Source organism: Equus asinus, chromosome 19, assembly GCF_041296235.1.
Source record: "Equus asinus isolate D_3611 breed Donkey chromosome 19, EquAss-T2T_v2, whole genome shotgun sequence".
Lineage (NCBI taxonomy): Eukaryota > Metazoa > Chordata > Mammalia > Perissodactyla > Equidae > Equus > Equus asinus.
In genome coordinates, this window is record NC_091808.1 from 20182720 (window position 1) to 20401391 (window position 218672).

The 218672-nt window shown below is 51.0% G+C and overlaps 9 protein-coding genes and 1 pseudogene across 30 annotated transcripts; 4 read left to right on the forward strand and 6 right to left on the reverse strand.

Annotated features, from left to right (window-relative positions):
- Positions 1–799: 799 nt before the first annotated feature.
- Positions 800–6474, reverse strand: CATIP (ciliogenesis associated TTC17 interacting protein). Of its 2 annotated transcripts, XM_014852530.3 has the most exons (10): positions 6425–6474; positions 6180–6272; positions 5628–5828; positions 5338–5393; positions 4615–4701; positions 4258–4425; positions 2856–2980; positions 1964–2040; positions 1575–1663; positions 800–1362 (listed from the first exon to the last, which is right to left on the reverse strand). In XM_014852530.3, exons 1-10 carry the CDS (start codon positions 6447–6449, stop codon positions 1126–1128), a joined length of 1158 nt encoding a protein of 385 aa, XP_014708016.3. In that variant the 5' UTR covers positions 6450–6474; the 3' UTR covers positions 800–1125. The 2 variants fall into 2 exon arrangements, with proteins under 2 accessions (XP_014708016.3, XP_070345839.1); XM_070489738.1 differs by lacking the exon at positions 6425–6474 and having other exon boundaries at positions 5628–5823; positions 6180–6267.
- Positions 6475–13853: 7379 nt separating this feature from the next.
- PNKD (PNKD metallo-beta-lactamase domain containing) lies at positions 13854–72074 on the reverse strand. 3 transcript variants are annotated; one of them, XM_070489736.1, is made up of 10 exons: positions 71942–72074; positions 71026–71194; positions 20142–20257; positions 19898–20010; positions 19232–19290; positions 18433–18525; positions 17904–18067; positions 17128–17214; positions 16053–16168; positions 13854–15801 (listed from the first exon to the last, which is right to left on the reverse strand). In XM_070489736.1, exons 1-10 carry the CDS (start codon positions 72006–72008, stop codon positions 15628–15630), a joined length of 1158 nt encoding a protein of 385 aa, XP_070345837.1. In that variant the 5' UTR covers positions 72009–72074; the 3' UTR covers positions 13854–15627. The 3 variants fall into 3 exon arrangements, with proteins under 3 accessions (XP_070345837.1, XP_014708008.2, XP_070345838.1); XM_014852522.3 differs by lacking the exons at positions 71026–71194; positions 71942–72074 and adding an exon at positions 33477–33756; XM_070489737.1 differs by lacking the exons at positions 13854–15801; positions 16053–16168; positions 17128–17214; ... (3 more) ...; positions 19898–20010; positions 20142–20257 and adding an exon at positions 69587–69980.
- TMBIM1 (transmembrane BAX inhibitor motif containing 1) lies at positions 51918–68887 on the forward strand. 3 transcript variants are annotated; one of them, XM_014852524.3, is made up of 12 exons: positions 51918–52054; positions 60778–61006; positions 62461–62555; positions 63550–63614; positions 63829–63882; positions 64453–64503; positions 65012–65051; positions 65306–65343; positions 65505–65592; positions 65905–66000; positions 67020–67073; positions 67478–68887. In XM_014852524.3, exons 2-12 carry the CDS (start codon positions 60817–60819, stop codon positions 67622–67624), a joined length of 918 nt encoding a protein of 305 aa, XP_014708010.1. In that variant the 5' UTR covers positions 51918–52054; positions 60778–60816; the 3' UTR covers positions 67625–68887. The 3 variants fall into 3 exon arrangements, with proteins under 3 accessions (XP_014708010.1, XP_070345843.1, XP_070345842.1); XM_070489742.1 differs by having other exon boundaries at positions 60778–60904; XM_070489741.1 differs by lacking the exon at positions 51918–52054 and adding an exon at positions 56857–57176.
- AAMP (angio associated migratory cell protein) lies at positions 71391–77433 on the forward strand. Of its 2 annotated transcripts, none has more exons than XM_014852521.3 (12): positions 71391–71681; positions 72099–72564; positions 73029–73184; positions 73914–74033; positions 74544–74683; positions 74928–75072; positions 75372–75455; positions 75571–75686; positions 75845–75948; positions 76102–76192; positions 76395–76549; positions 76972–77433. In XM_014852521.3, exons 2-12 carry the CDS (start codon positions 72444–72446, stop codon positions 77045–77047), a joined length of 1308 nt encoding a protein of 435 aa, XP_014708007.1. In that variant the 5' UTR covers positions 71391–71681; positions 72099–72443; the 3' UTR covers positions 77048–77433. The 2 variants fall into 2 exon arrangements, with proteins under 2 accessions (XP_014708007.1, XP_014708006.1); XM_014852520.3 differs by having other exon boundaries at positions 71430–71681; positions 73026–73184.
- On the reverse strand, positions 77396–84726 carry GPBAR1 (G protein-coupled bile acid receptor 1). Of its 5 annotated transcripts, XM_044751248.2 has the most exons (4): positions 84514–84726; positions 80492–80624; positions 79503–79670; positions 77402–78850 (listed from the first exon to the last, which is right to left on the reverse strand). In XM_044751248.2, exon 4 carries the CDS (start codon positions 78803–78805, stop codon positions 77813–77815), a length of 993 nt encoding a protein of 330 aa, XP_044607183.1. In that variant the 5' UTR covers positions 78806–78850; positions 79503–79670; positions 80492–80624; positions 84514–84726; the 3' UTR covers positions 77402–77812. The 5 variants fall into 5 exon arrangements, with proteins under 5 accessions (XP_070345840.1, XP_044607183.1, XP_014708009.1 ...); XM_070489739.1 differs by lacking the exon at positions 84514–84726 and having other exon boundaries at positions 77396–78850; positions 80492–80685; XM_014852523.3 differs by lacking the exon at positions 79503–79670.
- Positions 84727–85520: 794 nt separating this feature from the next.
- Positions 85521–116540, reverse strand: ARPC2 (actin related protein 2/3 complex subunit 2). The gene is made up of 11 exons (XM_014852528.3): positions 116352–116540; positions 116058–116139; positions 108188–108222; positions 106306–106418; positions 101960–102005; positions 97187–97373; positions 96448–96541; positions 90458–90584; positions 88834–88934; positions 88418–88518; positions 85521–85990 (listed from the first exon to the last, which is right to left on the reverse strand). The coding sequence occupies exons 2-11, from the start codon at positions 116129–116131 to the stop codon at positions 85966–85968; spliced, it is 903 nt and encodes a 300-aa protein (XP_014708014.1). The 5' UTR covers positions 116132–116139; positions 116352–116540; the 3' UTR covers positions 85521–85965.
- A 34648-nt stretch (positions 116541–151188) lies between these two features.
- LOC106838440 (C-X-C chemokine receptor type 2-like) lies at positions 151189–154752 on the forward strand. Of its 5 annotated transcripts, none has more exons than XM_014852517.3 (3): positions 151198–151258; positions 151816–152040; positions 152781–154752. In XM_014852517.3, the coding sequence occupies exon 3, from the start codon at positions 152801–152803 to the stop codon at positions 153878–153880; it is 1080 nt and encodes a 359-aa protein (XP_014708003.2). In that variant the 5' UTR covers positions 151198–151258; positions 151816–152040; positions 152781–152800; the 3' UTR covers positions 153881–154752. The 5 variants fall into 5 exon arrangements, with proteins under 5 accessions (XP_014708002.2, XP_014708003.2, XP_070345845.1 ...); XM_070489744.1 differs by having other exon boundaries at positions 151201–151258; positions 151816–152079; XM_070489745.1 differs by having other exon boundaries at positions 151203–151258; positions 151645–152040.
- A 17755-nt stretch (positions 154753–172507) lies between these two features.
- LOC106838436 (C-X-C chemokine receptor type 2-like) lies at positions 172508–189473 on the reverse strand. Of its 5 annotated transcripts, XM_070489763.1 has the most exons (4): positions 189238–189402; positions 185628–185734; positions 183712–183794; positions 172508–176781 (listed from the first exon to the last, which is right to left on the reverse strand). In XM_070489763.1, the coding sequence occupies exon 4, from the start codon at positions 176754–176756 to the stop codon at positions 175692–175694; it is 1065 nt and encodes a 354-aa protein (XP_070345864.1). In that variant the 5' UTR covers positions 176757–176781; positions 183712–183794; positions 185628–185734; positions 189238–189402; the 3' UTR covers positions 172508–175691. The 5 variants fall into 5 exon arrangements, with proteins under 5 accessions (XP_070345864.1, XP_070345866.1, XP_014708001.2 ...); XM_070489765.1 differs by lacking the exon at positions 185628–185734 and having other exon boundaries at positions 189238–189396; XM_014852515.3 differs by lacking the exons at positions 183712–183794; positions 185628–185734 and having other exon boundaries at positions 189238–189473.
- LOC106838437 (large ribosomal subunit protein uL11-like) lies at positions 176793–181343 on the forward strand (annotated as a pseudogene).
- A 401-nt stretch (positions 189474–189874) lies between the features above and the next one.
- On the reverse strand, positions 189875–208936 carry RUFY4 (RUN and FYVE domain containing 4). Of its 4 annotated transcripts, none has more exons than XM_070489762.1 (14): positions 208591–208930; positions 208082–208372; positions 207838–207910; positions 206569–206697; positions 206347–206453; positions 205023–205148; positions 204586–204692; positions 204148–204291; positions 203596–203665; positions 201826–202470; positions 201054–201160; positions 195838–195984; positions 191535–191645; positions 189881–190885 (listed from the first exon to the last, which is right to left on the reverse strand). In XM_070489762.1, the coding sequence occupies exons 4-14, from the start codon at positions 206618–206620 to the stop codon at positions 190783–190785; spliced, it is 1719 nt and encodes a 572-aa protein (XP_070345863.1). In that variant the 5' UTR covers positions 206621–206697; positions 207838–207910; positions 208082–208372; positions 208591–208930; the 3' UTR covers positions 189881–190782. The 4 variants fall into 4 exon arrangements, with proteins under 4 accessions (XP_044607124.2, XP_070345863.1, XP_044607121.2 ...); XM_044751186.2 differs by having other exon boundaries at positions 206569–206721; positions 208591–208929; XM_070489761.1 differs by having other exon boundaries at positions 206569–206721; positions 207838–207948; positions 208591–208929.
- Between the last annotated feature and the right edge of the window lie 9736 nt (positions 208937–218672).

A 218672-nucleotide genomic window follows, 5' to 3' on the forward strand; every position in this document is an offset into this window, starting at 1 on the left:
ATGCTTAGAAAAAAGAGTGGAAAGGTTATTTGCTGAAACGTTAGGAGTGGCTGCCTCTAGGTTGAAGGATTAAGGTGATTTCCCTTCTTTTTATCGCCCTTTCTAAGTTTTCTCTAATGAATGCCCATTTCCTTTGAAATAAGGAGGCAATAAAAGACATTAAAAATTCTTTAAGGCTTAACTCAAGTGGCAGTTCTCTATGAAAACTTCCTGATTCCTGGGTCACAGACCCCCACCCCACCCCCCAGCCCTGTAGATACCGACTCCTATCGTCCACTAGAGCGCAGGGCATCTCCGAGTTCCCATCTTGCAGCAGCAGGTCGGATGAGCGAATAGATGGAGGGATGGAGCCAGCACCCCATCACCAGCAGCCTTGGGGGAGCTCGCCTAATATTTGCCACTGAGCGGTGGCCATCATTGGGCAGAAACAAGCCGCTGGCCAGACAGACGTAAAGCAAGGAGGCTAAAGGAGGGGATGATCACTTGCCCGTCCTCTTTTCTCCGGGAGCCGGGAACTGGGGACCCCGCCTGCAGTTGGGGGGTTCCTGTGTATCAGCGGGAACCGGGAGGAAGGAGGTGGAGAGTGAGAGGTGGGGGCGGGTGTTTTGGCAGGTTTCGGAGGTGATGAGCAAGACCGGTGGTGATCCAGACCCCGCCCCAGTCTCCCCACTTCGTCTGCTCTTTTTCTTTGGGAGCCGAGAGCGGGGAATTACGCTTCGTGGTTTCCAGGGTGATTCCGAGCGCCAAGAAGCTCCGCCCCTGCACCCCCGCTAACCTAGTGACCGGGTTTGGAAACCAACGTCCAGGTATGAAGCCTGCGTCCCACCTGCTAACTCTTAAAAGCTACTTTACCTTTCTGTGCCTCTATTTTCTTTTCTGTAAAATAGGAATATTGGTAATAATAGCATCTAGGAAGAAAGGCTGCAATTAGCTCGATAGACACTGTTAACGGTTCCTATTTTTAGTGCAAGACAAGACGTGGGCCAGGGAAGATTCCGGCTCGCAGGGCAGCGCCGCGGGAGGGCCCCGCTTACTCCCATCCGAACCGCAGCCCGGAAAGCGCGCCCCCGGGGGCGTCCCGCCTGGCCCGCCGGAGGCCCCGCTTCCTGCCGGCGGCGCGCCCCGCTAGCCCTCGCTGGGGCTGCACTCCGGGTCCAGCGAGCGGAAGGGGCTGGGCCGGTTGGAGGAGCGCAGGGAGGGGGTCGGCCGGCGGCGCACGGCGAAGGGGCCGAAGAAGTCGGCCGCGAAGGTGACCACGTCGGCGGGCTGGCGCAGCAGCAGGAACAGCAGGAAATCGGAGATGAGCGCGTGGGCCTCCGGGTGCTGCCGCAGGTAGCTGTTGTGGCTGAGACGGAGCTCCTCCTGCCGGGGACCGAGGACCGAGGACCGAGCCTGAGCCCGACCCGGACCCCCCCGCCCCAGGAGGCCCCCCTTCGTCTCTCCAAGGAGGGCTTAGGGATGCTGGGGCCTCCCAGCCCCCAGGGGCGTACCTTTCAACCAGGCACAGGAGAGCTCAGGAAAGAGGGTTCCTGGCCGGGGAATGGGGCCCCCAGGCTGGCTGCCGCCCCCCTCACCTTCCGCTCCATGAACCTCGAGTAGAGCTCCACGTCCTCCTCCCAAACCAGGGGCTTCTTCTCAAATGTTGGGCGAGGCTCAATCTCATCTGGGTGGGTGGGGAGGGAGGAAGGCTGCGGACACGGACCCCAGAGCCTTCCTAGGCTACAGAGGGATGCCCAAGAACAGCCAAGCTGCAGGCTCGGCTGAAACCCCAAGGTTCTGCTCACGTGGGCAGAGTTGCTGGAAGGGGTTTCCCACAAACTTGCCTTGGGGTCAGGGGCTAGAGGGCAAAGGTTCTCTGTCTGATTTCCGGCTCATCCCACACTTAATCCAGCCCCTGCGCCCTGGAAGGCCCTAGGCTTCCCCGCTCCCCTTCACTCTGCCGCCAGCCAGAGGCTTCACTCACCCTCCTCCCTCAAGATGGGCATCTTGGTGATCATGCAGCAGCCGGGGGAGCCCACCTGGACTCTCTTGGCTACGTGCCTGGGGAGCAACACAGAAGAAGGTGTGAGAGGGGCATCTTCCTGGACCAGCCCACTCCCCTGAGGGATGTCTTAGGGGCCTCCCTTTACTCCCTCCTGACTTGTCTGTGTGGCAGGGTCCTGTTCATTTCTAGATCCCCAGAGAACGGCCCCTCCTTTTCACACTGGGTACTGTTTGTATGCTGGAGATGCTTGCTGGTGTGCCAGGGCTGGACTGGGAACTTTAGAAGCATAAGCACCAAAAAACCAGGAACCTCCCGCTATGCAACACTCAAAATAGAAACAACACGCTAAGTTACAACAGTAAGGAAAGCCAAGAATGCTCTGATTACTTTTTTCCCAGGGAAATGATTATGTCAATACCTCTGGAAATTTCAAAAAACAAATTCTTCTCCCCCTCCCGAATTTTCTCACCATTTGGTGCCTACGCTTTGCTGGTGACCGCTTGGCAGTGTGCCAGGATGCTTCTCCCAGCACATTGATTTTATCGAGTTGTTCAAATCTTGCCATTTTTCAATATTACACCCGACACCTGTGGCAGCTGCTTTAGCTATGCCATCGGCCCTGTGGAGTCCGAGTGGACGTCCTCAACCGTTCAGGGCTGTTTAGGGCGGTTTCGAGGTGCCGTGAGGGCCAGGAGGATGTGCAAATAAATGCAGAAGGGGTGAGTGATGTGGGTAAAGCGAGGGGCACTCAGGCCTCAACAGCTGCTCTTCCTGGAATCCCCAGAAACGGCATCCCCTTTGCGCCCGCGCCCTCCATCACTGCACCCCTGCTTGGCTCAACAGTGCCTCCGGGCTGGGGTCGGTAGCTCACCCATCAGGGAGCAGGTAGAACTGGCAGGACATGGGGATGCCCTCCTCCGAGTGCACTGTCTGCTCCACGGTGAACACTTCCACCTGCTGGTGGCCCACCTGGATCGCCTGGGAGCCCAGGGCTTGCTGGCAGCAGCCGAAATGGAGGGAGGGAGGTGAGGTGGGTGCCTGCCAGGGGCTCCCCGCCAATCTCACCCGGGCCCTTTGCTCCCTCTTGCAGCCTCATTAGTTGTTTACCAGTGATAAGCAACCCTTGGCCTTCTGGACCCTCAGGCACCCCGAGATCTGATTTGCACCCCCAAGTTAAGTTGAGGGTCCCTTCACAGAGAACCAGCTGCACCCTGCTCTGCCATCTCAATGACCAAGTGCTTCTGGGTGGCAGATTCTGTGACAGGGTTGAGGACCAACCACTTAGGGGGTGGATGGGGGTGGGCTCTTGGGGGCAGGGGCAGGAGGCTCTGTGGAGTGAGACTAGACTGAGACGGTGGCTGCCCCAGGCCCGTGCTGCCGCAGGTAGGGTCCCCTGTTGTGATGAACACTGAAACCCCTGTTATGGCTACATAAAACACGTTTCAGAGAAAAGGGGGGGAAGTGGCATGTGCCTGTTTGTGTCAAACACTTTGCTGTGTGTCATGTGTGTGATAGAAAAGACTAGAGTGTCATTTACAAAGTTGGTCAAATCAGCCCCAGAGGGTGTGTTCAGAGGCATGGTGCTAAAACCACACATTGCAGGGCTGGCCCCGTGGTGTAGTGGTCAAGTTTGTGCACTCTGCTTCAGCAGCCGGGGGTCTGCGGGTTTGGGTCCCAGGTGCGGACCTAGCAGCGCTTGTGAAGCCATGCTGTGGCAGTGTCCCACATGAAATAGAGGAAGATGGGCACAGATGTTAACTCAGGGCCAATCTTCCTCAAGCAAAAAGAGGAAGATTGAATTGGCACAGATGTTAACTCAGGAACGATCTTCCTCACACACACACACAAAATCATATATTGTGGCAAGTCCTAGGTATGTTGATTATGAAATTTTAGCTAAAGTTAAAGAAAAAAAGGAACACCCTTCAGGGTTGAGACATAATAAAAGAATGTTTAAGCGCAGTTGGAGATGTTCCATTTCCAGATGTTAAAAAATATGTCTTTAAAAACAGCCCTCTGCTGTGTTTATTTTTCCTGCACTGACTTTTGTGTAAAAAGCGTTGCTTCCCTCAACTGCTCACACCTTCTGTGCCTCTCACTCACTTCACCTGCCCCATGCTTGATCTCTGTGACAAACGTGCTCTTGCTTTCCCCTGCTCTTGGAAGTCTCACCCCCTCGCCCCCTCTTCCACTCCACCGCTCCCACCTCAGTGTCCTCCTTGCCCCTTCTAGTTAGCCCCCAGGCCAAGTCCCCTGCCCAGGTGACCCCTCACGTAAGTAGAATAGCAGAGTTTGCCCTCTGTGTCCAAGGCCAGGAAGCGGGCGTTGCTGGGCACCGTCTGCCGCCAGGCCATCACCCTCAGCAACACCAGGTTGGCAGCCTCGGAGATGAAGCCTGTGATTGAGTGCCAGGGGAAAAAAGCCACTTCGGTCTTCACTTCCTGTTCAGGACAAATCTGGGTCAGGAATGCTGAACCGGGAAGGGGCTGGGAGGGTGGGCAAGCCAAGGGTGGGGCATACAGTCCTTGCTCAGTCCCCGCTCCAGGCTCCCGGCCTCACCACAATGTGGCCCCTGCTCCTGGTTTCGGGGAGGATGTGGAGGACGGCTCCCACCCGGCTCTCGCCTGTACCTGGCCCTCCTTGATGCTTCTGGTCATGACCAGTTGATCATCCTGCTTCAGCAAACTCGTCTTCCGTTCCATGGGGAGGATGTGGAACTAAGGGCCAGAGCATGGAGTGGAGAGCAGAAACTCACCGGATCCCATACGAACAGGACCCCCCAGAGGTCACCTAGTCCATTCTCCTTCGTGAGGATGGGGAGATTTGGATGGAAAACCTTCCACGTGTCGTAAAGCTCAAGAATAGACATCATATGATGGTGCGATAGGAAGTTAAGGAGCACACGCACTTCAGAATACATGTTTTAAACGATGGGAATGGTGTCTGTGGGAAGGTTCTTAGGCACGAGTGGTTTCCAGTGTGTAAACGGGTCCCGTTCCAGAAGTTAATGAGGTGGTTGGGGCTGGGCGTGAGGGGCACAGAGCGGGAGAATTTGGAGCTGTGGTGGTGACAGGTCCTTGGGAAAGGCCAGGCTCTGGGAAAGGCCAGTGCAGATGCTGGCTGAGGAGGACCAGAGTGGGCTGGACACAGGGTTTGTGTGTCAGGAGAAGGTCATCAGAAGCGCCCTGCTGCTGCCCTCCAGTGCCCTGACTGGATTGGTTTCCAAGTTGTGTGTGGTGGGGACTACATAGTAACTGGGGAGACAAGCCACTGAGCCCACCCCCTGCCTTCCTCCCAGAGTCTCTATTCTCTCACCCTGGATTAGGGTCAAGGTTGGGGGCCCCAGAAGGTACCTTGATGAACTCCTGACTGTGTTGTTCCATGAGCTCCAGGTTCCATGAGAGATGGCCTGGAGTGGAGGGAGTGGGGCTGGAGACTGCAGGCAGGGAGGGTGGCCCAGGAGAACTAAGTGGCACTCTTGTCTTGAGTCTGTGGCTGTGATTAACCTCCCCTCCTCTCTCACACCCGCTCTTTGCCTTATTCTGGTGCCAAGGTCAAGTCAAAGGGTGGGTCCTGAGTAAAGGTCCTGGGAATGGGGGTGGGGGCATGGGGGCTGAAGAGCATCAGGCAGCAGGAACTCTACCCAGGAGGGAGTTTCCGCAGAGCATCTTGTCCATGAGGCCGCGGCTAAAGGCGTGCACCAGGACGCAGTGCGACATGAGGCCAAAGTCGTCCTTGTATCTTCCTCTCTGCACCTCAATGGTCAGCTCTCCCTGAGGCTCCCCTGAGTCTGAGACCATGACCAGAGTCTCGGAGAAGAACAGCATCTGCAGCTCCTCCTGCCCTGGGGGCGAGCATCCGGTGGGGATGGATGAAGCCCCCGCTCCTAGGCCTCAACTCTGACCCCCTGGCCACCAGTGCTCCCCACCCCTGGGCTCCACCCACCCCCTCCTCAGCCCCCATCTCCCAGGCAGCCCCTGCTTCCCCTCCATTGGCCTCGACAGCAGCCAGCAGGTGAACCCCCACCCTCCACCCCATCCCTGGGGTCTTCCCTTGAAGAATATCAACAAATTGGCCTCATGCCCTTTCTGAGTCCCAGGAGACTCAAGGCTGAGCAACAGGGCCGGGTCTGGGCCTTCTCTCTCCTCTCCTCTGCACACTTGGGCCCAACCCTCCACCCACTGCCCAGGCTCACGGAGGGATCTGAGGAAGCGCACGGCTTCAGCATTGGCCTCTGGGGGTGGCCGACTCTCCTGGGCTGAGAGCTGGTGCTCCTGGGCTCTGGGGGCTATGGAGGGAGGAGAGGCTGAGATGGCAGACCCTGGGGAGGAGAGGGTGGGGCAGGGGTCCCAAGAGCAGACCCCTCCAAGGCCACCCCAGGGTGGACGGTGAGGGAGAAGACGCCCCTCCCCTTGCCCGTCCCTGCAGCCCTCTTCCCACCTGTAGGTTGTACTTTCCGGGACATGCTGCCGGCTGCTACCCGGTCTGTATCCAGTTGTCTCCATGGCAACTGGGAGCTAGCTAGGGCCTCTTAAAGGGCCATCAACTCACAAAACACCCGGACCTTGCAGGAAATGGTAGGAACTGTGGGTTCTAGGGCTCAGCCCAAGCCTGAGGTGTTGTCCAGCAGAGGGAGCATTTGACATTCTTGAGGCAGGCGGATGACGTGGGTCATTAGACTGACCTGAGAAGTTGTGGCCCTCACATGCATTGCAGCCAAGCAGATGCCATGTGAATAGCTACACATTGTGGTCCTAACACGGAATAGTGATGGTAACAACAATGACAATCACGACAAACCTGAAACCAAACTGACCCTAGGCTACTGTTCTAAAGGGCTTCACATTTAATTTTGAAAATTAAATTATGCTATGACTCAAACCCCAGGCTGTGGGCTGTCTGATCCCCACTTGGAAGTGTTGGAGTCTTTGTCATCGTGGCTATAAAAAGGGACTCAGACTGATAGTCCAGGTCACAAAAGAGAAAAATCTTGACATGAAACCTCACTCACCTAAGGAGGTGTCCCTCCCACCCCCCCGCCATATCACTTGTAAAGATCATCTTCAAATGTCTTCTTAGGGGGGCTGGCCCCGTGGCCCAGTGGTTAAGTTCGCAAGCTCCGCTGCAGGTGGCCCAGAGTTTCATCAGTTCGAATCCTGGGCATGGACATGGCACCGGTCATAGAACCACGCTGAGGCAGCGTCCCACATGTCACAACTAGAAGGACCCACAACTAAGAATATACAACTATGTACTGGGGGGCTATGGGGAGAAAAAGGAAAAAAATAAAATAAAATCTTTAAAAAAAAAGTCTTATTGGGTACTTTTCTATCAACTTTCGGGAGATTTAGAATTATGTGTAAAACTGCTTAAGATTATCTAACTAATAGTATTAATATTTTTTTGTGTTACATTGTGCATATTTGATATTTCAAGTTCTTGAAATGTTTAAAATAATTTGGCGTAGCAGAGTGCTTAAAAGATAAGCCTTGAGATTCCAATTTAAGTTGGGCAGTTGAATAGTTGATTTAGACTGTACTTTGAAGTTAAGTTCTTGATGGAATTTTAAGTAGAACCAAACAATTTTTTAAAAAACCTTAAAATTTGCTATATTTATGATTACTTTTTAGATTGCAATAAAAGTACTTGAGAGGTTGATATATCAATAAATTGCTTTATTTAAAAAAATATTTTTAGGGGCTGGTCCCGTGGTCGAGTGATTAAGTTCGCGCGCTCCGCTGCAGGCGGCCCAGTGTTTCATTGGTTCGAATCCTGGGCGAGGACATGGCACTGCTCATCAAACCACGCTGAGGCAGCGTCCCACATGCCACAACTAGAAGGACCCACAATGAAGAATATACAACTATGTACCAGGGGGCTTTGGGGAGAAAAAGGAAAAAAATAAAATCTTTAAAAAAATATTTTTAGAGAATTGAATTCTTTTTTTTTTTATTGAGTTAATGATAGGTTACAATCTTGTGAAATTTCAGTTGTACATTAATGTTTGTCAGTCATGTTGTAGGTGCACCACTTCACCCTTTGGGCCCACCCCCCACCCCACCTTTCCCCTGGTATCCACTAAACTGTTCTTAGTCCATAATTTTAAATTCCTCATGTGAGTGGAGTCATACACAGATTATCCTTCTCTCGCTGGCTTATTTCACTTAACATAATTCCCTCAAGGTCCATCCATGTTATTGCAAATGGAATGATTTTGTTCTGTTTTGCAGCTGAGTAGTATTCCATTGTATATATGTACCACATCTTCTTTATCCATTCGTCTGTTGCTGGACACTTAGGTTGCTTCCACGTCTTGGCTATTGTAAATAATGCTGCAATAAACATTGGGGTGCATAGGACTTTTGGGATTGCTGACTTCAAGCTCTTTGGATAAATACCCAGTAGTGGGATGGCTGGATCGTATGGTAGTTCTATTTTTAATTTTTTGAGGAATCTCCATACTGTTTTCCATAGTGGCTGCACCAGTTTGCATTCCCACCAGCAGTGTATGAGGGTTCCTTTTTCTCCGCAACCTCTCCAACATTTGTTACTATTAGTTTTAGATATTTTTGTCATTCTAACGGATGTAAGGTGATATCTTAGTGTAGTTTTAATTTGCATTTCCCTGATGATCAGCAATGATGAGCATCTTTTCATGTGCCTATTGGCCATCAGTATATCTTCTTTGGAGAAATGTCTGCTCATGTCTCCAGCCCATTTTTTGAGTGGGTTGTTTGATGTTTTGTTGTTGAGTTGTGAGAGTTCTTTATATATTATGGATATTAAGCCTTTGTCAGCTATATGACTTGCAAATATTTTTTCCCAGTTAGTGGGTTGTTTTTTTGTTTCAATCCTGTTTTCATTTGCCTTGAAGAAGCTCTTTAGTCTGATGAAGTCCCATTTGTTTATTCTTTCTATTGTTTCCCTTCTCTGAGAAGGCATGGTGTCCGAAAAGATCCTTTTAATACTGATGTCGAAGAGTGTACTGCCTACGTTTTCTTCCAGAAGCCTTATGGTTTCAGGTCTCACCTTTAGGTCTTTGATCCATTTTGAGTTTATTTTGGTGAATGGTGAAAAAGAATGGTCAATTTTCAATCTTTTACATGTGCCTGTCCAGTTTTCCCAGCACCATTTGTTGAAAAGACTTTCTTTTCTCCATTGTAGGCCCTCAGCTCCTTTGTCAAAGATAAGCTGTCTATAGATGTGTGGTTTTATTTCTGGGCTTTCAAGAGAATTGAATTCTTTTTATTTTACTTAATTTTTTCCAGATTACTTGAGATATGATTGACATAAAACAATCAATTGCTTTATAAAAGGAAATAGAATAGATGGAATTAAAAAATACAGCATAAACTGCCTAACGCAGTTTTAATTTTGAAAAGAGGATCACTTACTAACCAAACCCCCCTTAAAAGTTATTAACATTCACTAGATTTATGATTAGAATGATACGACTAGTAAGTCAAACTTAAATCTTTTGAAAATGCTTATGTTTTAAAATTTGCATTTTAAGAAACTGAGTATCCATTTTTAAAAGCCAAAGCGAATTCTGAATAAGCCTTTCTCTGCACATGAGCCACCGTCAGCGGCACTAAGAGAACTTGCAACTGCTTCGGGAAGTAGTTGGTTAGTTCCTCAAAAAGTTAAATGTGAAGTTACCATATGACTTAGCAACTCTACTCCCAGGTGTATACTCAAGAGAGCTGTGCACAGATGTTCACAGCACCATGCTTCATAATAACCAAAAAGTGGAACAACCCCACTGTCCAGCAGCTGATGAATGGATGAACAAGACACGGTCTGCAGTCTGTGTACGCCATGGAGTATTATTCAGCCATAAGAGGAACAAATCCTGACACAGGCTACAGCGTGGAGGGACCTTGAAAACATGCTGAGTGAAAGAAGCTGGTGACAATAGACCACACATTGTAGGACTCCGTTTAGTTGAAATGTCCAAAACAGGCACATCTGTAGAGAGGGAAAGAAGATCAGGGTTGGCCCAGCGTGGGGGGACGGGGGCAGGGGGGCGGTGTGGCAGCGGGGACCGACATGAAACCTGCACAGGGTTTCTTTGCAGGATGATGAAAATGCTCTAAAATTAGATTGCGGTGATGGTTGAAAAACTGTGCATAAATTAAAAACCACTGAATTGTACACTTTAAAAGGGTGAATTTTGTGTTATGTAAATTATATCTCAATAAAGTTAAATATAGTTAAATCCTTTAACTATAATTTAAAAAACCGGGGGGCTGGCCCTGGGGCACAGCGGTTAAGCTCACACATTCCACTTCGGCGGCCTGGGGTTCGCTGGTTCGGATCCCGGGTGCAGACATGGCACCGCTTGGCAAGCCACACTGTGGTAGGTGTCCCACATATGAAGTAGAGAAAGATGGGCACAGATGTTAGCTCAGGGCCAGTCGTCCTCAGCAAAAAGAGGAGGATTGGTAGCAGATGTTAGCTCAGGGCTAATCTTCCTCAAAAAAAAGCAAACCATATTGCTTTCATATGTGAATTACATAAAGTTTGACAAAATCTTTTTGATTAGTAAGACAGTTTTTTTTTTAATTAGATCTTCTTCCTAAAGAAGTAGCTTCTTGCATTACTTATAATATGTGCATAAGTACAGTATGTATATTTTATTTTTGAAAGTTGAAATTATACCAAATGTTTCATTAAATTTTTTTTTAAAGATTTTATTTTTTCCTTTTTCTCCCCAAAGCCCCCCAGTACATAGTTGTATATTCTTCGTTGTGGGTCCTTCTAGTTGTGGCATGTGGGACGCTGCCTCAGCGTGGCTTGATGAGCAGTGCCATGTCTGCGCCCAGGATTCGAACCAACGAAACACTGGGCCGCTTGCAGCGGAGCGCGCGAACTTAACCACTCGGCCACGGGGCCAGCCCCAGTAAGACAGTTTTTTAAAAAGAAAGCAAATCGTGGTCTCGATGCTTTTTAAGGGGAGCTCACGTGGTTCCTCTCCCTACGCCCCCCTAACCGCTAGCCACTCTGCTGCCCTGGACTCCTGACCAGAGGGAAGCCTGCTCCCCGCACCCTCTCCCCTTTGGCGCTCTCCCTCTCGCCCTTGCCTCTCCTCCATCGGGCCCTCCAGCTGCACTGGACTCCACCTGCCTGCCCCCTCAGGCTCCCACCTCCAGCAGCCCATGTTCTCCACTCTTTCCCCACCCTCATGTCTGCCCCCTTGGTGCTGGCTGTTTCCTGCCAGCTGCTAGGGGAGAAAGCAATTTGACAAAGTGGCTCACAGAAGGATCAATGTCCAGTCTGCTGTCTATTTCTGTAACCCTCTGCAAGAGAGCTGTCAAGGACCCTTGTTACTGTGCCCCCTTGAGGCCTCCTAGGCCAGTGGAGGGACACTCTGGAGCTGGCTGCCATATGAGCTGTGTGGCTGTGTTGGGCAGGCTGGCCTGTCTGAGCCCGTGACATGGACAGCCTGTGCCCTCCCAGCCACTGGGGTCGGCATCTACTGAACCACCACTGCGTAGAGAGGGCTCACTCTGTGCTGAGCTCTGCAGGTATTAACTCATTGAATCCTCACGATCAGCTTCTAAGGCGGTGCTAGCATCATCCCCACTGGACAGATGAGGAACGGAGGCACAGAACGGTTAAGTAACTTGCCCAAAGTCACCTGGTTAAGAAATGGAAAGTGTAGACTCCAACCCAGATGGACCGGCTCCAGATTCCACGTTCTTAATCACTTCGTCCTACTGGCCCTGATGGATTAGCCCCAAGTGTATCAATCACAGTAGGAAGAGAGAGGCTGCTCACTGAGCCATTGTGCCTCACTCAGGGCTCCCAGCCACTCCAGCACGAGGCTCGGGGATAAGCCACCTGCCCCGTGTCACCCCGGGCCAATCAGAGGCAGACCTACATTCGTATCAGACTAGTCCAACTGCAAGTCCTCTCTCCCCACCCTGTCCCACCTCTGCCCGAGTCTCGCGCTCCTGACCACACACATGCTCCTCACATTCATGTCTGCAGTGTTCCCTCTTCTCTGTTCTTCCCCGGGACACCTAAGGCTGCCCACTTAACCCCAATCCCTCTCCTTTTCTACCCCCAAAGAGACAGCCTGTGATTCAGGAAAAAAATGGAATAACTGAACTTCTTGCCGGTTATTTTTAAAACTACATCTCATTCAAACACCTTTGAGGCCACATGTCTCCCTCCATTTCTTCCCTGTAACTAATTATAGCACCAGAAATCTGATGTAGCATTTTCCAAAGTGACTTTATATGCCTCTTCTCATCTGACCCTCCCGATGGCCCCCAATAAGTGAATTGTCGTGCAGGTTTATGATCTTGCTGCCTTGCATGGTTTCTGGCATCAGCCTGCCTGTTCCTTTGGGGAACTCCCTCCCCACTCTCAGTGCACTGTGTTCCAGTTGGGTCTGAGGCTGCCCTTCCAGCTGTGGTCATGTGGCCTAACCTAACCAGTCAGAGCGGCCCATTCCCCTAACTCCTATGATTGGTTCAGGGTCGGGCACATGACCCAAGCTGGACCAATGAAACTCAATCTCTGGGACTATTGGAGGTTCTCCTAGGGATGATCTTTCCACTGCAGGGAGAAAGCCTGACAGCAAATGATACCAATACAGAAGAAAGCAGAGTTGAAAGATAAACATGCTCTTTGAATCCCTGGATCCAGCCACGCCTGAAGTCACTATGACATAATCTCACACTTCTCAATTGCATGAGCTGATACATTTGCCCCTTGGTTTAAGCTCCTTAGTGTTGAGTATTTCTCACTTGCACCCAAAATGGTTCTGACTCATTCAAGGCTGTCATCTCCACTGGAAGGTGGAGAAGCTGAGGTCAGGGAAGTGACCTCTCCAAGGTCATTTGGATGTTGAGTGATGAGTTGGGACTGGAATCCGGGTCTCTAAAGTCAGTGACACCTGCTGTCCTGCAAGCAAAGAGCAGGTGGCCCTGTTGTTTTGGTCAGTGCCAGCTCCAGAGGAAGCATGTGCCATCCTTCAGTGGGAGGACCACCTAAGGCCCTAGGGAAATGCTTTAGCTGCCCTAGAGAGCTGTCACTAAGTGGCCCTGGAAGGTGGGCGTACCCAGAGTGAGCTGGCCCTGGGCTCCCCTGTTCGACACAGTGATGCACAGACAATCAGAGAGCAGAGAGCCGCCAGTCTTCAGGAGGCGAGAACCACAGCCTGGTCCCCAAGCACGGATGCAGACCTGACCCAGGACAGCCAGGACCAGTGCCAAGGCCCTGGCTCATCCTGAGGGACGCCTGAGCAGGGAGGCTGAGCTGTGGCCAGGGCGGGAACACTATGCCTTGGACTGGCCCCAAGGGAATGTGGAGCTAGGCCAGGCTTTCCAGCCTTCAGCCACACCAGGGTCACCTTCGAGAGCTCTGCCATCACCAAGCGTCACCTTCACTTCGTGTTTTCCTGATTCAATAAACATCTTTAATTACCATGAATTAAAAACTGGTGTCATTTGTCAAAAATAATTATTGACCCCAAAAGATAAATGCAGTGAGAACAAACGAGCCGTTGTTCAAGTTTATCTTGAGATAGTGGAGTCTGGCTCTTTGTTATTTCGAGAGGCTTAAAGACAGCCTGTGGCCGAGGCCTTGCCCTTGAAGAGCCCTTCACAGCTGTGCTGGGACCACCTAGATCCGTCTCCCCTGGGGCCAGCCGTACACCTGTGCCTCTCAAACTCTGGAAAACACTGAGGGAGCAAATAGGAAATGCTGCACCAACGCACGCGAGCCGTGGAAGGATGTGTTTGTACTGTTTTGGCCGAAGGTCTTGAAAGGGCAGTCACTCCAAGTTAGTGGACCTGTGACCCACACAGGCAAACGGGACCAGCAGTAACCACAAGCCCACTGAGTGATCAAGCCTCGGTTAAATCATTCATTCATTCATCATTTATTGGGCGCCTACTGTGTGCCAGGCACCGTGCTAGGCGCAAAAATAGAGATGCATAAGATACAGTCCATGCCCTGAAGGGTTCACAGTCTAGAAGGGGAGACGAACATGTAAACAGGTAAGAAGTGCCACAGGAGAAGCAATTACAAAGAGCAGAGGTAGCCTGGAGGGGGAGGGGCGGGGGGTGGTCTTCCTGGAGGAGGGGGCCTTCGAGGGGGACTGTGAGAGATGAATAGGTGTTGGCCAGGCAGACAAGGCAGCAGGTGCAGGGGACAGGCATTCCAGTCGGAAAAGACGGCATGAGCGAAGGCACAGAGGCAGGAAACCGCGTGTCTGGGGACGGGACTCTGCTCTGGCGGTATTGCTAGAGTTGGTACCAGAGGCTGTGACTGGAGAGGGAGGCAGAGGCCGGATGACGAGGGGAAACTGAGGGCAGCGGGCACTGGGAGGCTCACCAGAGGTGAGCAGAACCCGAGGGAAGGCTTGGACGCAGGAAGGGCAGGCTCCTGGCTGACCCGAGGGACGCCTGCTCGAGGACCACAGGGGTCCTCACTGTGGCTCCAGAGGGATTGGACCCAAGACCAGAGGAGAAGCGGAGCTGAGGGAGGACTGAGCGAGGGGAAGGGCCCCGGCCAGGGGTCCGAGAAGCTGCCACCCACTCCAGGGCTCTTGGCTTCCGGACTTCCGATTTCTGCATCTGCAGCGTGGACCCCTCCCCCAGCCAGGATGGGGCCAAAGATCAAATGAGAAAGGACGCGGGAATGTTCTTAGCAAACTGCAAAGGGGCAGATGAATGAGTCTGTAACTAAAAGAGGAAAAGGGGTGAGGATAAAGCAGAAGTTAGAGAAAGGCAGAAGTTCCTAAGAATAGTGGCCATGATGAGGAAAGCTGTGGCGGATGCTGGCACTCTCCCCTAGGAAGGAGGGGCCCTTTTGGCCCTGGGCAGGGGCAGGGGCAGAGGCCGGCTGGCAGGACCAGGCCAGCTGTGCAGGGAGCATGTGGGACCTAGGAGCCTGTGGGGCTGCTGTCCCAGCCTCTGGGTCTCCTCAGCCTTAGGCCAAGGTTTCCATGGCAACCAGGACCCTCCCTCTTCCAGGCTGCAGGAGAGTCGTAAGGGCAGAGCCAGCCAGCCAGCCAGCCAGCCAGCCTCCAGCTCTTTCATCAAACGCCTTTGTGGGGGCGGGGCCCGGCGGGGAGGAGGGGCAGCGTCTCAGTAAACCAGAGCCCGGGGCCCCTCTGAGCCACCACTAGCCAAGTCTCCACACCGTAGGCCACTTTGGGGGACTGAGTTTCCCAGCCCCGGGGGGGAGGGGGGGAGAGAGGGGAAGATGGACTCAACCTGGCCATGGCTCCTGCTGCCCTGGGTCCAGGGGCTACAGAGAGAGTGAAGCCTCCTGAGGGAGGGGCTAAGAACAGCCTCAGGGTCCTCACTGCCATCGCAGGAGCAGGGGAGGGGAGGAGGGGGCCCTCCTAGTCAAGTCTGGAGATGTCCCAAGGCCCCTCCTTTCTTCGCGCCCTGTATAACTCAGCTTCGCCCCACGGAGTCTCCAGTCTTCGACCAGCTCCCCTCCTCCTGGTGTCACGTGCTCGCCTTGTCCCTCCTCTCCCCGTGACCAGTGTCGGGGAATGATGCCCACCGTGGGCGCCGATGGAGGTGGTGGTAGTAACAGTGAGAGGGGTGGGATGGTGTGGGCGACGGGCGGTCTCTCCACCATGGGAGGTGGGCTGGGGTGGGGTGGGGTGGGGGGTGTCACTTGCTCTTGTGCACGTCCTTCAGCCGGCGGAGCTTCTCCAGGAGCTGGGCCCGGGAGTAGCCGTCATCCCCAGCGGGGTCCGGGCCTGGCCCCAGAGCCTCCTGCAGCACCAGGCAGTGGGTCCTCAGGAACGGGTTGTAGGAGCGCTCCTCTCCCAGGGTGGACGGGCACTGCGGGAGGAGAGGCACCCGGGTTTGGTGGAAAGACTCCAGAAAATAGACCCAACAAGAGACGCCTCCTCTCCCCGCCCCCACCCCCGCCTCGCCTGACCCCCGCCCCGCCTCGCCTGACCCCCCCCCCACCACCCCATCCCCGTCGCTAGGCCGGGCCCCGCCCCGGCGCCCAGGAGCTGTCACTCACAGCCCCAGGTACCAAACACTGCAGAGCTGAGCCAGGCCCTCCTGGCGCCCCAGCACCGCACCGTGCTCTTGCGCTCCATCCGCTGCCTCTGTACCCACTGCATCTTCCTCTCCCGGGCCAGGTTCTCGGGCTCCACCACGCCTGCAAAGCCCAGGTTCTCCTCCGCATACTCGTGACCTGGGGACCACCGCGGGGGGCGCAGGGGCACGGCAGAGAAAGGTCGGTGGTGTGGTCAGAAAAAGTCCTCCCCAGCCCAGGCCTCTGGGACCGCCCACCAGGGAGGTGGGGTGGCGCTTCCAGGAGAACCCCAACCCCACGGAGCTGCTTCTCTGACTGTGGGCACAAGTCAGCCAGGAGTGAAGAGAAAGAAGCAGTTCAGGGGGAAGCACCGGACCTGGAGCCAGAGACCTGCATTCTAGGCCTGCTTCTCCCCTGCCCAGCTGTGCGACCTCAGACAAGTTAGGGCACTTCTCTGCGCCAGTCCTCTCACTTGGAGAGGGGAAAATCAATAATGCCACTAGAACACACACATGTCCCTGGTGCCTAGAACAGAGCCTGGTACCTGTTAGGTGCTCAATAAAGTATCTGTCAAATGAATGAATGGGTGAATATATGTTCTAAGGATGAACTGAGATATTAGCGGATGTGTTTTAGAAACTATGCATTTGCGGTGTATGTATGAATGTAAGACATGCCACGCCATGCCACGTACGTATGGATGGACGGATGGATATTCCGTCAATGTACCTATGTACAGATGGATAGACACGATGTGTGTGGATATGCATGCATGCAATGGATACCTGCAGAGTGGATTTACCGACTTCCGCCCCTAATAAGCAAAGGCTATTCTCTGTTCTAGGCTCTGGTTGTGAAAAATCCGCCATCTCTTTGGGATGCTCCGGGGCCTGCAGGGCTCCCAAGAGGCCGAAGGCTGGCTGGCAGGGGAAGCTGGTGTGAGCAGCAGGGGTGTGGCAGAGCTGGCACTCCAGAATGAAGGGAGTCTGCCCCACTGCTAGAGCTGGCTCCCAGAAGCCACCAGAGCTGGAGCTGGGTCACCTTTGGGCCAGGCTTTGGGTCGGCAGGGGCTCCAGGGGAGTGAGGGGCTGGGAGGAGAAGTGGGAGGGGCACCTCACCAGGCCACAGCAGAGTGTCGTCCCCAAGCCCCAGCACAGTGTCCAGTGAGCTCAGCATGGTCTCTGCGGTGCCCTCAAAGGTCCGTCCTGGTGAGGGTCCGGGGAGACGTGATAATGTACAGGGATAACCCATCACGGTATATTAGAAGGGCCATGGAGGGGGTGGGGGTCAGCCCGTACAGATGCGACTGGCCACCAGCCCTCCACCATGCCCCTGCATGCCCGCCTCCTGGCCTCCACTCCCTCCTTCCCACTGGGAGCTGGGTCCAATTACCCGCCCCCCACCAAGGCTGTTTGAAGGCCTCCACTGCAACATTGACCTGTGGGGGGAGGGGGTGCCGAAACTTCAGGACCAAGCACGGTACGCGTAGGGTCGCTCTTTTCCACAGAGACCTTCCTCCTTCGCCTGTGCTGCCCTTGGGGACTCACGATCCTCCCCACCCACAGATCTCCTCTCGCTCAGGGGTCCTCCCCTCTTTGTAACCTAGTCCTGCCAGTCACTATATCAGAGAACCAGGCTCCCCCCAGTGGAAACAAATGTCTCGTGAGCTCTGTACTCAGTTACGGGCATCCTTGCCTCCTGCCCACCCCGTGGGAAGCTGGGAAGATATAACAAAAATCGGGGCAACATAGGTGGGAGTAACGGCCAAGGCCACGTCTGTGCTGAAACCAAGGCTTTAATGCTTGCATGGGGCCATGGCTGCCTTTGGGCCCCTCTGCTGGCCTCTCCCTCCCTCCTGTCTCCCTCCTCCCTCTTCCCTTTCGGGGGAACTCACCACAGCCAGAGAGGAAGAGCAGGTCCCCTGAGAAGAGGCAGGAGGGGCCCTTGTAGGGCTCCCCATCCAGCAGGTAGACCAGATGGCCTTGCGTGTGGCCAGGGGTGGCCAGGGCCCGGATCTGAAGCCGCCCCACACTGACCACATCTTGATGACACAGGGGGCTGAGGAGCAAGGCAACAGGGGAGAGAAGGTACTAGAGCTTGTGCCATGCGATTCTTGCCCCTCCCTCGGCCCAACGGGCTAAGTGATTTGCAGGAGCGGGGGCTTCCACCCCAGAGAGAGAAGGCACCCCAGCGCCCAGGGCTTCAGGCCCACACCCTCCCCTCCTCTGCTTTTGGGGAACATGGCTGGATCAGCCGGGGGGTGAGCAGGGCCATTCTTCAGGTGGGCTGGAGTCTGCTCTCTAGGGGCCAGGAAGGGCATCAGCAAAGATCCAGCTGTGACTCCCCGGAAATACTCGACTGGAGGACGGGTGTGAGGGACAGGGCCCACGGAAGGGCCATCCCACTCTGGGTCAGGGACTTACTGGGTGAGGTAGGGGATGCCGTCCTCAGGGCTCCCGTACACCCGACAGTCCTGGTGCCGCCGGCTGAGGTCACGGTTCCCTCCACTGTGGTCCCTGCAGGATGTAGGGACGGGTGGGCCTTGGAGGGGCACCTGGACTGCGCCTGCTTGCCTCCCTCTCCCCCATAGCATCTCCAGGCCTTTGAACCCTGGGGTCCCCGGCTTCTGGACTGAGCCAAGCTGTCCACATCTCCAGGCCTTCGTTCAAGCTGTTCCCCAACCCAGCATGTCATCCCCACAACTCGCCACCCTCACCCCTCCAACACCGGGCCAGTGCCAACCGGTCTTTCTGGACTCTCTCAGCTCCAGGGTCATCAGCCTCTAATTCCTCCAGGTGGATCTGATCACACTCCACCCAGCGCCCCCCAGCCCCTGTACCTTGTGCCAAGTGCCACCTCGTTGCACACTTTCACGCAGGGCTTTCTCCCCTACTGGACTATCATCTCCTGAGGGAAGAGCTCACAAGGTTTGTCTGTGCCTGGTACACAGTAGGCATCTAATACTTGCCCTTGGAATGAAAGATAAATGCCTGCCCTGCCCTCCTCTGGGGCTTCAGGAGCTGATACGTGGAGTGTGGGAGACACACCCTTGCCTGCCCTCTCTGCTGGTGCCCCAGGGGCTTCGTGAGGAAGGCGGATGCCTCCCATCCTGACCCCCACCCAGCGTGTCCTCACGGGCCCAGGCCTGGCAAGCCCAGCTGGGGCAAGGGTCAGCCAGGGATGATCGTCTGCACCCAGGCCCCCCGCCCCCCAGTGCCTTACCAGTGCTTATGGGTGCAGAGAATGGCCACCAAGGCAACGCCTTCCTTCTCAATGGAAGCCTGGGGGGAGAGGAGGCGCAGAGACTGAGGAGCGGGCTGCAGGGGCCATGGGTGCCAGGAGAGAGGGGAGGAAAGCAAGGAGAGAGGAGGCAGAGGAGGGGACGGATGCAGAGGGTGGGGAGGGCAGGGTGGGGGAAAGGGGGGCAGCTGAGACTCGGTATGGGCACAAGGGATGGGGGAGATTTGTGGAGGGGACAGACACACAGACACACACACACAGACAAATAAGAAATGGGAGGGAAAGTCAGAGAGACCTGGATGCTAACAGACAGAGGCAAAGAGAAAAGAGGGTCAGAAAGGAGGCCACAGAGTGAGAGATGGAGGAAACTCACTACACCCTGGGTCCTGGGGCAGGCCCCCTCGGCAACGGTTCCCCCATTGCTGCCCCCCCGCCCCCCCGCCTCCAGCCATGCTCTGGATACTGACCGCTCCCCCATGCTGTGGTTGTGGGTGCCTCTGTGTGTATCTGCATGTTGGGCTGGTGTGTGAGTGCACATAGAGGGGGGACATCCCGTTGGCAGAAGGGCCAGGGTCAGCCCCTCTATATGAAGATGAGTTGCCAGGCCCCAAGGTGAGTCCAGGCCCCCGGGCAGCCCCCTCCCCTCACCTGTACAGCCTGAGGATCTGAAGGGTCCACAGCCACAGCCAGCCGGGCCTGGATGTCGATGATGAGGTAGCTGTAGTTGTCCGAGAGCACGGGGATGGGAAGCACCTTCACTCCTGGGGGACAGAGAGGGGCCGTGGGTGGGTGCGGGTAGGCAGCCGGCAGTCAGGGTGTGTGATGGGGAGTGGGCAGGGAGGGTGGGCACGCACAGCTTGGGGCCACGCTGGCCCGGGCAGCCAGGGCTCACCGTTGAAGAGGCGGGGCTGGGTTCTGGAGTGGCCTTTGGGGTAGCGATTCCGGGCCCTGCGCAGCTGCTGGCGGTAGAAGAGGTACCCGAGCCAGGTGCGGGTATACAGGCTGTACCTGCGGGTGGGATGTCCGGGCTCAGCCCCGCCCCATGCCCGGGGTCCCCAGGAGGCCCAAGCCCCATGTCGCCACTCCCCTGGCCACCCCGAGTCAATACAGCTCCCCCACCACTTATTGTGCGCCTACTGCCTGCCCTGGTCAGTACGCAAGACAAGATGGAGACGATACACACCCCCAGCTCGCCGCCCAGCAGAGATGTGAACTGCCAAATTCACAGACGAGACTCAGAGGGCGAGGGGTATATTTGGTAAAGGGGGTGTAGACGTTAGGAAGCTGACTTGAGGTGGGAAAAACATTTTGGGAAGAGCAGTGGGGCATCACAGTCATGCCGGGACTTGTTGAACCAGATCCCAGCCCCATCCCCACGTTTGCAGTTCAGCAGGTCTGGGTGGGGCCTGGGAATCTGCATTTATAATAAGCTCCAGGTGATGCCAATGCTGCTGGCCCAGGGGCCCCAATCTGAGAACCACTGAGACAGAGGACCCAGTAGGCCAGGGCCGAGAGGCAGCAGGCAGCAGGGCTTGCTTGAGCAGACCATAGAAAGTTCTGTTTGGCTGTCTGGTGGAGGAAGCAGGGAGAGGTGAGGCTGGATGGGCTGCCCCCATCGCTCCCTCCTCCTGCCACCATTCCAGGCCATCCCAGGCTACACGGCGAAGAGGCAGCACAAGGAACAGAGGGGAGCTTGTGAGTGACAGAGTCCTCCAAACCCAGGATGCCAGCACATAGGGCTGGCCTCACAGGCAGGAAACCTGTGAGGTCACATAGGGCCGGGCACTTCGTTTAATGCTCGCTGTCGCTATCTTGAAATTCATTTTTTTTTAATCTTTTTTTTTAGATTTTAGTGTTTCCTTTTTCTCCCAAAGCCCCCAGGTACATAGTTGTGTATCTTTAGTTGTGGGTCCTTCTGGTTGTGGCATGTGAGATGCCACCTCAGCATGGCTTGAAGAGTGGTGCCATGTCTGCGCCTAGGATCCAAACCGGCGAAACCCTGGGCCACGGAAGCAGAGCTTATGACCTTAACTACTTGGCCACGGGGCTGGCCCTGCCATCTTGAAATTCTTAATGACTTTACCTTTGAACCCGTATCTTGTAAGTCTGATGAGACAACAGAACAGACACCTGAGCAGAGGTGCTATACCCAGTATGTGGATGCTTCGTTCCTTGCTGCCCCACATACACACCACGTTTGCAAAGTCCCAGGAGCACAGAATTCTGGTGGACCCACTACGCGTGGGAAGTCAAGACTCAAAGTGAGCACAAGGTGAGTTGTACGACATTTACAACTGAGTCAGGGGAGCGCTGACTCGCCTGAGAGGTCACGCTTTTGGTTCAAACCAGAATTTGCTTCAAAGGCATCAAGAAAGCAGCAGTGTTCTGAGAAACACAGAGGGCTGAGGACCTACCACTTCCTTTCTTACTGTTACTTCCCTGTATGATCCAACCATCCTTGCTGCAAATGATGCTGCAGAAGGAAAGGGAAAGAGGGTGACCAGTCTGTCCTTTCCTTTCAGTCCTTCCTCGCTCATCAGTACGCTGAAGGGAGAGGGAGCTGGTAGGATGTGCGTGTGTCAACAAATGGAATAAAAACAGGTGAGTTAGTTTTGTGCAGCATTTCCCCTGTTCTTACAAGAGCAAAACTCATATCCATGTGCAAGCTAAGAGATGGTGATTAGAGCGTTTCAGCGATTCCACAGAGGACTGAAAGGTTCTTACATTTGCATTTAAGACTGGCATTGCATAACATACAGATGGCAAAATTCATGCTAATAATTTAGATTTTAATTTTTCTTTACTTAGAATGACATTAAGTAGCAAATGAAAAACATCATGACAAATCAAAAGTAGATCATAGAAGAAAGGGAAAACTTTGTATTTTAGTAACTTTAATGGCACTTTTTCCCTGTCCTTTCAACAAAAGACACCAAATTTCATTTTCCACTGGGCCCTACAAAGTATGTAACCAGCCCTGCCAGCATGGGAAGGAGCTGTCTCAGGTCCTGGCCTCTCAGAGGGGAAACCGAGGCGGGGGTGGGGTGGGGAGACAGTCAACGCTTAGGGTTATACAGCAGTCAGTCAGAAAAGGGGGCGGATTCTGTCTGATTAAACCGGAGACAGGAAAGTCGACGTGGGGGGTAGATGGGGGTCCCTAAGTCTCTGCCGGGATTCACTGTGTACGTTGGGGGCGGGGGGACGGCAGAGAGGCTGCTGTTCAGGCCCCTTGGGCAAGAGCTAGCTGATTTGACGGGAAACAATTTGATCACAACCAAGTGGGTTTCCATGACGATGTGGTAGAAATGATTTCTCTACAGTTATAATCATTGCGATCCCTGCTCCGTGTGCCCATGTGCTTGTATCAGTGGGGAATTTGGACACACTGTGGAGGGGTTTTGCATCTTTTACGTGTCTTTATGTCCATTTTTCACAGGCCCTCTTTTCGTTTTACGTTGAGGTCGGTTCCAGCCACTTCCTACTTGCACTCCTGCAACAGGATTTAGTAAGGCCTGGCTACTAGCCGGCTGGGCACAGAGCGAGGAAGGCAGAGCCAGCGCCCTCTGGCGGCTCATAGTCTTAAATGACAGGAGCTGCTGTTTTAGGGGTCAAGGAGGGCCTCTTCGAGGAAGTGACATTTCCAAGAAGGAGAGAGCAGGCGTGTAGAGAATCTGGGGAAGGCTCGCCAAGAAAAGGCAATCGAGAAATGCCAAACTCCTGGAGAGAAGGAGGGAGCTGGAGGGAGCTGCAGACTGTCTCTGCCGTGCTGCTGTCATAACAAAGAGCTGGCCTGACAGGGATGCCTGTGGATGGGTGGGAACAACCGAAACATCCCGGATTGGATTCTAGACCAGAAAAATGATGTTAGTGGGAAAATTGGCAAAATTTCAATCAGGTTTGGAGAGTGGTTAATAGTTTGTATTGAGGTTAATTTCTTGGTTTTGTGAACCGCACTGTGGTTATGAAAGATGCTAACATTTGGGAGAGCTGGGTGGGGGTGTATGGGAATTCCGTGTATTATTTTTGCAAGTCTGAAATTATTTCAAAATGAAAAGTTAAAAAGCAATAAGTAAATCCATGACATCACCCTTTCTCTGTGCCCGACACCACCTCGCATCCACGCTCAGAGTCCTGCTCCTGACTTCACTTCTTCCCACTCAGGCTTATGGAAAGTGCAGCGGTTCTGGCAACAGAAAGCTCTGGGTTCGTCACAGGGTGGTCCATCCCAGCTCTGAGACCGTTGGCAAGTCACTGGTCTCACAGATCAGGGTCCTCATTATAGGGGCACTAGCCTGCGTGCCCTTTTGCAGCCATGTGTCCTTCCGGCCCCCTTCTGGGCAGGACGTCCAGCTGCTGGGCTTTGCAAAGATCCAGGGCCTGGCCAGCCCAGATCTTACCTTATCTCACTCAAAGAACATCACGTCTTAGAGGGACACAGAGCCCCTCCATGTGAGCCACCGTCCCTGGGAATGCTGGCTGGACCAGGGACAGCCCCCGTGAGCAAGCACGTAGCCTGTGTGGCCCCTGACCGTATAAGCCGCCCCCTCGCTGCCCGCAGACGTGGTGCGCAGCTCCATCCAGCCGGCCACCACTGGACGCTCCCCATAAGTGATCCCAACAGACCCTTATGTCTCATACGCCGTCCCCGGGTCTTTCCTTTGGTCTCCCCGCCACCTATCCCGCACTGCTCGCACAACTGCCAGACACCCATCTACAAAGCGGTGATACCATGACCCACGGCTGCAGAACTGTGCGAGATTAAGTGACATGAAACAAGATAAGAAGTGTTAACACTCTCGAGGGTCTGCTGGGCGGAAGATGTTTAACAACTGTTGTTTCTTCCCAACTTCAGCCGGGCACCCCTCAGAGCTGCCAGAACATGGCTGTCCACATCTGGGAGGGACTGCGAAATGCTGTGTCTTCTCTTATTGGATGCCTGTTCTCTGTGCTTTGTCCCCCAACAAAGGTCAGGATCCACGAGGGCAGGGACTGTGCCCTGAGAACCTGCAGTAAACACGGCCCCTCTCTTTCATTCGCTTTACTCAGCAAACACGCACCACACAGGCCGGACGGGGGCAGACAGCAGAGAGCGAGGCCAACACAGCGAGAGGAGCAGCCAGCAGATACCAAATTGGAAAACAAACCAGTCAATGAGCAAGCAGTTAACCAAGGGTGGGACAGGAGAGAGCAGACAGGTGGCAGGAAGGCCCCCTCTCTGAGGGCAACACTGGGGCTGGGAACAGAAAGAGGAGGGGGCCGGCAGTGCAGGCTGGGGGTGCAGCACCAAGGCCCGGGGCAGACAGGAGTGGGGCATGTCCTAGGAGCTGCCAGGAGGCCTTGGAGTCCCTAAGCCGGGCCAGAGGGCAGAGAGTGGTCAGCGAAGTGGGCAGGGGCCAGGCCACGGAGAGGCGGTGGAAAATTGCTGGCGGGTTTTAAAGCAGGGAAGCACGTGTTCTGACTTCCCTTTTTAAGAGCTTGCTCGGCTGCTGTGTGGAGGGGACAGCGAAAGGGAGCAGAGTGGAAGGTGGCAGGGGAACCAACCGAATCACTCGGTGGGGAGATGGCAAGGGCCTGGACTCAAGGGGATGTTGGAGAGGGAGAAAGGTGGGGAGGTGCCCCCCAGCTGTGGGAGGAGGGACAGGGTGGTCCCTGTGGGCCTGACTTCTCCATCACTGTGCAGAGCAGGGGGAGGCAGGCCTCAGCCATGGAGGGAGGGAGGGGCCTGAGAACCAGGGCGCTGGGACACTCCCAGGCCCGGTCTTCCCCTGACAATGACTTCCACATGACTCTCTCAAGTCCCTGAGCCCTGGCTCCTCCTTCGTCTGCCTGCCGTTGGCTGTATCACAGCCAAAGGGTCCCAAACCACGCCTGTCGGCTCCTGCTGCTTCTCTTTCTGGGACGGGCCCTGTCATCCTCCCAGTTACACTGCTTGGGGCCCATTTAACCCTCTCCCTGGCAGAGGCACGAAAACAGAATCCCTCTTGATTTCACCTTCCACCCCCACCACATGGGCTCGCCCCTGGGAACAGGCCACAGAAGCTCTTAACCGGGCCCTTACGAAAGCTTCCTTTCCCCAGCTCTTGGCTCTGAACCCAACTGTGAACCACGGGCAAAAATTTAAGCTCCTAAAGCACTTCCTTTGACTGAGTCCTGCTCTTGCTCAAAAACCTTCAGTGGCTCCCCACTGCCACCAGAGAGGGTCCTTCTCCCAGTCAGGCCTCTGTGAACTGGACTGAAGCAAGTCTCTGCCCGCTCCCTCTGTCTGGCCCAGTGAAAGCTCCATGCTCCCAAGAGTGAACCCCAAGTGTCCATCAACAGCACGATGGATGAATACGCTGTGACATATTCAGCCCATGGAAAACCACACAGCCAGGAAAAGGAATAGTCTAGAGCACCAGGTCTCAGCAAGCACAAAGCTCAAACACAGTGTTGAGCTAACAGATATCCTGCAGAGAAGACAGACAGTCTGATGATATTTATTAAAAATGCCAAAGTGTGCAAAACTATCACCTATATGGTCCAGGGACACAGACATGCAGTAGAAGAAGGAAGGCGGCCGGGGAGGGGGCACAGGGGCTTCACGGGGCTCTAACATTTTCCTTCTGAAGCTGGGAGGTAGGGGTTGTTCTATTATTATCTTCTTTCGGATGCCTGAAATAACTCGCATTTCAGAGCGACAGGCCTGCTTCGCTTCTGCAGGCCCCTCAGCCTGGAATACCCTCCAGGCTTCTGTTCTTACTGGAATCCTAAGGCCCCTCCAGGGCCCAGCTCAGTCCCGGCTCCTGATGATCCCTGAACAGGAAGAGTCCTGCCCTGGCTCCACGAGGAGCCCTCAGAGCCCCCGTCGTGGGGAGCTGAGCCCCTCAGAGGCAGGGCCTTTGTGACTTCTACCTGGCACCCTGATCAGCGCCACACAGGGGGCAACCCAGCCTGAGCCTCGTGGCTCCCTGGCACTCCCTGGGCCCCAGCACAGCACAGCACAGACCTGGCCCTCACGAAATGCTGGCCTAGTGACCAGTTGGCCTGGGAGGGCCGGGCACAGAAGGTGGACAGTCAACTCTGCGGCCCCATGCAACCCGCCTCCTGCCAGGCTGTGAAGCCCCATCAGGGCGTCTGGCGCCCAAGTTACAGCCCCCTCTGCCCCTGCTCTCCCCTCCCCTCCTCACCCACCTGGCCGAGCAGGGTGCTCTGCTGAGTGGCTCTGCATCACTGGGGCACAAAATCCCAACTTCCCCTACCCTTGGGTCTGGACCCAGGGCCCCGGAAGTGGAGGAAATGGAGGGAGCACTGGGTGGGGGGGTCTGCAGAGGGGTCCACGGTCGTGGCTCTGCCCACACAGGTTGAAGCGGGAGCTCGCTGGCCTCATCTTTAGTAACAATGACCTTTTCCGCAGCTTTCCTTGACTGGCCTGTGGGCAGCCCTGAGCTAAGTGTCTCCCATCCATTATCTCCCATCATCCTCCAAACCACCGCGAGGAGGGGGCTGCTGTCTCCTCCATTCTACAGACAAGGACACTGAAGCCCAGAGAGATGGGAAGGCATTTGGTCAGGATCACAGAGGGGTGAGTGGTGGGGCCGGCTCACCCTGGCAGCCTGACCCTGGAGGCCACACTACCAAACCCCAAATGAGCAGGCAGGAGGAGATGAGTGGGCCTGAACTATTTTGGGGCAGACCCAACTCCCCGAGGGCCTCTGCTGAGAAAACGGTATGTCAGGGTGGTCACAGTGACCCGGCCACGCAGCCCAGGACCTGGCCTCCGGGCCCTCCGGAGCACTGGTTTGAGCCTCTTTGAGACACAGGCCCCTTTGAGAACCTGGAGGGCGCTGTGAATTCTTTCCCCAGGCCCGCTTATTACACACGCAGCATTTTGCTGGCGACCGCCGAGGGTCAGAGCCCTCCTCTCGTGCCAGGATAAGATACCCCGAACCAGGGAATCCCAAAGACCCCTTTCAAATCGAGGAGCTGTGATTCCGAATCCTGGACTTACGACTGGGTTGATGGTACATGGCTGATGTGTGAGCCAGACGGAGAAGAGAATTTAGGAAAAAAGAACAGACCCTAGATGGGAAAATGTGGAGGTGAAGGAGCCAGTGGGAAGAGCCCGTCCTTCTATCTCTGAGCCCCCACCCCGCTGGGATGCCCCTGCCCCACAGAACGGGCCCTTGGTTTCTTGGGTCATTACCACACACACGGCTTCCCTTCTTCTGTTGCTGAGGAGAGAAGCAGGAACGCACACCTCAAGCCTCAGTTTTCCTCTCTGAAAAGCTGAGTGCTCCTCCTCTCTGAAGGAGCAGCTGAACCCAGAAAGTTCACGTGACTTACAGATAATATTGGCTGTGGGTTGCAAACCCTCTGCCTGGGGTTCCCAGCCACGGTCGGAAAGCTGGCAGCTAGCCTGGGGCCACCCTCATCAGAATGATTGGGGTGCTGGTGAGACAGGAAGATTCTGACCTTTCCTCTTTGGCCCCCCTTCCTGGATTCTGATTCAGCAGTTCTGGGGCCCGGAACTACCCACCATCACCTCACCAAAAAGAAAAGAAAGTTTTCTAATCGGTCCTCTGGGACCAGGGTGGGAGACAGAAAAACCACTCTGCAGGGAGGGGCTGGGGGTGGGGCAGCCGCCTGGGGTGAGGCCCTGCAGCTGCCCTGAGGGCTCCCCCACCCCCCTTCCCGGGGTGAGAGCTGCGGACACAGCACTACCACCCCGGGGAGGGGTCACGGGTGCACTCTGGCTCCCCGCCTCACTGAACCAGAGCGTGGCTTCTCTGGTATCTGAGGCTGAACCTCCGGCCCCATGGGAGGCCGTGGGACAGCTGGGGACAGCGAGCCGCAGCCCTCCCCACGCCTCCTCCCTCTGGCCCCCAGTGGAGAGCACACAATGAAGCTCTTCTTCTTCCCCTCCCCCCTCGGCCATCTCACCACCCGGCAGCCCCAAGAGGCCTGAGGGCTTTCAAGTGTCTATCCCAGCGAGGCCCTGGGCCCCAGCCTCAGCCCAGCCTGGAGCAGGAGGGGAGCAGCATAAATGGGGGCTCTGCACCCAACAGAATGACCTGCAAAGCCTGGGCTGCCAGGGTCACCCACCTGACCCCTCCCCCACCCAATGACCCTCAATCCTGGTGAGGCCCCAGACTCCACTGGGACACAACAGGCAACCCCAGGGTGGTGAGGCCTCTGGCCGGGGGGTGCTTTTGGCTCGTGTCCCCAGGACCCAGCCTGCCCAGGCTCTGCATCTGACCAGCGACAGGGTATTCTTTATAGAACCAAACCCGGAAACGCCTGTCTGAGGGCCAAGGACCTGGAGGGCCACCAGGACACAGAGTTCTACTGAGTGGGGGCCTGCTCCCTCGGGAACAAAGAGAGCTGCTCCGTGTTTTGCGCTTTCTCAAAACTGAGGAAACTGAAGAAGATCATGAGACAGCTAAAGAGGCCCTGGAGGGGGAGCTTCCTGAAGCTGCCAGCAGCTGGGGCAGGCACTACCCCATGCCCAGGAGAGGGGCAGTGGCTGCACGTGGTCGAACACAGGCCTGGCTGGGAGACGGTGGGCCTGTGTCCACCGCCTCCGGGCCCTCCCGGGAAGGGTCTTCCACAGACTTCTCCGTCCTCTCCAGACGTCGCCCGTCTTTCCCAGAGGGGAGGAGGAGCTGCACAGGGCTCTCGGGGAGGACCAGGGGCAGCCACTGCTGACAGCCTCTCCACCGTATCTCATTCCTGGCTGGGAGGCCTGGACTAGTTTGTCCCCTTGCCCGTAATTCTAGGCCACTTGCCCAGCCAAGGCCCCTGGGTTTTGTTTGGTTTGGGTTTGGGTCTGTTTCTTTTGGCTTTCCCCCACTCTCCCTCACCCTGATCCCAGGCCCTCTTGATTCAGTCCTGCTCCCTGGGCCCGGCCTGTGGGATCCAGTGGGGGAATCAGACCTGTGAACACCTATCGCCAGAACAAGCAAGAACACGCAATGAGAACTCTCAGAGGAAGCCAGAGCCAGGGCCACACTGCAGGCAGAGACAAACTGTGACGGGGGAGGCCGGGCGGCCTTAATGGAGGAGACGGCATCTGGGCCAAGCCTTTCACTCTTTCATTCATTCATTCATTCAAAAAACACTAATGAGGGACAGCTCTGTGCCAGGCACTGTTCTAGAAGCTGGAATCCAATAGCGAATGAAGTTTCTTCCTTCATGTGGCTCATATTCTAGTTGGGGGAGAAACCCAATAAAAAAATAGACCAGTCACTAAGTCAAGTACGTCATACGGTGATAAATACCGTAGAGAATAAGAAAGCAGGGCAGAGGCCAGAGAGCGCAGGGTGAGGGCGTGGCTGTTCTTATATGGGGTGCTCAGGCCAGGCCTCTCTAATTGGGTGAAATTTGAGCAGAGATCTGAAGGAAGCGAGGCACAAGCCACGTGGCCATCTAGGGGAAGAAGGTTCTAGTGAGAGAGAGCAGCCACAGACGGGCTCGGGGGTGAGGCTATCTCGGAGTGTCTGAACAGCAAAGGGGCCTGTGCGGCCAGGGCAGAACTGGCAAGGGGAGGAGGAAACCTGCAGTGGGGCACGGGCAGTCACAAGGGCATTTAGACCATTCTGTGCGATCGGAGCAGCGAAGTGTCATATTTCTGACTTAAATCTTAACAGTGTTATTTTGCTGCCACGTTGAGAACGCTTTAAGGGTACGCGAGCCAAAGGCAGCCGTCCGCTTGGGAGGCCGGGTGAGAGACATGGTGGGGTGGCCCAGGCTGGCAGCAGTGGAGGTGGGGACAGTGTTCAGATTTTGGATGTATTCTGAAGGCGAGCTTCGAGGAGGCCACACAATTTGACAGGTAGAAATACAGGCAGGAAGGAAGGTCTGAGAGGCCCCAGAGAGAACCACAGAAAGAGCTCAGGGCCTGGGGAAGATGGAATTGGACAGGTCTGGAGGGAGTGTGGGAGGGCCCCAAGGCCTGGGTGAGGGGTGGAGACTCCATTCCGCAAGTGCTGTGGCTTGGGGAAGGGGCACCTGCTCAGAGCCACACAACACAGGGGCACCCGGGTCAGAGAGAGCAGAGAGGCCAACGGGCCACTGTGGCTGCCGGGGCTGCAGTGCTCCAAGGTCCCCAAGGCTCGCAGGCTGTGCTATGGACGGCCCAGACCACTGCCTCCACCCGGCCTTCAGGCCACAAGCAGGTGGATCACTCACTAACAGGCCCGCAGCTCAGGGCTCTTGAAATCAAGCCAGCGGGTCTCATTGGCCCCAGGGAAGGGGTTTCCTCTTGTGGAAGAGGAGCAAGCAAGGCTTGTCCAGGGGACAATGGTTTACTTGGGTCAGGAGGGTCATGCCCGGGAATGAAGAGAGGTCTCGGCGAGGGAGGAAGGAGGGCTCTGCCCGCCAGGACCAGCCATCTGCAAAGGCTGGGGCCATCCACTTTCTTAGCTCTGTGAGACGTGCCCAGCCCCACATGAGCCCAGCTTGTCCCCGCTCACCCCACCCCACTGCAGACAGGGCCCTACTCAGGGCCCTACTCTGTGAACTCCTCTCAACTACCACTGAGAAGGCAAAGGACCAGAAGGGAAACTAAGGCACGAAGCAGGGGACACACACTCCTGATCCCAGCCTACTCAGGCATACACTCTCACTCCCAGGGAACTTGTCACGCCCTTCCTCCTGCCACAGGGTGGGTCCCTGTTCACATGCTCCTTTCCTTACTCCTTGACAACAGCGACCAGACTCTGCTCAGATCTGTGATCCCACGATGCCGACCCAGGCTACTTAGGGATTCACGGAATGGATGAAGGGATGTAGGATTTCCTGACGGGTGGGCAAAAGAGGCTTGGAAGCCAGGAGTAGAAGTAGGCAAAGAAGCTCCAGAAGGAGCCAGGCCATTGCCATGTGCCAGAATGAGCAGCTGCAAACATTTCCTGAGCTAGGCCCTGTGCACTCACTGCACAATTTCATTTGATCCTCACAGGAGCCCCAGGATGTAGGTACCGTTATCATGCCCGTTTTACAGAGGCAAACAACTGAGGCATGCACAGACAGGCTGAGTTATCTTTCCAAGGTCACAGGGCTACTAGGCAACAAAGCTAGGATTCAAAAGCGCATCTGTCCAACTCACATGCCATGTGCTTAATTCCCACCCACGTGGTCTCCCAGGCCCCACGGAGTCCAGACGCATGTGTCAACCTCTGGGCAACCCGGATCCACCCTCCGTTGTGCCCATTTATCCCCATCCCAAGACCATTGTGGTTATGTCTGAGGAAAGCCCTTTATAATATTGTCACGACACCAGTGATTATTGTTATTAATGATAACAATCGCTCCTCTCCCAGCTGTTGCTTAGCATTTCTACCATCTGCTTTCCAGCCTCCAGTGGAATCCTCTATTTGTGGCCATCTCAGCCATGTATGCTGCCCCTCCCTATCACGTCCTGCCCATCCCATCCCCCTGCTTCTCCATCCTTCCTGGAGGCACCCCCACAGCATCCACACCTGCCCATTTCCCCGACCATTTCCTGCGAACACCCCGGTCCCTCCCAGCGGCCACTGGCCTCTCCCCCAAGGGACCGGACTCATTGTTTCCCAAACTATAGAGGGGCAGGGTCTGGAATTCGGATTCCAGGCACACCCTTCTGCTCTGCACATCTGGGGAGGTGATGCCAGGGCAACCTTGAAATCCAGACACAGGAAAGCCCATAGGAATACCGAGTCCCAAAGAAGCTCTGAGAATCCCAAAGAAGCCCTGAGAATCCCAAGTTTGGGGATTCAGAAACTTCCAGATCCCCAGTCCTAGGAATGCCCCAACCCTCAGGATTCTGAGACGGCAATCTTGGGAATTCTGATCTCAGGACTTCTGAGTTCAGTTCCTCCTGTAAACTTCTATTTTCCACTTCCTCAGGCCGTTTGTATGACTCCAATGTTACCAACGTTGAAAGCTAGAAGTAGATTTAAAAATGCTTCCCCCAATAGAGCTGTAAAATTCCTAGAAATTTGGTGGGGAGAAATGTTTCTTAAATCCCAAATATGAAGATATTTAAAGATTTGTAAGTCTGATTATTTTAATGCTATTTGCAGAGCAATGATGACTTCACTGGAGCATAATTGAGAATAAAATCAACGTCTGGGCTATTAAAAGAAGTGAATGCCCCAAAAAGCACACACACAAGACTTTCCCTCCCCCCATGTTTTCCCAGTTTTTCCCCCACTAGGCCCTTATATCTCTAGTTCTTAGACTAAGCGTGAGTAGCATCCTAGGGCTGAAGCTTCTGGGAAATCTGGGGTGTTCTGGGGAAGAGGATGAATTGTACAATGTCTTCTCTGAAACTCAGGAAATTCCCAGGCTTACGCCCTCCCTCGAACCTGGTCTGCGGCCAGGGCTTCCACAGTTCCCGTCTGAACATCACTGGCCTTCAGCTGGGGCTTGAGGTCCTGCCCCCTGGCCTCACTGGGAGTGGAAAGGGGATAGGGGTCCTGGGAAACCTTCTTGTGGCTCCTCCAGCTCCTCTTAGGGTCTCGGGGCAGAACAGAGTTGGCTACCACCCTTGCCAGGCCCAGGAAGGGAAGGAAGTAGCGAGAAGGCAAGAGGGAGAACCAGCGGGGAGGGGGGTCTGAAAGGAAAAGTCTGGGAGGTTAGTGAACCTCGCCAGGCCCGGCTGAGTGAGCAGGCTCACATTTCACAGCCTGGGGCTCTGGACAGCAGCCAGGCTGTGGGACCAGGCTGTGGGAATAGAAAGAAAGGGACGGAGTGACCCGCAGAGTTGGGACTCTCGCTCAGGACAGAAGAGCTTACATTGTGTGATGGGGAGGTGGATGACCGGGAAAGGGACAGGGCCACGTGGAAGGCGTTGGCGGTTTCAAGTAACACTTAGATGCTCTGAGGCATTCCTTCTCTCCTGCACCTGTCAAAGGGGGGGGGGCCTCCCCGCCGGGCTCCCGCACCGACCCTCCTGTTCCGGCTTCCTTGTCTCCAGCCCCTCATGTGGCTCTTTTCTCCGGATGTCCTCTCACGCCCCCTTTCCCTAGCTACCCTGGCCTGCCCCTGCAAGCCTCCGTTCCCAGCCCATCCCAATTTTCCAGCCCCCCAACTCCTCTTCTTCAGTCCCCCCAAATCAGTGGTCTCCAGCCCGCCTCTCTGATCGCTCTTCTCTGGCCCTGGATTCCCCAGCCCTAGCCCCGTCCGAATCCCCAGTCTTCCCCTGGTCCCCGCCTCTCAGTCCCCTTTCCCAGCGCGCTTGCCTTCCCGAGCCCCGCATCCCGGCACTAACCCGATTCGGAACAGCAGCCGCCTGCTGCGCGCCATGAGCAGGCCACGGAGGGTCCGCCGCGCTCGGCAGCTGCGGGGGCCGAGCAGCAGGACGAGCCCGAGGAACAGCAGCCCGCAGCCGGCGACCCACAGCCACTGCGCAGGCCAGCCTCGCCAGGCCATGCTGGGGGCAGGCGCCCGCCGCGGCCCGGGGCGGGGCGGGGCGTTGCTAGGCAATGGATCGGCCCAGGCCCCCATGCGGGGAACCTGCGGGGCTGGGGCCCCGCCCCCTGCGCCGGCCGGCTGGGGGGCGGGGGGCGACCTGGCCCCGCCCCGCCGCGGATTCGCTTTCGGACCCGCCCCCTCGCCACCCTTGGCCCAGCGCACGCCCTGAATGCCAGCGGGCAGGAGGCGGGGCCTCAGCGGGCTTCTGACCTGCGCTGATCCAGGGCCATGCTGCCTGAGTCTTGGAAAGGGACCAAAGCTCGCAGGCCGCCCCTCACACCCTCCCCACTTCCCCCTCCAGGGGACTCAAGGAGAGGCCCTGGAATGGTCTTCTTGGCGGGAAACCTTAGCCTCATCAACTTTTTTGGCTAGAAGGAACTTAAGAGAGCATGTGGGTCAGCTGCCATTCATTCACTGATTCATTCCCGCAATGTTCTGTCCTCCTAGGTGCCAGGCGCGGTGCTGAGCTCCGAGGATGCAAGAGTCAAAGGCACACAGCCAGTCTCTGCATTCCTGGAGCCTACAGTCTAGAATCTAGCAGAGAAACAACCAAATAAGCAAACAACTACAATTAGACAATATATCTTTATATTTATATACACATATATATGTATACATGCATACATACATACGTGTGTGATTACAAATTGTGGTGCTATAAAGGAAGCGAACAGAGGGGGCAATGATATGAAGGACAGCGGACTAGTTTAGATGGGGGAGGACCTCCCTGAGCAGGTGACAAGAAAGCCAGGCCCTGAAGGGTAAGAGGCCACAGAGGCTCAGAGGGAGTGACTGGACAGGGTTATGCAGCAATGGGAGGCAGAGACAGGACTAGGACCAAGGTCCCCCGACTCCCACCCCCCCCCCCGCCCCCCGCCCCGCCCCAGGCTGCCTTCCCGCCGTGTTCCAGAAGTTGTTAAGGTTGGTGGAAGGAGCTCTAAGGGCAGTCATGGTGACATCTACAAAGCTGGGCAAACCAGAGCTGTGGCCCGGCTCTTTGTGGCTCCAGCCGTTGCCCTGGCGCAGCACAGGAAGGAACGGAAACACTGCAAACGGTCCAGCTGGCTGGAGACGGTGGGGAGGGCCTGAAGGGAGGCAGAGTTCTGGTTGTCTCCCCTGCATCCTGTGCTCTGGCCCCAGAGAGGCTGGACAACCCGACCCCCAAGTCACACACATTCTGCCTCCCTCTGATGTACTCTGATTAGATACTTGGATCCAAGCCTCAGTCCCCAGCGTAGAGTATAGGATCATTACGCACAACAAGTGGCAGGCCTCATCTCCCCCTTCCACTGCCAAAAGCCAAGAGATGGGTTAAATTATCCCCAAACTGAATTGCAATCCCAACGCTCAGTCCTGGGTTTGAGAAGTCCCAGACTTCTCTTATGTGGGTCCATCTTGAGGGCTGGAGCCTGTAGCGGGCTCCCTCCCTGAGTCCTGGCCCACGACTCAGCTTCCTCTCTGCGCCTGGCACAGAAAGGTCTCTCAGTAAACAAGTGTCAGGGAGAATTGAGTTAAACCCCAGCTGTTCACTTCCCACCTGCTGGGTGTGCTGCTGAGGAGCGGGGGTGGGGGGAGGGATGACAACGGCGGCGGCGAGGACAACCACAACGACACTGACAAGCCGCTCTCTGCAGGAGCCCTTCCAGGACAAGGGAGTTTGTGTGTCTCTAAGTCTGTGTCTATACATGCAAAGTGAGGAATTATGGAGCCTCATCATAGTCATTGTGAACACACCTTTTCTGCAGGTGAGGCCGTGCCAGGCATTATATTGAGAAATTAAAATCTGAAACACGAAAGGCAGGCCCAGGCATGAGCCTGCAGAGAGCACAGAGGTGACCAAATCCCCAAACTCAAGCACTCAGGTGTGCTCTCTTCAAGGAAGCTTTTCTCGAACCTTCCCACCCCAGCTTGGGCTTAAGCAAGTCCCGCTCTGTGCCAGCTCTAGGCCTTGTACACACTGCTGTCATTCAGTGCAGTACTGCATGCTATATTCTTTTGTTTCCATGTCTATTTCAGAGCCTAGAGGCTTGAAGTCATGACCGTCTTCCTTAAGAGTAAGAACTATGGGGGCCAGCCCTGTGGCGTAGTGGTTAAGTTCCGCACACTCTGCTTTGGTGGCCCGGGGTTTGTGGGTTTGGATCCCAGGCACAGACCTGCACCACTCATCATGCGTGCTGTGGTGGCAACCCACATACAAAATAGAGGAAGATTGGCACAGATGTGAGCTCAGGGCTAATCTTTCTCCAGCAAAAAATGAGAAAGATTGGCAACAAATTTTAGCTCAGAGCGAATCTTCCTCAGCAAAAAAAAAAGACTAAAAACTACGATTTAATGTATTCATCTTCAAATATCCAGTTCAGGCGTGGTGGCAGATACATATTAAACACTCACAAATGTTCTTTGAAATATGCAACTCCAAGGCTCCTGCTTCATGGGGCCAAGCCTATCTCTTCAACCTCCTCAGATGCCAATCTTCCCCTTGTCACAATGGCACAGCCACACTGGTCCTCAAATGTGCCAAGCTCATTCCCACCTCAGGGCCTTTGCTCATGCTCCCTCCACGTGGAACACTCTTCCCCCAATTCTTTGAACAGGTGGCAGCTTCTCATGTGTTGGGTCTCAGCTCAAATGCCAACCCCTCTGTGCTAGAAATAACCTGTATCTTCACCGGAGTGGTGGTTACATGGCTTAGACCAGGGGCTCTCAACAGGGGCGGTTATGCCTCCCAGGAGACATTTGGCAATGTCTGGAGACATTTTTGATTGCCACGACTTGAGGGGGTGCTACCGGGATCCAGTAGGTGGAGGCCAGGGATGCTGCTAAACATCCTACAATGCACGGGGCAGCCCCCAGAACAAAGAACTACCCAGCCCCATCTGTCAGTAGCACAGAGGCTAAGAAACCCCAGCACATGCAAATGTGGAAACTCACCAAGTTGCACACTAAAAATTTGTGCACTTTACCATACGTAAGTTACATCAAATTAAAAATTTTACCCCCCTGAAAGGACTTCGCTGACCACCCCATCACTCTCTATTGTTTTACTCTGCTTCCTTCCTGCATAGCACCTTTCACAATATGGCATCACTTTGTGATTCTTGCCTGCGCCCTACTGGAGCATAAGCCCCATGAAGTCAGGGAGGGACCTCACTGTCTTTGCACCACTGTAGTCCCAGTGGTGTGCACAAGGCCTGGCTCAGAGCAGGCGTCTGGTGAAGGATTTGTCGAAACTAGTGAATGATAGAAACAAAGAATGAATGAGTGATCATTTCACTCCTGCTGCTGAGCACTGTGACCATCAGAAGACTGGAGCTCTGACCAGCTGGTTCGGTCCCTGCAGGAGAACCGTGCACAAGCCACGCCATACTCATGAGGGCGGCTAGTGAACAGGGAGTCAGAACGAGCCTGGCGGCTGCCCGTGTTTCACAACAGGAAAGGCTGCTAAGAGCCGAGTCTGAGGACCTCACATGCTCAAGGTCCTTGCCCACGACCGCCTCCCCCGAGCAGCCTGCCGGGCACTGCCAAGGCTAAGGTTTGCCTCTGCGACTCTCCAGGAGAGACCCGTTAATAACCTGGGTCCGGTGACTGGCAGTCATGCAGTCTTAGCCTGTGGTGTGGTGGTTTTAAAGCTTAGCTCACTGAGAGCAAGCCTTGTCCCAGGTTCCCCAGGTCGGGTGGGGGTTCTCAGGTCTGCCCCCAATCCGCTCGCCTGTCTGTCTGTCTGTCCCTGCGTCTGAATCCTGCCTTTGCAACTGGCCTGGGAGCTTCCCTTAGGATCAAAAGCCTGCCTTCGTCTTTGCACCATAGCTCAAGCTTGATGCCTGGTGCTTGGCTGGCATTCAGGAATTCATAAGGTTGGTGATGATGATGATGATGATGATGACAATGACACAATCATGAAGGAGCTGAGATGGTTGGAGCTGTTTGAACGTTAGAGGCAAGAGACAACTTATTGGACCAGGATGGAGAAATTAGTTCAGTTTAGAAAAAAAGTTAGCCAAATGTGGAAGTGGTGGCTAGAATAATCTGGCCCCCACTCACCCCCATTCACATCAGTCCATCCCTGAATCTGCTGACCTCACCCTGAGCTCACCATCCTCTCGTGGACTTCCCTCTGGGCCGCTGTGCTCTACAGGCTGGAACACTGGTTTGGTTGGAAACAAATCCTGCCAACTTCCTTCACCTCCTCACACCCTGCCCTGTCCTCATGGAATACGACCCTTATCTTCCATTTCCCTCTTCCCTCCTGCAGTCCTGCCTCCTGGAGGGGAAACCTTCAGCTTCCTACCTTTGTCACATGCCATTCCAGGTCAAGATCATGGCTCCTCCTGCCTCATTGAAAAACTTCCCTCCTCTCCCCATCAGTCCAGCTGCTGACCCAGCCCAGGATCTGAGGAGTTAGACTCCCGATTTTAGTCTTCCTGCCTGATTCTTGCCATCAGGTGATTCCAACAAGCGTGGCTCGTTCGACATTTTAGCTCAGCTGTGCTCAAATGTTAGGGAGCCTGAGAACCACTCAGGAAGCTTGTTAAAGTACAGGGCCCCGGGCCCCTCCCTGAGGGATTCAGATTCAGTAGGTCTGGCTGGGGTCCAGGAGTCTGCATTTGCACAGGTGATTCTGAACTCGGCCTTGGCCTCGGTTCGGGATCTCAATTCCAAGGCCTTCAGTGAAGTTCAACAGCCAACTCACATGGTCACACCCTGGATCCCCTGGAGCTTCTCCACCTCTGAAAACCGAAACTCCAGTGTTCTTCTCTCTGACCCCCTCATCCCATCTCCAGCCCCTCAAACCAGTTGTTTTCTTCCAGGCCTTCAGCCCCTACTGCCCACATTTCTTCCCTCCTAGTGAGAACTTGGGTTCAGGCCCTTGAGCCACTCACCAGACGCCAGCTTCCGCTCTCCTTTGTCCCTCCAACCTTAGCCTACCCACCTCCAGACCTGCCTGTACCAACCTGACAACCCACCTTTCCTGCTCCAGCCTCACGGACAGGGCTGGAGAAAATGGCTGTCCCATGTGACTCAGGGCCTATGCCATTCAGGCCTTACTGGGACCCCCAACACCAGTGCTTGGCGGGGCTTTTACTTTGCTGAGGTCTCCACTCATTATCCACAGTTGTTATTGTGTTACCAAGCAACGGGCTCCTTCTGCTTGCCACAAGACTAGCCAAAAAGTCAGGAGGCAAGTCGGTGGAATAGAAAGACTTTATTCATTTTTACCAGCAAAGATGGCAGATGGCAGACTAGAGTCCTTAAAGCCCACCTTACAGAAGAGAGACTCCAGGCCAGTCATATAGGGGCTGGTCTCTGGGTGGGGCAGACATCTGGTCTTAGTTCACTGGTTTTGTTTCACTGGACGTGCATCAGAGGCCAGAGCATCACCTTAGACCCTGATTTAATTTAAAGATAATAAGAACAAAACCTTTAATATGGATAATAGATATAACTGTTTCCATGAGCGGCACCAACAACTGGAAACCTCAGGACCCGCTCCAATTCCTCTGCTTTCAGCTAATATCCTTCTTAGAAGAAATAGTTCTGTGCCCACTCACCCCTCTACAAATTGTGCAACTTACCTATGAATGTTTAGAGCAAGTGCTCTTAGCCTCTCTTGCTCGTATCTCCACGTGGTGTTTCTCCTGGCCACCACATTTCCTCAGCCTGGGGGCCAACTGGAGGGTCTCCCTGCCTTAACCCTACCCATGACCTTGGGTCCCTTTCTCTCAACACAACCCAGTTTCCTGGAAGGCTGTGTCCATGGGTGCAGTAGCAGCATTTTGGTTCTCAATTCTTCATGTCTCCCTGTACACACACCTTCACCATGTGACTGTGCCACTTTGATAGAGGTGAAATCTATTCCCCCAGACTATGAATGTTGGGCCTGGTCTTGTGCCTTGCCATGGCTGATGCAGACATGAAACAATCAGAGGTCTCAGATGTGCTGTCTCGGTGGGACATGGCCTTAGTATCTGTGCCTTTCACCATGAGAATATCCCCCTGGTAGCTGCTGCTCTAAAGAGGATGAAAGATACATGGAGCCGACCTGACCCTACTCACAGCTTGGAAGCCGGCCCAGCCCAGCAGAGCCCAGCCCAGATCAGCTGAAACTCAGCCTGTGCACAGATGCACCAGTGAGAAATACATGCTTATTGATGTATGCCTCTCAGTTTTGGATTTGCTTGTTACGCAGCATTATTTCAGCAACAGCTGACAGAGACAGTGGGAAGCAGAAACATTAGTTATTAATGATGCTGGAAAGACATGGCACTTGGAGAACTGATTAGCCATTTGGAAAAGAGCAATTTAGACCCGAGCCTTGCGGCACACCGAAATAAATTCCAGCGAATTAAAGTGTTAAGGACATAAAATCAAACCATACGATATTAGAAGAAAATTAACACATGTCCAGTCTCTGACAGTGGAAGACCTTCTAAGGCTAAAAGCAAAACAAGCATGTTTCTAATTTTCTTAATAGACATACACTATTAAAGAGTAATATTACTCGAACTCAGACAAAAAGCAACTGAAGACCTAACAAGGGGAAGGAATTACTCTTTTGGCTACTTAAAAAATTTTAAAGCTTCCATACATTAAAAACAACACAAATGAAAGAAAAAGCTCCCCCCAAAACTGTGGTAAATATTTGCCTCAAATTTATCAAAGAGCAAATCTACTTAATATAGATTAAGCTCTTAAATGAGAAAACACAAAGACTGCAATTAATAAAGGGATAAATGGCTAAATTTTATGAAAAAATGTTAAAAACCTTCAAAGAAGCAAGAAAATGCAAGCTAAACAATGAGATATGATTTTGATCTATTAAAATAGCAAAGATTAAAAACAGTAATAAAATTCTGAAGGCTTCTAAGAATATGGGAAGGTGGGTATCATACATTGCTAGTAGGGGTCTCAATTGGTACAATTTTCTAGAAAGCAATTCCCAATACGCATCAAGGCTTCTGAAATGTTCACATCCTCTGACTCAGGAATTCTGCCCTGGAGGTCTGTGCCAATGTGCCCCGAGAGACAAGGAGCTGCACACAGTGGTGAGACCGTAACAGCCGACGGGCCTGGCAAAGGGAAGAGCTGGGTTCTGCTTTTAAACGGTGTGGCTTTTAAATGGTGTTTATAATTAGAAGCCAACGCGATGCATGATCCTGGATTGGATCCTCGACCAGAAAAAAGGACACTAGGGGGACAATGGGCAAAATTTGAATAAAGACTGCAGAGAGGTTATTAGAGTTGTATCAATGTCAGTTTCCTGGTTTTGATACTAACACTGTAGTTAAGCAAGGTGTGAACATTTGGGGAAGCCAGGTGGCAGGTATATGCGACCTCCTTGTACTCGTTTTCAAATATTTCGTGTCTGAAATAACTTCAAAATAAGAAGTTAAAAAAACAATACACAAACAGAATTGTGTTCATGTGTCAATAATGGTTTTTTTTAAAAAAAATACAGATGTGGCAGACCCTGTTGGTTCATTAATAGCCGTTCTCCACTCCTCCTTTCTTCCTGGTTATCCCCTATTTTGCCTCTCCTATGAACAGCCATAGCTTCCGAGTGAGCCCCTCACCAGCCCTGTGGGTGGATCCTGGTTGGTCCAAGCCAGTTGATGTTTTCATTGCCCTGCCAAGCGACTGGTTACACACAGGAATCTGTCGCAATTCCTGCCATCAGATAATCACAGCAAATATTTATATAGCACCAGTCATGTGACAGGCACTGTTCTAAGTACTTTATACAGATTAATTTTCAGCTCTCACAACAACCCTATGAATCAAATATGGTTATAATTCCCATTGCACAGATAAGAACACTGAGGCACTGAAAAGTCAAGTCAATTGCTCCAGGTAGCACAGCTGTGAGACGAAGTGGAAAATAGGCTGGAGGCCTTCTAGGAAGGTTTTCCTAGTTGTCAGAAAGGGATATAGGACTGGCTCTTTTGTTGCTCCAGGAGGCTGTCACCTGCCTGTGATGCCTGGAACTATTGCAGTCATTTTAGGACAATGAGGGAGCAGCGTAAGAGGATATTCCAACATGCTGAAGATGGAGCCGGTGTCCTTCAAGACATAACTGAGTCCCTGGATTAAGCAGGCTGGATTACCCTGCCCCTGGACTTGCTATATGAGAGAAAAATTGTCCTTATTGTTTAGCCACTTTTAGTTGAGTTTTTTGATGCAGCCAAAAGCACCCAAACTAGTACTGTGGGCAAATTTTACATTTTAATATAAAATGAGGGGAAAAACAAGGTACAAATTATATAAATTTGGTATAATTGATATGATTGCTGTAAACAAAAATGCATAGAAAAAAATCTAAAATGTAACCAGTGATGACCTTTGATTGATGGGCTCAAGGGGTATCACTTGTTCTCTTTTTTATACTTTAAAAATATTTTCTGAACTTCTATGATGAGAATGTATTACTATTTTAATAAAAAAATATTATTTTATTATAACGAAGAAAGAGGTCCTCCTTGCCGCCTCCACGTTCACGTCCCACTCATTCTCAGGCCACCCAACTGAGCTACCCCCACCATTCCAGCCTAATTTGGCTCACATTTGAACGTCAAATCCACTTGTCACTGTTCGGTCCTTGTCACTTAACCTCTGGGCACAGGCTTCTTTTTCTTTGCCCTCCCTGTCGCAGGATCTCCTGGTTCTCCTCTCACATCCCTTACAAGCTCACGCATCAGCTTCCCCAGAGTTCATTACTTGCCCTTTTCTCTTCCCACTCTGCAGTCACTGCTTCCCCAAAGAGGAACGTCCACCTAGCTTCCCTCTGCAGTTCCAAATCTACGCGCCCATCCACTTTCTGCTCATCTCCAGGGGTGGCGGGGCAGGTATGAGGGCCTCCGTCTCTTTCCCTGCAAAAGGAATCAATAATGCGCACGGGGCTATTGTGAGGATTAATTATGACTACCCAAGCAAAGGACACAGCGCCCAGTTCGTAGCAGGCAGTAATTAAATGTCCATCGATGTTATTGTACCTTGTATTATTCTTGCAATGTCAGCGTCTGGCCCTTGTGGGCGCTCAGATAAACATTTTATGAATGAACACTGAATGAATGAATGAATGAATGAATGTGATTCTTCCCCTCCATTTCCCACTGCCGTCACCCAAGTTTGGGCCCTTGAGTCCTAACGCCTGGTCCATGGCAGGCACCTCAAGGCCCTGTCCACCTTACAGAGTTATCCGACAGAGGCTTTGGAAGCCCAGCTTTGAACTGAGGCGGCCTCCTGCTCAGAGCCAGCGTCTACACAACTAAATTTGCATTGCTTGATTTAGCAATATGGTCTCAACCCAGTTTTCTAGCGTTCTGTGCTCTCAGTGCCTTCTACACCCCGCTGTTTCGATTGGCCTGCACTGGTCACTGTCCTGGGTTTTTGCCCTCCTCCGCTTGTCCCCCCTCCCCCAAATCCTTTAAGCCGCTCTTCTCAAGGAACCTTCTGCCCCAGCCCCCAGGTGATCTGGGACGCTCCCGGGAGTAACTGTCACCAATTAAGGCTGGATCCTCAGCCTGGGGAGTTTTGCAGACCCTCCCAGGGGAGGAGGGGAGGAGCGAGTTCAGTCCCCAGGGAGGCTGCCGTCCTAGCCTTGAGAGCAGCTCCTTTAAGCTAAAAACAGGTCCATCCTGCTCTAGGAAGCCCTTTCCCATCACGACCCTGCAACGCCAGGTCACTACTCCATCTCCAGACCCTGGAAACGCCTGCCTTGTAGTATCAAAAAGAAACGAACGGTTTGGAGATGACCCTCCTCACTCTCCACTCGGAACCAGGGGAGTCTGGCGGGGTGCCGCTGCTCCCTCCCAGGACTGCAGCCTCCCTGAAGGCAGATGCACCCTGTGCCTCCTCATCTCCCCCTCATCCCAGCACCTGGCACCGGGCTGGACCCAGGTGGGGGAATGAGTGTTCGCTCAGTTGCAGGGGAAGGAAGAACAGAACAAGCGTCTGCGATTGTCCACTGTGTACTAGGCTTGCACGGAGCCCCTGCGTGCATTTCATTGTCCCAGCAGCTCTGCAAGGAAGGTCATGGTGTCCCCATGTTAGAGATGAAGAGACTGAGGCTCGGGGAGGCTAAATGACACACCCCATCACAGAGCTAGTAAGTGACAGAGCCAGAATTCAATCCTGGTTTTATCTGACTTCAGAGTCCACGCTCTTTGCACTGATACTGCGTTGCCAGCCAGGGTAGCGAGCAGTCCAGAGCCAGCCAGGAAACAGACGACAACTCGAACTGGTAACTGCAGAGAGCTTTACGGAAGGACTACTCTGCAAGGCTACGGGCAGGTGCAGGCCACACAAGGGACAGAGCAGTTCCCCAGGGCTAGTGACAGTGGGGCTCTGTCACCCCCTCTAGGCCTGATAGGGAGAGGAGGGAGCAGCCATGGAACTTGGAGGGACCGAGCTGTGTGGACAGGGCCAGCTGACCGGAGCTGTGACCTTTGGTTGAGGGATGGGCTAGTCCGCGGTCACCCTTCAGGGAGGGAGAGGAGCAAGTTCTCTGACCGGCGGGCTCCTTGCCTCCCCTCTCCTGTGGAGCTCTCCATCCGCCGAACCCAACTGAAGCTGGAGGACAAAGAGCCCACCGGCATGTCCACACAGACCAGCTGCGAGCACGGTGGAGAAGGGTGGAGACGGGCATGAGCCAATGAAGGCCAGCCAGACGAGGCCAGAGGAGATGTGTGGGTGCAGGGTGGCCGTGGCGGGGGCCCACGCTTCAGAGGTGGAGGCCGGTGACCCCCTTTCGTCCAAGGACAGAGGCAGCTCCTAACTGGCCCCCCTGCTCCCAGGCTCCACCTCCCCCACCATTCTCCACCCAGAGCCAGGTTGAGTTTCTTAAAATGCGCCCCAAATCATGTCCCTCTCCGGCTCGAAACCATTCAGGGCCTTCCCTGTAAGATAAAATCCAAAATCCTAAATAAGACCCGGAGGTACCGCAGACACTGCCCAGCCCACCTCCCCAGTCTCCTCTTAGGCCATGCCCCCGGGCTCCCACCCTCCAGCCACACCCGTCTCCCTGAAGTTTCCAGAACACCCCAAGCTCTTTCAGTTTCCAGAGTCCACCACCTTCACACGACTTGTTCCTTCAGTAGAGAATGGTCACGGCATGCCTTCTACTGCGCACACACACACACTGCCTGTCTGACTCAGAACAGCTGCCTTGGCCTCTCCAGTCTAAATGGGGTCCCATGTGCTGCTTTCTTGGGGTGCTGAGTCCATTTTCCTTCAGCATGGGCATTACCGTTTGCGACAACATCGGTATCACAAATAGCATCTGTGACGTTAGTTGCTAATGTCTGTCCCCTCTCTGGACTGCAAGCCCCACGCGGGCAGGGGCTGTGTTGGTGTTCCTCACTCCTGTCTCCCACTGCTGAGCACTGTGCCCAGCACACAGCTGGCCCCTCAGGAAGGCTTGTGAGTTAGCATGACAGGACTGGGTTTGGTGCTGGCCGTGCCACTCCTGTGAGTAAGCACTTGTACTGTTCTGAGCTCGGCGTCTTTCTAAATTAACTTTCTATTATTATTTAGAACATCTAAACAAAGAGGAGAAAACAGTACACTTAGGAGCTCTCTGTGCCCATTTCCTGGCTTCAACACGGGTCAGCTTGTGCGTTCAGTTTCTTTTTCTGTAGGGAAGGGAGAGTAGAAGAATTTTTCAAACTTTTTTGACTATGACTTACAATAAGAAAGACATTTTACTTCGAGACCCATACACAATACGTATGTAAATAAAACGAAAACGAAGTTACACAAAACAATAATCGTGCTGATATTCTGATTTTTTCCAGTCTATTTCTTTAAATGTTGGCATGACCCCCTTAACTGATTTTACGAATGGGTCATGAGCAGCAGTACCGCGAACCCCGCACTCTGTGATCTTCCACCTATCTAGAAAATTGTTAGCGTTCCCCCTTTTCTTGCCGAGCGATGACAGCCAGATCCTGTCCCCTAGTGGTCATGTTTGGGAACTTGATCGTGTCTCCCTAGAGGTCAGTTTTTGACTTGGGAATAAATTCATTCTGGTAAAAAGCACTCAGTGCAGGCCCTAAGCCAGGCGTCTGGGTGGTGGGTTCTGAGATGAATTACTGCATAGACCCTGACCCCTAGATTCTTCCCCCAGTTAATGACCATAGCACAATGGCTATAGATCTGTGCTGTCCCATATGGCAGCCACTAGCCACACATGGCTATTGAATACTTGAAATACAGCTAGTGTAACTGTGAAATTGAATTTTAATTTTATTTAATTTTAATTCATTTAAATATAAAAATCGACGCGTTTCAGTTACTGGAAAACACTCAAGTATGTTTGGAACAATCTGGGTATGTGCATCTACTCCTTCAACCATTCACTTATGAAATCTAAATAAAGATTCAACATTTCTGATGAAAAATTAACATTCAAATTGAGATGTGCTGTAAGTGTAAACTACACACCAGATTTCAAAGACCTAGCATGAAAAAAAATCCCACTAAAATAATTTTTATACTGATTAAATGTTGAAGTAATATTTTAGACGTGTTCAGTTAAATGCATATATTATTAAAATTAATTTTACCTGTTTCTTTTTATTATTATTATTATTTTGAGGAAGATTAGCCCTGAGCTAACATCTGCCACCAATCCTCCTCTTTTTGCTGAGGAAGACTGGCCCTGAGCTACCATCTGTGCCCATTTTCCCCTACTTTCTATGTGGGACGCCTACCACAGCATGGCTCGCCAAGTTGTGCCATGTTCGTACCTGGGATCTGAACCGGTGAACCCGGGCCACCAAAGTGGTACCTGCATACTTCACTGCTGTGCCACCGGGCCGGCTCCCTCTTTTTATTTTTTAAATGTGGCTGCTGAAAATTTTAAATTACTTATGTGGCTCACACTGTATTTCTATTGAACAGGCATTCACCAGGCTGGTGTTCCTTCTGACGTCCCTCCATCCAGCCCCTCCTGTGCCTCTTGCATCCTTGATGGAGATGGAGGAAGCTGCTAGAATCTTTATCCACACTAGGGTGGGGATCAGGAGTTAAGTTTATATTAAGGACATATTAAGGTTGAGATGCCTGCGACCTCGCCCCTCAGTGCGTCTGGCAGCAGCATCCCCTGGAGCTCATTAGAAATGCATGCCCAGGCCCCACCCCGACCCACTGAAGCATCATCTGCATTTTAACAAGATCCTCACGTGATTTGCTTGCGCATTAAAGTTTGAGAGGCAGATGCCTATTAGGAAGCCAAGTGGAGACACAGGTGGCAGTTCTTTGATTGCTTTTCTTTGCTCAGTGACTTAGGATGTGAGGTCAAGGCTGAGAGTGAGGCTGTGGAGAAGGTGTTGAAGGTTTGAAGAGACTGGAGAAAGTGTGGGGTAAAGATGTGGGATGGGAATGTTAGTAGGAACAGATGAGCAAAGCCTCAGGCTTCATGACCTCCAAGTGAGGTCGGGCAGCCCCTCGCCTATGTTCCTCCTTCAGCCGCGTGGTTTTGTGGAGCGGTGGTTTTGCCTGTTGGGTACCACAAGGCGGAGGGGGTTGGGGTTGGGATGATTCTAACGGTGGATCTGAGCTGGGTAAGGAGGGCAGTGAGGCTGGGAGGGATAGGGAGGAGGAGGCACCGTGTGTGGACCGTTGTTCCTGATACAGTCATGGATCTGTTGGAGTCAGGCTCGTTGAGCTGGAGAGATAGATGGCGGTCAGAGCCTGGTGCACTGGAAATTGAGATTATGGAGGGGGTGCAGTTATTGGTAAGGAGAGGTTCTCGGGCAGCTATTATCTTGGGGTGGGAATAAGAGAAGAGGAAATGGGTGTTGGCTTTTTTTGGAGTGTGGAGTTCTTTAGATAAATACAAGTGAAATATGAGGAAGGGCTTCCTGCCCAGGAGGGGGTTACGAAAGCTGGGAATCCCCCAACAGGTCGGGATGAGTAAGAGGCCAAGGTCCGTGGTGGCAGTGGGCAGGGTATGAGGACATGGCTGGAACCTGGGCCTTCTGTGCTACAGCAAATTCATCCATCCAGGTCCTGTTTAATCTTCCAAATGAAATCCTACTGCTGGCCAAACTGAGGTTGTTAATTACTGAATCACTGGGCTTTTATCTCACATAGAACAATAGCAAACAACAATAAGAATCTCACTACATAATAACTATGTCCAAGCACTTGAAAACTGCTTTTTGTTTTTTCTTTTTTGCTGAGGAAGATTCGCCCTGAGCTAACATCTGTGCCAATCTTCCTATATTTTGTATGTGGGACACAGCCCCAGCATGGCTGCCATCGAGTGGTGTACGTCTGTGCCCAGGGAACAAAACCTGGACCGAAGAAGCGGAGCATGCTAAATTTAGCCACCAGGCTGTGGGGCCGGCCCTGAAAACTGCTATTTTTAATCCTTATCATCCTATATTATTATCTTCCTTTTTATGAATAAGGATACCAAGGCTCAGAGAAGCAATATGCTCACTGTCACACAGGCACTAAAGTGATTTGAACAGAACCCTGGGCTGTCAAGGACCGAAGCTGCTGGTAATTGGATTCACCTGGAGACATTTGTTTCTGCCTCCCCTGAAGATTCTGACTCAGAGGTCTAGAACGAGGTATCCCCAAGGCAATCGACATGTTTTCACAAGCCCCTCGGGTGATTCTGATGATCAGGGGAGACTGGAAAACACGGCCCTGTGCGCTGTGGCCGCAGCGGGGGTGTCAGGCTGGCTCGGCGGACCAGCCCTCCTCACGTGCTAAAGCTTTCTCCTGAGCAGGAGGAACTCTCACCTGGCCTGCTTCCTGTTCGGTCTAGCCTGGTAGTCACCAACAACATCACCATGTGCCATTTTCAGTGCCTTTCCCACAGACGATTTCACCTGAGCTTTCAAAAGTCGTAGGAGGTAGGGAGGAGCAGTATGAGCAGACTCACTCACGGGCGAGGAGACGGGCCCCAGGCCTCATGGACAATCGGCGGCAAAGTTGGGACAAACCCTCTCTCTTGGGACGTCCAAATCCACCATTCTTCCACTCCCTACTTCTTTATGAAAGTGCTACCTCATGTTTATGGAGAATAAGCTAATTTTTAGGGGAAAGAGCTCTCATGTCCTCCCCCGACCCCAGGAGATCTGTCATTTGTGCCTGCGAGCCTTTCTGGCCCCAGTTTTGAACATCAGAGTTCCTTCAGTTCAACAGATGATGGGCAGGGCCGTGAGTGGTCCAGGGATGAATGAGACTTTGTCCTCGCCCTCCAGTGGGAGAAAGAGGCATATTTACCCCAGGCTGCGTTAGATGCCTCAATTCAGTAAACACCAAGCCCTCTGAAAAAAGGCAATTTTTTGAGAAAGTTAGTGATAAAGGAAAAGCCCTCTTTGGGGCAGAGGAAGGCATCAGCTCGAGGTAATCAGGCACACTGCAGGAGGAGTCTGTGGGACTGATAGGGGCGCCGTGGGGCTGGGCTGGAGGGGCTCAGCAGGCAAGAGAGTTCTCTGGATCCACGCCTCCGGTTCAGCTTTTCCCACCCACTCCCACCTGGGCTCCGGGGGAGTCACACCAGGGGCCCACCCTTCTAATCTCCCTCCACCTCCTCTCATCCATCACTAAGCTTTGGCTACCCATCCCTAAAATAAACAGCCTGATCCCTTTGATTCTGCCCAACCCCCTCCTGCTGCCTCTCGCTTGACTTGACTTGTCTTCCGGGGTAGGGTTGCCAGAAAAATGCAAGACGCCCAGTTGAATTTGAACTTCAGATAAGCAACAAATACTTTTTTAGTCTAAGTATTCCCTGGGATTGTATGGGACCATGGGACATACTTAGGCAAAAAATAGTTTTTCTGAAGTTCAAATTTAACTGGTTGTGCTGAAGCTGGCAGCCCTACTCCAGGGGCACCGCCCAGCCCCCTCCCCCCAGATGGCTAGTGACAGTTTCATGGCTCCCCATTGCCTTCAGGGTAAAATCTCCATTCCTGGCCCTCTGCTTCCTTGCCCAGCCCGATTTCTTACCACTCCCACCCCACCTCCCAATCCTGGATTGCTGAGACCAGGGACCCTAAACCCCTTGCTTCAGCCGCTGTCCCCTCTACCTGGAGCACGTTCTTCCCGCCCCTCCACAGCTGGGCTGATTCCTAAACATCCACTAACACTTGCATCAGGTGCTACTGCCTCCAAGGGTCCTTTCTTGAATCACCCCTCACCCCACCCCATGCTGGGCTACGAGCTCCTTTCTCTGGGATCCCACAGAGACAATACTTCTTGACCCCAGCACTTGTCAACTGACAAAATTGTGATTGGTCTTCCACCATCTCCCTTAGACTGTCAGTTTCTTAGGACAGGGGCTGTGTCCTTCAGCCTGTCATCTCCAGAACCGGAAATTCCTGTCTGCTTCGCAGACAGTAGGGGCTTAATTAATAATCTGCATTTTATCTGGGGATATCAAGCCATCAAGAGGAGACGTCATTCAGTCATTTAGTGAATGCCTATCGTGAACTGTCGCCCTGGACCTGGTGCTTCAGATGTTCTTTTAAAACTACAATCTTGATTCCATGATCAGAAAATAGACTCAGGAGAAAGAACGCAAAGAGAAAGGCTTGTGTGGAGCTGTGTGTGTCCCCATGTTCCACTTTCCCACGGGGCGGATGTAATTGCTGGCTGGAAAATGAATCTCCTTGGAGACCATTCTGGCACTTCTAGAAAGTGGAGGGTGCTTCCTGGAGGAGCTCAAGTGTGGAGAGCATGAAGGGACATCAGTAGGTCCGGTCAGATGCTGTAGGGCCTCGCGGTTCCTCTAGGCTCTATTCTGTGATCAAGGGGGTGACTGAAACGGAGCACAGGCATACTTGCTCCCGTGGGCTTTCGCTGGCGAGCTCACGCTTTGGGAGGGGACTTCCTAAAATGGGGTCTGCAGGCCCCTGGGAACTGAACTTAGATTGAAGGGTTGGGGTGGCTGGGGGAGTTAGCCCACCATAATGTCCACTACTCCCCCTAAGTAACTCCTACTTAAATTATATCTATCTATACAAATATACATAGCTGAGTGTGTGTGTGTGGGGGGGGGAGGCAATTTTAAAAACATTCCTATTTTAATTGGTCTGAAATATACAATCTAAGTGGTAACTTTGTTTCCTATGCTTACCAGGAAGCACACTGCTTTCATTCATGCTTAGTATGCAAATAAGCTTCCAGAGAAGTCCACGGGCCCCTCCTTCCTAAATCTTGCTCTAGGAAAGAGCTGGACCAGAGCCTGGGATAATAATCCAAGAGTAGGTGCTTAGGGACGGGTCTGGAATCAGGAGGTGCTCAGGCTGTCTAGGCTGTCTAGCTGCATTCATTTTTAGCTGTGTTTTGTCAAGTCAAACTCAATCCCCCCTCCACCCCACCATCAAAAAGGAAAAGTGTCAACAGGCTGTGAAAGACACTCAGCTGATCTGTGGCTATTAGCATGAGATAAGCACCTTAAATAAAACCATTCATCTCCTGGCAGCCTTGGCGTAATGGAAAAAACATGGACTTTGGATTACTAAATGAGCAGTGTTTCAAAACTTCCTAGAACCCATTTCCTCATTTGTACATGCAACTACTAGCAGATTCTTCCATTAGCAGCTGTGAGGGTTGAGATGGTGGGCGCAAAGCCCCGCCCCAGCGTTGTGCACTGGTAGTCGCATCCCATTCAGGACTTCTGACTCTGAAACATGTGCTTTCCTGGTTGAAGTAACTTGCAGTTCTTACGGACAGAGATTCTAAGTTCCATCTCTACGTTTGAACGTTTGAAGTTTTACACTTGAAAGTACATTTGGCTTAAAAGCATAGAATTGTCACGGAGTTCATCATGGATTTATGTCTAATAGTAAAATAAGGGTAAAAATATAAATGTCCTCCGTTAGGAGATTGATTTTATAAATCAGTATAGCTATGTGATAGAATACTTTGCGACATTAAAATTGTGCTTTTGAAGAATACTTAGTGACAAGAAAAACGTTCATGATAAAGTACGAAGTAAAAGAAAAGCCATAAACAAAACATCATTCAACAGGACCCCACTCTAGAAAAGCAAGTAAAATACGTAAAGGCAAAGAAGCACCAAAAGCAAACGCTTCCCGCTGGGAGGCGGGAGGAGGTGGAGAGAAGTGATTTCCTTCCTGTATTTTGGGGGTTTGTAAGTTTCCATCAATGATCATATATTCGCTTTAAATCTGAAAATGATAGAAAGTCCTCGTGGTCTTGGGAGGCGCGCGAACCTGGCGGAAGCGGGCGGGACCGGCGGCCCCCAGCGCCCCCTGGCGGCGCCCCGAGGCCCCGCCCCCCGGGGGCAGCGCGACTGGGCGGGGCGCGGAGCCCCTGCCCAGCCCAGGCCCGCGCGGGCGGCGCCGGACTCGCCCCGCCAGGAGGAGGTCGGATCGCACCGTCCGCAGCGGCCAGGCAAGCCCGGGGCCGGGGCAGGGGCTGGGCGGCGCTGGGCCGGGGTCCCAAACTTTCCGGGAGTGCGCGGGGGGCCGGCCCACATGGGGATCTGTCGCCGTCACCTCTGGAGTTTCGCTTTCCCGGTGCTCCTGGGGCCAGCGAGCGGCGCCTGTTTAGCCTTGAGAGCCGAGCAACAGTTTGTGGGCCCCGGCGAGGGGGCCGGGATCTAAGGGTGTCAGGTCCCTCTTTCTGGCGCGACTGTCGCAGGGCGTGTCCGGAGTGCCAGCCCCAGAGTGGCCAGCTGTGCGTGTGATGAGGGTAGTCAGGGCGCTCAGCTGCTGGGGGGAGGGGAGGCGGCCCAGGGCCGGCCCCAAGTTGTCCCTGCAGGCCCTGGCGGCAGCCTTGGTGTAGACAGGTGAATGAGTATTTCAGTGAGTGGGGGAACGGGTCCCAGCTCATAGACAGGGTGGAAGCAGTGAGCAGCCCACGTCCTGGGTGAGGGGATGTGGCCACTGCTGTCACCATGACTTTGCCTCAGTGCCCCTGCTTCTAGCCATTGTCCCGGGCCGGGTTCGGAAAGCTACAGGAAAGTACTGTCTTTCTCCTCGCCTCGTTGGGTCAGAGTGAAAACCGAACCGGAAAACGGCAAAGGGGAAAACCATTGGAGGCTGGGAAGAAGCAGGGCACGTCAGAGGGCGAGTGGAGGGAGGCGGCTGGGAGGCCTGGGCCTGCTCTGCGGGCTCTGCATCAGCTCTTGTCCTCTGGGGGTCTCCCTGCCCTCTCCCTCAGCGGTGGCCTCTGTGTGGTACCCAGGGGGTGGGGTTCTACTGAGGAACCTGGACGACTGGTAAGCTGGCCTAGGCCTGGGAGCCAGGGTCAGAGCCAGATGTCACGGAAGGTCCCTCAGGTGTCCAGTTCTCTGGGGCTCTGAAATATTCATCTCACCCCTGGGTTTTGGTTTCAAAGCTGGCGCCTTTGGCCTGGCCAGTGGTGGCAGGGGAGCCAGGTGCTTCCTTGGGGCTGCTTGGTCTGGGGCTAAGGGCAGCCATGCTTCCTCCTCACCTGCCTGTCTCTCCAGTCACCAAGACCCAAACAGAGACCCAGTTTGTAACTTAGAAAGAAGTGGGGGACACACAGGGTTAAAGGCCCTGACTTCCTCTGTCGTCTTGTGCCATGACCTCAGGGCCTCACTTGTAAAAATGAGCAAGTCAGAGAGGTAATGATGGGTTACACCTGAAGTCTGGGGAGAAGCTCATGTCATGAGCTGAGGTAATAGCCACCTCAGCTCAGCCTCCTCCATGGGTACGGGGCTTCTGCCGGAGTGCTTCCATCCTCAAAACTTCTCACCCTGGGCCCTTCAGAAAGAGCAGAAGCCCCAGAGAAGGGACACACACTTGTGTGTCTTCAGAGGGCCCCACTGGGAAGGCCAGGGGGTGGAAGCTCATACAGCATTCTGGGAAGAAGGCCTCTGCTAACAATTTGGTTAACCCTGATGTGGGCTTTCTGGAGTATTCTGTTGGGAACGCCATGGCGGGGATGGTCTTGATGGAATCTTCCAACTCTAAGATTCTGGGATTCCAGGCCAAAACTTGGGTATTGTTTTGAAGTAGAAATGATATCCAGGCGGCCAGAGGCCACAGTGCGGGGTGCCTGGAGGATGCTCAAAACACTGGTCAGGGAGGAAGATGAGAATGAGTCGTTCTTCCTGTATCTAATGATTTGTGTTTTGTCCCATTACATAAAGGTGATGTTAGGGGATGCCAGCCTCCTGGTTCTGTGCTGGTTGGAGATGTCCCCCAGCCCTTGGCAGTCAATCCCGCGTGGAGATGCTAATAGTAGCTGTCTGGGGGCTGGGGGTGGGGGAGTAAGAGGAGAGGAACGACCCTCCCAGAGGACCCTGGCATCGAGCTAACTCTGAGAGTGAGGGGCACGCCTGGTACTTGATGTGACTGCTCTGAGGGGCTGGGTGTAAGGACAGGGGTTTTAAGATATGAGGAGTTAGGACGTGAATCATTCTCAGGGTTGGGTCTGTCTGTAACACAAAGGTGGCCTGGTCAGCGTCCCACAGGATATTAATTAGTTGTGCCCTGATAGAAGGTTTCAGGCTTAAGGAAGTCTGAAGGAGCCCTGGGTTAAAGAAAGCGTTGGCTTTTCCCCCCCAGACCTCGAAGAGGCTTCATATGCCATTGTGCCCTGTGAATTTCCAAAAGGGGCTGTGGCTGTTTCTCAGGGCCCTTAGCATCTCCAGGGCAGTGTTCTTCGAGCAGTCCGGGAAAAGCCTGGCTGGCTCTCTACTCTCTGGTTCCCGGTAACTAGCCCCCCCTCCCTTCCCCGTGTGGGCTGGTTTGGGGGAAAGGGAGGCCAACGGAGGTCATCTGCCTGGATTCCCACAACTAGTTAGTGGCAGAGTTAGAACTTGAACCCAGGACTCTTGACTTCCTGCCTTGTACTCTTTCTTTTCTACAGAGTTCCCCTGTGTCTCTGCAAGCTCTGGGCTAAGTGAGCCCCAGGAGATGCTGGCCACAGGGTCCAGAGGGCAACATGGGGGCAGTGTGCGGGGAGAGGGAGTTATGGCCACTCCCAGGCCCAGAACACCCCCATGCCATGTGCCTCTGCCCTCTGCAGAGTCCTCCAGACCAGTTTCACACTGGTAGTGACCCCGCGTAGATTGTTTAGGAAGTACGTTGTTCTGCCCTGAAGCCTTCTGTTCTGGTCCGTTTGGCTGTTTATTCGGAACCAGAGACTGTTAGGGGTGGAGTGGGCTTTGATGCTTGGTTCAGGGTATTTGTTTTACGGATGAGAAAACTGAGTCCAGAGATGTGCAGTGGCCTACCGTGCCGCACACGGTGGAGTCAGGACCAGAGCCAGGACAGGAACTCAGCTCCCTGCCTCCTCGCCCAGGGCTCTGGCCTGGCTGGACTTGCTGCAGGGGACAGGGGATTGGTATCAACAACAAAGGTCTGTGCTACTGCGGCCGCCCCAGGTGTTGGCCTGGTCACACAGGTGACTCGTGGAGGTGCCTTGGGGACTTCTGCTCCAGGCAGGTGTAAAAGCAGAGGGCAGGACCATTAAGATCAGCCATCAGATCTGAGTTCAGACCCATCTCTGCTGTTCACCTGCTCTGGGACCAGAGACCTGGTTTTCTCTGAATCTCAGTTTTCTCATCTGTGGAGTGGGGATACGAATTTGCACCTCACAGGGCCGTTGTGAGTCTCGGTTACCTGCTTGTAAGTACACAGTACTTCAGACGTGCCTTAGTCCTCAGTGGTAAGTACACAGTACTTACTACCATAAGTGGTTCTCTTCCCTCCCTGCCCACCGGAGTGAAGGTTTGTCTCCCTTCTCCGTTGTGGGTTGTTAATTATCTGTCTGCCTCTCCGGTCCTAACTTCCACTGACCAGGCAGGAGGAGATGGAACACACAGAAGGCAGTGGATAGGGGGCTGTTTCTGAAGTGGCATCTAGCCCCCGTTAATGGCTTCCTCTTTCCTTATCTGCACACCCAGGCTGTTTGACCACTGACTCGGCTGGAGTCTCTGAGGTTACCTACTCTGATGACAGCTCTACCCCCCAGAGAAGGGCGATGGGGAAGCTGCGGGTGCCTGGGTCCTCCCCTGCTCTCCAGGGCGGCTCCCCTTCCTTGGAGACTGGAGCCGCCCCTCAGTCTTGGATTGGAGAGAGGCCACCCTGGCTGGAGACCGGGAGGCTGGAAGGGAAGTCACGGGTTGGCAGCCTTATCTGTTTCTGAGCGGGAGGGCACAGAGAACTCTGGGAACGGGTGGCTTCTGGCTCCGCCTCAGCATGTGTGTGCTTGCGTCGGTCGCTCTGAGTCCTCAGACAGTGGGCTGGGCTGGGGATGGAAGTTCCAAACCCAAGATCAGGAGGGCCTGTCGCAGGTGGGGCAGGAACTTTCGTGGCTCTGGGGTTTCCTTGTCTGTCAGCTGACCAGATGGTTTCTAAAGTCCAGATCCTTTCTAGATCCTTTCAGTGTCATCCTGTTAATCCCAGAGACCAGGCGGGCAGAAGGCTAAGTTGATTTTGGGCCCCTTGGTTGGTGTGCCTCAGGCCTGGTGACTTGTCCAGACACTCTGGGTGCATCTTTTTCTCCTTTGCCCTGGTGGCTGTGTGCTGGGGTGAGGGGAAGTGTTTTTGGCAGGGAGGGGAGTGCTGGGGGAGTTGGGGAGGTGAAGGGAAGGGGAGGTAAGGAGACTGTCAGGCAGGCCTGGGCCCCGCCTGCGTGCTCCTGCCTGCTGGGTGGGGTTTCCTGAGATGCGCACTCTGAGCTATTCTTTCCACTCTGGCCCTGGGCATCCGTTCCTGGCAGGGAGGCTCCTGGCAGGGAGGCGGGCAGGCTGCCTGGATCAGTCAGCTGCTCCTCTCCGCCCCTCCCTCCAACACACACACCCTCTTGCTGTAACCCCAGTAGCTCAGGCCTCCTCTGCAGATGCCAGAGCCTTAACCCTTCAGAGTCTCCCTGGGGAGCTGGAGCCCGGGCCTCAGCTGGCTGCGAGCATGGTGGCCACACTGAGATGTCCCCCAAGGCTGCATCTGAAAACCTCCACAGCCAACAAGTCATGCGTTTGAGCTCCCGCACTTGGCTGCTGTGATGGCTGGGTCTGGGGGTCCTTTGGGAGAAAGGAGAGGGTCTGGCTCCTTCCTGATGGGGGTGGGGGCCATGAGAATGGGGAGCAAACTTAGATCTGTAATGGGCAAGGATGGGGCCGAGTCTGAGTGTCTTGTGAGGAAGAAAGTTCTAACAACCCAAGCTGCTCCCTGCTGCTGGAGTTGTTCTGTAGAAACCGAATGTACACTGTGTTTTAGGAAAATTCAAGCTTCCGGTGGGAACGTTAAACGTCCTTTTTAGCCCCTGGAGACTGCGAGCCCTCCCAAAGCTACCAGTGGAACCCAGAGGACCTGATTCCTGGTTTCTAGTCTTTGGGCATCAACCCTCCTCACTCTGCCTCTGGATCTCCTCCTCCTCCCCTTTCGACTCTACGTTCTTCTCCAGCTCCCACCTTTAGTCATAGCGTGGAAAGCAAACACTGCCCACTTCCTCCTTTCCCCACTCCCTAGGCAGATGCCAGCCTAAACCTCATCCCTAGCGGAGGCCCTGATGACGCGGAAGTGGCCAGGGACCTCAGGTAGGTCGGGCGGTGGCCTGGGAGCCCTGGCCCTGAGGCTCCTGGCCAGCTGGCCTTGCTCGGAGGTGAGTGGCTGAGCTTAGCCACTGCCCTGACCAGCCTGGACACTCTCGCCCTCTCTTGCACCCAGGTGTCTACACTAGAGAGTTGGAATGGAGTCCCGGCCCCAGGCCCAGCTTTGTGACAAGGGTTGGTCACTCTGCCCCCTGCACTGTACTGTCTGTAGTAAAGCAAGGGGCTGGCTGGCCTCAGATGAGCGAGTTTCCTTCCAGCTCTGACGTCCCTCTTCACCTCCTGGCGGCTGCCCGGGGTTGGGGAAGCGGGGGCATTGTGGACGGGCTGAGTGGCTTGGCGTGCGTGTGTTGTGTAAGCCTTACGTTCTTGTGAAAGTCTTGGAGGGGAAGCCGTGTGCAGGCGGACAGACACGGTGCCTGTGAGCAGGCAGAGCAGGGGGTGTAAGAGCACAGCTCTGGCAGACTGAGAAGGACAATCTCTGTATGACTCCACTCATATGAGGAGTTTAAACATGTGGACAAAGAGAACAGATTAGAGGCTACCAGGGGAAAGGGGGTGGGGGTGCACCTACAACACGACTGACAGACAATGATGTACAACTGAAATTTCCCAAGATTGTAACCATAAACTCAATAAAAATTAACTTAAAAAAAACACAAGAGCACGGCTCTGGGGTCAGGCAGCTCAAGTCTTGACCTCGTGACCCCCTGGCCAGGGAACCGTGGGCAAGTGACTTGATTCTTCTAAGCCTCTGTTGCTTCATCTGTGAATGGGGATAATGACGTTCTCTACACTGCTGGGCTATTGTAAGGATTTGGTGAAATAATGACTAAAAATAGCCAACCTTTACTGTTTATCAGGGCTCGGGCACTGTACCAGGCACTCTGTGTTTTCTCATTTACTTTTCACAACAACTCTGTGGAGGGTGCTATGATCATGTTAACCCCATTTTCCAGGTGGGGAAGCTGAGGCCTAGTGAGGTGAAGTGGTCAGTGCCAGTCTCTGGTGAGCATGGGCTGGTGGCCGAGCCCCAGGGAACTGGACTGTGACCTGCTCTGTTCCCAGAAGGCAGGTCTACTGGTGAATTCCTCTGAGGCCAGCCGAGTCAAAGGGAGGGGCAAGGAAGTCAGAAGGAGTCTCTGTGAGTCAGCAGCCCGCTGGGCTGGACCGGAACACTGGAGTCCTGGTGGTGCATCCAAGGCTGACGTCTTTGCCCTGATTCACCCTGCATGCTGTGGCTGTAGCCTCTCTGGTGTGGGGAGGGACCGGTTTGTTGGGTTTGGCTTAGAGGAAGGAGGGAGGGGCCACCGGCTGTCCAGGCAAAGGGCGGGCCCTCCAGTAGCCAGGCTCCTCAGGAAGTCTCAGGATTACAGTCTCTTAGAGCTGGAGATGAGCTCAGAGACCAGCTGGCCCTTCCACCTCACTTCACGGAGGGGCACCTGAGGAGGCGACAGGACCAGGCTGTGGTGACATCATTGTGTGGTGGCCCAGCGGGGGCTTCTGACCACAGGGGCCTTTCCTGCCGGTGTCTCTGGGGCCATGTTCAGCCTGTTCACCTTTGTACCACCACCCACATGGTGGATGTCAGATAGGCCTGGGGTGCCGAGATGACAGGAATGATGACAGATAACCCTACTCCGAATGTAACCTGCCTCTGGTGGAGTTAAAGGGGGTTTTTGGAGGGCACGGGGAGACCCGTGTAGGGAGAAGAGGCCCTGGCCTCAGGGGAGGAGAACCCAGTTTCTCTTCCTGCTTTTTTAGAAGTCTATTAAGGAGATCCACGTATTATAACTAATTTTCCTACCCTTACCTAAGCCCCAAACATTTTCACAAACAGTTAATATCTGTTTCTTAAACAAACACCACCCAGTTTTTGGTTTTGCTCCCTGATTCCCTCAGGGCACCCTGCCCGACTCTGCAGGCCCTTGCCCACGACCCCGCTTTTGTCGCCCTGGTTTGCTGTGTTACACCCTCTCTGTGAGGAAGGTCTGTCTCGTTTTTGGCCTGATGCGTTCTTGCTGTCGTCTGTTACTCTGGGAAGATGCAGAGCAGATTTCCTCAAAGTAACCCATTTAGAGGCCTGGCCCGGTATTCCATCGCTCGTCCCCACCCTCCCTGGCACCTTCCCCTCTGGATGATCCCAGCTGTGGAAAGAGAGAAGAGCCGAGGCAGCGCTTTGTCTGCTCCCTGAACTGCGCAGCTGCCCTAAGAGACAAGCCGGTTCTCCCCTCCTTCTAGCAGAGGCTCGCAGGATGCCTGCTGACTGGGCCTGGGTGCTTCCTCCCTGTGGGGCCCTAAAACTCCACCCCTTGGGAGGTGCTCTCAGGGGCCCAGACTCTGTCATGGCTCGGCCCTACCAGACATAGGGACCTTCCAGGGACTGGCTCCTTAGCCCTTCCCAAGCCCCCATCTCTGCCTCCGTGGAGGGGAACACAGGGCCCGGAGGACACTTATTTGGCAGAAGAGGCCTGAAGAACACAGCGTGATCTAGAGGACACACACCCAGCACCCTGAAGGCCTCAATTCTGGCTGTGCTATTAACCTGGGACCCTGGGGAGTCACTGCACTGTTCTGGGCCTTGGTTCCCTCATCTGACCTGAGCTTTTAGGGAATCTGATCTCTGTTTCTGCTTCCTTGCTCCCTGTTCCTCAGCCCACCCCCGGCTGTGGGGCTCCTGCCGCAGAGAAGGGACTGACTAATTCCTCAGGGCTCCCTCCTCCCCTCTAGCTATGGCCCCTGGGGGTACAGGGGCACAGGCAGGGATCACGGGGACCCTGGGGCTTCAGGGCCCTGCATGCTCTATCTGCTGCCTGGCAAGGCCATGCAGAGAGTGGTGACAGCCACAGGCCGCCCCACGCCTGTCTCCCGAGCCCCAGCTGTGACTGAAGAACCAGAAAGTCCTGTCTCAGGCCTGCCCTCTGTGTAGTCTCCCAGCCCCCAGCCCGAGGCCTCTCCAGCGGCCCCTGACTTCAGCCTGCCACTATCCAGGGGCTCTCCTCCTCCGGGCCTGGCAGCTCCAGCCCTGGGGCCAGCCTTTGTTGTCCCCCCTGCCCCCTATGGCTGTGGCTCCTCCCAGCTCTGCTTTTCAGGCCTGGCGCTCCTGCTCCTGCCAGCTGCCCTAGGGGCTGGGCTGACTCCTTCCATGGGTCCCAGTTGGCCATGCGACTCACTGGGAGGCGTTGCTGGGGCCATTGGGCTTCTCCCCTGGTCACTGGAAGCCTGTCTTTAATGAGCACAGGGCCCCAGGGCCCTGTGAGCATGGGGTCCCCAGGGCCCCTGGTTCTTGTCTGTCACACCACTGCTGCCCAGTGAGTGCTCTGGCCTCCTGCACTAGGTGCCCCCTCCTGCTTTCCTAAGGCAGGCAGTGACACAGCAAGGAGGGCTGCGCACAGGAAGCTGGCATGGAGGTGGGGGCAGGTGCTGAGCTGGTGGGGCGACGGCGGTGGGAGGGTAGCTTGTGGGCAGAGAACAACATGTGCGATGGAGAGAGAAATGTGAGGGTCTCCTCTCCATGGAGGCAGCCTGCCCTGGGCTGAGTGAGCTGGGCCTGGACACTCATGATTGCTTTTCTTGTCTCCCATTTCAGGTCCAGCAGCTGGGGTCTCCCCTCAGCCCTTGAGCAGCCATGTCTACCCCCAGTGCTCCCCCTCCATATGAGGACCGCAACCCCCTGTACCCTGGCCCTCCTCCCCAGGGGGGCTACGGGCAGCCCGGTGGGTACCCCGCCTACCCTCCCTACCCACAGCCTGGCTATGGTCACCCTGCTGGCTACCCACAGCCCATGCCCCCCATCCACCCGATGCCCATGAACTATGGTGAGTCCCTGAAGGGTTGCTGGGGGTGGGGGGGTAGGAGGCAGCACGTGAGCACATGAGGCCACCTCCTTTCCTTCCTTTCCAAATTCCCGTTAATCTCTTTCTCTACCTTCCCTTTCAATCTCTCCCTCTGTTTCCCCATCTTTGTCACCTCCCTACTCTTTCGCTCAGCACCGAGCCCCCCAAACCACCTGCTAGCCCCCTTATTCAGCAAGAAGACCGAGTCCATAAGACACACCCCAGAACTCCACATCAGATGAGAAAGTGGTGGGTGAAGTAATGAATTACTTTGGAGTGGCGACCTTAGGAGGCCATTTCCGCTTCCAAACTTGCAGTTGCCACCTTACCCAGACTTATTTCTTCCTTAGGAAGTGGCTTGAGCCAGAAGCAGTTTTTTTCTTTTTTCAGAATATTCTCGGTGCTGACAGATCCTCATCCTTTGTGGTAATATCTGATTTTTTTTGAGGAAGATTGCCCCTGAGCTAACATCTGTGCCCATCTTTCTCTACTTTATATGTGGGACTCCACCACAGCATGGCTTGATAAGTGGTGCTAGGTCTGTGCCCGGGATCCGGGCCACTGAAGTGGAGTGTGCAAACTTAATCGTTATGCCACCAGGCCGGCCCCGGTAATATCTGATTTTTGTAACCATCTAGCCGTCATTTGGATGTTTGATAAACATCACGGAGGTTAACCCTCTGTTTGTTAAGAAATGAGATGAGGTTCAAAGGCAGTGAGATTTTTCCTGAGTGGCTCATACGCGGATTTTGAAAGCAGTTCCCAGGAGGCATTCAAGGAACGTTTTGAGCCCCTGAAGCATCTCTGGAATCCCGGAGCTCAGCCAGGTCTCTAGGCATGCGTGTTCTGGTGTGAAGATCATGAATCAGTCACGTGTATGGCTGGCCCCATCCTGCACATGTGTACCCCTGACATACCTGTCTGCCCTGAGTCCTCGTGTTGGCTCCGGCCCCCAGAGGCCTGATGATCAGGCCTCACACCCTGATCTCACCCTCCACACGCATGCGCTGTTTCCACCGTCCTTTTCCTGGCCTTCCATCCCTGACTTCCCCGCTCTGACCTCGCCAGCTCCTCTGGCCAGTACTCCAAGCCCTGTGCCTGTCTGGCTTCCTTACTAGACTGCGACCCCGACGGCAGGACCATGTGTGTTCAGACCCCAGAGCACCCAGGAGCCCTCAATAAATTCGTGCTGATGGAACGGCTCAGGCCTAAGCCCCCTCATGACAGGGGCCCTTGGCTCCATCTGGTGCCCGGGCCAGCTCTGGGTCACTCTGGGGACATTCTAGAGGACCCGGCTTGGGCGAGGAATCCTGAATTCTATCACTTGTCTTTTGGCTGGAGAGACCTGAGACTTTGTTTGCGAAAATGTCACGGGGGCTTTGGGGTTGAGGCCGTATGTCCCAGGTCCTCAGTTGGTCATACGTGATCCGTCCCAGGCGGGGGCTACGACCGGGAGGAGAGAGCAGTGAGTGACAGCTTCGGGGCTGGAGAGTGGGATGACAGGAAAGTCCGACACGCCTTCATCCGAAAGGTGAGACATGGGCTGGGAGGCAGGGGTCCCTGGGCCCCTCAGATGGTGGGAAGGGGGGGCTCATTTCCATTGCAAACGCTGCTGCCTCCCAGGCTCTCTGGCCCTGCACTTTCCTCGAGGCCCCAGCTCCTCTGACACGGGCTCGCCCTCCTTTTGTTTTTATTTTTATTTATTTTTTTGAGGAAGATTAGCCCTGAGCTAACGTCTGCTGCCAATCCTCCTCTTTTTTTTTTTTTTTTTTTTTTGCTGAGGAAGACTGGCCCTGAGCTAACATCCGTGCCCATCTTCCTCTACTTTATATGTGGGATGCCTGCCACAGCATGGCTTGACAAGTGGTGCCATGTCCACACCTAGGATGGGAACTGGTAAACCCCGGGTCGCTGAAGCGGAACATGAGAACTTAACCGCTGCACCACTGGGCTGGCCCCTTGCCCGCCTTTTGCTCCTCTCTTCCTTGACCAGGTTTTGGGGGCACAGATTCAATCTGGGGAGATCTACACAGGCTCTGACAGTGTTCTGCCCTCCACAAACTTCTTTCTCCTGTTAGACTGTAAGCAACTTGAAGCCAGAAATGACCACACTCGTTGGTAGTCCCCATCCTTGTCTTAGGCTGCACAGCGCCCTGCTCAGAGGACACAGGGACCCGACAGCTGCCAGCTGTCCTGCTGCAGACGCGGGGCAGTGCAGTGATGGAGTGCCGAGAGGCCGGGTGTCGGGTGGGCACGGGAGATGTCAAGGAGCAGCTGGAGGCGGGGGTCAGCCCTGAGGGGTGTGTCGTGTCTGAGCCAGACTCCTCACTTGGGGGTGGCTTCTCGGTCAAGAGGCAGCTGGGGAGGGCTTTCAAGTGGGAATGCAGAGGAGATCCTTCAGAGTGAAGAAGGAGCCCCTCCCCACTTGTGAACACAGGGCCGGGGAGGGGGACGGGGCAGGGTCTGGGTAGAGGCCAGGGGTGTGGGACGGTGGCCCGTGCTGCCCCCGGCTGTCTGCCTTCCAGGTCTACAGCATCATCTCCATCCAGCTGCTCATCACGGTGGCCATCATTGCTATCTTCACCTTCGTGTGAGTCCCTAGGCCTCTCTGCCCCACTCCTGCCAGCTCTGGGGTCCTAGGCCCGGGGCTCTGGGTCACCTGCTGGGAGTGTGAGTTGGGGACTGGACGAGGAGTTGGGATGCGGGTGATTAGAGAAGATGGCGCAGCAGGCTGTCCCTGGCACTCAGCAGGGAGGCAGGCAGGCTGTGGTGTGACTCCTCTCTTGTCCTCTCCTGCTCCACAGGAGGCCGGTCGGCGAGTTCGTGAGGAAAAACCTGTTCGTCTACTACATATCCTAGTGAGCCTGGGCTCCTTTCTGCTTGGGGCATGGAGAGGAGGGGTGACAACTGAGCAGCTTTGCTCAGTGCAGGGATCAAAATACTTTTTGAGAGCCAGCCCTGATGGCCTAGTGGTTAAAGTTTGGCGCTCACCGTTTCATCGGCCTGGGTTCGCTTCCTAGTTGTGGAATCACACCACCCGTCCGTCAGTTGCCATGCTGTGGCGGCTCACACAGAAGAACTAGAAGGACTTATCACTGGGATATACAACCATGCACTGGGGCTTTGGGGAGCAAAAAAAAAAGTATGTTCAAAATACTTTTTGAGACGGGCCCTCCAGCTTGCCAGCTGTGCTGGGAAGCAGGGGTGGGTGTGACCAAGTGAGGAGCACCAGCATCACATGGCCCTGGAGCAGGCAGTGGGAACTGGTGGCAGCATGCCTACTGCAGATCGGCCCAGGCTGGGGGCATCCTGGCCTGTGGGGTCACTCCCCCTGACTTCTCCACAGCTCTGGGGGCCTCCAACCTGCCGGCCTGCGGAGGGCCGCTAGGTAGGGCCTGTGGGTGACTTCCCCATCTCTTTCTCCCCAGTGCTGTCTTCTTGGTCACCTACCTGACCCTTGCCTGCTGCCAGGGACCCAGGTGAGTCCCAGAGACTTAGAGAATGAGAAGGGGTGGTGGGGGACAGGAAGGGGCGGAGTATTTAGGGAAGAAAGGGGGTTCCTTCTAGCAGGTGGGCAGAGCCTTACAAGCAGTGATGACGATGTTCAGGTGTGCACAAAGTACTGCACATGTGTGGGAGCTGTTAGCTATGCAGCTATTATTCTTACAGCAGCCCTGCGAGATATGTAGCATTTTAACCACTGAACCAACAGGAAGACTCCACGGCTCAGAGAGGCTGAGTAACTTTCTCATGGCCACAGAGGTAGTTAGTGTAAGAGCTGCAGACGAATCCAGGTCTTTGTGGCTCCACAGCCCAGGTCTGTCCCATTGCTCCCTGCTGCCCCTGCATAGAACACCTGACCAGGTACCCAAGGCCGTGACAGCCTCTTCTCCAAATCAACGCCTAAGTCTCTAGGTTCCTTCTGCTAAAGGAGTCTCTGATGCCTGGCTGGCCCAAGTCACTCAATCCTGGTTTCTTTCCCTTCAGACGCCGTTTCCCATGGAACATTATTCTGCTGACCATCTTTGTAAGTCCAGAAGGGTTGAGGGAGGGTGTGGAGACGGTGTGAGGGAGGGCTGGCCCTAGGGAAGGATGGGGACCCCACTGTGGGAGATGTCCCTGGCTCGCTCCCACCTCATCCTGAGCCCTGCCCCTCGTCTCCTTGGGGGCCACCTCTCCACCTGTCACATTTACCCCCGCTCTGGCAGTCCACCCTGGCCGTGCCTCTCAGCCCCGCCTTCCTGCTCAAGTGTCTCCCTCTCCTCTCTGTCCTTCCCGCAGACTCTTGCCCTGGGCTTCATGACAGGCACCATTTCCAGGTACGTTCAGGGACAAAGCACTACACTCTTGGGAAGTGTGTATTCTAGGGAGTGGGACATCCCTGGGCTGGAGTCATCTGTATGGGGTCCTTCTGGAAGTGGGGCTCTGAAGTCATCATGGGGGCTCATGCCTCAGGCCTCTCCTCGCTCCTTCCCCACAGTGTGTATGAAACCAAAGCCGTCATCATTGCGATGATCATCACTGCCGTGGTGTCCATCTCAGTCACCGTCTTCTGCTTCCAGACCAAGGTGAGAGCTGCACGGCCTCCCTGGCACCCCAACCTGCTTTTGTACAGACCTGGCCCTTTGGTGGGCCCTTGAGGAGCCCTGGGAGGGCCCAGAGCCCTATGCGGGGCATTCCCTTAGACACCCTAATCCCCTTCTCTTCATGGCTACAGCAACAAAACTGCTTCCTGTGTCTGTCCTTGGAATGTCACGGTCACTCCCATGCCCCCATCAGGCAGCGCTGGCCCTCTCTGGTGGGGGGAGGCAGGGCCAGTCTGGCTGGGCTGCTAGCTGTGGCACTCATGTGACAGGTGCCTCCTTCTCCCTTCCTGGCAGGTGGACTTCACCTCATGCACAGGCCTCTTCTGTGTCCTGGGAATTGTGATGATGGTGACTGGGATTGTCACTGCCATTGTGCTGTCCTTCAAATATGTGAGTGTCCCGGGAGAGCTGCAGTCGGTGAACCCCATGCTCAGAGGAGACTGTCTGTGTAATGAGCTGTAGCAGGCCCCACAGGCCTCTGGGTGGGCTCTGGTTTCCAGAACCTCTCAACTAGCTAGCAAAGACGCCAATGCCGAAGCGCCGTCCTTTGGGTCTAGTGTCTCTTTGGAGACAGAGGCCCTGGGAGTCATGGCACCTGAGGCCCTGGACAGCATCATGGAATTCTATGGGGAGGAGGGATGAGCTCTGTCTGACAGCTGAGACCAGGTTCTGCAGGCAGACCCGGAGTGGAACCCAGAGGACCGAGGAGATAGCTTGGATAGAAGGACCTTCAGGATCACTGTATCCAACTGCTGTTTCATTCCAGTTTCATTTCTCCTCCTCTCCAGGGGGGAGCGTGAGGTCCCTGGGATGAGGGCAGTCTCCTGGCAGGGAGGGGAGCACCGACTGGAAGGGGAAGCATAGGAACAGGGGGCCGCCTGCCCACTTGACCACGGGCTGGCCTTGCCCTTCTGTGGAGGCACTGGAGGGCTACTGAGCTGGGCTGCTCCCCGGTTCTGATCTTCATCCGGGTGGTCGGGGCTTCCCTCCCAGCCCTCTTCTTTAGTCGGTCCCTCCCTGGCTGGGCCGCAGGAGCCCTCTGTTGAATGTTGACCATGGCTATGGGACAGGAGATAAGGCTCTTCCCCCAGTAGTGCCCGGGGCCACCCCTCCCAGAGCTAGAGTTCCACCACCTCCTTTGTCCTGAAGTAGAGTGGACACTTCTGTACCTTAACTAACCGTGGAGACTGGTTTTGTATGGTCACTAGAGGACAGCCTCTGTTTTCTCTGCCACGTATGTCACCATTCTTAATTTCTTCCAGGATCTGGAAGGCAGAAGTAGGCCTCTCGTAGCTAGCTTTGTGATCTCCCCACTCAGATGCCAGAATTCCAGGGGGAGCTGGTCCTGAGGGCCTGCCTCGGTCTGTGCTTTGCTAAGATTTCTAACGCCCTCCCTGTCCTCTCCCCAGATTTACTGGCTTCACATGGTCTATGCTGCTCTGGGGGCCATTTGCTTCACCTTGGTGAGTAAGGCCCTGCCCCTCTAGGATGGGGGCTGAGGGGCTGGAGGGGAGGAACTGGGTAGATGGAGCATGAATTTTGGCTGCTTGGGGGGAAGGGAGGGGGACCACAGCTGCCCTTCCCTCTCCCCACTGTCAGGAGGTTCCACTGATTTTCTGGGCATTCCCACCATCTCGTTCACACCTCCTGCCTTAGGACACTCAGCAGGCCGTACTGTAGAGACGGTGTGTCTGTCTCTCCTAACTGGAACCGCTGGAGAGTGGAGACCGCGTGCTGTGCTCTTCGTTAACGTGGCCCCTAGGCACACCACAGGGCACGGAGGCTCCCCGGGCGGAGCTGCTGACCAGAATCGGGCTCTAGCCACTGAGCCCCTGGGCCCTCACTTGTGGCGCCCCTGTCCCTGCAGTTCCTGGCTTACGACACGCAGCTGGTCCTGGGGAACCGGAGCCACACCATCAGCCCGGAGGACTACATCACTGGCGCCCTGCAGATCTACACGGACATCATCTACATCTTCACCTTTGTGCTGCAGCTGGTGGGGAATCGCAACTGAGGACCCCCGGTTCCACCCCGCCTTGGGCGTCCCCTTCCCCAGAGGGCTGGGCCCTGGGCCTCAGACCCCTTTCCTTCCTCTCAAGCAATACGCCCAATTTCCTTTCTGTCCTGGCATGGCTGGCCGCTCTGGCTGTGGATGTGTAGGTACCTAGCGGGGCCGGAAAAACTGGGGGCTAAGTCTCGCCCTTGGTGGACTTGGCAGGGACTAGGCTGAAGATGTGCCTTCTCCCTCCACTCACTGTATGGCACAGCTGGGGCTGGAGAGGGAGGGATGAAAAGAGCCTATCCTATAGCTAAAAGAGACTATGAGAGGTAGAAGTGACATCAAGGTGATGAGGTGGCCCCTACCACCTCTGCCCCAGGCTCTGGGCTCTATAGCTGGAGCTGTTTCCTCCCTCAACCCCCAAGAAAGCCAGCGAACTTTGTCCCCAGCTGCCTGGACTCATAGGCCATATCCTGTACTGCTTTGGCAAGTGTCGGCACCTTCCAACTCAGGAAGGTAGAAGAGATCTGTGCCCGGGGGTCCCCTGCTTCAACCCCTCTTTCGACTGCATGTGTATACTGTTTATCTGGGTTAGGGGTCGGGGAGGAAGAGAGTGAGCAGAGTCAAGCACAGGGACCAGTTGGAGCAGCATGTGGCCTGCGCTTCCTCATGGCTTGTGGTGATGATGGCGACAGCAGGCCCTTTGCAGCCCCTGGTCCCCATCTTTCACAGCCGCCTGGGGCCTCCCTGGTGCTTCTGAGGTCTCTGCTCTGGGGACCTCTTGCTTCCTGTGCTCAGGCTACTCAGAGCAGAAAGTAAGGGGCAAAGATCAGGAGCTGGGGTGGTCTGTAGGATCATGAGTGTGGCCAGGAAGCAACCAGGGTGAAGGGGGACTGGGGTGGGGGCAGAGAAAATGCCTTGGGGTCCCCCACCCAGTCTGAAGGATATGCAAGCCTACGGTGGTGGCCATGGAAACTTCTGTGTTCTTTCCTCTGCTAAGCCGGGGAGGGCCCTGAGTGAAAGGACACTTGCCCTCTCAGTCTGCTCCTAACACGCACTGGGGGAGGGTGGACTTGAGCCAGCTGTTGCTTTCTCTGTGACACCAAGTGCCTGAAGCTGGAATGGGGAAGTGGACAAGGGTCACTCTGTCGGGTCGGGGTGGAACCCAGGTCAGCCCATGGTATATAATTAGGACTTCTCTAGTAAGTACTTGGTCCTAATATATCACACAAAGGACATAACTAGAAAAGTAATAAAGTCTTCTGTTTAGAAATTAAAGCCCTGTTTGGTTCTGGTTTTCTTCACTTTAAGCTGTCAGCTCCAGGAGGATTGGTCTGGCCCTGGCCAAAGCATCCACTTCCTCCCTCTGTGTTCTGGCCTGGTGTCTTTCACCCTTTCCAAGGTAACCTAACACGCTTTGCCCCAGCACTTGCTGGTGATGGAGGCAACAGGCTGGGGAAGGCTCAACCCTACAGTACCCGCTCCGAGCAGAGCACGTGACCTGTTCTGCATCAGGGACCCTTTACAGGAGCACACCAGAGCTCTGAGCTCTCTTCCCACAAGGCTGGATGTGTACAAACTAGTTTGCATATGGCGGGGAAGCTGGCCCACAGGTTCAGGTTTAGAACCCCTGCCTTAGAAATCACTGGTCCAGTCTCTCTTACAAACAAGGAAACTGAGGCCCAGAGAGGATGAATCATTTGGATTCAGCCAAGAGGAATAGTGTTTTTTTCCCTCCAAACCCTCAATGATTCTCTTTATTATTTGTTCGAGACTGAGTGGGACCCCACCCTCCTGGCCGGCACCTCTGAGGGCTTGCTCCCCAGGGCCTGAGCCTAGGCTTCTGTGCTTAAGTCTCTGTGGTTGCCCCAACTATCCAGCCAAGAACACTGAGGGCTTCTGTGAGAGGGAGCACACATGAGTAACCAACCCCACCCTGCCCCTCCCATCCCAAGGGATTCACAAACCCACTCCTGGTGCCTTTCCACTCAGACACTCAACTTTATTTGCCTTTGGCTGGCTTCTCTGGAGGGGACGGGCAGGTGCTGGCAGCAGCCTGGGCTTCACGCGCCCTCTGGTGGACTTCAGAGGCAAGGACCAGAATCATGGCCAAAGCCAAGGGACCCCACAGTCTGGAGACCACAGTCAACACAGTCTAGGAGAGGGCTGCAGTGTTCCTCAGGCCTGCACCCCAGACCCAGCATCAGGAGACGGGGTAGGCTTGGAGGAGGCCCTGAACCTCTGGCTCTCATACTCGCCCGTGTTGGATGCCCGCATGTTCTGCCGAGCCTTCATCTGCTTCAAACGGTCCTTGTCCACTTCCCGCTTGGTGAGGATGAAGAGGAGGATACCACAGGGGAAGCCGATGGCCCTAGGGGTGGGGAGATGTGCACGGGGTTTGGGGAGGGGCCAAGCCTGAGCCAGAGGAGCTGGGGGAATCTCACTCCAACTTCATCCATCGCGTGAACACTGCAATACCTCTCGTGTCTATTCAGCCTCCGCGCTGGCTGCTGGAGGGCCCCACGCAAATCAGATCCTGCCGCTGCCCTGCTCGGAAGCCTGTAACAGCTCTCCAGTACTTCACGGCCGAGGCCAAACTCCTAGGCACAGCCCCAAAAGCCCAGTGTGGTTGGGTCTCTGCCCACCTCTTTGTTCCTTTCCCATATAGCCTGCCGCTCCTCAACATGAGCCCGGGCAATCCTGCCACACTGACTGCATAGACAGCCCATTCTCTTTCCCTCTCCAAGTCTTGGAGAAGGTTCCCTCTGCCTAAACTGCCCACACCCCCTCCCAGACTCCCCTTCTTAATCTGAGTAACCACTACTTGGGAGGCACCTTGCTGTGGGCGAAAGGGCATGGAGTCACAAGAGCTGGTGAGAATCCCAGTTCTGAGCCTCAGTTCCCTCTTCTGTGAAATGGGGATGTAATCATTTATCTCAGAAAGACTAAAACATTACACCATAAAGTACTGGCACACCTCAGGTGCTGGAAAAAACTGTTAATGTCCACCTCCTTTCCCTTTAACAGTGATCATTAATACGTATTAAGGTCATAGTCAGATTCAAATAACAATGTACTGAACACCCTCTAGATGCTACGATAAAACTAATATAATCTTGCATGATCTCAATCAATTATCTCAATTAAAGATCTCAAATGGGTCTCACTCCAAGCTCCCAAAAGAGAACGAAGCCAGGGATCCAAGTTAGATTAACTCAGCTTACTCCACAGAAAATTCACTTTCTCTCCACTTCCACACACTTTCCCACCTCCCCTGCCCCATCCTCTGAGATTTTAGTCCTTGCACCCAACAACGCTGTCCCCACAACCTTGGATTCAGCTCGCAGCAGTTTCTGGGCCCAGCCCTCCCCTCGTGCCACTCCCCATCGGTGGGCAAAGGGTTAGTTAAAACTTACCATGCCAGTCCCACAGCTTTCATGGGGTTCCTGCCCCTTCTTCTGGGAATGTATTCCAGCTCGGGGGATAGGGACTCAGGCTCCTCCTTGCATTCCGGGGAGCTGTGGCTTTGCAGGGCCCGGGTCCTGTTCTGGGAAGCCTTGTTAGCTGTGGCTCCTGAGAGAATCCCTGTGGAGGGAGGGAAGGAAGGTCAGTAAGAGAGGACGAAAAGCAAGCCCGGGGAGGAGCGGCTGCCATCTGAGGAAGGGAAGTGACTGCAGTTTGGAGTAACAAGAGCCACGGAGAAGCCGAAGGGAAATGGGAAAATCGCCCTCGAGGTGGCACCTTTTGAAGCCACTTCCACGTCACTGCGGGCTCATCACCCGGTGCCAGGGGAGCGAGCTTCGCTGCTCTTCATCTCCTCAGACGACAGGATGTGAAGGACCGCAGTGGGGCTCACATGAGACGTAGGAAGGAAATCCGAGAAAAGGTTTTCAAACTGCAGAATGTTAGCACTGGAAGGGAGCTTAAAGGTAGTCTACTCCATCCTCTCATTTTATAGAAGAGGAGACTGAAGCCCCGAGAGACGAACTGCTTCGCCCAAGGTCAAACTGCTCATTATCCGGGGCTAGAACCCAAGCCTCCAGAAGCCCGGGGCTCTTTCCTCTGCACTGCGGTGAGTGTGAAACACCTGGAGCGCGGAAGTCTAAAAGGCTTCCTTGGGGCTCCCTCTCGCAGCAAGACCCCAGAGATGTCGTGTAACCCCAAGGCACGGGGGTGGACGGGGTGACCTCTAGAGAGCCCCCAGACTCTTTAAGATCCTGCAGAGCAGGGCGGGCAGGAATCGACCGCCCTGACCTCCTGTTATCGCCGGGCAGGATGTGGAAGAAAGGGGATCCTCTGCAGTCCTGCCCTCCCCCGGGTCCCTCTCCTTACCCCGGAGGACGCGGGCATTTCTCGCCCCCCGGCCCTTCAGCGCCGTAGCAGCTACCACCGCCGCCATGTTCAGATCCCACCCCCCTTCACCGCGCTCCCCGCCGGGAATTGTAGTTTGCGTAAGGGGCCTCCCCCGCTCCTTCCGTCCTGCCTACAGAGCACAAACTACATCTCCCAGAAGCCCGCGGAGCGGACCCAGGGGAACTACTCTTCCCAGGAGACCCCGCAGGCGCGCACGCTCCCTTGTTTCCCTCCTGTTGGAGGCGGAGTCAGGCCTGGCGGAGTTTAGGTTCTCCCGCAACGCCCCGCCCCTTCTCCCAACTTTTCCCTGCGATTGGTGAGTCCTCCAGTCAACTCTCTTTGCTATTGGCCAAGCGGCCGTCGCTCTTCCTGCCTACACCCACTTCCTCCCGGGAGGAGGGGCTCGAGTTCCGCGTCGTCGCACAGAGCTGACTCTGGGAGGCGTTTGGGCCCAGAGAAGTGGATCGGCCGCTTGCGCCGCATGGAGTCCGAATCGGAAAGCGGGGCCGCTGCGGACACCCCCCCACTGGAGACCCTAAGCTTCCATGGTGATGAAGAGATTATCGAGGTGGTGGAACTGGATTCTGGTCCGCCGGACCCGGGTGAGAACTGGCGCTCTTCAGGCCACGGGACAGGAGGCGCTCACCCCTGGCCTCTGACCCCTGCTCCTCTCCCCTCCCCCCCACCCCACCGGTCATTCCTACCGACCTCCTTTGCCCTTCCTCTCTCCCCCGACCTCCATACTCAGTTCTCAGGCCTGGCCGGGGTGGGGGTTCCCCCGACGCCTCCTCTGGCCCTTCCCCTCACACACCCCCTTCCCGTCATCCTTTCGGTCCTCCCTTCCCACCCGGTCTCTGGCCAACCCCAGGTGCTCAGACCTCTCCTGTCCTCCGTCCCACACGCCCCCTCCTCCCTGCCGCCTCTCGCCCCCCTTCACCCCATCGGTCTGACCCACCTTACTCTCTTGCCACATGACCCACCCCAGCCTCTGGCCTCCCCACCCTTCTCCCCAGCCCGCTTACTTCCCGCCCGCCAGCCCCATCTTTTCACTCTCTCCCCAAAGCAGATGATCTGGCCCAGGAGATGGAAGATGTAGACTTTGAGGAAGAGGAAGAAGAGGAAGAGGGCAACGAGGAGGGCTGGGTTCTGGAACCCCAGGAAGGGGTGGTCGGCAGCATGGAGGGCCCCGACGATAGCGAGGTCACCTTTGCACTGCACTCAGGTAGGGCACGGGGGAGGCCTGTCAGACACTCCCTCCAGGCGCATCTGAGCAGCAGACATCCACCGTGTGCAGAGCCTTATGAGGATGTGGAGGCGGGAAGATGCCGGCCCTGCCCTGGGGGAGCTCACAGGGAGGGGCAGTGTGACCCGTGGAGGAGAGCTTGGCTCCTGGAGTCAGTGGAGACAGCCGGGTTCAAATCCTGCCTTGCTCCTTACTGATTTATGGTCTTTATTAACCTCTCTGGGTGTTAGTTTTCTTTTAAAAAGTTGCCTTTGGTAAAAGTTAGTAAAAGTTATTTTTGTATAAATTAGATATCATAGTGTGTTTTTGAGCATGTTTTATATAACCCTTCCAAGATTAGCTCTTAATAAGGAACCAGCAGTGTGATGCTCTCCTCCCTCTGTTGGTACCCAGCCTGGTGGCATCTCATGCTGAGAACTGTAAGCCCTGCACACATACCCTCCTGTTGACTACGGCATCAGTGTTGGGGGTGACAGGAATAGCACCCGAGGAGGTCTCCCTGGAGAAGGACTTGGGGCCAGGCAAGCTTGAGGAGGGATTTCTCCAACAACCTCGTGCTGGAAACTTAGAACTTAACTGCCTCCTTCTTTTCCACAAGGAAGGACACATTGCTTTGGGTGGAAGGGGGCAGGCTTCCTGAAGGTCCTGAAGGCCAGAACGTTGGGTGGGAGCCCCATCCCCTGACTCCTGGACTATCTCTTGGGACAGCATCTGTGTTTTGTGTGAGCCTGGACCCAAAGACCAACACCTTGGCAGTGACAGGGGGTGAAGACGACAAAGCCTTCGTGTGGAGGCTCAGCGATGGGGAGCTGCTCTTTGAGTGTGCAGGTGAGGGGACCCGGGTGAGGTTGTGTCCCTTTTGACGTCTTAGGGGGCTGGCCTGCAGCGGTTGTACGTCCAACAGCCATTTACTGACCCCCGTTTTGCCAGTTCTATGCTGGGTCCGCGGACCCCAAAGAATAACATAGTCTGTCGTAGGCACAGGGGAGGGAGGCACTGATTGGCCAGGGGAGTCTGGGAAAGCCCAGGAGGAGGCAACAGTGGCAAAGGAATGTTCGGACAGAGAGGAGACTGGGTTTCAGGCAGCTGTGCGGAGTGGACCGAGGGCTAGGACATCGGCCTGGGCTGTGCATGGTTGAGTGGGAGGCCAGCAGTTTCTCCCCAGGAGACCTGGGGATGTTGGTTCCTAGAGTGGCAGTGAGCTTGGTTATCTATTCTGCTGGGACCCGCCTTTCTTTTTTCCCTCTGGGTCCTTTCTGGGGGCCAGATACATGGGTCCTGTGCCCCCAGCACTGGGTCCCTTGATGTTCTCTTCTCTCTGCCTGCTGTTCCTTGCAGGCCATAAAGACTCTGTGACTTGTGCTGGTTTCAGCCACGACTCTACCCTAGTGGCCACAGGGGACATGAGTGGTCTTTTGAAAGTGTGGCAGGTGGACACCAAGGAGGAGGTCTGGTCCTTTGAAGCGGGAGATCTGGAGGTGAGATCGGCAGAGTGGGATCAGCTCTGTGGGGCCTTGGGTGGGGGTGAGAGCTTGGGGTCCCCGTTGACCAGACCGGACCAGCGCTGAGCCAGTGTACTCCCAAGGTGCAGCGAGACTGTCTACCTGTTACCTGGAGTGTCCCACTGACTCAGAAGCAGGAGAGCCCGGTGGGGCCCTGGGGGCAGGCTCCTAGGTGGGACGGGGTGACGGCCTTCCCCGCTGACCTTTCCTCTCTGCTCAGTGGATGGAGTGGCACCCTCGGGCACCTGTCCTACTGGCAGGCACTGCTGACGGCAACACCTGGATGTGGAAGGTCCCGAATGGTGACTGCAAGACCTTCCAGGGCCCCAACTGCCCCGCCACCTGTGGCCGAGTCCTCCCTGATGGTGAGAGCCGCTCCCCTGAGTGGCCCTTCCCAACTGCAGCGTCCTGGGTTACCCACCTCCCTCGGCTCCTGCCCGTGGCACAGCCGGCAGACGCACGCCTACTCCCCAGAGCACAGGCCTCATAGGCCCTGGAGCAGACAGCTCCCTCTTTCCCACCCTGAACTGGCTCTCCTCCGCTGTTCCCTGGAGCAGTGTCTCTTCCCTCGTTTTGTCTCCCCACCCCCTCCCCCTTTTCCCTTGCTGGGTGTCTGAGCGTGCCGTCCGTCCTTCTCTCTTCATCCATGCCTCTGGCCCTTTAGGGAAGAGGGCTGTGGTTGGCTACGAGGACGGCACCGTCAGGATTTGGGACCTGAAGCAGGGAAGCCCTATCCACGTACTAAAAGGTATCAGAGGTGGAGGAAGGGTCGACCTGGGCCTCTGTGGGGAAGGGGCTGAGACCTCGGGCAGGACTTGGAGGGCACAGGATGAAGTCTGACTTATCCCCCTGCTCCATCCTAGGGACTGAGGGTCACCAGGGCCCTCTGACCTGTGTCGCCACCAACCAGGATGGCAGCCTGATCCTAACTGGCTCTGTGGACTGCCAGGCCAAGCTGGTCAGTACCACCACCGGCAAGGTGAGTGGGACCCGGAGCCTGGCTGTGGAGCCGTCCACTTTCTGCGTCTTCTCCCCATCCTTTCTTATCCTTCACTCGACCTTCTCGCCCCACCGCCTTTCTTCTCTATTAGAGGACCGTTTCCAGGCCCTTCTCTGATCCTCTCCCCTGGCTCATAGGTGGTGGGCGTTTTCAGACCCGAAACTGTGGCCTCCCAGCCCAATCTGGGAGAAGGGGAGGAGAGCGAGTCCAACTCAGTGGAGTCCTTGGGCTTCTGCAGTGTGTGAGTGTGAGCCAGGGCTCGGCCTGGAGCTGAGAGGGACTGGGGGTGACGGGGGCTTGGGGGAGGTGGCCTGGGCCGCAGGACCAGGACGGAGGGAAAGGCACATGAGTCCAGGTCTCTCCTGGAGCCTTCGTGGTGCTCTCTTCTGCCCAGGATGCCTTTGGCAGCTGTCGGCTACCTAGATGGGACCTTGGCCATCTACGACCTGTCTACGCAGACCCTCAGGCACCAGTGTCAGCACCAGGTATAGGCAGCCTGGAGCCGTGGCCATGGCCGTGGGGAAGCCCAGGCTGTTGGGAGTATCTGCTCCAGACCTGGCTCCTCCTTGGTCCTTCCCTATGGCCCCTCCTCCCTCACCCCCCCCACCCCCCCACCACCCCGAGTGGGGAGCAGAGGCCTCAGCTCTGCAGCCCTGACCCCCGCCCGCCTCTGTCGCCCCGGTGCAGTCGGGCATCGTGCAGCTGCTGTGGGAGGCGGGCACCGCCGTGGTGTACACCTGCAGCCTGGACGGCATCGTGCGCCTCTGGGACGCTCGGACTGGCCGTCTGCTCACTGACTACCGGGGCCACATGGCCGAGATCCTGGACTTCGCCCTTAGCAAGTAAGTGAATTGGGCAAGGGCTGGGTCTGTGTGTATTTGGAAGGTGGGAATAGCCCGTGGTGGGGCGCAGGGTCTTTGGGGTATGGGAAGGGATTCCTAAAGGAAGCAGGAATCATGTGAGCAGGAACGCTGGGAAGCCTGAGGGAGTTGTCACTTCTGGTTGGCAGTGGCCGACTTGGCGTGTCACGTCTCCGTCCCAGGGCCTCGGGGCTTCCCCCATGTGTGGCCCTCCTCCTCTGATCCCCTTGCCGGTTGCTGGCTTCAGGTGTGTTCACCTGACGTGGGCATGTCAGCCAGCGCCAGGCACTTAGGGGTCAGAATTGACGAGGTGCTGGAGGAGGCATCCGAGGGCCCCTACGGGGTGGGCTTGGGCCTGGGCCCCAGGTCTCCAAGTCCCTGCGACCTGTGCTGTCTGTCCGCAGAGACGCCTCCCTGGTGGTGACCACGTCAGGAGACCACAAAGCAAAAGTGTTTTGTGTCCAGAGACCTGACCGCTAATGGCTGCAGCCTCTGCTTTGTGTCCAGTGTTGAGGGGTGGAGGGAGCCCCCCAGCAGAGGCGGGAGGGCACCAGGGGAGAGGAGGGGGTCCTCGGACTACTTTCCAACCCCTGCAAACTGACTTGTCCCCTCCATCCCTTTCTTCTCCTAAGAGACCCAGCCCTGGGGCCCCCACCCCTCGCCCAGCCCTGGCGGACCCTTCGGAGGGAGGTCAGCTCTCCTCTTTGACTTCCCTTTGCTGGTGTGAGCCGTGGGGGGTGTCTTTGTATGTGGGGAGTAGGTCTCTGAGGTGCCCGTTCTTTCCCTTCCCGAGTCACTGGGGGTGGAAAGGAGGAAGAGATACTAGTTACAGATTTTAAAAATGTAAATAAAATATACTTCCCAGAGACAGCGCCTGTGTGGAGTTTGTGTTGGCGGGACAGGAGGAACCGTGAGGGGCGAGTCAGGCTGAGGCCCCCCCCGCCATCTGCTGGCTTTCGGGATAGCTCACCCTCTCTCTTGTGGGGTAGTTGGTCCTCACCTCCAATCTCTTGCCTGTCTGCAGTTGGAATTTTCCTGAAACATGGCTCTTTTGGGTTCTTTCCACAGCTGTTCCACCTGCCTCTGCCTTTCTGAGTTACGGAAAGAGACAGCCCTTCCTCTGTCAGAGGAGCTTTATTCGGCCAGGGTGGGGTCAGGTAGGGGTAGGACCTCTGATCCAGAGGCCTGGACAGGCTTGGTGGCCAAGATGGATGGAGGCTTCCAGGAGTGAGCAGAGACCCTCGGCTAGTTCAGGTTAGGTTCCACGCTGCTTTGGCTGCTGGTGTGGTAGGCAGTGGCGGGGCCAGGACTGTCCCCGGACACTCTTCCCTGCAGGGCCCGCAGCCACCTTCGGGCGGCTGCCCTCCAGGGGGCCGTGTAGCGCTGGTCCCCCAGCCCCATGGCCACAGGCACGGCTGCCGCACTGGCGCTGCCCAGTGAGATGAGGGACAGCAGAGTTCCAGCCCCCAGTGGTGGGCGGTGCTCAAAGGCCAGGACTGAGAGGAGCTGGGTGGCCACGTAGGGGCCCCAGCACAGCCCGAAGAGCAGTGTGGCTCCGGCCTGCGCCCTCGCCTGCCTCCAGGTCAGGGCCCGGGCCAGGGCTGAGGGTGCTCCGCGACACACTGCCCGCTCCAGCCGGCGGATGTCCTGCAGCTGGCGGTGGGCCGTGAGCAACACGCGGGCGGAGAGCAGGACCACTGCCCCCACGGCGGGCAGTAGGAGCCCGTAGACTTCGAGGTAGAGGTAGGGGGCTGGGAAGACAGCCTGGGAGCTGCAGTTGGCCCCAGGGGCCCAGTGGTTCCACCCCAGAGCTGGCAGGCTGGCAACGAGCAGAGGGCTGGCCCAGGTGAGGAGCAGGGCTAGCCGAGGGCTCCCGCGGGGCCGGAGAGGCCGCAGCACCGCCATGTAGCGCTCCCCGTGCACCAGCAGGAGGTTGGCGAGCAGGGAGAGGAAGGAGAAGTTGGGAGCCAAGTAGAGGAATAGGCAGGACCAGTAGCCGCGGCGGCTCTGGCTCCACAGGCCTGGCAGTGTGGGCAGCGCCAGCCCCGTGAGCAGCCCGGCCAGCAGCAGGCTCAGGAAGAAGCAGCCAGCTGGCGGGCTGCGCAGGCGGCGGTCCTTGGCGATGCCCAGGGCCAGGAGCAGGTTGGCAGCAACGATGAGACTTGCCAGGGCCAGGAAGAGCCCCAGGGCCCCCACAGGAATGGGGCTGGGCGCCTCCCTGGTGCCGTTGGGTGTCATCTTGGGCCTGGGGGCAGGGGAAGCCTGGAGCAGCAGCCGGCATGCCTGGAGGGAGGGTGGGACAGTCAGGGCCAGGGCGGGGCTGTGGCCACATGTTCATCCAGAGGTTGCAGACCGATGGACTGTGGGCCATAGCCTCTTTGCTAGTACACATTTTTTTCAATTCTTTGCCAATTAAAATTTACATACAATTCGTATTTTTGGCTTCTCAAAAAATCAGGTCCGGCAACATGTCCTATATGGCAGCAAACAGCTGGGGGCTGAGTGGTGGCTGCCTTCAGATGGGTCCCCACAGTCCCCACCAGGCCACTTGGCCCATCTCTGTTCTCTGCCTGGCTCCTCTGGGCAGCTGTGTTTCTGCCTCTGTTTACACCTAAAGTGGGACCTGCCCAGCCCCAGAGCATTTGTCCATCTCTGCCTCCACCTGGCAAGGCCTCTAAATTAGCCAGGAGGAAGGAGATGGGGTCCGGCTGGTGCGCAGTGGTCTTCCTCCAGCCAGCCAGCCAATAATGGAGAGCCTCCTTCGGGCTGGAGTGGGGCCGGGGGCTGGAAGTTGGGGCTAAGATGAAGGAGAGGGGTCCCTGTCTTCAGATGCTCGTGGCGTGCTTGGCGCCAGAGCATTCAGAGATGGTAGGTTGGTAGGAAGTGGGGGGGGGGGGCAGGAGTGAGGTGGGGGCAGGGCTTGCTGGGCACTCACGTCAGTGACGAGGCCAGGGCGATGGGTGGCAGCAAGCGGGGTGCCCTGTCCCCTGCACCCCCTCCCCCATCCGCCCTTGCGGCCGGTTCCAGCTCAGTGAGCAGCCTCCGGGTAGGACTTCCAGCCCATAAACTTGACTCATCCGCACCACACTAGCAACAGGCCTTCCTGGGAACCAGCAGAGAGAGACGAGTGGGGCGGGGGGAGGAGGGTTTGGCAGTGAATGTGGAGATGCCAGCGGCAAGGAGGACCCCCACACACAGCCCAGGGGTGGAAGTTGAGCCCAGAGGAGAGGGAAGAGGCTGGGCAGGGCCTGGCCTGTCTGTGGCTCTGATCTGTCCCTGTCCTTTCCTTCCCTTGGCTCCCTGTACTCAGTCCTCCAGCACCCTGGCCCCACTGCCGCATCATGGTGACAAGGGAGGGGTCCTGGGCCCAGTGGGAACTCCTGCTTCTGTCAACAGGGGAGCAGCTGCTGTTGCTAGGATTAAAGTCAATAAGGAAAGGATTCCTGCCTGCCCCCTCCCCCAGGTCAGAGGACCAGGGCCCCATGGCCACCCTGAGCTCAGGAGAGGCTGCTCCTTCCATTCCATTCCCCACAGGCTCCCAAGTCGGGCCCCCACCACTGCACCCTTCCCCCTCTCCTCAGCTCGTTTCCTCTTCCTCCCTCTCCCCCAGGCCCTCCACTCAGGACATTTCTCTCTCCGGAAGCCTTCCAGTTTCTGTTCCCCCTCGTCCCTGCACCATCAGCTTTATTAAACCCATGAGACCTCAGGGTCTGTCACTTCAAACCCAGCCTCCCCTGCAGCGAGTCCCGCACCCACCTCCACCAGAGCAGCAAGAAAGGCAGGGTTGGGCCCAGGTGACCGCATTCTGCACACCCTGAGGCTCTGGTGGCTCAGGCTGGGTGCAGTGGCCTCTTCAGGATGATCTGGGGCTTTGGTCCCCAGGTGTGGCTAGGGGCTAGGGAGTGGTGGGGGGTAGCCACTCACATGGCTGTTCGAGCCAGGTCTTGCTGCCCAGCCTGGGCGCTTCCTCTGAGTTTCAGGGAGTTGCTGCAGCCAGCCCTGCAGGGCTTCTGAAGACGTCCGGTGTCCTGGCCGGTGAGAGCACGGTGCCTCCACTCTGCGGGGACAGCAGGGACCAGGGCTCTCAGCTACCCAGGCTCTGCCCCGCCTGGGTTCTCGGAGGGGTGGAGCTGAGGTGGGCTGGGCTTTGCCCTGGCCCCGCCTCTGGGGGGTGGGACCTGGCACAGGCTGAACTGCAGCAACTGGGAGGCCTTCCTCTCCCTCCTCCAGTGCCCCCTCCCTATCCTGCTCTACAGTGTCGCCCCTCTCCAGCCACCTGTCATAGCCTGCCACCTAGGTGTTGGATCCTCAGCCTCAGGTCAGCCAGCTGAAGCCCTCTGGCCTGCTCCTGCCTAGCTGATCTGAGAAATGCATTCCAGTTAATGGATAATAACGATGTTGTCTACTCCTCCCCACCCCCCACCTCACTTACACATTTACATTTTATGAGCCTTAAACCTCTGGAGTGGCCAGCCGGCAGACAGCATGGCCAGCTCAGCTCCATAATTCAGCCGGTCTGCAGTAGAGCAGTGTGTGTGTGACAGTGGTGGCCGGGGTCGGGGGTGGGGGGTGGTGCTGGAGCCTGCCGATCTTCACAGCCCCCATCCCATCGCCTGGTGGGCCTTTCAGCTTATAAAGCCAGCCTTGCCTTCCAGAATCTGGGCTCATTCTACACTTTTCTCAACTACTGTGAATCAGGTTCTGGCTCTGGAGGTGCGACATTGGGCAAGCCACCTCTGGACCTCAATTTTTCCATCATAAAATGGGAACGAGGAAAAGCACTTCTGAGGGTGGTCGCGGGGAATACGGTTGCATAACGTGTAACTGCATGTACCCCAGTTCCTGACCGCTGATGGGGGAGGGTGTCAACAAACAGCTCCCGTCTCACTCCATGATGACTGAGAGGAGGAGCCAGGGTGGAATCAGAAAGTAAAATGGGGCTCATATTGTGCTCACCTATTGTGAGATTAAATGAGCTAACGGGTGATAAAGACTTAGATCAGCACTTGGCACATAAACACTCGGGACAGTGAGAGGAAGGGCAAGTTCAAGGCTGGGGAGCCAGGTGTGGTGCCCCAAATTCCATCTTGTATCAAGTGTGGCTTTGGGGTGAGGGAGAGAAGCCAGTTACACTTCCTTGAGGCCTGAAATGGGAGGGAACAGGCTAACGACTACAGCAAGAAAGCTGGAGGTAAGACATTAGGGAGAACTTCCTCGCTGCAGAGCACAAAGATGGAGCAAGGGGACTTCTGCACTTTCTGGGGGAGACCTGGGCCTGAAGGGCTGGAGGCCTGAGGGGTCTGGCTCGGCCAACCCTGCACAGCAGTCAGGATTCCCGGAGGGGCAGGACTTCTGTTGGGACAAAAAGTGGGAAGAGGAAAGCATCCAGTCACAAAGCCATCCTCCAGGGAGCTGGTGGGCGGGAGGATGCTGGGCTCCAGTGGACGGCCCTCAGGCCCACGCTGTCTGGTTGGGCAAAAGTCAGAGGCTCTGGGAGAGTTCAGCCGGGCGTCGGGACACAAGTCGGGGGGGCCCCTTGGATATTGGACTGCCAGAAATAGACCTTCTGTTCCCAGCCCTGGCCTACAGGATCCAGGATGTCTGTGTTTCTTCTTCTCGGATCTTTTTAAACACTGTGTGTGGGGTGATGTATGAAGGGGACAAAGGTGGCGGCAGCCAGGAAGCCTGGGTTCTGTCCCGTGCTCAGCCATTTCTTCCTTACTGGAGCATCCAGCTCCTCTCTGCCCTCCCTCAGTCCCTGGGACTGACTCATCCTCAGCCCTCTCCCCTCCGCCCACGGAAGGGCTGGGGGGCAGTTTTCAGATGCTCCATCCAGCAGGTCCTGCAGGGTCCAGAGCCCCCACCCCGTCCCCACTCTCCTCTCCTCAGGTAGAGCCTGCATCACAGTGCCCAAGCCAGACTTGGGCAGGGAATCCTCCTGGGCTTCCTCAGTCCACTCCATTCTCGTTTCTCTCTGCTGAACCTCGGGGTCTGATGCAGAGGCTGGGGGTACCAACTGGATGAGCAGAGGCAGCAGGGCGCTTGGGCTTCTTGGATGCTGGTTGGCCTCCTTGAGCTGCTGTTCAACACTCTTCACTCCTCGTAGGCAAGAGCACATGAGCCCTTGAGAGGCTTTGAAGGGCTTTGGGCACAGTCCTGTGACTGTGACTGGCCAGGATCCTGGCCTCAGGAGCCCTAATTCAGCTATAGGAGCAGAAGCAGCCTTAGTTCTTCCTGTTGGGGCTAAACCACCAGATTCTCCAGGTCTCCCTAGGAGCCACAGAAATTGCAGTGTCTCTAGCAATCCCAGAAGGGGGCAGCACTGCTTGAACTCAAAATAGCCTCTGGAATAGACGCAGGCTTGGGGCAAGGGTCCATCAGGCCTACTTCGAATGAGACTGAAGGGAGCAGAAATGGCAACTGCCGAGTGCGGGCTCCCCATGAGGGCTGATGCAGCTGGCGGCGCTACTTCCTTCTCCTGGTTTCAACTTCCTGCTCTCTGATCCCACCCTCCTACTTCCTGTTAAGTCAAATTTCCTTTTCCGCCAAGCTCCTAGTTGGTTAGCTTGTCCAGGTCCCACTCTATCCAGATACGAGATTCCCAATACCTTCCTCAGGCCCCTGCAGTTTAAAGGCCACCCAAGCAGGGAAAAATACCAACTGTCTTCGGCAGGACCTGGAAAACCCCAAGACAGAATGACCTTAGCTTACACTGGACTTCGCTTCCTCAGCAGGTCTGCCACTTCTGATCCTCCTGAGTATAGGAATGGAACTACGATTTATTAGATGGCATTATCAGTTATAATTACGAGTATTATAAATGCCTACGATGTGATAGGCACTTATCTGTCCTGGTTCCCTGTTAAACGCCCTGTGAGATAGGCGGTGGTATGTTCAAGTAGAGATGAGGCTACCGGGCTCTGATGAAGAAATCTGCTGTCACACAGCTATTAAACGGTGGAACCTGGATTCAAACCCAGATCTGTCTTCAAAGCGGTTTCCCACCTATAGACCTCATATCCAGTCGCCTACACATCCCAGGTGTGGACCTTTGGGCACGTGAGCCGATTAGTGGTCACGGAGACAAGATCACACTTTTTCCCCAGCCCACATCCCCTGAGTGCTCGACCCTCATCTTGAGCCCTCCCTCCTCCCACAATCCTGTGGGCCTTTGCCCACGAAGGGGATGGAAGGAAGGTCTTTGAGAGTAGACCCACTCCAACACCAAGTGTGTTCTGGAAACAGGTGAAGACAAAGGAACGAGTCTGGAGAGGGTTTTCTCCAGCATGGACTTTTTATGCTGACAAACAGTCTTGGAAGTAAGATACTGCCTTAGCATCTACTGCTCTAATATTTAATGTCTCTCTGTTTTTCTAACTCCATATTTTCTAAGCAACCTTGGTGTTGCCATTCTATAGCACTTCTCAGAAATCTGACCCCCACTACTGGCGAAAGAGCGCAGTGAATTCCAAGTTACTCAGGAGTCAAGTTCTAAAGTCAGCGAGAAAGCAAACACTGCTTCTAGTCAGCACTACCCTTGCAAACCCCTTAAATACTAGCTCATGGGGTACAGAATATACACGTCACCACCTCTCGATAAATCTAATTTAGCCAGGTTTTCCACCTACCAGAAGTAGGTGACAGGGGCCACGTCCCAGGAAAACGCTGGGCAGACTCAGCTTGGTGAACTCTTTCAACCAGGGGCCACAGGGTCAGCCTCACTCACCAAGGGGACAGCACTCTCCAGAACACGTTTGCTGGGGAGACGGGCACGTAACTGCATCCTGAGCGAAGAGCCCATTCAACTCAAGTAAAATGAAGTCTGGATGCCTGAATGACCTGTGGCTTTCAAACTTCTTGACTGTGACCCATAGTAAAAAGAGACTTTCGCACTCCAGTCAAGATGTGCGCATAGAACCAAAACACATTTCAAAATCAGTACTCACCCTCACTAGGCGTGATGCACTCCAACCGATCTAGTCTACACTCTTTAAAAATGCTGGCGATGAAGTTACACGTGATTAAAATGCGCAGAAATACACAACACACACGCACAGACGAGTGCACATGAAACTGGCGACATCTGAGCAAGGCCAAGACTGTGTGGACGTCGATTTCCTGGCTGTGACACCGTACTACAGCTATGGCAGATTTTCACCCTGGGGGAAAGTGGGTGAAGAGTATACAGGATCTGTATTATTTCTCACAACCGTATGTGAATCTACAATGATCTCAAAATAATTTAGGAAATAAAAAGTGCTATTTGTGATGGAGATTTCACAATTCAGTAATGGGTCTCAAACCTGTCTGAAGCACACTGCCCTAGACGGAGACAAATTAAAAGCGGAAGCAGGTAGAAAGCATTAGGACGGTCCTAAGTCCGTTTCAGTGACCCTGCAATCCTCCTGATAAGTCTTCACCAAGCAAACTTTCTGGACCAATTTTATTTTAGGGCCCAGTGTCCTGCTCGGGCACAGCACGCTGTGCTAGGCTCTGTGCTGTTTGCTAGGTGAGACTCTCCCAAAGTGAGCTGCGGGGAGTGCCAGTCTTCTGAGCTGTTGTGTGAGAAAGGGTTAGTCTGTATTAGATCCACGCCTAATACTCATCAATGTCCTGCAGAACCACACATGCCATGGAACACATCTGGGGAAACACTATACATTATTCATGATAAAAGAACAAGACAGAAAACACTTCAATGTGCCTGTCACCATCCTGGGAGCTCCCTGGCCACAGCGAGAGACTTCATAAGTGAGCTTTACAGTTGGCATGTTCAAGCTCACTCAGAAATACCAACCAAGAGCTCAATAGTGAGCCATTCTCTCCTCTGAGGGGAGGCTGGGGGCTCCTGACCCAGAGGGTTTCCGGCTCCAGTCTGCAGGTTCAAGGGCAGTGCAGGTCTACCCTCCTCTGTCCTCTCTCTTTTGGACTCACAGGCCAGAAACCCAGCAAATTCTTATGTAAGATAGAAAGATTTTCTTTATTAATGACCCCAACCGTATTCTTTAGATACAGGAGTTTTAAACTCAAATACTTGGGAAAAAAACAAGTTAAGATTGCATTATCCTGCAACTCATTACCAGTAACATATTGCAAAGCGAAACAGCTTGGAAAGGAGGGTGGAAGGGAAGGGGGGTGAGGGAGGGAAGATAAAGAAAAGGAAGTGAGTTGATCAAGTGGAATTCTTCTTTTTCTTTTTTTAATTCTTGGGAACTATGAAGTCCTTGCAAGCACAGCTCGTTTCTGCAGATTATTTTCCAAACGTGTACAAAATGGAACCAAAACGGAGAATCCCTCAAGAACCTGAAGAGGTGCAACGTTAAAAGCTACGATTATCCAGTAGCAAGTGTTCCAGCCTTCAGTTGCCAGCCGAAGCTTCCTCTTCCTGTTCCCAAGAGTTAGCGGGATGCAAACGTCTTCCCCCTTCAAAAGCAGAGAGTAAGTGTGAAGGCTAGCTCCTGGCTCACCGTGCGTTCCAGCCCACACTTCTGCACCAGGGAGGGGACCCCAAGGAAGACAGCCGACACGAGGTGGAGAGGCACCTGAGGCAGAGGTACGTGGGAACTCCAGGCACGGGCGAAGACCCAGTTTTCACAGAACGGTGCCATCGGCTCCCTCTTCCTACTGAAGACTTTGGGTAATAACCATGCTAAGCCAGGGGCACACAAAATGCACCAAGTCAGATGGGGGAATCACGTGCCCACCATCTCTGGATGGCCCAGATCTACTAGCATTCCAGACAGCTCAACCCTCTTCCCAGCAGAGCGTTCAGGCTCCTCCTGCACAGCTTCTATCTTTTTGGGCTGACAGAGAGCAGTTGCTTAAACTTTTCACCCTGTGGCAGGATGTTCAAAGAAGCCTCTTTCAAAACTTCCAAGGTTAGGGGCTCTTCCTCTTGCCATGGGGCAACCCCACTCTGGGTTAGGGAACACCTGCCTGACTTCAGGCCCTGAATTGTGGGTCCTGTTCCACCCGGAAGGGCCGGCTTTGGGAACAGACGGGTTCCCAGAAGCAGAGGGCATTTGGTAAAGCAGGCTGGAGGCTAGAACTGAGAACTATGGGAAACCGAGGCAAAAATATGGGGGCTAAGTTTTTCCTGCCCAGAATGGCTCACCTACTGCAAAATGAAACCCTATTTTATTACCCTTCCCCACAAATAAAAAGCTGGTTGGGGCTGGCCCCGTGGCCGAGTGGTTAAGTTCGCGCACTCCACTGCAGGCGGCCCAGTGTTTCGTTGGTTGGAATCCTGGGCGTGGACATGGCACTGCTCATCAAACCACGCTGAGGCAGCGTCCCACATGCCACAACGACAAGGACCCACAACGAAGAATATACAACCATGTACCGGGGGGGCTTTGGGGAGAAAAAGGAAAAATAAAATCTTAAAAAAAAAAAAAACAACCTGATGAGTGTTCAATCCTGGCTGAGCTGCGGGTGCTGCCTCTGAGGGTCAGCTTCTGATGCAGGGCCACCTCACAGCAGGTGTACTGCCCTTCTCACGCTGCCCCGTGTGGGGGCCTGCTTATCCCGCCCCGCCATGCCAGCCACTCCCCTTGCCCTGACAGCACGCTCTGGCTTCAGGGTGGATGCGGCTGTTTGCCTCTCCTCCTTTCTGAGGCCCACCTCTGCCGAAAAGTGATTGCGGGGCAGAAAAAGGCAGAACTGTTCTTTGCAAGTCCCAGGAAGGAGGGAGAAGGGGAGCCTGTCAACTCCAGGCCGGAGGTGAGGCGTGGAGGGGCAGTGAGGCACGGGGGCCAGGGCACATCCCTGCCTCTCCTCCGCAGTAGGTTTGCCGTTCTAGGCTGGGCCATGAACGTGTGGAGTAGAAGGAATGATGCTGCCGTTCTGTCGCCATGGCGTCTGGACACGTCTCTCAGCAGAGGGGCCAGTTCTGTCTGAATCCCACTCCGCAGGCTCTGGGCGGCAGGCAGAACTCCTCCAGAGAAAGGCCTCGGTGCCAACCTCTGAATGAGAGCGGGTCGTCTCTACAGCCTGTGCCTAAGGAAGTCTGACTTCAGCTGCTCTGCTCTGAGGTTTCTGAGATTGAAAACCCTCTGTTCAGGAACAAAGAGCCAGGCACCTCTCTCGTCCTGTCACACGACAGCAGAAACACACTTGGTGGAAGAGGCCTCAGATGCCAGGGGAGGGAGCCTGAAGCCCTGTGCACACCACACCCACCAAAGGTCACCCCCAAGAGTACTGGGTGTTGGCAAAAAACTGGCTGTGAGCCGAGTGGGGAGGCCAAGCTCATCTCCAGGCTTCAATGCAACGGGCATGACAGACAGCAGACAAACACTCCACCCTCTCTGGAGTCAGGATGGCCCTGCTCCACCAGAGGGGAGCCCAGAGCTGGCACCCTGCATGAAGACCTAACTCCCGAGGCTCCTCCCATGCCGGCCCTCCCTCGAAGCACCCCAGTGAGGCCGGAGAGCTCTGCTCCTCATTTCCATACCGACGGGGACCACTTCCTCTCCATGCAAAATTCCTGCTGACAGGCGCACCAGAGAAAGAATTTATGGGTGGTTCTAGGCCCATTTATGCAATTAAATGTCCTCAGGCAAATTACTCCATGGAATTCTTGAGAAGGACAAGACTGACCTCTCAACTTAGGCCCAAAGAGACCACAGTTTATCTTGGCAAAAAGGTCCCTCTGCCTTCTTCCTAGCTGCCATTCTGCTCGCTCACAAAGATGTGGAAACAAGGGGACCCAGCCCGGCCCCTCGGCAGTGTGACCTCTTCCTCCATCTTTACTCTGTCAGGTACTGCAGCCCAGCCCGCACCTGGCCCTCCTCCTTGCTGAGCTCAGGGTATGAAGGGACCCCGCCCCCCCCGGCCCCCCGCCCCACTCACGTGATTGTTCTCATTTCTTTCTTTTCCGCATCTGGGCGTGCACGGTTCAGCACCTTGAGGAAGTCGGAGGTTTTTGCCCGCATCCGGGTGTGAATATAGGCCTGAGGGAAAACACAGTGGGGCTGAAGTGGAGTCGGGATCAGAAAGACAGCTTTGCCTTCATCAGGAGAGGTTATTAGGACGGAACACATGCCCTGGTAAAGCGGGAGGACAAGCCCTTCCGGAAACATATTCGTCTCCTCGCTGAGGGAGAGAGTGGGGAGACATGACAAAAGGCCATGATGTCTCGAAGCTTCTAGAACCACCTACTTAGAGTTCATAGCAGCAGCCTGGACTACAGGAACAACTTTTTACGTTACCAGCGCTAGTGGCGAGAACGAGCCAGAGCACACGGCTGGGGATGCTGGGCCCCTCACCTTAGAGCACTTGATGTGGTAGTGCAGGTAGTCCCGAAACGTGTGGATCAGGTTGATGGTGTTGTCTCGAGCGCTGGCGTTGGTGTGGCGAGGGAACAGCACTGTGGGTGGGGACATAGCCGAGGCGTCAGGGTGTAACACCACTGCCAGAGGGCAGGAAGTCAACCCCACTCTCTCCCTGCTTAAGTACAATCCACTTGTTTCATTCTGCCCAGGCTTTGTCAGGGTTTTCTCCTCGAGAAGAGGCAAGAATAGACACCATGACCACAGCAGGTGCCAGTGAGAGCAAATGAGGGACCTCAAGAACGACGGAGGAGAGCGTGGTGGGAACCGTTCTGAAATCTATTCCCTGTTAGCCACACACCTCCCAGCCCCTGCCTGCAGTCAGCACTCTCTCTGGGAGGAGACACTCAGCCACCTGGGTGGACCTTGGAGAGAACGCTTCACCTTAAGCAATTGGGATTAGGATACAAAGCCTGTCTGCCCTGGTCCTTGGACTGAAGAGGAGCCATCCTTCAGAGAGACGAGACTCCAGAGAGGCCCCGCAGTCTAGGGTAGACACCAAGCACCAGGGCGTAAGGCCTACAGCTTCGTGACGAGGACAGGCAGGAGGAGCTGCCCAGCCAGGGCGGCGGAGACAGCCCTCGCGAGCCCTGGAGACTGTGCGCCATGCAGCCTGTACCCTTGGGCAGGCCTGCACCCCTCCTTGGCTTCCGGAATCCCCTCTCCCTTCTGCACCTACTCTACCCAGCACTCTGACTGCCAGCTAAAATGCTCTGAGTACGAAGTTTTGCTGAAATCAAAAGGAATGCTTCCTAAGAAAGGGTGGGAGCCCTGTGTCAATGTGCCCTGAAGAGAAATGAGCACCAGGCCAGGAGACCACTACACTGCACAGAATCTAAGAGGCTACTGACTATAAGTTTACCATTAGTTTATGCACCGTAAAGAGAGAAATGCTGCCAATTAAACTGTGACATGCCATGAATTGTAAGCTGCATCCCAACCGAAAGATAATAATGTGAAAAAAAAGGTGCAGCTTAAACTTCATGAAATATGGTAAATCAAGTCGCTCATCACCAATATAACAGGTACATCTTAACACTGAGGTGAATCAAACAGAACCTCACATAAGGAGACATTTCAGCGAAATCAGGTGCCCTGTGTGAATGAGCTGTTATTCCCAACTGTCAGCTCGATAATGAGCCAGCTCACTAGGCTGAAGTAACCGTGAGGCAGGCAGACTGGAACTTCTTCAGTGGAAAAGTGGAATAAGTGAATCACGGCTGGAGCCTGGGCTTAATAAGCAGAAAACCAAGAAATGCCAAAGGACAGAGCATCTCCACCCAGCTGCTTAGCGACCCTACGTGCTCCCAACCCTCACCACTGGGCGTCTGAGGCTACCCTTTCTTCAGTAGGATTAAGAAAAACGGGAAATGATTACTGTACAAAAATAGCACACGACCTGTAATTAGAGTCCCGTGACACCCCTCCTACAGTCACGGCAATGGCAGTAAAAACAACTTAGCATGCCTGCTTTTGCCCCCCTTACCATATGAACAAAGGTCCTTCCAGACTCGCAATCTGCAATATGAACGCGTGAACGTGGCAGCCCTGCCCCGCTTACCGAAGGTAATATAGCCGATGTTGTCACCCACGGCAGCGTCGGTGTCCTTCAGCTCCAGAGGAGGTTCCCTGTGGCTAAAGAGGACCTGTGGGGCTGTGTGGCTGGCTCTGCGTCCTTCTTTGAACTCCTGCCAGGATGAAGCAACAAACAACCGGAAGAGAATCTGGTGTAAGATGAATAGCAACTTTTGCTATGGGGTTTGCCCTGTGGGGTACGACCTTTGTAGCCCGGGGACCAGCAGATGTCTAAAAATAAACTGCACCTAACAGGAAACATTACAAGTGCTGGCTGCTATTGACACACTTCAGATTCCAAAAGGAGCTACGACAACGCACTTGACAAGTCTGAGCTTCAAAATGCGATGTCAAGCACCATCACTCCCCTTCCCTCTCTCTTGTTCTGGAACAGCACAGGGGTAAAATGACACCCGAGACTAAACACACAACCAACTGCAGAGCACTGGGAGAGCCACATTACATTTAGGATAAGGACTATTGCTTATTAGTTCCTTTTGATTTAATGTGAAAAGAAGTTATATTTTTCAGGAAATCTTTAAAATTTCGAGGTAAGTGGAATCCAAGCTTTAGTTTGGTTATGACTTTCAGATGAAGTCTCTCTTTTTTTTTTTTTAAAGATTTTATTTTCCCTTTTTCTCCCCAAAGTCCCTGGTACACAGTTGTGTATTTTTAGTTGTGGAATGTGGGACGCCACCTCAGCGTGGCTTGATGAGTGGTGACCATGTCTGCGCCCAGGATCCGAACCAGTGAAGCCCTGGCCGCCGAGGCAGAGTGCGCGAACTTAACCACTCAGCTATGGGGCCGGCCTCTCAGATGAAGTCTTAACTCCTGTCTTTAGATATAAAGCCCCTTACAAGATGACCCATTTTTCATCACTCCCCTCATTCCACCTCCACCTTGTCCAGTTTCACGAATACCACACTTTCTCTGGGCTCCGGGCCTTTGCATGAGTCTTCCTTCACTGAAATGTCTTAGATCCTGTTGCTACTTAGAATTCATCAATCAGAACTTTAGACCAAATTTAAGCCTTTCTTGGTGGCAGAGGACAACGGAGCTAAAGAAGCTGAGCTGCGTTAGTGTTCATTAAAAAAAGGGGACCATGTAACATGAGAACTGACAGTCTAGTTTTTAATTCTGGCTCTTGAATGGCTCTGAAATAAATAACCACTACTCTGCATAAGAGCTCATCGCCCTTAACAAAATGTATCCATCCTCATCAAACTACAGAAAAACGACGGAGGATTAAAAACCAGGCCATTCCTTCCATGTTCTACTCTCTAAACCTCAAACTTTTCCAATCCATACATTCCTGTGTAAAGAGACATGTGATAGAAGGCATCCCCATCTCAACCCAGATCTACAAAAACAGAACGAGATTTGCCAGTAAAGCCAGATGATCCAAAGTCACTGAGTGATGGCAGAAGAAACCAAGGGCTTTCCAAGGCCTCTGAGTTCTACAAGGCCTAAGACCCGTCTACACAGCCATTCAGCCTGCAATGTTCTGCGGCTGCTGTTCAAATACGACCCCTTCTGTAACGCCATCTCCACAGGCCGGGGCAGCGGGCTGCTCTCTTGTTGGAGTGCTCTCTTGTTGGAGTTGCCATGGCTTTTCTACAAACCTCTACTGTGACACTTTACTATTCATTAACGCATCTGCCTTCCCTACCAGGCTGTGAGCTCCTTGAGCCAAAGATCCTGCTTTATCCGTCTCTGTATCTATTCCTCTGTCCTTCAAAGAGGTGTCCAGGGGCCAGCCCGGTGGCACAGTGGTTAAGTGCACACGTTCCACTTCGGCAGCCTGGGGTTCGCTAGTTCGGATCCCAGGTGCGGACAGGGCACCGCTTGGCAAGCCATGCTGTGGCAGGCGTCCTACATATAAAGTGGAGGAAGATGGGCACGGATGTTAGCTCAGGGCCAGGTTTCCTCAGCAAAAAGAGGAGGATTGGCAGCAGTTACTGCAGGGCTAATCTTCCTCAAAAAAACCAAAACAACAAAAAAACCCCAAAGAGGTGTCCAGCACAAGGCTTGCGGAATTAAAGAAAGCACTTCTACCCAAGCTGACTCAGCGCCATCTCACTGGGAAGGACGGAGTAGGACTACGCTTCCATTTGCAGATAAGAGAGTACACACTGATGAGCAAGCCCTAAGGAAAGAAGCAGCAAGGAAAGGCAACACTGCCCGGTTTGACCTCCCTGCCTCCCCACCCTGCCTCCCAGCCAGCACGGCTTGGCTTCTAAAGGTCAGGGGACACAAAATGAACACTGCTGGGTTAGGTTAGCGCCCTTTCAAACACATCTTATTCCCCATAGGAAAACTATCTGGGGAGGTAGGGAAGAAGTCTAGGTCATTCAAAATGGAAATTCCTAAAGCAAAGCTTCTGAGATTGCCCCTCTCTAGCAAACACCCTTCACCCTGAATAGGGGTTGGGAAGTTTTCTAACTTCTATTGGTTTTAAGTCTTTAGCCCCAGGGGAGAAAAGAGAACAGATAATAACTGTCTGCTGGCGTTTTCTTGTGTTAAGCATCTCGAAGGCTCCAATTCACTGGTACATGTGTGTTCACAACCAGATGGGGTATTTGTAAACCTGTGGGGATTTATTAGTTTCAGCAATTCTGTACGTGGAAAATAACCAAATTTCAGACTTGGTTAATAACATACCTCTGGTTTGGGACCATCCTTTAGCCCTTTATCCGTTGTTTCTCTCTCTTAAATAACACTTAAAAACCAGCCAACCAACCAACCCAAATGGCCTTCCGTTTTCTTCCATGTCTTTGTTACATGCGTCTCAACAATCCTGCATCACAATGCTACTTCTCTCTTCCTTCAAAGTACAACATCATAGGAAGTTCAAAATAAATCCAAACAGACAGAGAAATTTAGTGTATGATGAAGGTAGCACCTTAAATGAGCGGTATGAACAGGGATTTTTAAATAACTGCTACTGGGACAAGTGGGTAGCCATTTAGGAAAAAAAAGGATACATCTTTTATACCTTAACCAGGAGAAACTCCGAATAGAGAAAAAGATTTATGTGTAAAATACGAAACTGTAAAAACACCATAAAAATAATACAGGGAAAGTTCTTCATAACCTTGGAGTAGGGAATGAGTTTTAAACTGACTCAAAATTTAGAAGCCATAAAAGAGAAGACTGATCAATTTAACTACATGAAAATAAACTTCTGCATGGGAAAACACTCAAAGCCACAAAGTCTAGTGCCAAAGTAGAAAAAATATTTGCAACTCTTTTAACAAAGGGCTTAGCTCCCTAGTATATACAGAAATCGAGAAGATCAATAACCCAATAGAAACGGGTAAAAGACAGAAAGAGACAGCCCACAGGAAAACAAAAACAAATAGCCTTCAACACAAGAAAAGATGTTTTGACCTTGCTCATAAGAAAACGCAGATACCATTTTAACCTATCAGATTGGCGGAAATCCAAAAGCCCGACAACACACTCTGGGGAAATGAGCATTCCCACGCACCACAGGTGGGAGGGCAAATGGTACACCCTTTGTGGAGGAGAGTTTGGCAGTACCTACCAAAATTACTGAACAGGACTCAGTGTTCCCACTGGCTTCTAATGGTTGGTGGAAAAATAATTAATATATTAAAAAATCAATATCCTAGGGGCCGGCCCGGTGGCGCAGCAGTTAAGTTTGCACGTTCTGCTTTGGCAGCCTGGGGTTCACCAGTTCAGACCCCAGGTGTGGACCTACGTACTGCTCATCAAGCCATGCTGTGGTAGGTGTCCCACATATAAAGTAGAGGAAGATGGGCACGGATGTTAGCTGAGGGCTAATCTCCCTCAAAAAAAAAAAAATCCTATAGCTATAACCACATATGTATATAGGTAGAAAGGGTCTTCAAAATAACACCTTCACAATTGCCTAAGAGGCAGATTGTGTGTGTCATGTCCCTGAACATAAAGAAACCTGTGGTTCCCACTTAACGTTTCTTAGGTCCTGGGCGTAACTTGTCCCTGCTGCTTTTCACAGAACGAGCGATGAAATGATGATGTCTACCAGACTTTAGTGCTAAGCTTGCATGCCTACAAAGATAACGCACCAAAGCCGAGCACTAGCCCATCCACGTGAGTGGGGAATGGAACTCCCATCTGCTTCCTAGAGGCAGTAAGCACCCCTCGGCGTCTGCCTGCCAAATGACAAAAGCAGGAATCGTGTTCTGACCACGCTGGAGGTGCATGCTGGCATGGCAAAACCCAGAGGCCCACAGCAAGCAGATTAGTGGTCATGAGGAACTTCAATCAGGGTCCCTGGGTCACAACGTTGTGTGCTAGACATCCACTGCTCTCCTTTCTCCTAGCAATTTACCTAGGCCGAGGAAAATGTTCTGATGATTTATTTGGGGGAGAAAACCCAGCAAACTATGTCCAGGTTTCTATGGTCATTTCAAATAAATTACCCTCGCCTTGGAATTTGGAGAGGAGGCAGGGCAGATGGCTTCCTGAGCACAGCCTTCTCACATTCCTAGACAACAGCTGGGCCTGCGTGGTGTCAGGCCAGTCACTCACTGGAGATACTGTCAGTGCAAAAATGCAGAGACTCTGTCCACCCTTTTAGACAAGCGCCCTACCACACGGACTGTGAGGGAGGAGTTTAATTTCACAGGCGAAAAGGAATACGCAAAATTCTCCTGAGGAGCAAATCTCCAGTAAATTCTCCAAGATAATATCTGTTTAAAGTATAAAAATAAGTTAAGATGTCGCTTAGAATAAAATGGAACAAGACTGGTAACAAACCAGCCAAATCTAAATATATACTTTAATGCTTTTAAAATTAGTCCGTCAGTCTGGATTTAGCCCAATTTCTGAGCTACTGAATTTAATTCCCTTGTCAATTCTCTATAAAAACACATGAAATGCCTGTCTAGAGGCTTACATTTAGGACCCACTATCTCTCTCTCTCTCTCTATATCTATGTATTCACACACACACTTTAGAGAGTATAAAGTTTAGTACTTTCAAACGCTGGAAGTGTCAATATTCCAATTTTTCTGCATACGGACTCTAAAATTAGAGTTTCTGATTAATGAGCCTAAACACAAAAAGCCACTAGAGATAGATCAAATTGGGGATACTGTTTCTGAAGATTTCCCTAGCCACTTGGAAAGGCTACACACAAAGTATCCTCATTATATTAAGCACAACTATGTTTCAATTCTACTTGGCAAAAAAGATTGTCCCAGAATTTTTAAATCTCATTACCCTGCCAAGGAACAGAATGAACGTACAAAAGTTTTTTGAAAATTTAAGGACTATACTAGATTTCGAATGCTGAGCCATCTCAGAAGAAACCAGCCTGGATTCCACCTCACCGACGAGCTCTCATGTCCTAGAGACAGCAACTAGTTAGCAGACAGCATGACAAAGCCACAATGGGTGTGCTGTATCAGCCCTGAGTCCAGCTGCCCCAGAATTCCAATCACAAACTGTCCTGCTGCCCCCCACTGCTCTCCCTGGCAGAGGAGCCGCTTCTGAGGTGACCGCGGTCAAGCACAGGCTGAAGCTCTTCACTGCCAGTTAAACAACTCCGCCCTGTGAGTGCATTATCTACTACTTAAGAAGTTCCTGTAGACTCTATTCTGAAAAGACTTTAGGACTAAACCAAGGCAAGAACAGACCGTGCTGGAAACCTGAGCAAACACAAGAGGGCAGGAACCGTGACCAAGCTTTAAATAGAGACCGCATGGCAGGCAGGATGCTTCAGATTCAGTCACGTTGTTAGTGTGTTTAACACTCAGGTCACCCTCTAGTCCAGTCCTGCAAAAGGCTGAAACCACCACCACCAACGAACACATTCAGTGGGTCTGGGGAGGCTGTTTAATTAAGTCTCTGACAAGCTCCAGCACCAACACAGCTGCCAATCTCTTTTCTCTGCTTATGGCGTGTTTTGGTCCCAAAGTATAAATCATCACACCATGCTTCCCCCTCAAGATGTCCACTCCATACCTGCATGAAGACCTTTCCAATGACCACATCGTCGTCATCCTTAAACACCGTGCTGAAGACTACTGTGACTCTGTCCTTTTTAGACTCAACATACCTGAGGGGAACAAAACCCATGACAGTAAGTACAGAATCAGAACGGGGTTTTATTAAGAATTTGATCTGCAAGTGAAACAGGAGGGTAAAGTCATAAATGTCCTAATTCATAAAACAAGGCGTGTCAAGTGAGATTAAGTGTTTATGGCCAACAAAGTCTAACAAATGCACGCCCTAAGAGAGGCAGGAGATGAAGATCACTCACAGCAGATGTTATCAATTGTCTATACAGAATGACACGGAACCCAGAGTTAGTGATTCTCAGAACTCCACTTTTAAAAATTTATTTCTTTATATGAGATTTACAGTATGCAGATGATCTAAGACTTGCAATAACACAGAACCTGTGGTCACCGTCTGCCTTATTATTATCAAGGCTATATTACAGAAGGGGATTCAGAATAGTGATGCCTTAAAGGAAAGCACTGGATTCTCTTTTCATCTTTCACCAACTTTCAATATCTGGAGACTAGAAGTGACCCTTCACACCTACCCCAAATCATCTACATCCTGGCTTAAAGAATTTTATGAGAGAGACATGTCAGGGAGAGTCACATAAAAGAGTTTAAGGATTGACTTAGCTGTGTGTCTTTCAGTAAGCGTGTGACAGCCCCACCCAGACTTCAGGACCAAATTCTATACTCACATGGTCTCATCATCTCTATAATGGATAACTGCCCTGTTCTCTCCTTCCTTGCCCTCTTCTTGGAATTGGAAGTACTTCTCGAAGACAGAGGCAAAACAGTTTCGTTTCAACATGCCAGCCTGATGCACAATGGAATCCTTGGAGGCAGGCAGATTTTCAAGGTCGTATAGCAAAGAGACATTGTATCCTGGAGGGGAAAAAAACACCCAGGAGTTACATTAAAAACAACTTTTCAGGTCCTAATGACATTTAACTTTGTCTGTGTTCGTCCTTTTAACCCAGGGAGAATGTCGTCCACTCCCATCCACCTCTAGGGCAAATGAGGTGAAATAAAATCTTAATTCTTGTAAAAATCACTGCAAATATATATAGCTAACTAACAAATGCTATGCAAAATTTTGAATTAATATCAAAGATGATTGATTACAAATAAGGAATGGGAGGCAGTCACATATAATCCAAGAACTTTGATTAGAAATTTAGTGTTCCACCAACAGAAAAAGAACTCAAGAATACAATACCATTCACAATCGCAACAAAAAGAATAAAATACCTTGGGGTAAATTTAACTAAGGAAGTGAAGGACCCATATAATGAAAATTACAAGGCCTTTCTGAGAGAACTGGATGACGACATAAGGAGATGGAAAGACATTCCACGTACATGGATTGGAAGAATAAACATAGTTAAAATGTCCGTTCTACCTAAAGCAATCTACAGATCAACTCCATCCCAATCAGAATCCCAATGACATTCTTTACAGAATTAGAACAAAGAATCCTAAAATTCGTATGGGGCAACAAAAGACCCCGAATTTCTAAAGCAATCCTGAGAAAAAAGAACAAAACGGGAGGCATCACAATCCCTGACTTCAAAACATACTACAAAGCTACAGTAATCAAAACAGCATGGGACTGGTACAAAAACAGGCGCACAGATCAATGGAACAGAATTGAAAGCCCAGAAATAAAACCACACATCTATGGACAGCTTATCTTTGACAAAGGAGCTGAGGGCCTACAATGGAGAAAAGAAAGTCTTTTCAACAAATGGTGCTGGGAAAACTGGAAAGCCACATGTAAAAGAATGAAAATTGACCATTCTTTTTCACCATTCACTAAAATAAACTCAAACTGGATTTAAGACCTAAAGGTGAGACCTGAAACCATAAGGCTCCTGGACGAAAACGTAGGCAGTACACTCTTTGACATCAGTATTAAAAGGATCTTTTCGGACACCATGCCTTCTCAGAGAAGGGAAACACAATAGAAAGAATAAACAAATGGGACTTCATCAGATTAAAGAGCTTCTTCAAGGCAAATGAAAACAGGATTGAAACAAAAAAACAACCCACTAACTGGGAAAAAATATTTGCAAGTCATATAGCTGACAAAGGCTTAATATCCATAATATATAAAGAACTCTCGCAACTCAACAACAAAACATCAAACAACCCAATCAAAAAATGGGCTGGAGACATGAACAGACATTTCTCCAAAGAAGATATACTGATGGCCAATAGGCACATGAAAAGATGCTCATCATCGCTGATCATCAGGGAAATGCAAATCAAAACTACACTAAGATATCACCTTACATCCGTTAGAATGACAAAAATATCTAAAACTAATAGCAACAAATGTTGGAGAGGTTGCGGAGAAAAAGGAACCCTCATACACTGCTGGTGGGAATGCAAACTGGTGCAGCCACTATGGAAAACAGTATGGAGATTCCTCAAAAAATTAAAAATAGAACTACCATACGATCCAGCCATCCCACTACTGGGTATTTATCCAAAGAGCTTGAAGTCAGCAATCCCAAAAGTCCTATGCACCCCAATGTTTATTGCAGCACTGTTTACAATAGCCAAGACGTGGAAGCAACCTAAGTGTCCAGCAACAGACGAATGGATAAAGAAGATGTGGTACATATATACAATGGAATACTACTCAGCTGCAAAACAGAACAAAATCATTCCATTTGCAATAACATGGATGGACCTTGAGAGAATTATGTTAAGTGAAATAAGCCAGGGAGAGAAAGATAATCTGTGTATGACTCCACTCATATGAGGAATTTAAAATTATGGACTAAGAACAGTTTAGTGGATACCAGCGGAAAGGTGGGGTGGGGGGTGGGCCCAAAGGGTGAAGTGGTGCACTTACAACATGACTGACAAACATTAATGTACAAGTGAAATTTCACAAGATTGTAACCTATCAATAACTCAATAAAAAAAAAACAAAACGAAATTTAGTGTTCCAGACACAGTTGTGATGCAGGGTTGTATATGCTATCAAGCTATAATCTGAGTTATAGATTTTGCTCTGACAGTTTAACCTGCCAAGTGCTGGCGTGGTCAGCAGCTGGACAGTTCTTGATAATAAAATAACCCCCCCCCCCCTTACATGCCATCACAAACCCTTTGTGGAAAGAGGCAGAGTATGGACAACCTAAAAACATATACACATATATATTTTATTTATATACATAGATTTATGTAATATATATGAAAGTGAATTATACGTTAAATATATGTATATATATCTCCCCAGTAGCTTTTACTTGTCTATGCTGTAAAATTTTCAGTGTTTTAAAATATCTTCCTTTATTTGATCTCCACAAGAGTTCTTTGAAGCAGGGAGGCCAGATACGGTTATTTTCACTTTAGAGGAGAAAAGGAGTTCAAAGAAGCAAGGAGCCATGGCAATGCAGCATGATAGAGAGGTATAGGCAATTCAATTTAGAGTTGAACAGAACTGGGGCCAAATCCTAGCCTAACCTCTACAATTCCTCCAGCTATAAAAAAGGGGTGCTGGGACGGGGAGACTCTTGGGAGAATTAAAAGGATGTACAGTATTTAAAGTGCCTGAAGCACAGCGGGTCATCAACAAATGGGGCAGAACAGGGACTGAAATCTAAGTCTGCTGACCACTACACTATTCTGCCTCATTACAGCACACTAAGTGCGAATTCCAGCAAAAAAGGCTGGGACACTTGATTATACAACCAAACAATTAACATGTGCCAAAAAGCCTATGGATGATTTTGCAAGAATATCTGTATATCACTAAGGATCATTTCCTATTCTAGGCAACCAATGGGAATAATTTTACCAGAACTGTATGGATTTCATGTTTCCAACTATCTTAAACATTTATGCTTTGTTACTATTTAATTTTTTCCCATGAGCATTTGTGAGGTCTGTGTTTTTCGTCAGAGCTATCCTCATCGAGAGCACGGGCTATCTAAATCTCTGTTCTAGATAGTGCTTAGCACATTTTTGGCACTCCACTATGAAATACTATCAATCATCATTCCCTTTTGGGTACCTGAAAATCAGATAAGCAAACAGACTACAAGATTAGATTAAAAAAAAGAAAAAAAGAAAAAAAGTCGGGGTTTGCTAGTTTTAAGAAGCCAAATAAAACAAACTAAATAAAACTACAGCTGAAGCCAGACTTTAAGGAAGGCTTCTGATATGATGAAGAGAACATAGTAAGGATGAAAAACAGTCAAAATCTAGTATGGGTTGCTGCTGAGTTTCCAAACGCGCCCAGACAAACCCACAGAAAACAAGGAAGAGACACTACCTTCACACATTTTTACACTTTGCACTTGCATGAACACCAGGTCTGCAACCTGGCACTGTCTGTGCTTTAGCAGGAAGTGTAAGAGAAGGCCCAGGGACAGAAACATAAGCTCTCCGTGCTATACTCTGCTGTTCTGATTTTAGGATCCAAGCTGTGACAAGCATGCCCACGAGGTCCTACATGAGTTTTCTGTTCTAGTTCTGTTTTTCTCTCTTTCTGAAATTCCCTGATTCGCCCTAAAGCCTACAGGGTTATTTATCTTTTGGCTTTTACTTCTGCAATATATTTATACCATTAATTTGGGGACCAACTCATTTCAGTATTCTTCATGGACTGCAAAGGTCCCATCCACAAACACTCCTAGTGACAAGTTACATTCCAAAAGCACCTTTCTGTATTTGATATTTTGTTTCCAGAGAAGCATACAGAAGGTATGGGAAGGTGTTCTAATGGGAGTGGTGAGGTGGTATCATGTGGTAAAAATGTGAAAAAGAAAAGGCTGGGGGAGGAAACAAGCTAGCAAAAAATAACTGCTATTTAAAGAGACAGACACAGCTTCCTTCTTAGAACCATTTGCTAATCAAGGTACCATAGTAACAGTATTTGAGTTACAAATATGTTCAAATGGTTTTACTACTTGGTTCTCACTATGGGGCCCAGCTAAATGCCTCAGAGTTTGAGATTCCCACTTAATCATGGGGATGAAGATATTGTTAGAAGAATGGATTAAAGAGGCTGAAACTTTCCTTACTCGAAAATGTGAGAATAGTTGTGAATTTCCTTTTCCCTTTCCAAATGTGCCGTGTACAGACAAAGGCGTTACGAGGGGCTGGGGGTGGGAATCAATGTTTGCTTATTCTCCTCAGAAGGAATTTTAATCACCATGAGCAAACAAAGGTGATCCTCTGGCTCAAAGATTAAGAGTCACTTGGCCCTATCAAGTAAATGTTAAAAATGATATGCATCAATTCTGTATGCCACACTGTGTACCATTGCCGGACAACGCACAGCTCCCTTAAAAGGTATTTTTATGGAGAGAACTGACGTGGGAACTGAGCTCATGCAGAAATATTTGTAAAATGAATAATATTTAAACAAAATCCTTTGGCTAAAAAGAGCACAGTACAAACAGGAAGGTCTCTGTCCATGTCATTCCACAGTCGCTCACATTACCACATACCTGATTCTGGATTTACCAAGAAACTCCCGTACACCCTCTTTAATAACTAGAAAATACAAAAACAAATATGTTAATTCAGAGGCCAGGATAATTTCGTTTTTTTTAAAGCACTGTATTTGCCAAGCTTCTCTTAAGCCAGCGTTCTTCCTAACTTTCATTTGGTTGATGGCAAACTGGGTATAGCCGGGGAAGCAGATTTACCTGAGTTATAAGCAAGTCGTTCACAGAACAGAAACTAAATCCAAAAGGTTAGTATCTAAGATCTGTTTTTCAATCAAGGCTCATCATTTACTCTAGGATTCAGTCACACCCTGTATCTGTTCTCTGTTCTCCAGATCATATGCTGCACATAATCGTCTCTGTTTTCAAGAGCAGAAGAATGCCAAACTCAAGCGAGAGCAGATTGTTAGTTATCAACTAAGTATAGGACAAACCACCAACCCAGGTGACTGGAGAGATAAAACCAGACTTGTTCGGAACTGATTCCAGTTAGCCTGCTTATCTTATACACTTTCAAATTATTTAGCTCATCACCAGCTTTTTCTTTCTTTCTTTTTTTTTTAGGACGATTAGCCCTGAGCTAAGATCTGTGCCCATCTTCCGCCATTTTATATGTGGGACACCTGCCACAGCATGGCTTGACAAGCGCTGCTTAGGCCCACACCCAGGATCCGAACCGGCGAATCCCGGGCCACCGAAGTGGAATGTGTGAACTTGACCACTGCGCCACGGGGCCAGCACCCCCCCAACCAGCGTTTTTAAGGCAAAAGACAATGGCTAACTGAATCTTAGCCAGTTGTTTATACCAACAGGTTCCAGAAGATCGTACTCTCTAAATATCTTTTTCCAAAAACCAATACTTGTGCTGGCTACTTTCCAGCGTTTTAGAGTAAATGATAAAACAAGAGCCTCTTTACACTTTCCTGTTTCTTCTTTGCCAGTGTGACTGCTTCACCTGGTGGGAACTGCTCCCAGGCTGACATGGTTTAAGAAACAATCTTTTTATTTTGGAAGAAACAGTTCTGACTTAAATGTTATATGGGACACACTGAGAAGTAGAAAGGTGGTTATTTGGAGACAGAACAAGGTAAATATTAAAGCCATTAGAACTTAATAATCTTTTCTGTATTTGCTAGTCTTTATATGTTCAAGAGGAAAAACACACACATGGCTTACTACTAACTCTCACTAAAGACTTCTACTTGGGGAGGGGAGGTGTCACCACTATTCCACAAGAAGGTAAAACTGAGGCCAATACTCAACCCCAGTACTTTAACAGGTTTTGTCTCTAGACAGCCAGTCAATTTCTAACGCTATCTCACCACAAACACACTAATGATCCTCTTTGTATTTTCCGGGATGCCAAAAAAAAAAAGGGTACTTAATCTACGACAAGTTACCAAAGTAAAAGTGAACAAAAGGACAAGCTTTCATCTTAATCCTAAGAGTTATACATGCATTTTTTAAAGAATTCCATTAACCAGAGAAAGGCTCTGGAGCACAGGCAGCAGAGTGGAGCTCCACGTGGGCAGGCAGGCGGGGTCACTGCTGTGGTCTCAGCGCCCATACACCTGCAGACTGCAATAAAGGGATCTGAGTGGATATCAATGTTTTCCTTCTAATCTTACTTTCAATGTACTCCTTAGGTATTAGAAAAAAAATCAGGAGCAAACCATATATTTTGCGTCCCATTTCAAAAAACTATCACACAGTTAGGCTCTCTCCCTATTCTTAAATATTCTTTAATATTCTACATATTTAACCATTTTCCTAGAGCTGGAAGAAATTTTCTTTTTAATTTAAAGATTGGCACCTGAGCTAACAACTGTTGCCAGTCTTCTTCCCCCCGCCCCTGCTTTTTCTCCCCCAATCCCTCCAGTACATAGTTGCATATTTTTTTAGTTGTGGGTCTCTCTAGTAGTGGCATGTGGGATGCCGCCTCAGCGTGGCCTGACGAGTGGTGCCATGTCTGTGCCCAGGATCCGAACCGGCGAAACCTTGGGCCACCAAAGCAGAGGGCACGAACTTAAACACTTGGCCATGGGGCCGGCCCCTGAAAGAAATTCTTAATTTGCAAACTGTGGATAATAGAGTGGACCTCTAAGCATGAACCAGTGATCACAGTTGCTTGTATAAATGCCAAGAAAGACAAGTAATGCCACATGTAGTTCCTATTTGGTAACCGTACAGCCACTGTGAGGTATCTTTCACAGAAGAGGAACTCAAGAGAGAAGTTCAAGGTCACAGAGTTTGTTGGTGGCACAGAGAGATCTGACCTTCTGGTGTCCCATATAACACTTCTCCTAAAGAGTGGGGGGCGGGGGGTGGGGGGAAGGTGACATGCACATCCCATTAGAATTTTAACTAGCATGCTACCTCTGAACTCCAATTCTGTACTGTGTGCACTGTTGGTACCGGGAAGAAGGGGAAATCAGATGTGGAAGAAACCACAGCCCCTTAGGTATTAAAAAAAAACGTTTAATTCGGAGCTTATTAAGTTAATATTCTGAGATCTAAGAGGTTCTAGAGACAAATTTATACCATGTTCAACTCCTCTGCTCCCTCCCAGCACAAGCAGCCAACGCTTCCCTGTTTACTTCACTTGCACTTATAACCATGATTCACTTGTCAATCTGCGCCCCCTCTTCCAACGTAACACCAGGAGACGGGGGGAGGCAACCTGTCACTCATCACCATCAGACCCTTCCACTTAAGCAGCAGAGCCTTTCTGCCTTGAAAGGGAACTGTGACAAAGTAACAAGCTTCCTGTGGTTATCACAGGCTGGTCACTGTTTAACCAACCCAGGGAGCCATTTACTGTGCACTCTGCTCCAGAACTATGAATGTTACTTACTCCACCCACTTGAGTGGGTGGGGTTGGTTCTTTGACCCTGGCAGTAGCTACAAGAATAGCAAAATGTTCTGGAGTTCCACGGAAGGAAAGCACAGACTGGAGAGGAGATTTAAGAAATTTAGCTTAACACTTTCTCTCTTCCAGGGATTAGTGTTATTATTGCACCTAGATCTTTAAAGAGAGAAGACTGCCTAGGAGAAAGATCACACAATTTTTCAGTTGTCTGTCCAAATGTTTAACAAGTCTTTTCAGGTAGTTATCTTAGAGTTAGTCCACCTGAACACTCACCTGTTTCCTCTTGCTCCTCATCTGGCAAAGAGAAGAGTGAGCCACTGTCTTTTCTATAATAATCCTCCATGTGCTTTATATGACTAGGTCTACCTCCTGAAGCTTTTCTTTTTCAGATAAAATAACCCTGAATAGAAATTTTCTACACGGTTCTTCCTCCCTTGAACTTATGAGGCAAATCAGAGGAGGTTTTGGCTCTTCCCTTGAACTTCTGGGGCAGATCAATGGCACCAGAGTAACTAAGGGAAGTGACTGCCTGTGGCTCTTGGTATTGTTTGGTTAACACCAATTTCAGTTTTTATACCAAAAAATCATTGCAATTTGGATCATATTCTTTTGCAGAAAGGCTTTCCATTATATAAATTTTAAACTCAAAAGTTACCACTCTTAATCAAAAGCAAATAGAAATGGCTGTGTCTCCATTCACCAGATTAAGGAGAACCTATTTGTTAAAACTAAAAGACATCTGAAAACTGATTCAGGAACTGAGTCATACTTCCTGCTTTGAGACCAACCACAACGTGCACACACTGGTGTAACAGCATTTTCTTTCTTCCATAAATGGCTCTCTCCACAGCAAAGATAGTTCAACAGGAACCAAACCTGCTACTTTAGCTACTGAAAGAAGCCAGCAAATAAGGCATGGCCATCAAGTGTCATAACGCATAGGCATCCTTTCTTATTTCCCCTAAGGTAGTCATAAGGAAGCAGAGACACTTAAAGGGGCCAGCTCTAAAGAACACTAAATTAAAAAATTTAAAGGGCAGATTGGTGTCTACATTTCCAGAATGAGAAATTAAGATTATAAACTTTAAACAGGCCAGAAGTTATACACCTGCTTCACAATATTATAAAAACAGAACAGAATCCATCTCAGTCTTGCAATAGCTATTTCTGTATCAGTCAAGGAAAAGTATTCCTTATTGCAGTTTCTGAGAACTAAAGCTGTTTTTGTTTTCAGTGGTTAGGGAACATCTCTATTTCTCTAGAGTAAAAAGCAAAGAGCCAAAACACCTGGGAAGCATCCTTCTTTACAGCATTATGGGAAATGGAAGCAAGAACCCCTGGTTAGGGGAACAAGCTGGTCCGAGTGGCCTGGCACCAACGGGGTTGACCTAGTGCCACGGATCTTCTATGAGTGGCAAGCTGCCAATAAAAGGTGAAGAGGAAACAAGAGTCCTAAGGAAAATGATGTGGAACTTACCTCATCAGCACCATGTGCCTGAAGTTCCTTGTAGAATTTCAAAGAAATACTGACCATCACTTTTGTTTTGTCTCCATTAGGATTTGAAATATGATAGAGGACTCCATCGAAATCTGTGAGGAAAGCAAGGAAGACTGCTTAACTTGGGGAATAATACCTCAAAGCGCCTGTCTACCTTGTTCAAGGCTGCAAGGAAGCCCCACTTACAAGCAGCCAGATAAATAAGATGGCATTTAGTTTAAATTCCTGTGCAAAGTCAGCAGAAACACTGGGATAGAACCGTCGAGTACTTATCTCTTTGTTCTTTTCTAAAATTACAAAGCTATTCTTAGTCACTGCTTGGTGCTGAAAGAATTTTTTAAAAAACTTTTATTGTGATGTATGTTAAACATGTATAAAATGTAGTGTATAACGAACCCCTATTCCCATCATGCAGCCTCAACAATTATCAACACATGGCCAATCTTGTTTGGTTTAGACATACCCCCTTCACAACGATTTATTCTGAAACCAGTCCCAGACATCATATCATTACATCCATAAATATTTCAGAATGTATCTCTAGAAGATAAAGACTGTTTTTTTAAAAAAAACATAACCATAATAATCATTGTCATGCCTAAAATTTTTAGAAACAATTTCTTTTTTTTTTTAAAGATTTTATTTTTTACTTTTTCTCCCCAAAGCCCCCCAGTACATAGTTGTATATTCTTCGTTGTGGATCCTTCTAGTTGTGGCATGTGGGACGCTGCCTCAGCGTGGTCTGATGAGCAGTGCCATGTCCGCGCCCAGGATTCGAACTAACGAAACACTGGGCCGCCTGCAGCAGAGCGCGCGAACTTAACCACTCGGCCACGGGGCCAGCCCCTAGAAACAATTTCTTAATAACAAATATCCAGTCAAGCATTCAAATATTCTCTGTTTCAAAACAATTTTTTAATACTGTTATCTTATTTGAATTAAGATTCAAACAAGGCCCACACCGGCTCCGGGGCCAAGTGGTTAAGTTCACGCACTCTGCTGAGGCGGCCCAGGGGTTCGGATCCTGGGCGCGGACATGGCACTGCTCGTCAGGCCACGTTGAGGCGGCATCCCATGAGCCACAACTAGGAGGACCTGCAACTAAGATATAGAACTATGTACGGGGGGTGGGGGGGAGGGGAGTTGGGGAGATAAAGCAGAAAAAAACAAAAAAACAAGGCCCACACACTGCATTTGGTTTTCCCTTAGGTTTCCTCTACTGTATAGGCCTCTCATCTCTTTGGCTTCCATCTCCCTGCAGTACAGAGGACTCACCATGTGTAGTTCCTGAAACTAGGTGCTGAGTGCCAGCGCTTTAGGGAGATCTGGCATTGCTAGTTAGGAGGGGACAGGGCTGGGGCTGGGCCTCCCGGTCACAGCACTTCAGAGCTGCAAAAAGTCTTCCAAGGTCATCTAGTCAAGCACCCTCCTTTTACAGAGGGCGACTGTATAACTCTTCAAAGTTCACATAGCAAGTGAGTGGTACCAACACCTAATTCTTTACTGGGAAAAGAAGGCAGTGACATCTCTGACTTGTTGAACAGTCTCTAGCATTTTCATGTTTCCCCACTACTCCAGTGCTAGGCAAACTAAGACGATGGCTAAAGATAATAACATAATATTTCCAAATTAAAAAACCTTTAGTTTGTACCACAAAATTAAACCCAAACTTCTAAGATACCAGCAGGTAACTTTACATAGTTCACTAAATCCATGGAATCATCATCTAAAATAAAGACCTCAAAAAGACATGACAATCAAGGGATAGTATCCCAAATTTCAAAGTTTATTTTTGGAATAATTTTGTTTTCTATTTTTTATGTTGTGCCTTCTCTTAATAGAGTGAGATAAAGATACTTACCTGCAAATGTTACTTCTACTGCTTCTGGTTTATTTCTGTAAAACAAAATAAAAGTCCCTTAGTTAAGATACCTGTACTGCTGCTTGCCTTTAAGGGGACTTGCAAAGGCTCCTGAGCTTTCCTCAAGCTCAGACCATTGTATAGAAATCTGAGGGTTACTGCCGATCTGAGTGCACAGTTTGTTTTCTCATGCGCCTGACCCTTTGGACTTACTTAAGGTGGAGATAAAAAAGGAAGCAGGGCACATAGAGCTTTTGTTTTCTAGCTCGAATCTCTGCTCTGGTGGGTGCTCACCTTCAGCTCTCTGAATTCCTTAACACCATGATATACACGTTTGTATATGTGAACGACAATGCCATCTTTTGGTCAATGTGTCCCCTTGAGGAAAGCAGTGATGGACGAAGTACAGTCAGCAGGAAAACCGCTGAACAGAATACAGAATGGTTGTAACTTACTTCAAGTGAAAAGATGATTTCAGGCCATAAAACAAAACAGAAAGCTCTCGTCCATTTCAAAGACAACCCGTAAGTCTTCCTACACATCCTTCCTCACCCTTTACAGCACGGAAGTACTCAAGGCCCTCCTTCATGGAGCCTCTTTGACCGGTTCTACTCTAGTTCTGTTGTTTTGTTTTTAGATTCCAGTATTGTACTTCCACAGAAAGTGTAGCACAAAATAACACTGTCAAATCACTGACAACAGTCAAGACACCTGTTTTCCAATTGTAGCTCTTTCATCAGGACCATGTTTGCAGACAAATTAACACCCGCACCCCCTTACTTTTCTCAGCTACTCATCTATAAAACGGGAGACCACAAGCGATCCTACACACCTCGTAGAACTGCTAAAAGAAACCTGACAGCAGACACGAAAGAACTTATCCTGGAGGCAATGAGAGCCCAACACTTTCTGTAGGAGTCCCAGCTTAGCCTGGTGCAGGGGCTTCAACTGAGGCATGCTGCTGAGTTGTCACCTGGAAAGCACAACACCCTCCCCCCCCCCCCAGCTATAACCACTAGTGGTCAGTTAACCCCCAGTGAGGAGCTACTTTACATGCTTCCCCTACTTCTCAAAGCCCAATGGCAGGAAACAAATGAAGACGAGACTGTTTTATCAGCTCGCTACTTATAACTCAAATGAGCTCACTCTGTTTCATGGGCCAGCAGACAAGACAGACCACATTTGCACCTTCATTCTTGTCTACCTTGCTCAAGTCCTCACAATCAAGCACATATCTTTTATACTCTCTCTGCTCCCTCACCTGTAAAAGGAAGCAAGACTGAGCTGCCCTCCAGGGTTGCTGGGAAAATGGAGTATACACCACGGTTTATGACTGTCAAAAGCTGCTGCAGAGGCTAAACAGCACCTTTCAAGGAAACTGGCTTCTATTAAGCATATGGCAGCCCGGCCGAGAAATCAACCCATATAAATCACACACACAGTTCCAGCCTGCTTCTTCAAAGCCATCCATATGTGACTTAGGAAGAGCACTCTGGGGGTCCTAAGAATGAAAGCATCAAGTGGGTTTATGGAAAAGCAGTGAGTTCAGAATAGGATCTAGTACAGATAAAAATTTAAACTGCTTCTGATTTTTCATTTGAAACTGCAGCCAGGAGACCAAGTCAATAAGTGGTCAACCACCATTCCTCGCCTCTAAAAAACAAGAGCAGCAAAGGAAGAAGTACAAACATTCATCTGCGGCCCATTTGAACGCAGTCTGAAGAGGCTGCACAACGGCAGGAAGCACTGAAGCCTATTTTCTTGGGCAAGGCTGGCTGTGCCCAAGAGCCAGGGTGGAGCCTTATAACAGCCCACACTGCATCACTTAGCAGGTAGCTGGTTTTCTTTTAACCTTTAGTCCTTAACTCAGCCAACAAAAGACTGAGTTCCTCACTCTCCCACTTCATCAACACTGAGAAAAATCAACTATAAACAACCAACCTTAGGGTTCCAAACTGTAAACATTTTGACTCTGAAAATTTGAATTTCTCTAGGTGGTAGACTTCCCTGAGCACAGATCCCCACTGAGACAAGTCACTAAGATCCATCCTAAGTGGTTCGCTGCCTGACTTGGGAATATTTGTTAAATCACTGCCATTAATATTTTAGTTTACTATTTATGGCTGCACAAAAGGTTGTAAAGGAGAGAGACAGCCTGCTGATGAGAGCATTAGGCCAAATGAGTCTTCTCGAAAAGTCATCTGGCAGCTAGAGGTCCAAGAACTCTATGTCCCAACAAGGAGACTGTACCGAGTGTGAAATATACCGTAATAGGATCGTGTCTCAATTCCAAGGCCAGGTGTTTGTTATTTACTTTTGTGGTTTAAAATCATGGACCTAGAGGGGAGTAAGACAGGTCTGGGAGAAAGTGTGCCACTTACCAGGCCAAAAAGATCAATGGTTAAGTTATTCTTTATTCTACCACTTGCTAAAGTTTCAGATGCTGGGGGCGAGTTTGGTCACAGAAAAATTAAGTCCCTCAGAGAAGACTGTTCAACTCAAGTTCTGTCACTCACTGGCTATGTAACCATAGGCAATGCTACTCAAATGGTGCTGAGTCTCAGGTTCCCTTTCTAGAAAATCAAGATTAAAAACACCTACCTCGCAAGGTTGTTGTGAAGACTAGTTGAAATATGTGCACGGCAAAGTCCCCCCCCCCCCCAATGTCTCGTGACTAAGTTACAGATATGCTGAGATAATGATCCCCCAGCCCTAGGGCAGCCCAGGGGCAGGATCTCTGACTAGACCATTACCCAACTGTGCCAAGCAAATATGCTCATGCTGTGTGTGTGACTATTACAAACAAGGCCAGTAATCAGCAGCGAAGGTGCCTGCACAATGCTTCACACACGTCTACACCCTCTGCAAACTCCCAAGAGCCCTTGTTTTCTCAGCTGTGAATGGGAACTGCTCTCTGTCACACAGGCCAATTCTGAAACTGAACGAAACCATGTTAAAGCTTATAGCAGAGAGCCTGGTTCATAGAATGTAAGGTGATCAATGAGTTAATTTTTCTTCGAGGTGGAGTCAGAGGAGACCGGACTTTGAAGCTATGGTTGGGAGGTTTTGGGATTGTGGTAACTCCCAGAATCAAGAATTGGTCAGCAGTACAAGGAGAAACAGAACCCTATTAGTGTCAGACTGTTGTAATGTCTGGAATCCTAGAACAAGCCAGCTGGATGAGTCCTCAGGGTTACTGACTAAACAGCTCAAGACATTAAAACACATTCAATTCATTCAGATGGGTTTCAAGAGCTATCCTTAAAATCCTTTGCAAAAAATTTTGGTCTCTCCTTTTCCTAAGGAAGCTTCTAGAATGTCAGTCAGTAAAGAACTACTGGCAAGGTATTATCCAATACTCTCTTCTCACTAAGGATTTCGGAGTTTTTACTCCTGAAAGCATCCAATTCTATCCGGGCATTTACGTTCCTCTTCTAGTTAATCCCTTCCATGAGCTGAATTAGAGGAACTATTGAATTCTGCTCACTATTTCACTATTAAACGGTTTTGATCGATCTCCCTCAAGTCCTCTAAAAGGCTCCCATCATCCTTTTTGAGCAAAACCTACAAAAATGGACCATATTAGATAAGAGGTGGTCCTACTCTCTGCTAAGCCATATCTCAAAACATGGAAAACAAACGGGATCTAAAAGCTGATTCAGGGGCTGGCCTGGTGGCGTAATGGTTAAGTTCAGGTGCTCTGCTTCAGTGGCCGTGGGTTCGCATCCCAGGCACAGACCTACACACCACTCATCAAGCCATGCTGTGGCAGTGTCCCACATACAAAAATAGAGGAAGACTGGCACAGATGTTAGCTCAGTGACAATCTTCCTCAAGCAAAAAGAGGAAGATTGGCAACAGATGTTACTTAGCGCAAGGCCAATTTCCCTCACTAAAAAAACCCAAAAACCAAAAAACAGAAGCTGATTCACATAATGTTAGAAAAGTGATAAACTCCTAAAGAAACTAAGTCATTCTATCTGGCTTCATCCATTCCTTCAAGAAAACATTTATTGAGCTAACTATGTAGACAGCGAGGATGCAGAGAAACAAAGATCACTAAAACGATAGGCCCTGTCCCTAAGGAGTCCCCAGTTTGGTGGAGTGTGGCTCTGGGGCTCCATGCCCAAAGTGGTCCCAAGGAGGCCAGAGGACAGGCAGCAGTAACCATAATGACCTGTAAAAAGACCAACCAGATCATCTTCACAAGCCAGCCACTATATTCCATTTCTTCTAAATGCTTAAACGATGTCCTGATTCCAAATCACTTCAAACCAGTCTCTCTCTGAGGACATATGCAGCATATTCAGGACTGAGAACAAGGTATCAGCAAGATTTAATTTATTCCTTTCTCAAATTTCTCCTCCCACAGCCCTCGCCCACCCCAACTGGCACTGCCTGCTTACTGAGCCTCACTCCCCCTCAGAACCACAGTGCCCCACAATATGCACAGCTGTGGCAAGGAGCCAGCATGCACTTAAAATCAACAGCAATTTGCATCTGACAGCATTTCCTCAATTTTGGACTCCAGACCCTAGTGAAGTCGACGGGCCTAGCTTCTGAGGCTGAAAAGGCTCTTGGTGTGTACACAACAACAAAAGAATTAAATTAATTTGCCAGATTACTTCTGCTTTAATTGAAAGTTTAATTGAAAGTCTGGGTAAGAATTCCTAAATGAAAACTCAATGCTGTTGACAAGACCTGCACGTAAGGTTATTCGCAGTGTTGAATATAGCTTTTTAATCAGTCACATTCCCTTAGTTTGTAGACTGTTGGGAAGACGATTTCCCAATAATTATCATTTTGTGAGGATATAAGAATCGTTCCAATAACCCACTTTCCCAGGAGTGTGGTAGGAAAAAATAAAAAAGCAATTTGTTTCGATTGAATCGTAGGCTTCGTCAGAACTGCCTCCAAATTAAAAGGTTATCATGACCAAATATATTCTTAAACAGTTTAGATGACAGAAGCACTCTACCCAAAGGAAGCCTAGACTTTTAGTAGGATGTCACAGGCAAAAAGATCCAGCAGGATGATCTGAGAGGCATCATTTAAAAAAAGATCAACCTCAAAAGGAAGACTACTGTAACTACATTCTGAAGTATATGCCACGGAACTGTTGTTAAGACTATCTCGTGCTTACGTTTTCAGGAGCTGGAACAGCACTGTCCAAGAGAACTTTCCGCCACAATGGAAATGTCTTCCATCTGCGCTCTCCAGCTACAGCAGCTACCAGCCACATGGGGCAAGTGAGCAGTGGAACGGTGGCTAGAGTGACTGAGGAACTTAATTTCATTTCACTTTAATTAATTCTTATGTAGACTTATCCAGCCACATGCAGCTACTGGCTATCATATTGGACTTTGCAGAGTTGGACAATTCATTCTAGAAAGGGCTGCCCTGAACCATAATCTCCCCAACTGGTCTGCTCTGAGAAGTGTAGAGCTGGGGGAGCTGACCTCTGCCAGCAGGTCCCCACACAGGCAAAGGCTTTCAAATCTCCAGGGTCTCTCCTCCAAGCTACTCCCTTACTTTAATGTCTTTCTCTGATCTCTACCCCAACACATCTCATCCCCTCCCTCCTCTCTAATGCTGCCAATAGGCTCTCTCAGGAAGGCCCTCTTTTTCTGTTCCTGCCCGGTGCTGGGCAGTGGTAGAACCCCATAAACGTTGATGATTATCACACTAGTTAGCCTTTGCTGGAAGTTCTGGCACAGGCATGCGCCTTGATAAATACTTAACTACTTCACTGCTGCCTCAGCTTACTTACTGGGATGCCTGGAAATTCACACTTGGCTTAGAGGCAGGCTTCTGCTGGGTGTTATATCTGCAATCCCAGGAAAGCCCCATCTCCTAGGCTAGCTATCATGGTCTTGTCAAACATTTTCAAAGTGCTTTTCAGCAGACTATGTTTTGAGGCCACTTAGTCACATCTCAAAGGGAAGATGGGCCAGAACAAAAGCCAAAACTTGCTGCCCTGCCCCAAAACCCAACACTGCCACAACATATGTTTTGTAAGAAGTGTCCTACGAGTTCTAATGTATGCCTTCCAGACTTGAGTGCCTACTTTAATTTCTCTGAAACGGTTAGTTACTCTCTAAGGGTAATTTTCTAAAAGGAAAAGAGCTGAAGTTCTAAATAAGGGGCTACACTTTGAAATCACAAGTTCTTAATACACAAATAGATGTGAAAGCACTCCTACAGGATGAGGCATGCTTCTACCTGAAAATGCACAGGCATTTATCTTGTAGATCAGCTTATAACCACTCGGGTCTCATTCTTTGCTAGCCTGGACTTGAGAATGCACTTAAGATCAGCTGTAAAAATGCAGAAGTTAATTTAACTTCCTCCTATGTGCCACACTGCTCAAAAAAGCACCCGGCAATCACCCAAAATAAGACTCTGAGCTGATTCGCTTGAACATTTGAAATGCAAAGGAACTGGTAAGCCAGGCTGAAGAGAGAAGCAAGTTTGCTTAAAATATAAGCAAGGGCAGCCCCTGGCAGGAAACAGTAGCTACTGCTCACTGTATGCGCTGCTTCAAGGAAAGTCCTACTCTGTTTTACAGATACAATCTGTGGCCTTAAAAAAGAGACAGGAGACACAATATACTCAATTTAAGCAGTGGGTTAGAAGTGTTTTTTTTTTTAATGCCTCCAAGCCAGAAGTTCATCATGACCACTTAGAATTTCCCCTCCACCAATCCTCTCCCATTGGTGGATCTCCAGGACTTACTTTCCTATTCCTTCCTAGTTCCCAGCTCCCCAGAAACAGTTTGCACTTATTTCCTCAACTGTGCAATCAAGAAGTGAAGCCCCATGCTCACAGAGGGGGAAATGAGGCAAAGGAAGAGGCCGCAGGCCACCAAAAATTAGAAGCTAAACCCAATTTCTTGGCTCATGGTTTAAATATATTAAATATCGTATTAGAACAGCTCAGCAGCCTTGGGGGAGCTTTGCCTTCTACTGATTCTTGTGTTTGACAGAGGAGGCTGCCTTGGAAATATGTCCAAACCCTACCTTTAAAAAAACCAATGGTAAAAAAAAAGAAAAAGGTTATCTAAGAACTTTACAGACTTCAGAGGCTTTTAAGTGTGTACCTGGGCCAAGATTGCCACAGAAGAAATCACAGACCAGGGGGCCAGTATAAGAATTTAAAAGATAACCAGATAAAGGCCAGTGGGTGGGGAAAGGAGAATCAGAACCTCCGAAGAGAGATAAGGAAGAGGTGTGGATGGGGGAGACTATTAGCTTCGCTGAAGAAATACGTAACAAGATGGTCAGTGTCCGTAGGGTTCAGGGAAGGGAAACGAGAGAGATCGCGGTTTTCTGGCTGCAAGACTGGGTCTGCTTTCAGTCGTCCCTCCCGTTCCCGGGGACGAGGAGGTGGGGGTGGGGAGCGAGCAGGCTGGTGGTGACCTGGGCCTGCATCTTCCTCCCTCCTCCTGTCCCGGGAATTCCTGAAAACTCCTTCCGCCTCAACCCCAAACGGGCTCCCTTCGGGTTCAGAACAATGCCAGGGAACACAGAGGGAAGGGGACCCCGGCTCGCTCCAGAGGGCAGTGGGCTCCTCCGGCAACAATTCCGGCCCAAGCTGCCCTCGCGTCCCTCAGGTCCCCGGCCCCAATTCAGCACGCGCACTCCTGTCCACTCACTGCTTCCGCATCCCTCCTCCCGGCCTCTCCCCGCGCATCTCTGCCCCTCACCCCACCGCGCCCAGTCGCCTCCCACGTCTACTCCGCCGGGCAGTCCCCGCACGCGGCCAGGTGCCCATCTCTCTCCTCCAGGCCTGGGGGGCTGCAGGACGCTGGGGACGAGCGGGGGTCAACTCTACCTCCCCCGCCACCCACCGGCCCCGGGCGCGCGCTCACCCGGCGGCCGCGTTCTCGAACTTGAGCGCGAGCGTCTCCTCGATGATGCGGTTGTTCACCTCCAGCAGGATCATGGCGGCGGCTGCCCCGGGCAGGGGAAGGAGAAACAAGGGCAGGTGAGGGTGGGTAAGGGAGGGAAGGACGGAGGGAGCGGCCCGCGGCCACTGAGGAGGGGCCTGGGTGGGGTAGGAGGTTAGGGGAGAAGGGGAGAGGGGCCGGGCTGGGGGGAAGGGGAGGACGCGCGCGCTGGCCCGCGCACGCCCTGACTGTGGAGACACCCACCACCCGACCGACCTGGCCCCCGAAGCCTGAACCCGCCTGCCGAGCCGCCGCCGCCGCCGCTGCCGCCTCACCGACAAGCCCGGTCCCCGCCCAGCCCCCGGCTCCAGCCGGCCACTTCCGCTCTCACACCCACTTCCGCTCGCCGCCCGGACGCACGGCTCCGCGGCGCCATTTCCGCTCCGACCCCTAGTGCGCGCGCACGCAGGCACGCCGGGGCATGGAGGCCGCGCTTGCGCATGCGCGGTGTCGTCTTCTCGACTCCACTTTCCCACAGACCTGCTCACTTCCAGCCCCTGCGACTGTGGTTCGCAGGCAATCGGCTTTCCCCAAGGCCTGGCTGCCTGTCCAGAGCCTCCCTCGCGCTCGTCCCAGAGGTTCAGCTTCACCCTTCCTTCTTGTCATTTCCGAGACTCTGCAAGAAGCTCGCCCTCGTCGTCTCCTAGCTGGCTTCTTTGCGCTCCGCTTGTTGGTTGTGGGTGTGCCCCTTCCTCATCCCACTCCTGTGGCTCTCCAGCGGCACCACCACGCCTTAATTTCTCCAACAGATATTTAGCGGGCTCCAGCTCTGTGCTGAGGACACGGGCGCACATGAAATAGGCGAGGTCCTGCCCTCGTGGAGCGTATAGGCTGGTAGAGGAAACTGACTACAAACTCTCAATTATGTTTATGTAACTGCAAGTTGTTAAGAGGGCAGCGAAGGAAAGGCACGAGAAGTCACCCTGGTGAATAGGCCTCTCTGGGTTACTGTCATGCCTCCACTTCTGTGTCTTGGGAGCTGCCTCCCGATCCCCGAAGGTGATTTCTCTGCCTTTGAAACCTTTACCTTCCAGTATTTCTGCCAGAGACGTAGCTTCTTACTCATCTGCGTGCAGTCTGAACTCAATTGATACCACATCTGCACCTTCAGCCTATGTGCCTTGTGTTACACGCCATGGATAAGGTTCAAGACATTGCAGATCCCCCCAATGATATGCTAACGTTTCAACATTATTGAGCTAAAATAACGCAGATACATAATTTTAAAATATATACATATGGTAATAGGCTTGTAATGAAAAAAGCAGTTCCCTGGCCTTAGAGGCAATATCCTCTACTCTTTTACATATTCATCAGAATAAATGCTACGAATTCTTGGTTTGTTAATTTTAAGGATTGTCTGTTGACTCCTGCCGTGATAGATAAGAACAAGATGCTATCACTTCTGTTCCCCACTTCCGCATAGTGATATAACATGTTTTGGTTAAACCAGTAATCAGTAATAATTTAAATTATTATGTATGTAAATATTGTTTACCAGTGAGCCAAGAAGTGGACCACAACCATACCTTCTTCCTTCTACAGCCCTTCATTTTTCTTAGACTTAATTATTGCCTTTTTTTCCTCTCACTTGTCAATTTTCTGTATTTTCCTACAGTTGACTGCCCTCTACCCCACAAGTGCTCTAAGACTGTCAAAAAGACTAGCAATGTTTTCCATTTACCTGACAAATAAAAATGGCAAGCAATAGGATGGAGTATATGAGGAAGCCATTTGGTATAAACCTAATTCGGCCTGACTGTTTTTTCCAAAAGAGCCTGACTGTGGCTATTGAGCACGCATTGTATATCTGCTTAGACATTTCCTATGACCAGAACAAAGGCCCTTGAGATAAAGGTGCAACTTCCCTCCCCCTCCCACATTGGCATTTCCTTAGGGATAAGCATCTTTCCTTAGGCTAGGAACTGATTGCTGCACTCACCTTTGACCACCCAGCTCACCTGTGACCACTCAGCTGGAGACAACAGACTGCCACCCTGCTGTGTTCACTGAGACAGAAGACCTACCTGCTATTTCCATCAATCGCTGTGCCGACAGAGCAGTCTTGTGACTATTGTAAAAGGGACATTTCAATCCTATGTGAAACATCCTCTCTGGGGGTATATAACCACTCTGTGCACCCCACTTCTTTGGTGCCCTTTCTTCCTTCAGGAAGAAAGGCCCCGGGCCATGGTCCTCAGATTTCAGCTGAGAATAAACTCACCCAAATTTTCATTTATAGATTGGTTATGGATTATTTTCGTCAACATACCCAAATACGTAAGTTCCACTTTTTCTCTAGAGTCTTTGTCCCAGAGCTGTCCTTCCTCTTGTTTCAATCTAGATTGATTGCTCTCTAGACTTGCTGTACATTTGTCATTCTGGGATTTTCCTTCATGGCTCTTCTGGGCTGGTTCTGCCCATTTCCTGGATCCCATGTCTTCCTCTTTCTTGGTTTACTTCTTTGCTTTGCTAAAGCACCTCCTTTAGTAACTTCCTAAGGAAGGGAGATAGGGAATATGTTGTTGGAATCTCTGCATATTTAAAAATATCTAAATTCTATTCTAACACTTGATTTGTGGCTGGGCTGGTTATTGACTTCAAGTTTGAAAATAATTTTCCCTGGGGCTGGCCCCATGGCTGAGTAGTTAAGTTCACAGGCTCAACTTCGGTGGCCCAGGGTTTTGCCAGTTTGGATCCTGGGTGCATACATGGCACCCCTCATCAAGCCATGCTGAGGCGGCATCCCGCATAGCACAACCAGAGGCACTCACAACTGGAATCTGCAGCTATGTACTGGAGGGCTTTGGGGAGAAGAAGAAAAAAAAGAAGAAGATTAGCAAAAGTTGTTAGCTCAGATGCCAATCTTTAGAAAAAGAAAATAATTTTTTGGACCCGCAACTAAAATTTACAACTATGTACTAGGGGGATTTGGGGAGAAAAAAAAAGCAGGAAAAAAAATTTTTTCCCTTGTAATTTTGAAGGTACTCCATTTTCTTCTACCTTCCAGGGTTGCTCTTTAAAAAGCCTGATTCCTGTTCATATTCCTGATCCTTCACATGTTACATCTTCTGCATCTCTGGAAGCATTAGGATTTTCTCTTTAGACTGTTGGTTGAAAATTTTATGGTGATGTGCTTTGCTTTACCTTTTTGTACTGAGCACTCATTCAAAACGGAAACTCACGTACTTCAGTTTTGGAGGAAATTTCTTTGATTTTTTTTTTTTTTTGATAACTTCTCCGTTTCCTTTCTTCTCTTTCTGGAATGCCTATTATTTAGAAGTTAGACTTCTGATTTGATCCTTTACTTTTCTCCTCTATTTTTCTGTTTCTTTTTTATTTTGAATTGTGACAAAATACATGTAACAAAATTTATCATCTTAACCATTTTTTAAGCGTAGAGTTTGGTCGTGTTAAGTATATTCATATTGTTGGGCAACCAGTCTTCAAGAACTCTATTCATCCTGCAAAACTGAAACTCTATACCCATTATCTGTTTGTTTTTGTTGTTCTATTTTTCTGAGATATTTCCTTGTCATTATCTTCAACCATATTAAGTTTCAGTTTTCTTATTTTTAATTCCAGAGACCTTTTTCCCCAACTGCTCCCTTCCCGTATTATTCTATTCTTGTTTTATGGATGGAAATATCTTTTGTCTTTCTGAGGATAGAATATGTTTTATGGACAGGGATATCTTCTCTCTGAGGATATGATAGTGGGTTTGTTTTAGTTTGTCTTCTGCTCTCTGCTTTGATTTGTTTCTTTGGATCCCGTTTCATGCTAATTTGTTTTGGTGTCTCTCTTTTATGTTAATGGCCGTCCTCAGAAGTCTGGCTACCTTAGCGGTCTGTTCATATTTAGGGATGAGACTCTAACAAGCTGAGTGGAAGCTGAGTGTGGGCAAGATGAGTTGACCAGCGCCTTGCTGCTGGAAAGGGACCAGCAGCATTGGCCTCCTTTGTGGGCTTTCTGGAGATGCAGAATCTCAGTCCCCACTATAAACTACAGATGCAGAATCTGCATTTTAGCAAGATCACCAGGTGATTCAAATGCACATTGTGTCGTGAGAAGCACTGGATTTGCAGCTGCACTATAAGGTGCACCCATGATGTGCTAGATTTCGTTTGGGGCGTACAGATGTCAATATTGGGGGGTCTTTTCTCTAGAGAAAAGTCCTCCGGTTGTGTCTGGGGCTTATAAGCATGGCTGTGCGTATTCCCAGAGTGTGTGGGACCAGGGAGGAATGCTGACTTATACTGAATCCCGTTGTCAGTCCTCTGCTTCCCCCCTGCCTTCCACTAGCTGGTAGAGTCTATAGAAGATGACTCCAGTGGTGGAGCTGGAGGAAGGGGTGCAAATGGGCTGGGTCGAGTTGGGGACCTAGAACACCAAAGGCTTTTTATACACATTTTCAACCAATCTTCCCATTTTCTTCATCTTGCTTTTGGTTTATTTCAACTCAAGACTAATAGAACAAAGATCTTGGTACCCACCACGCAGCTTTCTTGAATCTTAACATTTTGTAATTAAACTTGCTTCAGAGCTTTTTAAAAAAGTACAGTTGAAACTTCCTGTGAACCTCACCCAATTCCATCCCTTTCTCTCCTTCTCCCTCTTCAGCAAAGGTACCCATCACCCTGCATTTAGTGTTTATAGGTCCCATGCGTGTTATTACACTTTTACTATATCTGCGTGTATCCATAAACAATGTATAACATATTTTCCATGATTTTCAGCTTTTTGTTAGTAGGATCATCCTGTACATCTGCTTTTGAAACTTGTTTCTTTTAGTCAACATTCTGTTTTTGAGATTGACCCATGCTGTTACATGTAGCTATTTTAACTGTGATGCAGCGTTCCAATGTACAATTATACATTATGGTTATCAAGATATTTATCCATTCTCCTGTTGAAGGACACTTAAGTTCTTTCCCATATTTTTGCTGTTACAAGCGCTGGTGCTTGTAATAGCCAAGTGTACAGGTGTGAAGGTGTTTTTAGGGTATGTTGCTAGGAATGTAACTGCTGAGATGTGGGCTACAGACATCTTCAACTTTGTTCGATGTTGCCAAATTGCTCTCCAGAGTAGTTGTACCAATTTATACTTCACTAGCAATGTAAGAGGTTCTCATTCTTCCCGGTCCTTGCTAGCACTTGGCATTGTGAGACTTTGAAATGGATGGATATGAAAAAAATATATCTGATTGTTTTTAAAATAAGAATTAGCCAGGCAGATAGAGAGGCGTGTATGAAAGCCTAGAGGCAAGAGAACATGACATCTTGTAGAAAGTGAAAGCAGACTAATAAGTTGTGGGGTAGAGCTGGAGGGGAGAGGTGCCAAGAGATGGACAGCTGGAGACATCATAACAGCTCACATTTATTGAGATTGTGGATTTAGTCAGTGCTGGGTGCTGTTTTAAGAGCTTTGCATGTATCATCTCATCGAATCCCTGTGACAACTCTTAAGAAGTAGGTACTAGTGTTAGTTCATTTTGTAGATGATGAAACTGAGATGCTGAGAGGCTGAAGAATGTACCTGGAGTCATATGTGTGGCTGGTTATTGAGCTGAGATTCAGACTCCAACGTCATGCTCTGGACCACTATGCAATACGGGTATCCAGTGCTGAATTGGATAGTTCTGGATTTTAGTCTCCTGTGTGATAAAATCAAAGTATAAAAAACTAGACCTGACATGGCATTAAAAAAAAAAAAGACAACAGCTTCTTGATTGAAACTTCATCCTGCTGAACCCTGGTGGTCAATGTATGGACAATGACTGTTCTACAACAGCTAGAAACTGGCTGCTTTCAGTCTTAAAGACAGAGGCTGGAGGTCGTCTTGGGGTTAGGGGGCTGTCTGGCTATCCTGCGTTAATCCTCTGCGTCTACTCTCCAACCTCCTCCTCCACCAGATCAATTGGGCTCCCTTGCGTTTGCGTTTTTAGTTGGCCAATAGGGAGTCCCAGCAGGAGGAGGGATGGTGGGAGGGAGGGAGAGAGAGAGGCTAATATCAGGGTATTTAAACCCCTACTTCCTTCTCCTTGTGAGGTTGCCTCAGGCTAACTGTGTCCCTCAACCAAATGTCACTGCTCTTCTCAAGGTGGCCACCTCAGCACAACTCTTTCTTTCCTTCCAGGTCCTGATAACCACTGAGTGATATCGGCTTGAGGGCTCTTAGTCCCGGGTTACTGCACTCTCTCTCATGGTTCCCCTACATCCACACTTTTGTAAATACACTCTCTTTGAATTATCCTGTCTTGAGTAAGTCCCATCTGTTTCCTGTGGGAGCAAGACTAATATGAGGGTTGGAGAGTGATGTCATGGAAGACAGTGAAGTAGGAAGCTCCCAGAATTGGTCCATTCACTGAAGCAACTATTGAACTGGCAAGAACTGTGAGAATCAACTCTGTGGAACTCTGGAGTCTACTGGGACACTCGCAACAGCCAGGGGAGTACTTGAGGAAGAAAGATGCTGGTGGTCTTTGGTGAATCTTAGTGTTTTATGGAGCAGCTACCATCCCCCATCCCTGCAGCAGGTAGTCATGTGGATGGTGGTCCATCTCCCCACTGTGGCTCACTGATGCAAGGGGGAGCAGTAGGAACCTTGTCCTCCAAAACTCAGGGTTGTATGTTTTGACCTGGCTGGAAGTTTGCTAATGGGTAGGCACAGAGGCTGGCCATTGTTTTAACCCCCCAGGCTGGGCTGAAGTGGCTTCTCCAGTGGTGTCAGTTGAGAAGATTTAAAGAGACAGAACACCCTTTTTCTTTTTTTAAAAAAAATTTTCCTTTTCGTTCTTTTCCTTTCTTTTTTTCCTTTTTGGATACAAGCATATAAGGAAATCTCTGTCAGGTCACTGTGGTTGACCGCAGAGATAACAGAACAAGACTTCAGTGATCAGACACAACTAAGAATATAGTCTTTGCAAAAATAGTTTGGAAAATGCACTAAATAAACAGATGACTGCAGCCTTCAAGCAATAACAATAATCCATGTGTGGGGTAGGATATGATTTCCAGAGTTACCACTTTAACATTCAAAATGCCCAATTCTCATAGAGAATTATGAAGTACACAAAGAAACAGGAAAGTATGGCTCATTCACAGTAAAGAAGAAGGCGGCGGGGGGTGGGGGGAAGAAAAGGAGGGAGGTGAGGAGGAGGAAAGAGAAATTTCTAGAAACCATCCCTGAGGAAACCCAGGCATTGGATTTACTAGAAAAATACTTGAATAAGCTGTCTTAAATATACATGAATTGCTGAAGGAAACCATGGACAAATAACTAAAGGAAATCAGGAGAATGATGTATTAACAAGCATAGGATATCAATAAAGAGATAAAAATTGGAGGCCAGGGGCTGGCCCCGTGGTCGAGTGGTTGGGTTCATGCGCTCCGCTGCAGGCGGCCCAGTGTTTCGTTGGTTTGAATCCTGGGTGCAGACATGGCGCTGCTCATCAAACCATGCTGAGGCAGCGTCCCACATACTACAACTAGAAGGACCCACAGCGAAGAATATGCAACTGTGTGCTGGGGGGCTTTGGGGAGAAAAAGGAAAAAAAAATAAAATCTTAAAAAAAAAAATTGGAGGCCAGCCCGGTGGCACAGTGGTTAAGTGCGCACATTCTGCTTCAGCGGCCTGGGGTTCACTGGTTCAGATCCTGGGTGTGGACACAGCACCACTTGGCAAACCATGCTGTGGTAGGCATCCCACATATAAAGTAGAGGAAGATGGGCACGGATGTTAGCTCAGGGCCAGTCTTCCTCAGCAAAAAGAGGAGGACTGGCAGCAGTTGTTAGCTCAGGGCTAATCTTGCTAAATAAATAAATAAATACATAAATAAATACATAAATAAAGAGATAAAAATTATAAATAGGAACCAAATAGAAATTCTTGACTTGAAAAGTACAAAAGAGGTTCATCAGCAGATTTGAGTAGACAGAATAAATAATCAGTGAACTTGAAGATAGGGTAAATTAAAATGACCTAGTTTGAGGAGCAGACAGAAAAAGAATGAAGAGAAATGAGCAGAGTCTAAGGGAATATGGGACACCATCAAGTGTATCAAGATGCATGTTATGGGAGTGCCAGAAGAAAAGAGAGAAAGGGCCAGAAAAAAACATTTGAAGAAATAATGGCCACAAACTTCCCAAATTTGATGAAAGACATGAATATACACATCTAGTGATCTCAAAGCAGGATAACTCAGAGATCCACACTGAAATACATTATAATCAAACTGTTGAAAGCTAAAGACAAGGAAACTCTTTTTTTTTTTAAGATTGGCACCTGGGCTAACAACTGTTGCCAATCTTTTTTATTTTTTCTGCTTTATCTCCCCAAACCCCACCCTGTACATAGTTGTATATCTTAGTTGCAGGTCCTTCTAGTTGTGGGATGTGGGACACCGCCTCAATGTGGCCTGATGAGCAGTGCCATGTCCGCACCCAGGATCTGAACCCTGGGCTGCCGCAGCAGAGCACATGAACTTAACCACTCGGCCACGGAGCCGGCCCCCACAAAGAAACTCTTGAAAGCAGCAAGAGAGACATGGCTTGTCATTTATAAGAGATCCTCAATAAGATTAACAGCAGATTTCTTATCAGAAACCATAGAGACCAGAAGGCAGTGGGATGATATCTCTAAAGTGCTGAAAGAAAAAACTATCAACCAAGAATTCCATATCCAGCAAAACTATCCTTCAAAAGTAAAGGAAAAATTAAGACATTCCCAGATAAACAAAAACTATTGGAGTTCATTCCTAGCAGACCTACCCTAGCATTACAAGAAATGCTAACAAGAGTCCTTCAGACTGAAATGAAAGGAAGCTAGATGATAACTTGAAGTATTACAAAGAAATAAAGATCACTGGTAAAAATAACTACATAGATAAATGTAAAAGCTAGTATTATTGTATTTTTGAATGTGACTCTTTTTATTTCCTATATAATTTAAAAGCTAAATGTGTAGAATAATAATTATAAATCTATGTTAATGGCCACACAATGTATATAGATGTAATTTGTGACAATAACAAGATAAAAGGGGGATGGAGCTGGATAGGAGCAGAGTTAATATATGCTATTGAAGTACGTTGGAATCAATTCAAATTTTATAAATTCAAATTCAAATTTTATAAATTTAAGATGTCAATTGTAATCCCCAGGGTAACTACTGAGATAATAACTAAAAAGTATATGGAAAAGGAAATGAAGAAGGGATCACAATGTACACTAGAAAAATCAATCAAACACAAAATTAGGTAGTATTCAAGGAAATAAAGAACAAAAAAGATATGCTATGTAGAAAACAACACAATGGTAGAAGTAAGTCCTTCATTATCAGTAATGATTTTACATGTAAATGCATTAAATGTATTCTATTAAAAGACAGAAATTTGCCTAATGAATAAAAAAACAAGGGACTCATTTTAGACCCAAAGGCACAAATAGGTTGAAAGAATGGAAAAAGAGGGGCTGGCCCAGTGGTACAGTGGTTAAGTGTGCATGTTCCGCTTCAGTGGCCCAGGGATTGCTGGTTTGGGTCCCAGGTGTGGACCTACGCACCGCTTGTCAAGCCATGCTGTGGCAGGTGTCCCACATAAAATAGAGGAAGATGGGCATGGATGTTAGCTCAGGACCAGTCTTCCTCAGCAAAAAGAGGAGGCTTGGTGGCAGATGTTAGCTCAGGGCTAATCTACCTCAAAAAAAAAAAAAAAAAAAAGGAAAAAGATATTCTATGAAAATGGTAACCAAAAGAGAGCTGAGGTGGCTATATTGACATCAGTAAAAATAGATTTTAGTTAAAAGTTGTTACAAGAGATAAAGAACGACATTATATACTTATAAAAGGGTCAATTCATTAAGAAGATATAACAATTATGAATATATACACACCAAACAACAGAGCCCCAAAGTATATGAAGCAAATACTGACAGAACTGAAGGGAGAAATAGACGGTCTACAATAATAGTTGGAGTTGGACATCAAAATCCCACTTTCAATAGTGAATTGAACATCTAGACAGCAGCAGATCAATAAGGAAGTAGAGAACTTGAAGAACACTATTAACCAACTAAACCTAGCACACATACATAGAACACCCCGCCCAACAACAGCAAAACATACATTCTTCTCAAGTGTACGTGGAACATTCTCTAGGATAAGCATATGTTAGGCCATAGAAAAATCTCAATACATTCTAAAAGATTGAAATCGTACAAAATCTTTCCTCCAACCACTAGAGAATGAAGCTAGAAATCAGTAACAGAGGAAAACTGGAAAATTCATGAATGCATGGAAATTGAACAACACACTCTTTAACAATGAATACATCAAAGAAGAAATCACTAGGGAACTTAGAAAATACTTTGAGAAGAAAGGAAATGAAAATACAATATACCAAAACTTATGGGATGCAGTGAAAGCAGTGCTTGGAGGGAACTTTATAGTCGCAAATGCCTCCATTAAAAAAGCAGAAAGGTCTCAAATCAACACCTTAACTTTATACCTTTGGGAACTAGAAAAAGAAGAGTGAACTAAATCCAAAGCTGGCAAAGGGAAGGAAATGAGAAAGTTTAGAGCATTGGCAAATGAAATAGAGAACAGAAAGACATTAGAGAGAACCAATGAAGCCAAAAGAATTGTTCTTTTCTATGAAAAGATCAACAAAATTGACAAACTTCTAGCTCGACTGACTAAGAAAAAGAAGAGAGAAGATACAAATAACTAAAATCAGAAATTAAAATGGGGGACCTTAAAGAAATTAAAAGGATTATAAGAGAGGCTGGCCCCATGTCTGAGTGATTAAGTTCATGTGCTCTGCTTCAGTGGCTCAGGGTTTTGCTGGTTGGATTGTGGGCTCGAACCTAGCACCGCTCATCAAGCCATGCTGAGACAGTCCCACATAGCAGAGCCAGAAGGACCTACAACTAGAATATACAACTATGTACTGGGGGGGCTTTGGGGAGAAGAAGGGAAAAAAAAAAAAAGAAGATTGGCAACAGATGTTAGCTCAGGTGCCTATCTTAAAAAAATAAAAAAGGATTATAAGAAAATATTATTAACAATTGTATGCCAACAAATTAGATAATGCAAATGAAGTGAACAAATTCTTAGAAACACACAAATTACCAAAACTCACTCAAGAAGAAATAGAAAATATCAACAGATTTTAAAAAAGTGAAGATATTGAATCAGTAGTCAAAAACCTTCCAAGAAAGAAAAGTCCAGGACCAGATGGCTACACTAGTGAATTCTGCCAAACATTTACAGAAGAATTATTACCAACCCCACTTAAACTCTTCCAAGTAAAAATAGAGGAAGGAAAACTTCCTAACACATTCTGTGAAGCCAGCATCGCCCTGACATCAAAGCCAGACAAAGATAACACAAGCAAAGCAAACTACAGACCAGTATCTTTTATGAATATGGATAGAAAAATCCTCAACAAAATACTAGCAAACCAAACCCAACAATATATTAAAAGGATTATATATCATGATCAAGTGGCATTTATCCCAGGAATGCAGAGTGGTTCAACTAAGAAAATCAATCAATGTAATACACCACATTAATAGAATGAAGGAAAAGGAAAAAGAACATCTCAATAGGTGCACAAAGGGCATTTGACAAAATTCAACTCCTTTTCATGATAAAAATATTCAGAAAATTTGGAATAAAAGGGAACTTCCTTACAATGATAATGCACATTCACAAAAAAACCCCGCAACTAACATCATACTCAGTGGTGAAAGACTAAAAGCTTTGCCCCTCAGATAAGGAACAAGAAAAAGATGTTTGGTTTCACCACTTCTATTCAGCATTGTGCTGGGAGTCCTAGCCAGAGCGATTAGGCAATAAAAATAAATAAAAGCATCCAAATTGGAAAATGAGAATGAAACTATCTGTATTTGCAGGTGACATGATTCTATATTTTTAAAAATCCCATAGAATCTGCACCAAAAAAACCTACTAGAGCTAATAAATGAATTCAGCAAAGTTTTAGGGTGTAAGATTAATACACAAAAACCAGTTATGTTTCTATACACCAGCAATGAGCAGTCTGAAAAGGAAATTAAGAAAACAATTCTACTTACAATAGCATCTAAAAAATAAATTACCTAGAAATAAGTATAACCAAAGAGCTGAAAAATTTGTACGCTAAAATCTATGAAACACTGCTAAAAGAAATTAAAGACGACCTAAATCAATGGAAAGGCAGTCCATGTTCATGAATTGGAAAACAATATTGTTAAGATGGCTATATTCCCCAAAGGAATCTACAGATTGAGTGCAATCCCTGTCACAATTCCAGTGGCCTTTTTTGCAGAAATGGAAAAGCCAATTCTCAAGTTTATAGGGAACTGCAAGGGGCCCACAATAGCCAAAGTAATATTTAAAAAGGAAAACAAAATTGGAGAACTCACACTCTCTAGGTTCAAAACTTACTACAAAGCTACAGCAATCAAAACAGTGTGGTGCTGGCATAAAGACAGAGAGGCATACACCAATGTAATAGAATTGAGAGTCCAGCAATAAACCCAGTATCTACGGCCAATTGACCTTTGATGAGGGTGCCAAGCCCATTCAACGGGGGAAAGAAGAGTCTCTCTTTAACAAATCGTGCTGGGACAATTGGATAACCACATGCAGAAGAATGAAGCTGTACCCTTACCTCCTTCCAGATACAAAAATTAATTCCAGCTGGCTCAGCAACCCGAATATAAATGCCGACACTATAAAACTATTAGAAGAAAACTTAGGTGTAAAATCTTGATGACCTCAGATTTGGCAATGGATTCTTAGACTTGACACCAAAAGCACAAGCAACCAAAGAAAAAATAAACTGTTCTTCATCAAAATTAAATAAAACTTGTGATAGACACACACAAGCTGTACCTCCAAACCTGAGATGAGTCAGCCAAGAGCTGTCATTACGTGGAGTCAGCTGAAAGTCTGAATATGAGTAATGGGTTGGGTGGTGCTATTTACAGGAAATCGATTTATTTCATTATTTAAATTTTACGTGGTTTAATGTGCCTCCCCCAAAGTTATCTGTTTTGGAAGATCACTTGTATTGAACCTCTTATTTTGGCATTAAAAAGTGAGGCACACTACTTTTATTGATAACCAATTTCCCATCTCTGTAGAGTAAATGTTGGGTTGAAGGCATGCCAAATTCCTCGCTTGCCAGGAGTGCTCTCATGTCTTGGCCCAGTTCTGCCGGGAGGGGCAAATGCGACTGGGGAGATCAGAGGGCTATGCTCTTTGTCTGGGTGGGAGAGGATGATAGTTTGCTCTGGGTGGAGTTGTGGAGATGGAGAGAACTGGATGATTTCAAAAATTATTCCAGTGAGGCAGTCAAAACATTCTGGTGATGCCACATTAACAAAATGAGGAATAAAAACTGCATGATCATCTCACTAGAGACAGAGAAAGCATTTGACAAGATCCAACAGCCATTTATGATAAGAACTCTTAACAAAATGGGGATAGAAGGAAATTACCTCAATGTAAGAAAGGCCATATAGAACAAACCCACAGCCAACGTTATAGTCAATGGGGAAAAACTGAAAGCCATCCCTCTGAGAACAGGAACAAGACAAGGGTGCCACTGTCACCACTCTTATTCCACATTGTACTGGAGGTTTTGCCCAGAGCAGTTAGGCAAGAAAAATGAATCCAAATAGGAAATGAAGAAGTGAAACTCTGGTTTTTTGCAGATGACATAATCTTTTTTTTTTTCCTTGAGGAAGATTAGCCCTGAGCTCACATCTGCTGTCAATCCTCCTCTTTTTTTTTTTTTCTGTTGCTGAGGAAGATTGGTCCTGAGCTAATGTCTGCACCCATCTTCCTCTATTTTATACGTGGGAGTGTGTAGATCCGTGCCCAGGATCCAAACCAGCAAACCCCGGTCCTGAGAAGAGGAGCTCTTAACCACTTAAGTCCACTAAGTAAACTTAACCACTATGCCACCGGGCTGGCCCCGACGTGATCTTGTATATGGAGAACCCTAAAGAATCCATTGGAAGACTACTAGAAATAATCAACAACTACAGTAAAGTTGCAGGGTACAAAATCAACTTACAAGAATCAGTTGAATTTCCATACTCCAGTAACTAACTAGCGCAAAGAGAACTCAAGAATATAATCCCATTTACAATTGCAACAAAAAGAATAAAATACCTAGGAATACATTTAACCAAGGAGGTGAAAGACCTATACAATGAAAACTATAGGACATTATTGAAAAGAATAGATGATGACAGACAGAAATGGAAAGATATTCCATGCACATGGATTGGAAGAATAAACATAGTTAAAATGTCCATACTACCCAAATCAATCTACACATTCAGTGCAATCCCAATCAGAATCCCAATGACATTCTTCATGGAAATAGAACAAAGAATCCTAAAATTCATATGGGGCAGCAAAAGACCCAGAATAGCTACGGCGATCCTAAGAAAGAAGAACAAAGCTGGAGGCATCACAATCGCTCACTTCAAAATGTACTACAAAGCCATAGTGATCAAAACAGCATGGTACTGGTACAAAAATAGGCACACAGATCAATGGAACAGAATTGAAAGCCCAGAAATAAACCCACACATCTATGGACAGCTAATCTTCAACAAAGGAGCCAAGAACATGCAATGGAGAAAAGACAGTCTCTTTGATAAATGGTGTTGGGAAAACTGGGCAGCCACACGCAAAAAGATGAAAGTAGACCATTATCTTACACCATACACAAAAATAAACTCAAGATGGATCAAAGACTAGAAGGTAAGACCTGAAACCGTAAAACTTCTGGAAGAAAATATAAGTAGTACACTTTTTGACGTTGATCTTAAAAGGATCTTATTGAATACCCTGTCTTCTCAGACAAGGGAAATAAAAGAAAAAATAAACAAATGGGACTTCATCAGGTTAAGGAGCTTCTGCAAGGCAAAGGAAACCAAAATCAAAACAAAAAGACAACCTACCAACTGGGAGAAAATAATTGCAAATCATTTATCTGGCAAGGGGTTAATCTCCATTATAGATAAAGAACTCACATAGCTGAACAGCAAAAAAAACAAACAGCCCAATCAAAAAATGGGCAGAGGAGATGAACAGACATTTCTCCAAGGAAGATATACAGATGGCCAATAGGCACATGAAAAGATGCTCAACATCACTAATCATCAGAGAAATGCAAATCAAAACTACCCTAAGATATGACCTTACACCCATTAGAAAGGCTATAATCACCAAGACAAAAAACAACAAATCTTGGAGAGGGTGTGGAGGAAAGGGAACTCTCATACACTGCTGTTGGGAATACAAACAGGTGCAGCCACTGTGGAAAACAGTATGGAGATTCCTCAAAAAACTAAAAATAGAACTACCATCTGACCCAGCTATCCCACTACTGGGTATTTATCCAAAGAACTTAAAATCAACAATTCAAAGTGACTCATGACCCATGATTGGATAAAGAAGATATGGTGTATATACACAATGGAATACTACTATTCCACCCTAAAAAAAGACAAAATCATCCCACTTGCAACAACGTGGATGGATCTTGAGGGTATTATGTTAAGCGAAATAAGCCAGACAGAGAAAGACAAACACTGCATGATTTCACTCATATGTGGAAGATAAACAAACACATGGACAAAGAGAACAGATTAACAGTTACCAGGAAAAGGGGACTTGGGGGAGGGCACAGGGGATGAAGGGGGGCACCTATATGGTGACAGACAAGTAATAACATACAACTGAAATTTCACAATGTTGTAAATTATTGTGAACTCAAAAAAGAAGTTCTGGTGATGGACTGGGTAGGTACTACTTTAGTTTTCTATGCTGAGGAACAAATTACCACAAAATCAGCAGCCTAAAATAACACCAACTTATTATCTCACAGTTTCCGTGGATCGGGAGCGTGGGCACAGCTTGACTGGGTCCTTGGCGCAGGGTCTTACCCGACTTCAATCTAGGTGCTGACTGGGGCTGTGGTTTCATCAGAGGCCCAAGTGGGGAAAGATCTGCTTCCAAGCTGCCTCAGGTTGTTGGCAGAATTCATCTCCTTGCAGTGGTCGCACTGAGGTCCCCATTTTCTTTCTGGCTGTTGGAGCCCCCCGCCCCCCCCCCCCACGGTTTTTGACAAGTAGGACAGCTTACTTCTTCAAAGCCAGCAAGAGAGTCTCTCTCACTTCAACCCGCAGGATGGACTCTTATAACCTAATGTAATCCCAGGCATGACATCCCGTCACCCTTGCAATATAACTCAACCTAAACATGGGGCTGACATCCTTCACTTTGGCTCTGCCTCAAGGGGAGGGGATGGCAAACTCCAGTGAGATTATGACTCACTGGAGGGGAATCCCTTTAGAGTGTGTCCCCCACAGGTGGGATATGGGAAAGTGAAGTGCCAGCTATAATGTTTAGATTTCCGGCTTGAGCAGGTGTGTGGAAATTCTGCCATTTATTGAGACAGAGAACATGGAGGAGGATGTTGCTTGAGGGAAAATCATGAGCTCAGGCGTTGACATGTCAAGTTAAGCTGCTCAAGGGCATGAACCACGCCTATTCTGTTCTTCACTCTTTATCCAGTGCCTAGTGTAGTTCCTGCCAGCGTTGTGGGTGCTCAGTAGAATGAATGAATGAATGAAGTCTGAGACATCCAAGTGGAGATAGTGAGGAGGTCAATATCTCCTGGAGGCCAACAACGAGGTCTTGACTGAACACCCATTTTCAGAAGTCGTCGGTGTTTGTGCAGTGATTAACACGCTGCCTTGGGCGAGCCTGCCTAGGCAAGAGGGTATTGGGAGGAGAGCAAGGATGTCAGGACTGAGTGTTGGGACCCCCAACATTGAGAGGTTGGGCTGGAGAGGAAACACTGGCCAAAGACACCAAGAAAGGGCAGACACAAGAGTGGGGTGCCGAATGCTGCTGGGAAGTTGAGACGGGACTGGGAGGTGCCCATGGGAGAAATGGTTGTGGTGGAGTGGTGGGGCTCAGGGGCCAACCTGAGGGGCTGAGGAACAGGCAGGAGGTGGGGAGAGGGAGGGCAAATGGAAAAGTCTTTCTAGAAGTCTGGCTGGAGGGACTGAGTAATAACAGGAGAGAGATGAGTCATCCACCATTGAGATCATCCAGCTTCTGACTTCAAGAGAGCACAGCCCAAGGCAGGTGCTGGGGCACGCAGGACTGCATCAGCTTTCTTGGTCTGGGGGAGAGAGCACACCTTCTCTGCCTGTCTCATGGTCTGCTTGTATACTTCTTTCTCTGTCATGTTTTTATTATAGTCAAGCTGACATATTTCTTTAAGAATGCTAAGAATGGAGAATATGCTCAAGAGGGCTCCTTCCTCCCCGCTTCTCTCCTTCTGTCCCCGGCCTTCTCCCTCCTCCCAAATAATTCTGTCCAGGACTTATTTCCTTCCTTCCTCCCTCCCTCCCTTAGTATAGAAGAGACTTGAGCAGTTTTCATTGCCGACAAGTAGGCTGCAAGAAAGAAGAAGTTGAAGATAAAGAAAGCAAAGATGATAATTAATAGTGTGAGGCTTCTGAGGAAATGGCGGGGAGATGGACTCTAGGGCACAGGATTGGCTTTGGGGTGGCCACAGGACAGCATAAGTGACAGAGGAAGGCGTGGGGCGGTCCCAATGATGGGGTGTCAGGACGTCGAAGGGAGGTTCCCAGAGCTCAGGTCCCGTTGTCTTTTGTGTCCACCCCAATGCCCGCCCGAGACACCATCTTCTACATAATAAACTGTTAGTATTTGTTGGAGGAAAGAGTACGTGAAGAAATCCTTTGAAGGACAGCATAAATAGCATACTTCTTAATTTTTCAAAATGAAATCCTTATCAACCTTAGATCTCATAGACGTAACAAAAGCTCCCTGTAAAAAATTTAAGTAATGTAGAAAATTTCCCTTGAAATTCTACCCCACGGAGATAACAACTGTTAATGGCGTCTACCTTGCCAGTGGGTTACATATTAAACAAGAGAGGATCACCTTAGGAGCGGACTGTGTGGGTTGTTTTTCTCGCTTTAACATTGTATCCTTTGCGTCAATATGTAAAGATCGCCCTGTCTTTCACAACACCTGCCTGGTATCCATAACACCTCTGAGTTCGCATACACTCATTTAACAAAAACCCTTTGATGATCTAGGTTGTTTGTAATTTTTCAATACAATGACCATTCTTGTTCATGCAACTTTGCACAACTGCACCATTATTTTCTTAAAATAAATTTAGAGGAGGGCAGCACGCATGTACATTTAAAATTTCCATACCCATCTCCAAATTACCTTCCAGCAGGCTGCACCAATTTCAGCTTCCATCAACAGAATGCAAAGGTGCCTGTTTCCCCAGAGCCTTGCCAATAACTGGCTATTGCAAATCTTTCTAATCCTGTCAATCTAAGTGAAAAATGAGATCTCATTTTCATTTGCTTATCTGTAATTATTAGTGAGGTTGAACATTTGAATATGAATTTAGGCCATTTGCCTGTCTTGTATGCGTGCTTCTTTATGCCTTTGACTCATTTTGTATTAGGCTTGTAATTATCTTATTTATTTCTAAATAATCCATGGTTTAATAATATTGCTCTTTCTCCATCGTGTTGCGAACATCTTTTCCATTTTGTCCTTTGGCTTTTAGCTATGTTGTTGGTTTGCTTTGCCATACAGAGATTTTACATTTTTGTGTCAAATTTCTCAATCTTTTCCTTTATGGTTTTTGTCGTTGGCATAGTACTGAGAAAGCAGATTGTCACATTAAAATTGTTAAAAAATTCTTCAGTTTTCTCTGTTGCTTCGTAGTTTAACTTTTTTCATTAAAATTGTATCCTTTTCTGCTTCTTTTTGATTAGATGGTCAATATGTGATTACAAGCTAGTCACGACCTTAGAAATAAGGACTGTTACCTGATGAAGGTGTGTTCCTTCAGACTTTTAAAGCGTTTACACTCATATGTCCGCATGGAGATTCACTCACACTTATTTAACACAAATGGTGTCATTCTATACATGTTACTTGCAACCTGCTTTGTCTTTGACCATTGGTTAAACACTTCCTGGTCAGTACCTATGGACTGACCTCTTTTCTGCCGGCTGCGTGAGAGCCTGTTGGATTAATGTACCATCATTATGTTCGTCTTCAATCCATCTGAATTTTGTGTGAGTGTGTGAGTAAAGTGAATTAGGGATATAACTTATTTTTTCCCCAATAATTTTCCAACTCTCTTGACACCATGTGTTGAACAGCCCATCTTTCCTCTACTGACTTGAAATGTTACTTCACCATTGAATGAACACGAGATCGACCGTGTTGGGAGATGGACGTAGCGACGTGCTGAGGAGCGTATGAAGGCGTGCCCTTCTTCTGCTGTACCAGCAGTACCAGCTGCCCTGGCGTTCCTGTTTCTTCCCTGGCCTTGTAGCTTGCTCTGCACAGACATAAAGGATTGACCAATATTCCCTCAATGTTTCATGTCCAGGCACACAGAAATCTTGATTTTGAAATGACACTATTTCATCATCATCATCATCAGCAGCAGCAGCATCCTCATCCTTTATAAGGTCGTGGTTGACCTGCCAGTTATCTCCCTCTCCCTTGAGTTCCTGGAGCTGTGTGTGGCCTTAGGTACCAGGTGGCTCAGGGAAGACCCTGATCAGGAAAGTTCCCTCCTGGGAATCTGGAATAGGAATATCAGAGACAGAAACAACTGGTTTTGGCTTTGCTTTTGCAAAGTGCTCCAGTGGTAGAAACGAGATGATCTGGGGTGGTCCTTCGTGAATCTGTTTTAATTTAATTGAATTCAATTTTAAAAATTGTTATTCTTTTTCACTTACATTGTAAAGGATACGAATGGACAGCAGATGAACAGTGTGTCTGGAAGGGTCCTGGAAGCTCCCTGCGGAGCTGGGGTGCACCACCCTCCCAGCAGGCGAATGTACTCAGCAATTCGGAAACCTGTTGTAATTTTAATCCTTGCATATTTATATTGATGGGTATCAGAGTAAATAAAACTCACACGTGAGAGCCAAAGGCTAAAGTAGGTCTTTAAGTTAGCAAAAGGGAAGCAACTCTAAGAAGAGCCCTGTACTTGAGTAGACGTGGCAAAAATGCTCAGGTGGTTTGAGGATGATTGAAGTTTGGGAAATCCCAAATTAGACAATAATATTATTAGTCAAGAGTGCCCTCAGCTGCGAGGAACACAAACCTCACTCAAAGTGCCTGAAAAACCCAGAAGTAGAGTTTTTTTGGTTTTGTTATTTTACACGCAATGTCCACTAATGTTGTTTCAGGGGCTCAGTGATGTCCAAGGGTGAAAGAGCTCTTTGTGAGTCTGATGGCCTTTTCCTCATGGTCCCATGATGGCTGCTGCAGCTCTGGCTATCACAGCCAAAAAGAAGAAAAAGAAGAGGTGGCACCAGGCAGCATCTTTGGCTTTTGTCTGGAAAGCAAGAGTTGTCCCAGATTTCCCAGCAGTCTTCTCCTTAAGCCTCACTTGCCCAGATTACATGCATGGCCACTGCCGGGTGGAAAGGAGGCTAGGAAGGCAGACCACAGATTGTTGTAATTGGCTCAGACCATCCCCATCAAACTGAGGTCCCCTTATCGAGGAAGGAAGGGGAATGGGTAGTGGATAGACAACTGCAGTGTCTGCCATGTGGGAATGTGTGGACCTGCAGGGAGAAGCAGAGACGGGAGACCAGATGGCCCCAGAGAGAACGCCGAGGTGGGAGCAATGACAGGCTTTCTGCTCCGATCCCTGAGTGACAAACTGTACTTCACTGCCTGTTCTCGCGAGTTGGCGAGATTGCCTGTTGTATCGTTTCCGTGAACACGGCTTTGACTTGAGCTAGTGGGAGTGGGTTTCTACTCTTTATAGCCGGGAGCAGAGGCTTTAAGGTGTATCTTCTCACTTGTTCTTTTTGTTTGTTTGTTTGCAGGGGAAGATTTGCCCTAAGATAACATCTACCAGTCTTCCTTCTCCCCTCCCCCCTACCCTGCAAAAGCCCCAGGACATCGTTGTGTACAGTTGTAAGTTCTTCCGGCTATTCTCTGTGAGCTGCTGCCGCAGCATGGCTACTGACAGACGAGTGGTGTGTTTCTGCGCCCAAGAACTGAACCCCAGCCCCTGAAGCGGAGTGTGCCAAACTTAACCACTAGGCCATGAGGGCTGGCTCTCATTTGTTCTTTATAGCAGTTATTATTATCCATATTTTACACAAGAGGGAAAAGAAGCTCTGAGAGATTATGTTGCCCAACTTCATGTGATTCTAACCCAGGTTTTCCGAGGACTAGCTTATTCTTTGTGCTGTCTTTAGGAGGACCATTCTTAAAGGGCAAGTGTTTATTCCCTAAACAGCGTCCAGAGGACAAAGGGATAAATGCATGAGAGACGGCATTTCCTCTGAGGCCTGCCGATGTCACTCATCGGCTCTGTCCCCAACGGAAGGCGGGAGGCAGGAGGCAGCTTGGCTCTGTCAGGCATTGGAGTTCCGGAGTCCTAGCGGGTGTTTAGGTTTCTGCTTGTCTATCTCCGAGCTTGATGCGTGTAATTTATTGTGCTGATTCCACGTGGTTGGAAGATGTACCTGAGGCATTCAAGTTACAGATCTGTGTGAGCAGCAGAGGAAAAAATAAGCGCATTTGGGAGCTGTGGCCCTCCCCCTCCTCATGCCATAGTCTCTCCCTCGGTGACCTCGGCCAGCGGTGACTTTTGCCGCCACCAAGACAGCGCCGGCTCTCAGGGCGTTGATTCATCTCGGTCAAGCAGAAGTCCTTGTCTCCTCTCCCTGAGCCTGACCTTTCTCCTGCATTCCCTGTCTTGGTAAATGGTGCAGCTGTCTACACAGCCATGCCAGGCGGTCATGGCCCACATTATGTAGATTCTCTCTCCTATGTCACACTGTAATACGCCTCTCCCCTTCCCCGAGTTCTCAGTTCAGGCGTTCCTTCCCCTCAGAGGATGGAAGCTGCGATCTCCTGTTTTCCTGACTCAGGGTTTTCCAAGGTGGTTGGGAAACCTGGGGTGCTGGTTAGTCATCTAGATTCCCAGGCCCTTCCCCTAGACTCTGATCTGATAGGCCTGGGGCGGGGCCTGGAATCATATGCTTAACAAGTGCCCCGGGCAGTTTTTGCCAGCAAGGGGAGCCCTGGTCCCTAGCTGGTCTTCCTGCCTCAGGCCTCTCTCCTGTCACTCTAACTCTGCTCTGCTGTAGAAGTACCTTCCTAAAACGTGCCAGTGGCTCTTTATCAGCAGCACAAAACCCAAACTGTATAGCATGACAAACAGGGTGTGAGTGGCCACTGTCTCGCTCTCCAGTCTCATTTCCTGCCTTCCCTGGGCTCTGATAATACAAACTATTTGCCAAATCTGAGAATCCCATTGCTTTTTTATTGCTCAGTGCCTTTGCATATGTTGTTCTTTCTGCCTGGACAGCCCTCCTTCCCCACGTCTACCTGGAAAACTCCTATTCATCCTGCAAGGCCCAACTCAAGCGATCCCTCTTCCCCAACGATTGGCCACCCTTGGAGTTTGAGCATATGTTTACTACTGCAGTTACCTCATTGACTTCTCTATGGCAGCAACTCTGCTTAGCCCACAGGTACAAGTAGCATTTGTAGTAGCAGGAGGTGCTTATTAAAATGCTTGTTGAATAAAGACGGCTTTTTCTATGTGAGAGGAAATTTAGTGAAAGCAAATAGCTCAATTTCCAGGAAAATAATGTTCCTGTTCTTTCCCCTGTGAGTCCAAACTCTATAGAGTTTCTTACTGTGAAAATCAGTCATCACTCTATCTGTTGACATTTACAAAGTCAATATATTAAACTGTGTATTGATAATCAACATTTATCTGGTGCCCACTGGGTACTAGAAACTTTGCATTCACCATTTCACTTCATTCTACAGATGAGGAAACTGAGGCACAGAGGTGAATTAATTGGCCCAACATCACAAAGCTGGTAAGTGGTGGGATTGGTACAACGCTATTCTGCCTCCTCCAGAGATTTATTTAACAACCTTTAGGATGTGCCGTGTGTGCCCAGGATAAGATATCCCTGTACCGAAGGGTGCAGGTAACGTAAATGAGTGAAGCAGTGTGGGCACGAGGCAATAAGGAGGGGTAGGGAGTGTGGCAAACTGGACGGTGCACACCTTATTTAAATGAGTCAGCCAAGACTGAGTGCCAGCTGATCCCCCTCCCCAACATTTTATCATGAAAAACTTCAAACATGCAGCAAAGTTGAAAGAATCTTACCGTGTACGCCTGTATACTTACTACTTAGATTCTACCATGAACATTTACTTGCTTTATCTCCTATCTATCCATCTAGCCGTCCCTATATTCTTAATCCATTTTATTTTTTGATGTGTTTCAAAGTAAATTGCAGACATCAGTACACTTCTCCCTAAATACATCAGTATGTACAGCATTAACTAGATATGAATATTTGTTAATAGTTTTTTCTTTTGATGTGAAATTTGTATGCAATGGAATGCATAAATCTTTTCTTTTTTTTAAGATTGGCACCTGAGCTAACAACTGTTGCCGATTTTTTTTTTGCTTTTTCTCCACAAATCCCCCCAGCACATAGTTGTATATTTTAGTTGCAGGTCCTTCTAGTTGTGGCATATAGGATGCCACCTCAATGTGGCCTGAAGAGTGGTGCCATGTCTGCACCCAGGATCCAAACCTGCAAAACTCTGGGGTGCCGACGTGGAGTGCACGAACTTAACCACTCGGCCACGGGGCCGGCCCTGAAATGCACAAATCTTAAGTGAATATTCACTAAGTTTTGACCAATACATGCTCCTGTATCATCCCAATTCCCATCAACATAGGAAACATTACCAGCATCCCTGAAAATCCCCTCATGTAGCATCCCGGTTTGTCTCTGCTTCCAACCCCCTGAGTTACCACTGTTCTTGTCATTTTCCATCACGGTTAGTTTTGCCTCTTCTAGAACTTCATAGAAGTGGAATCACACAGAATGTGCTCTTTTGTGTAAGAATTCTTTCACTGAGCATAACGTTTTAAAGATATATCCATGTTGTTGAGTATATCAGTAGTTCATTCCCCTTTTCCCCGCTCTTAGCTGAGGAAGATTCGCCCTGAGCCAATCTGTGTCAATCTTCCTCCATTTTGTATGTGAGTTGCTGCCAAGCATGGCCGCCAATGAGTGGTGTAGGTCTGTGCCCAGGATCTAAACCCAGGCTGCTGAAGTAGAACACACCAAACTTAACCACTAGGTCATGGGGCTGGCCCATTTCATTTCTTTTTATTACTGGAGTATTTATTACTGAAGTGTAGTATTACTGAAGTATTCCACTGTATGAACACGCCACAGTTTGTTTATCCATCCTTCTGTGGGTGGACACCTGGGCTGTTTCTAGTTTTTGGCTCTTAGGGATAAAGCTATTAATATTTTTGTACAAATATTTTCGTGAACATATATTTTCACGTCTCTTGGGTGTACTCTTAGGAGTAGAATTGCTGGGTCATAGAGTAGGAGTATGTCTAGTTTTGTAAGAAACCACCAGACCTTTTGCCAAAGGGGTTGTTCCTCTTACATTCCCACCGACAGTGCATGCGGATTCCAGTTAATCCACATCCTCCCCAGCCCTAGTGTTACTGTTTTTTATTTTGGGTCATTCTGGTGATGGTGTAGGGGTGTTTCCATCGTGGTTCTCGTTTGCATTTCCCTGATGACCAATGACGTTGACCACTTCTTCTTGTACGTATTGGCCATCTGTATATCTTCTTTTGTGAAGTGTCTGTTCAAATCTTTTGCCCATTTTTGGGGAATTGTCTTTTATTATTTCTTATTCTTGTTGGAGTTCTTTGTATATCCCGGATGCCAATCCTTTGTCAGATATATGTTTTGCAAGTATTTTGTTCTAGGTTGCGGTTAATCTATTACGTTTTGTAAGGGTATCTTTTTGATGAGCAGACATTTTTAATTCTGATGAAGTCTAATTTATCAAAAAGTTTTAATTGTTATTGCTTTCTTTGATCTAAGAAAGTTTTGCTTACCGCCCAAGTCATGAAGATATTCATCCAAGTTTTCCTCTAAAAGCTTTACAGTTTTAGCTTTTACATTTAGGCCTATGATTCATCTCAAAAGAATGTTTGGGTATGATGTGGGGTCAAGATTCATGTTTTTCCCATTCCTAGTTGTTCCAGTACCCTTTCGATGATAAAATTTTTGTTTCCCCATTTGACTGGGTTGGCACTTTTGTTGAAAATCAAATGACGGTGTGAGTGTTGCTCTCTTCCTAGGATCTCTTTTCTGTACAGACTTGAGCCGATTTTTTGCCATGGGCTCAGTATTGCTAGATCTTCCAAATTTTAGAAGACAGCATAGAAACCCAGATTGTTTTAAATGAGGAAAAGTCAAAACTTTAAAAAAGTTGGAAACCAATTCCAGTTTAAATGAACAAATTACAAAGAAACCAACCTGTGCAGCCAAGGTAACTGACCTGCAGGCGCTGGGGTGGGTGATGCTGGCCCCGGGAGAGGGGTTTCGGCAGGAAGCTGGAGGAATGCATGTGCAAGTGCAAGTCAAGGGCCTTATTTTAAGTGAAAGAAGATGGGACTATTCCCGGGGCGAGGAGGTGGGTCTCAATAGTCAACACCAGTCAGGGAGAATTCACTGGCAGGGCAAGACGGAAACCCAGAGCGTGCGCTTCCCTTGGTGCCTGGGGGAGCTGGGGTATTTGGAATTGCATCTGGAAATGGTACAGGCAGAGGAGGCTGAGTGGGGGATGAGGAGTGGCCAGGAGGCCCTGGGTGGCAGTGGAGGGACTGAGAGCGTGGGATCTAGGCAGATCAGTGACAGGAAAGAGACAGGGACCGAGAGAGTCCATAGCGAGCTGATCTGGAGTCAGTGGGAGTGGAGGGAACTAAGATAAGTGACAAGTGAAGATGTCTCCTGGAAGTGGCTGAAGGCCCCCTTGGCTCTGGGTGGAAGCTGACACAGAGCAGCCAGAAGACACACATCCGCAGATGTCAGAGCTTACGGAGTGTCCTCAGAGTATCCACATTCCCCCCACCCGCAGGCTTCAGTAATTAGTTTTTAACATTTTAAGATCATATTTTCCAGTGAAAATTTGTAACGGGAACCACATCACATGTTTCAAAAAGAAGGCATCTTAAAAAGTAGTAATGGAAAGTCCTCTCCCCACCTGTCCCCCATCTGCCGGCTCCCACCTCCGGCCCTTCCACCGCCAGGGAGCAGTTCGCACAGCGTGTTTTTACGGTGGCCAAGCATGCCAGGCTGCCAGCCGTGTCTGTCAGACAGAATGTTGCTTAAACTGGCTGGGCCACACGGAGCTCGCACAGCTGACTGCACGGAAGCGAAAATAAGCAAGGCTGCATTCAAGGCAGATTGAAGTTTGTTGGAACTTGCTAGAACCTTGCCTCGGTTCTTGCCTTGGAGGAAATTCTTCTATTCAAACCATGACGTGGTGCTTGTTACAGACTGAATACTTGTGTCCCCTCAAAATTCATATTTTTGTTTTTTGAAAAATAAAATACTGCAATGGAGATCATTTCTTGTGATTACATTTTAGTAGAATTAGAAAAAAGGAACAAAAATGGAAGGATAAATCAGAAGTCCTTGCCAGACACCAAATTTGCCGGAACCATCAAATTCATCTGCTGAAGCCCTAACCCTCAATGTGAGGGTATCTGGAGGTGGGGCATGTGGGAGGCAGTTGGGCTCAGACGAGGTCATGAGGGTGAGGCCCCCATATGGGGCTGGTGTCCTTGTAACAAGAGGAAGGGCCCCGAGCTCTCTCTGCTATGTGAGGGCAGAGCAAGAAGACGGACGTCTGCACGCCGGGAGGTGGGCCCTCACCAAGATCCCAGCCATGCTGGCACCCCCCAGACTTCCAACCTCCAGAGCAGTGAGAAATAAATACCTGCCGTCCAAGCCACCCAGTCTACCATATTTTGTGATGGCAGCCTGGGCTGATGAAGAACAAAAAGTGAGCTGTGAGAGAACAGTGAAAAGATTTTCAGTTCTCTGAAATTTAATTTTGATTGCTTGTAACTGCTTCGCTGTATTTTAATCGTGCTGTATTTGGAAGTGTGGGTTCCCACCGTGAGGCTGAGAGCCGCTGGTCTGGAGGAAAGGCCTGTGGAGGAAGGGCAGTGACCACAGCGACAGGGCTATTAAGCAGTTGAAGCCTGTGACAAGCAACAAGCCTGTGATTGACGTGCGACCACAGGGGTGATGAACTTTGCTTGTCTCAAACTGTGCGCGGGAACTTTGTCTCAAACTGTGCGCACGCTCTGGCCATTGCTAACCTCTCATCTGGGAAGACCTGAAGGGGAGGACGAAGGTATGTGAAAGGGTTTGCAAACCTTAAAGGGTGGGGCGAGGTTCTAGATGTCGCTGCCTAACCCGACTTCTGGGGGTAGAGCCCGCTTCACTGGGGTTATTTCCCTGTCCGCCCGCCTGCCCTTGTTTGCTTTGATTTGAAGGTAATGCTGCCCTCTCCTGGACTGATCTTGCAAATACAGCCCCTGGCCACCAGGTGTAGATTTTTTGTCGTCCTTGCTTGATCTCAGGTGTTGTCAGTACCGCTATCATGCATCGCAAGTCATTTCTTACAGCGCTGGTGGTATCAATTTTCCCTCCAGTGCACTTTCCCAGAGGCCGGAGACCAACAGAAGCCAAGTCACTTGTGGGTCTCCCAGTCTCTAGAGATAGAATCCATCTTCCTTTCCTTTGCTTTTCTTTCTTCAACAACTTTTTTTTTCCTTTTGCTTTTTGGTGAGGAAGATTGGCTCTGAGCTAACATCTGTTGCCAATCTTCCTCTCTTTTTTTTCTCCCCAAAGCCTCAATACATGGTCGTATATCCTAGTTGTAGGTCATTCTAGTTCTTCTATGTGGGACACTGCCAAAGCATGTCTTGATGAGCGGTGAGTATCCGTGCCCAGGATGCGAACCGGCGAACCCCGAGCAGCAGAAGTGGAGCATGCAAACTTAACTATGCAACCAGGCAGGCCCCTTCTTCGAGGACTTTTTATGGCACCCTCCTTGCCATGCTGTCTCCCAGGCACTTGAGAAACAGTGATTAAAATGATAAAGATCTCTGCCCTGTGAAGCTTATATTTCTAGAGAGGAGAGAGAGAAAAAACCCTAGTGTACAGTATGTTAGGAAGTACGAGTGCGGTGGGAAGAGGAAGATGTTTAAAATACAGCATCAAAAGGGACAGCAAGAACGCTAGGGCGGGTGCAAGTGTGAACAGGTGGATGGGGGGCCTCGGTGAGAAGGTGGCATTTGAGAAAACGCTCCGAGGAGGTGAGGGAGGCACCTGTGGGAATATTTACGGGAGAGCACTCCAAGAAGAGCAAGCCGCAGAGGCAGGGTCCTGAGCCCGGAGGCCCGTATGGCTGGAGAGGAGCTCTAAGGGGCACGGTAGGAGGATACGGTCAGAGGATGCCGTGGGCTGAATTGTGCCCCTCCCTTGTGTGTTGAAGTCCTAACCCCCAGTACATCAGAACGGGGCCTTATTTGGAGGAAGTCAAATACCATATGATTTCACTCCTAAGTGGAGGATAAAAACAACAACAACAACAAACACAGACATAGAGACTAATTGTCAGTTACCAGTGGGGAAGGGGGGAGGGCAAAAGGACACACCACACATGTTTACGGGGACGGATGGTAATTAGTCTTTGGGTGGTGTACAAGATATTTTATTAAAGAGAAAAGGAAAAAACAAGAATGGGACCGTATTTGGAAAGAGGGTCGTTGCAGATGTAATCGGTTAAGATGGGGTCATTAGAGGGAGCCTTAATGCAATATGACTAGTGTCCTTATCACAGGGGAAGCTTGGCCACGGACACAGGCACACAAGGAGGACGCTACGTGAAGATGAAGGCGGGGACTGAGGTGACGCTCCTACAACAGAGGGACACCAAAGATGGCCAGCAAACCCCAGAAGCCAGGGGAGAGGCGTGGAACAGATGCTCCCTTGCAGCCCTCACAGGGAACCAACTCAGCTGACACCCCGATCTTGGCCTTCTAGCCTCCAGAACCGCGAGACAGTAAATCTGTGTTGTTGAAGCCATCAAGTTTGTGGTGTTTTGTCGTGGGGCTCTAGAGGACCAGTACAGAAGGATAACGAGGAGGGCCGGGGCGGGGCTGGAGGAGCGGTGAAGGCCTTGAAGGCTATGTTAAGGATTCTAGCTTTTTCTGAATTCACTTTTTTTTGGGATTAAGTGGGATATATGCCCCCAGTGCGAGCATTATTCAATATTAGAAAACCATTAATATAATTCACAGGCTAAAATATCGAAGAAAAAAAGTCATATGCCTTCTATCTTCATATATCTTCATAGGCCTTTGACAAAATTCAATAACTATTCATGATTTAAAAAATAAAACTCAGGGCCGGCCCCGTGGCCGAGTGGTTAAGTTCTCACGCTCCGCTTTGGCGGCCCAGGGTTTTGCCGGTTCAGATCCTGGGTGCAGACATGGCACAGCTCATCAGGCCACGCTGAGGCGGCGTCCCACATGCCACAACTAGAAAGACCCACAACTAAAAATACACAACTATGTACCAGGGGGCTTTGGGGAGAAAAAGGAAAAATAAAATCTTAAAAAAAACCCCAAAACTCAATAAAATAAAATAGGTAACAACTTTAAAGACAAGTATTAACTGAACTCGCAATTTTATTTGGATTTCACCATTGTCTCCATTTCTTATTTCCATGTCTTATTTCACCATTACCAGTTTTCCCATGATCTCCTCTTCCTGTACCCGGATCCAGCCGGGGGGACCACAGTCATTCAGTGGATAGGTCTCCCCAGTCTCCTGAGGCCTGAGAGGGTTTTGCTCAGCCTCCCCTTGTTTTTCATGGCCTTGGTGGTGCGGAGGCGTGCTGGCGGGGTCCTGTAGAGCGCCCCCGTCTGGGCTTGTCGGGTGTTTTCTCATGATTAGATGGGTGGAGGGCCTATGACAGAGGTGGGTGCCCTTCTCATCACGTGTACGGGGGGCGCATGAAACCCACACAGCATCCCTGGTGGTGTCAGCCTTCCTCACTTGGTTAAGGCGGTGTTTGCCAGATTTCTCCACCACGAAGTTACTTAGAACGCACTTAAAAAAATTAAAGCAGCGAAATTCATTCTTTGGGACATGGAGCGTAGTGCTCTGACTTAGAAGGTAAAAGGATCAGTCTGGCTGGCACGATGCGCATGGACCGCAGAGAGGAGGGGCAGACGCAGGGAAGTCTGGGGGTCGCTACAGGCACCTGGGTGAGAAGGGACGGCGGCGGGGCCGGGGCAGCAGCAGGGCAGGCGAGGAGCAATAGGACTCGGAGTTTATTCCAGCAGAGTCCGCAGAATTTTCTGGTAGATTGAACATTGGGTGTAAGGGATAAAGAGCTGTCGACAACGAGTCCACGAATTTCGGCTTGAGCTGTTGGAAGGAAGAAGTCGCCACCAGCAGAGCTAAGATAAAAGTTCCAACCTGCCGTTTACCTTCCCTCCACTCCTTCAACATTTCATCCATCTAACAGATATTTATTTGGTGTCAGGGCTGGCTGCGTAATTTTCGGGACCCGGCGCAAAATGAAAACTGAGGGCCCCTGTTGAAAAAGCAGGGGAAAAGCTTGTTTCTTTTTCTTCCTTGGTCTTTCTCTTAAGGGGACCAGTGTTTTTTTATTTGTTGTTTAATGTTGTGCTCCCTGAGGCATGAGATGCTCTTGGGATGGGGGAGTGGAGGGCTGAGCCCCCCGTCCCGGGGAGGCAACAAGAGGTGGGACAGCACATGAGCTGAACTCCAAGCTCCATTGTTCTGTCAGACTTCATTCGTGAGACACAAAGTCCAACACAAAATTATTAACAGTTTCAAGGAGGTGACTGCCGGGCATGACACCCGAGTGCAGGGCTCTCCTGAGCGCCGGGCCCCGTGCGACTGCACCCGTCACACGCCTGCTCCCTGTTAGGTGTCTACTGGTGTGTGTCACACACTTTTCAGGCACTGGGGATGCAAAATAGAATCTTTTACAGAGGGGCAAGGAGAAAAGGAAGGGGTGCTGTCTGAATCACTATTCTGTGTCACAGTCCAGCGGGAAAGACGCCTGAAGATGAACGTCATACAGTCTGAAAACTCTGACAGCAGGGGACTGGGTTGGGGCGCGGGAGCTGGACAGGCAGATCTGAGTGAGGAGAGGGAAAATGACCATTGGAGAGTTACTTATTAATTTTTAATGAAAACAGCTAAATACCTGTTTTTTTTTCTGATTGCAAAAGTAATGCTCATTTTAGAAGTTGGGCAACGTCAAACGATAGAAGCAAAAATGCAAATATCAGTAAGCCCAGCACCACGAGATAACCACTGCTGACATTTTCATCCTCTCTCCCCGGTGTCTTCCCCGTGTACCTGCGTACACACCTTTATATCAAAGGTTCTCATACGGAACATTCAGCTTGTGAGCCTTTGTTTCTGCTCGGTATTCTAGTATAGATACATTCCCACAGCACTAATTGTGGCTACAGATTACTGTGTTTAATAGAAGCACAGTGTTTCATTTTATAAATCTACTGTAATTTGGATAATAGTTTTTTGAAGGACATTATAAACGGCCCTGTGATGAACTTTGCCCTCCCTCCGTCCCTCCCTCTCCTCGCATGAAGTGGGATCACGGGGTCAGAGGGTCTGCGGTGTTTAGTGTATGTGGTACGTATTCCCCCAACAGGACCCTGGGGGGCGTGTATAAAGACAGCTAAAAGTGATGGAACATTTATTATCTGCCAGATACTGTGTTAAGCACTTGACATGTGTTAACTCGTTGATTCTCATCCCAATCCTATGAGCTAGGTCCTCCTTTTATATCCATTTTACAAATGAGAAAACTGAGGCACAGAGTGACTATCTATGCTTCCCAAGGGCACACACTGGCCGTGGGCAGAGCCGGGATTTGCCCTGAGGTGGTTTGGTCCTAGAGCCCGCGACCTTATCCCATTTCATCACCACACGGCTCGTGAGGCAAACATTATTATTCCCATTTTTATGGATGAAGATCTTTCAATTCACCTTGAGGAACTTGCCCAAGGTCATAAATGAATAAAGGAGGGCCAGTATTTGAATCCTGGTCTGTCTGACTGCAAAGCAGGGATCTCTGTGTCCCTCATGAGGATTTCTGAATTCATCCGGGAGAGTGTCCTCAGATGGGTTCCCATGTCGCTTTTCAAGGTTCCTGTCTGGCCTCCACCAGAGCTTGGTGAGCAGGGCTGGGAGGTCCGCACCAGCCCTCCTGGGTCACCCTTCTGTCAAGTCCTGCCACATCCTGACCACTGCAGCCTGGACCCTGTGACGCGCTGACATCCCTCCCTTCTCCTCTCAGCCTAGGTCACTTTTGGTTTCCAGAACTCCCTCAGTTGGGCAGAGGTGGGTTGTGGGGAACAGGTCATCTCAATAGAGATAATGCACTGGCTCGCATAACTGAGGGTGCCGAGAGATGTCCTCTGGGCACCTGCCTCCAGGGCTCCGGTGCCGTTTCTCTGCCACCATCCACACGCCAGTTTCTGTCCTCGGACGAGTTTGCCGTTTATGGTGGCAAATGGCTTCCAGCAGCAAGACGACTATGCACTTGCTTTCCTGCAGTCATCAAACAACCTGAACCTGGCTCGGAGAGGGTCATCTTAGGTCACATACTCACCCCCGGACCTGTCACTGTGCCGATGGGCATGGGGACCGGGGAGAGGTGTGAGCTCTCTCCTCCATCTCTCTGGTCTCTGCTTTGGTCCCCAGTGGGTCTTCTGCAGGGATGTGAGGGGATGCTGATGCTGGCATCAAAGCTGCCACTGGGACACAGCAGACATACTTACAGCCATGCCGTGCCGTTCACACGCTCTTGCTTAGAAGCTGCCATTTAAAAACACAGTGGCAAGGAGAGGCCTCTGGGTTTGCCAGCGGACTGGCATTCAGGCTGCACGTGTCACAACAGTCTCTGGTGCTGGATGTTCTGCACGGAATGGGGAAATGCTTTCCCATTAGGAACGTCATGGATCTGTTGACGAGGGAGCCGTTGTAAGTGGGAGGTGTGGTATGGAAGACATGTGGGGCGGGTGAACTCGCTGGCACATTTTCAAGTGGGTGAAATTTTATTCCAAGCTCATCTCTAGGTGTCTTTTCCCCCTCCTTCTGTGAAATGCTCTTTCCTACCACGAGGGGAAAGAGTCTTTCTAACTCTTGTCATCCAGATCATCTTCCCACTGGAGACCTACGCTGCTGCGGTTGCCGCCCCCACCAGCACCCGGAGGGCTGTTCCCCTTTACTCCTCCAGCTTGAGGCTGGACCAGACCCTTCTCCAAACCTCAGTCATTCGTTGAAATAGACTGGAATGCTGAGCCGCCTTGACTGAGGGCTTAGGAAAAGCAGAAGGGAGTTACACACAAAGAGGAGCTCCAAACGAGGGATCAGATGGGGTTGCCCCAGCCCTGTGCTTTCGCAGTGGGTCCCCTGCAAGGACTTTCCTGTCCAGCCACTGCTGCCCCCTTGTGGCAGACACGCACTTCCCCATCGCCTCCCTTTGCGCTGGTGCACACGCAGGCCAGGCCCCAGACAGTCTGTTTTCTCCTGTGGCTCCAGTCACTATTTTACGCCCCAGGAGCCTCCGGGTCTCACAGAGGGAATGTCCACGCCCTTCGGCGACTACCCCGTCTGCAAGTCCTTTCGAGTCTCGGCATCCGATCACAGCAGTCCAAAAAGCAAAGCATGGGCAACCTGAGGGCAAGTGTCTCCTCAGACATCCTGCTCCCAGTTATCCATGATCTGAGAGCCCAGGGGGAGAGCATGACAGCTTAAAAAATATGCTCGCGGTGGCAGAACTGTAGGCGCCAGAGGGGTGATAAATCTGGCCTTTGTGTTACTAGGGGCGGATTTTATACCTGAACATATTTGCATTGACTTTAAACAATACGGGAGGATTGGGAAAGAACGTCGGCAGACACAGCAGGCTGGCGGCCGGGCGGGTGGGGGGTGGGGGAGCCTTCAGGGGCACCTTGTGTGCGACCGTGTGGCTGTGGCTGGAAGTGGCAGACGCTGAATGGTGGTGCTGAGCCAGGCTCCGTGAATCAGACGAGATCCGTCTGACGTCACCCAGTCCACACCGTCGGTTGAGCGCGTCCTCTGTTCCCCGGCAGATGAGCCCACCATGAATCGGAGGGTCCCTGCTCTCTACAGCTCAGGGTCCAGCGGGGAGGGCCCATGTGAACACATCATTACAGTGCAGGGTTCACGTTCTAGCAGAGAAGGGAGTGAAATACTGGAGGAGTAATCCGGGGGACACACACCCGCTGCTGGGAGCAGCTGAGGCAGGTTTGCGGAGAAGCCATCCGTCACTCCTGGGCGAGGAGCAGAATGACGTTAAGCCAACTCCTCCTGTCACTGATGGTGCAGCTCTCATGGTCTCCGTGTTGTCCAGCCCACTCCAGGAGTGGCCCACGCCCCAGCCTCAGGGCATTCTAATCAGCTAACCCTTGGCAGTGGTTGTGCGAAGGAGCGGCTGGCAGCGGAGGGGGTTAGTTTCCCTGCAAATCACCAACACCTCCACCAGCGCCTGGGCCATCCCGAGGAAGCCTACCATATGACCGAAATTGTGCACCTGCTGTGCAAACCCAGCTGAAGTGCGCTCCTCCGCCCGCTGCCCGCCACTCTGCACCCAAGTGCCTCCTGAGCGGAGGACTACCACTGGAAAAAGTCACATCATTTTCCCTTTGTTCACGTCAGGCAAGTGGGAAGCTTTCAAAGGTGGTCTTCTAGGGAATTTAAGGGATAAACGTGGAAATATATGCAGGAAAAGGAAGAGAATAAAAATGTTCATTCACAGAGTGGATAGTTCAGATATCGGATGCTTGGCTCCGTCTTCGTGCCTGGTGCCCCTGTGTGGACGTATGGACCCCGGGGGCCTCTGATGTCTAGGGGTCCCTCGACTTAGTCTCTGCTTCAGACCTAGGGGCAGGGCTCGAAGAGGATGTGTGCTGTGACGTGGCTTCCTTATTTCCCTTTATTTGTCAAGTTCTCTCTAACCACTGTCACTGGTCTCTGTGCTCTGGGCTCTTACGGTTGGACCTGCCAGGCCGGTGCCTCAGGTAGGAAGCCACTCCTGGTCGCCAGGACTTTCTTTGGGGTACGGAGGCTAGGTTTTAGAAAATGCATCCATTTCTCTGGGACCTGAAGATTTCTGCTTGGGTGGCTTCCTGCCTCCTCCCTGGTGACCATGTATTCAATTCTGACCTCCTCCATGGCCATAGTTGGTGACAAGGAGACTTCTTACCTCCTCTTGTCACATTTCTCCCTTTCTGCGGGGAAGACGGCCACATTTGCCCAATGCTTTGCCCTAAGACTTTGCCTTCTGTGAAAATGCCAATCCTGCAGGCAGAGGACGTAATAAAATGTGTGGATCTGTAGGGACTTCTCGAAGCTCAGGCTCGGAAGCAGCTCAGGGGTCATCTACTCTGCTTGCCTCCTTTCACAGACGAGAAAACTGAACTGCATGGAGGCGAAAGGACCACCCACGGTGACCCAGCTTGTTAACGATAGAATCAGGCAGAGGACGTAATAAAATGTGTGGATCTGTAGGGACTTCTCGAAGCTCAGGCTCGGAAGCAGCTCAGGGGTCATCTACTCTGCTTGCCTCCTTTCACAGACGAGAAAACTGAACTGCATGGAGGCGAAAGGACCACCCACGGTGACCCAGCTTGTTAACGATAGAATCAGGACAGAAGGAGCACTAGACACCAGGGACCCTTATTTCCAGTCTTGCTAAGTTTCTGGCGTTTTCAGACTGTTCTCTGGAGAGCCCTGGGGTGTTGGGGCCACCTCCTCCTGGCTGTGTGGGTGAAGAGATTGGCACACGCTCCCCCCACCCTCTGTAGGTGACATTTTATCTGTTTTACATCTTGGGCTTCTGGTAAGATTTTGCTTCAACAGAGTGTTTCACAATGAAAAAAATATTTGAAAACTGCTGAATGATTCTGTGGATGTTTAGGAGGTGATTTCAGGGGCCAAGATGGGGACTTCCCTTAAATACTTAGTCTTCCTTTAGACAGAGGACCGAAACATTTATTACTCCGTTAGAGAGAAGCCTTCAAATGCACTTTAATACAGTTTGTTGCTACCATTTCCTTCCCTCAGTAGATTTTAAGAAGTTAAACAGGAATCAGGAAGAACATAGGTGGGGAAATAACATACAAACAGACAGCGGGGAACAAGTTGGCCTCCTTCCGTTATGCTTAACGCTGACCCTTTCCTGAGTGTGCAAGACCAAGCTGGTCCTCCCGTCTGGATGCACAGACGTGGCTGAGGATGGAGGCAGCTGAAACGAGTACGGAGGAAGCATTGTAGGTAGAGCTGAGGCTGTTGTAGGAATGCCAAGGGCAAAGGTTTTCCCCCTGTAGTCCATCGTATCCCGGACTCAGGCCGGCTGTGGGGTTATGGGAGGGTGATGACACCGTGAAGCCGGCCTCTACAGCAGTGCGAGACAGCGGCCAAGGAAGGAATCTTCAGCTGCCAAACCAACAGAGAAGGAAAAGATGTCCCAGTAACTGTTCTCACATCCCCAGTGAGCGTGATTTGAACCTGAGTTACTAAATCACATTTCTTTCTTTCTAGTCCTTCAACTAGATCAAACCATGACTATCATCCTGCAAAATGTGTGGAATGATACCGATCTGTGGTTATGGTTTGGGGATGACTATGGTAATTTCAGCGACATACCACCCACAGGAACATCTTACAGTCCCTGTAGTGTGGACCCTGAGACACTCAACAAGTATGCTGTGGTCGTCATCTACGCCCTGGTCTTCCTGCTGAGCCTGCTGGGAAACTCCCTGGTGATGCTGGTCATCTTATACAGCCGGATTGGCCGCTCTGTCACTGATGTCTACCTGCTGAACCTGGCCATGGCCGACCTGCTCTTCGCCTTGACCTTGCCTATCTGGGCCGCCTCCAAGGCAAAGGGCTGGACCTTTGGCACAGTCCTGTGCAAGCTGGTCTCGCTCCTGAAGGAAGTCAACTTCTACAGCGGTATTCTACTGCTGGCCTGCATCAGCGTGGACCGCTACCTGGCCATTGTCCACGCCACACGCACACTGACCCAGAAGCGGCACTGGGTCAAGTTCATATGCTTGGGCATCTGGATCCTGTCCTTCATCCTGGCCCTGCCCGTCTTCCTCTTCCGCAAGGCCATCACCTCTCCCTATTCTGGCCCAGTCTGCTACGAGGACATGGGCGCCAACACAACAAAATGGCGGATGGTGATGCGGGTCCTGCCCCAGACCTTCGGCTTCCTCGTGCCACTGCTGGTCATGCTGTTCTGCTATGGTCTCACCCTGCGCACGCTGTTTCAGGCCCACATGGGGCAGAAGCACCGGGCCATGCGGGTCATCTTTGCTGTCGTGCTCGTCTTTCTGCTCTGCTGGCTGCCCTACAACCTGGTCCTGGTCTCAGACACCCTCATGAGGCTCCAGGTCATCCAGGAGACCTGTGTGCGTCGCAATGACATTAACCGGGCCCTGGACGCCACCGAGATTCTGGGCTTCTTCCACAGCTGCCTCAATCCCCTCATCTACGCCTTCATTGGCCAGAAGTTTCGCCACGGACTCCTCAGGATCATGGCCATCCACGGCCTGGTCAGCAAGGAGTTCTTGGCCAAGGACAGCAGGCCTTCCTTTGTGGGCTCTTCTTCAGGGAACACTTCTATCACGCTCTAGGGCGCCCCACCCCTGTGGCAGCCCCTCAGGGCTCCTCCCTTCCCCTCAGCATCCCATTCCAAGCCTCACGGCCACTGGCTGCTCACAGTCTCCGGGTCAAGGAGCTGCCATCGTGGCTACAGGAAGTTCCGAGGCCACATGCTTCCCGGGTGCCCACTGTGTGGCTTAGAAAGCCTGCCCTGGTGCCCCTGCCCTGCCAGAATTGCTGTGTCTGCTGCCAGAGCTCTGTCCGCCCATCCGCTGAGCCCACAGCACTCTGTCTTCTGGGACATTTGAAAGACGTTCTTTCAAGTGACTACAAAACCTTCCTGCCACTGGGAGCCATCAGTGGTGACACCATCAGTGCCTCCCTAGCTCTCCGTTTGCCGCCTGCTTGCCCGGTCCAGCTCCCTTGAGAGAGGCCGAGAATGACAGATGCTCACTTTCCAAGACCCCGTTAAGCTAGGAGTGGCCGTATCACCCCGTTCTGACTAACAGTGTGCTGGTAAACTCCACTTCTGGGGAAAATGTCGTGATCTGCAGCGTTCGCCAAGTTCCCTGGTATAAATGCTGCCACCATGGCCATTTGAAGGGTGGTGGTGTTTAGTAATCAGCTCACAAAATTCTAGAGAATGTAATAATCTGCTTTCCTAAGCAGATACAAACCGGCTTCAGTGCACCATTGCTTAAGAAGAAGTCTGCTGGGGCTGGGGGACTCCTGAGAAATATTCCTGATTAAAAAGAGAGAGAGACACACACATATATTCCTGGTCCCTGCCTTTGAATATTGTTATAGGATGTGATATGTGGAGCTGAGGCAGCCACTTTGTGACAATGAGGCTGATAGAGCCAAAGGATGAAGAGAACTTGAGAATAAAGAGCCCAGAAATAAACCTAAGCATAAATTGTTAAATGATTTTCAACAAATGTGCCAAGATTATTTAATGGGGAAAAGATAATCTTTCAACAAATGGTGCTGGGAAAAGTAGATAACCACATGCAAAAGAATGAAATTCTTACTGTACACCAAAATTAACTCAAAATGGATCAAACACCTAAACACGAGAGCTAAACCTATAAAACTCTTGGAAGAAAACATAAAAGAAAAACTTCATTTGGTTTGTGGTTGGGAATGGAGTGAGGCTCAGAGGTGGAGTGTAGATCAAGGTTGGGTTGGGATCCGGGATTCAGATTGGAGTTGGAGCCGAGGTGGAGGAGGAGCCAGGGACGGGGTGGCAGCTAGGGATGAGGCAGACGGTCAGAGAAGCATGGATGTCAGGAACAGGGAGAGATCCAGAAATAGGGAGAGTCTGGGAACTGGGTGGGTAAGACTCAGGCAGGTCCAAGGTGGGGTTGGGACCAGGGGTGGAGTAAGGCTCGGGCCCGGGCTGAGTGTGGGGGTGTGGTAGGTGTCAGGACTCGCTCAGAAATAGAATGAATGTCAGTGATGGGTTAGTGGCTACAAGAGTAGCTGCTCCTGTTTAGTGCAGTCAGTAGCTGGAGCAGAAAGACATCTCTGGTAGGGTCGCCATCCTCTCGGGAGCATTGTCTCAGATGCTCCTCCGGGGGCCGGGATGGAGGCGCCTTGCCCTGTCCCGCTTGCACCTCTCCAAGCAGCTTGGTGAGGAAGAAGTTAGGTCCTCAAGCCTTAAGAGAGAGAGATCCGATTCAAGAGAGAAGACAGAGGAATCTAGGAAGAATCCAGGAGGAAGGCTGGGAACCCGGCCTGCGAGCCTCCCCTTCTTCTCCCTCCCTCCCCTCATCTCCTTTCACCCCTCCAACTGTACACCTCAATGCCCACCTTCCTTCACCCTACGCTGTGCAAAGTCCACTCCATCAGGGCCTTCAGGAAAGCTAATGAGGGTCCATGTTGGGTCTGGAGAAATACAAATGACTAATACACATCTGAAAAGATGCTTGGCCTCACTATTACCTGGGAAGTGGGAATCAAATAGCAATAAAATAACTTGTAAGTGTTATAACAGGGGAGGAACGTAGTCAGAACTCTCTTCAAACAAGCACAACATTATTCAATTAGTTTTTTTTTTTTTTTGGTGAGGAAGATTGGCTCTGAGCTAACATCTGTGCCAATCTTGCTTTATTTTGTATGTGGGATGCCTCCACAGTGTGGCTTGATGAGTGGTGTATAGGTCTGCACCCAGGATCTGACCTGGTGAACCCTGGGCCACCAAAGTGGAGCACACAGACTTAACTACTATGCCACTGGGCTGGTCCTTCAATTAGATTTTTTAAGGTAGTGCATCATTCTCTGGGTATAGCTCAAGACATGAATGACTTGATTTTCAGATCTGTGAAAATGCCAGGGCGTTGGAACTGAAATAACACAGTCTATTAAAACATCAGAAACTGGCGTTTCCATCTCTAGATGGAGTCAAGGTTAGCTATCTGGTCAAGATCGGGGAGACAGCTCATCTCCCTGATGGTCCAGGACAGGGCTGGGGTCAGGGATGGGGTGCACCTTAGGAGAGGACTGGGGGCTCAGAGAGGGGCCAGCGTCAGGTTCGGGGTTGGTGTTAGGCATGGGGTGAATGTCAAGGATAGGGTGACGGACGTGTGAATGTACGTTCTGCCCAATGCTTGCTGATTTTAAAAGTTGAAAATCTGTTTTGTAGGCTTGGTTAAAATATTCCAACCTCCAAAAAATTATGCTGAGATACACTATTTTCCCATATACCAATTCCCCTTCTAGCCAACCATGGCCCCCTCACCATCCGTTGCCCCGCTATCCGGTGGTCTGCTTTTAATAGGTTTAGCAAAAATATTAATTGGTAATCTGGATTTCATTCCATAGGGGCTTAAGATTGCCTCTTTCCCAGCAACTTGCATTTAATTGAGGTCTTTCAGAGGCTGAGAATTCTCATAGAAGCAGATGAAATAAAATGGCCATCTCTTCTTTGGTCTAAGGGTCTTCCCAGAGAGGAACACTAACCAATAAATCATGATGGAGTACACCCTTTTGCTGTTTCCACACAGAGGCTGGAGGGGACAAAGACCTCTGGGTTTGACCCAGAAAGCCGCCAGCAGCTGTCAGCTGAGCTCTCACCACCATCCTGGCATTATGTTTTTATCCATCCTGGTTCTCTGGTTTTTCTGTGTAGGTGTGAGGAAGATTGGCCCCTAGCTAACATCTGTTGCCAATCCTCCTCTATTTTATGTGGGACGCCACCACAGCACGGCTTGACAAGTGGTGTCAGGTCTGTGCTTGGGATCCGAACCAGTGAACCCTGGGCCACTGAAGCCAAGCGTGCGAACGTAACCACTACACCACCTGGCTGGCTGCACTGTGATCTGTTTTTAAACTCAGGATCCTTTTTCCAACCTTGAGGGTCGAAATGAATTAAAGAATTAAAAAAATAAACAGAATATGTTAACTCGGACTTTCTAAAATTAGTTTTTCTTTTTTGTCAAAATATTTCGTGTACATTGTTTAAAAAAGTGAAATGAGCTTCATAAAGTTTGTAACAAAATCCAGCAGTGGCCCTCCTGCCCCGTCTCTGCAGGCGGAGACACCAGCTCTCAACTCTGGTGGCTGTTTCCTCTAAGATTGGGCTACATGTTTCTAAATATCCTGCTGCTTCTGCTAGCTCTTGATTTTTTTTCTTCCAGTTTTAGATATCATCCATTGACTTTCTGTCTTGGCGTCAGAGGATTTGACACTCTCTCAAACTCTCTCCTGCTTTTACCCCTGCCCAAGCCAACACAAATACTGCCTCCCTCATTCTCCCACGACACAGATACTACTCTTTTTGGTTAAATCAACATTGAATGTTTTCATTACAATAACTATATAAAAATTTATTCAGAGTTGGGTACAATGTTCATATTTCCTTTCTTTGCACAAGTTTTGTTTTCACTAGAATTACTGATAGGATTTTCCATGTGCTTTTCGTTACATTGGTCCCAGATGTCTCCTGTACTGCATTCACGTTCGACAGATAATCTATTAATTTTTTTTCTTTCTTGGAGATCTGGTTCCTGGAGCCCTTCATAATCCTGCTCCAATCTGGACAGGTTACTTTCCAGCCCTGCTCCTTTTTTCTAAATTGCTTTAACTATATTTCCAGATAAATTTTGGAATCTGCTTGTTAATTTCTACAAAATATCCTACCAGGGTTTTGATTTAGATTATGTTGAATGTATGGGTCAATTTGGAGAAAATTGACATCTTAACATTATGGAGTCTTCCAATTCATGAGCACAGTATCTTTCTCCAATTATTTAGGCCTTTTCTAATTTATCTTGGTAATGTTTCATAGTTTTCAGTATGTAAATCTTGACCATATTTTAATTTATTCCCTAAGTAATTTATGGTTATTTGGATGCTATTATAAATGATATTAAAAAAATTTTTTATTTCCAGTTCTTTTCTTACTAGTATATAGGTATATAGCTGAGCTATTGTATATTGACCTTGTATTCTGGGACCTTAGTGAATTCAATTGTTAGCTCTAGTAGTTTTATTTTTAAATATTCTTTCAGATTTTATATGTACACACCATGTCATCTCAGAATAAAGACAGTTTTATCTCTTCCTTTTGTTTCTTTTTCTTGCCTTATCTCGTTGGCTAGGACCTCTAGTATAATGCTGACCGGACATCCTAGCTCTGTTCCCATCTTAAGGGTAAAGCATTTAATGTTTCTCTATTAAATATGATGTTAACTAAAGGTTTTCATGGAGGCCCTTTATCAGGTTGAGGAAGTTCCTTTCATGAATGGGTGTTAAATCTTCCTCTTTCTTCAAGGGGCTGGCTCTGGAGGCGCCTACTGCTGCTTACAGGCTTCGTGACCAAGGGCAGACTGCTTATCCTCCCTTTACCATCATGTAAAATGTGGATAATCGTAGTGCTCAGCTCATTCCTATGAGGATTAAACTAAATGAATACACACACACACACACACACACACACACCCCATTTAGAAGAATGCCTAGCATACAGTAGGTACTGTATAAATGTTAGCTGTCATCATTATTTTGGTTTACTCCCTTATTTTGCTGGATTATTGGATTTTGTTGAGAGAAGGTATATAGGAGATAACTTTTTGGAGAACTCAAATTTCCAAAAAAGGCTTTATTCTACTCTCACGCTTGCTCGGTACTTTCCTGGAGTATTGAATTTTAGGTTGGAATTCATTTTCTTTCAGAATTTTGCAGGCTCTTCTTAATTTCTTCTAGCTTCTAGGGTTTTTGTTGAGACTTCTGATGCTGTTCTAATTCCTGATCTATTGTACATGACTGAGTTTTCTCCTGGAAACCCTTAGGAGTCTCTTTATCTCTTTGGCTTAGAGCGCATGATGCTGCGCCCTGCTGAGGTCCTTTCTCCTGCATTTTGCTGGGCACCTGGTGAATCCTTTTACGCTGGAAACTCAGGCTCTGTGAAGTTTTCTTGTATTATTTCTTTGGTAATTTTCTACCCTTCATTTTCCTTATTTTCTTTTTTTTTTCTAGGAGTTCTTTTATTTGGGTGTTGAACCCCCAAGATTGATTCTCTAATATTTTTATCACTTTTTGCCTATTTTTCAATATTTGCATCCTTCTACTCTCTAGAAAGTTGCCCTTAATATTATCTCCCAGCCTTTTGATTGGAATTTGAAATTGCTATCATATTTTAAGTTTCCAATAGGCTTTTTTCTGTTCCTCAAGTTCCCTTTTGTGGCACCTATTTCTTGCCTCATGGATGCAATATTTCCTTTTATTTTTCTGAGAATATTACGTTTTCTTGAAGATTTCTGTAGCTCCCTTCATTGTCCTTGTCTTTTCTTCTGGTCTGAGGACTCGGTTACCACTTTCTGACTGCCATTCAAAAACTCTCTTATCTTTGATTTTCTCTAAGGTTTTCTTTGTTCTGGTGCTTTGTGGGATTATGCCTTAAAAATCTCTTTAGTGTCATTTTTAGTGGACTTTTGAGGGAGCAGAGACAAAAACATTCCTCCAATCCTTCTTATTTTGATATAAAATTCCCCCAGATTTAAAAAACATGCTTATTTTGAAGTCACACTCAGACTGCTCTGTTATCTTGAGTTCCTCAGGTGTGAATTCTCTTATTTGTTACATGTCGGCTGACTGTTGATCATGGTCGTTGTCAGTTCTTTGTAATGTTCGATTGTCAGCTCATTTGAAGAGCATTTTTTTCATGGGACTCTCGCATGTGTCTTGGATTATGAAGAAGTCTACACAGGGGCAGTGTCCTGTTGTCCTTGTTGGGGTGTTACGGGGTCATATGGTTCAGAACGTTCGTTGTTATGGTCGTTGTTATTTTTGGGTTTCCACACCGTTCCAAAGGGCAGATTTGGGTCCTCACCATTTCCCACTCAGGCTTGGGGTTCTGGACTGTCCCTCAGGTGGCTGTCTTTCCTCCACAGCCTAGAGCAGGCAGCTCACTTTGGGGTATGTCTCAGAGCTGGCAGGTGTTTTCTATCCCCAGACAAGGCTGGGCCGGCTCTGTCCTGGTTCCTGGCTTTTTGCAGGGAATCCAGTTCCAGTTCCCTGCTGTGCGTGGGGGCTGTAGACCCGCTGGTGTTGCCATCCCCGTCCTTAAGGTGCGTGACCAATTCTAGTCTCCTTCTGGGCTCCTGCGGCTTCAACTCCTATCCCCAGATAAATCCACACATCCGTACATTCCCTTTTCATTTCTGGCCCTTCGAGATCTCTCTCTCTCCTTTTGCTCTTGCTCTCAGACATTTATTTAAAAATATATGTTATCCAATGTTTCTATGTAGGGGGGGTGTGTGTATGTGTGTGTGTGTGTCTGTGTGTGGTGTTGTTTCCCATGCCTCCTCAGTCCACTATTACGACAGGCTATCAGTAAAAATTCAAAAACCACATAAAATCAAAACAAAGTTTCTCTTCCTATTCTTTATTTCCTTTCTTTAAAGATAAGCATTATTGGGGCCGGCCTGTGGCCGAGTGGTTACGTTCGCACGCTCCGCTTTGGCAGCCCAGGGATTCACTGGTTCGGATCCTGGGCACAGACATGGCACCACTCATCAGGCCATGCTGAGGCGGCATCCCGCGTGCCACAACTAGAAGGACCCACAACTAAAATATACAACTGTGTACTGGGGGGCTTTGGAGAAAAGAAGAAGAAGAAGAGGAAGAAAAAAGAATATTGGCAACAGATGTTACCTCAGGTACCAATCTTTAAAAAAAAAGACTACTATCCCACAGGGTGGTACTTAAAAAAAAAAAAACCTAAGCATTGTTAAAACTTTCTCCCAGAGAATTTAAAATGTCAGCCTGCAGGACACATTGACCAGATTTCCAGCTAACTCACAGCTGTATCTGTCTGTTGTATACGCATGTGTGGACGTGGATGTGTGCGTTGGAGGTGAATGAGCTTGCACCATCCCAGCATTATTCTCCTTCTTTCATCCAGGTTCAAATCAGGGGGGCGGGAGAAGTAAGATGTAGAAGGTAAGTGGGGAGGTGCCTCTGAAGAAATCCAGTCACTTCCGACATGGGAAGAAATCGTATTGCCCAACAGAAACCTATGAGGCCACATCCGCACCTCTCTTGGTTCGTATGTTGTAAACAACAAGGCTGCCTTCCTGAAGAAGCTGGCTTCGCTCCAACTGCGAGAGCGTTGAGCGTGGAGGGAAGCTGAACAAGGGCCATGCAGCGCAGGGTCCCCACCTGGTCGGGGTCCTTGCCCACTCCTCTTAGCTGGGGTCCTGGTGAGTCTCAGCACGTACCGTCCCCTGCGCCCCTTCGCCAACACATTTTAGAAACACACGTTAATAAGAACCAAAGAACCAGTTAACCGATCATGTATCAAATGCCTGCTCTGCCTCTGACTTTGTGCTGGACCCTCCAAACATGGGCAGGTACGATAGAAAGGAAACTCAGGGGACAAAGGGAACTTGCGAATGGAGGACACGTAAGGAGTTCCTGAAATGTCCCCTAGCATCAGGGTGACTGGAAAGAGAGATCGATCTGGGGGTCCTCGTGCACCACAAGCCGAATCTGAAGATTTGGATAAATGCTTCTAGTGAAAAAAAAAAAAAAAAAAGAAAGAAAAAGGAAGACTGAGTAGCTGTGTGACCTCGAAACTTCACATAAACTTTCCGAATCTCAGTTTCCTCTTCTGTGAAATGAGGTTTGATGAGGTAAGCTCCAGTTCTAAGAAGAGATGCCGTAAATCTAAGCATCTAGGACATGTACAAATAAGGCCATAGCTCCACGTGAGACACAAGATTCATAGGAATCTTCTATCTGCTCAGGTCACGGTTATTGGTAGGTGGGTGCTTCACAGGAGGTCGTTTCTTGGTACACGCTTTCCAGGCAGCCGCTGACCAAGTCTAACGTGAGGAGTTCCTGAGATGCCTGCCTCCTTCCCCCGCTCTGCTCCTTCCTCCCTCCTCCTCCTCTCTTTCCAACCCTTCCTCCCTCGTCCGTCAGCAATTCATTCCTTTAGCGGGGAGGCAGGTCCTTTGGAAAACAGGCAAATACCTTTGGATGGGGAGAATGCTTTTCTTTCCATCATTAAGCCTAGGATGAGGATTGGTCTTGAAATCCTTCTCTTGCACAGAAGATCCTCTCTTTCTGAGCCTTCAAGGTCACAAGCAGACACCCGCGCCCCATCCCCACGGCGCCTTAGCCCCTCGCCACGGAAGCGTGGCGCTCGCTGACGCGGCCCCACGTTGGACACAGGAGCCTCCGAGACTCTGCTGTGTCGGAGCGCTTTCTCAAGGAGAGCGAGGAGCAGCGTGGAGTCCAGGGGGCTTTTAGGCAAGGAAGAGAAAAGAATTGTTGAAAGGCAGCAAAAGATAAGCTTCTTCTGCCCCACCCAGTCTTGCGACTTTGCTACTTTGATCCCCAAGTTCTATTTTGTTTTATTTTTTTTAAATTTACTTTAAATTTTTTCCTGAGTTCTAGTTTAGATTTTGCAACATAAGGAGAACCCTTGTCTACGTCCTTATGTGTGTAGTGTGTCTTTGATTATCCGAATCAACAGATATTAATAACTATTATCTGCGGATAATTGAAGTCTTAATATTGTGCCAGGGACTGTGGAAAGCACTTTTTACGTGAATTAATTCATTTACGGCTCACCAAGGCCTCATGGTAGGAATTATTATTGTCCCCATTTTACAGAGGAGGAAAATGCGGCCCAAGGAGATGAAGTAAGAACCTCGCCCAGGGTGACACAGCACAGATAAGTGGCCACTGGAGTCTGACTCAAGGGCTGACTGTCCCTGGCTCGTGGAGCAGCTCTGCGGTGGGGTGAGGGCCGCGGGGGCTGGAGTGGGGCTGGCTCTCGGTCTGTGCTGGCTTGTATGATCTTGAGCAAGTCGCTTAACTTCTCTGAACCCCTGTCTCCTTGAAAGGAAGGTAAAGTACGCCAGGCTCTCGGGAGAGACTCGGGCCTTGACAAATGGCAGACGTTGCCGCCGGAACAGAGGGGCTTGGAAGGGTGAGTCAGTGGCAGAACTGACGAGTAACCCAGATCCTCTAACTGTACTGCCAGTGCTTCCTGCATGAGGTCACAGGGCCAGGGAGCTAACGAGGATGCTGGGACGCCCCACTTTCACAGGCCTGGGGCTGCTCTGAGATGAAAAGACAGAGCTTGGAGAGGGGATCACGGCCTTCCTCCATGTTTCTCCAACATCCATTTGTTCTCTTTTCCTGGATTATTCCCATGAGTGTACAAGCTCCCATATTATAATAGCCCTCCCTTGACCCCACATCCATGCCAGCCGTGGTCCTATTTCTCTGCTCCACTTTGCAGCCGGGGTCTGAGTCTTACCGCTCCAAGGGCGCTTCCAGCCTGGGAAGGGCCATGAGGGATGTTTAGCAGAGTCTCAGCTGGAACGTGCCCTGGCCCACTCTGAGGTTCACGTGAGTTTGGGCATACTTGAGAGGAAGGAGGGTCAAGGGCCCTTGAGGGAACGAGCTCATCCCTGGGGGCAGGAGTAAAGCCCCTGGGCCTGCAGAAGTTGGGGCAGTGGGAGTAGACGCTGTGTTAAGACGAGCCTTGGCCCCTGGACTCTGGCCTGTGGACGAGTGTTAGGGAGATGGGGCCAGGGGTGACCACGGAAAAAGCTGGGAGATTTTGGCATTGCATGGAACACGCTCAGGGTGACTGGCTCCATCCCATTCCAGGTGGCCAGGCTGGAATTGGCAGAGTGGTGAAGGCCAGCTTGGCAAGAAGGCCCAGTAGCCTCAAGGGGCAGGTGGGAAGAAGGTCCAGAGAGGTTGGTCCCTGAGGTGCTGAATCACAGCTGGCTTACTGGGTGTGCGTACACAGATGGTAAACAAAGAAAGAGCTCAGGAAGAAGAAAGGAAGTCAGATTTCCACCCCTGCCGGGAGTGTGGGAGAGCATTATTTCCCCACACACCACACTTCCTCCTTCTTGTAGGTCTATTTCCCTGGCCCCTTGGTTTCCTCCTGCGTCTTGGCCTTCTCTCCTGTCTCTTTGGTCGGCTCCTCTTCCTCTTTCAGTCCTTTATTTATTTATTGTGGTGAGGAAGATTCACCCTGAGCTAGCATCTGTTGCCGGTCTTCCTCTATTTTTTTTTTGTGGAATACCGCCACAGCGTGGCTTGATGAGCGGTGTGTGGGTCGGCACCTGGGATCCAAACCAGAGAACCCCAGGCCGCTGAAGTGGAGCGCAGGAACTTAACCGCTATGCCACCGGGCTGGGCCCCCTCTTTCAGTCCTTTAAATGCTGACATTCTTCCAGATCCCGTTCGCCTCTCTTTTCTGCCCTTTCCCTATTACCTGCTTTCCCTAGGTGATATTGTCTCCTCCCGTGGCTTTAATGATCTGCCATCTCTGTGAGAATGACCTCCTACTTGTACCCTCACCTAAGTCCAAAATGAAAGCCAGCATCTTCTCCCCCTAACCTGCTTCCTTCAAGCTCTTTGTTCAAGCTGAAGAATCCCTGAAGGACTGAAGAACCCCTTTGGACTCCCTTCCTCTTTCTCATTGCCCCAGCCCATCTGATTGATAACCAAGTCCCGCTGGTTCGCTCTTAAAGATCCCTTAAACTCACCCCCTTACCTCCACCCCATTGTCATGCCTTGGCCCAGACCCTCACCATTTCTGCTCCAGCCTCCTCACTGGACTCCTGCCTTGAGCGTCGGCTCCTTTCGGTCACTGTAGTTAGGAACTCACTTGGACTTCGTATCAGGATTGCTATGTATAAAGTGTAGCCCCGATGACTACGTCCATGAAGTTGGAACAAAATGAAAGGTTTCAATAAATGTTGAAAGCTAACATTTATCGAGAGCTTACCGTGCTCTATCCCCGGGCCAGGTGCTTTATGTGCATTAACTGGCGAATCTAATCCTTAAAACTACCCCAGGAGGCTGATTCTAGAATTAGCCCGTTTCGCAGAGCAGGAACCTGAGGCTCAAGAGTTTGGCTAGAGTCGGGATGTGCGTGCAGGGATCCGGCCCCTGGGCTACGCCCTCCTCCACGCGGCTAAGGTGCCTCAAGGTCCAGCTCGATACCTTCCTTCCCATCCTTCCCTGTTCATGTTTGCTACTTAAATGATGCCTCGTTTCACCACCTTTTGGTAGAGTTCTTCTTTTAACACGTCCTTTATGTTCATGTTTTTAGGTAAAACATCTCTCTGTGTCTTACAAAAACAGTGTTTGGAATTTCAACTTCCCCATTTTCTCGCTAACTTTGGTACAATAAAAAAATTTAACCTTTTCTAATCTGCTGGATAAAAAAATGTGACTCGAAGAGGAATAAGTTCTAGAACTCTGCTGTACAATATAGCGCCTAGAATTAGCAATGGGGTGTTGGGCACTTCAAAATTTGTTAAGAGGGTAGATCTCATGTTAAGTGTTCTTGTCCCAAAAAGCAAAAAACAAAAAAAATAGAAATAAAGGGACACAGGGAAACTTTTGGAGGTGACAGATATGTTTATTACCTTGATGCTGGTCGTGGTATCATGGGTGTTTTCAAAGGTCCAAATTCATCAAATTGTGTACATTAAATAGCTCAAGTTTTTTCTGCATGTCAGTTACACCTCAATACAGCTGTTAAAAAGTCTAAAACCCCTCTCTGGTGGGTGTAAGGTTTCTTGGCATTAAAAGCTCAGACAAGAATCTCTCATGTCAACGTTTGCCACTAAACCCGCTCCACATGTTTCCCTGCTTTGAACAATAAAGGACTAAAGGAAGGAGTAACTTTAAGACTACTCTCTGGGTCTCTATTTTCATTTTTTGTCCCCTTTGAATCTTTATCTACAGGTACTAGAAGAAAAAGGTCACGGGCACAGTCTTACGAGTCCTGCTGTCAGTCTGATGAGAATTAGGTTCCCTTGCGACGTGAGAGGAAGCTTCCATATTATATGTGTATGCCCTAAGTTGAATTACCAGAATCTTCCCGTAAACAGAAGGGTCTTGTGCATCCCTGACCCTGGTCCCTGGGAGCTACGGTGACACTGAGACCCTTGAGCCTTCCAGAAGCTCCCTGGGAGTCTGCACAGGCATTTTCGGCAGTTGTTGGACCCTTGGGCAGGCGTGGAAGTAGGCAGGAGGCAGCAGAGGTGTCCACGGGGCCGTGGTCAGCTGTGCATCTAGTGTAGTCAATCTCTCAGCATAATGCTGGACATCCAGGAAAGTCCCTAGCAATGCTGGCTGGTATTACTACTGTAGTGGAACAGAGAAAAAACTTGGACGCACCACCCACTGGGAATCAAGAGTCTGACCCAACCTCCGGGTTGGCTTGGAGCCGAGCCAGCTTTGTTAGGAAGCTGGCCCTGCTGTTTATGGTCAGGGGAACATGGCTGACCTCAGACTTCATAAGGCTCTGTTGGGAAATCAGTGGTGTGTCTTCTCCGGGAAGGTGCCTTGCGCCTGTCTCTGAAGTTGCTGGGGGCGGGGCTCCGAGCTGGGGCAGTGATCTCGGCTCCCCCCACATCCCTCTCCCCATCCCCACGTCTGCTCCACCTTGGGCAGGTGGAACCGCCAGAAGAAGGCTCCAGTGCAAGACCACCTTGCTTTTAGCAAGGGGCTCAGCAGGAGTTGGGGGGTCTTAGCGACTGGAAGTGGACATGGAGAGAGAGAGAGGAAGTAGGATACATACCTGTAAGGGAAAGAATCACCCTCACGAACAATTCTAATTCCATAAGGGCGTTTCTCACCTCCAGTGTGGGGGGCTCTGCCACCATGGCTTCTGGGTCAGTGGGTTTTAAAATTGAGTCTTGATCAGACTCTTCTGGGCTCTAGATCCTCAGGATCCACCCTCAGCTACTCAGATTCAGTAGGACTAGGACCCCTCACCTTACCCTAACCTTGACCTGCGGTGGGGAATTGGACGCCTTTGGTTTGTTCCTCTAGATCCACCCTCTGCCTCTGTCTCCCCTGCTTTGTGCCCTGGGATGCTGACCTACGTGGACTGCCTCGGTGGCTCCCCCGTCCTCTGCTTTCTGAGCCCAGCCATTGGGAACCCTGGTAGGGCATCAGCGGGCAGAGGCTTCAGGTCAGGGCACGAATTCCCCCAGCTGTCCCTGCTGGCTGCTGGGGTCGGCTCCTGTCAGGCGGCCCCCTCATGCAGCTTTCTCTCTGGGCTCCTGGCCTGGCTCCCTCCCCTCGCCCCTTAGGCCTAGGGACAGTAACAGCTCCCAACAGTGACTGGCCTGGGGTACCGCACTGCTGCTGGTTACGTTCCCCAAACTTCTTCTCCGACTTTTGTTAAAGGTCCCTTTACTCAATTCTCATGAACTTGATAAAGCTCTCTCCTTGCCCAGCTCCAGTGTCCACGTGGCTCCTGCCAGGACCCCGTCCACTCGGGGGTTGTCCTCAAAGCTGCATTTTAAGCAAGGAGCCTATTTGAAACATGAGCACGTCTAGAAGTGCTGCTCCAGGGCCTTTCATGCTTCCGAGTTCTTCTTTGGCCCCTTACTACTTAACTCACTTGAGACTGAGGTGTTTTTCAAAAAGCAATTTTATCAGGAAATAAAGAAAAAGGAAAAGAAAAGACTAATACGGTTCAATGAGAAAATATAAAGGCATAGACACGGGCATATCCACAAAGCCCAGCCTCCCTGTCCATAAGGAGGCCTATACCATGCCGGCCTGGCAGGCCCCATGTACAGACCATCAGGCCTTAGTTTCCTCATTTCTGGAAAAATCCTGGGTCGTCCCGGTGGCACAGAAGTTAAGTGCACATGTTCCCCTTTGGCAGCCCGGGGTTCGCCAGTTCGGATCCCGGGTGCGGACATGGCACTGCTCGGCAAGCCATGCTGTGGCAGGCATCCCACATATAAAGTAGCGGAAGGTGGGCATGGATGTTAGCTCAGGGCCAGTTTTCCTCAGCAAAAAGAGGAGGATTGGCAGCAGTTAGCTCAGGGTTAATCTTCCTCAAAAAAAAAAAACAAAAAAGAGAAAAATCCTACCCCAACCAATAAATTGAAATGATCCAAAACTGTGTGAATTAATCACGAATATTACTCCATCCTCAAAGTCTCTTTAACAGTAACTCCTATTAAAAGCTTGGTGTGTATCCTCCCAGGTCTTTTTCTGAACATTTATAAACCCATATATATTCTAATGTTTTTTACACAAACAGATAAGCCATTTGCTACACATGCTGATCTACTTTCCTTTTTCATTCAACATTGTTTCTTGAAGATCTTTCTAAGTCCGTTCATATAACTACCTCTTTATTTTTTTAAGATTCTTTTTTTAACAGCTCTATTGAGATATAATTTACTTACTATAAAATTTACCTGTTTTAAGTGTATGATCCAGTGATTCTTAGTAAGTTTATGGAGTTGTATGACTATAACCACAATCCAGATTTAGAATACCTCCATCAGCCCTACAAGACCCCTCGCGCCCGTCTGCAGTGGCTCCCTGCTCCCAGCCCCAGCCCTGGGCAGCACTCATCTGCTTTGTGTCTATAGATTTGCGTTTTCTGGACATCTTCTGTCAATGGAATCACACGATGTATGGTCTTCTGTTCTGGCTCCTTCCACTTGGCATCGTGTTTTTCACCTGCGTTTAAACCACTGCATTCAATGCATCCCAATGCGCATGCACCTTCATGGTTTATTTCCCTAGCGATGAACATTCAGGTTGTTTCTAAGCTTTGACTTTTATAAATAGTGCTGTGACGAACATCCTGTACACATTTGTCCCCCTGTGTGGGTATTTCTACGGGGTAGATTTCTAGAAGTGTAATTCCTGGATCAGAGCGTGTGTGCGCTGAAACAGATAAGATTAATTGCCTTCTCTAAACATTGTACCTATTTACTCTCCTAATAGTGAATGAGAAAACTGTCTTCTAATCTGGTGGATTCTGACCCAAAACTATAGGATGTAGACGCCTCTGCTTGACTCCTGGCAGCGGCTCCTCCAAACGACTGGAGTTGTCCCTTTGTTCTTCTGATAACTTTCTTCATAGTTTTCCCCTTATTTTAACGACTAAAAGCATTTTTATTGTGACTAGTGCGTAGACTACAGATTGTAGAAAACTTGTGTTTATAGCAGAAAGGATCACAGTGCAATGGATCACAGGTATCTGTAATCTGGGGAAAGAAAGAGAATGTTATCAGGACCCACAAAAGCCCCAGTGAGCTCCTCCTTGATGGGTTGAAACCGCGAATAAAGAAACCACGATTAACATCATCCAAACTTTTGTGGTAACCATCCCTTTTCTTTAGAGTCTGCACTTATGTTTGTGTGAGAGATTCGTCCTGACCAATTGAGTGCAGCTGGAACTCTGTCTCCCCAGATTCCTTTCCTGGCGTAGGCCCAGGTTGGCGTTGGCCGGAAGAGACTTTGGGTGAGATCTGGAAGGCCGAGTGAGCAGAAGCTGCCGTCTCCTTATGCTCCGGATGGTCAGCGCAGGGCACCAGACGCTGTTACACGCCCTCGCTACCTGCCGGCTCCTCTGGTTGGCGGGGGCCAGCACCTGGGCCCGCAGCCCCTCCTGTTCCCGAGCCAGGTGTGTGCCGACCTTCGTGATGCCGGCTCAGCTTCGCCAGCGGGCCATCCGGCCCCGTGTTGAACTTGGAGGCCGTGAGACCAGCACAGGTCTCAGTCTGTCCTCGCAGGTTCCAGCTTGTCCTCACTCTTCTCCGCTTTTTTAAAAAATATTATTTTATTGGGATCATATTGACTTACAACATGGTGTAAATTTTAGGTGTATGTTATTAAATATCAGTTTCTGCAACGTGCTCACCACCAATAGTCTAGTTTCCATTCATCACCATACATATGCGGCTCTTTACCCCTTTTGCCCTCCCCTCACCTCCTTCCACTCTGGTAACCATGTGTTTGTTTATCTTCCACATATTGGTGAAATCATACAGTATTTGTCTTTCTCTGTCTGACTTATTTTGCTCAGCATAATACCCTCAAGGTCTATCCATGTTGTCACAAATGGCATGATTTTGTCTTTTTTTTATGGCTGGGTTGTATTCCATTGTGTATAAATACCACTTCTTCTTTATCCATTCATTCCTTCTTGGGCACTGGGGTTGCTTCTAAGTCTTGGCTATTGTGAATAAAGCTGAGATATGCATATATCTTTTGGGCGTGTGTGTGTGTGTGTGTGTGTGTGTGTGTGTGAGGAAGATTAGCCCTGAGCTAACATCTGCTGTCAATCCTCCTTTTTTTGCTGAGGAAGATTGGCCCTGAGCTAACATCTGTGCCCATCTTCCTCTACTTTATATGTGGGACGCCTGCCTCAGCATGGCTTGATGAGTGGTGTGTAGGTCCACACCCAGGATCCAAACCGGCGAACCCTGGGCCGCCGAAGTGGAATGTGAGAACTTAACGGCTGCGCCACCAGGCCGGCCCTTGCAGATATCTTTTTGAATTAGTGATTTCATGTTCTTTGGACAAATACCCAGTAGTATTCTCTGCTTCGTGTGCATCTTTCCTCCTCCCCTGTCTGCCCTGCCACTTTCAGGACCCAGCAGCAGAAGCGAAGACCACAGCCTGCCCTAGACTATTCAACCAGCTTCCACAATTGCATCCAGTACAATCCCTGTAAGGAGTTGCTCCTCCTAGTGGCCCTGCTTTCTAATTGGACTTGGTGTGGTAAAGCATGTGTCTCAACAGAGGGTGTAGTTTTGCCTGTCTTTGCACTTTGTGTTGGGCTCCGATCGTCTCATTGACTGTGCTGCCTGCCGGCTCAGAATAGGGTGGCCCATCTGAGGCTGCTCGCCCACGGACTGCACCTCTGAGCCTCAGCTGCCCTTGCCGCTGTCGGATGACTGACACCCGGATGCCCCCAGCACCAGGCACGGCTGAGTCTAGGTGCTGAGGAGGAGACGGGCCTGACCCCTGTGAGAGGACTGCTCTGAGAAGTTCAAATATATATTTTCCCGTCTATTTCTAAGGTGCCTGAAATGTCACCATTAGAAAAGCAAGTATCTGAAAAAACAAACCGAACTAGGAATGTTTACGCCAGCTCTGCCTCTGTCCAGCCACGAGGTTTTGGTCCAGTTGCTCTGCTCGGGGCTCAGTTTCCTCATTTACATGTTGAAGCGTCGGCCCGGGGGGTCTCTAGGCCTCTCTGGCTCGCCTATGCATGGGGGTGTGGTTCTCCATGTGGGTCTATGTGCAACGAGTTTCAACGTGACATGCGAACTGGGGTCCTTCTTTGTATCGCCCAAGAGAGACTGGAAGCTGTCCCCACCTAGTGAACAAAGGGAGGTCATCCTGCAGAGACCAGGGAGGGGCTGTGGTGGAGGAAGACGGCATAAACTCGGCGGACAGAGACAACACAGGTGGTGTTACGTAAGTCAAAGAACATGCAAGAGGGGCCGGTGCAGACTGAGCAGGCAGATCCAGGCAGAAAGGTGCTGGGCCCTGACACAGGGCGACTCGGGCCTGGAAACATCGGAGGGAGGAGAGAAATCAACAGCTCAAAGACAGGCCCCGGATTTGCCCCGTCTTAGTGACGGCTTGACTAGAAGATTGTTTGTGCCAAGACTGTCTTTATGAGACAGAAAGAGAGAGCGAGCGAGAGAGAGGAATAACTACTAACAGAGTTCACGTAAGAACAGCTCAGGGTGTGCCTCCTTGCTTCTGGCTTCATTGCAGCCTCTCATTTCCCCTGGAGAAGAATGTTTCCTTTAGTCCTTGTTCAAGGAAGAAAGCGCAGCGTCCCAGACCCAGCGTGAGACTTGGTCTGTCTCCTCCCCCCATGGTCCTCTCCTCTCAGGAGCTGTCTGGTCCTTCCACTGCCCAGTCAGGACACCACTGGGCCCTCTGGCAACTCAGGAGTCTGGTCAATACATGTTCCCTCGCCTTTCCCTCCTGCTGAATCAGAAGCTGTTCTGAAGGCTCGGCCGGAGCAGCACAGTCTTCCTGGAGCCTGGGCTCAGCGCCGCGTCTGGCACAGAAGCAGCACGGAACAGGGATTATTGTTGCTGAATTAATCCTACTTGCTGGATGCAAAAGGAAAAGCACTATCATGAGCTGGGAGTGGTCGGTATCTGCCCCCTTGAGCGCTCTGGCTCGGAGGTTTGGCCTGCCCTGCAGGAGACGCCTCTTTCACAGCCACGGCTGCCATCTTCTTGATTCCGTGGTCAGACAGCTGTTAACACGAAGGGGATTGGAACCTGGGGGAAGTTGGGGGACTGTGAAGTTCAGTTCCCCGTGCTCTCTTCTTTCCTTAGGAGGTTGCTCAGGGTCAAGCCCTGTGACCAGGAGCTCTGCAAGGTAAGGCCCTCTCTGCGTTGGTCACTGTGAAATCCCAGAGCCCTGGAGCAGTTAACACTCCACAAGTACTGTTGAAGGAGTGAGTCAAGTCCTTTGTTTTGTCTGGGTGACATATTATAAATCATTTCCCCACTCTGCACGGCTGCCCTTTGTCAAACCCTGAACGATGGGCGTGTGTGTGTATTGGGTGGGAGAGGGGAGCAACGAAGGGAGGTGTGTACTGGGAGCTGCTGGTTGAGCTCAGCAGAGCTCTCTGACTTCCTGCTACCCAGTCTGGCTGCTTTGGTGGACTTGACGCTTCTAAATCCACCCTTGACACTCTTTTTTTTGGCTGGGAAAGAGTCGCCCTGAGCTAACACCTGTTGCCAATCTTCCTCTGTTTTTTTCCTCCCCAAAGCCCCAGTACGTAGTTGTATATTCTGTTGTAAGTCCTTCTAGTTTTTCTACATGAGCAGTCGCCACAGCATGGCTACTGACAGACGAGTGGTGCAGTTCCACGAAGGATTAGAACCCCAACCGCTGAAGCAGAGGGCACCGAACTTTAATCGCTAGGCCATCAGGGCTGGCACACCCTTGACGCTCTTGACTACCGTTCCACCCAAGGACATGAGAGGCACTAGATGGTCCCAGGACACATTCCCTTCCATGATGCATGTTCAGCGGCCAGAGGCTTGGGCTGGGGATGAAGGAGGCAGAAAAGCCAGCCATATTCTCTATTTCCATCCTTCTCTCTGTGGACCCAACAACAGCAAAGGGATGGCTTGACTGTAAAGCCCCTCTCTCAGGACCTCTGCTCACCCTTGCCCGAAATCTCTGTAGCAGTTCAAATGCAAGTAATGGAACACCCACCTAGAAGTGGTTTATACAAAAAAGCATTTAATTGTCTCTCTTAATAAGAAGTTACAGGTAGGTGGTTCCAGGGTTGATTCAGTGGTTAAAGTTCACCTTTTTGGAACTAGGATTTTGCTTCCAATTGTGGTAAAATATATATACAACATAAAATTTACCATTTTAACCATTTGAAAGTGTATCATTTAGTGGCATTAAGTACATTCACATTGTTGTGCGACTATCACCACTGTCCAGCTCGAGAACATTCTCACTACTCTGAACTGAATTGTGTACCCATTAAACAACAACTCCCCATTTTCTCCTCCCGCCAATCTCTGGTAACCACTGTTTCACTTTCTTCTCTTTGAATTCGACTGTTCTAGTTACCTGTGTAAGTGGAATCAAACAATATAAGTGACTGGCTTGTTTCACTTAGCATGACGTTTTCAAGGTTCATCCAGTTGTAGCATACGTCAGAATCTCATTCCTCTTTAGGAGTGAATGATATTCCATTGCATGGACATGCCGCATTTTGTTTCTCCATTCATCTGTGGATGGACGTTTAGATTGTCTCCGCCTCTCGGCTGTTGTGAATAATGCTGCTGTGAACTCCGACAAATATCTGTTTGAGTCTCTGCTTTCAGTTCTTTTGCTTACACATCTAGAATGGAAATTGCTGATCATATGGTAACTCTATGTTTAATTTTTTGAGGAAGTGCCAGGCTGTCGTGCACGGTGGCTGCACCATCTTACATTTGCACCAGCCTTGTACAAGGGTTCCAGTTCCTCGATATCCTTGCCAACACTTGTTATTTTCTGTTTTTCTTTTTCTGATAATAATCATCCTAATGGATGTGAAGTGGGACCTCATTATGGTTTTGATTTGCATTTCTCTAATTATTAGTGGTGGGCTATTTGTATATGTTCTTTGGAGAAAGAATTTTTGAAGAGAAATCCATTTTTGAATTGGATTGTTTTTTAATTTTTTTTTCTGTTGACTTGTAAGAATTCTTTATATATTCTGGACGTTAACCCCTTATAAGACACATGATTGGCAAATATTTTCTCCCATTCTGTGGTTTGCCTTTTCACTCTGTTGATAGTGTCCATTCATGCACAGAAGTTTTTAACTTTGATGAAGTCCAATTTATCTATTTTTCCTTTTGTTGCCTATGCCTTTGTGTCATATCCAAGAAATCATTGCCAAATTCAATGTCATGAAGATTTCTCCCTATGTTTTCTTCTAAGAGATTCATAGTTTTAGCTCACATGTTTAGGTGTTTGATCCATTTTGAGTTAATTTTGTATATGGTGTAAAGAAAGGGACCAATTTCATTCTTTTGCATATGAGCATCTACTTTTCCCAGCACCATTTGTTGCAAGACTATCCTTTCCCCATTGAATAATCTTGGCACCCTTATTGAAAATCATTTGACCCTTTATGCTTAGGTTTAGTTCCAGGCTCTTTATTCTCAGGTTCTTTTGATCCTCTGGCTCCATCAGTCTAAGGATGTTGGGCTTTTTGCCCCATTGTCACAAAGTGGCTGCCTCAGCTCCACATATCATACTCTATAACCATATTCAAAGGCAAGGACCAGGGATATATGTGTGTGTGTGTATCTCTCTTTTTAATCAGGAATATTTCTTAGGAGTCCCCTAGCCCCAGCAGGCTTCCTCTTAAGCAATGGTGCGTTGAAGCCAGTTTGTATCTGCTTAGGAAAGCAGATTATTACATTCTCTAGAATTTTGTGAGCTGATTGCTAAACACCACCACCCTTCAAATGGCCATGGTGGCAGCATTTAAACCAGGGAACTTGGCGAACGCTGCAGATCAGGACATTTTCCCCAGAAGAGGGGTTTACCAGCACACTGTTAGTCAGAACGGGGTGATACGGCCACTCCTAGCTTAACGGGGTCTTGGAAAGTGAGCATCTGTCATTCTCGGCCTCTCTCAAGGGAGCTGGACCAGGCGAGCAGGCGGCAAAGGGAGAGCTGGGGAGGCACTGATGGTGTCACCACTGATGGCTCCCAGTGGCAGGAAGGTTTTGTAGTCACTTGAAAGAACGTCTTTCAAATGTCCCAGAAGACAGAGTGCTGTGGGCTCAGCGGATGGGCGGACAGAGCTCTGGCAGCAGACACAGCAATTCTGGCAGGGCAGGGGCACCAGGGCAGGCTTTCTAAGCCACACAGTGGGCATCCGGGAAGCACGTGGCCTCGGAACTTCCTGTAGCCACGATGGCGGCTCCTTGACCCGGAGACTGTGAGCAGCCAGTGGCCGTGAGGCTTGGAATGGGATGCTGAGGGGAAGGGAGGAGCCCTGAGGGGCTGCCACAGGGGCGGGGCGCCCTAGAGCGTGGTAGAAGTGTTCCCTGAAGAAGAGCCCACAAAGGAAGGCCTGCTGTCCTTGGCCAAGAACTCCTTGCTGATCAGGCCGTGGATGGCCATGATCCTGAGGAGTCCGTTGCGAAACTTCTGGCCAATGAAGGCGTAGATGAGGGGATTGAGGCAGCTGTGGAAGAAGCCCAGAATCTCGGTGGCGTCCAGGGCCCGGTTAATGTCATTGCGACGCACACAGGTCTCCTGGATGACCTGGAGCCTCATGAGGGTGTCTGAGACCAGGACCAGGTTGTAGGGCAGCCAGCAGAGCAGAAAGACGAGCACGACAGCAAAGATGACCCGCATGGCCCGGTGCTTCTGCCCCATGTGGGCCTGAAACAGCGTGCGCAGGGTGAGACCATAGCAGAACAGCATGACCAGCAGTGGCACGAGGAAGCCGAAGGTCTGGGGCAGGACCCGCATCACCATCCGCCATTTTGTTGTGTTGGCGCCCATGTCCTCGTAGCAGACTGGGCCAGAATAGGGCGGGTAGATGGCCTTGCGGAAGAGGAAGACAGGCAGGGCCAGGATGAAGGACAGGATCCAGATGCCCAAGCATATGAACTTGACCCAGTGCCGCTTCTGGGTCAGTGTGCGTGTGGCGTGGACAATGGCCAGGTAGCGGTCCACGCTGATGCAGGCCAGCAGTAGAATACCGCTGTAGAAGTTGACTTCCTTCAGGAGCGAGACCAGCTTGCACAGGACTGTGCCAAAGGTCCAGCCCTTTGCCTTGGAGGCGGCCCAGATAGGCAAGGTCAAGGCGAAGAGCAGGTCGGCTATGGCCAGGTTCAGCAGGTAGACATCAGTGACAGAGCGGCTGACCCGGGTGTATAAGACGACCAGCATCACCAGGGAGTTTCCCAGCAGGCTCAGCAGGAAGACCAGGGCGTAGATGACGACCAGGGCATATGTGTTCATTTCCAGAGTTTCTGGCCGGCATGGGGCCGAGTCCGGTAGAATATAGGGCAGGTCAGTGTTGTAACTGTAATTGCTGAACTCTTCATCATAGTAATTCGCAAAGTTAAATTCTCCCATACTGGAGGCGAACTTAAATCCTGGCCTAGAGAAGAGAGATGAGTGTTACTGTAGAATAACATCTCCCCAGCTTCTAGCCTGTCTGCCAATGAACCTCTCTGTGCTGGCTTGTACACTACCTGGAAGGAACTGTTGCTTCAGGAAGTGGTGGGGGCTCTATGGTTATGAGACACATTTAGGATTAATGGTACATTTCAAAAAAGAGTATGGGTCCCTTCAAAGTCAGACAGGTTCTTAGCATTATCCATGGCATCGCCATCACCCCAAACAGTGTTGAAACTTCTCTTCGGATAATCCCTACAGAACGTGTTGTCTAGATCTCTCATTGGAGAGCATCTCTCATTGTTGAGGCTGAATTTAATGTCCGAAACACGAGGTACCATTCAGTTCTCAATCTGGGGCATTAAGCCCGCAATCTCATTGAAGCCCCAGAAAAAGATCCAGGTTTGACTATAAAGCTGAGAGATGAATCCCTTTGTCCACCTTTCTGAAAGTTATTTGAAAAGGAGAGTTCTGGAAAACAAGTTTGAGCCACGGCAGCGTGCAGTCTCAGGATGCAGGAGCCCTGCTCTGGGAGTATTTGTGTGGTTCGAAAAAATATATTAAAAATCCTAAGCAGGTGGCTGACGGACTCATTGTCCAAGTGGGTGGCAATATAACAGATTATCTTGGAATTCTGGGCAGCCCCATTCTGCTGTGCAGCGGGGAGCACAGCATATGGGGGAAGGGCAGCAGGGGGCAGAAGAGACAGGTGGAGACACACTATTCTTGTTTTGGTGGCTTTTCAGTCCTGGTGGGGCCCCTTCCTGTCCTGCCAGTGCCTGCCTTCAGCCATCCCTGACTCCTCAGCAGCCCTAGACCAACCTCAGGTAAACCCACCTCTCGTTAGCTCTGCCCTTGTTGCAGGGGGAAGCTTCTAGGGGAAGCTGCAGCCACTCTGAAATATTACCCTTATTTTCAAAGAGGAAGTAAACTAAAGTAAACCAGCTACTGAATTAGCTTTCTTTTGAACCACAGACTATATCAAGCCAGTTCTTTTTTTTTCCAGGGGTCCATCATTATATTTCAATTCCTGTGTAGATTACATCATGTTCACCACCCAAAGACTAGTTACAATCCATCACCACACACACACACACACACACACACGTGCCTAATCGCCCCCAGGCATTTCTTTATAACAAGGTATGACCATCCTTTGACCACAGGCAAGTCTGTAACCCACCTCAAAGTGAAACCCGGTGTTCAAGAAAAAAACGTAGAGTTAAAAGTCTCAGGAATTCCTTTACACTCACTAGAGTGATCATAATAAAAAGAGATGGGCAATAATGATGTTGATGAGGATGTGGAGAAATTGGACCCCTCATACATTGCTGGTGGGAATGTAAAATGGTGCAGCTGCCTTGGAAAGTTGGTCAAAAAGTTAAACGCAGAGTTATCATATGACCCATCAATCCCAGTCCTAGCTGTGTACCCAAGAGAACTGAAAACGTCCTTCCTCACAAAAACTTGTACACGAATGTTCACAGCAGCTTGATAGCCAAAAAGTGGGTCCAATCCAAAGGCGCATCAACTGAGGATAAACGCAGGGTGGTGCACACACACGATGGAATCTTTCTCAGCGCAAAAAGGAGTGGAGTCTGACACACACTGCAACACGGACAATCCTTGAAAACATTATTCCACATGACAAAAAGCCAGACACAGTGGGCTTCACACTGTATGATTCCATGTATGTGAAACGTCCAGAATGGGCAAATAGGTCAAGAGAGAAAGTAGACTGGGATTGGCAGGTGCTGGGGGGCGGGCAGATGCTAATGAGCACAGGCTGTCTTCCGGGGTGATGAAAATGTCCTGGAATTCACCAGTAGCGATGGTTGTACAACTTTGTGTGTATACTAAACACCGCTGAGTTGTGCACCGTAAATGCGTGCCTTTCATGGTGTGTGAATTATCTCTCAATTTACAAAAAGACTAACTAGAGGAATATAGCCTGGCAAAGCAAATACAAGTATTAAAACAACAACACCACCAACAACAAAAGTCCTAGGAAGCTTTTCCTATTAGCAGGAGAAAGTCTGTTACTGTCAATCATGTGTAGCAGAGAATGGGTTAAGAGAAACTGGAAAAATAATGCCCTTTTCCTCTAGAGTGATAGACCTCATAGGCTTTGCCTTCCTGGGAAGGTATTCCTTTCTTCCCTAACTGAATGGGGGCTGCATAAATCGCCTTCTCAGCACAGGGAGAACACAGATAAAGCAGGCTCCATCAGTCCGTGAACCTAGGAAGATGCGATGATGAGGAGGGTGGGGCCCTGTCTGGCCAGGAGGATGGGGTGGTGGTGGGAGAGGCAGATAGTAGAGCTGGCTCAGCCAGTGTTGTCAGCAAGACCTGCTGGAAGTCACTGGCTCTGTAGTCCCACGGTCACGAGCAAGTTTGTTCAGAGGCCCAGGGTTATGTTCAATGAAGTCAGGCGGTCACCTCTGCCAGCAGATGATCAGGGATGCTCTTAAGAGAACAAATGACCTAAGAGAAGACCCACCTTTGAGAGTGGGTGCAAAGCATGACAGGTGCAGAGAGCTTGAGCCCGTGGAAAGCAGAAGCCACATTCCTGAGCAGCGGCTGTGAGAGGGCAAGGCTGGGGCAGCCACAGAAACTGCCCCAGCAGCCAAGCGTGTTTCACAGGGAAGTCCTGCTGCTGGGTAATCAGTGTTCGGCTGTGCTGGGGGCGAATGTGCACTCCCTGGCAGGAAGGATCAGCTTCAGGGTCCAGAAGGCAACCATGCCAGTCAGGACAGAAGGCAGAGAACTCAGGAAAGAGAACCAGGCCCAGGCAATGACCGCCCGCCACTGGTGGGAGAATGTTTTGTTGTTGTTTTTTAATTTACCAGTCTCTGGAGAGGATGTTCTGACAGTTAAAGGGAGAAACTAAGGGAAGAGAGATGACATATCTGAGATCTGCTTTGTGCCTCGCAGCTCCGTCATCTCCCTCGATCGTTACACGTGGATATGATTAGCCTGTGAGAGGATAGGCACAGAGAGGCTCAGAAACCAGCCTGTGGTCACACAGCCTATGAATGCTGCATCCAGGATTCCAGCTAAGTGTGAATGGCTCCATGAACTATTTTCAGTCTACAGACCTGCTTCTTAAGAAAAATCACACCTCAGCTTTTGACTTTTAGCTCAGAGGAGGCCAAGGTGCAACTTTCTTCAATTGTCTTGAATCCAGGTTCTTCTGACACCAGCTACCTCCACCATGTCACCTAAGTCCAATCCCAATGAGATCAAAGTCTTATACTTGAGGTGCACAGGGTGGGGTGGGGGGAGTTGGTTCCATGTCTGCCCTGCCCCCCAAGATTGGCCCCCTGGGTCTGTCTCCATAAAGGCTGGTGATGACATCACCAAGCAACTGGTGATTGGAAGGGTCTGAGGGTTACAGTGAAACTGACCATTCAGAAGAGACAGGCCCAGAACGAGGTGGTACCTTCTGCCTCTGTTCCGATCATCAAAGGGCTCAAGGAAGCGCCAAGAGACAGAAAGAAGCAGAAAAACACTAAGCACAGTGGAAACCACTTTTGATGAGACTGTCAACATTGCCTGACAGACGCAGCACCCATCTGTACCTAGAAAACTCTCTGGAACCAGTAAAGAGATCCTAGGACTGCCCAGTCTGTGGGCTGCCATGTTGACGGCTGCCACCCTCATGACATCATAGATGACATCGACAGTGACGCAGTGAATGCCCAGCTAGTCAGGAACTACAAAGGAAAATGTTTCAATACAGGATCATTTGACACCAAAAAGAAAAATAATCACACTTCATATATTAAATATATTTGTAAGCTAAGTTCTGGAGCTATCATAAAGTCAAGCTGTATATAGTTCACTTCTGTTATTTGATGTTTTGTGCATTGCTTTCTTTGCTATTCTTTTGCTCCAGAATTAAAGAGACAGACCTTGCAGGAACACCCTTGAACGTGCTGACGCTTACCGACCACCCAGTCATGTTCTCGATAACCAAGCGGGAGGTTCCCTCAATGAGCAAAGCTGCCAGCCCCTTAATGACTCATGGCAGTTCAGAAACTTCATAGACTGGATGACTCTAATTTATTTCATGAAAATGCTGTAGTATGGGGACATTTATAAGATCCCAAACATTTAAGGCAATCTTTTTGAACAACAACGACAAAAAATTCAAACCATCATTTTAACGCAATTCCAGTATCCTTTCTCTCTATAAATGTAATCAGCACATAATTGCAGTTAACACAATGCAATAGGGGACTCCGCAGTGTGTGGCAGTCCCCAGCCCCAGTCCTGGCCCAAGCGGAGAGAGATGGCCGGGTGGGGAAGGGAAGGAGGCGGGCGGAGAGGCGCCCTAAGTGGTTGTTGAAGGAGAGCATAGGGAAGAGAGGCAGAGGGTCTCTTTTGGGGGTGAGGGGGGCCTAATGAAAGAGAATGAAGAGACTGAGGGTGTGGGCGAGGCCCACCCAGGTGAGGGGATAGATGCTGGGATTAACGGAGGCTGGGGGTCAAGGGGCACAGAGAACAGAGTGGTGCTGGGCGAGGGGAGGGCTGGGCATTTCAAGACTTACCAGGACTCTGGGCTCTTCACCTGTAGGCCGCCTCCAGGAGGGCAGAGCTGCCTGACTGAGAGGGCGCGGCGCTGAGAGCTCGGCGGAGGAAGTGAGCGTGGATTAGATTGCCCAATGCTGGGGTGGAGCCCCCGAGGGTGCCAGACGCTTTTGATTAATTTGAATAATTAATTCCCAGGTCAGCTCTTTGACGCCAGTCGTTTTAGGGACTGGTGGAGTTCATATTGGAAAAGGACCTGTGGCGTTTTCTAACCAATCTTTCCATTGCACAGATGAGGAAACCAAGGCCCCCACAAAGGAAGTGGTTTGCCCAGGAGCACACAGATTCCTCTCATCGTTGCCCCATCTCAGCAGCCTCTTCCAGCAACCTGTCTGACTCTCCCACCCCCCAGCTGCCCCGGCTTCTCCGTGCTTACTATCCAGACGCTCTGCTTGTCTTGAGCATCTCTCACATCTCCTAGGTGAACAGCTGATTAAGACAACCGGGATGGAACCTAAGCTTTGGGCAAGTCTGGAAGCTTCTGTCCGAGGACATAACGCCTCCTGTCTCCACCCACCCACCCACCCCGGGAACCCTTAAGGAGCCCCACAGATTCCTTCTCGAAGCCACATCTCTTTGAGAAAACCCACACCTGCATGGGAGCCCCATTCCACCTCTCCTTGTCTTTTGTTTCACTCCCCAGCCATCTGCTGTGACCACGAGGCCCTCTTAGGGCACTGTTCCTTCTCGGCTGATTCACTCGGGGGTGGGTCTGCAGGAACTACCACCCCCAAGACCATCCAGTTTGGAAAGAAAGCCTTTTGGTAAAAGTGAAGATCCCACCCAAGTCCAAACACATTTTTGAGAACAGAGTTGAGTGACACTAAGAACCTACTTTGTCCCATTTACTATTGATTACCATTGAAAGGATGAACACAGGCAGAGCAGGGGACACGAGTCCCCCCTCCCTCCCCAGCTCCCACCCAGCGAACAACGCCTGATGCCCTGCTCTACTCCTCACCTTAGCCTCCTGCATCTGGCACCCCCTGCCCCATGGAGCGCTCACAGCCCACGCAGACGCACCGAACTGCCTTCCCCAGGGGAAGAACCTTTGACTCCAACTGTTCAGCAAATGTCATCTGTGTCAACCCCTCTCTTCCTCATGCTGGAGAAGAATGCGAGGACTCCTGGCCAGGGGATGCTAAAACCGGAGGCTCATTACACACAGAGAGAGGTGGATGGGAGCAGCGGTTAAGAACTTTTGCAAGCTGAGCAACTCTGGGCAAGTGACCTTTTTTTCTGAGTCTCAGTTTACTCATCTGTAAACTGAGGTGGATGACGGAATCTAACCCATGGGGTGGTGCCGAGTTGAAATGAGGGATTACCCGTAAAGCACTTAAGACACGTGAAGTGCGATGTCGGCATTTATTTTCATGATCATTACGGCTGCAATAGTTGATCAGCTAACAGCAGATGCCTCCCCACTGCATCCCCCAGCAAGGGAGGGCAGCGGACCTGCCTGCAGGCTGACTTTCATCTTAACTTGCTCTGACCTGGATAACAACAGTCATGTTGGCTGTGATGGGGAGTGTCGACCAGGGTCTAGCTTCCAGGAAAAATACTTTCCAGAATTCGTAGCGTTAATCCTTACAACAACCCATGAAGTAGGCACTTTCTAAATGAGGAAACTAAGACTCTGGGAGTTAAGCAACTTACCTAGAGTGACGCAGATGAGCTGGGTTTTGAGAGTTTTTTTCACCTGACCTCAAATCCTGCATTCTGCCCACTGCAACATGGGACCGGATCCCAGACTCAGGTTTCCGAGCTCTGTTAGGTGCCTGTCTATCCCAGACAACTGAACAAGGTGTAGAAAGGAGAGCCCAGACCTGACATTTTCCAACTAGCCCACTTCTTTATCTTCAGTTTGATTTTGCTTCCACTGAGCCCACCAGAGGCGGATGGATGCAGGCGCGAATAAAGAAGCAGCATCCAGTCCTGGCTCTGCCGTTAGTGGTCAGAGCGAGTGTGGACCAGGCTTTTCTCTCTGGGCCTTGGATAGTGAGATCGCTACTTACATTTAAGTGAATGAACATAAAATAAAAAATACAGCTCCTCCGTCATACTGGCCCCATTCCAAGGGCTCCACAGCCACAGCGGACTAGGGCCTGCCGTACTGGACAGTGCAGGTACCAAACACTGCCATCACCGCAGGAAGTTCTCCTGCACTGTGCTGTCTGGGCGGAGACAGTCATCTTTAGCTCCGGCCTCTGCAGTTCATCACCTCAGTTCTCAGGGGACTCAGAGGAGGAGACTGGAGCTTCCAAGTTCTTTCCATCAGAATATGCCCGCCCCCAGCCCGCAGAGCAAACAGCTCACCTACCTGCTTTTGCTTGACAGCTGCTGGTGTGACTGGAGCAGCCACTGATACCTCCGCTGTGACTCAGGGTGTGGTGGCAGTCAGGGCTGTTGGACAGGAAAAAAGTGAAGCAGCCTCTGTGGAGAAACTTCTGACTTGGAGCTGCTGAGGGGGAAATCCAGGAGGCCCACCAGGGGAGGTGTTCCCACAGAGGAGCAGGGAGATCTGTCCTGAGACTCTGACTCCAGGCTCCGCCTGGCCACTCTACCGTGGGTGCTTGGGATTTTCACGCCTTCCTGTCTAATGGCTTCTGGAGGAGCCTGCCGGTCTGAAGGTGGAAGTTGGCCTAGTCCACCTCTGCCTCTGAGCCTTTTGAATCTGCACCTCCTTCTTGACGAGGAAGATGCAGGCAACCCCAGTGCCCGCCGACAGACTTGCCTGAATTCGCGTGCACGCTTTCTTCCTTCCTTCTAGGGTCTGCGTGAGAAGTGTCTCTCCTCTTTCTGGTGGGTTCCTGCACGTGGCTCTGGGGCCCACTGCCTCTCACATCCTTGAGGATCCTGCCTTCTGGCCCCCTGCCCCTCAAACATCTCCTTCTTTCAACTTGCTTGCCTTTCTCTCCCTCCCTCTGTTCCACCCGCTTTCGCTACTGCTCTCCCGTGCTTTCTTTTTCACAGGCAAACTTCTTGACAAAGCAGAGAACAGCTGCTGTCCCCACTTCACCACCTCTTCTCTGCTTAACCCACTGCAACTGGCTTCCTTCCCATGTTCTGCTGAAACAGCTTTTGCCAAGGTTACCCATGACCTCTGGGTTGCTAAACCCAATAAAGCCTTTCTTAAATAGAACTGCTTTAATCTAAAAATAAAGCATGCATATTGTAGAGGACGTAGGTGATACAAAAGCATATAAAGCAAAACATGACAGATTCCCTCTCGTCCCTCTGTTCACCCATATCTGGTGTACATCTTTCCAGACTTTTCCCACGCATATACACCCATGCATCACCTAACAATGGAGACACTTTCTGAGAAACACATTGTTAGGCGATTTTGGCATTGTGTGAACATCATAGAGCGTACTGAAGGGGAACAAAATTTGCCACCCCAAAATGTGTCTTCTTAACATAAGGATTATTTTAGGCTGATTATTTTTAAGAAACAAAAGACTCAGAAAGTCTTCCTCAGTGCTTCCTCCTTAACTGCCTAAAAGAATTCAGACAAAAACCTTTTCTCCGGAATTGACCTGTCACCTTAGCATCGTGAACTGGGTGGTGGACGGGGAGGAACATAGACAAGCCTGTTGGTTGGGCTCCCCTCTGTGTTCTTCTGTTTCTGTGCGGCCAAACACTTGTTTTCCAAACGTTTGCTCCTTTTCACCTGCCTGTGAATTGCCTGCCTTCCCATTAAAGAATCTGACTCTCCCCACACCCAACATCCTCTTTTGTCTTTAGCTGAGCGTGGTATTTAAGGTCAGGGCTTCGGGCATTTTGGTGAGTTACTCAGTTTTCCTGGGTTTCTCCCATATATCATGTTATTAAACTTTCGATTGTTTTTCTCTTGTTAATGTGTCTCATGTCAATTTAATCCTTAGACCAGCCAGAAGAACCTAGAAGGTTAGAGGAAAACGTCTTCCTCTCCACAGCACTTGCACAAACCTGGATGGCACAGCCTGCCACACGCCTTTGCTAGATGGCACCCATCTTATGGGAATACCATCATATATGCAGTTTGTCCTTCACAGAAACATTGTTAGGAGACACATGACTGTCAGACATGTTTTCCTTCCTTAATAAAAATGATATTTAACGAGTTATACTGTTCCGCACTTTACCAAATATCATAGACCTATTCCACATCAGTACACATAGATCCATCTCACTTTCTTCAGGGGCGACATAGTGGTCCATGGTAGGATGTATCATGATTTGTTTGGTAATTACCTTATAGATGAATATTTAGGTTCTTGCCATGAGCATCTTTGGATGTAGGTCTTTGGGAACTTGGATGAGTGTTTTTGTAGCTTCAGTGTGATTTTGCTGGGCCATATCTGTGGATGTTTAAATTTTGATAAATACTACCACATTGCCCTCCAAAAGGGCTGTACCAGTTTACTCTCCCATCATCAGTTTAGGAAAGGTCCTGTGACCCTACATACTCGTACTCTCTCATATTTGTCAAATATGTTAAAATACTTTCTCCCAGCCTGTGCTATGCTTTGTAACTTTATTTGTGTTGAAGTGGTTGCTGTTCAAATCTTACCTTATCGGATCTCTGCATCGGTTAATCCCACTGACTCCGTTCTCTTCTGGGTCACATTTACTGCTTTACTTTTCAATTCATTCCTCAACTATGGTGGTTCCTTGAGGGTCTGCCTGGGTCCTCTTCTCTACCTGCTCTCCCTCGGCCAGCCCACCGGCCTCCTGGGCTTCAGCCTCCACTCAAATGTGCCAGTGTCTCCTACACCCATGGTTCCCAACTTCTCTCCTAAGCTCAAACTCTTACATGCAATTACCTCCTGAGCTCCCCCCTGAAGTCTCACAGATGTCACCAACTCAATGTGAAGGAAATCGGTCTCATGGAATATTCCTGACGCACGCATTCTTCCTCCCAAGCATCTTCCATTCCGGTCCTCTGTCCCAGCCGGAAACGGGCACACCTCTCATGCTCTCCTTGCTCTTCCTCTCCACAGAGACTATCTCCTTAACCTCCCTCTAGGGTCTCTCCTCCTCCTCCCCTTCACTGACAGGGACAGGCAACACTCCACCGTCTCTCTCCTAAACTGCTGGAACGGCTGTGATAGCTGTGGAGTCCGGAGCTGGGCTGTCTGAGTTAGGATCCCAGCAATGTCACTTACTGGTTGTAGACTTTTGGGCAAGTTTAGTCACACTGGGTCTCAGTTTCGGCATCTGTAAACGTCTGTATTATAAGCACTAAGAATGGAGCTCGGCCCTGTCGACAGCTACAGCCGCTGCTCGACTCCCATTCTCGGTGCTCTCTGCCTCACGCCTTGCCCTCCTCAATCCACCCTCCTTTCTGCTCCCACACCCATCTTCCTACAGGATGAACTGGGTCATGCCCTTTTCCTCTTACAACCCTTCAAGGACCCCCGTCGCCCTCAGACAGAATCAAACTCCTGACCGGGGCTCCTGGTGGCCCTGTGTACTTCTCCAGCCTCATCTCAGGCTGTGTGGAGAGGCCGGAGCTGGTACTGAATTAACAGTATGCAGATTATGATCTGCTGAATGAGGGCACACAAGCCACGAACTCGGGGTCAGCCAGCAGCTCCCTCGCCATCTGAGCTCCCACTTTGGGGAACTGAAACCCATGGGGTCGTTTTGATCGATTAAATACACCCACCCAAAGGAAGCAGAGTCACAAGATTTATTATTTTCAGATCCCAGAAGAGGGTGGGGGGTGCAATGAGACAGGAGAAGGGCAGTCCTCCCTCTCAGTTCGGGCAGCAGGAGACGGAGTGAGCAGCCAGCCTCTACTACATAGAAGGTGGTTGGGACAGTCACTAACCCTTTGTGGGCTCAATTCTAAGTGGCTGTTTTTTTTTTAATTAAAAAAATTTTTTTTGAGGAAGATTAGCCCTGAGCTAACATCTGCTGCCAGTCCCCCTCTTTTTGCTGACGAAGACTGGCCCTCAGCTAACATCCGTGCCCATTTTCCTCCACTTTATATGTGGGACGCCTACCACAGCATTGCTTGCCAAGCAGTGCCATGTCCACACCCAGGATCCAAACCGACGAACCCCAGGCCGCCAAAGCGGAACATACAAACTTAACTGCTGTGCCAGCAGGCCCGTAAGTGGCTATTTTTTTTTTTTTTTTGAGGAAGATTAGCCCTGAGCTAACATTGGCCACCAATCCTCCTCTTTTTGCTGAGGAAGACTGGCCTTGAGCTGACATCCATGCCCATCTTCCTCTACTTTATACGTGGGACGCCTGCTACAGCATGGCTTGCCAAGCGGTGCCATGTCCACCCCGGTATCCGAACTGGCTTACCCTGGGCCTCCGAAGCGGAATGTGCAAACTTAACCGCTGCACCACCAGCCGGCCCCCCTAAGTGGCTATTTTAAAAGGTGCCCTGGGAGAAGCAAAGTGGGAATTCATGGCAAAAATCCTAAGCTCAGGTCCTTATGGAAACATCCAGGCTCTGGATGTGAGCAGGGTTGTCATACTGTGAAATGCCTTGGCAGCAACTTGGAAAAACAAAAGTTGTTCCTTAAAAGTCTCAAAAACTCAGAAAAACAAAACTGGTTCCTCTCATCACGCAGGCCACACCCCCTTGGGCCCTTAACTCCAGTCCCAGGGAACCTCTCGCACTTCCCCCAAGAGCTGTTCTGGTTTCCCTTGGGGCCTGGCAGGCATTTTTCTTTTCCTTGGAATGTTCTTCCCCACCCTCTCGGTCTGGCCCCCTCTCCCTTTTCCTTCCAGTTCAGCCCAGTTGTCCTCTCCGAGGACTCTGGCCCCATCTCCGTGCTCTCTGCATTCCCAGGGCTCACCTCTATCTGGGCTTTAAGAACGGGTTTCGCAATCATCCGCTTGCTTGGCTGCTTCCTCCCTCCCATTGTGAGGTTCTTAAAAGCAGGGACTATACATATGTATAATCTCTTTTTCCCCAAACCAACTGCAGTGTCTGGCATATCCTAGGTGTTTAATACCATTTTGTTGAGCACAGTGAGTCGACAAGGTGGGGAAACTGAGGTACGTTGGAGCATCCGAGTGACATCTAACTTAAAGAAATAATTATGTCGCGCAAATTTCCCAGGGCATCCCCAGTCCATGAGCACAGGCAAAATCCATCAAACACAATAAATCAGACTGAACTGGCTCAGACCCTGTGTGCCCACGCGGGGCTTCAACCCCCTGCAAAGTGCTCCTCAGGAATTTGGGGGAGTCTATTGGGGGTGTCTCCCACGTGCTCCTCTGGGTGCTGCTGTGCTAGACATGTGCCCTGGTGTCACTGTTGAAGCACTGGCCCCCCTGCAGAACCATGCTCTGTGTGGGGGGGTGGTCTCTGGGGACCCTGTGGAACCTTCTGCTGGAGGGTCGCTGGGGTCTGACGAACTCTTCCAATGTCTTTGTGGGGATTCTGTGCTCTCCATGGGACTTGGTGGGGACTCTTCAGGGGGCAGAGCTAGAGGCTGGTCCTCAGCATTGCCCTTCCATCCCTTCCAACAGGGGAGAAGGTCAAGCTCCCTCCTTCCAGGCCCCTGGTTTCCTTCCGATGAGTTCTCGTCCGGGAGCATCCTGCTTCCTCTCTGAACATAGGCTTCTGCTAGGTCCCCTCTCCCCTGTCAGTTCAGCAGGCAGTTCTGAACTGCATGCTGGAGTGCCTGCTAGAATATGACGTCTTCTGCCATAGCAGGAACCCTGCCCTAATGAAAGTATATGAGCAATTCTGACCTTCGGGAAGGGACCGCTGCCCTTTAGGGTAGGGGGATGCTACTGCCCTGGTTGCTCCGGGAGCCCCAGCTCTGCCCCAACCCCCTCCCTCCCCCGCCCCCCCACCTTGTTGCTGCCTTTGCTAAGGAGAAGTTCTCACCCGTTCTCCAGAGCAGGAACTATTGTTGCAAAACTCTTGCTCCATGCGATGGCAATGGGATGCAACTCTGGGCGGTCCTGACCCCAAGCAGCAGTCCACAGGCTCTGGTCAGAGCCGCAGGGTTGCCCAACCTCTGCAGAGGCTCTGGCAGTCTGTGTGAGGCACAGGGGATGGGACAGCATGCGTGCGTGTTTGGGGACCACAAAGTCCGCCCTGGAGCCCAGGTAGGGCAGCCAATGGCCTTGTCGGAGAGTGGGGCCCAGGCTTCTTCTGAAACAGTATTCTCAGAAGCACCACAACTGAGTGCCTGGTGATTGACACCCAACTTGCATAAGACTCCTTGGGCAGTCAGGAGGTACGATTTTGTCCGATGGAGCTACACGGGTCCTCTCCCACTATCTTTACTCAAGTCTCGCTGAGGGAGCACTGCACAGAGAATCCTAGGGTCTCAGGCCCTCCCTCCGGGCGCTCAGGACATGGTGGTCGGAAGGGAAGGAGAGAGGGCCAAGCCCCACGTCTGTGCCTTCTCCCCTGCCCACCAAAGAGCCGCCCTGGGGAGCAGCTGGGACTCCCACACACTGTGGGCCATTTCGTTCCCAGGTGTTCACCTTGGAGAAGTAAAGGCACATGTCTACACAAAGGTCTGTACCCAGATGATTGTAGGAAACTTATTCGTGAGAGCCTCCAATTGGAAACACCCCACAAATGTCCAACAACGGTGAGTGTGTAAGCCACTTGTGGTTTATCCATGCAGAGGAACAGTACCCAACAGTAAAAAGCAACTTGACATACACAACGACATGGCCGAATCTCAGAATGATTATGCTGCAATGAAAGCAGGCAGACAATGGCCAGTGCAGACTGTATGGACCCACTTACATAAAGTTCTAGAAAATGCCAGCTAGTCTCTAGCGACGGCAAGCAGAGAGGTGGTTGCCTGGGGATGGGGACGGGGAGGGGAGGGGGAGACTACAAAAGGCACAGGAGAGGTCGGGGGGTGCCGGATGTGTTCATTATTTTGAACATGGTGATGGTTTCATACGTGTATGTTAAAGTCAAAACTCGTCAAATTGGACAATTTCTGTGAAGTGTACTGTATGGCGACAGTCCCTCTAGAAAGCTGTTAAAAATGGAACACAACAAAAGCAGACCCCCCCCCCCCCAGCCGACTCCCGGCAGGAGGCCCCTGAGGGTCGTGAGGGCCGGGCTGGGTGAGGAGGGAACATGGAGGAGAAACATCGGGACCCCTGGGTCTTATTCTTGGTCCAGGACTCAGCCTGAAGGGACTTTAGAGAGGATGGCGCCCAACTCCCTCGCCTTACAGGAAAAGCCGGGGCAGCCGAGGGCTTTGCCGGAGTCGCCCCGTTCTTTGGAGGTAGATGCAGGGCTTGGACCCCCAGCCTGCACCTTCCATCTCCACGCCACGGTCCATCCACACACGTGCCTTACATCATCAGCTTCCAGAAGGTAGGACTGCTCAGATCAGAGAGCAGGGAGGGCCGAGTGGAGGGAGCAGAGTGGGCGGTGTGGGGTGGTGGGTCCTGGTCAGACAGCCTGGGCTTCCCCTTTCTGGAAGCACGGTGGGCAGCGGTGCCCCCTCTTCCTGTAGTCCACAGAGCAGGCATGGCAGATGCGGCCTCCGCAGAGCCTGGGGAGCAGAGGCGGGCGGAGTGGGACACGCGTGTGCACGTCAGGGGGGCCTGGGGAGCAGAGGCTGGCGGAGCGGGGCACGCGTGTGCACGTCACGGGGGCCTAGGGGGCAGAGGTGAGTAGAGTGGGGAACGTGTGTGTTCGTCATGGGGTTCGAGCATCTTCCCATCTGCCTGTCTGTTTCTCTTTTCCCAGCAGAACAGCCCTGGGTCGTTCAGGAAGGTACCCCTTTCCTAAACAGGGGTCCTGAGGCCCCATCCCTCCAGATGCCTCTTACTCCGTGGCAGGTCCTCCCCATGGCCCACTTGCCTCTCCCCTGCTGCCCGTCCTCCACCTGCTCCCAGAGGAAGCTGAGGGAAGCAGCTTCCTCTGTGCAGAAAATCTCTTCCCAGATGAGAAGCCCATTTACGAGTCTATTCTCGGAAGGGTTACCCAGTCCCATCTTCCAGGAGTCATTCCTCGTTCGACCCCTTCCCCTGTTCTTGTTCATGTCTCTGCTAAGTGTTGGGGAGGATGAGTGGCCAGCTTTAGGTGGCCTTTCATAAACCCAGTTCCTGTGTCCCTCTCTCCCCTGGAGTGGGCATGGGGCTGTGGATTGGTGGAAACTGGGCTGTCCCATAGGAAGGATTCTGTGCCCTACCCCTTACCTGCAGGGGTACCGCCGAGACAGCCGGCCAAAGATCTTGCTACAGCTGACACAGCATCCAGGGGCCAGGGAAGAGAGATGCTGGACCTTCTGCCAAAGGTTGTCTTTCTCTCTGATGGGCAGATGGAGGTGGAGCGAGATGTAACCCCCACACACAGACAGGAAGATAGAGAGATGGAAATGGCACAGATGGAGAGACAGAGAGAGTGACAGAGGGCGTCACGCAGAGATAAAAAGAGACAGACAGCAGGGCAGAAAGACAGAGACACAGAAATGGAGAGGGAGACAAAGAGGAACAGAGAGAGATGGCACTCAGAGAGCAAGGAAGTTAGGAAGTTGGAGAGGGAGATAGAGACACACAGAGATGTAGAGAGATAAATGGAGAGGGAGAGAGAAAGACACAGGGAAGAAGATGCAGAGACAGACAGGGACAGAGACACAGACAGAGGGAGAGACAAATACAGAGAAAGATGGAGAGACGGAGAAAGGGACATAGCGATGGAGAATAACAGAGAAATGAAGAGACAGTGAGAGACACACAGACGTAAGACATCGGTGAGTCTGCAGTCTCTCTAGGAAGATGGATGGTGACACTGAGGTCCCCTTTGACCAACATAACCTTGACCAGTGATCTAAGAATCTGTTCCTATCCCACCTCCTCCAAGGAGCGCTCCCCGATTGTGGAAGCCCCCAGGGGTTCCTTGCTCCAGACTCCTATAGCATATAATGCCTGTTATCTTTTACTTGGCACTTCGTACAAACTGCTTTGCAGTTACATGTGTGGATGCTCCTGCAAAACCATCTTCACAGTTTTTTTAAGGATGTTTAGGGATGTGAGTTGTTTCACATTTTTATCAAAATGATGCCTGCACGTGATTTAAAAATCAGACAGCACGGAAGGACTCAGATCAAAAGGCAGGAGACCTTCCCGCTCCTGCCGTTCTCAGCGGCAAACGACTTACATCTTTCAGCTTTTCCTCCTTCATGTTGGCTCCATATTTAAGCAGTATGCTCATGTCCCTCCTTCTTGATTTGTCCAGAGAGCACATCTGCAGAGCTCCTCACGCTGACGTCACAGGACTTAGCTTGTTTATTACCATCCTCCCCAAGTCCTCCCCCTCCCTCCCCGTGGTTATTGCCCTAATTTTGCTTCCTCTCTTGGTTACTCCTGTAGCTTTACAGAATTGACTCACACATTTCTTTCTCAATCTTTCTATCACTATAGATCGTGCCTGATGATGCCATTCTGTAATACGATGCTAGCATCCCTTCTCCCCAGCCCTCCTCCCTCTCCCACCTCCTGACTTGTCATCTATTCCTGCAACATCCAATATGGCAGCCACCAGCCACAGGTGGCTCTTTAAATTGATAGTTAACTTAAAGTTAAAAAAAAAGCTTCAATTCCTCAGTTGCGCCAGCTGCATTTGAAGCAGTCAGTCGCTGCATGTGGCTAGTGGCTACCATATTGGACAGGGCACATATATAGCATCTCCATCTTCACAGAAAGTTCTATCGGGTTCTTTTCTAAACTCAATATTGTTTAGTTGGTAACATTTACTTTTGTCCTATAACATTAACTGTTTTCTGTGCTTTGCCTTTGGGTTGATTCTAACCCTGAAAAAAAAAACCAATGAATAATACTTACATTTTTAGACAATCTATAAGTATATTGCTTCAAGCAGAGCTAAGATGTATTCCGTAAGATTACCTTTCTTGGAAATTTTTTATTTTTCTAGGACTTTGTAGTTGCCTTTCTTTGCTCCTTGCATGACTTGCCTTTAACATAGCCTAATTGTTCTGCCTCCCGCCCCCCCACCCCAATTCTTCATCATATCAAGTATCCTGCTGATTCTGTTTCTCCCCAGAGACCTTCTTCCTGGGCCCTCAATGCTCCTGCTACAGCCTGGACGACTGCTTCCTGGGCTTGCTGCCCACTGGGCATCTTAGAAATTCCCTTTTCTTCTCTCCTGGGCTAGACCTACTGTTTCCTGAATTTCACCTCTTCTCCTTTTTTGGCTTACTTCCTTGTTTTTCTTAAGCACATCCTTAATTAACTTCCTAAGAAAGGCTATGTGGGAGGTTAGTTTTCTGTACCCTACCAGTCTGAAATACGTCCTTCCTCCATCACTTTTCCCACTTGCTTCATCACTTGGCTGGATATAGAATTCTAGGGCAAAGGCAACTTTTCTCAGAACTTGAAAGTATTACACCATTGATTCATAACATTTGTTGGGTTCTACTTCTTCTGTAAGTGACCCACCTTTTAGGATATTCTCCTTGTCTTTGTTTTACTGAAATTTCACAATGATGTATCTAGATGTGAATTTTTCCTCTCTTTCACTTATTGTGCTGGTCACTCAGTGAAATCTTTAAATCTGCAGATCTGTGTCCATCAGACCATCAGAGCTGGGAAAGTTTCTCCTATTTTCATCTGACAATTTCCTCCATTTTATCGTCTCCTTTTTTGGAGTTCCTGTCAGTTGGAGAAATTATTGGGACTTCTCGATTGGTTCTTCAGGTCTCTAATTATTTCTCTCGCGTCTTCCATTTCTCTGTGATTTTTATCCTACTTTCTGAGAGGCTGCCTCATCTTTTTCTTCCAATCTTAAGTGAATTTTAAATTTTGTCAGCGATCTTTTTAATTTCCGACAACGTTTCTTGTTTTTTGACGGTCACTTTTCACAGTATCTTATTTCATGGGAGATGGATCTTTGTTTGCTTGTTTATCTTTGTCTTTCCCCTCTATGTTCTAGATTCTTCTCAGATGTCTGGGGATCCTTGACTGCCACATCATGTTTAGGAAAGAGGTGATACAGGCTGCTGGAGTAGTGGACGGGGGTGGTTGACTCATGGCTTCCCCTTAGGGGGGACTGGGCAGGGAGCTACCTGCCACACCAGACTCTCTGTTATTTGGGGCATCTAATTTTCTTTAGAGAAGGACCTTTTAATTATTTCCCTGAGAGGCAGGCCCCTCACTCTCAGGTGTTCTGCAGGTGGGGAGGCAGGCAGAGAGCAGGGGGTGTACATTGCTCTGTCTAGTGCCTTTATCAGAAATTGTCCTGATTTCTGCCCGTCATCTCACTTCTGCCATCTGTGTCCTGGCATCTCTGGGCCTTGAAGTTCTAATTCAGGCTAAATCTAGTAACCACTTTCCCATTCATTATTCGGCTTCTGGAAATCAGCCGAGATCTCTGATCTGGGGCTGTCTCCTTCCACTTTTCCTTCTTTTAAGTTTTATTCTTTTACAGACATTTTAGTAAGCTCTCAGGATGGAGAATAGATGTTGTGTGGTCGCTCTGCCATCTTGGTGCAGCGGTCAACTTCCATGGCTTCTGTTTTTCTCTTTTTGCTTAAGGCACTTCTGCAAGGGACGTTAGGTTTTGTAGTTTGGGATCCTGTGATGGATCTCTTCAGTGTGCTAAGAAAAACATTTGTCTCTCTTGATGAACTAGCGTACTTTCTTTGAATGGACAGTGAAATTTAGGGACCTTCTGTGTTTCTCTTTTTGATCCTGCTGCCAGGATGCTCAGAGCTAAGTTTTAATCCTAACTCTAATCCTGACATTTTAAGAGTATGTATTTTTCATCTTCCATCACATCTTCTGTTTTTCTTGTTCTTTCCAGGTTGGTCTCTCCCTTTTCTCATCCTTAATATCACCTGGGTTTTGTGCAGGAGGATTTAGGCTTAGATGATGGCCCAGCGACCTCCCAGTTTGAATGGAAGCTGGGTACCTGGTCTCCAACTTGCTAGACTGGGTGAAAGGATAACATATGTATGAACTACCTCCCCACCAGGCTGAGGGCCAGGAGCCAGGCCTTATGTGTCTCCTCCAACCCTCAGTGAGCATAGTGGTTTGGAAGGAATCCTGGAACCCAGGACCGCCGAGCCGGGCCAGCCCCCAGGCCAGTGGGCTGAGGAAGTCGGCTGTAGCGCACACGATCGCCTCCTGGTTAACCTCCCCCTTCTTCTCCCAATTCCTCCTCAACCCGCAGGCTCCTTCCCCGTCTCTTAGCCTCAGTAGGTGTGTGTGTAAGGAGGGGTGGGTTGGGGTCGGGGCATGCCTGAGTCAGAGGACTCTATGCAGTTTATATGCTGGGTGTTCTTTGCAGCCAAGTCAGCCTCTCTGACCCTCAGTTTCCTCATGTGTGAAATGGAGACAATAGCAGGGGTGGCTAAACGAAGGAGATGAATTAGAATATGTAAAAGGTCCAGACCCCTCCTTGATGGTTGTTCTCAGGGAACAACTATCACTCCTGTGTCTGCGTCCTGTCCCACCGTGTCCCCTGCACTCCCGCCGTCCTTACTGAGTCAGTTCCAGCACCCTCCTCTTCAGGGCACGGACCAGGTCCCGCTGCCCACCGAGCTCCTCCTCATGCACGGCGTCCCTCCTGTCGGCCTCCTGCTGCTTCTGCTCCAGCTCGGCCCGCAGCCGGGCTCTCTCCTCCTGACACCTGGGACAGGGAGACGAGGTTCTCAGCGGAACAGCTCAGCACTGTGACTGAGCGGGGCTGGGCGGCCCGACTCCGAATCCCTGCCGGACGCTGATGGTACCCCCTGCAGCTGAAGACCACACACACACACACACCCATACACACCGTATACACCATACAACACACCACACTCACATATACACACACACCCCACGCATACTCCACACCCCATACCACACATATCACACACCACACACAACACACACACACACACCATGCACATCATACACACACCACAACACACACCGCAAACATTTAAACACACTGCACCCACACTTTCACAACACAACACAGCACACACACACACACACACACACGCAGACTGAGCATTGTGTGTCCCAACACCCACAGGCTGCCTTCTTACCAACTGTTCAGAGAAACGAAAGCGGGGCCTGGCCTTGCTGTGCCCTCAGAGGGGACGAGCCAATGTCTCCCTTTTTTGTGTTGCTTTTTTTCTTTTAACCTTTCCATTTTAAACAGAATTGTCCTGGAGAGCATGTTCACAGTCATGGTGGTTCCTGGGAGGCGGGGGTGCGTCTGGGAACCAGGCTGGATGGCGGTGCCCAGTTGAACGCAATTTGTTTCGACAGACAAATTGAAACGAATTTCAACAAACAAATGGAAACAAAGTGAAGCGAATGGGGAAGTGGATACCAGACTTGCCCACCACAGAAGTTCAGGGCCCAGAGGCGCCAGGGCATAGACGGCAGAGCGAGGCCAGGGCAGACCAGGCTGCTCCCAGCAGAAAACAATGCGGTGTGTGGGGAGACGGGTGAGTGGGGCAGGATTTGGGGGGATTTTAAAAAAGTAGTATTAACGTATGGCTTTCTTTTTTTTTTTTAGATTGGCACCTGAGCTAACAACTGCTGCCAGTCTTCCTTTTTTTTTTTTTTCTGCTTTTTCTCCCCTAATCCTCCCAGTGCATAGTTGTATATATTAGTTGTGGCTCTTTCTTGTTGTGGCATGTGGGATGCCGCCCCAGCATGGCCTGACGAGTGGTGCCATGTCCGCACCCGGGATCCGAACCGGTGAAACCCTGGGCCGCCGAAGTGGAGCTAGCGATCTTAACCACTTGGCCATGGGGCTGGCCCAAACATATGGCTTTCTTAAATTTCTGTTTGAGTTTGGGCTTGGAACCTCCTCAGTTCGATGTTTCCCTCTTTTTTTGTCTTTTGTGGCTTCCTAGAAGGTTCCAAGAAGTCCACCGGTGGGAAACAAGAAGACCCCAGCCTCTTGTTCCATCACTCTGATGGGAGGCTGCCACCAGGGCGGGCGCGTCTCATGACATCCAGACGGGCGTGTGGGGGCGTGTGTGTGCACTCACGGCCCTGGGCATGAGTGTGTTTGGGGGAAGAAGAAGCTTGTGAGAGGCTTGACAATGAACTGAATTATTAGTTTTTAAAACGCTGCAGGGAAGAAAAGGAGGCGGGCCGTGGACTCAAACCGACAACAGTCAGCTGCCGTCCCCCACGGCCAGGCCCTGCAGCCTTAAGAATGAGCGCTCTCGTGCTCAGGCGTTGGCCAGGGCTGTGTTCTGACTCTGTGAACATTCTGGCCTTCGGTCTCCTCATCTCTTAGTATCAGTATCTTACTTTCCTGAGCCACTTTATCTGACCATGATCTCAGGGTCTCTGGTGTGGCCAATGCAGTTGCTAACATGACCACTGTGGTTAGTGTGTCTTTGTGATGGGAGGGAATATTTATCAAGCACCTACTGTATGCCAATGGCTGTTTAGGCACCTGTGGCTCCTGGTGGAGCTTATAGCGTGTTTGGGGCGGTGGCCAAAACAAGCAATAGACCCACAGAATCATTAAGCTTAGCGTGAGAGAGGAAGGAGGGGCTGAGACAGATTCGAGAGGGCACTGAGGGAAGTTTTCTTAGACCAGGCGACATGAGAGCAGATCTAAACGATGAGAAGTGAGCTGTGTAGAGCCAGGGAAGGGCACATGCAAAGGTCTGCAAGTTGGAAAGAACTTGGCTGCTCTGAGAAACTGAAAGAAGGCTAGTGGAGCTGGAACAGCAGGCATGGCAGGGGGTGAGGGGGCAGGAGGTGACATGGGAGGTGAGCAGGACCTGATCTGTCCCTCTGTGGCCCCAGGAGGAGTGGATCTTTCATCTCAGTGCAATGGGAAGCCATTGCAGTGTTTTAAGCAGGGGGTGACGGACATTCCTAGTGCAGGCGGGGGCATGGAAGGCTTTAAAGTCTCCTGAGAACCCACTATGTGACGGGCCCCGAGCTTAGGGCTTTATAGCTTTGTTTCACTTACTTTTTATGAATTTATGGGACAGGTAATACAATCATCATTTTACAGGAAAGAGAAGACAGCTTCAGAGAGGGAGTAACACTTGCCCAGGGTCACACAGCTTGATAAACCGGGCGGGGGGGGGGGAGGGCGGTGGGGAGCAGAAACCTGGACGCAGGCCTGTCCAGCTCTAATCTCTTTTTTCTCCCCACACTTGTGTCCACGCAGGGCCCTGGTCGCCGGTGGTTTGTGCATCAGGGCTGCGTGGGTGGCAGGTGGGAAAGAGGGATGGATCCTTCTGAGCCCCTGGCCTGCCTCAAATGAGCTCAGAGCTAGCACCCAAGGTGGCATCATGCTGTCACACACTAAGCTTATGGGTCTACTGCTTGTTTTGGCTACAGCCCCAAACACACCATAAGCTCCATCAGGAGCCATAGGCGCCTAAAACAGCCATTGGTATACAGTAGGTGCTTGATAATGTTCCCTCCCTCCACAAAGACACACTAACCACAGTGGTCACGTTAGCACCTGCACTGGCCACGCCAGAGGCCCTGAGATCATGGCAGGTACAGTGGCTCAGGAAAGTGAGATACCAATACTAAGAGATCTGGTGATGGATGTACAACTTTGTGACTGTGCGAAAACCCACTAAATTGCTATAAAAAAAATACCAAATAAACATAGATATTTACATTAATTTTTGCTGAGGAAGATTCACCCTGAGCTAACATCTATGCCAATCTTCCTCCATTTTTTAGTATGTGGGCCGCCAGCACAGCACGGCTGCTAACAGAGCAAGGTAGGTCTGCACCCGGGAACTGAACCTGGGCCACTGAAGCGAAATACACTGAACTGAACCACTAGGCCACGGGCCGGCCCTAAACATATTTTAACATTAAAACAAACAGTCTTGTCCTCTCCCTCCTCTGCTCAGAACTCTCAGTGGTTCCCATCTCCCAGTCAAAGCCAAGGTCCTTCTGACGTGATGCCCTACTAGGGTCTCCCCTTACCCAACCGACCTTTCCCTCCTTCATCCCCCAGGGCCATAACAGCCTCTCTGATGTTCCCAGAATCTGCCACGCCCATTCCCACCTCAGGGCCTTTGCTCCCGCTGTTCCCTCTGCCTAGAACATTCTTCTACCGCATATCCAAACAGCTTTTACTCAAACATCGTCTTTTCAGGGAGCCTTCCGTGGCTGGGCCAGCTTATTGAATTCACTTCCTGACACTTCCCTGCTTTATTTTCCCTCCTTAGAACTTCTCACAGTCTGACACTCTGTGTATTTTACTTGTTTATCATATTTATCGACTGCTCCCCCCACTAAGCTCCACCAGGGCAGGAGTTTGGTCTGTCGTCCATGAGAGTGTTTTCAGTACATAGAACAGGCCTGGCCCAGAGTGGGCCCACCGAGCGCTGGTGGAATGACTGAAGGATGGACAGGACAACAGGTGGCAGGACAGAGGTCCAGGAAACAGGAGCTCCCTGAGGTGCAGGGAGCGTCCTGGGGCCGGCGGTCTCCCAGGAGCCTCCAGTGCTCCCTCCAGCCTGCCTTGCTCCCCAGGGAAGGCCCCTGCTCACTTAGGGCCTGAATCATGGGAGTCTTTGCCGACCAAACCGTGGGCTGAGCTGAGGGTCTAGTGGGAGGGGTCCCTGAGGGCCTTGGGCCCTGGGCCTCTCTCTGCCTGTGGAGCAGTCAGGAGACGGCCTGGCCCGTGATTTGGTCTGAATCACAGACACTCAGGCTCTGCTGGGGTCGAGCTAGCACCTCCGGCCCTGGGGCAGGGGTCAGCCATGTGGGAGAGGGAGAGGCAGGCGGAAGACCGACACACGCAGAGAGCCAGGCAGAGAGGCACAGAGAGACTCAGTCAGGCCAAGGAAGACCTTTGCACAGCAGAGATATTTAAAAAAATAAATTATGAAAGAGAAACCCAGACACAGGAGACTGAAGGAGAAAGGTAGAGACGAGGACAGCGTGCTCCGGACCCTAGAGGTGAGTGTGACGAGGGGAAGATGAAGAGGCCGGCGGTGAGAGATGCTGGGAGGAGAGACAGAGACCGAAATGTAGGCACTCGGGGTGTTGGCGGAGGGTGGCGTTTAAGCCCCCCGGTTCCAGGTCAGCGGCTGGGGTCGGGCCTCAGCTCCCTGCTACCTGGCTGATGTCAGTGAGTTGTGTAGTGTCTTTGAGACTTAGACCCCTCATCTGTGAAGTGGGGGTCCTCACAGAGCCTATCTTAGGCGGCTGTTATGAGGAAGCCCCAGAACAGTGCCAGGGACAGGGTGGATGCTCGGTGATGACAGTTATTGTGATTATCAAGAGGGTGAAAGACAGACTATGCAAGCGGAACAGGAGAACCAGAGACAGACAGTAGAAGAGGGAGCCTGAGAGGGAGGGCGGGGCGAGGGTGCCATGGGCAGGGAGGTGGAGCAGATTGACAGGGAGAGGAGATCCCAGAGGAGGCAGCAGAAAGGGGCAAGAATGAGTGTGGAGGGAAGGGAGGGACCGGAGGCGTAGATCTCTCCTGGGGCTACTCAGTGGGCCAGTGAGGGAGGGGGCTGGCAAGGGGGAGGAGGGGAGGGGAGGGTGGCAGTCCCTGGAAAACAGGAACAATGCCCCGCATGCCTCGGCATCCCAAAGCTGCGCCCGCCTGGCCCAGGGCCTGTGCGCGGGGGGTGCTCAGAAGATGCTGGCTGGCGCTGTGCATGTGAGCAGGAGCCAGGGAGCTCTTCCTGTCCCTCAGGCCTCCTGGCTCTCACGCTCGGTTGTGCTGGTGGTTGCCAAGGTTACCTGCCGAGCTTCTCCAGCAGTGCCTCCAGCTCGCCCTCCTGCTCCTTTAGCAGCTGCTCCTGGTGCCGGGCCTCCTCTTTGGTCTTCTGGAGCCCACGTCTGAGGCTCTGGGGGAGGGAGAGGGGAAAGGAAGCTGAAGGAGGAGGGCAGAGACCCCAGCCTGGGGAGTGACCTGGCAAACATCCCCACGAGACCCCAGGCCATGCCAGACAGCCCTTGGCGGAGGGCAAGATGGGGACAGTGCTGGGAGCTGCGATGCTTGGCTCTGCCCCAGGTGAGCCTGGAGCCACCATTTCCTCCTGCAGTGAAAAATCTCAAGGACCTGGAAGCCTCTGGCTAAGGAGGGGGCTGGAGGAAGGCTTGCAAACACTCTCAGGCAACCTCCAGGAGAAGCATCTGCACCAACAGCAACTGGGTGAGATCTGCCTGCAACACCGGAACTTAGATATTGGGCAGAGACCTGCCAATATCGAGGGCTATGGAACTTGAGAACCAGCAACTGCCCCGAAGAACTGTCGGGAAGGGATCTCAAACTCAAATGCCTACAGGGGCCAGGCAGGTAGAAATGATGAATAAAGTGGGCCTGCTGTGAAGCAATAGGGAGAGGTGGGGACTGTGGTGAACTGAAGAACGCATGACTTTCAAAAGGCCTCCTCAAATAATAATAGTCTTGTGTGGACCAGTAAAGGTTGATCTCTGGCCGGAATGGCCTAATCTGTGGTCCAGGCTAGAGATGGGAGAACAGGCAGGCCCAGAACTCAGCTGCTCTCACCTCGACCACGTCCTGCAAGGCTGCCTCTGCTTGTTCCTCCCTCCTGGTCACACTGGTCACGCCTATTTGCTCTTGTGGCTTCTCTGCGGTGGAGCCTTCCTTTGCTTCCAGGCTCTGAAAGACCTGGGGCTTCCCCAAAATGCTAGCCACTTCCCCCTCCTGCCCGCTCGCAGACATTGCGTCCTCTATCGTCCCTCTGGGGCTGGAGCCCAGCAGCCTCTGGACATGACCCCACGCTGCTCCCCCTTCAGGAGTCCCCTCTATTGTTCTCTGACCCTCTGCACCCAGCAGAACCCCTCTGCCCTCATTCTCTGCCCCGGTCACTTCCTTCAGAGCCCCCTGGACCCCCTCCCCCTGTCCCTGGATGCTGGCGGTTGAGTTCTCCAGGCAGATCCTCATCCTTGGGGCTCTCTTGTCCTGGTCTTGCAGAAGCTCCTCCACCTCTGGTTCCCGCATGCTTTGGGGGGGCCCAAGGCTCCCGGGTTCTTCTCTCTTCTTTTCCAAAAAGGGGGTACAATGTTTGTGTTGCTGTGACCTGGAGAGTCTAGCCAACGGGTCTCCCCTGGGTGCATCTCGCACACAGCTGGCTTGGCTGGCGTGTGGCTCCTCTGGCTGAACTCCTGTGGGGCCTTCACATGTGGCTATCTGCAAAGAAGCCCCAAACCCATTTTCCTCTCAGCACTGCTTCACCGACCTGGTGCAGGGGAGAGGCCACAGCCCAAATCCAATGGGCTTGATCAGTATGTGGATTCCCGGGCCCTCCCACTGGAAATGTTGATTCAGCAGATCTGGGGTGGGGCCCAGGAATCTGAATGCTAGCCACCCCCCAGGGGACCTGAGGCCCCAGCTTTGATCTGGTCAGGGAGCAGCAGAGTCTCTCGATGCCCTTTCCTCCCTCCTTCTCTGCCTTCTCCATCAACCTGGCTTCCCCTAAGTTCCTCCCACGCCTCTCCTCTGATCCTTCCCCCTGAACTTGACTTCACCGCATTTCAGTTTTCTCGTCTGCAAAATGAGAATTATAATAGCTGCCTCGTAGGATTGGGTTGAAAGCTTAAATGGACCGACAGCCAGCTAAGAGTCCCCTCTCTCGAGCAGCCTTCTCTGGGCTCCCACGTCCCTCTGTCCATGTCTGCATCACTATACTTAACACACTACCTTGCAATGTCTTCCTTTAGGGTCTATCTGCCCGAACAGACCTGGCACTCCTTCAGCTCAGAGACTGAGTCCTCATAGTTTCTGTACCTGGTGCCTGGGAGCTGGCAGTGTGGAGCGGGCTTGTGGCCTGCTGACCGCCACAAGCTCCCACTTCTGAGCATGTAGCCGGGAGCTCTGTGCTACCTGTGGGCAGTCTCACACGTCCTCACAACTACCTTGCCAGGCAGGATGAGTAACTTGACCAAGGACACTGGTCAGTAAGGGGTGGAGCTGGGACTTGAACCAGGTGATCCGGGTCTTCAGTCGCTCCGTGAACTGGACTGAGATGCTTGCAAACTGTCCAGCAGAGCTTGTTTCTCCGGTCTATTTCCTACCAGCTTCTGGTCACCCTCCCCAGCACGTCCTCCTCCCCCGGGCCCCACTGGCTCCTGCAGATGGCACCTGTGGTCCTTCCTCCCCCCAGTGTCCCCACCACCTGAGGAATATGAGCCTTCACTTCTGTGGCTCCCCGGTCCCCAGGTCCACACGTTGGGTCAGGGCTCAGTTCCTGCTCAACCTGGGGTCCCAACAGAGATGGAGAAGAGGCAACTCAGAGTGCAGGTCAGGAAGAGGCACCTCCTTGGGGGAATCTCTGGTCTTTCTGGGTCTTCGTCCCTGGGCCCGGCTGGAATTGGAGCAGCAGGACCTGAAAGTGAAAGGGGCAAGGGGACCCTGGGCCTCTCTCCAGTGGTGGTCTTGGTCCTCAGGGGCAGGATATCCTGTTTTTCCAACCATCCATTCATCCCACCATCCTTCCCACCTTCCCCCTCTGCCACTTTCATGCATGCATTCCCTTCTTCATCCATCCATCCATCCCACCCTTCATCCCTCCATGCCTCCATCCCTGCATCCATCCATCCCTCCATCCATCCCTACATCCCAGCCTCCATCCATCCTTCTAATCCTCCACTCCAACCATCCAACAACTCTCTAGTGAGTGTGTATTCTACGCAGCATCATGGGACATCACGAGATGATTCTGGGAAAAGAGAAGGCTAGGGAGGTGGAGAATCAGCCATTCAGGGAGCAAGAAGGGAGGGAGAAATGGATGAGGCTGGAGGCTGAGAGTTTGGGTGGTAATGGCAGCAGGCATTGAAAAGAGGCTCCCTCCACGCTGCAGCCACTCACTCTGAGAACATGGGCCAGGCCCCATCCAGGTCTGGCCGCTGCAGGTCCAAGTCAAAGGCTACCCCATTGAGAGCGTAGAGAGAGTCCAGAATGTCCTCCCGCAGTTCAGGGCACACCAGAGGGCTCCGGGGGCCATACCACTCCCTGTGTTAACAGGGACCAGCACCCTCAGCCTTGGGTGCTGGTGCTATTGCCACCCCCGACCTCTGAGAACCCACCAGCAATGCACACTGTGACGGACGGGTCCCTGGCAGGCTGTGGCCTTAGGGGAGCAGAGGCCGAGCACCATGATGCTGCCAGGACTCCCGGGTTCTAATGTCCCTTCTGCCCTTTCTTCCAGGACTTCCCCTTCAGGACTCTCACTGTGGTCATCTTTGATATTAACCATCTTTCGGGGGTGTTCACAGGATGAGCAGGAACGCGGCCCCGCAACCCTACCTGGTGAGCTCCGGGTTCAGGAGGCACAGCTGCAGGGTCTCGGCCAGCTGTCCGTGGGCCAGGCAGAAGCGGATGAAGGCCCGGCCTTTTCCCAGTGGGGTCTTCAACTGCAGAGTGCAGGGGGGCGTGATGGGGGTGGCGTCAGGACAGAGGGGGCTCGGCCAGCACAGAGAGAGAGAGAAGATAGGAACGAGTGGTTGATGAGGAAGGTGTCATGGGACTTGAGGCAGGGGGAGGCAGGGGGTGGCTGGAGGGGTGCTGAGGGTGGGGGCTAATGAGCCACAAGACCAGGTGAGGGGGTCCATGTCAGTGGAGCCAGGATAGGGGAGAAGAGGCCTCAGGCAGGCCTGTGTCCTGGCCCCAGAGCCACCTCGTCAAAGCCTGGGGTCAAGGCCCCAACACACAGGCCAGCCTCCCTGCCACCTGGCCCTGGGTACCTTGTCCTGGGAGTGGACAAAGCTGGCTGGCTCCGTGTCCCCACGCTGTTGCGACAGGGCCGTGCAGAGAAAGTCCCAGTAGCCCTTCCGAGGCCTCAGGAAGCTCCTCTGCTCTTTCTGGTCAAACTAGCAGCAAGACGTGGGAAAGGAAAGGGTAGAAACACTTCCTCCCAGAACCACCCTTGCATTCCAGCATGCTGATCGGGAACACGGTCCAGGGGAAAGGGCTCGCGCAGACAGACTCAGCTCCAGGTCCCGGCTCTGCTCTTACTGGCTGTGTGGCCAGGAGAAAGCTGCTTGACCTCTCTGAGCCTTCGGTGTTCTCATTCATTCATTCATGCATTCCAGATATACTTATGTGCCAGGCCCTGTTCTAAGCCCTGGAGATACGGCCATGAGCAAACTGACCTCATGGGCTTCCATCTTGGTGGGGGAGACAGACAACCACGAAACTGAATAAGTAAAACATATAGTAGGTTAGGTGGGGCTGACTGCTAAGGAGAAAATAAAGCAGGGAAAGGAGAAAAAAAGTGGGTGGTGTGTGCACACATGTGTGTATGTGGGTGTGTGTGAGGTGTGTATTTTTATGTGTTAAAATTTTAGTTTAGGGTGGTTGGAGAAAGCCTCACTGAGGAGGTACTTTTCCAGTCCAGATGTGAAGGAAATGAGAAAGTGTGCCATCTGATTTCCTAGAGGAAGAGCATTCCAGGCAGAGGGAAGAGCACATGCAAAGGCCCTGAGGCAGGCACATTCTTGATGTGCTTTAGGAGGATCCAGGAGGCCAGTGTGACCGGAGTGCAGCAGATGAGGGGCAGACTGGCTGGAGACTCCCACCTGCACACCTCACACACACAAAACTCATGCACACACGCACACTCACACTACACACACAGAGAAGTAGGAAGGATGTGTGTGTGTCCCTGGGGTTGGGCAGGTCATCAAACACCGCAGGGGTCTGAATGAGGATTACATAAGGGCGGTGTGGTCAGCGATCAGTAAAAGCTGGTGAGAGTGACAACTGGGGCTCTAGCCAGCAGCAAGGAGGGCCGGCCCCAGGACATCCGCACCTCTGAACTTCAGTCTTTAGAGCAGGGTGGCCGCCCCAGCCCCACCTCTTATTCCAGGCTACAGGGACAGCCTCCCAGAGTGAGGTTAGCTGTCAGAAGGACTTGACACTGAGGGAGCCGAGAGAGCGTGTGGGGACAATGGGGAGCAGCGGCTCTTCCCTCAGGATCTGGGAGTGCCCTCTTGGTTGGGGTGGAGAGGGGGAGAGTAGGAAGGAGAGGGGAGATGGAGGGGAGGGGAGGGGCGGGGCGGGCCCCACCTGCAGCAGGTGCTCCAGGCAGCCACAGAGTCTGTGCAGCTCAGCGCTGGCATCTGTGACCGGCTGCTGCCCAGCCCCGTGGCCCTGGAGGATGGCAGAAACGGCGGCTGTGGGGAGGATGGTGGACATCAGACATCAGGTGGCAAGGGCTGAGGGAGACGCCCCAGGACCCCTTGCTGTTCCCCCAGTTCAGTCCCAGCAAATCTGTCAGCACATACTCACCTTTCAGGTCCCTGGTGACCTTGAGGACAGCCCCTTCTTCTGCCATGAGCATTCGAAAAGGATGGGATTCCTTGTGGCTCTGGGAGGTCGGCCAAGGCAGGAGCCTCCACGTTCAGCCTCGATTCTCTCCTTATGCAAAGGAAGGAGCAGAGCCTAGAGAAGGAACGTGGCATCTCCAGGGTCACACAGCAAGTCCACTGGTAGCATGGGACCCCCAGCTCTTTCTGGTAGGCCAGTGTGGGAAGACGAGGGTGTGGCCCCCGCTTAGGGAGCAGCTCCTGAGTGCCAGGCACTGTGCCATGTGCCTGACATCCTTGTCCCATTCAGTCTCCACAATAACCCTAGGAGGCTGTCAACTCCATTTTATACGAGTCAGAGAGGGTAAGACTTTCATCCAATGTCACAAAGCTGTAAGTGGTGAAACTAGAATTTGAATTCAGGTCTGGGTGCCCACAGGGCTCATGTTCTTGGCCCTGACTTGATGGGCGCGGCTCGGTTGGTGCACCTGCCACGTGGACGCTGGGCTGACGGAACGTCATCCCTCTGTCCCGCGGGGAGTCTTGTCAGAGCAGTCACCCGCCTTGAGACACACAGTCATCCTCTCCTGGGCCCCGCCGAGTGGAAAATGTGTGTTCTTTGAGGACAGGGAGGCAGAAGGAAGGCGAGGCCCAGAGCTGGGACGGGGCCAGAAGGCTGGGTGTGTGGGGAGCAGGACGCCCATTGTAATTCTGCTGTCTTCTCCCAGGGGAGTCAGTCTCTTCTCCCACAATGGGTCCTGGGGCTTGCAGAGGAAGAGAGTGGCTCCTGAGGGCTGGTGGGCTTAAAGCCTGGAGTAAAGGCTGGGTGTGGGGTGGGGAACCCAGGCGTCCTCCCTCCCAGGCTGTGAATTTGGGAGCGGTGAGAGTGAAGAAGCAGTGGGACAAGTGGAGGAAAGGTAAATGGGGGTGGGGGGGTGGGGATGGTGCTCAGGGAGCACTGAGCTGGGAGTCAAGGGACCCGGTTCTCCATCCCGGACCTGCTACCAACTCACTGTGTGCTCTTGGGCACATCATTTGCCTTTCTTCGGCCTCAGTTTCCCCATCTGTAGACCAAGGACTTGGACTGAGGGTCTCTCTAGCCCCTTCCAGCCTAGATCGTCTATGAAACCCAGGGACACCTAGATGAACCTCCTCCTCTCCCTCATCTCTATCCGGGGTTCCCGTGCCCAGCATCCTGGCATCACTCCCTTCTCCAGCCAGCCCCAGCCCCAGGAACCTCCGTGCCACTCACCTGGGAAGGCCTGGATGGTGGGGCATGGAGCGCGGGGCCTGCAGCCTGAGCCCGGGACAGTCCTTCCCAGAGTCTGCAGGCCGGGAAGTGAGTCAGGCCCAGCCCATCACCCTGGAAGGGAAATCCTGCTCACAGGGGGAGGAGTAGAAGGCTGCAGAAGGAAGTGGCAGAGCAGGGCAAGGGCACTGGGGCAGGATGGGGGAGATAGGGGTGGCCCCTCAGGCAGAGCTGGGTACAGACTCACCCAGTGGGGCAACGGCAAAGGCTGCTCTGCGAATTTCCTTTCCCTTCTCCTTACTGTCGCTTGCTCTTGTCTTTCTCCCTTATTGCCACCAGGTGGCACACAGAAACTGTGATGCTGTCTGGCCGATACTTGGCCAGTCGTTACTGTCACTTGGTTGGACTGTGGTGCAGGCCAGGAGGGGAGGACAAGGGTCCCACCTTGTGTCTCTCTCCTCCTCCCCACCGTGGGCTCATGAGGGGTCCTCGTGAGTGCCGGTCAGCCTTGCCATTCTCCAAGGCCTGGTACTCACCCCTAAAAGGAAGACAGTGAAACCACTGGTGATGCTGTATCCAGGGATGGGCCAGGTGGGTTGCCCAGGTGGGCTGCCAGGTAGGCTGTGGCTTTGCTCTGCTGGGGTCTTTCCACCGCCCGGTCCTGTTCGCCTGGGCTGGGACCCCCCCCCCCCAGGGCTAGTACAGGGGGCAGGGAGCAGAGGAGTAGGCAGCTGGGCGTTCTAGTGTTTCACAAACCTCAGGAGCCGCGTGTAAACACTGGAACACGCGGTCCCCAAGCCTGGCTCTGCCCTCCTGCGCAACTCTCCGCCTCCAGGACTTGGTCCCCTCATCAGTCCCCGGTGTCCCCGTCTCCCCGTCCTTCCCTCATTCTCTCTCCTTATCGGCTTCCTGCCTCTCCCACGCGCTGTCGGCCTTCTCGCCCTCCCAGACTCGGCTGATCGCCGCCCCTCCGCGCGCCCCCGCGCCCTCGGGTCTCCCTCCATCGCTGGCTGCGTCCGGGCGCCCGTGTCGCCGCCCCTCGTCCGGCCCCGCACTCCCCGGCTTCCTGGAGCCCCGGGCCCGAGAAGGCTCCGGGCGGGGACGGGCTGGGGGTGTCGCCACCCCTCCCGACGTCAGAGGCGCCCTGGGCCGAGCGGTCGCCAGCGCGGGGGGCGGGCCGGCTCCCGGGGCTCCTGCATCCCCGCCCCGCCCCGGGCCCCGGGCGCCCGGCCGGATGGGCTGCACGGTGAGCCTGGTGTGCTGCGAGGCGCTGCAGCCCGGGGCCCCCGGCGGCCCCCAGCCCCCGGGGAGCCCCCCGGCCCCGGCGCCGGCAGAGTGCCGGGAGCCCGGGGAGTCCGTCCGCGCTGAGAGCAGGCAGCGGCTGCTTCAGGTAGGGTGCTGCGGGGGAGCGGGGGCGCCCCGAGCTCGGGAGCGGGTGGCGGGCAGTCCAGCTCACCTGAGACAGGTAAGGAGCTCAGCCAGGAAAGGGCCGGTCGGCAAAGGCAGGCGGCCTCAGGGGCATGGACTGGCCAGGACCTGGTGTAGGGGCGGTGAGTTAGGCTGAGGTCTCACCTGGGTCTCTTGTGTCCTTGGGAGGAAGGTGAGGGAGGGAGGACCTGACCTCTGGAAGGCCAACAGCTCAGGTGAGCTTTAGGGCTGGGAGAGCTGGGGGAAGGCACTGCCAGACTGAATGTCCTGGGAGCTGGTGTCCCTGTGGACTGTGTGTCCCATGGGCAGCTGTGCCTGTTGTCACTGACCCAGGCTCTGTAGCCGGGAGGGAGGGGCTGTGTGAGCCAGGGAGGGCCCCACCAGAGTGAGGGCTGAGCTGAGGCTGGTGGGGGCAGCTGGACCCTCCTCCTGCATTCTCTGTTCTGGCCCAGGCTAGGCCGGGGCTGGGAGGCGAGGCAGGTACTGGTTTTGGATGGGGCATCTGTCCCGGAACCACCAGGCCTGACATAGGTGTGGATCTTGGATTTCTGCGACGAGGAGGAGGAGGAGAAGGGGGAGGAGGAGATAGCTGGGGTCCCTAGGGACTAGATAACTCCAGCGTAGGCCCCCTGCATCATCCCACCTGCCTTCCTGGTGGGGGCTGTGAAGGCGGCATCCTCCTGAGGTTTGTTAGCTATGTGGGGTCTGGATTATGCTGGTCTCGTCCATCCCTCCACCTGTGCACCGGGAGTTTGGGCCACTCAAGCTGTAGCCTGTAGCCACATCCCAGCCTCCTCCGCCCTCTTCACTGGGACAGCCAGTGAAGTAGCTGTGTGTGTGTGTGTGTGTGTGCAGAGGGGATCCCTCTGCCCCACTTGACGGGACGCCCCTCCGGGGCACGGATATGGCATACTCATGGTTACCTTCCCCAGTGCCAGGTGTGGGGCTGCCCTTAGACACTGAACTCTGTGTCCTTCCCAAGCTCTGACCCTGTCATCCCCACAATGACCGGCCACGGTGAGGGACAGGCTTGGTGGGGCACAGTTGTGGCCTGAGCCCTCTTGGTGGCTGGTGGCCCAGGTGTGACCCTGATGGAGGCCTGAGCCTCGCTTAGGGTCCTGGGGTAGGACAAGGCCTGGGGGTGTCAGCGGGACACCCCAGACTACTGCTTCTCAGTCTTGGCAAAGGGGCAGAGAGTGAAGGTGACATGCAGCACCCCTCGCCTAGGGCCCCTCCAGAGGTTGTTAGGCCTCCCGCCAGACCTCGGAGCCTCTGAACCCTCCTCTGTCCTCGATGGCTTCAGGGGGAGATGAGTTCACAGCTCCCCTCCCTTATCTGTTCCTACCTCAGACCCTTCTAGACTTTACTCTTTCTGTTGGTGGATCTCCTTCATTCCCCCATCTCCCTGACTCCTCCACTCCCTGTGTAGCCAGCTGTGGGGTGGGTACCAGGGGGCTCCCCGGGGGTGGGTGGGCACAGGGTCAGGCAGCCAGGGCTGAGATGGAGGAAGGCTCCAGGGGCACTGGAGGTGGGTGATGAAGGAAGGGGGATGGGAGTGTGTGCGTGGGTGTGCGACAGCCCCTGGGACCCGAATGGGGACGAGTGTCTGTCTGCATTCGGATGAGCTGGTTTCTGAGCGGCCTCTGGAGAGAGCGGGCTCTCGCCGTGAGTCATCCCTGCTTTATCTCGGGTGGAACTCTGTCCTGCCCGAGCCCCCCGTGCCCCTGGCTCTGGCTGCCTCGGGGGAGGTGCGCTGGCCGCTCCCTGCCCTTGCCAGGCCCCTCCTTCACAGTGCCCCTCTCGGGAGACTTGAGTGACCCAGGACCGTGCTGCCAGGCAGCCTGCCACTCACCAGAGGAGGCGTTCTACCACGTTCTTGTGGTGGATAAACATCTCTGGGGTGCTCAGTCCCCCTCAGGAGTCAGGGCTTAGAAGCTACTCAGGCATCTGGGCTCCCGGCCAAGGCACTCCCACCGACAGGCCTGCCACCTAGAAGCCACCATCCTGCCACAGACCATGCCCCTCCCCCCCGTTCCACAGGCCCCGCTTCTCTCCTTGGGGCCCAGGCTGCAGCCTCGTCCTCTCCGCTCCGCTCTGGGCCGCCCTCTCCGCCCAGGCCACACTGCCGTCCTCTCCGTGCATGCTGTCCCCACTCAGGTCCCCTAAGCAGGCTGTGCTCTGCTCTCGGACCACATTGCCCTCCTGTCTCTGGGGGCCTGGTGTGTCCCCCCAGGTCCCATTGCCCACACTACTCTCCTCCCTGGCCCGAATTTGTGGCCCGCTCCTCTGTTTTGAGGAGGACGCCCCAGCTCTGAGCCCCTGCCCTGGGTTATTGGAGCCTGGAGGTGTAGTCCTGCAGCCCTCAGGTGGCCTCCTCAGGGCCCCACGCTTGCCCTATGCTCTGAGCCCTCCTCTGGTCCTATGTGTCAGCCTGCCAGCCTCGGGAGAAGGGAGGGTGGGGCTTGGCCCCCGTCCTGAGCATTCCCGCCAAACCTCCTCTGACCCGGGCGCCAAAGGGCCCGGCGGGCATCTCCAGGTGCCAGCCTTGCCTCCTCGCTCTCTGCGGTATCCCAGGACAAGTGGGTGCCTGTCGGATGGTGGCGGGAGCAGAGGGGAGGAGGCCCTGGGCGGCTTCTGCTTCCTTGCTGAAATCCAGCCCCTGAGGTCAGTTCATCTGGCCTCGGCTCCATGGCCTAGAGCCCTGTGGAGTTCAGGCGCTCCCCAGGGAACCGGGTCCTGCAGCCTCCCCAGCATGCCTGGTGTGAGGTCCTACACCTCCCATGGCAGTTCTGGGGGCTGGTCTAGCTCCCCCTACTGTGGGTTGGATTACTTCCTCTCTCTCTTTAGTTGTATATAGTCACAGACCCCCAGCGCCAAAAGGATCTTGGTGAGTGTTTCTGAACCTTGTGGGGTCACAGATCCCTGTGAGAATCTGATGAAAGCTGTGGATGCTCTTGCATGCACACACTCACACACACACACATCACATACCTGCTCAAGCCCACCCATGGTCCTGATCCATCCAACCTCTGCATTGCACCAGTGAGCACACTGAGGCCCAGAGAATGGAAATTACTTGCCCAAGGCCACACAACAAGCGAGTGGCAGAGCTAGGACCACACCCCAGGTGTCCCGACCCCAGACAAGTGGGGGCTTTGTTCCCAGAGGCAACTTTCGCCTTCCCCAAAGGCTGCGGCGAGATACGTGGGCCGGGCCGTTCATGTGGTCAACAAATGCTTTTTTTAGTTTTCAGGTATTACCTTCATTTTTAATAGAATTAATAGAACTTATTTCATTGTAAGTTTAGTATTTTTTGAAGTTTGTTTTTATGGAGATAGAATTGACATATAACACTGTAAGTTTCAGTCGTACCACGTGTTGATCTGATACACTCACATATCGCATGTGGTTACCACCGTAGTGTTAGCTAACACTTGTTTCACGACACGTAATTATCATTTCTTTTTTGTGGTGGGAACAATTAAGATGTGGTCTCTTAGTCAACAGCATTTTTGAGCACCTGCTGTAAGCCAGGCTTTGAGCTGGGAGCTGGGGACAGAGCAGGTGAGCAGATGGCTCCTGCTCCTGCCTTCAGAGAGGGTGTCGATCCAGCGGGAGAGAGAGAACAGAGTGCAAACAGGGAATCGCACAAATAAATGCATTGTTGGAAACAGTGCCATGGAGAAGTAAAGGATGCAATGGGAGCTCCCAGAGGAGTCGGGCTTTGGTTGGGAGGGAGGAGGAAGTGGCGTTGAAGCAAAGAGCCGAAGTGCAAGTAGAAGGTGGTGAGGAGGAGCATTCTAGACGGTGGGAACAGCACACTTGAAGGTCCTGAGATGGAGAAGAGTTGAGGCCTCTTCTGGAATGTTATGGAGGCTTTCTGTGGCTGCTCCTGGCTTGCCCTGAGCCCTGCCATCCATGCTGTGTGCATATGGATTGGAGGGGTGACGGGCGAAGCGAGGAGGACCGGGGGTGGGGGGGTCATGGTCATCTGGGGAGAGACGATGGTGATTTGGGTTAGAGAGGTGGCGGGCTGGCATGCTGGGGCGTGAGGCCAAGACTGATTCCTGGAGAAGGGACAGGAGGCGGAGATGACCTGGAGGTGGGCTGAGGGGGAGCGGGAGGGAGGAGGACCCTCCTCATCTTATAAACATGGTAGCTGAGAAGGCTTCGTTTTAGTTTTGTGAAGTATTTCACAAATACAGAAACGTGCAGAAACTTTTCACAAACTGAATACACTCGTGTACCCAGCACTCAGTCAACAGGAGGGCATTCCCAGCATCCGAAAGTCCCTCTTCCTGCCCCTTCCAGTCTCTAAGTCCCCTCTGAGGGTCATTCACTCTGCTGACTTTTAACAGCGTGGATTTGCCTGTTCTAGAACTTCTGACAAACGGAGCACGCCATGTGTGCTGTTTTGTGTCTGATTATTTCTTTTGTTCAACGTCGTGGTTGTGAATTTCACCCGGAGTCTTGCGTTCGGCTTTGGAGGCCCCTTCTCATGGCTGGTGCTCCATCACGTGGAGATAGACAACTTAGTTATCAGTCTGCTACTGACGGGAGTTTGGGTCATTTCCAGTTTGGGGCTGTTGCGAACGGCGCTGCTCTCAACATTTTCCTGCCTGACTTTTGGTGACTATGTTCTAAGTTCTGTTGGGTGGGTTTATCCCTCTGTTTCAATGGGTGTCTCTGGGAGACCCAAGAATCTCCAGAATCAGAGGCGTCCTTCTATGGAGGGAGCCCTTGGGCATCTTGACAGTGGGGAGGGGTGATCTCCCGGGAAGGGCAGAAGAGTCTCTAGCTTCTCATCTCGTCCCCGCCCGTGTGGGGCTCCGGGGTAGGAGGCGGAGGGAGGAGGAGGAGCGTTGGAGGAGCAGTGAGTAGAGGTCAGCTGACCACCTCTCGCAGCCGTACCCACTCTCTGGGGGTCTGCCTGGGTCCCTGGTGGGTCAGGAGTGTGTGAGGCTGAGGCTGAGGCCATGCCCTCTACTCTTTCCCTCTTTTCTGAAGGGCAGGAAGCCAGCCACTGCCTCCTTGTTTGTTGCAAGACCTTGCCAAGGGCCCCTGGCACCAGGATGGAGTGTGGTGCCAAGGGCAGGCAAGCTAAGGCAGCCCCCGCAGGGGCAGCAGCCTGCGAGTGGGAAGCAGAGGCCGCCATCGCAAGAGAAGCCTAGCGGTGGGGAGCGAAGAGGACGCAGGCCATGTCCAGGGTCCAGGTCTCCTTGCTGACTGCCCCGTCTCTGATCCCTAAGTTGACCCTCTCCCCTCCAGAGACCCCAGCCCCGGTGCTTCTGGCCAGCCCCTCCTTCTCCCAGCCCAAGCAGCTCTAGGGCCCAGAGCAGAAGCTGGGTCTCCAAACCCACCCCAGGGATTGCGGATGGAGGGGCCTCGGCCTTAGTGTTGCTTTCTGGACAGGGACAGGAGAGTGTTGGGGGGGTTCCTGGTGACATCTGTTCACAGGTCTGTCTCCCCGGCAAGTCTGTGAGCCAGTGTTTTCAGGCCAGAGCCAAGTCTTAGAGAGCTTGGTGTCCCAGGAACGTACAAAGGACATGCAGCATATAGATGCTCAGTGAGGGCCCGATGATGGATGGATGGAGGTGAGAGGGGGCAGGTGGAGACCCAGAGAAGGAAAGCCAGGTGGAGGCCAGGCACAGGGGAGAGCGAGTGGCCGGCGTGACCTGCACCGGAGCGGGGGGGAGGGGGGTGCGATTTCCCGCCTGGGAAGCCGCGGTCTCCCCTTGATCTTAGAGCTCCCCTGGGCACCCAGGGGTAGGCATGGGCGTGGCGAGGGGAGCTAGGATGAGACCACCTGGGTCAAGCGCAGGCACGGTTGGAAGTCACACAGGAGCGTCTGCAGGGTTGGCAGAGGTCAACTGACAGAAGGCCTTTTCGAGGTCTGAGCAGGGTGGCAAGGGAGTCAGACCCTAGTGATGGGCAGTGGCTGGCAGGGGCGGCATCACAAGGAGACCGGAGCGGGCTGGCTTCTGGCCTCTGCTCAGCTGCCCTTGGCATTCCTGCCAGCACCCCCTTCCCAGGAGCTTCTGGGTGTCCCCATCAAACCCCATTCCTCCTACCACAGCCCAAACCATGAGGAGTCGAGAATGGCCTGGTGGGTCCTTAGGCCCAGAGCCTCCTGGCGAAGCCTTCTGTCCGATGTCCTGTGGGCCACTTGTGTGTGACATGTTGGGTCTACACCAGTGAGAGCTTCTCAGTCTCATGTGTCTGCTCACTTCTCAGCCTGTCTGCCTTTGCACCCATCTGTTCCTCCATCCACCCACAGCCACCGTGTTCTCTTTTACCCATCCACCCTTCATTCTCATATGCCTCTCCTCCCGGCTCTCCTCTGTCAAGTACCGTGCACATGCACATGGTCTTCCTGAGTAAGTCCTGAGGCCCAGTGAGGGAGGCAGATGTTCAAACACATCCTGGGACAATGTGCAGGAAGACCTGTACAAGCTGTTACCTACTTCTAGAGCAGGGAGTAGCCTGTTCTGCCTGGAGCAGTCTGGGAAGTCCTCCAGGAGGAGGTGACATTTTGAACTGGGTCCTACAGGATGTGTAAGAGTTCACTGACACAGGACATTTTAGGGAGACCCAGGGGTATGAAAGCGTGTGAACTCTGGGAGCTAGAGTAAAGGGTGGGAGGGGAGAGCCTCCATCAAAAGCGGGAAAAGAGGTGGGTCAGCGTGGGAAGGGCCTTGAATGCCAAGCTAAAGAGTTTGGACTTTAGACTCACATGGGCCATAGAGAGCCCCCGGAAGTTTCACCCAGGGAGGGAGTCTGCATTTTAAATTATCCCTGGCTCAGCGTGGAGGATGGATGACGGCTGGGTGTGCGGTGACTGCAGCCAGCTGGTGGGTCTTTCTCACGTGGCTGGACCAAATAGGGATGTGTGTGTCTGTGTTTGTGTGTAGGGGTGGGGGCCCTGGGTCTGCCATAAAGCCCCTCCTCCCTTAGTGGATGGACCCCCTGGAAGCTGGCTCCCCTTCCTTGTCCCTGACTTCTCCACCATTTTCTCCTGACCACCAACCCTTTCAGCCCTTAACAGCAGCCCCGAGAACTCGGGGCTGGCAGGCCAGGAGTTAAGCCGAGAGTTCACAAGAGGAGGTGCTGCTGGCCCTCTGCCATGTCCCTTTGGCTCAGTTTCACCTGCAGCCCAGACGTCACTCCCACGGAGGTTGGGCAGGGGACAGGCCTGGCTTTGTTGGGACCCTGAGACCCAGGCTAGGCCTGTTGGCCCTGCCCTGGAAGGGCTGGAGGACAAGGAATGGGGGGCAGGGTGGGGCAGGTAGGGATGGAGATGCCTGGGACCTGGTGCTGGGGGAGCCTGGCTGCAGAGTTCCTTGGCTGGCACCTCGGGCACGCCCTAGTCACATGCCCGGGGGGAGAGGTGGGGGTGGCTGGCCAAGATGACAAGACATGGGTGGGGTCGGAAAGTGCCCCAGGGCCACATTCTCCTTCCTCTCTGCTTCCTTTCTCCAATAGCTCAGCCCGTCCCTGCCCCGGGGAGGTGAGGTGCTCTTGCTTGTAGGATCAGGATTCCTTGGGGGCCAGAGCTGGCTCTCCTGGTCTCTCGTGTATCTTATCCCCGTTTCCTTTCTCTCTTTAAATCTCTCTCATGCTCCTTCTCTGTTTCTTTCTGTGTGTCTGTCTTGCCCACTCCTCAGGAGTTTCAAGTCCCTTCTCCACTCTCTTTCTTCCCCCAAAAGGCAGGAGGCAGGGATGGATGGCATCTCTCTTAGAGGAGAGGCACTGTGGGGTAGTGGTTACACACGTGGCCTTCTGGGGTAGACAAAGTTCAACTTTGGGCCACTTCAGGACTGTGCATCACTGAGCATATTGTGTAACCTGTCTGTGCCACTTAGAACAGTGGAGGCATATGGATAGCATTTAATAAACGGTAGCTGCTGTTCTGTTGTTATGGTTATTGAGTGGCTGTATTAGTCCAAGTCCTCGGAGAAACAAGATGGGATTCAACGTGTAAAGATTTTGTGAGGGAAGATGCCGGAGTGAAAGGAAGGAGCGGGGGAGGCTGGGTGAGCCTGCGGACGGCAGTGTAAGTCTGACCCTGAGTGGAGGGAGGAGAGTCGAACGGCGGCGTCCCAGACCTCCGGGCACCCCAAGGAGGACTCAGCAAAGCCATAGGGGGTCCAGGACCGCAGTTGGCCGATGTCTCGCGTCTCCCAGGAACGGTCTGCCTTGGAATGGCTCTACACCCTAACGACTGGTGGTGGGGGGGTGGGCTGCAGCACAGGGGCGCGGGGCCCCTGCGAGCACGGTGATAGGTTTCCAAGCGCACAGCTGGGGCCCTGTCAGTCCTGCTCCTGCAGCAGGGCTGCGAGGTCATTCTCGTGGCCACCACAGGGCCTTGCAACACAGAGGAGGACAGGGTCTTTGGTCCTGGGGGTCCGAGGTGGGTGACCCAAGGATCTGGCAGGAGGCGGCAGCCTCGGCCCCAGGCTGTCACGCTCCCTTCCAGGCCTGGGCCTCCTCCCTTTGGCCTGGGTCCTGGCCCTCGAGTTAACCTGCTTTGCTCTGGTCATGTTAAGCGGTGCCGTCCTGCCTGGGACAGAGAGCCAACTCCACCTGGCCTCTGACATGGCTCTCTGTTCCCCTCCCCATCTTTCCTTCCTGCTTGGGGTGCCTCAGTGCTCAAGGGGAAACTGAGGCACGGGGCACCAGGCCAGTGAGGGTCCTGGGGAGGGAGCATTCAGGAATCTGCATTGTACTGGTCTCCTCTTCCCCCTGGACAGAGCCGTCTGCCTCAAAGTTCATCCCAGGGAAGCTGGGCAGCCTGACGCTGCCCCCGACACTAACCTTGGGTGTCCTCCGGGACCACTAACCTTGGGTGTCCTCCGGGGCTGGCGGGGCTGGCCAGAGTGTGGGGGCAGGGGGGCGGCTAGCAGGCGCCGAGCTGAGACACCATTAGGGGAATGAAGTTGGAGCAGGAGCAAGTGTTTCTGGGCACCGAGCTGAGGCCACCTGTGGGAGGTCAGACAAGGCCCAGCCTGGCCAGACTGTCTCCCCCCAAAACTGCCCCCATCGTCTCCCCCCACTGCAGCCCGCGGCATTCTACACTGAGCTGTGTGAGCTGCCCAGACGGCCTCTTGCACCCCAGCCACTCAGTATGCTAAGCAGCGCTAATTTATTCCCTGGCTTCTCAATGAGCTGCAGCCAAGCCAGCAGGGGGTGAGTGCGCTGGAGGCAGCTTTGAAGGGGAGCTTCTCTCCAGTTCTCTCCATCCTCCTGCAAGACCCCCAGCTCCCTGTGTGACTCCACACTGCCCCACCAAGGCTCTGGCTCAGAGATGGAGCAGAGACTGGGGGACAGGTGGCTGGAGGAGTCCTTGCCGGCTTCTGCCTGTCTGGTGCCCTGGCAAACGACTTAGTGTCTGCTTCCTCTCTTGTAAGACG

Coding starts and splice junctions, on each gene's coding strand:
- CATIP (XM_014852530.3), bottom strand. CDS start 6,449: ATGTCCCGGAAAGTACAACCTACAG. Junction 4,426..4,614: donor GAAGCATCAAGGAGGGCCAG/GTACAGGCGAGA, acceptor TGTCCTGAACAG/GAAGTGAAGACCGAAGTGGC. Junction 1,363..1,574: donor CGAGGTTCATGGAGCGGAAG/GTGAGGGGGGCG, acceptor GGTCCCCGGCAG/GAGGAGCTCCGTCTCAGCCA.
- TMBIM1 (XM_014852524.3), top strand. CDS start 60,817: ATGTCTACCCCCAGTGCTCCCCCTCCATATGAGGACCGCAACCCCCTG. Junction 65,052..65,305: donor TTATTCTGCTGACCATCTTT/GTAAGTCCAGAA, acceptor TCCTTCCCGCAG/ACTCTTGCCCTGGGCTTCAT. Junction 65,593..65,904: donor TCTTCTGCTTCCAGACCAAG/GTGAGAGCTGCA, acceptor CCTTCCTGGCAG/GTGGACTTCACCTCATGCAC.
- PNKD (XM_070489736.1), bottom strand. CDS start 72,008: ATGGCGGCGGTGGTAGCTGCTACGGCGCTGAAGGGCCGGGGGGCGAGA. Junction 71,195..71,941: donor AAATGCCCGCGTCCTCCGGG/GTAAGGAGAGGG, acceptor CTCCCTCCACAG/GGATTCTCTCAGGAGCCACA. Junction 18,526..19,231: donor CTCTGCACCCATAAGCACTG/GTAAGGCACTGG, acceptor TACATCCTGCAG/GGACCACAGTGGAGGGAACC.
- AAMP (XM_014852520.3), top strand. CDS start 72,444: ATGGAGTCCGAATCGGAAAGCGGGGCCGCTGCGGACACCCCCCCACTG. Junction 74,034..74,543: donor GCTGCTCTTTGAGTGTGCAG/GTGAGGGGACCC, acceptor TGTTCCTTGCAG/GCCATAAAGACTCTGTGACT. Junction 74,684..74,927: donor TTGAAGCGGGAGATCTGGAG/GTGAGATCGGCA, acceptor CTCTCTGCTCAG/TGGATGGAGTGGCACCCTCG.
- GPBAR1 (XM_044751246.2), bottom strand. CDS start 80,371: ATGCGGTCACCTGGGCCCAACCCTGCCTTTCTTGCTGCTCTGGTGGAG. Junction 78,851..80,323: donor TTCTTGCTGCTCTGGTGGAG/GTGGGTGCGGGA, acceptor CCCTCCCTCCAG/GCATGCCGGCTGCTGCTCCA.
- ARPC2 (XM_014852528.3), bottom strand. CDS start 116,131: ATGATCCTGCTGGAGGTGAACAACCGCATCATCGAGGAGACGCTCGCG. Junction 102,006..106,305: donor AGGCACATGGTGCTGATGAG/GTAAGTTCCACA, acceptor TGTATTTTCTAG/TTATTAAAGAGGGTGTACGG. Junction 90,585..96,447: donor TTGGAAAGGTCTTCATGCAG/GTATGGAGTGGA, acceptor TCATCCTGGCAG/GAGTTCAAAGAAGGACGCAG.
- LOC106838440 (XM_014852516.3), top strand. CDS start 152,801: ATGACTATCATCCTGCAAAATGTGTGGAATGATACCGATCTGTGGTTA.
- LOC106838436 (XM_014852515.3), bottom strand. CDS start 189,419: ATGCTGTCCCATCCCCTGTGCCTCACACAGACTGCCAGAGCCTCTGCA. Junction 176,782..189,237: donor GTTCCTGCTCTGGAGAACGG/GTGAGAACTTCT, acceptor TCTCTTCTCTAG/GCCAGGATTTAAGTTCGCCT.
- RUFY4 (XM_070489762.1), bottom strand. CDS start 206,620: ATGCTCATGGCAGAAGAAGGGGCTGTCCTCAAGGTCACCAGGGACCTG. Junction 204,693..205,022: donor TTGTCCACTCCCAGGACAAG/GTACCCAGGGCC, acceptor TGCACTCTGCAG/TTGAAGACCCCACTGGGAAA. Junction 204,292..204,585: donor CTGAACCCGGAGCTCACCAG/GTAGGGTTGCGG, acceptor CTGTTAACACAG/GGAGTGGTATGGCCCCCGGA.